The sequence below is a fragment of the Oncorhynchus gorbuscha genome, linkage group LG11 (assembly GCF_021184085.1).
Source record: "Oncorhynchus gorbuscha isolate QuinsamMale2020 ecotype Even-year linkage group LG11, OgorEven_v1.0, whole genome shotgun sequence".
Taxonomy (NCBI): domain Eukaryota; kingdom Metazoa; phylum Chordata; class Actinopteri; order Salmoniformes; family Salmonidae; genus Oncorhynchus; species Oncorhynchus gorbuscha.
In genome coordinates, this window is record NC_060183.1 from 16180632 (window position 1) to 16468989 (window position 288358).

The window sequence follows — 288358 nt, forward strand, 5'->3', positions numbered from 1 at the left end:
CATTGATGTCAATGTGACCTGAGGAGGATGGAAACTAGCTGTCCTCCAGCTACATCATGGTGTCTCCCCAGAGAGTGCAGTTAAGTCTACTGTAGTCCTTCATTGCAAAACAGTGTGTTTTAGTATATTGTTTGGTGACATATGCACATATTTAGTATATTTTTATCTAAAAAGGAAATATTTCTCTAGTTTAATTAGCATGAAATTCACTGAGTGGGATGGTCCTCCTCTGGGGAGCCTTCACTGGTGTTGATGTTGTCACGCCCTGACCATAGAGCCCTTAGTTCACTATGGTGTAGTAGGTCAGGACGTGTCTAGGGGGTGTTCTAGCATGTCTATTTCTATGTTGGTGCTAATATGGTTCCCAATTAGAGGCAGCTGTTTATCGGTGCCTCTGATTGGGGATAATATTTAGGTAGCCATTTCCCCACCTGTGTTTTGTGGGATATTGTTTGTGTTTAGTTGCCCGTGTGCACGTCATGACGTCATGTTTCGTTGTTTCTTTATTGTTTTGTTTGTTTCACGGAGATTAAAAATATGTGTAACTATACTCATGATGCGCCTTGGTCCACTCATTACAACGATCGTGACAGATATATTTAAAGTTATTATGTATTGAACTGGGAATCATTTCAAGGGAATTGGTTCTGTTTTCTCCAGGTGTAACAATATTCAGTAAGACCTCTTCAGTCAACATTTAAACTTTAGAATAATTTTATTTGCTTGTTCCTATAGAGCTATTATTTGAATTTAATACAGCCACCGCTCACATTTTGTAAGGCCTGCGAGTTAACATTATGTACAAGCAACCGGTATGGTTATATCCTCCTAATATGTCTTTTAGACCATTAATGGTTCGATTTATTTCCAAATCATGTGAATACAGTACGCCATTTTTTATACATAATTTTGTGGAACAGAATAATCTCCTTAAATGAAAACAAACAATAAGGGCTCATATTGATTTACATTTTGCATAATTCAAACACTTTTACCAGATGTTTTGTTTAATCAACAGAGCCACAATACGTATGTAACGTGAAAACACAGGAGGAGTGTCTTTACCAATGTAAGCTATCTGCATGGTATGTCAAGATGGATTGCAAAAGATACATTCTCAGATCCATTCTCTAAATTCTCATAGCTGAAGCAGAGTTAACCCGTTCAAATTTCCATTCCCAAACAACCCCACATACTGTATAACACCTTAATTCATCTTAGTACTTGTTACAAACAATAAGATAGCACATTACTTAGCCCCCAAATTCCTGTGGGAGGGGGCTGTAATAGTCATGTTTTGACATACAGGGAAAAACAAAAGGAAACGTTATTCTTTTAGTAAATACTTTATTACACAATGGGTGTGCAAACGCTCAACAAAAAAAGGTTTCAAGAGGCTCTCAGGCACACGCAGACCTCTCCAACACAAAAACACACCTGCACACACGTGCGCACACACAGGCTTGGGAAGGTTACTTTCTAAATGTAGTCCGTTACAGTTACTAGTTACCCAAACTCAGTAACGGAATCTGATTACTTTCAGTTACTTTTGGATAACTTTCCCCTTAAGAGGCATTAGAAGAAGACAAAAAGGATCCATCAAAAGCATTTGGTGTGTTATCATAGTGGTCTCTGACTTGTGGTCAGACTCGCTCAGGTGGAACAAACTTAAACTTGCACCCTTTTTCATTGCTCATTTGAATGTCATTGAGAAAACAGAAAGCTATCATTTTTTTTTGCAAAACTCCTTTCTGAATTTAAAAGTAATCCAATAAGTAATCATCCAGTTTCTCAAAAGTATCTGTAATCTGATTACAATAGTTTTTGCTGGTAACGTAACTGATTACAGTTACAGATTTGTTTGTAATCAGATTACATGTAACTGATTGCATGTAATCAGTTACTCCCCAACCCCACGGGTGCACACACACATCATAAAACACTGTTGACATAACGTGCCACACCCAAAAGGATCACTCACTCCATAACATAACAAAGTGAAGTCAGAACAAAATGGAGGCTGGACAAACGGAGGTTTCAGTGGTCAATCAGAGGTTATGCCTAGTCTCTATAATCAAAGGCATCCCATGACATTTGGAAGTTAGTGGTCGCTCAGGGTCGTACAAAGTCCATGTGCAAGTCTCTGATATACAGTTCAGTGAGTACGCTATACGTAGCAATATACAGAGCCTAGTGAAAGTCTACACACCCCTTGCACAGTTTTTACATTTTGCTGCCTTCAGTGTTTATGTAAAAAATGATTAATTTTGATTTTTCTCCTACTGATCTACACAACCTACTCCAGTTTTACACAACCTACTCCACAAAAAATATATACATTTTCTAAATTAATACTAAATAAGAAAACAAAGGTCTTTTGACTGCGTAGGTCTTCACACTCCAGATTTCATAATTGGTGGAAGCACTTTTAGCAGCAATTACAGTGAATCAGTTTGAATTAGATTCCACCAACTTTGCACAACTTTTAGGGCAACATAGGTGTATTTTCATTGTTTTTGTCAATATTGCTCAAGCTCAGTCAGTTTTGTTGGGAGTCATTGATGGACAGCGATATTTAAGAAGATTTAAGTCAGCACTGAGACTAGACCACTAAGGAACACCCAGCACCTCTTGGAAAGCCATTCTGGTGTGTCTTTTGCATACAAATTTGTACAACTGTCCCAAAAAATAAAACTCTATCCCAGGGTTAGGTTTTCAAAAGACTGAGGTAGGTTTTGCTCTAACTTTTTACCTGGGCTTTGCTCCTTTCATATTTCTTTTGATCCTGACATACTCTGATTTTATAATATATTTAAGGCAGCATTGAGACTGAACCACTCAGAAACACTCAACTCTTGGAAAGCCATTCTAGTGTTTCAAGTTTCTTTGATCCTGACAAACTCCCCCGTCACTGTCAGTGATATTCCCATAATATGATGCTGCCACTATAAAGACCATATTCAATATAGTGTTCTAACTACCATACTTGACCATTCCCTATACCCATAATGAGGTTGGTACAACCTAGCCTACGAATGAACATTTATAATGTAGGTGTGCATGTCAAGAAACAAATTGGAGTAGTCAAAGTGAAACCAGTGACACATTCAATACTGCCTTGCTCACTCTTGCCTGCATCTAGCTGATCTGGGGTGTAATCATAAGGTGGCTTGGAGTTATTTCTTAACCTCCCCCGACAGGTAGCCTAGTGATTACAGCGTTGGGCCAGTAACCTAGCAAGGTTGCTAGATCAAATCCACATGCTGACAAGGTAAAAATCTGTCATTCTGCCTCTGAACAAGGCAGCTAACCCACTGTTCCTAGGCCGTCATTGTAAATAAGAATTTGTTCTTAACTGACTTGCCTAGTTAAATAAAGGTTACATTATGCTTGTATAAAAACGTATCCCAGACATGCTCATAAATCTCATCGGTAGCTCTGAGGTTCAATCATTGTTTGACATTCAATATCCAACTGAGGGACCTTAGACAGGGGGAGTTGTTATTCAATCTCGAGAACCACTACTTTTGCAAACGGATGGATCTCATTCAACAAATTGTCATTTTTTCATTCAAGTATTTGCTCGTCAAAGTATTTTAGATGTGTGAAGATCTTTGCAATCAAGACTTCTTTGTTTAAAAAAAAAATAATTTCAGAAAATGTCAAATGTTTCTTTCTCTTTGAAAATGTGAAGTAGCTAAAAAATACAAATCCAAATCAAATGTATTGGTCACCTACACATATTTACCAGATACTACTGCGGGTGAAACTAAATGCTTGCGTAGATCCGTGGGAGAACGTCTCAACGTAATCTCTTTATAGTTTGAAGTTTAAGGAGGCAAAGTGTGAAAGCAGTGCAAGAGTCTGTAGACTTTGACTAGGCACTGTACGCGTCACGAAATACTGTACCTCCTTCACTAAACAAGTGTTATAGGCACAACGGGAAAAGGCGGTACATCAGGATGTGAATGCAACAAACTCAACATCTCATCAGGTTAGACAAAACAGTTTAGAGAACAGTTTTAATGACGACAATGAAGCACGGCTGAATATATAGCAAGGCCCAGGTCAGTAATCCAGTTCAATCAGGTTCTGAGTTACATATATTATTATTCGCCATGTTCTATACAGTAATAAAGCATAAAGCACATTTGACCATCTGTCCTAATTTACAGCTGAAAACTCCCCACAGGTTGCATTGGGATTAAAAATAAAAATGTATGATGTTAGCTAAGTCAGTCTGGGTATGAGTCCAAGCTTGCAACATATTCCCTATATAGTGCAATACTTTTGACCAAAATCATGGGCCCTGGTCAAAAGTAGTGCACTACATGGGGAATAGGGTGCCATTTTAGACGCAGCCTGGGTGTATCGTTTGGATGAGGAGGATGGTCACGGGACCCTCTGAAGAGGGCAGGAAGGCAGAAGGGTATGCAGCACACGGCGGTTCACAGGCCAGCTATGCAGTTTCACTTGAAACCAAAACGCCATCATGAAATGTCATGAAATTTAACCAAGAGATACCGTAGGAGAATCAAATCTCCTTTCGACTAGAGTACTCAATACAGTACATCAAAAACATATTCAATTACAATCATAAAACACATACTGATTACTACAGGTAGGAAGTCAGGCATAAATGGACACCCACTTTGATGAGAATGAAAACATAACTGTAGAATTAACTCGTTTTTAGAACTCTTAAAAAGTTCCTTCGTGTAAAGGTTTGGAATCTCATGACTCACAAAGGACACTTTGTATCGCACCTGCTATGCTAGTCCATGTCAGTGAGTAGGCTTTTTTGAGGAACATCTACTTTGTGAAGTTTCTAAGGATCATTTAGTTCTGAATGCTTGGTCCCAAAGTTATCAGTTTCCTTAAAACAGTGACAGAATTATAAGGCATGGAACAGGGAAGGAGAGACAGAAGTGAATGCAGAGGAAGGATTTGGGGAACTGGTCATTCCACTGCTACTGATAAAAAAATATCCATTATGTAAAATGTTCTTTGAGGTATTGCAGCGTATTATTTCACAAAATCAACCCGCAACATTTGATGTCCAATTTAGCTACTGCTTAATGGTCAAAATTTCACGAATTGGCCAAACCACAGATGATGGGTTGACAGAAGCAGTTGATATAGTAACTGCTTACTATTCCCATGTACAGTAGGATAATACATTTGATTGTATCTCAAATCATATCACAGAACAATGGGTTAGGATGATTGATTAGGAAAAAAAGTGTGAAGGCTAGTTGAAAGCTAATGCTCCTAATTTAAAGATCAATTTAGCTACTTACATCTTGTAAAAATAAAATAACAAATATGGTCCCAAAACACACATACTATCAGGGACCAGTAGCGTTTGGCTTAAGCACACAATATACAGTTAGGGCTTTTATAAACAGGAAGTACCACACATGTTTACTTTAAAGTGGCAAACAAAATGCCAACCTCATCTCCTCCAGCCTGTATTCATAATATTAAAAATCTGTTTTCTAAAACATCAGCAGACGAGGAGGAGGATAATTAGCAGAACCTCTTAAAACAGTTATACTATTCAAATGGCTTTTCCCCATTTTGGCCAGTCAGTGGCTTTTCCACCATTTTGGCCAGTCAGTGGCTTTTCCACCATTTTGGCCAGTCAGTGGCTTTTCCGGAACTGTAGAGCAGCAGCATCTTGTGGTGAGAGTTAGGGTTTCGTCTGCATCCGTCTGTCCGTCTTAAAGGTCGTCCGTCATTTTCAGTAGCTCCAGGAAGGCACCGACGGCCCCGAAATAACCCTGAAAAACACAGAGGGCTCAGGTCAGTTCATTATCTGATCAGGTATTTGACCAGGATATTATCATCAGAAACCTTGAGATTCCTGCTCAGCACCCAATTGTAACCTATCCAAACATACGCAGATGATCTGTTTTTTAACCTTTTCATGGTACAATTAGGAGACTAAAACAACAAGTTTGATGCTTGCATAAATTAAACGTAATTATTTTGACACATACTATCCTCTCTGCACGCATTCTGACCTTTGAACTGAAGCATGGGGAAACATGCGCCAGCCAGGTATTCGTTTGGGGTGGATAGCAGAAAAGGAGGTGTCTACAGATACGCCATATTATAACCTTGACTTAATTCCCTCATAATTCCATCTCCTTTAAGCGCAAAGAAAGCATGAAAAAGGTTTCAAGTGGGAAAACATAAACCCCCCTGATATAAGTAACAGCATTCTCCATGTACTGTAATTTACAAATTGATAAGAACTATTGATAGGAATGTAATCCGTTCAGATAAGCGGATTGTAAATATAAATGATAATTGTTTCAGATCAACATTTTCTTATGGTCGCTGGAGACAAATGTGAAGCCAGTCAGCAAACTGAAAAGCACAGTCAACATAAGATGCTGTGATGTTATGCAGAATTTTTACTGTACGGCCTATTAGCTTGCAGGGACAAAACTTGGGAGACGCACCCCAAATGGGTAGCCTACTGCAGCCTAGTTCACGTGATCACAGGGCATCGACATGAGCAATGTTGCGCCAAATTGAACCTTTGTACACTCTCAAATGTTTAATTATATTCTCTGTTTTCCATTTGTAGCCTATCACGTTAAATATTAGCCACTATCGGTAGCCACCGTCAGTAATACCCACATACCACATGAGGTTGGTTGTTCCTTAATTGGGGAAGACGAGCTCATAGTAATGGCTGGAATGGAATGGTAATCGATCTAATCAAACAAATGATTTCCATGTGTTTGATACCATTCCATTCACTCCATTCTAGCCGTCCTCCCCTCAGCAGCCTCCTGTGCCACATGCATTTATAACTGTCACTTAATGTTAGTTTCAATTTGTAGCCTACATTTTTGCATCCTTCCATTCCATCATTAGTTGACCTTTCTTTCCTCTGTCGGGTCTGTGTGGTTGTTCATGAGAGTCACTAGCAATAGTGCACCATATTAGGCTAACGTATTACAAGTTGTGCAATCATTTGGGACATGTAGCCTATTGGAATCATTATGGAACACATACCACAAGGTTCACGACGACTGGACCTTTGTCATCACAGTTCCATGATTAGTGAGGATTAGAGTAGATTTATAGAACTATTCTTCAACCCCTATTCTACACTTTTTTCACCATCCAATATTTAATGGATTAAACAATTGAATATGGAAAGTTTTAGGAAGAATCAAACTGTATTTTTGATTCACCAATATATTTTGTGCATACAGTTTTTTTTTATTACTCATAAATACTTTACGAACCCTAAATATTCTACAAGATCAGAGTATTTTTGCATCTACAAATTGGTGCGGAAACAGAGACGAATATACATATATTTAGATGGCTTTCTTTCATTGATCTCTAATATTCTGAACCATTCTTTCAATTTATTCTTCTGAGTCTTGAGAAAAATCGAATGAAAGATAATCCATATTTAAAGGGACGGCTTTAGGCAGATGGACTGAAAACCCTATGGAATGAAAACTCCAAAATAAAATCTATTGGCCAGCAAGTTGAGGGGTTTTTAGCGGGCATGAGGGAGCCACACCCGCAAAGCGTGTTAGACACCTGCACAATGTCAGTCTTAATACTACTGAGCCAAGCCATAAGACTGCTGAACAATTAATCAAATGGCCATCCATACCAACACATTGTCACTTTACCCCGACCTACATGTACAAATTACCTCGACTAACCTGTACCCCCGCACATTGACTCGGTACCGGTACACCTGCATATAGCCTCGTTATTTTATTGTGTTACTTTTGTATTTGGTTTATTTAGTAAATATTTTCTTAACTCTATTTCTTGAACTGCCTGGGTGGTTAAGGGCTTGTAAGTAATCATTTCACGTTAAGGTGAACACCTGTTGTATTCGGTGCATTTGAAGTGCTTAAATAAACACGTGTAAAAAAGCATAGATTTCCTCAGTCTGAATCGGCCCCTTCGAGCATAGAAACATCCCTCACACTACACATACGTTATAATAGCATTGTAAAGTGACTCAGTGACACTGCCCTTAGATCAACGCATTCCAATGAGCATATGACCATATCGCAAACTACTTACCTCATGCTCTAAGAAGAGAGCTTTTAATTGTCCTTTGGACCAAAAATCCATGGCATAAGCAAGCAGCTTCGTTGACACAGTATTGATTCTCAGGAAATTCCCAACAAACACCACTCTTTCAATTTTCTGAAAGACAACATTGAACCATTTGTAAACCAGACTTTTTTAGAATGACTGTTTCACAAAGCAAGATGGAATGAGATATTTTCAAAGTAAGATATGCCCACAGAAATATTTGTTTGAAGACCTTGTGCTTGCTCTCAGATTAATAGCATAGATGGGTGTCTGACTGCCATCTAGGGCTCCCAAGTGGCACAGCGGTCTAAGGCCCTGCATCTCAGTGCTAGAGGTATCCCTACAAACCCTGGTTCGATCCTGGGCTGTTTCACAACCGGCCATGATTGGGATCCCAAAGGGCAGCGCACTATTGGCCCAGCGTCGTCCGGGTTAGGGTTTGGCCCGGGTAGGCCATCGTAAAATAATAATTTGTCCTTAACTGACTTGCCTAGTTAAATAAAATGATTAAGATGAAATAGGGGAGAAAACCTGAAGTAGCAGCAGCAGCAGCAGTAGTAGAATCAATCTTAAGCTTCAGTGACTCAGCAGCAGGGGAGAGAAAGGTTGAGCAGTAGCCAATAACGAACGGCTCAACTTCTGTTAATTACATAGTTACGGGGCTGCCAGAATGACAAGACTACTCATTCTAAATAACAATCCACCAAAGCAAAAAGGTGGTGCACTGTGCAGGGAAGTCGTAAGACTTCCTCCAATTCATACACTGTTCTCTACATGCATAAGTAGCTAGAAAGCTGAATCAAATGTACACTTGTGTACATTGCACTCAAAACATTACAATGGGGTTGCTCAAAGGGGAAGATAATCTTGCAGTGAACTGCACCACAGTACGAATTGAATCGGACTGAGACCACCCTTTTTGAGCGAACCACGGTGCGTTGTTTAGTGTGCTTGCGAGTGTGGATGGTGTTCACACCAGTCCAAACACACCGATCTAATGGGTTAAATCCACCAGAGCTCAGAAAAAGCCCCCCCCCTAAGGTTCTATCTGCAAAAAGATGATTCTGAGATAATTGGCTTTAATGTTGCGAAACCTCATTGGTTTGAATGGTGTCGGCAATTTTATCTTGTATCCTTTTGAACTTAACAACGTGAAATGAGCTATTTAGAGCACCATATACTGTAGGTAGAGAACATCATAAAGAACAAGGCTATGTCAAAAAGTACATTTTGACAAAAATGTAGATAAGAACGTATAGTCCCAAGCTCTTGATTTGTGTCAGAAAGCTTACTGTTGTTGTTCTGTGTGCTTTGATAGCCCTGTACAATGCTGCTTGATCTCCATGCCACAAGGCAACACTGTAAAGAAGCTGAAAGCACACAGAGTCCATTCCCATCATCCATCACACTGGCTGTCCACTTCACTCCTTTGTTTTATGATGAAAGAAAATAACTTTGTGAGAACTTGAACCCTTCTGTCACACCCCAGTGTGCTACAGGTAACTAACAAAATAAAAGAAACACCAACATTTACATTTACATTTAAGTCATTTAGCAGACGCTCTTATCCAGAGCGACTTACAACAAAGTGTTTCCATTATTCTTTTCAGTTACGTGTATCGTCACACTATTAGAATGACTCAACGAAGTCAAACGGAATTTGATTGCTGATGTGACAACAACCTTTGCCTTTGTACCTCATTAACCGCACACATACGAGCAATAGAGCCAATGTTGTTGGTGATGGTGACGAGAGTGGCTCGGGCTAGGTCCTCCTTACTGATGCTGTCACGCTTCTCCTTGCTCATCATATGACCAAAACTGCAATACATTAACGAATTGGGTTAGTTTCCATAATACTCTGTTTTCAAAGCATACGTTTACTTGAGGTATTAGTTAACTTAAACTTCACCTAGATGCAACAGTAGACCCCTGGAGACCGAAGCGTTCATAGTCTCCTCCGTAGATGTCCTTCACCAGTTTGTCCACGTTGCTGCTGTCCCCCTTCGCCGCCATTTCCAGGGCCTCCTCAAATGTCTCGCAGCCAGTCAGCAAGCAGCATAGGCCTAGGAACGTCCCACCTCCCAAACTGTGAGGGACAGGCAATTATGTGAGCTTCTACTCTATGGGTTGTGCACATCTGTTTAGCTTGCAGGAAACAACCCACTGGGCACAGACATAATTTCTACATCTAGTTTTGGTTTACATTTGGTTGAGTTGTCAACTAATGTGAATTCAACGTGAAAACAAAACAAAAAAATGGCACTGTGTCATTGGATTTAGGTAGAAGTTTGGTGAAAAAACAAAATTCTAACTTTGATGACTTTTTTCAAATCCATGCATTTTTCCACTTTGATTCAACGTTAAATAAGATTATATAAAAAGATTGAATTTTTTGTTGAAATTACATGGAAACAACATTGATTCAACCAGTTTTTTCACAGTTGTTTTGTTATATTTGTCTATGTTAGGAACCATGGTAACTTATCTACACTCAAAACATGAATACATCGAATACAGAAGGATGCGAGCAGAGGTATTGTGACAGAACTGTGTTATCAGATCAAATACATACAGCTATCATGACATTGAATGACACGATTACCTTGGTTTACTTAGAAGCAACAGATTACATATGTTTACCTGGTGCCTGTGACCCGTTTGTAGTTGTCCTTCGAATAGACTGCCAGCATGCTGACGCCTGAGCCAATGTTTACCAACAACATGGGGAAGGGGTTGTCAAGGCAACACGTTTTCTTGACACAGTTCTCACTCTCGGGGTCGGAGGGGTTCTCGAAAAAGTAGCACTCTGGATGGCCATTGAACCCTACTGAGTCCACATAGAGAAGACCCTGGATGAGACAGTCCAGTTCATCCAGCTTCTGGAGCTTTAGGTTGGCGATCTGGGAGATGGAAAGCAGAAGATGTATAAGACTATCGGGCAGGAGTAGAAACTGGAGTGGTTTTGACATGCAATGGTAACTGCTCCAACTTTGAGCATGAGCTGTCTGTAACTAGACCAGGCGAGTCTGAACCAACCACATACATCAACTCTCATCTAAATCACATGAGAAACCATGTTGCCTTCAATGATCATGCCACGCAATCTTTAACTGACTAATGACACATGTAATAACATGCAATAAACAAATACACATCGTCTGTCACTATCAGTCAGCCTCCCTGTCTGACAATACCCAAAAGTTCTTCCAACCATCACACACCGTCCTAAAGTCATCCTCAAACTTGTAGGCTCCTCCGCCGGTGGCACAGAGTGTGGTGTGCAGGCTGGAGAAGTTCTTATCTCGGCCCATCTGGATGAAGCCCAGCATGTCCTGGGTGGGGAAGCGGATGAAGTGCAGGTTGCCCTTCCGGCCGCACATGGTTAGGTTCTTGAGCTCCAGGTGGACGTCGCGGATGCCCGTGTTGCCGTAGGCCACGTTGGAGGTCAGGAAGTGGCGGATGCTCTTCAGGCTCTCCACCTCCTCCTCCTCCGCCGTGAAGTCCTTGGGCTCGAAGTAGACCAGCTTCACCAGAGTGCCGCCGATGTCCATCCCAAACCAGGGGAAGGCTGGAATAGAAAACAAAAGAGATGAATTGGAGCTTAGTCACCTTTGTCTGTAGAAAAGTACTGTTTAGCTCTTTAGAAGTTATGCTAAATTATCTTTCAACAAATGGATACACAAGCTCTCAAAACAGAGGGGTGTTCTGTCTATGTCACAACTAAGCCATTGCTCCATATAGGTCAGGCCTACCAATCAACCGTGCAGACCTATGTTGCATTTTCTAACTTGATTTCATTGAAGACGAAACCATCATGTCATACTATGCACACATCATGTCTTCTTATAAGCGATCACTGACATGTTCCTCTCTTTTTTGGAGAGAGGGAGGAAGGGAGGGAGAGGGGAGGAAGGGAGAGGAGAGGAAGGGGGTCCTCAAATTCACAGCAGTGTGTTCATTCTGCAACAAAAGCTGAGGGCTTTGTTGCCATGGAAACACCAGCATGGAGAGAAGATTGCCTGGAGAGTCTGCCCAACCCTCAATTTACTACTGATTGTACAGTACAATGAATACTGTATGTAGTCAATACACAGGCAGGCAAACTGGTTCCTTCCCCCTGGCTTTTCAATCAATAGCACTTCATTTGACAGAGTGGTGTAATATGGCTCATTCCACAAACCAGACTGGTTACATTCAACTCTGTGCAAAGCTACAGAAAAACTGTAACCAAAAGACATTCTTGGGTGCTTAAAATAGTCCAATTTGAGATGTAATTGTTGATATCAGAGGTGTAATGGTGGTGGGTTCGACAATCAATTTCTAGTATATACTCTGGAATCTTTACTGACTTAATCACCCGATTTCAATACATCAGTCAGTGGTGCTACAGACAGATCTTGCTTTGCAATGATTTCACAGTAATTTTACAGAGGAGGTATTTGACTGAATGTTTCCATTTATGCCACTCCTCAGTTAATGTCTGAGCCCAGTCTCAATTGCTTTCATGAGCTTTTTCTCTCACTGCCCTGAGTTTAAGACGAGGGTTTAGCTATCTTGGAATTAACAACATTTCCAATAACTTTATTTTCTGATTTCTTCTTAACTTTTTGAAACATAAGAAATAGCGCAATGACATTTCCAATAACCTTTTTGAGGAATAGCAACTTGCTTAACTTTCTTCTTAAGTCTATAGTTAAAGAAAAAAATGACAGTTAATTAAGACATTTATTCTTAACAAGGTTTTGTGAATCGGGGGGCCCAGGGCTGTAACCAGGGCCCAGATTCACAAAACACTTCTTACGTAAAAACATTCCTAAGAAACAAAACAAAGTTGATTAGATAGTTTGTGAGTTCAATTCCTCAACAATATCTTAAGATTTTATGATTTTCTTACAACCTCAAATATCTCTTACAAATCTTCTTAAGATGTGTGTTGCTAGGCAACCATTTTAGCTAGCTATCTAGCTAGCAATGGCAATCATACTAGCATATGTCTTACTGAGATTACTGTTCTAAAACATGTTCTTGCGTTTAAAATAATCCATGCTGAAATTTACAGAGGAAGTATGTGAGTGAATTAAACATGTTCAATTGCTTTTATTAGCTTTTCTCTCACTGCCCTGAGTTTAAGACAAGGGTTTAGCTATCTTGGAATTAACATTTCCAATAACTTATTTTTTAACTTTTTGCTTAAGGAGAAACATAAAAAATAGTGCAAGTACATTTCCTAGAACCTTTTTGAGGAATAGCAACTTTGCTTATCTTTCTTCATAAGTCTAAAGTTAAGGAAAAAAATAACAGTTAAGAATAAATGTTTTCCTCAGAAGGATTTGTGAATCTGGGCCCTGGAGGCCAGGGCACCGTGACTGGCAGCACTTATAGGTGAAAGGTGTGTTTATTCCCCCACCCAGAGAGCAAAGTTCTCAGCAGCTAGTCAGAGTAGAGCCTAACAGTAGCCTAACATTAATGTGCAACAAAAGTCAAGGATTTAACCCCATATATTTTCATAGTTGAGTGACTGGCACAGCATAACTCCATTTGCTATTCAGCTTGTTGCATATAAGGGGAACTACCAATAAGCCGACATCAGGAAAGCATATTATGCTTATTCGATTGATCATACTGGAGGGCGGAGGAGGCTGGCCGGAGGAGCTATAGGAGTACAGGCTCATTGAAATGGCTGTAATGGAATAATTGGAACGATATCAAACGGATCAAACGGATCAAACATATGGAAACCACGATCGACTGTTCCATTGATTCCATTCCAGCCATTACAATGAGCCCGTCCTCCTATAGCTCCTCCCACCAGCCTCCTCTGCTGGAGGGAAAACACGTGTATTTGTCTTCATGCCAAGTGCATTTTATCAACTTGCAGCTCTTGTTCACAATCACTACTATTCAATGATATAATAGAAGCTGTCTGTTTGGATTCTAGACATATTTGAACAGTGCCCAGAGGAACACAGACAAGCCAGCATAGTGTAGCAACTTCTTGGACTAATGGTTGAGCTGCATGCATTCACCACACAGATAATAAACCAGCCAAATCGTTCCTAAAGCACGCCCAAAGTGTATAGCATTGCAGTATGTATTCAAGAAATTAGGAAAATTGCTGTTTGTCCGCTGAGATTTGATTCATCCAAGGTAGCAAGAGATGTTAATATGCAAATAAAAGTAAGTAAATAAGTACATTTCAGCCCTTTAAAATACAATACAGTAGAAACTCTTACCTGGTTTTTTAACAATAAGCTTCATTGTGATCCTCGGGTCAAAAGTGCTTATGGTCAAAGAAACTTCAATCAAAGACTTGGGCTATAAGTAGTAGTATCACTCAATCAGCCCTATTGCATTGTGGCATAATGTCGTCGCAGCAATAAAGCAGGCTACACTTAACTGACATGGTGAGTGACAAACTTGTTTTACAGTGTTATAATGGAAACAGAGAAACATACTGTGCTGTTAATAAAGCTGGCTGCTCTGTTAGTTTCTTCAGCCAACCCCCCTTATTAAGCAAGTACTGTCGGCTGATTGGTCAAAGGGAGTTGGCTCTCATATCAGCAGCGATTTCAACACACCTCCTGACTTTGAAACGACCAATGAAACGGTTCAACGGATAACATCAAAGATCTCACAATAGCAAGGGGGGAGGGAGGATACACCTCATGTTCTATTACCGGGAGTGTTACATTGTGTCAAACAATATGATCATCGCATTAGTATATGATAAACATGTTTATAAACAATACAGAATTACTTATTTATGGTTCTTAATTCTTATTATTTGTGCATTTCTTAGAAATAGCTAGAATGTAGTTTGAGGATACAGGAATAGGCCTTCAAATGATTTCTCCACAGACATAGGCCGACATGCCGATTATTCGTTACAGAAGCAGTATACATTGGGGAATTGGGCGGTTAGGCTTGCTTGTTGACATTCTTGGCAAATCTTTAACACAAAGCGATATTCTATCATGCAGCAGCAAGTCTGACTGGTTCATTGTTTCATGAAAAGAGACATGCCCCCATAGAAAATCTAGGCGATCTTCACTTTCGATGTGTAATATCGAAAACACCGAATTATGTGCAATCAATGCATTGACAGAAAACCCTGCTATGCTTGACATTTATGAGAGGATGCTTAGAAAATGTAGGCAGACTTGACAGAATGTGTACAGCCGACATGACAGTTAGCATTGAGGCTGAAACATTGTATTCAAATTGTATTCTACTTACGCGGTCTACTCTTTTTGCCAGAATCCATTCTTCTTCTGAGTCTACAGCGCTTTGGAGGCGAACCATTATTATGGACGCCTTCCTGGAACTGAAGATCGTGGAAATGTTCAATTCCATTATGTCCACTACCACCAGCAGCACTACTACTACTACTACTACTACTACAACACCCGCCACTGGTACTGGTTCCATTTGAACATAAGGCACTGCAGCTCCCGTTGCCAGTTTGTGTAGGATGGAATCCATTTGTCAAACCATTATCTTGGCAAACGCCTGTTCTTTTCTGATTCGATGCTTTGCCATTAGCGTTATCCATTTTTTGGGGCGCAGGGAAAGCACTAGCGGGCAGTTTCAGACAATTGATCCGCTTTCCTCCGCGATGTTTCTTCAAAAGGACCGATGTCAGGCTATTTGGTAAATATCTATTGCGACAGAAAATAATGATGGCCCTTGGGTCGAAGTGGATAGTGGAACAATGCAACAACTGCTAGGACGTTCGGCTGAGGTCACTGTCGTTCATTTTGCTTCTTCATGCTCTTCTCCTGCAGCAGCTTCGGAGTTAAACAGCCGGCGACCTACGTCATTGTACAGTCTGTTTCGTAGATCCTCCAAATAATTACATTTTTAAACTTCTCTTATTGCCATCTCCCATGGTCCAAATCAGTTGAAGTTACACATGAACTGTTACACATGAACTGACTGGGCAAAATGGACAGTTTATTAGCCTACTGCGTAATTATCTTGTAGTGTAGTTTATCAACAACTGGGCAAATTAATTACATTGTTACACTGTAGGCCTAATAGGAACAATGTAACACGTACCATTACAATAGGCAACATTGTAGTCTACCTACAAGTAGGCTTAATAATTATATCGGTTACCCAGAAGCAAAACTCTCGCGAAAATATAATCTGTCCATGCGAGATTAGCCTAATAAGGACACAGGGGTTTTCCAATTAAAAAAAAATCTAAAACATAAATACACAAAATAGCTAGCCCACATTTCTGAAGTCTTTAAATTGGCAATCCGCAGACAATAACAATTAACAAAGCCTGTTTCGGTAAAAATCTGAGGGAAGACCATCCGTTATATCAAAATTATAGTTTTAACCATGGTATGAGGCTATACAGTGTTTGTTTAGATTTACTTTGTTTACAAACATTGGAGTATAACCATTTTATATTTTGGGTTCTGATGGAGTATGACAGTTGAACTAAATTAATTAGGCATTTCTAAATTCTATTCTCCAAGAATTAATGGGTAGGCCTATATCATTAATTTATAAGTCCCCCAAAAATGTATGCCGCAACTACAGATTGCCACTTTAAGATTACATCCATTGTCAAGTAAATATATCAATCCTAAATATAATAAAATCACTATTTGACAGTGTGAAAAATGTGGATATTGTAAAAACATTTTGACCTATAATAAAGCCTCAGGATGGCGCCAAAGTGCATAAATCTGATACTCTCGCGATCTCTCTCAATTAAATTAAATTCAAGGGGCTTTGTTGGCATGGGAAACATATGTTTACATTGCCAAAGGAAGTGAAATGGATAAAGAAAGGTGAAATAAACAATAAAAAGTCAACAGTTAACAGTAAATAATCTCTCTCTCCCCCTCTCTCACACACATGCATGCACACAGAAACACTAGTTACAATTGGTAAAATAATGGCAACAAGGTGTTGCTCCGTTCTAAAAACCCGAATAAAATATAAACTTCTGTGATATGCATATGCTTTATATTTATAGAATAATTTCCAACTAGACTGTTTGTCACTAGTTAGCACAGCCACAAAGTCAAAATTGTCTATATCCCAAAAATGCATGGTCTTAATTTAAGGTTTGTGTTAGGCATAAGGTTAGCTGTGTGGATAAGGTTGGGGTTAAGGTTAGGTTAAACATTTGATTATAACAAGAGAAATTGTAGATATAGACGGGGTTTAGCCATAATTATGACTTTGTGGCGACGATTAACTAGGCTAGCCTACCCCTCTGCGGGTTCTTCTGACGTCATCCCGGTATATTTCCCTCCAGTCTAGCCGATACAACATTTCCAGAGTTCTTTGCTGCGCTAGCCACTCGTGCGATGGTCACCATTGAACCGCCTTACATTTTACAATGTATCACAAAACAAGCTTGTTAACCGGAGTCTGTTTATCCTATTAATTTACTCTATCCCATTAACCTGCTGCCTTGGCGCCGCTGCATGGATAAGGGTACTACAGGGACTGGTAATTTGGAGAAATTATGGAAAAGACTAATGAATCAATGAAGTTGGGGGGAATAATCATTGTGCATTGATGGATTCCCAATGCATTATTAATAACGGATTAATATATAAGAATGGAACCAATTAAATCTTATTAATCTCATTAGATCATCTTTGACCAAAGACCTGATGAAGGAACTTGCCAGGACCAGTATGACTACAGCGGAGATGGATCTGCGTCTGCTGAGGGCGCACCAAACAACCACTGCAACTTTGCCAATTCTGAGCCCCACGGAAAATGACACGACATGCGGGATGCAGATTCTCAGCCACGGGAATGTGGAGAAGGTTCTTATCGGAGGAGTTCTCACTGTGCTCACTTTGCTCACCATTTGCGGTAACTTACTTGTGGTGATATCCGTGTGCTTTGTGAAGAAGCTGAAGCAGCCCTCCAATTATCTCATCGTCTCCCTGGCGGTCGCGGACCTGTCTATAGCCGTGGCGGTGATGCCTTTTGTCAGCATCACGGACCTCATCGGGGGACAGTGGATCTTCGGACAGGTGTTCTGCAACGTTTTTATTGCCATGGACGTGATGTGTTGCACTGCATCAATCATGACCCTGTGTGTAATAAGCATAGACAGGTGAGTCAAATGTTATTTTTTTTTGTCTTCCCCCAAACCATTATTTATCCAGGTTAGTCTCATAAGAAAAGTCAACAGCAATTAGCACCAATGAACAGACTTATGTCTTTTTTATTCAACCATTCAGGAAACACTGAGAATGGATTATTGTATCTATACCAACCCTTTCAACCCTATACCAGGGGTGGTCAACCCTATACCAGGGGTGGCCAACCCTCCTCCTCTTGAGTTTCTGGGCTGGGGGAAGGTGCAGGTTTTTACTGTAGCCCTGCTCTAACACACCTGCTTCTAATCAGCTGCTCATCAGGTCCTTGATTAGCATAATCAGGTGTGCTAGAGAAAGGCTGGAGCAAAAGCCTGCACTGCAGCAGGAAGATGGTTGGCCACCCTTTTATCTACAGTATACCAGGGGTATTCAACTCTTGCCCTACGAGGTCCAAAGCCTGCTGGTATTCTGGTCTACCTGATAAATAATTGCACCCACCTGGTGTCCCAGGTAAGTCCGTCCCTGATTAGAGGGAACTGGCTTCACTGTGTTCTTTCATTGTTTCCCTCTAATCAGCTTCGAGGTCCATAGTTGAGTTTGAGGAATCTATACTATCCTGTGATTATTTTGTCAATCATATTACTGCCATCGGAGACTTCTCAATATTTAAAACAAATCTCTTTGCCGTTACAGGTACCTAGGCATAACTAAACCCTTGACCTACCCTGTGCGACAGAGTGGGAGATGCATGGCCAAAATAGTTCTGTCTGTGTGGCTGCTGTCGGCCTCCATCACCCTTCCCCCGTTGTTCGGCTGGGCCCAGAACGTCAACGACGACAAGGTGTGTCTAATCAGCCAGGACGTGGGCTACACTATCTATTCCACCGCCGTCGCGTTCTACATCCCCATGTCGGTGATGTTGATGATGTACTACAACATCTACCGAGCGGCCAAGGTGAGTGCCGCCAAGCACACCATCCTAGGCTTCCCCAAGGTGGAGGATGAATGCAATAGTGTTGACTGCGTGGCCGCGGCCTTTAAGCTCCAGAAGGAGTTGGAGGAGTGCGCCAGTTTCTCTCGTCTGCTGAAGAACGACAGGAAGAACATCTCCATCTTCAAACGGGAACAGAAGGCGGCCGCCACCCTGGGCATCGTGGTGGGGGCCTTCTCCGTCTGTTGGCTGCCCTTCTTCCTTCTGTCCACGGCCAGGCCCTTCATCTGCGGGCCAGAGTGTAGCTGCGTTCCCCTCTGGGTGGAGAGGTTCCTGCTCTGGCTGGGCTACGCCAACTCCCTCATCAACCCCTTCATCTACGCCTTCTTCAACAGGGACCTGAGGACCACCTACCGTAACATCCTTCTCTGCAGGTACAGGAACATCAACCGCAAACTCTCCGCCGCCAGCATGCACGAGGCCCTCAAACTGGCTGAAAGACCAGATCTGGTGATCTAGCTAGAACAGTGTTTCTTAAACTCGTTTCACTCACAGAGACCGGCAAGCTATGGTTTGGATGAACAATTGTATTTGACATTTGACTAAATTGAGGCAGATAACCCTCTGGACCAGTCAGCAAACATTGCTCTAGACTGAGGAATCCTATTCAGTTCACGAGTAGAGGAAGGCTATATAAATGTATAGAAAATAACTGTTATTATTGTTCACACCTGGCACACACAAGAACATTAGCTCCACATTTTGTCAGGTTATTGGGACAGACCCAAACCAAGCGTCAGATTACAATCTTCCCTCAATCAATTCTTTTCAATCGAGTGTTCTGATAGGCATTCTGAATGGCTGTTCTTCTGCATTTTAGAGCACACTGTCAGAAATTAAATGTTAGATGACGGTGAAATGCAGAGAACATTTTTGGGGCACACTCTGATGTATTGGATGAGAGGACAAATAATAGGCTAATGGCTGTGGTAGGACGAATGACGCCGTCGTGTTATTTTGTTAGATATATCACTGTGCATTTGGTACTTGAAATTGAAAATCACACTCGATGCATAAAGTTTTTGTGAGAAATGTATTTTTAAAAAAAATAAGAAGAAGAAACATTTTAAAGTTCAACAATATGCACCACAGATGGTGAGCCATGGTTCCAGTTATGTATATTGAGTAACAGGAAAATTAAATGTTTTATGGTGTGTTCAATGAACCACCTTCGAAACCATTTGTGAAATTGTAATTATTATGTGTAGAATTTTGACCAAACTCAGTCATGCAACACAATTATGTTAGTAACATATGTATATGCTTGACAGTTGGTCACATGGACATATTTCGTCAAATGTACCATGCACTTTAGAGCGTAACTAGTTTTGAGCCTTCAGCAGGGCACTTAACTCTAATTGCTCCTGTAAGTCGCTCTGGAGCATCTGCTAAATGACTCAAATGTACATGTTGATATGTTAAGGACTGGGATTAACCCTTCATTGTACAGCACATACTGTGAATATATTTGATCAATGTATTACTATTTGATCAGTCATTAAGCTAGGTCTTTTTCAAGTATACTGAAATATTCAATGTTCAATGTATATTCAAGTATATTGTAGAGAAAAACCTTATGTTGATAGGGATGACATTGGCCAAGGTTGACTAGGGTGAATAGTGGTACATACCTGTTTGATTGTAATTGTTTTGATTTGTTCATTTATTCCAGATGTTTTTATTGTTTAAATTTAAATAGCATATCTGAGAACGAGAAGGAACAAGTTGTACAGTATGTTGGAACATTATATATTTTTAGTAGTAGTTCTTGTTCTACCTTAAAGTTTTACGTTACATTATTGATAAAATCGAACTATTAGAAATGTTTATATTTTATGTCAAAATACACTAGGTCAACACATCATGCTACAACTCTAAATTGTGTTAATTTGACAGTGACGTGCTAGACTCTGTGCGTGTTTCATGCCAAAGCTCGGTCAAACACCGTAGTAAATGTTGAAGCACCAAAAGGAACACAATGTACTAGAAGAGACCAGAGGATCATAGATGATCACATGCTTTCATTTGGAAACATGCTGGGCTGGCCTCAACAGGGGGGGATCAGTATTATTATTATAACCAAGGCATTAATTGTCTTGCTAGGGGGGAGGCACTTGACATCAGGGACCCACAGCTTCCACGTGAGTCATTGCATCTGAAGCAATTGGCCTGGCTATTTCTTTGAAGTGGTATTTGTTTTGAGGTGTGAATCATAGACCAGCGAGGTATAGTATTTGTATTATCTTGTGGTTAAATCTAAAACGTTCCTCTTGTGCACCCTGTGGATCAGCAACACAAAAAAAGCAATTAGGATTTAGACAAATCTGCTGTAAGGGAGGATTTTGGATCGCTCCATTCTCCCGTGCTAAGATGTGAACAGAGCTACCATTGAAACACATAGAACCTTACAACAACTATGGCGTCATGATGAGGCCGTGGAACTGAAAGATATTACCACAACTCGAAAAACCACATGAGAGAACTATTAAAGCCATTTACATAGTTTTCCAAAGGAAAGACTCAAGGAAAAAGTAATGGGATTGCATGAGGACTGACAAAAATACAGCAATAGAAGTTGAAGCCCCTACAATGAATCTGCCTCTGATAATAAGCAGGCTTTGCACACTCTCCGGCCTTTTATTGCCAAAGCAGACATCAGGGAGTGTCCTCTCTGAGTAAATTAAATGTATATCCGGCTACAGTGACGGTCGCATCACTGAGTCAGTCAGGATAATGGAACCAGGGCGTACAAACGATGACCTTGAGGTTTCTCGTCCTTCGGTTTCCTAGATGCACTCTAACCATAAATCAGAGATTCTGACACCTCTGAATTACCCTTTCAAATGGATCGTCCTCTTACATTACTCAACGATATGTCCTTTTCAATGACCCAACGCTAACCTGACCAGTTCTGAAAAGAGAAGGAAAGCCACAGAATTGAGCTGAGGATACAGGTTGTTTCCATTTGTGCCTCTTTTAAGGGGTAATTCTCAGTGATAATGAGTGAGTGGGAGTACTGGATGGACATTGCATTCCTGAGAAATTGCTCTACCTGGTGGGTCCTTGTTTAAATAAAACTTTTGCTAATAATTACCCCAATGATGAACACTTTTAAAGACCCCTAAATGTTGAATTAGGGTGGTCCACAGTCCACACTCTGAATCAGTTTATCTATAAATTCCCATAATTTTATAGACTGGTTTATTTAAAACTGGTTTATTTATGTATTATTCCCCTGGGTACAATTTGAAATAATTCCTTTGTCTTGTCAGAGTAAATCAGGAGTTCTCATTGCAATATACGTAATAGATTGTCCATGAAATACTTTTAATAATTGTATCTGTGCTTATAATCCCTCAAATGGCATGGTCACGTTCCCTGAAATGTACCTCATCTCTCTTTCACTAAAATGAATGTAACACTTTTGGTGTATGGACAGACATCCAAAGAATGAAAGTGGCTTTTAAACCTCCTAGTCAGTAGCAAATTCAAGGTATTGTAACTTCTCTTGCTATTAAATATCCACTGAAATGAATGGACACTGTGACCGGAGAGCGTACAACCCCGAACCTTGTGTCTTACATATGAAACCCACACGAAAACGAAGTTCACTGAAGACCTTGAGAAGATTTGAAAGGACAGATTCAACTCTGAGGCTGTGGGTTTTTTAGGCACCCCAATTCTGATGAGAATTGGCCTGCTTTTGGAAACGTGGCCTGGGTGTTTACGTCCAGATAGGGCTCCGGCACACTGAATAATCCACCGCAGATAAATTACATCTGTATATTCATAAGCAAGCAGTTTAAACTCCAATGTTTATAATACACTGTAAATTGGCTGATTTTCTTGTCACATTTCATTGAAAACTTCACCTACAGCATATGTCTCCACCTTTTGAATCTCTGCACATGCAGATTTTCAGCACAGATATGCACATTCAAGGTATAATTGCAGTATGACAAATGGCATACCATGAAACAGCACGTCAAATGAAATCCTCTCTGTGGGGAAAAATAACATGATATTGCTCATTACTGTCTCCACGCTGGAATTTTCTGCCATCTTTCTAATTTACCTTTCCACAGGCAGCGTCACAAAATCCTGTTCCAGTGTAGACTATTTATTGCTCTAACTTCTCACTCTAATAGGCATCCTAATGAATCAATATTCTAATTAGAATTAAGAATTGGATTTAAAGCTAACAATTAATACAGGGGAAGTTGGGGTTTAACTTGAATAAAAAGCCATTGGAAGCCTGGTGCATGGACTTCCTGAAGCAGCGTCTGCTTTAATGATTTATAAACAGTATACATTAGAGTGACACACAGGGAGCGCTGTTTTGAAGTCACCACGCCTCTTTTTACGACTCCTCCACCATTGTAAAAAAAATAATCAATATTAATGTATACATTCGTTTTTTCTACTTGTATTATATTAAAGACACCTTAATGCATACGTTTAAATTATATTATGTGAGCTTTACATACAAATAAATAAAAAATATAGAAAGATTTTCCTAAAAGTAGAATTTCTGGAGCGTGTTAATATTAATGTCCCCACTACAACAACACAAATACTTAAATACATTTAATTTTGTCTTGAAAACATTTAATTGAAATACTGTAGATTTCCATTCATTCCAATGGAGGACTGCTCCAACTGGGGAGTGCCAAATTATGGCAGATAGGTAGTTTCAAAGTCTCTCATTGGCCAATACATAGCATAAGCAATCTAGTGTTTATATACTGTACATCATTGGTCTACTCCCCTCCACCCCTGGTGGGTGAGCTAAACATGGGCAGACCCTGGTTCTCAGAGACGAAGCAATTTCAGGTCCAGCAAATCATAGTCCTGTGGAATATTCCCCCCATGCATTTAAACAAGCAGGTGTCTGTATTAACAGACCACCACTATCAGAGTTCTGACACACGAATTGGACATGTGAGCTCACCAAAGACTCTTTTAGCTCAAGAAAGAGGATGGTGACACTGTTTGTGGGGATCGGCAGATAGAGGGTGTAGGCTACATGCTACCAGTCATCATCATCATTAACATTGGATCAGTGTGGGAGGGGGACACACTGGTAGCAACACCTTCTGTGAACCGTGAGCAACATGCACTGGGGGGAGAAACATTGAGATACATTGCATTCTGAAAGTATTCAGACCCCTTTCTTTTTCCACATTTTGGTACGTTACAGCTTTATTATAAAATGGCTTAAATGGTTTTTCTCCTCTTCAATCTACACACAATACCCCATAATGACAAAGCGAAAACAGGTTTTTATCAATTTTAGCAAATATATAAAATAAAAAAAACAGAAATATCTTATTGACATAAGTATTCAGACCCTTTGCTATGAGACTCTAAATAGAGCATCCTGTTTCCATTCATCATCCTTGAGATGTTTCTACGACTTGATTGGAGTCCACCAGTGGTAAATTCAATTGATTGGACATGATTTGGAAAGGCACACACCTGTCTATATAGTGTCCCACAGTTGACAGTGAATGTCTGAGCAAAAACAAAGACATGAGGTCAAAGGAATTGTCCGTAGAGCTCAGAGACAAGATTGTGTCGAGGCAAAGATCCGGGGAAGGGTACCAAAACATTTCTGCGGCATTGATGGTCCCCGAGAACACAGTGGCCTCCATTACTCTTAATTGGACTCTTCCTAAAGCTTGCCGCCCGGCCAAACTGAGTAATCGGGAGAGAAGGGCCTTGGTCAGGGAGGTGAAGGACTCCCAGACCATGAGAAGTGACTCTCAGACAATGAGAAATAATATTATCTAGTCTGATGACACCAAGAAAAAAAGTGAAATATCACATTTACATAAGTAGTCATGCCCTTTATTCAGTACTTTGTTGAAGCACCTTTGGCAGCATTTACAGCCTCGAAGTCTTCTTGGGTATGAGGCTACAAGTGTAACGGATGTGAAACGGCTAGCTTAGTTAGCGGTGTGCGCTAAATAGCGTTTCAATCGGTTACGTCACTTGCTCTGAGACCTTGAAGTAGTAGTTCCCCTTGCTCTGCAAGGGCCGTGGCTTTTGTGGAGCGATGGGTAACGACGCTTCGTGGGTGACTGTTGTTGATGTGTGCAGAAGGTCCCTGGTTCGCGCCCGGGTATGGGCGAGGGGACGGTTTAAAATTATACTGTTACACAAGCATGGCACACCTGTATTTGGGGAGTTTCTCCTGTTCTTCTCTGCAGATCCTCTCAAGCTCTGTCAGGTTGGTTGGGGAGCGATGCTGCACATCTATTTTCAGGTCTCTCCAGAGATGTTCATTCGGGTTCAAGTCCAGGCTCTGGCTGGGCCACTCAAGGGCTTTCAGAGGCTTGTCCCGAAGCCACTCCTTTGTTGTCTTGGCTGTGTGCTATGGGTTGTTGTCCTGTTGGAAGGTGAACCTTCACCCCAGTCTGAGGTCCTGAGCGCTCTGGAGCGGGCTTTCATCAAGGATCTCTCTGTACTTTGCTCCGTTCATCTTCGCCTCGATCCCGACTAGTCTCCCAGTCCCTGCAGCTGAAAAACATCCACACAGCATGTTGCTTCCACCACCATGCATCACCATAGGGATAGTGCCAGGTTTCCTCCAGACGTGATGCTTGGCATTCAGGCCAAAGAGTTATGCATAGTTATGCACGTTCAAGTTTTTCACAAGAAAAAATATTTTGCATCTTCAAAGTGGTAGGCATGTTGTGTATATCAAATGATACAAACCCCTCCAAAAACGATTTTAATTCCAGGTTGTAAGACAACAAAATAGGAAAAATGCCAAGGGGGTGAATACTTTCGCAAGCCACTGTATATCACAGGCCTTAATTTGGGAGAACGGGTTCATAGTAATAGCTGGTATGGAATTAATGGAATGGTATCAAACATATGATTTCCATGTGTTTGATACCATTTCATTCACTCCATTCCAGACATTATCATGAGCAGTCCTCCTCTCAGCAGCCTCCTGTGATTAATACAACTCAAATGGAGGGAAATCATCCAAGTGTCTCTAGACCTTAATATGTCCTTAAATGACACAACATGTCTGAAACCTCCCAGGCCTCTTTGTGACTGTCCATCTGTCCAGTGCCTTACTGCCACCCTCTGTCCTCTGCCCTGAGGGGTCATGTCATTAGTGTCAGACTGGGAGGGATATCTGAGAGAAACTTTGACAGTGGGCAGGTTTCTATTGACCCAGGTTTATGTGAAGAAAGCAATGTTGCAAAAAATATAATTGTGTAATGGAACCAGCAGATATGAGACATTTTCTAAAGATCAACAACATTTTTGTCCTGTTTGACAGGGTTGGATGATTGTTATTTTGTCGAGCTTTTCTTGATTTCTTTCTTCATCTTTATTCAGGGATCCCGAGAAGCGCAGCGGTCTAAGGCACTGCATCTCAGTGATTGGGAGTCCCATAGTGCGGCGCACAATTGGCCTGCGTTGTCCGGGTTTGGCCGGTGTAGGCCGTCAATGTAAATATGAATTTGTTCTCAACTGACTTGCCTAGTTAAATTAAGGTTAAATAAATAAACAATTGCGACAAATGATGATGGAAACTGTGTTTTTCGAATAAATGATGATTGCCGAATCATTTGAGGGGCACGTAATGTCATGCATAACTATGAAACTCCACTCCTCATTTCATTTGAAACGCCTACTTCGTACAAAATAAAAAATGCAAACTATAAAAATAATGTTTCTTTGCAGGACAAGGATTGTCTTGACTTTCAATAATGCCCTGCTTTTCTGGTTGGATGGATACAAGCTTCACCATCCACTTATTTCCGATCTACAGGAGTGCAAGTTTCACCATGGCGATACATTCAGGTACATAGGAAGTATTAGAATATGGCAAATATTAGTCAGTTATTGGATTCTATCCATTCTGGCTTTCTCGGGCTTCCTGAGACATAAAACAGATAGGTGGGAGGGGATACAGGCCGTAGCCAATTTATTTACGCGCAATTTGCCTAAATGGGTAACGGAAATGCTTCAACCACTACATTTTTATTCGACACTAGTTTTTTTCTCTCTCGGTGAGATGCCATTACGTACAGCTGTTTTTAAATGCGCCCTAGCATGCCATTGTCGCATCTATTTTCTATGCGATCCTTCTAAATGTCTACAAAAAAAACGAGTGCACAAGTTAATGGAAACCTAGCTGTGATTAATTCCATAGGACAAAAGTTAGAGATAAACGGCTGACAGCAATTTAAAAAGAAAAGATCCTTGCTGGTTTATGCTACTCTCGTCTGCTGAAGGTAATGCACTCAGCACATCTGTAATTCATCCGCATTGAATTCATCACACTTGGAACCATCGCTTAAAAAAAAAGTGGGCGTGAACAGGATTCATTTGATGATTTATTGAAATGCACAAGGGACTGCTAGCCTAGTTGAAAAAGCCATATTTGTGATGAGTCCAATAGGACAACTAATTTAACCCTATTCAGAGACAGAGAGAGCATAACTACATGCACTCTTCCAAGATGATAATTTCCTCCAGGCAATAGCATGCCATTTCAACGTCAAAAATGCTCAGCAGTGGTAGGTATTCAGGCATTAATTCATGTCAGATGGCATGATCATATCAGCCTATTTAAATTATAGGTCCTTCAACTTCTTCAAGGTGTTTGTTGGACAGCAGAGATCACAGTTCTAATTATCCCATCTTGTCACTCTGGTTTCTGGACAGCCCCATCAACTGAGACACTGCAGGCTACCGAGACCAAATATATATATTAAATTACGAGCTCTACTATTCTATATTTCATAACCAATACAATTTTTTTTACCACATTGAAATTGCTGGTAAAATGTACATATCAAATCTAGACAGTAAATGCATAAAATGTAATAGAAAGTAGCACTTCCTTATCACTTGTGTATCATTTTAATGAGGAAACTTGGTGAACCAGAGTTCCTCCACACAGCATACAGCAAGCAGCCTGTTCTCACACATCCCTGTGGAATCCTAATCAGACTGCGGACAACAGCATGGCAAGGTTGTTACAGACCCCTCCCCCCAGTGTCCAATTCCACCTTAACAAATTCCGATCGTGACCGCATAACCGCTGACCCACTAGCAGAGATGCAACAAATGCCTCAACAAAAACATTAATCAGTGTGGTGGGGCACCTGTGCTTTGCCGTACTCCGTCTGACTGTGAGCCTTGTTTGAATATCAGGCGACCTAATTTGGACTCAACATGCATCCTCAGGGAGACGTTTACAGGGCTAGTGTATGAGCAATTAACATGGCCTGCATTTCTATAGACTTTTAAAAAGGCTCTCCCGCTTTGCTGCTTGGTAGAATTCAGTGTTAATTGGGCTATTTCTGTATCTACAAAAACTAATTTAGTTTGTAGAACGCAATTAAACACTACATAAGCAAATAAATACAAACAGGTCTTGAATAATACTGTAGCTAGTTTCATGCAACTGTGCCCGATTGCATAAAACACCTGACCCCTGGGTGCTGTTGGGCGGTGGTTTAAAATAGTATTCAAAGCGAAAGGCTCTACGTTGCCCTACTTTGTGGACCTGTAACTAACTCTAATTGGAGCGCAGCTCTTGTTTACCTTCTCTCTCTGAGCTCAAGGACTTTGCTCAGATTGACAAGGTGACAGGGTTAATGTCCAGGATTACAGCTGGCAGATTTATAGTTTAAATTATGAACTGGATGGTTCGAGCCCTGACTGTTGATTGGCTGACAGCTGTGGTATATCAGACCGTATAACACGGGTATGACAAAGCATGTATTTTTACTGCTCTAAATACGTTGGTAACCAGTTTATAATAGCAGTAAGGCACCTCGGGATTTGTGGTATATGGCCAATATATCACGGCTAAGGGCTGTATTCAGGCACTCAGCGGTGCACATAAGAGCAGCCCTTAGCGGTGGTATATTGGCCATATACCACAAACACCCGAGGTGCCTTATTGCTAAATCAGACACCTCTATAAAACATCCTCTCTGTGCATGTTTTTCAATGAGACAGCAAGAGGTCTGATTATTCAACACACATCCGGAGCCAACGGAAAGCTTAAAGTGGCAATATGTCACTTTTTGGGCGACCTGACAAAATTCACATAGAAATGTGAGTTATAGATATATCATTCTACTTGAAAGCAAGTCTAAGAAGCAGTAGATCTGTTCTATGTGTGCTATTTCTATGCTTCCTGTTTTGTTTTTACCTTTTTTACTTTTGGTTTTGTGCGCCAGCTTCAAACAGCTGAAACAACAATATCTGTGGGAATGGAAAATATATTTCACAGCAGTTTAAATGGTACAATGACTCTATACACTATATTAACTTATTTTGTCACATAAACTGAAATTAGGTAAACTATTACAGTTTTAGCAACAAGGAAATGGCGGAGCGATTTCTGAATAGTGAAACTCTAATATCCGCTCAAAAAGACAAGTTCCAAACATCAAATGTGTCATCTGTGACAACAGTTTACAGCAGAGGAAGTGTCAGTGTTAGAGATGTGTGCAGAATCAGAGTGCGAGGAGGAATCAAGGAATCTTAATTGACATGGCACTTGCATGACTGAGGATGGATATCAGCAGTACCTGATTGCTCAGGGGCCCATAAATCATCATAGCTGTTATGCTCTCTGGGAACTCTTGTCCTAGGGATTATTGCAGTGAGTGAAAGATTCTAACAACTGATACTGGTGGGCTAGTGGCTGTAGCCAAACTCTGCTGCCATAAGTATGAATGAGGAGGCCTGCAATGTCGCTCTGAGGACAGACTTGATTTGGCAGATTGATTCATGATGAACAAATCAAAGTTTATTTGTCACGTGCGCCAAATACAACAGTTGTAGTAGACCTTCCAGTGAAATGCTTACTTACAGGCCCTAACCAACAGTGCAATTTTTAAGTAAAAAAGAGGTATTAGGTGAACAATAGATAAGAAATAAAAACAGTAAAAAGGCAGTGAAAAATAACAGTATAGAGGCTATATACAGTAGTGAGGCTATAACAGTAGAGAGGCTGTATACAGTAGAGAGGCTGTATACAGTAAAGAGGCTATATACTGTAGAGAGGCTATAACAGTAGTGAGGCTATAACAGTAGAGAGGCTATATACAGTAGAGAGGCTGTATACAGTAGAGAGGCTATATACAGTAGAGAGGCTATATACAGTAGAGAGGCTATATACAGTAGAGAGGTTATATACAGTAGAGAGGCCGTATACAGTAGAGAGGCTATATACAGTAGAGAGGCTGTATACAGTAGAGAGGCTGTATACAGTAGAGAGGCTATAACAGTAGAGAGGCTGTATACAGTAGTGAGGCTATAACAGTAGAGAGGCTGTATACAGTAGAGAGGCTATAACAGTAGAGTGGCTGTATACAGTAGTGAGGCTATAACAGTAGAGAGGCTATAACAGTAGAGAGGCTGTATAGAGTAGTGAGGCTATAACAGTAGTGAGGCTGTATACAGTAGAGAGGCTATAACAGTAGAGAGGCTGTATACAGTAGTGAGACTATAACAGTAGAGAGGCTGTATACAGTAGAGAGGCTGTATACAGTAGAGGCTATAACAGTAGAGAGGCTGTATACAGTAGTGAGGCTATAACAGTAGAGAGGCTATAACAGTAGAGAGGTTGTATACAGTAGTGAGGCTATAACAGTAGAGAGGCTGTATACAGTAGAGAGGCTATAACAGTAGAGAGGCTGTATACAGTAGTGAGGCTATAACAGTAGTGAGGCTATAACAGTAGAGAGGCTGTATACAGTAGTGAGGCTATAACAGTAGAGAGGCTGTATACAGTAGAGAGGCTATAACAGTAGAGAGGCTGTATACAGTAGTGAGGCTATAACAGTAGTGAGGCTATAACAGTAGAGAGGCTGTATACAGTAGTGAGGCTATAACAGTAGTGAGGCTATATACAGGCACCAGTTAGTCAGGCTAATTGAGGTAGTATGTACATGTAGGTACGGTTAAAGTGACTATGCATATATAAAAACATTGCCCAGTTCCATAGATGAAACATCAATTTCAATAAAAATAGCCTTGTACTTTAGCTATAAAGTCCTCCAAGTGACTTCAAATCAAGTAGACTACTACTGAGGCATATTGGGAAATTACATTAAGGTAAGGTAATCCCGACTCTTCTTAAATGACCATCATGTAAATGACAAGGTCAGCACATCCCATTTTTATTGCCATAAGCAATCTTGACGTTTCAACCCATTAAAAAAAAGTGTCTTCAAAGCTTTCTCAACTCACTTTCAAATGCATCAGCAAACATTTCCTCTGCATTTTTAGCCAAAAAAATAATAAACTGTCAGGGAGTTATTACTTGGTAATAGAATTGAGACATTTTCAATCTTGAAATGGAATGACTGGGCAAATTAGATGAGGGGCTCCTATAGAATCAAACTCAATCCCAGAACTCAGGACATGGACATGACTCCTCAACTCCAAATGCCTGTTCACCGGTCTAACGTGAAAAGCCAATATAATTCCCAATTTATTTGTTGGATGACAGACAGGTTATATTGTATGCAGCTATTGCAGTCCAATATTCAGAGTAAACCAGAACTACTGTATATTTACCCTGATATGTTCATCGAGGGTCTGAAATTTCTCCCCTGAGAAAATGTATGATACAATTCATTTCTATCGCTACTCTTTTTACTGGTTTCCTTTTTCCTAAAATGTCGTATTTCCAGGAGGGTGGGGCTGGGGATAAAAAAAATACATATCTATTTGCACTTTAGGAAATATCAATAAAACCAATGGGGGGAAGGGGTTAACAAAACCTCTCAACATTGAAACTCCTACAGCAATTATTCTAACCCTGAAAAGCATTCCAACTAACATAGCTCATGCATTTGTAATAGGTTTTCACCCCGACCCCGCCATTCTGGAAACATCTTTACCAAAGCTATGGATCATGTTCTGAGTGCCTGTTATTTTACGCACATATTTTTCTAAGTAGCTACTGTGCACACTCACCCCCTCTTCACCCACCCAATTGGCCCAGCGTCATCCAGGTTAGGGGAGGGTTTGGCCGGCCAGAATGTCCTTGTCCCATCGCGCTCTAGCGACTCCTTGTGGTGGGCCGGACGCATGCACTCTGAAATCGGGCTCCAGCTGTATGGTGTTTCCTCCGACAAATTGGTGCAGCTGGTTTCCGGGTTAAGCAAGCAGTGTGTCAAGAAGCAGTGCGGTTTGTGTTTCAGAGGACGCATTGGCTCTCGACCTTTGCCTCTCCCGAGTCCATAAGCGAATTGCTGCGATGGGACAAGATTGTAACTACCAATTGGGGAGAAAAAGGGGTAAAAAGTACAAATAAAAATGTTGACTATATGAACTTATGTGAAAGTACATGAAGTTTTGACTGTAATTGACTACAAGTTTCTGCAGATGATCTTCACCAACTTCATCCTGCAGCCATCGCCTGCATTGTGGGATGCTCTCTTGTCAACTAATCATGAGAGTGTTTTTGTTTAATCCCTACGAATGTGACATGACTAAAACAGGAACCAACTTTTCAGTGATTCAATGTATACAGTAGATATATAAACTCAGCAAAAAAAATAAATGTCCTCTCACTGTCAACTGCGTTTATTTAAAGCAAACTTAACATGTTTAAATATTTGAGTGAACATAACAAGATTCAACAACTGAGACATAAACTGAACAAATTCCACAGACATGTGACTAACAGAAATTGAATAATGTGTCCCTGAACAAAGGTTCAAAATCAAAATTAACAGTCAGTATCTGGTGTGGCCACCAGCTGCATTAAGTACTGCAGTGCATCTCCTCCTCATGGACTGCATCAGATTTGCCTGTTCTTACTGTGAGATGTTATCCCACTCTTCCACCAAGGCACCAGCAAGTTCCCGGACATTTCTGGGGGGAATGGCCCTAGCCCTAGTCCTCACCCTCCGATCCAACAGGTCCCAGACATGCTCAATGGGATTGAGATCCGGGCTCTTCGCTGGCCATGGCGGAACACTGACATTCCTGTCTTGCAGGAAATCACGAAAATAATGAGCAGTGTGGCTGGTGGCATTGTCATGCTGGAGGTTCATGTCAGGATGAGCCTGCAGGAAGGGTACCACATGAGGGAGGAGGATGTCTTCCCTGTAACGCACAGCATTGCGATTGCCTGCAATGACAACAAGCTCAGTCCAATGATGACCAGACCATGACAGACCCTCCACCTCCAAATCGATCCTGCTCCACTCCCGCTCCGTGGAACGCTCATTCCTCTGACGATAAATGCGAATCCGACCATCACCCCTGGTGAAACAAAACCACAATTTGTCACGGAAGAGCACTTTTTGCCAGTCCTGTCTGGTTCAGCAATGGTGGGTTTGTGCCCAGAGGTGATGTCTGCTGAGGACCTGCCTTACAACAGGCCTACCAGCCCTCAGTCCAGCCTCTCTCAGCCTATTGCGGACAGTCTGAGCACTGATGGAGGGATTGTGCGTTCCTGGTGTAACTCAGGCAGTTGTTGTTGTCATCCTGTATCTGTCCCACAGGTGTGATGCTCGGATGTACCGATCCTGTGCAGGTGTTGTTACACGTGGTCTGCCACGGCGAGGTTGATCAGCTGTCCATCCTGTCTCCCTGTAGTGCTGTCTTAGACGACTCACAGTCTGGACATTGCAATGTATTGATTGCCCTGGCCACATTTGCAGTTCTCATGCCTCCTTGCAGCACGCCTAAGGCAAATTCACGCAGATGAGCAGGGACACTGGGCATCTTTCTTTTGGTATTTTTCAGAGTCAGTAGAAAGGTCCCTTTAGTGTCCTAAGGTTTCAAAACTGTGACCTTAATTGCCTACCGTCTGTAAGCGTATAGTGTCTAAACGACCGTTCCACAGGTGCATGTTAATTAATTGTTTATGGTTCATTGAACAAGCATGACATGAGAAACAGTGTTTAAACCCTTTACAATGAAGATCTGTGAAGCTATTTGGATTTTTACGAATTAAAGACAGGTTCCAGAAAAAGGGACGTTTCTTTTTTTGCTGAGTTTACAAATGAATGTGATATTTGAGGCTCTCCCACCAATTGATTGTACAATGAACACACATATGATTTCAGTTTGTAAGTGTGTGATATGAGGGTTGGAGACAAAGAAACACTTTTATAAACAATGGCAAACCTGCCATGTTGCAGTGAGCCTTGCTGTTGGAAAACCACATCAGTGTCTGACTTTCGCCTGTTGCAGATGCACCTCTCCCGACTGCAGACTTCGACTTTCATCTGCAGTCGGTTTGCTTCAGCCTTAACACTCAAATTAGCATTACAGCCTCATATTTCTGAACAGCTGAAATAAAAAAACTGCAGCGATCTGAACGAACATTCAAGGCCATTATGAAGGCTTCAGCGTTCTTTGTCTTTTGTAAGAGATACTGCAGTTGCACAAGCAGGGCGCAGTCCTACACATTGCATAGGAGTTTAAAAAGAATCTGCGTTTTGTGTGATGATGTAGGTAGGATAATCTGTGTAGTTGCTGCCATATCGTAGCCATTAGCCAGAGTTGCTGAAAAATAACTACTACTTACAGTGCCTTCAGAAAGTATTCATACCCCGTGACCTTTTCCACATTTTGTTGTGTTACAACCTGAATTTAAAATGGATAAAATTATTCAAAAAATATTCCCAAAAATGCATCCTGCTTGCAAAAAAGGCATTAAAGTAAAACTGCAGAAAATGTGGCAAAGAAATAAACTTTATGACCGGAATACAAAGCGTTATTTTTTGGGGCAAATCCATCATAACAACTCACTAAGTACCACCACATATTTTCAAGCATGGTGGTGGCTGCATCATGTTATGTGTATGCTTTACATCGACAAGGGACTAAGGAGTGTTTTAGGATTAAAATAAACGGAATAGAGCTAAGCACAGGCAAAAAAAAAGCTGGTACAGTCTGCTTTCCAACAGACACTGGGAGACATTCAACTTTCAGCAGGGCAATAATATAAAACACAAAGCCAAATATAAACAGGAGCTGCTTACTAGGACAACATTGAATGTTCCTGAGTGGCCTAGTTCCAGTTATGACTTAAATCGGCTTGAAAATATATGGCAAGACTTGAAAATGGCTGTCTAGAAGAGATCAACAACAAACTAGGCAGAGCTTGAAGATTATTAGTTAAAAACAATGTGCGAATATTGTGCAATCCAGGTATGTAAAGCTCTTAGAGACCTACCCAGAAAGACTCACAACTGTAATAGCTGCCAAATGTGGTTCTGTTGACTCAGGGCTGTGAATACTTATGTAAATGAGATATTTATAGTTGAAGCTGGAAGTTTACATACACCTTAGCCAAATACATTTAAACTCAGTTTTTCACAATTCCTGACATTTAATCCTAGTCAAAATTCCCTGTTTTAGGTAGGTTAGGATCACCACTTTATTTTAAGAATGTGAAATATCAGAATAATAGTAGAGAGAAGTATTTATTTCAGCTTTTATTTCATTCATCACATTTCCAGTGGGTCAGAAGTTTACATACACTCAATTAGTACTTGGTAGCATTTGCCTTTTAATTGTATAACTTGGGTCAAACGTTTTAGGTATCCTTCCACAAGCTTCCCACAATAAGTTGGATGAATTTTGGCCTGTTCCTCCTGACAGAGCTGGTGTAACTGAGTCAGGTTTGTAGGCCTCCTTGCTCGCGCACACTTTTTCAGTTCTGCCCACAAATTATCTATGGGATTGAGGTCAGGGCGTTGTGATGGCCACTCCAATACCTTGACTTTGTTGCCCTTAAGCCATTTTACCACAACTTTGGAAGTATGCTTGGGGTCATTGTCCATTTGGAAGACCCATTTGCGACCAAGCTTTAACTTCCTGACTGATGTCTTGAGATGTTGCTTCAATATATCCACATCATTTTCCTGCCTCATGACGCCACCTATTTTGTGAAGTGCACCAGTCCCTCCTGCAGCAAAGCAGCCCCACAACATGATGCTGCCACCCCTGTGTTTGACGGTTGGGATGGTGTTCTTCGGCTTGCAAGCCTCCCCCTTTTTCCTCCAAACATAACGATGGTCATTATGGCCAAAGAGTTCTATTTTTGTTTCATCAGACCAGACGACATTTCTCCAAATAGTACAATCTTTGTCCTCATGTGCAGTTGCAAATCGTAGTCTGGCTTTTTATGGCAGTATTGGAGCAGTGGCTTCTTTCTTGCTGAGCAGCCTTTCAGGTTATGTTGATATAGGACTCGTTTTACTGTGGATATAGATACTTTTGTACCTGTTTCCTCCAACATCTTCACAAGGTCCTTTACTGTTGTTCTGGGTTTGATTTGCACTTTTTGCACCAAAGTACGTTCATCTCTAGGAGACAGAACGCATCTTCTTCCTGAGCGGTATGACAGCTGCGTGGTCCCTTGGTGTTTATACTTGCATACTATTGTTTGTAAAGATGAACGTGGTACCTTCAGGCGTTTGGAAATTGCTCCCAAGGATGAACCAGACTTGTGGTCTACAATTTTTCTGTGATGTCTTAGCTGATTTCTTTTGATTTTCCCACGATGTCAAGCGAAGAGGCACTACGTTTGAAGGTAGGCCTTGAAAAACATCCACACGTAAACCTCCAATTGACTCAAATTATGTCAATTAGCCTATCAGAAGCTTCTAAAGCCATGTCGTCATTTTCTGGAATTTTCCAAGCTGTTTAAAGGCACAGCCAACTTCGTGTATGTAAACTTCTGACCCACTGGAATTGTGATCCAGGCTGTAACGTGGAATAAATCAAGGGGTTTGAACACTTTCTGAAGGCACTGTTTGCAATGATAAATAAAACAGAATATTAATCTTGCTTGGTTTTGATATGCTACCGAGATAAATGCATGTAACTCTTGCATTGGGGCAACAAACAATCTACGAGTTTGCATGAACATGTTGATGATGTTTTCAGACATGTAGCCAAACTCCCTTCCGAACAAAGAACATGAAATCACGCTTTGGCTTAATATCCTACCGAGGCATAGAACGCAGTAGTTAGAACATGGATGTCATAAGGTGAATGCACCAATTTGTAAGTCGCTCTGGATAAGAGCGTCTGCTAAATGACTTAAATGTAAATGTAAATGTAAACATGCCCTTTGTGTACAACATGAAGTTCGTATGCTACACCAGACAAAGGCGTTCACCAGAGGAGTGGCTGCTACATAGGCAACGGAGTGTATCTTTAGCCACGGCAAATTGGGTTTCCAGAAACTCCAGAACAGCAGCCATTTTGTTTTTAATAAGGGACAGGAGAATCAAATACAAAACATCAATATTGCCTTTGATAATGTCTTTAAACTGGAAATACAAGAAATCCAATCACAAGGTTCCATATCAATGATACCTCCATATCAATGATACCTCTCTGTGCCATTTCTAAATAATTGGCCAGAGTTGAAAGACAAGCCAAATGCTGCATGTTGAGATAGATTGGGGAGGAAGAGCACTCAATAGAGAAACTGGTTCTTAGAATCCACATACAGTATCAACACTTATCACCTCGGTGAACTGAGATTTTCCCATTATCCACCCTTGTCCTCAAAACCGACCACAGATTGACCACAATCACTAGCGTATCTATATATTTCTATGAGCATAGATAGTGTTTTCAACAGCTAAAAGGTTGACTTTCTTGTGGGTGACTGGCTGCTTAGCTAGCCTACATGCATGAGAAAGGGGTGGGCAGTTATTCTCAACACTGTACTGATGTGCTGTGCTGTGACCCCTTCAATCTCCCCAGGAAGTTCAGGATAGGAAGTTCAGCCCGAGACTAACGGAGGAGAAAATCCAAACTGACTTGGAAACGACAATTTCAATATTTCATGTCTCCATAAGTCAATGTCAGTCTGCCCACAAGGTACGATGAAAACTATTACAGACAGGTTTTAGTCCTGTCCACCCATGCATGTTAAAAAGCATGTAGTGGTAGGATTGTTTTTGATTGATTGTCATATTCAGAAGTATAAACGTCATTGTTTCCCCTTATAAAAGAGATGCTGAATTAAACTTACACTAGTGAAACAGTAAATCACATTTGATTCAATGCAATTCAATCTTTGAGGACAGCAACCATATAAATACAATTTATGTATGCTTATTATTCCATTGTCAACTCCCAGTCTATGGTTATTTTGCTGACTGTCGATTGCACTGTTACCCTGTTTACATAGGCATATTATTGATATTTGTTTGCAAATCCAACTGGGGCCATGTAAATAACTGACCATAAATTGACCATAAATGTCGGTGTGCAACCGGGCACAGTAAAATCATTCGGTTGCTTAAAGTTTCTGGCTTGCCACAGAAGGCCCCTCACCATAGAAAGTCATTTCTATTGTGATACATAGTTGCCAAGGTATTTCGGAATTTCCAGTCAATTATCATTATGGTTAATGTAGTTATTCTACAGATTCAAAATTGGCCTACAAACACTTATATCTGTCACGTCTACTCCCGCTCCCACGCTCTTGCACTCAACGTCACTGGTCTACTAACCACCGGTCCTGGCAATCATCATTATTCCAATACTCCCGCTCCCCATCGTTAAGCACACCTGGCCCTCATCATCACCTTGATTACTCTCCCTTTATTTAGCCCTTAGTAGCCTCAGTCATGATGCAGTACCGGTTTTGGTCACATTCAGTATGTTTCTCCTGTTTTAGTTTATCTGCCTTTCTTATTATTAAACTCACCTTCTTCACCTGCTTCCTGACTCCAAGGGTATATGTTACAATATAATTTTCATTATGACAGCTAAATCTCTCATAGCAACAGTCATTCCAAATGGGAAAATATATATTTAAAAAAAGAAAAGAAATGCATGTCCTTCTTTTGGCTTTTAAGAAAGAAAATTTAAGAGCACTTAAAGTAATCAGGGAGCAAACACACTACAGATGACACTTCCTTGAGATGCTTATCCTCACTGGAAAAAGACAGGCTCTCAGGCTACCACCTATAATTCACGGTGATGTTTCTGTGTGGACACCCCTTCAAATTAATGGATGTGGCTATTTCAGCCACACCCGTTGGTGATAGGTGATAAAGTTGAGCACACAGCCATGCAATCTCCATAGAGAAACATTGACTGTAGAATGGCCTTACTGAAGAGCTTTGGATTTTCGACGTGGCACCGTCATAGGATGACACCTTTCCAACAAGTCAGTTCATCAAATTTCTACCCTGCTAGTGCTTCCCAGGTCAACTGTAAGTGCTGTTATTGTGAAGTGGAAAAATATAGGAGCAACAACAGCTCAGCCGCGAAGTGGTAGGCAACACAAGCTCAACAGAACGGGACCACCGAGTGCTGAAGTGCGTAGCACGTACAGTATGTCCTTGGTTGCAACACTACCTACCGACTTCCAAACTGCCTCTGGAAGCAACATCGAGACTGTTCATCTGGAACTTAATCTTACAAGGCTAAGATCACCAAGCGCAATGCCAAGTGTTGGCTGGAGTGGTGTAAAGCACGCAGCCATTGGACTCTGGAGCAGTGGAAGCGTTCTCTGGCGTGATGAATCACACTTCACCATCTGGCAGTTTGACGAACGAATCTGAGTTTGGAGGACGTCAGGAGAACGCTACCTGTCCCAATGCATAATGCCAACTGTAAAGTTTGGTGTAAGAGGAATAATGGTCTGGGGCAGTTTTCATGATTCGGGTTAGGCCCCTTAGTTCCAGTGAAAGGAAATCTTAACGCTACAGCATATAATGATAATCTAGACAATTCTGTGCTTTTGTGGCAACAGTTTGGGGAAGGCCCTTTCCTGTTTCAGAATGCCAATGCCCCGGTACACAAAGTGAGGTCCATACAGAAATGGTTTGTCGAGATCTGTGTGGAAGAACTAGAGCCCTGACTAAACCCCATTGAATACCTTTGGGATGAATTGGAACGCTGACTGCAAGCCAGGCCTAATGAATGGAAGCAAGCACCGGCAGCAATGTTCCAACGTCTAGTGGAAAGCCTTCCCAGAAGAGTTATAGCAGCAAAGGGGGGACCATCTCCATATTAATGCCCATGATATTGGAATGAGATGTTTGAACAGCAGGTGTTCACATACTTTTGGTCATGTAGTGTAGTGTAGAGAATCCATTGGGTGATTCATTTGTACGCGGAACGAGGAAGAGCTCGGTTTTGTTTGTTTGGAAAGTTAGTTGTTTAAAAGTATATTGGAAGTTCTTGGTAGCTACCTAGCTTCTTATGTTGGATCCCGCGACACAGTTGGCATCTGTTTCTGGGACTGCTTGTATCTTTCCAGTGATCCTGCCAACCAAGGATGGGTCTGAGGAGCTATTTGGCATCACAGCTAGCCTAGCTGCTAGCTAGCTAGACATCAAGCTAGCGAGGTGTTCTTGAACGCAGCCTGCGACGCGGTTAGCCATTGTGGTTGTGACCACGGATTGTCCAGGGTTTGTGGCTGTCTAGATCCCTGCTGTTTGTTGTTTTAAATTTTTCCCGTGACCTGCCCTGTCTGGAACTGAGAGGAGTAACAGCCTAACATACATTGCTAGCTACCATGACAAAGACCAAAGCCGGCGGGAGTACCGTTGAGGACAGTGCCAGTGGAGTCTCTCTATAACACATGAAGGATCTTTTAAACATACAAAAAGAGACCTATAAGCAGTTGCTACAACAACAAGAAAATAGTTTCAAGTGTTTTGTCCAAATACTCGTGGATTCTACTAATAAAAGAATGGATGACCTGACCAGAGAGTTCCAGGACCTGAAGAACAGTTTGCAGTTGAAACAAGAAAACGGCAAGATGACAGCAATCTGTAAGTCATTGAGAGAGGACACCAGTTATGTGTGTGAATCCATGATAGCAATGACAGATAAATTAGATTATCTCGAGGGACAATCAAGGTGAAACAACATGGTTGTGGACGGAATTGCAGAATCTCCACATGAGACCTGAATGGAGTCTGATGAAAAAGTGAGTGAAATGACCTCTGAGAAATTGAAGATAGACCACAGGAAGATTGAGGTGGATTGGAAAACCCACCACCAGCCCAGGTAATAGGCCCAGGCTGATAGTGTTCAAGTCCATGAGGTTCAAAGACAAGGTAGCTGTGCTGGGAAGAGCCAAGAACTTGAGAGAAACGTGAATCTTCCTCAACAAGGAATATCCCGAAGCTGTGCGCCAGAAGAGGAAAGAACTGATCCCAGCCATGAAAGCTGCCAGAGCGCGTGGGGACGTTGCAAACACCCACTATGACAGACTCATTGTCCACCCTCCCTCCCAGAAGCCTGGAAGGAATGAGATAGCCAAGCCTATGGGTTCGTAGCCTTAACCCTGCTGCACACACACACACCAATTGATTAATCGTCTGCTGAATGTATATATTTTGTTCTTGCTTTGTCTGCTCTTTTCAATATTATGTCTATGTCTTTTAAGCTACCCAGGAAAGGGCTGAAAATAGCCCAGGTTAATATATGCAGCCTTAGAAATAGATAATATTCATATATTAGCCATTTCTGAGACTCACTTAGATAATTCATAAGATGATACATCAGTAGCAATACAAGGATATAACATTTATAGAAGAGACAGAAATGCTTATGGGGAGGTGTTGCTGTATATTCAGAGCCATATCCCTGTAATGCTTAGAGAAGATCTTATGTCAAGTGTTATTGAAGTGTTGTGGTTGAAGGTTCACTCGGCACATCTAAAGCATTTTCTTTTGGGGTGTTGCTATAGGCCACCAAGTGCTAACAGTCAGTATCTAAGTAGTATGTGTGAAATGCTTGAAAGTGTATGTGATGTAAACAGAGAGGTCTACTTTCTTAGTGACCTGAATATTGACTGGTTTTCATCAAGCTGTCCGCTCAAGAGAAAGCTTCTTACTGTAACCAGTGCCTGTAATCTGGTTCAGGTTATTAATCAACCTACCAGGGAGTTTACAAACACTACAGGAACAAAATCATCCACATGTATCGATCACATTTTTACTAATACTGTAGAACTTTGTTCTAAAGCTGTATATGTACCCATTGGATGCAGTGATCACAATATAGTGGCTATATCCAGGAAAGCCAAAGTTCCAACATCTGGGCCTAAAATAGAGTATAAGAGATCATACAAAAGATTTCGCTGTGACTCTTATGTGGATGATGTTAGAAATATTAATTGGTCTGATGTGATTAATGAGGAGTATCTAGACGCTGCACTTGATGAATTTATGAAATTGGTTCTTACAATTATTGATAAACACGCACCTGTTAAGAAACTGACTGTTAGAACTGTTAAGGCTCCATGGATTGATGAGGAATTGAAAAACTGTATGGTTGAAAGAGATGGGCCAAAAGGAGTGACTAATAAGTCTGGCTATACATCTGACTGGCTTACTTACAGCAAATTTAGAAATGATGTGACTAAACTCAACAAAAAGAAGAATACACTTTGTTATGAAGCCAAGATCAATGATATACAGAATGTTGGAAAAAAACTTTGGAACACTTTAAATGAAATTATGTGCAAAAAGACAAATTCAACTCCATCTTTCATCGAAACAGATGGCTTATTCATCACAAAACCATTCGACGTTGCCAATTATTTTTATAATTATTTCATTGGCAAAGTGGGCAAACTTATGCAGGAAATGCCCACGACAAACAGTGAGCAATTATATTAATGCATAAAAAAACAAAGAATGAAAGAAAAGCAGTGCAAGTTTGGAAAGATTATTGTTAACGATCAATAATGACAAACCTCCTGGCATTGACAACTTAGACGGAAAGCTACTGAGGATGGTGGCTGACTCTATAGGCACTCCTATCTGTCATATTTGTAATCTGAGCCTAGAGGAAATTCTTTGTCCTCAGACCTGGAGGGAAGCCAAAGTAATTCTGCTACCCAAGAGTGGTAAAGTGGCTTTTACTGGTTCTAACAGCAGACCTATAAGCTTGCTGCCAGCTCTTAGCAAACTGTTGGAAAATATGGTGTTTTACCAAATACAATGCTATTTCTCTGTAAACAAATTAACAACAGACTTTCGACAGCCCTTAGAGAAGGGCACTCAACACCTACTGCACTGACACAAATGACTGATGATTGGTTGAAATAAATTGCTAATAAGAAGATTGTGGGAGCTGTACTGTTAGATTTCAGTGCAGCCTTTGATATTATTGACCATAACCTGTTGTTGAAAAAACTTAAGTGCTATGGCTTTTCAACCTCAGCTCTGAATCCACGATATGGCAATCTATCTCATAGAACTCAAAGGGTTTTCTTTAATGGAAGTGTCTCTAATGTCAAACATGTAAAGTGTGGTGTACCGCAGGGCAGCTCTCTATGCCCTCTACTCTTTTCTATTTTTACCAATGACGTGCCACTGGCATTAAACAAAGCATGTGTGTCCGTGTATGCTGATGATTCAACCATATACGCATCAGCATCCACAGCTAATGAAGTCACTGAAACCCTTAACAAATAGTTGCAGTCTGTTTTGGAATGGGTAGCTAATAATAAACTGGTCCAGAACATCTCTAAAACTAAGAGCATTGTATTTGGTACAAATCATTCCTTAAATGCTAGACCTCAGCTGAACCTGGTAATGAATGGTGTGGCTGTTGAACAAGTTGAGGACGCTAAATTACTAGGCGTTACCTTAGATTGTAAACTGTCATGGTCAAACAATATAGATTCAATGGTTGTAAAGATGGGGAGAGGTCTAGCCGTAATAAAGAGATGCTGTGCTTTTTTGACACCACACTCCAAAAAGCAAGTTCTGCGGGCTCTAGTTTTGTCTAATCTTGATTATTGCCCAGTCATGTGGTCCAGTACAGCAAGTAAAGACCTAGTTAAGCTGCAGCTGGCCCAGAACAGAGCAGCATGTTTTGCTCTTAATTGTAATCAGATGGCTGATATAAATACTATACATGCCAGTCTCTCTTGGCTAAGAGTTGAGGAGAGACTGACTGCATCACTTCTTCTTTTTATAAGAAACATTAATGTGTTGAAAATCACAAATTGTTTGCATAGTCAACTTACACACAGCTCTGACACACACTTATCCCACCAGACATGCCACCTGGGGTCTTTTCATTGTCCACAAATCCAGAAAAAAATCAAGAAAGTGTACAGTATTATTCAGGGACCTTATTGCATGGAACTTCCTTCCATCTCATATTGCTCAAATAAACAGCAAACCTGGTTTCAAAAAGCAGATAGAGCAACACCTCACGGCACAACGCCTCTCCCCAATTGACCTAGATAGTTTGTGGGTATGCATTGATATCTAGGCTACATGTGCCTTTTTTTAAATGCATGTAGTTCTGTCCTTGAGCTGTTCTTGTCTAACGATGTTCTGTATTATATCATTCTGTATTGTGTTTCATGTTTTGTGTGGACCACAGGAAGAGTAGCTGCTGCTTTTGAAACAGCTAATGGGGACCCTAATAAAATACCAAATACCAAATATATTTATACCCACATAGCAGTCAACACAAACTGATATCCATAGACATGACAAATTGAATAGGCATATCAACTGCATTTATAATGTATTAGCCATCGGGGGCCCAGGTTTCTCACATTCTGTTGTAAGGATGGCCCCGCTAGACTAATAATGCACAGACCAGCAATGTACACAGACAACAACGTGCAGTGTGCTAATAATGCAACTTTTCCTGCTTTGGCCTTGTTCCACCACAATTTCATGCAGCAAAATTGTCATGAAAAACAACCACCCTCGAATTATGTAAGAATAATATGCTTCACCCCCCCCCCCCCAAAGTGCTTACCATGTGGCTCACCTCAGTCGTGTTGTTTCTGTACTGTGTTGCTGAGGTGGTCACTCTTCTCTGCTTCTTTCCGTTAGCTGCCCAGAGAGGAGCAAGATGAACGGCCATGTCCGAGCTAAGCTGTCAGTCAATCAATCACTCAGAGTCTGGGACAAACAGAAAGGCCAACTAATCCCTGTATTAATCATTGCCTCAGAGTTTAGGGAAGGCAATGCCAATTCAATAGAGTAGCTCTAATATACTTAATGCATCATTTGGGGAGTGTTGTTGCTATCTAACGGTTATTAAAGTGCTGATGGTAGTGAACTAGCTACATAAATCAATGGCCTTGCTAACCTTTAATCCTGAGCAGATGGGGAACTCTGAATGAAGTCTCAGATCTTCTAAGGGTTCCATCTTTTTGCTTCTTCTGCTCTGCTTTTACACTGTCAACTGTAGGGGTCTGTTGACATGGGACAAGATATTGTGTAAGGCCAACAAGTGCAGTTCAACAGAGATTAGGTATCAATTTGTAACATATTGAAATATTTGAGCGTGGATCCCATATTATTTTCATCTAACCTCCACATTAACTCTGTTGTTGCCCCTCAACCGGATGTTGTTCTTGAGCTCACTGTCCACGGGGTCCTGAGACGCAGATTGCTATCTAACCCTGTTTAAAAAGTGCTGATGGTAGTAAACAAGATAGATCAATGCTCTTGTCACCCTTCTAAACAGATTGTGATTCTCTTTTAATGTGGCCTCTTTAACTCCTACGTCAAATAAAAGGTGACCATTTTCCTTCCACAGCATACACAAGAAGCATAAAATGGAGGTGCACCAGAGGTAATGCATTAACTCTGAACAACCTAATGCCATTAATAGTCAGTTTTGCAACGCCAAGGTTTTCTTGAGGACATCACATCTAGCTAGATGTATACTGTAGGCCTATTATGGATTCTCTTAGTTTATACCACGAGTACCGTAGGCTGCCCCCCACAAAAAAACAGGGAGAAATGATCATATTAATCACACAGGCTTTTGTAATAATAAAATGTAAAGGAAAAGAAAGAGGTGGGCCAACATCCATAGCATATATAGACCACCTCCCATATCTATATATTTTGTATTATTTTATTTCACCTTTATTTAACCAGGTAGGCTAGCTGAGAACAAGTTCTCATTTACAACTGTGACCTGGCCAAGATAAAAACCAAAGCAGTTCGACACATACAACAACACAGAGTTACACATGGAATAAACAAACATACAATCAATAATACAGTATACAGCATGTGCAAATGAGGTAGGATAAGGGAGGTAAGGCAATAAATAGGCCATGGTGGCGAAGTAATTACAACATATCAATTAAACACTGGAATGGTAGAATGTGCAAGTAGAGATACTGGGGTGCAAAGGAGCAAAATAATTAAATACAGTATGGGGATGAGATAGATTGGATGGGCCATTTACAGATGAACTATGTACAGGTGCAGTTATCTGTGAGCTGCTCTGACAGCTGGTGCTTAAAGCTAGTGAGGGAGGTAAGAGTCTCCAGCTTCAGTGATTTTTGCAGTTCGTTCCAGTCATTGGCAGCAGAGAACTGGAAGGAGAGGCGGCCAAAGGAAGAATTGGCTTTGGGGGTGACCAATGAGATATAGTTGCTGGAGCGCATGCTACGGATGGGTGCGATAAGACGGGGCTTTACCTAGCAGAGACTTGTAGATGACCTGGAGCAGTGGGTTTGGCAATGAGTATGAAGCGAGGGCCAGCCAACGAGAGCGTACAGGTCGCAGTGGGGGGTAGTATATGGGGCTTTGGTGACAAAATGGATGGCACTGTGATAGACTGCATCCAATTTGTTGATTAGAGTGTCGGAGGCTATTTTGTAAATTATATCGCCGAAGTCGAGGATCGGTAGGATGGTCAGTTTTACGAGGGTATGTTTGGCAGCATGAGTGAAGGATGCTTTGTTGCAAAATTGGAAGCCGATTCTAAATTTAATTTTGGATTGAGATGTTTAATGTGAGTCTGGAAGGAGAGTTTACCGTCTAACCAGACACCTAGGTATTTGTAGGTGTCCACAGAACCGTCCAGAGTAGTGATGCTGGATGGGCGGGCAGGTGCGGGCAACGATCGGTTGAAGAGCATGCATTTACTTTTACTTGTATTTAAGAGCAGTTGGAGACCACGGAAGGAGAGTTGTATGGCATTGAAGCTCGTCTGGAAGTTAGTTAACACAGTTTCGAAAGAAGGGCCAGAGGTATACAGAATGGTGTCGTCTGCGTAGAGGTGGATCAGAGAATCACCAGCAGCAAGAGTGACATCATTAATGTATACAGAGAAGAGAGTCGGACCGAGAATTGAACCCTATGGCACCCCCATAGAAACTGCCAGAGGTCCGGACAACAGGCCCTTCGATTTGACACAATGAACTCTATCAGAGAAGTAGTTGGTGAACCAGGCGAGGCAATCATTTGAGAAACCAAGGCTGTTGAGTCTGCCAATAAGAATGTTGTAATTGACAGAGTCGAAAGACTTAGCCAGGTCGATGAATACGTCTGCACTGTAACGTCTTTTATTGATGGCGGTTATGATATTATTTAGGACCTTGAGCGTGGCTGAGGTGCACCCATGATCAGCTCTGAAACGAGATTGCATAGCGGAGAAGGTACGGTGGGATTCGAAATGGTCGGTAATCTGTTTGTTAACTTGGCTTTCGAAGACCTTAGAAAGGCAGGGTAGAATAGATATAGGTCTGTAGCAGTTTGGGTCTAGAGTGTCTCCCACTTTGAAGAGGGGGATGACCGCGGCAACTTTCCAATCTATGGGAATCTCAGACGATATGAAAGAGGTTGAACAGGCTAGTAATAGGGGTTGCAACAATTTCTGCAGCAGATCATTTTAGAAAGAGAGTGTCCAGATTGTCTAGCCCGGCTGATTTGTAGGGGTCCAGATTTTGCAGCTCTTTCAGAACATCAGCTATCTGGATTTGGGTGAAGGAGAAGTGGGGGAAGCTTGTGCGAGTTGCTGTGGGGGGTGGAGGGCTGTTGATCGGGGTAGGGCTAGCCATGTGGAAAGCATGGCCAGCCGTAGAAAAATGTTTATTGAAATTCTCAATTATAGTGGATTTATCGGTGGTGACAGTGTTTCCTAGCCTCAGTGCAGTGGGCAGCTGGGAGGAGGTGCTGTTATTCTCCATGGACTTTACAGTGTCCCATAACTTTTTTGAGTTTGTGCTACAGGATGCAAATGTCTGCTTGAAAAAGCTAGCATTAGCATTCCAAACTGCCATTCCAAACTTCCCTGAAAAGTTGCATATCACGGGGGCTGTTCGATGCTAATGCAGAACGCCACAGGATGTTTTTTGTGCTGGTCAAGGGCAGTCAGGTCTGGAGAGAACCAAGGGCTATATCTGTTCCTGGTTCTACATTTTTTTTAATGGGGCTTGCTTATTTAAGATGGTGAGGAAGGCACTTTTGACGAATAACCAGGCATCCACTACTGACAGAATGAGGTCATTATCATTCAAGGATACCAGGGCCAGGTCGATTAGAAAGGCCTGCTTGCTGAAGTGTTTTAAGGAGCGTTTGACAGTGATGAGGGGTGGTCGTTTGCCCGCAGACGCATTACGGATGCAAGCAATGAGGCAGTTATCGCTGAGATCTTGGTTGAAAACAGCAGAGGTGTATTTGGAGGGCAAGTTGGTTAGGAGGATATCTATGAGGGTACCAGCGTTTACGGATTTGGGGTTGTACCTGGTGGGTTCATTGATAATTTGTGTGAGATTAAGGGCATCAAGCTTAGATTGTAGGATAGCCGGGGTGTTAAGTATCTACTTCCCCCCCCACCCCACATCCAAAGTTGCTTTTACATCCATCCTTCTGCTCCGGTGACCATAGAAAACCCTCCCCATATCACCCCTTCCTTGTGGGTCCATTTTATATATATATATATACAGTATACAGATTAGATATATATATCATATATATATATACACAGTGTATATATATACCAATCAAAAGTTGTTCTTTATTTTGACTATTTTCTACATTGTAGAATAATAGTGAAGATATCAAAACTATAAAATAACACACATGGAATCACATAGTAACCAAAAAACTGCTAAACAAATCTACGTAGCCACCCATCGCCTTGATGACAGCTTTGCACACTCTTTGCATTCTCTCAACCAGCTTCATGAGGTAGTCCCCTGGAATGCATTTCAATTAACAGGTGTGCCTTGTTAAAAGTTCATTTGTGGATTTTTTCCCCCGCATTTGAGCCATCAGTTGTGACAAGATAGGGGTGGTATACAGAAGATAGCCCTATTTGGTAGTTCCTATTATGGCAAGAACAGCTCAAATAAGCAAAGAGAAACAACAGTCCATTACTTTAAGACACTAGGAAGGTGTCAATGCGTAAAATGAAGAACTTTGAAAGTTTCTTCAAGTGCAGTGGCAAAAACCATCAATCGCTATGATGAAACTGGCTCTCACGAGGAACGTCACAGGAAAGGAGTTACCTCTGCTGCAAACAAAAAGTTAATTAGAGTTACCAGCCTCAGAAATCGGCATTTACCTGCACCTCAGATTGCAGCTCAAATAAATGCTTCATAGAGATCAAGTAACAGACACATCTCAACATCAACCGTTCAGAGGAGACTGTGTAAATTGTTATTTTTTCACCTTTATTTTACCAGATAGGCCAGTTGAGAACAAGTTGTCATTTACAATTGCGATCGGGCCAAGATAAAGCAAAGCAGTGCAACAAAAACACATGGCCTTTATGGTTGAATTGCTGCAAAGAAACCACTACTAAAGGACACCAATAAGAAGAAGAGACTTGCTTGGGCCAAGAAACACGAGCAATGGACATTAGACCAGTAGAAATATGTCCTTTGAGATTTTTGGTTCCAACTGCCGTGTCTTTGTGAGATGCAGAGTAGGCGAACCGATGATCTCCGAATGTGTGGTTCCCACCGTGAAGCATGGAGGGGGTAGTGTGTTGGTGCTTTGCTGGTGACTGTAATATATTTAGAATTCAAGGCACACTTAACCAGCATTGTTACCAGAGCATTCTGCAGAAATATGCCATCCCATCTGGTTTGCACTTAGTGAGACTATTATTTGTTTTTCAACAGGACAATGACCCAAAACACACCACATGGCTGTGTAAGGGCTATTTGACAAAGGATAGTGATGGAGTGCTGCATCAGATGACCTGGCCTCCACAATCACCCGACCTCAACCCAATTGAGATGTTTTGGGATGAGTTGGACCGCAGAGTGAAGGAAAAGAAGCCAACAAGCGCTCAACTATTGTAAAAGAGACTGTGTTTGTAAAATGTGTATAATATATATAAACTGAAGGTAGAATCCTAAGTGTTATTGTTTAGTAGTTTACTCCAATTGGGGTAGGGGTGGTAGGGTTTGCGGGGAATAATAAAGGTATATTCAAAAAAATAAATGTATATGTACAGTTGAAGTCAGATGTTAACATACACCTCAGTTTTCACAATTCCCTGTCCTAGGTCAGGTAGGATCACCACTTTATTTTAAGAATGTGAAATGTCAGAATAATAGTAGAGAGAATGATTTATTTCAGCTTTTATTTCTTTCATTACATTCCCAGTGGATCAGAAGTTTACATACACTCAATTAGTATTTGGTAGCATTGCCTTTAAATTGTTTAACTTGGGTCAAACGTTTCAGGTAACCTTCAACAAGCTTCCCACAATAAGTTGGGTGAATTTTGGCCCATTCCTCCTGACAGAGATGGTATAACTGAGTCAGGTTTGTAGGCCTCCTTGCTCACACACACTTTTTCAGTTCTGCTCACAAATTTAAGATGGCTGTGTGGCATGTCCATGTTCAGGACCTCCCATGGATGGAGTTGAAGGCCTGGGATGCATCATGCTCAGTTCCCTATCTATAAGAGCACTTCCTGCCCCCCGTGCTTGACGGTTGGGATGGTGTTCTTCGGCCTGCTCCCCCTTTTCCCTCCAAACATAATGATGGTCATTATGGCCCAAAAGTTATATTTTTGTTTCATCGGACCAGAGGACATTTCTCCAAAAAGTACGATCTTTGTCCCCATGTGCAGTTGCAAACCGTGGTTGGCTTTTTTATGGAGGTTTTGGAGCAGTGGCTTCTTCCTTGCTGAGCGGCCTTTCAGGTTATGTCGATATAGGACTCATTTTACTGTGGATATCGATACTTTTGTACCTGTTTCCTCCAGCATCTTCACAAGGTCCTTTGTTGTTGTTCTGGGATTGCACTTTTCACACCAAAATATGTTCATCTCTAGGAGACAGAACGTGTCTCCATCCTGAGCGGTATGACAGCTGCGTGGTCCCTTGGTGTTTATACTTGCGTACTATTGTTTGTACAGATGAACGTGGTACCTTCAGGGATTTGGAAATTGCTCCCAAGGATGAAGCAGACTTGTGGAGGTCTACAATTGTTTTTCTGAGGTCTTGGCTGATTTCTTTTGATTTTCCCATGATGTCAAGTAAGAGGCACTGAGTTTGAAGGTAGGCCTTGAAATACATCCACAGGTACACCTCCAATTGACTCAAATTATGTCAAATAGCCTTTCAGAAGCTTCTTAAGCCATGACATTTTCTGGAATTGGAATTTTCCAAGCTCTTTAATGACACAGTCAACTTAGTGTATGTAAACGTCTGACCCACTGGAATTGTGATACAGTGAATTATAAGTGAAATCTATATATAAACAATTGTTGGAAACATTACTTGTGTCATGCACAAAGTAGATGTCCGAACTAACTTGCCAAAACTATAGTTTAACAAGAAAGTTGCGGAGTGGTTGAAAAACTACTTTTAATGACACCAACATAAGTGTAGGTAAACTTTGATTTCAACTGTATATATGGGTATGTTTGGGGTCTCTTAGAAATGTCCTTGTTTTTGAAAGAAAAGCACCTTTTTTGTCCATTTAAATAACATGAAATTGATCGGATACACAGTGGATACATTGTTAATGTTGTAAATGACTATTGTAGCTGGAAACTGCAGATTTTTAAATGGAATATCTACGTAGGCGCACAGAGGCCCATTATCAGCAACCATCACTCCTGTGTTCCAATGGCAGGTTTGTTTGCTAATCCAAGTTTATAATTTTAAAAGGCTAATTGATCATTAGAAAACCCTTTTGCAATTATGTTAGCACAGCTGAAAACTGTTGTTCTGGTTAAAAAGCAATAACACTGACCTTTAGACAAGTTGAGTTTTAGGAGAATCAGCATTTGTGGGTTCGATTACAGGCTCAAAATGGCCAGAAACAAAGATATTTCTTCTGAAACTCGTCAGTCTATGCTTGTTCTGAGAGATATAGGCTATTCAATGCGAGAAATTACCATGAAACTTTAGATTTCATACAACGCTGTGTATTACTCCCTTCACAGAACAGCGCAAACTGACTCTAACCAGAATAGAAAGACGAGTGGGAGGCCCCGGTGCACAACTGAGCAAGAGGACAAGTACATTAGTGTCTTGTTTGAGAAACGGGCACCTCACAAGTCCTCAACTGGCAGCTTTATTAAATAGTACCCGCAAAACACCAGTCTCAACATCAACAGTGAAGAGGTGACTCTGGGATGCTGGCCTTGAAGGAGTTTCCACATGTAGAAAATGGTAAAAATAGAGAAAAACCCTAGAATAAGTAGGTGTTCTAATACTTTTGATTGGTAGTGTATACTGAACAAAAATATAAACGCAACAGGTAAAGTGTTGGTCCCATGTAAAAAAAAAAGAGATCCCAGAAAGGTTCCAAAAAGCTGATTTCGCTCAAAATTTGTGCACAAATTTGTTTACATCCCTGTTAATGGGTATTCCATCCTCCTGACAGGTGTGGCATATCAAGAAGCTGATTCAACAGGAAGAATTTAATGTTCACGTCCGGCTTCACTTGCAGGATCATCCGAGACCAGCCACCAGGACAGCTGATGAAACTGGAGTATTTCTGTCTGTAATAAAGCCCCTTTGTGGGGAACAAAACCAATTCTGTAATATTTTAATCATATTAATGAAATTGGAGTCAAGTCCCATATGTTCCAAAACCGACCAAAGATATTACCACTCTAGTCTATCAAAAGCTTTTTATGCGACGAGAGATTGGAGTTTTGGCTTCTGATGAAGCATATAACATATGTAATAGATGAAGGTTATCTGAGGATAATAGCTTAACAAACCTGCTTTGGTACAAATGTACCAATTTGGGTAAGTTTCAAGGTGGGATGGCAGAATTTTGGAAAATGGTTTAATATCTGTGTATACCAAAGATAGAGAACGATAGTAAGAGCACCGGGTGGCATCCTTATGTTTAGTTAATAAAAGCTGAATTAGTGCTTCATTTACATCCAGTCCAAATGAACGGCTGTGTTCATCATTTCAGTGGACCCAATTGGTTCCAAAATGTTTAAAATATACCTCAGGAGCCATTTGCCTTTATTCATGTTATACAATACCCTTTTGAGTTCATGGAGAGAGATTTGGGTACGCTGGCTTCCTCAGTTGAGAGAAGAGGAGTTCTTATATATTTTCAAAAGGACTCAATCTGGCTTGGTGAGGATTTACAATCAGAGCTGTACAATTCATTTCTGGTTCCGGTGGCATGTATTGAAACGGGTGGCCTATTCGTGTCTTTTCTTTTGGAACTTACTATGAATTAAATGACTTATTTCCTAAAACTTGTCATCATATTAAGGTGTAGGACATTCATTTCGTGACAAGCAATAACTAGCAGGTCTATTTAGGCTCCAGCAGGTAGAATTTGTCTGTCCACAATTCAACTGTGGGAACTTGGCGACTCTCAATAGTTGATAAGGAGATTGATTATCTCTGCCCTCAATTTACAATTAAAACCGGTAAATTAATTATTGGTTGATCCCTATTCAACCAAAGTGGAAAGTCTAGAGGAGAGAGCCAATCCAACAGAGGTGCGACTCCATGACCTGGAAACAGCACAAGCTAAGTTGGAAAGGATAATCAAACTCCTAAAAAACAGAATCGCTCTAAAATAATTCCTGTAAATTCAATGTGCGGGTCACAGAACTTGAAATTGGTGTGGAAGCAGGCAACTCAACTTCCTTCATGAGCAATCTTTTCTATAAACTGTTCGGCTGGAGTAGCTGGTTCCCATGCCGCTGATTAACATTGCGCACCACACCGGTCAAATCTGCAATGGCTCTGGCAGTATGATTGTATGGATCCAGAGCTTTGAAGTCAAGAGACGAATTGTTTGCCTTGCAGCAGAATCTGGAGTTCTGACTTACAAAACATGCAGGGAAGAGGAGCCGCATATACCCAGACCTGAGTGCCAAAACAGAAGGTGACCTACAACATGGTGAGATCCCAACTATGCAAGCTAAACCTGAGCTGTGGCTTCATCCACCCATCAAAGCTCACCTTAACCTTCCAGAACACAACAAACGTTTTCCACTGCTAAGGAGGCTTAAGACTTCGAGAAGCACATCAAACCCAACATGCAAGGGGACAAGCCGACAAAAAACAACAGCCGAGCATTGCAGAGAACAAAAAGCATGTAATCATTGGAAACATGTTTTCAATGACAACAGCAATGACAGACACAAACACTGGCCAATGTCCCATTAATTGCCCACCGGAGGCTGAACCTGACTGGCTGTGAGTGGGACCTGTCAGGGGCCCACCATAGAGAGGGGGCGAGGGGTGAGAGTTGAAATGTATCACTCTCCTTAGATGACAGCCACACCTGGGTGCCACTGAGAATAAATGACCGTGACATACACTTGGCCCCAGTCGAGCAGGATTAAACCACACCTACTCTATCCCCCAATGTGTCCCATGTGTACTGCTCTCTGATCACGGGCTGCATCGCCAATGTACATTGACAAAAACGTATGGCATTTGCCATGTTCCCTGTAGTGTGTACACTTTTTTGTCAATATAAAAATAATTTCTTCTAAAAAGCACAATTCAGTTTTTTTCTCTCAAACATAATGGAAAATGAGAAACAAAATGACGTTATTCACATACGTACATAGGTTGTTAGAAAACCAAAACACTGATTTCCAAAAGAGGGTCATTTTTTAAAATTATATATGTCTATACAGTGGGGCAAAAAAGCATTTAGTCAGCCACCAATTGTGCAAGTTCTCCCACTTAAAAAGATGAGAGGCCTGTAATTTTCATCATAGGTACACTTCAAATATGACAGACAAAATGAGAAAAAAAAATCCAGAAGATCACATTGGAGGATTTTTTAAATGAATTTATTTGCAAATTATGGTGGAAAATAAGTATTTGGTCACCTACAAACAAGCACGATTTCTGGCTCTCACAGACCTGTAACTTCTTCTTTAAGAGGTCCCTCTGTCCTCCACTCGTTACCTGTATTAATGGCACCTGTTTGAACTTGTTATCAGTATAAAAGACACCTGTCCACAACCTCAAACAGTCACACTCCAAACTCCACTATGGCCAAGACTAAAGAGCTGTCAAAGGACACCAGAAACAAAATTGTAGACCTGCACCAGGCTGGGAAGACTGAATCTGCAATATGTAAGCAGCTTGGTTTGAAGAAATCAACTGTGCGAGCAATTATTAGGAAATGGATGACATACAAGACCAGTGATAATCTCCCTCGATCTTGGGTTCCACGCAAGATCTCACCCCGTGGGGTCAAAATGATCACGGTGAGCAAAAAAAACGGTGAGCAAAAATCCCAGAACCATACAGGGGGACCTTGTGAATGACCTGCAGAGAGCTGGGACCAAAGTAACAAAGCCTACCATCAGTAACACACTACGCCGCCAGGGACTCAAATCCTGCAGTGCCAGACGAGTCACCCTGCTTAAGCCAGTACATGTCCAGGCCCGTCTGAAGTTTGCTAGAGAGCATTTGGATGATCCAGAAGAAGATTGGGAGAATGTCATACGGTCAGATGAAACCAAAATATAACTTTTTGGTAAAAACTCAACTCGTCATGTTTGGAGGACAAAGAATACTGAGTTGCACCCAAAGAACACCATACCTACTGTGAAGCATGGGGGTGGAAACATCATGCTTTGGGGCTGTTTTTCTACAAAAGGACCAGGACGACTGATCTGTGTAAAGGAAAGAATGAATGGGGCCATGTATTGTGAGATTTTGAGTGAAAACCTCCTTCCATCAGCCAGGGCATTGAAGATGAAACGTGGCTGGGTCTTTCATCATGACAATGATACCAAACATACCGCCCGGGCAACGAAGGCGTAGCTTCGCAAGAAGCATTTCAAGGTCCTGGAGTGGCCTAGCCAGTCTCCAGATCTCAACCCCATAGAAAATCTTTGGAGGGAGTTGAAAGTCTGTGTTGCCCAGCAACAGCCCCAAAACATCACTGCTCTAGAGGAGATCTGTATGAAGGAATGGGCCAAAATACCAGCAAGTGTGTGAAAACCTTGTGAAGACTTACAGAAAACGTTTGACCTCTCTCATTGCCAACAAAGGGTATATAACAAAGTATTGAGATAAACTTTTGTTATTGACCAAATGCTTATTTTCCACCATAATTTGCAAATAAATTCATAAAAAAATCCTACAATGTGATTTACTGGATTTTTTATTTGTTTTTGTCTGTCATAGTTGAAGTGTACCTATGATGAAAATTACAGGCCTCTCATCTTTTTAAGTGGGAGAACTTGCAATTGGTGGCTGACTAAATACTTTTTTGCCCCACTGTATGTATGTATGTATGTATATATATAGAGAGAGAGTAAGAAATAAACTCTCAGACACTTTGGACCAAGTTTGTAATAATTTCCTTGCTGTTCTCGACCGTAGCTGCCTCTTGATAATGAGACGGTTGCTTTCTCTCATCTTGATCAAGACCAAGGATCTGCAACATAAGAACAAGACAACCCAATGTTAGCTCACACCAGTGGTTTGTTAATACCACCTAAATAGATAAAGATTTGACACAATCCATGTCCAATTCATCTTTTTAATATTTTCACATTAAAAGAGCAAACTGTCCAAATCCTACCTAGTCTCGCGGAGGCCATCCTTCCAAATCTTGTCTTGTTGACACGAATATTAGAAGTATGGAAAACATGTATTTTGCATTTGAATGGAAACCCTGGCTGTTAATGCTCGCATTTGATTCGCTATTACATTTCCCCTCGGGAGTGGCATTTCCTTGTTTTTCCTACCATGTCAGGCAGAGTTTTAGAAGCCGATGCAGTGTTACTTATTTGTATCTTATGCTAGCTAGCTGTTTGCAAGTGGGGAATATTTTTTTAAGCACAACCTCCGTTTGGTGCTCTACCCACATGAAATATTTATTAAGCGGCTACATGTCACTAGTTCCCATCTACACTCCACCATATTCTAGTCCCTTTTATCGTCGTCTGAGGAGAACATTCCCAGGCTTTCAAACAGAACGTGAAAAGCCTGGGCTTCGGAGGCCAAGTCCCACTCAGTTGTCACTCACCAGATGAGACGGGATGTCCAAAGGGAAGGAGATGTCGGTCTTGTACAGTTTCCTCTTGGTCCTCTTCGGTTTCACTGCTGTGTCTTTCTCTCGCTCTGTAGGTCTTCCACTTACAATCCCCAGAATTGTCTTCGCTATGGAGAGATAGACCGTTATAAAATAGATTAACATTTTGGCAGAATGTCTGATGTGTGTGCAGTACAACAGTGAAGGAGAACAGCCAAGTCTTGCTAACCTTTGCTTCCGAGCAGACTTGGGGAACTCTGGATGAAGTCTCCAATCTTCTGGAGGGTTCCATCCTTTTTGCATTTCAGACTTGCTGGGGTCTGTTGCTTCTTCTGGTCTGCTTTTACACAGAGCACGGGCGACTGTTGACATGACGTACACACAGGTTAACCTTTACTAGTGGCTTTCAAATGAGTTATGACAAAGATCAAAGTTGTAACATATTTAAATGTTTGGCTAGATTCTCTTCTTACCTGCATGTTCACTCTGTTGTCCCTCCTCAACTTTATATTCTTTTTGTTTTCACTTTCCACAGGGTCCTGAGGCACAGAGAGACCATTTTAGAATTTGTGAGAGGACACACACACACACACACACACACACACACACACACACACACACACACACACACACACACACACACACATTGTTGTATTACAATGAAGGGCTCAATTCGTCAGGCAATCAAGTCAGAATGATGCAGTCCTTTGATGAATGTATAGCATAATTGAGATCTTAATTTCAAAGGGATCTGGTTAAATCTGTGTTATGGACAATTCCATTGTTTGACATGCTTTTGACCCACACTTGGGCTCCCAAGTGGCGCAGTGATCTAAGACACTGCATCTCAGTGCTAGAGGCCTCACTGCAGACAACCTGGTTTGAATCCAGGCTGTATCACAACTGGCCGTGATTGGGAGTCCCATAGGGCGGCGCACAATTGGCCCAGGGTCGTTCGAGTTTGGCCGGTGTAGGCCGTCATTGTAAATAAGAATTTGTTCTTAACTGACTTGCCTCGTTAAAGAAAGGTAAAACATTATTTTATTTTTTTTCATTTTAAAGTGAAAAGTCTCAGCATCATTCAGTTACCGTGGAATTGCGCTTATACTTCTTTCCAAAATAACTTAAAAAGGAGGAATTGCAACCAGGACCTTGAAATACTATCAAATCTGTCACGAGACTGGAATGTGAAGGGATTGCGCCTGTAGTTTTCCAGGTTCTCACAACTGTTTATAAACCCATTATCTGTTGGCATTACTCTTGCTTCTTTGGCACAACTCAACCCTGCTGAACAGAGAAGGGTGCTTTTAGGTAGTTTCTCAGTTTAGCGAGAGAGGAGAGACATTGACCAGGTTTACATGCACACCAATATCCCATTATTATTCAGGATACGCAAGTATTCCGTTTGAGTCAACGCATATAAACATCATATCCTGTTTAAAATAAGCCAAATAAGCTTGTATCCTGGTTTTGAGAAACACGAATAAGATGCTTGGGAAATGCTGATCTTCGACGGGATACTGTGGCATGTGAACATCTTATCCAGTTTGCTTTTTTTCCAGCAGTCTAAGTATCACATAGTACCACCTTTTGAAGTTCAGATAGAAAGAGTAATAGTTGGAATAGTAACTTATGTGGAACGGACTGTATGCCTCTGATAATATTAACTCCTGCAGAATGAAGTGCTTCTTGCAGTAAAATTGGAGACCAAATGTTAATTTGAAAAATACCTAATTTGAGAAATACCGTGAGAAAATGCTAATGCACGCTTAGAGACTGTATTGTATAGGCAAAAAAAATGTTACCGTCATAAAAAGCTGACTTAAAAAATAAAATAAAAAAACTTTCAACCACAGAGTCGAAGACGAACTGAAATACTACCAGAAACATCCCAAATAGTTCACAGCTTTTCATTTTCTTAAAACAAACTGATGTCATTTCAAAATTTTTGCACGGAAACATCTCCCCGGTACCTAAACGTTTTCGCTCTGCGAGAGAAACAGAAATGAAAGACAACTTTACCGATGTCAACTAGATTGCTGATGCATTCATTCTATTGATTTATGACATCATTCTGGTGAGCAAGGCTTTATTTTGTATTCTAGATCATCAAGTAATGACAAGGGAAACTGCAGGTTTCTAACTATAGACTACATGGAACTCTTCCACATCAAGTAACTCAAGCTAGCAGTAAAATTAGATTTATAAACACTGATAAAACACCTCATGGCACAACGCGGACTGTAAAACAACAAACACATTGTCATACTGTACATTTTATATTGTACATTTGTAGTGACAGCGTAGTGATGTAATAACTTCTTGTATGATGCATCGTTTTGTTTATGATGTAGGCCAGGGGTGTCAAACTAATTTTGCCGATGGAGGCCCGCATCCGTTCTTCAACAAGGTCCGGAGGGCCGCACGGAAAATTGGTTATATTTCCTATACATCAAAACGTTTGTTTCTGTTGTTGTAGCTTTCGTTTCAGTGATTATTAGAATGCAGGTCCATTATCATTCCTACACAGTTTCAGTTTGGTTCTTGTCATTTGTTTCTCAAACCACCCACGGGCCAGATTGGACCCCCGCACGGGCCAGATCTTGCCATACCATCAACACCCCTGATGTAGGTGGTTAAGTTGTTGTTGTTAAAAACCTGTTTGGACACCAGGAAGAGTATATGCTGTAAGAGTAGGTGCACGTTAACACCTTATCCTGAATAAGACCTTAACCGGGAAATGAGCAACTATCTGGAATACTGTGTGCATGTAAACGTGGTCACTGTCGTGTTTGTTGTGCATCTGCTGCTTGCTCTCTGGAAGGGCTGGGTACTGGGTAATACCCAGCAGTCTGTTGAGATGTTCTCATCCTCTCACATGCTTGCACAAGCACAAACAAAATAAAACATGCAGGTCAACCCCAGGCTTTCCATGTCTAACGTTTTGAGGTAGTGTAATGAGATTCAAGAGATATGCAATGTTATGGTTTTCAGTAAAATTAACTTGAGATCTACCGGACCTTATTTTCAGATATTTTATCTGTTATCAAACACACACTTCGATCTGATCTGTACCTTCTCCATCTCGTTGCTTTTTCTCTTCCTGGCTAAGCGGGTGATTTTGTCCTCTCCCTGCCTCCGGATGTTCAGCTTGTTGGGTTGCAGAGTGGTGAATTGGATCTCCAGCTCTGGTTTGGGGAAGCGATGCTCTCGGCTGCCGTCTGTGGACACCTCCGAGAAGTCCAGTTCCTGCCCAGACAGACAGGCCAACATTATACACACAGACCACAAAATATAAAATAGGAATGTTCTTTTTACACCCATATTGGGATGAGTCCAGGGGCTAAAATGAACACCTGCCAAATGCTGGGAGATTTTTGAATTATCAGGTAAGATGTCTACATCACCAGCCATGTTGGTGGGTGGTCAGGGCTACACATTGTGAGCATTTCACTCGCATATGTGAATAAAAAGTCTAGTATGATCACATTTATAGCAAAATAAATGCTGCAGTAGCTGTTTTCAAAGTCTTTCTGCGCTGCAACACTGCCTGGCTGGGGGCTGTGCTTACGCACGTGAAGCGCTGAGACTAGGACTAAAGGAACAATTCATCAAAAGGCCACCTGGACTATTTACATTGACATCCCCCCGCCAGTGTTTTTACACTGCTGCTACTCGTCGTTTATTAACTATTCATAGTCACTTTATAAATTACCTCGACTAACCTCTACCCACGCACATTGACTCGGTACCCCCTGTATATTGCCTCGTTATTGTTATGTAAATATCGTGTTACTTTCAGATTACATTTTTTTTTCAGTCGGCATTTCACAGTAAGGTAAAAAAAGAAGAAGAAGAAAATCTACCTGCCAAAGTGGCGGGTGGACCAAAAAGTTAAATTTAGGCCCTGGATGAGTCTATCCCTGATGTTGTGGCTGAAAAATGACAAGGAAACAGTCAACCACTCAGAATGGGAAGCAAGCCCAATGATTCTCTGATCTATACTGACCTCCTGTGTTTGGAAGTTGGCGTGCTTGTTGAGCTCCCTTAGTTCTCTCTCTTTGTCTGCTTTCCTCTCCTGGAGTTTCTGCATCTCTAATTTGAGGGCCTCGACTAGAGAGCCACTCTCCTCCCTGCTCTCTTCTTTCTCAGAGGGCTGCTTTGGCAAGGTCTCCTGAAAACAGAACTATTAGCATTAGAGGCCGACAGTCCTTATGGTGAGACATACTGTCAATTGCGCCTGTCTGAACTTGCACCAACTTTCCCTGCAACTACATATAATTTCATTGGAAGAATGTGATAAGACATAGGCTGGTAATATTCTGCTGAAGAGGTCTCTACACTACATCAGATGTATTGAAAATCATGCGACTAGGGCCTCCCGAGTGGTGCAGCGGTCTAAGGCATCGCAGTGCTAGCTGTGTCACTACAGATCCTGGCTCGATACCAGGCTGTGTTGCAGCCGGCCGCCACCAGGAGACCCATGAGGCGACGCACAATTGGCCCAGAGTCGCCCGGGTTAGGGGAGGGTTTGGCCGGCAAGCATGTCCTTGCCCCATCGCACTCTAGCGAACTCCGTGGCAGACCGGGCGAATGCACGCTGACACGGTCGCCAAATGTACAGTGTTTCCTCCGACACATTGGTGCGGCTGGCCACCGGGCTAAACGTGCGTTGTGTCAAGAAGCAGTGCGGCTTGGTTGGGTTGTGTTTCGGAGGACGCACGGCTCTCGACCTTCGCCTCTCCTGAGTCCGTACTGTACACGAGTTGCAGCGACGGGACAAGACTAACCACCAATTGGATAACACCAAATTGAGGATTAAAAAAACTACAAAAAAGCGACTTGAATATAAGTGATGAGGTAAAAGGTTTCCAATAAAAACTAGACTGTCACAGAAACTCCAAAATGCTATTTCTGTGACATTCTGTACTCATTTCATCAAAGGAAGTTCCCGCTGCACATTCACTGCCTACGCACTCAAACTGTTAAGTACTGCATTTGACCCAGAGACGCCATTACAAGCCCAGCAGTTCGAATGCGTTCATTATTCAGAGTCAAAATGATCCCATTTACCTCTTCAGTCTGCAGCTGACTACAGCGGAGCTCTTCTGAACACCCTCTCAAGAACTCCAGGGCCAGGCACGGACTCTTCTCCTCCTCTGGCCCATTGGCTACCTTCATCAGAATGGCCTTCTCTTCAAGCCACCTCTCCGACTCATACTGTTCATTAGACAGCTAGGAGGATATCAAAAGGAATGGTTACTTTCCTCACCACGTGTGCGTACACCTCAGACAGAAACGTAAATGGCTGGAGTTTCAGGAGGGACGTCGAGTAGTGATCTTACCCTCAAGCTCTCTTCGGTCCGTTGACATTCCCACTTCACGTTCTCGCACTGGCCGGGACAGTCGTTGAGGACATGGGAGGACTTGGCACCGTTTGTGTTTTTCTGTAGGCAGCCACCCTTCAAACTTGTCAGCTCTTAAATCCAAAATTGAGACATTCCAGACAAATCCACTTAATGTTTTTGAATGAAGACACACGTTGAAATCAATGGGGGAGGGGGTGGGGGGGAATTCTACAAAAGTGTATGACCACTCACCTTCACTTAAAGCCTCAATCTCTTTCATCTTGGCTTCCAGAATCTGCTCTTGTTCGGTCTGTGTCCTCTCCTGCTCTGTCAGTGCAAGACGCATGTCTTCAATCACCTTTTCCTTGGACTTTCCATGACTCTCCACCTCCTCCAGTTTCCGTTGAGCCTCTTCTAGTCTCTCTTGCAGAGCTCTGCACTGGGCCTTCATCTCAGCCAGCTGCTTCTCCAACTCTACAACCCTCTCAGAGCTGCCTCCAGAGGCCTGCACCTGCACCTCCAGGTCCACGATCTGCTCCTTCTGGTGGCCTGACACCTTTTTGAGGTCGGCGTAACTCTTCATAATTTCGTTTGAAGCCCCGTTCTCTAATTCGTAGCCCTGTAGGTTGAATTGGGCCTCCGACCACTGTGTCTCCAGCTGGTTGCAGAGTTCCTCCTGTCCAGAGAGCTGCTCTCTGACCTGGTTGAGCTCCTGCTCCAGGTCAGCTATCCGCTGGCTCTTCTGAACCGACTTCTCCACCAAGATCTCACACTGCCTCTTCATGGCATCTATGGTGTCATGGAACTTGGAGTTGTTCCTCTGTGCAGAAGAGACCTTCAGTTCCTCCGTATCCTTCCAGAGTCGTTCTGTTTCCAAAGTCAAGGACTCAATGGTTTGGTATTTTTGGTTGGATTTGTCTTTAAGACCCTTCGAGAGTGCTCTGGCTGCTTCTAGCTCCTCTGGAAGCTTGGCGGACCTCTCAGTCTGTTCGGTAAGTTCTGTTTGGAGAGTTTTCACCGAAGACTCCACTTTCAATGATGTCTGCTGGAGCTGGAAAATGCCGTTGACCAGAGCTTTGTTGTCTTTGGAGAGCCTGGCTGTCTCTTTTCTCTCTTTCTCCAGCGAGGCCATAACAGCTTCACAACAATCAGTCTGCTCCTCCAGATCATCGCTGAGCTTCTGGACAGTATGTTGAATGAAACCCTCTCACGTTTGAGCTCTTCAGCGACTTCGTTCTTTATCTCTCCTTTGACCGTCTCCAACTTCTGAACCTTCGCCTCGTTTTCTTCTGTTAACTGTGAAATGTTCATGTCTTTTTGGCGACATACCACCTGGAGTTTCTCCAACTCGTCTGCCAGAATGAGACGCTCGACCTCAAGACTCCCTGGAGAGAGTAAAGGAGAAGGTCAGACAGATACTGAACTCTATAAGTAAATGGAAACATAAGGACTATTAGCCTGATACAAGATTAAACCCTTTTCATTTGTTTAGGGGGGGGCGACGACGACGACTACCTTTCTTCAGGGCAGGCTGATCATCAAGGTCTTCCAGGACTGCATGGCGTTTTCTGCCCTCCTCAGAACTGGGACTGTCCCGGCTCTTACATTTACAATTCTGTTTCAAGCTCAGGATCTCCTCCTTGATGGAGTCAACCAAGGCCCTCTGTTGACAAAAACATATACAGAGGTTCTGTGATGGATCATACTACATACACTTCAACTGATAACAAAGCAACCCCACATATGCCATTAATACAGGTGCAAGTATGAAATAATTTACTTACATCCCTAGTTGAAGCCTCACTATTCTGGTCCATTGCTTCCTGCAGCTTGGTTATCACATTGTCTTTCTCATGGCAGGTTTCCATTAAGGCCTCAAAATTCTGCATCTGAGATTCCAAATTCCGCATGCAATCAAAATATGGAAAACCATGAAGTCTAACCCAACCTTTCATTCAGTGCTCATATGCAACAAAAGACATCAGGCATCAATATCAAGCCAGGCTTACCTCCTTCGCTTCCTCTAGCTGTCCGCACAATGTTTTCATTTCAATGCTCATTTCGGCCATTTCTGTAAACAGAAGGAAAACACACTTGAGCTAAATACAGAATATTTATCATGATCAAATCCCAGTAAGTGAGACACATTATACATACCATTGGTTTTGAGTTTGAGTTGCTGTTGGGTCTTGAGGAGCTCCTCTGATAAGTCATCCACTTGCTTCATCAGGCTGGCCACAGTGCCAGGTGACTCAGGAAGGTCCACCAGGCAGGTCTGTGCAGCCTCCCCATCCCTCCTGATTCTAGCCAGGTCGTCTCTCATAGTGTCAACGATCCCCTCCAAGAGCCCTACCTTATCCTCCTGTGATGGAAAACAAAGATATCAGAACTAAATTAATCATGCTATTCAAACAAGAACAGGTAAGGATGTTAGTGGTGAAGTTGTATTTTCTGCCAGATCTGATATTATGACCTGTGATCTGAATGAGACTTACCCTTGTTGTTTCCTTGTCACAAGAGACACTTGCACACTCGCTGACACTCTTGCCGACTAAATTTTTCAGGATTTCCAACCTCTTGTCCACTCGGTCCTCTGTGATCTCCCTCTCTTTCGCAAGACGCTCGCTGCAAGACAAAAACATTGTTCAGTCAATGCATCTACAGACAACAGCTAAGATTGACAGCTCTTTTAAAGAGAGGGAAATGCATTGCCTACTTACTTGTAATCACTTTCCATTTTGGAGAATAGCTCCATGAACTCGATGGTGACCTCTTCACGGATGTGAGACTCCAAAGCCAATTTCTCAGCTTCCTCCTTCAGAAGCTTCTGCTTTAGTTCCTCCACCAGAGCAATTAAAATACACAACAAAATCAATATTTAACAGTCAGTGAATATTAATTAGTATCACAACATATTGAATATGGACAAAACATTGCTGAAGTCCTCAAGTGCCATCTTGTCCTCTTCTCTCACCTCAAGAATGGTTTCCTCTGCCATTCCCTCATCACAACTTTCCTCTTCATCGTCCTCATCTTCCTGCAAATCCTCCAGAGTGGTTTCCCAAGCCACCATGGAGCTCTTCCTCCTACTCCATAGGTCTTTGCAGTCAGCATTGTTGATGATGAGGGACACCTCTCTGGCAGATATCTTTGGGGCAATGGCAAGGACTGGTTTGATATTGAGGACCACCACCTGAGAGACCATAAAGAAATAAGATAAATGAGCATTTTCCCCCACCTATATTACCAACCACAAGCTTACGCTTCCTTATAAAGCTCCACCGACTGACCTTTTGGGCGACAGCGGAGAACTTGAGGACGTTGAGCGTCTCGTCGTACATGGAGGCGCATTGGTTGATGTTGATGATCATGCAGGCTTTCCCTCTACCAGAGAAAAAGCCCTGGAGGTAGTGTGTGAGCTTGCTCTCTCTGAAGGGCACATGTTGTCGGAACCTGGAAGATATGTACATAAAATGAGCATTATATTGGTTTATTAGAAACAAACACGCAGTCAGTGTGTGTAAAAGCATTCATCTCTATACAGGTCAAATACTCACTTGGCTTGCTGGTTGAGCCTCAGAGTGTTGATGCATTTGCCCAGAATCAGCAATGAGGTGTTGATGTTGCCAGCCTCTTTTAGCTGCACTCCTTTATTCTGAGTCCTTCCACATCTCTCCGATCCAGCCAGATCACACAACGACAACCTTAGACATAAGACACAACCATGAATAAAAACAGGACAAACTGGAGAAGAGCAAGGGGGAAAAAACACTGAATAACTTGGTCACGTACTCGCTAATTGTGTGGACTCTGGGTACACCAACATCTTCAATACGCAAGATCCGAATGGAGAATATGCTATGGCTTCTGCTGGAGACGTTGTTGAGCTTTGTGCAGGAGAAACTCTGGTTCTTCTTTCCGATCTTCATGATTTTGTACGCCTCCTCGAAATTGTTTACTTGAACCCACTTTAGAGCTACAAGAGAAACCATGTGTATGTTCTGTATGAACTGAAATCCCACAGTATCTAGACTAATAACTCACATATTCAATCAAAGGGATATTACCTTTCACAAAGGTGTTGCCATTGATGTCCTGGGACAGCCGATGGACGGTTCTCCTATGTGAGCCATTAGGAATGGGCTCCAGTAGGTCGTGGATATTCTCATTGTAGATTTCACAGAAGGACACCCACACAGAGTATTTAGTGTGAGAGTCCACATCCAGGCAGAACCTGTCTCCTTCCCCCTGATCACTGACATCGCTTAAGGAAGAACCTGTAAATCAGACAACAAATCTTACATTGATATAACAACAGTGTCAATTAAAGTGTTTATTTGGTGTCAAATTGAGTATCAAGAAATTCTCAAAATACATAGCTGCTGTACTTAAAATATTCAAAGCCTGAAAATTTTTTTCTTACCCTCCAGTATTGTTGACCTGCAAGTGGAGCTCATCGTACTTTTCAGAAAACCACACTGAAGAAAAGAAAGATGTAAAGAAAGTAGTCAGACTCATGTACATTTCAGAGAGAAAGCAAAGTGGGCATTGTGCATGAGGTTTTACTGGTAAACCTCACCTCCTTTGACAGTCTCAAGAGGTTTAGCTTATTTGTAGTCTCTTCATCTTGCTGGAACTTTGTGAGCCTGGTGAAGTCTCTGCATCGATGTGGTTTGACATCGCTCCGCGTGTAGACTCTGCCCTCAATGCTGTTGAAGATCACGTTCAACGACCTTGGCAAAATTCCACCATCACTCTCAGGGCCTGGATGTAAAAACAGATTAAGGGTTAAAAAGGCACAATGCCAAAAGTGTTTAACATGAAGCTGTATCTGTCACACAATTGTTTTATTGTGGTGAGCGGCATGTATAAAACAGAGGTCAAAGTGCACATTGGAAACATGCAAAAAAAAAAATGTTTTTTATAATAATAATGATTCAATAGATTCTGACCGAGTAATGTGAATGTCTTCCCAGCGTTGGTGACTCCATATGTGAAGACAACAGAATTCCCTCCTTCTAGAACATCCCTTACCAGACGTTTCACTGTGCCATCAAACATCTGCCTCTGTGTAGTGTCAGGGCCATACACCTGGCACGGATGGGGGGGGGGGTAAAGAAAAATGTCCACACTAATTTCTTAGAAAAAGTAAATCTTTACAAATAGCTACTAATCAAACAGCCAGCGAAGGCCTTACCTGGGTGAACTGAAATCGTTGGGCTGTCTGAGAGACTGATTTGTCACCGTCTGAGTGACTGGTTTGTCGTCTGGTTGATAAAGAGGTCCTAGGTGCCCTGAGTAAAACGGTGTCTGGTGGCTCCACGGAGACACATTCCTAGATTCAAACGGAGGAAAAGGAGTATGTACCACACCATTCGGATCAATCATAATGCTCCTTAGTATACTGAATGTGTGTCATGTGAAAATACCTGAGATTCACCACTTTCATTCTCTTCTGCGGTAAAGGGACGTATCCTGAGGTAGGCCCGCAGATGCTCTTTCTCAAATAATACAGAATCCTGTAGGCAGATAAGTAGACAGCATTTTATTGGGATTTAGTTAAAGGATGAAGCTATGAAACAAATTCCTACATCTATCTATATAGCATAACAAGTTAACTCGTCACATCAATAAACAAACCTGTGGCATTGCAGATGGATTTGCACAACAATCAGCAAACAATTTCTCTCTCAAATCCTCAACCACAATCGGTCCCACTTTCTCTGGTTTCTTGTCCAAACACGTATCCATCACTCTAAAAGACAGACATTTCACATTGTTTATGATGTCCTTTACTCTTTTGATACAAGCATTTCGCTACACCCGCAATAACATCTGCTAAACGTGTATGTGACAAATAAAAATGGAATAAGCTAGCTAAAGGCTAGCCGTTAGCTAAACTAGCTAACTAACGTTGCGTCACTGGAAAGACGACATAACGCGTTGGCTTAGAGAGTGCAAATGTTATGCACCTATCTTTTGTAGCTATACTTATAAAAACGTTGAAATACTATAATAACTGACATACTGTGTATGTTTGTATTCACACAAACATTGATCTGCAGTCCTCTCGATCTGGTTCCAAACAACCTGGCCGGTATAATTTTCAAACTGGACCAATCAGACAGCATGCTGCAAGCAACAACCGGATGCGGAAATATAAAAAACGACATATCCCATAAGGCATTTCAATTAACTCACTGTCGACATGCAAGATAAAAAACGAATTCCAGAATGTTATTGCGACAGCAGCGCACCGTAAATATGTTTGATCCTTTTCACAACTGTTTAACTAGCACAAACCTTTATGTATAAAGAAGACCATGGCTGCCTGGATAACGTTATGTTAGCTAGCAGCTCACCGTAACTAGCTATGTTTTTATCTTCTCATTTGCAAAACTGTTAAGATAACACTAACTTCAGATTCGTCTTTGCTAACGTCTACGCGCTAGTTCATCGCTTGAGGCAACCCTCAATATGTCGCCGTACGATGGACCAGAACTAGCTGAAAGATGTCTTGATTGATTTGCTAATCAAGTACTGTAACGTTTTCATGTTTCAGTTGGATACTCCACAGTTTCCATCAATTATGTGGTTAATTTGCAACAAAAGAAACAGGTAGGCTCGGTGTTCCCTGTTTTTATAACTCGCCAAGTCAAGAGAGCTGTCCTCCCGTTTGTTAATAACATTTGTTTGCTTGTGTTTACAGGGAATTGGCCAACCAAAATTTGTCTCAGAGCTGTATGATACATTTCCCGTAGTGCAGGTAATGTTGATGTATAAAGTAATACTTTTTCATTATGATAAATATCACATTTCTCCATGTAGTGGGATAATAACTAAATATATATTTTTTTTGCACAGGATAAATCCAGAACAATCGAAGGTTTTATACCGAATGACAGTTGTGGCCTCAGACCCATCACACTTTGAGTCCAATATACACTGTATAAAACATTTGGAACACCTTTGTAATATTGAGTTGACCTCTTTTGCCCATAGAACAGCCTCAATTAGTCAAGAGCATGGACTCTACACAAGGTGTCAAGCGTTTCCACAGGAATGATGGCCAATGTTGACTCCAATTCTTCCCACAGTTGTCAAATTGGCTGGATTTAGGTGGTGAACCATTTTTGATACACACGGGAAACTGTTGTGTGAAACCCAGAATCATTTCAATTCTTGACACTCAAACCGGTGTGTCTGACACCTAATGTAAACTCACCCCATTCCGTATAAATGTGTGCAACCACGACATTCAAAAGAGGCTGCAAAGAAAAGTAATGGGACTGTAGCGACTGTGTTGACTTCAACATCTGGGGTGTGAACTACGTTTCTATTCAAGCGTTGATCGACATGGTAATGGCTCTATAGTATTGGAGAAAAGTTGAGAGAACCGACCCTCTGTTACATCGTGACGTGTCATGCCGTAACGTACAGCAGGCATAAAGCTACTATTTCTGTCTTACAATCTCTCCACCAGATGTAGCACCTCTTTCATCGTTTAAAAACCAGAAATGGACAGTGACTGGGTAAGGGGGATACCTAGTCATTTTTTGCGTCGTCACCGTAAGCGATCATTACTCTCAAAAGACAATATTTACTTCTGAAGATCACTATAGCACCGCCCTAAAAACCTGACTCAAATTCGACACAGACCTTCAAATAGGTATGTAATGACCCATTATATTAACTCTTTATAGTGTTTTATTTACATTTTAGAGGCGATAAGGTGATAAATTGGACAGATCAAGTGAAAAAAGGCAGTTTTTCCACAGGTGATCTCTCCTTCTCACTATCACGCATTGGTTTCGATTCCCCACCTGTCTTTTTTTTAAAGACCCGATGGAGCTCATTGCCTTGAATTATGCAGAAACGGGCAGCGTGAAGGTCATGTAATTTATTTTGTTGGAAGGGGGAGAAATTGTGCTTTACTATGGTATTAACATTACAATTGATCTTGAAGTATTATGTTTTTGGGGCGCTAAAATAAGGTCAATTGTACGGACCAAGGCGATGTACAAAAGTGAGTGAGTTTACGTTACTACTATACCCCATTCAAAGGCACTTAAATCTTTTCTTGCCCATACACCCTCTGAATGGCGCACATACAATCCATGTCTCAAGGCTTAAAAATCCCTTTTTGACCTGTTTCCTTCCATCTACACCAATTTTAAGTGGATTTAACAGGTGACCTCAATAAGGGATCATGTCTTTCAGCTGGTCAGTCTGTCATGGAATGAGCAAGTGTTCCTAAGGTTTTGTATACTCTGTGTGCAGTAGAAGTTTAAACATTTGCTGTATTCATATTGCATGATTCTTCAAATAACATCTGTCCCTTGCCAGAGACTAACTGCAGAGTACAAAGCCTATGACTTAGTGGCTGTCTATCCTAAAACTGAGAAGTTGTTTCATGTAAGTACATTTTTCAGCATCATTATCCACTACTGACAATGTATGTTAGGATAACCTTCTGTTCATTTTGGTGTTCTACTTGTTTCAATAGGCAGCTTGCATGACATTCGATGTTGACATCATCTGTGTAGCAGTGACAGAAAAACAACCCTTCTCCAGTAAATGGGGTAAGTATGTATACAGTGCCTTGCAAAAGTATTCACGCCCCTTGGTTTTCTTCACATTTTATTTTTACAGCGGGATTAAAATTGATGTTTTTTTTAATCAGCAATCTACACACACAGTACTGTCAGTGGAAGTATTTTTTTTTTTAGATACAAATTCATAACTACAATATAGTCATTGCATCAGTATTCATCACCTTTATTTTGGCTAGGCTAAATTAGTTCAGGAATAAAAATTTGTCTTAAAAAAAATCACATTAAGTTACATGGACTATGTCAAATAATAGGGGTTGACATGATTTTTGAATGACTAACCCTTCCTCTGTCCCCCATAAATACATCTGTAATATCCCTCAGTCAAGTATTGCATTTCAAGCACAGATTCAACTACAAAGACCAGGAAGCTTTTCAAAAGCCTCATGAAGAAGGGCACTAAGGTTATATTGCAAAGGAATACACTTTTTGGCCTGAATGCAAGGCCTTACGTTTGGGGAAAATCCAATACATCACTGAGTAACTGCCTTATTTTCAAGCATGGTGGTGGCTGCATCGTGGTATGGGTATGCATGACATTGGCAACTATTGGAGAGTTTTTCTAGGATAAAAAGAAACTGGGTGGTGTTAAGGACATGGAAAACCTGGTTCAGTCTACTTTACACCAGAGACTGGGAGTTGAATTCACCTTTCAGCAGAACTATAACCTACAACACAAGGCCAAATAATGTTCCTGACTGGCCAAGTTACACTTTTGACTTATCTGCTTGAAAATCTATGGCGAGACATTTAAAATGGCTGTGTAGCCATGATCCCTAACATCTTGACAGAGCTTGAAGAATTATGAAAAGAATAATGGACAAATATTGCACAGTCCAGGTGTGAGAAGTTCTTAGACTTACCCAAGAATCGATGCCAAAAGTGTTTCTAACATGTATGGACTCAGAGGAGCTGAATACTTATGCAACAACTATATTTTAGTTATATCATATACTAAATATAATTTATTCCACTTTGACAGAGTATTTTGTGTATCCAAGGGGTCTGAATAGTTTTGCAAGGCACTTGTCAGTATTTGAATTAACAACTTATTTCACTTGTGTCTTATTTCTTTTGGTTGGAGTGGATACCTTTTTTTATATACAGTAAAAGTGATGTAACTTATTCTTGTTGAAAGAGGTGTGTTCATTGAAATAAGTTACGCACCTGCAATCCGAGACTCCACCTTGAGAAGATACACCATCGCAAATTCCATCAGTCTTGTGGAGATGTGCAAAGGAAAGGTAAACAAATACACCCATCGCGGTTCATTATCCACCTGCCATTTTCAAACGGCGTATGTAACCACAATCTTTCAATTAGAATGTAACTGACGAGCGGGGCAGAAAAGGTACGATAGAGATGAGATGTTGTCTTACCAACCTAGATGACAATCACATGAACCTTGAGCACGTTAACATCATCCTGAAATGAATTTTACTAACGTAAATGTGTTTTGTGTCCCTCCTCCTCGTTCAGTCCCTTGAGTTGAGGGGACCCTACAACATTGGCAACTGGTATCCTTACATTACCTTCTACAGTACTTGATGTAGGCTACTAGAATAGAGTGCAGACTTATGCAGGTGTGATGAGGCCAACCTGTCTGTGCGGTTGTCCTGAATGAGGTCTAGAGGCCTACTTTTTGGCAAATCTGCAATCTCCACCAACTGTTGTGTTGTCCACTTACATGGAGGTGAATAGGATGCTGTTTATTGATCGATCAATTCAATACGTTGGGTCAAATTACAAATGTTATCTTCACTTGGGCTACTCACTGTCCCGTTTAACCATCTATGGAATGTTATTTTTTGTCATTGATCAAATAACAGTCGTTAAACTATTTACTACATAATGATCAGTCTCAAAGCAGAATTTGTGGCACAAGGGAACCAATTAATGTACTGTTGTCATTCCAGAAACAAGAGACTGCCTTTGGTATTGTACACAATATGAAGAAAGATCAGCCATTGAGAGACAGCCTCAGAGGGCTAAGATTGAGACTGCATAGTAGAAAGTAAAATACTTTCGGATGAATAGAGAATGTGTTTATGTAAATGCCCTTTTATGAATATCTTTGTGTTAATGTGACTGTTTTCTAATGGTCAGTGGTTATATAGTTTGTCATGGATTAGCAACTATGATGATGCTTGTTCCTTTTAGACAAAGGAATCAAATTCAGATAGCATTGCCTTTGCTGTCTATTTAATACATTTACAGGTAAACATGTAGTGGAAACATTGCAGTTACTTCAGGAAGTGTATTAATACTACACAAGCATTTTCAAATCCTGTATTCTCACTGACTACCACACAACCAGGTTGAAGCCACAGGCTTGCTTTCTGCGGAACAGTATTGTTTTGTGACTATCTTTTTATATTAAAGAGAATTTAAGAATGTATAATTTCAGTCATTTCTTTCTAAAAATGTGACTGTATACTATAGTCATGCTGATGTCACATTTTCCAAACGTTGAACTTTCTCTTTCCCCCCTCATAGTTCATTTGTCAACCAACCTTTAGCATTTCAGACTTCCAATAAGCTGCCTATAAAGAAACAAACATCCCTGGGAGCAAATGCAGTTAGCTCAAAGTTCCAGACCAAACCTCTGCTAGTTCACAAAAATTGACTGCGGTCCTTGAAGTCAGCCTAGTGTAAATGAAACCAAAGTTGATCTATTGACAAGACAGTCGCGTGATGGGCTTATCTCGCGTGGACAGATCTTGGGCTGAGTAAATCCTCTCCCTTCGCCTCTGCATCTATGATGAAACCTTGGAGGTTGTATGTCTTTAATCAACAGATAAATAATCACTTTGACAACTACTCTGCACAAAGGAACTGGGCTATTGTTTGCTGTTATCTACGCATTCTGAGTGAGTTCCGACCTGTATAAAATGCAATTTAATTGAACAGGACTTTACTTGACTTGACAGGAGTTTTTGCATCATCCTTGAAGTTGCTGAGAATGGATTTAGCCCCACTCTGCCACTCCAGAGTGCTATCCAATGCTGACTTTCCCACCTGTGTTGGAGAAAAACAAAGATGTATTTTTATCTCAATAGTAGTTAGTGGTATGTTACAGCAATAACATTTGACTAATGTTTTCTTGTGATTTGATATTGGTGTATTTCTTCTGATCTCAGATGAAATTTTACTCATCACCACAAGATGGCACAGTGTTCATGGATAAATCCTGTCACCTTTTATCACTAGTATGATTCTCTGACTACATGATGCATGTAAGTTAGTAAAATACTTACACAATTCTTGAGTTTTGGATTGGCTCCGTGAAGCAGGAGTAGTTGGATGATTTTGAATCTGTTCAGTCTCACTGCATCGTGCATGGGAGTGTCTCCTTCCTGTGTAAAATAAATAAATAAACAAAACCGTAGTTAAAGACCCAATACATTGGTGTTTCATACTTAGTTAAGCAATAAGGCCCGGGGAGGTGTGGTATATTACCGATATACCACAGCTAAGGGATGTTCTTATGTACAACACAGAGTGCCTGGATACAGCCCTTACCCATTGGTATATTGGCAATATACCACGAACCCCCAAGGTGCCTTATTGCTATTATAAACTTGTTACCAATGTAATTAGAACAGTACACATTTTTGTGTCATACCCATGGTATACGGTCAGCTATACCATGGCTGTCAGCCAATCAGCATTCACGGCTTGAACCACCCAGTTTAAAATTCTGATTAGATTCTAAGGTGTATATATATCGGAGCAAATGGATTCCCACACTGAATGAGAATAACTCACCCTGTCTTTGGCATTGACGTCAGCTCCACAGTGGACTAGTTGTTCAGCACATTCATAGTGACCGGTTCTCACTGCAACATGAAGGGGAGTGCTGCGGAGCTAATGAATGAACGAAGAAACATTTACAGGTGTAAGGTCTTCATTTGATCACCCTGTTGCAGGATAACTTTCCTGCAATCTTGCAAATGTCAAACTTGTAGTGTGTTTAAGGTTTAGAGGCTTCTGAAGTTTCTATTTTCCACTTTGACATTTCAGACTTCATTTTCTCTTCTGGAAAATGTATCAACCCCTACAAAAAAATGTAAATGAGTATAATCCACATTATTTCCCAGCTGTAACAAACTGGCTCAAATTAAGATCTGTAAGGATAAATCACATTGAACCTAATCTCAGGTCCAGGTTTGTCATGAGAGATTACATTGGCCCTGATGCATTTAGTCATATTTGTGCATGTTCTGACCCACAGTGGCATGTTAGCTTTGTGTTCTGTAGTCTTACCTTATCCCTGGCAGAGAAGCTGCCGTCTTTGTTGAGCAGCAGTTCTAACACAGACGTGCTTCCTCCTCGGCAGGCAGAGTGGACAGCAGTAGCATCCAGCTAAATGAAGGCAACCAATGAGATTATACATTATACAAAAATCCACCTTGTTTTTCTCTGTTCCTTTCTCTCATCAACACCAACTGATTTTACAGTAAAGGATCAAAGACTGTGCAATATATTGCCAAGAGCTTGCCTCCCGTGGACCTGCAGTTATTTTTGAGCTTTTCCATTAAAGTACCTTGTCTTTGTACTCAATTGAAGCTCCAGCCTCCAGTAGCCTCTTCACAACATCCACGTGTCCCTGTGTGCAAGCTCTGTGCAGGCCTGTGCGTCTGAACTGTAAAGGCATAGGAAGGAGGACATTGCATTACAACACACATTACACGCGACACAGCTGAGCTGACGTGCATTGGCAAACTTCAGCTTGGTCGGTGTTGTCTAAACACTCACATTGTCACAAGCGTTGATATCTCCCGATTTTTCCAGATACCTTTCGATCAATGGCAGTTTGTTCTCCTCGCAGGCCTTGAAGAAATCTTCCTCATTCACATAATAAGGCTGCAAGGAGAGATGGTGATTCAGCTGAATGTAGCCAGGGGCGGACTATCAGAAATGCCAGATGGGCTAGTCCATTTTTAGCCCAGTGGGCCTGTCTGACTTGGTGGCGGGGGGTCGGGGGGGGTTGCACAAAATAATAATAATTTCACTAATAATGGGTGCCTCAAGGAAAAAATTGTCCAGTGTGTTATAAATGCCAGGGCCAATTTCTGGTCCCTGTCCACCCCTGAACGTAGCAGTTACTTAGTAGTTGTCAGTCTTCTTATGCTGGGTCAAATCTTATTAATTGCCTCTATTCTTAAATCTCAAATTCGATTATTTATCAATTCAATTCAAGGGGCTTTATTGGCGTGAAGTAGATAATATATAAAAGTGAAATAAACAAAAATGAAGAGCAAACATTACACTGACAGAAGTTCAGAAAGAATAAAGCCATTACAAATGTAATATTATGTATATATACAATGTTGTAACAATGTGCAAATGGTTAAAGTCATCCTACTCAACTACTAGGCCTGTCTTACCACAGTCTCTGGTGGGGGTGGTGGCTTGCGAACTTGTACTCTTCTCGCTCTCTTTCTTGACTTCCTCAGTTGCAGAATATTCTGGAGGTCATCAATTGTCTCTAACCTCAGATGTCCAGATTTGTCTACCTGCAGAATCAAACATTTCAAGTAGAGAGATGCTATACATCTTGCCCTCCTATAAAGTTGCTTCGCAACTGGGGATTTAATACTTGGTACCATGATCTTTATGATTACTCTTTTTGTGCCAAAACTACTGCAGCAAATTCACAGGGTTTCCCAACCAAGATTCAAACCGCAACCTTATGTCTGTCTATTCAACACATAAACATACCTCATTGGGGCTGAACCTCTTAACAAGATTGCTGGCATGGCCCTAAGGATGCTACGATAGTATTCGACTTACATTTAAATTCAAGGGGACATCCGTGTTAGCCAAGCTGTCCTTGTGAGATCGCAGGTCATCTTGTTTCTCCTGGTTAACTGATGTCTCGTATTCTCCCTCTGAATACTCCGCTTCTCCAGGCTCGCATTTATTGGCGGTAACCTTGAATACAAAACACTGTATTAGGAATATGTGAGCAACTGAGACAATCCTGTGTCCTGTGACCCCATGCCCATTGGCATCTGTGATAGAGGGAGTGAGTAGAATACACCCAACAGCAGGTGTAAGAAGGCTTTTCACAGAGAATTTCGGTCTTCATGTGATTATCGTTCTCAAACTGTTACTGTAGAAGTTAATATTAATCTCAGAGTTGTTGAGGTTGCAGCTCAGCGTCATGAACACAGTCCAACATCCGAAATCCTAATTGCAGACTCTAACCCTAAATTCTTTGCTACTGTGGTCATTCTGTGGATCACAATAAAAATCTAGTGGAACGAAAGCAGATAGCTTTCGAAAAAATTGCCAGAGGAATTGTTACATACCACTCCACTGTCGGAGCTAGGAACACAAGCATTTCGCTACACCCGCCCGCAATAACATCTGCTAAATATGTGTATGTGACGAATAAAATTGGATTTGATTTGAAAAAGACATAAAATACCCACTCTTTGAATACCCATCAGCTCAAATCTCCAGTCAATGGTCAGTGTGAACTGTCTGTGTTCTACGGTTGCAGGCCTCAGTTCAACGTCTTATATGTATTTGAAGCTGGCGAGCAATGAGATCATGTTCTAATCCGGGTGTCTCGCCTGGCTCCGCCACAGGGCAAGGTTTCCTGTCACGGCCCGGCTGGCACGTTTGGGAGAAGGAAGGGGTGAGCTGAGAAAGCCATGGGACTGAGTCGGATGCCTTTGGCTGCCATCGCCTCTATCAGTCAGTACCAGGAATGGAAGTGAAACCTGAATTGCGGAACCAACTCTATGACTACATGCCGCCATGCACGGTGACCAAAGGCTCCAGTCATGTAATGGCCTTCCACTCCCCCCTCAAACAGTAGTTCCCACCAACAGCTGGCCCCGTGCCCAGTAGCCTCTGCCATATAGAACATACTGTAACTACAGGCCTCAGCTACGACACAGACAGGACAGGAAGGGATGACTTAGTAGGCTTTACAGCATCCAAACATCTATTTATACAACTCAATGACTTGTGTTCTGTGTTCTACTACCCCGTGACATATCATGTACAGACTGATATGAGTAGCTGTTTGTTTCTCAGTGGGTCTACTGACTGACGGACGGATGGACTGCATTTTCTGTGTCGTTTTTATCGTATTGGACTTCTGTACCATTGCATTACTTACACTGGTCAATACAATTATTACTACCTGAAACTCACAGGAGGTTGGTGGCACCTTAATTTGGGACATTTACATTACATTTACATTTAAGTCATTTAGCAGACGCTCTTATCCAGAGCGACTTACAAATTGCAAATTGGGCTTGTGGTAATGACTGGAGTGGAATTGATGGAATGGTATCAAATAGATGATTTCCATGTGGTTGATACCATTCCATTTGCTCAGTTCCGGCCATTATTATGAGTCGTTCTGCCCTCAGCAGCCTCCTGCCCTTAAACTATTTTTATTGGAGCCGGTGATAAATCAAATCGTATTTGTCACTTGCTCCGAATACATCCTTACCGTGAAATGCTTACTTACAAGCCCTGAAACCAACATCGCAGATTTAAGAAAATAGAGTTAAGAAAATACTTACTAAATAAACTAAAGTAATAAAAATATATAAGTAACACAATAAAATAACAATAACGAAGATATATACAGGGGGTACCGATACCGAGTCAATGTGAAGGGGGTACAGGTTAGTTGAGGTCATTTGTGCATCTTTCTACTGAGTCACATGGATGGGCTACGTGTTTAACAGCTGTCGTATTTTTACAAGCACACACTAATCTGTAGAGCTCAAAATGAACAAGTGAAACATAGCTCATTTTTAATGGTTACACTGGACTAATCCAGCCTGTCACAATTACCTTATTCCCATGTCCAATTGACAAATAGCACCATAAATGTTATCTTTAGCAAAGTGGGTGGCGCAGTATTCAGGCATGTCTTAATTATACTAAGAATATGTCTCAGTGACACAGAACATTAAGATATAACCATTACATCTACATTTAAAATTTGTCTCTTGCCCTGACATAGAAGAGACTACTTTATTAGGACTTTGACGATGTCTGGAAAGACCATACCAGGGGCTAGCATGCCTCTTAAAGATCATATTCATTCTAACGGACAAACAGCACTTCATCCTCTTTTAAAAAAAATAGTTGCGATACCTGCTCCCAAAGATACTCTCAGTTCTCTTTCTTAAAACGTTGTGCAGTAGGCCTAAAAGTTATTTCACTTTTCACTGAAGTGAGATTCCATGATTGGGAACATTTTAGAATCTCCACCTGTTCTTGTTTTGTATCTAAGTGCCTGTTTGATTCACATCGATTGGAACTTGAATAGTCTATCCTGTTGATGTAATACCATGAACTGCACATGTGTTTCCAGCGCAGTGGGTGGACATGGTTGCACCTCAATTGCTCTCTGATCAAGTGATTATTAATCCTACCTATTAATCCCATCACAATGAAAACTTTAAATATGTAACACAAACCAATGGGATTACTATTATAATAATAACTTCACAAATATTTGCGCAGTATTTGTAGTATAATTAAACAAGTGCGGATGAAAATAAAACTAGCCTGGTGAAACCAGCCTGATCTCGGAGTTCACTATTCAATTTGACCAGGCTAGAAGGAAAAACACAAGACCCACAAACACTGAAAGGCAAATATAAAAACATCCAAAAGCTTAAAGATCAACATTCAAGTAGTGCCATGGATATGATCAGTATACATATTTGATTACAGTAGATATTATAATCCATGTTTGTACCAAACCCCTCACAGCTACTGTTGAGAACCTTTACAGCAATGCTGGTTGATTTGACAGGCTGTAAAGCAACATTTTGTCATTGTATCATCAACCAACATTGCACATCATTATTGTCAAAGTTGAAGTTGTTTGATTAAGTTGTTTAAGTTGTTTGATTATATGAATACCGTATATTTACATTTTCTGCAGTGGCAGGATCCATGGCCTCAAGTTGTCCCTGCAAGGGTCTCCCTCTACCTGCAAGTATAGTTTCTCAGTTCAGCCCTGTATTGACAGGTGAGGGGATATGATCTCTTGTGCTTTCAGATCAAAATCTTACTCCTGTGGGGAGGTTGGCCCTCTTGAAAACATTGCTTTACAGCCTGTCTGCTACATCCAGCCAATCACATCCCACCCTCATCACTTACCCCTAACGCTGGAACGACCGGGAGATACGTCACTCCTGCTTACCTCCATCCTCATTTGGCAAGTTATGTTTTTTTTGCATTTCTCATCTTTAATCTCCACTCAGTGTTTTTGTTTATTTTCTTTAATAAAAAAAACAGTGTAATACTTTATTTTGTTACAGGAAAAAGTCACTTGAAAATGTTTATCTGATGGTAGTTGAAGATGTAAACCGGGCAGGAGTGAGCTATCAACATAAATGGGTGACAGGACATCGACGTACATAAGGACTGAGATACAGTTTCAGAACAACATACAAGTGAACAAGATATGTTCATGTTGTCAAGTTGTAAAAGTGTTGTAAGTCATGAGCCACAGCATGAGTGGAATAACAAGCAAGCAGAACAGAAACAAAACCCTTGACCCGAAAGCTAAAAAAAAAAAATAATATTAAACCTATTTATGCAGGATAGGATAGTTTGTTAGGTCTCTTGCTCAGAGACTGCAGCAAACAGAGTAAAGTAGTAAAAAAGTTTTTTTAAAGTTAGCAATTTTATGAATTATTTAATGAATTATTTTAAAGGTTTGGTTGTTTTTAAATCAACAAAGACTGAGCTGTGTTTTCCAGTTTAAACACGTACAGCATAGTGGTAATGGGATTTAGAATGACAAGGCTGGTTCCCCAGACTCAGATGAAGTCTACTCGACATGGACTAAAAAGCACTTTAAATATAAAATCTCGATTGAAAAAGGTTTTAGTCCAGAAGTAGGTTTTCAGACATGAAAAGTCTGACATTGTCCAATAAATATTACTTTATCATGAGGTAATGTTCTTTAAACTCTAGCTGAAGTGGCAATCCTATCTCTGGCATGGTTGGCATACTTTTTGGATAGGGAATGTTGAATAGGACAATAAAACTATAAATAATATGGCAGACATAAAAAGACCACCAGCACAGGGATCAGGGGTGAAGTTCTGCCTCCTTGACCACCTTTCCTCCCCTCAGAGTGTCACGTGGATTCTTGTAAAACTCAATCTGTAATGCAACACAGCTGAAGGGCCAGTCTCTTTGCATATCAATACCTCTCATTCCTTGACCCTTTAACTGGTTATACCATCTGCTCTGTGCCTTTAGAGAGGGCCAGGTATGTCAGATCACCCACCACCCACCTTGAGATAAAACAGAGTTTGTTCCGTGCTATCTTCATCAGATTTCAGGGACGGTTGAATAAGTAGGATTGATTGCATATCTTAGAATTCAAACAATGCTTGAGGAAAGCACTGAGATTCAGTTTTGTTTGATCTGAGGCACAGCACATATTTTAAATTACTCTGGAGTCTGGACATGTGAATGTGGTTTGATGATGCCATGGAGTTGTGTTGTATGTTGTGTGTAACTTAAGAAATGCATGTTGTTCTAATGGCGCCGGAGAGGATGGCTGCCATTTTATTGGCTCTTAACCAACCATGCTATTTTGTTTTTGTTTTTTCGAATTGTTTGTAATTTGCTTTGTACATAATGTTGCTGCTACGTTCTCGTGTGACCGAAAAGAGCTTTTGGACATCAGAACAGCGATTACTCACCTTAAATTGGACAAATAATTTAATGAGAGGGATGTACTCCAGATACCCAAACAGGCCCTCATCCTGGTCATTTGCAGGAAAAAGAGACGGAAGAGGTATCGCGGAAGGAGATTGGGGTGCCTTGCTGAGGATCCACCGACAAGTGGCTAATCTGCCTTTGCCATCGGTCCTATTGGCCAACGTACAATCGCTGAATAATAAATTGGACAAACTAAAAGCATGTATATCCCACCAATGGGACATTAAAAACTATAATATCTTATGTTTCACCAAGTCGTGGCTGAACGACGACATGAATAACATTCAGCTGATACAGTTACACTGTATCTGCAGGATAGAACAGCAGCCTTTGGTACGACAATGGGTGACGGTCTATGTATATTTGTAAACAACAGCTGGTGCACGATATCTAAGGAAGTCTCAAGGTTTTGCTCGCCTGAGGTAGAGTATCTCATTATAAACTGTAGACCACACTATCTACCTAGAGAGTTTTCATCTGTATTTTTTGTAGCTGTCTACATACCACCACAGACCGATGCTGGCACTAAGACCGCACTCAATGAGCTGTATACCAACATAAGCAAACAGGAAAACGCTCATTCAGAGGCGGTGCTCCTAGTGGCCGGGGACTTTAATGCAGGGAAACTTAAATCAATTTGACCTCATTTCTACCAGCATGTTAAATGTGCAACCAGAAGGAAAAAAACGGTAGACCACCTTTACTCCATACACAGTGACACAAGCCTACTAGACGAGCTAAATAACTTCTATGCTTGCTTCGAGGCAAGTAACACTGAAACATGCATGAGAGCATCAGCTGTTCTGGACAACTGTGTGATCAAGCTCTCCACAGCAGGACCAGACGGTTTACCAGAATGTACTGACCCAGAAGCGGTGCTCTTAGTGGTTGGGGACATGAATGCAGGCAAACTTAAATCACTTTTACCACATTTTTACCAGGATGTCACATGTGCAACCAGAGGGGAAAAAAACTCTAGACCACCTTTACTTAACACAGAGATGCATAAAGCTCTCCCCCGCCCTCCATTTAGCAAATCTGACCATAATTATATCCTCCTGATTCCTTACAAGCAAAAACTAAAGCAGGAAGTACCAGTGACTCGCTCAATACGGAAGTGGTCAGATGACACAGATGCTACGCTAAAGGACTGTTTGCCAGCACAGACTGGAATATGTGTCATGTTTGTCATTTATTGTCTTGTCTTGTCCCTGTGCTCCCCATGCTATTCGTTTCCCTCTGCTGGTCTTGTTTGGTTCTATCCCTCTCTCTCCCCCTCCCTCTCTCACTCTCTCGCTCTCTCTTCTCTCTGTCGTTCCGTTCCTGCTCCCAGCTGTTCCTATTCCCCTAATCATCATTTAGTCTTCCCACACCTGTTCCCGATCCTTTTCCCTGATTAGATTCCCTATTTATTCCTTTGTAATCCGTTCCTGTTCCGTCGGTTCCTTATATTGTATTCACCATGCTGTGATTGCGTTTCGCCCTGTCCTGTCGTGTTTTTTGCCGTGATTGTGTATCACCCTGTTCTGTCGTGTTTTGTGCCTTCATCAGACGCTGCGTGTGAGCAGGTGTCTCAGTCGACTACGGCCTGCGCCTACCCGAAGCGACCTGCAGTCTGTGGCCGCTTCTCCAGTTGTTTTCCCCTCTACAATTCTAGAGGATGTCAGTTATTCCGTTTTGAACATTATTAAACTCTGCTTCTGTTAAGTCGCTTTTGGGTCCTCTTTTACCAGCATGACAGAAGGAACCGACCTAAGAATGGACCCAGCGACTTCAGACGCTCGTTACACTGCCGTCGAGTTCCAAGGAGCCATGCTCGGCAGACACGAGCAGGAATTGTCCGCTGCTCGCCAGGCCGTGGAGAACCTGGCCGCTCAGGTTTCCGACCTCTCTGGACAGTTCCAGAGTCTACGTCTCGTGCCACCTGTTACTCCCTGGCCTGCCGAGCCTCCAGAACCCAGGGTTAATAACCCACCTTGCTACTCCGGGCAGCCCACTGAGTGCCGCTCCTTTCTCACGCAGTGTGAGATTGTGTTCTCTCTCCAACCCCACACATACTCTAGAGAGAGAGCTCGGGTTGCTTACGTCATTTCACTCCTTACTGGCCGGGCTCGAGAATGGGGCACAGCTATCTGGGAGGCAAGGGCTGATTGCTCTAACAGATTCCAGAACTTTAAAGAGGAGATGATTCGGGTTTTTGACCGTTCAGTTTTTGGTGAGGAGGCTTCTAGGGCCCTGGCTTCCTTATGCCAAGGTGAACGGTCCATAACGGATTATTCCATTGAGTTTCGCACTCTTGCTGCCTCTAGTGAGTGGAACGAGCCGGCGCTGCTCGCTCGTTTTCTGGAGGGACTCCACGCAGCGGTTAAGGATGAGATTCTTTCCCGGGAGGTTCCTTCAGATGTGGACTCTTTGATTGCTCTCGCCATCCGCATAGAACGACGGGTAGATCTTCGTCACCGGGCTCGTGGAAGAGAGCTCGCATCAACGGTGTTTCCCTGCTCCGCATCGCAACCATCTCCCTCCTCTGGCTTTGAGACTGAGCCCATGCAGCTGGGAGGATTCGCATCTCGAATAAGGAGAGGGAACAGAGGATCACCAACCGCCTGTGCCTCTATTGCGGAGTTGCTGGACATTTTGTTATTTCATGTCCAGTAAGAGGCCAGAGCCCATCAGTAAGCGGAGGGCTACTGGTGAGCGCTACTACTCAGGTCCCTTCATCTAGATCTTGTACTACTATGTCGGTCCATCTACGCTGGACCGGTTCGGGTGCTACATGCAGTGCTTTGATTGACTCTGGGGCTGAGGGTTGTTTCATGGACGAAGCATGGGCTCGGAAACATAACATTCCTTTCAGACCGTTAGACAGGCCTACGCCCATGTTTGCCTTAGATGGTAGTCATCTTCCCAGTATCAAATTTGAGACACTACCTTTAACTCTCACAGTATCTGGTAACCACAGTGAGACTATGTCTTTTTGATTTTCCGTTCACCGTTTACACCTGTTGTTTTGGGTCACCCCTGGCTTGTATGTCATAATCCTTCTATTAATTGGTCTAGTAATTCTATCCTATCCTGGAACGTTTCTTGTCATGTGAAGTGTTTAATGTCTGCCATCCCTCCCATTTCTTCTGTCCCTACTTCTCAGGAGGAACCTGGCGATTTGACAGGAGTGCCGGAGGAATATCATGATCTGCGCACGGTCTTCAGTCGGTCCCGAGCCAACTCCCTTCCTCCTCACCGGTCGTATGATTGTAGTATTGATCTCTTTCCGGGGACCACTCCTCCTCGAGGTAGACTATACTCTCTGTCGGCTCCCGAACGTAAGGCTCTCGAGGATTATTTGTCTGTGTCTCTTGACGCCGGTACCATAGTGCCTTCTTCCTCTCCGGCCGGGCGGGGTTCTTTTTGTTAAGAAGAAGGACGGTACTCTGCGCCCCTGCGTGGATTATCGAGGGCTGAATGACATAACGGTTAAGAATCGTTATCCGCTTCCCCTTATGTCATCAGCCTTCGAGATTCTGCAGGGAGCCAGGTGCTTTACTAAGTTGGACCTTCGTAACGCTTACCATCTCGTGCGCATCAGAGAGGGGGACGAGTGGAAAACGGCGTTTAATACTCCGTTAGGGCATTTTGAGTACCGGGTTCTGCCGTTCGGTCTCGCCAATGCGCCAGCTGTTTTTCAGGCATTAGTTAATGATGTTCTGAGAGACATGCTGAACATTTTTGTTTTTGTCTATCTTGACGATATCCTGATTTTTTCTCCGTCACTCGAGATTCATGTTCAGCACGTTCGACGTGTTCTACAGCGCCTTTTAGAGAATTGTCTCTACGTAAAGGCTGAGAAGTGCTCTTTTCATGTCTCCTCCGTTACTTTTCTCGGTTCTGTTATTTCCGCTGAAGGCATTCAGATGGATTCCGCTAAGGTCCAAGCTGTCAGTGATTGGCCCGTTCCAAGGTCACGTGTCGAGTTGCAGCGCTTTTAGGTTTCGCTAATTTCTATCGGCGTTTCATTCGTATTTCGGTCAAGTTGCTGCCCCTCTCACAGCTCTTACTTCTGTCAAGACGTGTTTTAAGTGGTCCGGTTCCGCCCAGGGAGCTTTTGATCTTCTAAAAGAACGTTTTACGTCCGCTCCTATCCTCGTTACTCCTGACGTCACTAGACAATTCATTGTCGAGGTTGACGCTTCAGAGGTAGGCGTGGGAGCCATTCTATCCCAGCGCTTCCAGTCTGACGATAAGGTTCATCCTTGCGCTTATTTTTCTCATCGCCTGTCGCCATCTGAGCGCAACTATGATGTGGGTAACCGTGAACTGCTCGCCATCCGCTTAGCCCTAGGCGAATGGCGACAGTGGTTGGAGGGGGCGACCGTTCCTTTTGTCGTTTGGACAGACCATAAGAACCTTGAGTACATCCGTTCTGCCAAACGACTTAATGCCCGTCAAGCTCGTTGGGCGTTGTTTTTCGCTCGTTTCGAGTTTGTGATTTCTTACCGTCCGGGTAGCAAGAACACCAAGCCTGATGCCTTATCCCGTCTGTTTAGTTCTTCTGTGGCTTCTACTGATCCCGAGGGGATTCTTCCTTATGGGCGTGTTGTCGGGTTAACAGTCTGGGGAATTGAAAGACAGGTTAAGCAAGCACTCACGCACACTGCGTCGCCGCGCGCTTGTCCTAGTAACCTCCTTTTCGTTCCTGTTTCCACTCGTCTGGCTGTTCTTCAGTGGGCTCACTCTGCCAAGTTAGCGGGTCATCCCGGTGTTCGAGGCACTCTTGCGTCTATTCGCCAGCGCTTTTGGTGGCCGACTCAGGAGCGTGACACGCGCCGTTTCGTGGCTGCCTGTTCGGACTGCGCGCAGACTAAGTCGGGTAACTCTCCTCCTGCCGGTCGTCTCAGACCGCTCCCCATTCCTTCTCGACCATGGTCTCACATTGCCTTAGACTTCATTACCGGTCTGCCTTTGTCTGCGGGGAAGACTGTGATTCTGACGGTTGTCGATAGGTTCTCTAAGGCGGCACATTTCATTCCCCTCGCTAAACTTCCTTCCGCTAAGGAGACGGCACAAATCATTATTGAGAATGTATTCAGAATTCATGGCCTCCCGTTAGACGCCGTTTCAGACAGAGGTCCGCAATTCACGTCACAGTTTTGGAGGGAGTTCTGTCGTTTGATTGGTGCGTCCGTCAGTCTCTCTTCCGGGTTTCATCCCCAGTCTAACGGTCAAGCAGAGAGGGCCAATCAGACGATTGGTCGCATACTACGCAGCCTTTCTTTCAGAAACCCTGCGTCTTGGGCAGAACAGCTCCCCTGGGCAGAATACGCTCACAATTCGCTTCCTTCGTCTGCTACCGGGTTATCTCCGTTTCAGAGTAGTCTGGGTTACCAGCCTCCTCTGTTCTCATCCCAGCTTGCCGAGTCCAGCGTTCCCTCCGAGCGTTTGTCCAACGTTGTGAGCGCACCTGGAGGAGGGTGAGGTCTGCACTTTGCCGTTACAGGGCACAGACGGTGAGAGCCGCCAATAAACGCAGGATTAAGAGTCCAAGGTATTGTTGCGGCCAGAGAGTGTGGCTTTCCACTCGCAACCTTCCTCTTACGACAGCTTCTCGTAAGTTGACTCCGCGGTTCATTGGTCCGTTCCGTGTCTCCCAGGTCGTCAATCCTGTCGCTGTGCGACTGCTTCTTCCGCGACATCTTCGTCGCGTCCATCCTGTCTTCCATGTCTCCTGTGTTAAGCCCTTTCTTCGCACCCCGTTCGTCTTCCCTCCCCCTCCCGTCCTTGTCGAGAGCGCACCTATTTACAAGGTACATAAAATTATGGACATGCGTTCTCGGGGACGGGGTCACCAATACCTAGTGGATTGGGAGGGTTACGGTCCTGAGGAGAGGAGTTGGGTTCCGTCTCGGGACGTGCTGGACCGTTCGCTCATCGATGATTTCCTCCGTTGCCGCCAGGATTCCTCTCGAGTGCGCCAGGAGGCGCTCGGTGAGTGGGGGGTACTGTCATGTTTGTCATTTATTGTCTTGTCTTGTCCCTGTGCTCCCCATGCTATTCGTTTCCCTCTGCTGGTCTTGTTTGGTTCTATCCTCTCTCTCCCCCTCCCTCTCTCACTCTCTCGCTCTCTCTTCTCTCTGTCGTTCCGTTCCTGCTCCCAGCTGTTCCTATTCCCCTAATCATCATTTAGTCTTCCCACACCTGTTCCCGATCCTTTTCCCTGATTAGATTCCCTATTTATTCCTTTGTAATCCGTTCCTGTTCCGTCGGTTCCTTATATTGTATTCACCATGCTGTGATTGCGTTTCGCCCTGTCCTGTCGTGTTTTTTTGCCGTGATTGTGTATCACCCTGTTCTGTCGTGTTTTGTGCCTTCATCAGACGCTGCGTGTGAGCAGGTGTCTCAGTCGACTACGGCCTGCGCCTACCCGAAGCGACCTGCAGTCTGTGGCCGCTTCTCCAGTTGTTTTCCCCCTCTACAATTCTAGAGGATGTCAGTTATTCCGTTTTGAACATTATTAAACTCTGCTTCTGTTAAGTCGCTTTTGGGTCCTCTTTTACCAGCATGACAATATGTTCCGGGATTCATCCAATGGCATTGAGGAGTATACCACCTCAGTCATCGGCTTCATCAATAAGTGCATTGACGACGTCGTGCCCACAGTGAGCTTACGTACATAACCCAACCAGAAGCCATGGATTACAGGCAACATCCGCATTGAGATAAAGGCTAGAGCTGCTGCTTTCAAGGAGCGGGACACTAATCAGGCCTATAAGAAATACCACTGTGCCCTCGGACGAACCATCAAACAAGCAAAGCATCAATATAAGATTTAGATTGAATACTACTACACCAGCTCTGAAGCTCGTCAGATGTGGCAGGGCTTGATAACTATTACAGACTACAAACGGATACCCAGACGTGAGCTATCCAGTGACGCGAGCCTACCAGATGAGCTAAATGCATTTTATACTCGCTTCGAGTCAAGCAACACTGAAGCATGCACGAGAACACCAGCTGTTCTGAATGACTGTGTGATAACGCTCTCAGTAGCCGATGTGAGCAAGACCTTTAAACAGGTCAACATTCACAAAGCCGCAGGGATTTGAGTACACATGGATTGCCAGGATGTGTACTCAAAGCATGTGCAGACCAACTGGCATGTGTCTTCACTGACATTTTCAATTTCTCCCTGACTGAGTCTGTAATACCTACATGTTTCAATCAGACCACCATAGTCCCTCTGCCCAAGGAAGCGAAGGTAACCTGCCTAAATGATTACAGACCCGTAGCACTCATGGCGGTAGCCATGAAGTGCTTTGAAAGGCTGGTCATGGCTCTCATCAACAGCATCCTCCTGGATACCCTAGACCCACTCCAATTTGCATACTGCCCCAACAGATCAACAGCTGATGCAATCTCAATCACACTCCACACTGCCCTTTCCCACCTGGACAAAAGAAACACCTATATGAGAATGCTGTTCATTGACTACAGCTCAGCGTCCAACACCATAGTGCCCACGAAGCTCATCACTAAGCTAAGGACCCTGGGACAAAACACCTCCCTCTGCAAACTGGATCCCGGACTTCCTGACGGGCTGCCACCAGGTGGTGAGGGTAGGTAGCAACACGTCTGCCACGCTGATCCTCAACACTGGGGCCCCTCAGGGGTGTGTACTTAGTCCCCTTCTGTACTCCCTGTTCACCCACGACTGCGAGGCCAAGCACGACTTCAACACCATCATTAAGTTTGCTGACAACACAACCGTGGTAGACCTGATCACCGACAAAGATGAGACAGCCTATAGGGAGGAGGTCAGATAACTGGCAGTGTGGTGCCAGGACAACAACCTCTCCCTCAATGTGAGCAAGACAAAGGAGATGATCATGGACTACAGGAAAAGGTGGGCCGAACAGACCCCCATTAACATCAGCGGGGCTGTAGTGGAACGGGTCGAGAATTTCAAGTTCCTTGGTGTCCATATCACCAACGAACTATCATGGTCTAAACACACCAAGATAGTCGTGAAGATGGTACGACAAAACCTATTCCCCCTCAGGAAACTGAAAAGATTTGTCATGGGTCCTCAGATCCTCAAAAGCTGCACCATCGAGAGCATCCGGACGGGTTGCATCACTGCCTTGTATGGCAACTGCTCGGCCTCCGACCGCAAGGCACTACAGAAAGTAGTGGGTATTGCCCAGTACATCACTTGGGGCCAAGCTTCCTGCCATCCAGGACCTCTATACCAGGCGATGTCAGAGGAAGGCCCAAAAAAATAGTCAACGACTCCAGCCACCCTAGTCATAGTGTTCTCTCTGCTATCGCACGGCAAGCGGTACCCGGTGCACCAAGTCTAGGTCCAAGAGGCATCTAAACAGCTTCTACCTCCAAGCCATAAGGCTCCTGAACATCTAATCAAATGGCTACCCAGACTATTTGCACTGCCCCCCCCCAACCTCCTTTAAGTTGATGCTACTCTCTGTTATCTATGCATAGTCACTTTAATAACTCAACCATATTACCTCAATTACCTCGACTAACCGGTGCCCCCACACATTGACTCTGTACCGGTACCCCCTGTATATAGCCTCGTTATTGTTATTTTATTGCTGCTGTTTAATTATTTCTTACTTTTTGAAAAAAAAGTGTGGGGTATTTTTCTTAACTGCATTGTTGGTTAAGGGCTAAGGGCTTGTAAGTAAGCATTTCACTGTAAGGTCTACACCTGTTGTATTTGCTGCATGTGACAAATTTGATTTGATTTGTGTGTAACTTAAGGCATGCATTGTGTCAAAGAGAGTGGGTGAGAATCATGTGACCCTAGACTGCAGCTGCGCTGTGTAAAGACAGCAACACACAGAGGAAATATGCAGAACACCTGTGTGTGTGTGTGTGTGTGTGTGTGTGTGTGTGTGTGTGTGTGTGTGTGTGTGTGTGTGTGTGTGTGTGTGTGTGTGTGTGTGTGTGTGTGTGTGTGTGTGTGTGTGTGTGTGTGTGTGTGTGTGTGTGTGTGTGTGTGTGTGAGTGTATGAGTGTGTGAAATAGAGGGTTATGCATGCAATACTGTAGAAGCAGCAGGTGATGCCTGTCAAATGTGATGGAAAGACTCACACTCATGTCAAATATTGATACATCACATGGGGATGGGGTTAGAGGGTAAGTGTGGACAGTTATAGATGTGTCAAAAACAGAGGTGTAGTCACATGAGATAGAAAATCGTTTTGGTGATATAAGGTAATACAGGACCAGCCACAACTAATTGTCACTCAGTAATTTAAAGAAAATAACAAATGTGCATATTATGTAATTTACTGTTTGACATGTTCTTACCATAAAAGCACCATTCGCCTCCTCAAACTCTTCCTCCTCATGATCAAACAGGGACAGGGTGTCCCAGAGGGCAGGCAGCTTAATCACAGAAATGTCGGATCCTAGATAAAAAGGACACATAACTCGTTAAAATGAAGATTATTGTTAGGAATCCTGGGAGGGAGACATTTTCCAGGTGGCCTTTTGGTATTTGGTTGTTGGGAAAAAAAATTGTCAATGCAGCCAGCCAATTACCTTGCAAAAATACAAAGCCTCACAAGTGTGGTTGATCTCTCTTTGGTCAACGTGGTGGTGCATACTATCTAATGATCATGGACTATCTTCCTACGTGAAGCTTTCATAATATACCCTCACAGAATGGAGATGCTTATGTGTGTCCTCTTACATGACATGGTGGCTAAACAAGCAGGCCAGACGTGCAGAATGTGCAATGGACAGGAATGTGAGGCAATCTACTGGGCAGACCACATCACTGCAACGTGGAAAAGTGGGTCGTATTTGGTTGAGACGTTGATCAATGAGTTTTCAACTTTTATTCGCCCACTCAAAAAGACAGGCAGAAGTTTGTTGAATTCCCATTGTGTTTTCACGTCACTGTCATCCATTTAAAAGCACAACAAAGTTCAAATGGGAATACCATGTCAGATATTTTGTATGTATACGACAATATAGCATGTTATCACTGTGCGTCATCTAATAGCACAACCAAATGACCTGGATTATAGCTGAGATTACATTAAAAGTACATTGCGCAAATGACTAATTCTGTACGAGATTCTGCACAGATTATTATACTGTGGCAATGTTATATCTCCACAGACCTGCGACCTTTGCATGATGTCTTGAATATGCACGTTTTTTATGATTACATAAGAAGACATTTATAGTTAGTTACCTCAGAATGTCTACATATTGTCTACATATTAATAATAATTGATATGTTGGGTTCACGTCTCCATCTCAACCAAAAATCTAAGTTAAAGAATAGGACTAAATTGGGGGGGGGGGGGGGGCAGTGCCCCTGTAACAACAATTTTGGACCCCCTTGTGGCCCCCCTAAATGTGGAGTATGATATCATTTTTACATAACACATTTTTGCTATCGTTCTTTTTTTACATCGGTTATTAGACAGTGGCAACGATGATGATTATGAACATGGGCTTTTGCCTGCTAATGCCTGCAATTCAGTGAAGAAAACGATGACAACAATGACATCTAATGTAACTGGCCCCTCTAACAGTACAACTGGCCCCAGCTTGGCCCCCCCCCCCCAATTGAAATGGTCTAGAACCACCACTGGAAGTCGGAAGTTTACATACACCTTGGCCAAATACATGTAAACTCAGTTTTCACAATTCCTGACATTTAATCCTAGTAAAAATTACCTGTCTTAGGTCAGTCAGAATCAGCACTTTATTTTAAGAAAGTGAAATGTCAGAAAAATAGTAGAGAGAATGATTTATTTCAGCTTGTATTTCTTTCATCACATTCCCAGTGGGTCAGAAGTTTACATACACTCAATTAGTATTTGGTAGCATTGCCTTTAAATTGTTTAACTTGGGTCAAACGTTTCGGGTAGCCTTCAACAAGCTTCCCACAATAAGTCGGGTGAATTTTGGCCCATTCCTCCTGACAGAGCTGGTGTAACTGAGTCAGGTTTGTAGGCCTCCTTGCTCGCACATGCTTTTTCAGTTCTGTCCACACATTTTCTATAGGATTGAGGTCAGGGCTTTGTGATGGCCACTCCAATACCTTGACTTTGTTGTCCTTAAGCTATTTTGCCACAACTTTGGAAGTATGCTTGGGGTCATTGTCCATTTGGAAGACCCATTTGTGACCAAGCTTTAACTTCCTGACTGATGTCTTGAGATGTTGCTTCAATATATCCATATAATTTTCTTTCCTTGTGATGCCATCTATTTTGTGAAGTGCACCAGTCCCTCATGCAGCAAATCACCCCCACAACATGATGCTGCCACCCCCACAACATGATGCTGCCACCCCCACAACATGATGCTGCCACCCCCGTGCTTCGCGGTTCATCGGCTTGCATGCCTCCCCCTTTTTCCTCCAAACATAACGATGGTCATTATGGCCAAACAGTTCTATTTTTGTTTCATCAGACCAGAGGACATTTCTCCAAAAAGTACGATCTTTGTCACCATGTGCAGTTGCAAACCGTAGTCTGGCTTTTTTATGGCGGTTTTGGAGCAGTGGCTTCTTCCTTGCTGAGCGGACTTTTAGGTTATGTCGATATAGGACTTGTTTTATTGTGGATATAGATACTTTTGTATCTGTTTCCTCCAGCATCTTCACAAGGTTTTTTGTTGTTGTTCTGGATTGATGTGCACTTTTCGCACCAAACTACGTTCATCTGTAGGAGACAGAACACGTCTCCTTCCTGAGCGGTATGACAGCTGCGTGGTCCCATGGTGTTTATACTTGTGTACTGAGATATCAGCTAATGTATAAAGGGCTATATAAATACATTTGATTTGATAAATTTGATTTTGATGATTTGATGATACTATTGTTTGTACAGATGAACGTGGTACCTTCAGGCGTTTGGAAATTGGTCCCAAGGATGAACCAGACTTGTGGAGGTCTACAATTTATTTTCTGAGGTCTTGGCTGATTTATTTTGATTTTCCCATGATGTCAAGTAAAGAGGCACTGAGTTTGAAGGTAGGCTTTGAAATACATCCACAGGTACACCTCCAATTGACTCAAATTATGTCAATTAGCCTATCAGAAGCTTCTAAAGTCATGACATAATTTTCTGGAATTTTCCAAGCTGTTTAAAGGCAGTCAACTTAGTGTATGTAAACTTCTGACCCACTGGAATTGTGATACAGTGAATTATAAGTGAAATACTCTGTTTGTAAACAATTGTTGGAAAAATGACTTGTGTCATGCACAAGTAGATGTCCTAACTGACTTGCCAAAACTATAGTTTGTTCACAAGAAATTTGTGGAGTGGTTGAAAAACAAGTTTTAATGACTCCAACCTAAGTGTATGTAAACTTCTGACTTCAACTGTATTTACATTCTCAATTTATTTTCCTTTTTGCACCTATCAGAAACAACTTCGCTTCATCTCCTTGGACAATGACAGTTGAAGGTTCCTCTGAGTATAATGCACCTCCGTTAGCGGTCGTTACCCACAGAGGACAGCACTAGACATCTTCAGGGACCAGGCGAATTTATAAGGAATATATTTGTGTCAGATTCACTCCCACCCATTGATTGTAAGGCTCTGGCCTTTTTCTCTCCTTCAAATGAGCTACAGCAGTGACTTGAACATGCTGCAGCCCTAATCAGTCTTGGGACCTGTCAATACCAAGTGGCTCAGAGTCCAAGTGAAGTCACCGGTCCATCTGTATGATCAATACAGGATCAAGTACACTGAATAGTGTTGTGTAATGTATTTAAATCCATTTTTGAATTCCTAAGTACATATGTATCATTGTTGTTTTAATCATGGACCAGCCCATCTGGCATTTATCCAAAATTCCAGATATCCAGTCCACCCCTGGTAGACTACCATGTCAATAAAGTTTGCAGATGACACAACAGTGGCAGGCCTGATCACCGACGACGATGAGACAGCCTATAGGGGGGTCAGAGACCTGGCAGTGTGGTGCCAGGACAACAACCTCTCTCTCAACATCAGTGAGACAAAATAGCTGATTGTGGACTACAGGAAACGGAGAGCCCCTATTTACATTGACGGGGCTGTAGTGGAGTGGGTCGAAAGCTTCAAGTTCCTCAGTGTTCACATCTCTAAGGAATTACATGGTTCACACACATGAACACACACAGTCGTGAAGGCTGAAGAGATTTGGCATGGACCCTCAGATCCTACAAAAAATTATATAGCTGCACCATTGAGAGCATCTTGATGTGCTGCATCTCCGCTTAGTATGGCAAAGGTTTGGCATCCGGCCTCACTACCCACTTTAGAGGGTAGTACGTACAGCCCAGTAGATCAGTGTGGCCGAGCACCTTGCCATCCAGGACCTCTAGAGGAAGGCTCTAAACATTGTCAAAGACTCCATCCACCCAAGTCATAGACTGTTGTCTCTGCTACTGCACGGCAAGCGGTACCGATGCTCCAAGTCTGGAACCAACAGGACCCTGAACAGGTTCTACCCCCAAGCCATAAGACTGCCCAATAGTTAGTTAAATAGTTAACCAAATAGCTACCTGCATTGACCTTTTTGCACACACTTTTTTTGACGCATCACATACGCTGCTGCTACTGTTTACTATATGTCACTTCACACTTAGTTATACTGTATGTACATATCTACCTCAATAACCTCGCACCTCTGCACATCGACTCGGTACTGGTACCCCCGCGTACATAGCCAAGTTGTTGTTACTCATGTGTATTTATAATTACTTTTATTATAAAAGGTGTTTTACTTTTCTATTATTTCACTATTGTATTTCTCTCTGCATTGTTGGGAAGGGCCTATAAGTAAGCATTTCACTGTTAGTCTACACCTGTTGTGTACATAGCATGTGACAAATAACATTTGATTTGATTTAACACAGCTCTGGACAGAATTGAGGGCATGTCCTGTCTAAGACTGACGTAAACGACTGAAAGGTGGCTGACACAAAGTTATTGATTGATACATACAATAATAAATTCCATAGGAATAAAGTTACTCCTGAAATATAGCAAAATGTATGTTCATTGAGTTTCTATTTACATATGTGTTGAATAGCTGGATACTGGCCGGTCTTACTTCATAGCGGACTAAAGCTATGTAATAACATGCTAATAACAGGCTACTTATCACACCAACACTGTTTGAAGATATGAAGACAACTGGTTATGTAGGCTAAATTTGTTTTGATGTGTTAGTGAATAAGCTATTTGTTGTATTTTTATAGGCTAGGTAGCTGAGGGCATAGGCTTTTATTTGAATATATATATATATATTTTTACCTTTATTTAACTAGGCAAGTCAGTTAAGGACAAATTCTTATTTGCAATGACGGCCTACACCGGCCAAAACCGGACGATGCTGGGCCAATTGTGCGCCGCTCTATGGGACTCCCAATCGCAGCCGGATGTATTACAGCCTGGATTTGAACCAGTGACGCCTCTTGCACTGAGATGCAGTGCCTTAGACCGCTGCACCACTCTGAAGTAGCCACTCTAGGCTACATCAGATCCATAGCTCCACAGGTCCCTCAACCAATACCATACCAAATCAAATCAGAATCAAATCTAATTGTGTTTGTCACATACACATGGTTAGCAGATGTTAATGCGAGTGTAGCGAAATGCTTGTGCTTCTAGATCCGACAACACAGTAATAACCAACAAGTAATCTAACCTAAAAATTCCACAACTACTACCTTATACACACAAGTGTAAAGGGATAAAGAATATGTACATCAAGATATATGAATGAGTGATGGTACAGAACGGCATAGTCAAGATGCAGAGGATGGTATTGAGTACAGTATATACATATGAAATTAGTAATGTAGGGTATGTAAAGATAAAAGTGGCATAGTTTAAGTGGCTAGTGATACATGTATTACATAAAGATGGCAAGATTCAGTAGATAATATAGAGTACAATATATACATATACATATGAGATGAGTAATGTAGGGTAAACATTACATTAAGTGGCATTGTTTAAAGTGGCTTGTGATACATTTTTCCCATCAATTTCCATCTATTTCCATTATTAGAGTGAGCTGGAGTTGAGTCAGTATGTTGGCAGCAGCCACTCAATGTTAGTGGTGGCTGTTTAACAGTCTGCTGGCCTTGAGATAGAAGCTGTTTTACAGTCTCTCGGTCCCTGCTTTGATGCACCTGTACTGACCTCGCCTTCTGGATGATAGCGGGGTGAACAGGCAGTGGCTCGGGTGGTTGTTGTCGTTGATGATCTTTATGGCCTTCCTGTGACATCGGGTGGTGTATGTGTCCTGGAGGGAAGGTAGCTTATCCCCGGTGATGCGTTGTGCATACCTCACTACCCTCTGGAGAGCCTTACGGTTGTGGGCGGAGCAGTTGCCGTACCAGGTGATGATACAGCCCGACAAGATGCTCTTGATTGTGCATCTGTAGAAATTTGTGAGTGCTTTTGGTGACAAGCCAAATTTCTTCAGCCTCCTGAGGTTGAAGAGGCGCTGCTGCGCCTTCTTCACCACGCTGTCTGTGTGGATGGACCAATTCAGTTTGTCCGTGATGTGTACACCGAGGAACTTAAAACATATTACCCTCTCCACTACTGTCCAGTCGATGTGGATAGGGGGGTGCTCCCTCTGCTGTTTCCTGAAGTCCACGATCATCTCCTTTGTTTTGTTAATGTTGAGTGTGTGGTTATTTTGCTGACACCACACTCCGAGGGCCCTCACCTCCTCCCTGTAGGCTGTCTCATCGTTGTTGGTAATCAAGCCTACCACTGTAGTGTCGTCCGCAAACTTGATGATTGAGTTGGAGGCGTGCATGGACAAGCAGTCGTGGGTGAACAGGGAGTACAGGAGAGGGCTCAGAACGCACCCTTGTGGGGCCCCAGTGTTGAGGATCAGCGAGGTGGAGATGTTGTTACCTACCCTCACCACCTGGGGGCGGCCCGTCAGGAAGTCCAGTACCCAGTTGCACAGGGCAGCTTGATGACGAGTTTGGAGGGTAATATGGTGTTAAATGCTGAGCTGTAGTCGGTGAACAGCATTCTCACATAGGTAATCCTCTTGTCCAGATGGGTTAGGGCAGTGTGCAGTGTGGTTGCGATTGCGTCATCTGTGGACCTATTGGGGCGGTAAGAAAATTGGAGTGGGTCTAGGGTGTCAGGTAGGGTGGAGGTGATATGGTCCTTGACTAGTCTCTCAAAGCACTTCATGATGACAGAAGTGAGTGCTATGGGGCGGTAGTCGTTTAGCTCAGTTACCTTAGCTTTCTTGGGAACAGGAACAATGGTGACCCTCTTGAAGCATGTGGGAACAGCTGGTCTGCGCATGCTCTGAGGATGCGGCTGGGGATGCCGTCTGGGCCTGCAGCCTTGCGAAGGTTAACACGTTTAAATGTTTTACTCACGTCGGCTGCAGTGAAGGAGAGTCCGCAGGTTTTGGTAGCGGGCCGTATCAGTGGCACTGTATTGACCTCAAAGTGAGCAAAGAAGTTATTTAGTCTGTCTGGGAGCAAGACATCCTAGTCCACGATGGGGCTGGTTTTCTTTTTGTAATACGTGATTGACTGTAGACCCTGCTACATACCTCTTGTGTCTGAGCGGTTGAATTGCAACTCTACTTTGTCTCTATACTGACGCTTAGCTCGTTTGATTGCCTTGCGGAGGGAATAGCTACACTGTTGAATTCGATCATGTTTCCGGTCACCTTGCCCAGGTTAAAAGCAGTGGTTCGCTCTTTCAGTTTTGCGCGAATGCTGCCATCAATCTATGGTTTCTGGTTTGGGAATGTTTTAATAGTTGCTGTGGGTACGACATCGCTGATGCACTTTCTAATGAACTCGCTCACCGAATCAGCGTATTTGTCAATGTTGTTGTTGGATGCAATGCGGGACATATCCCAATCCACGTGATCGAAGCAGTCTTGAAGCGTGGAATCAGATTGGTCGGACCAGCGTTGAACAGACCTGAGCGGGGGAGCTTCTTGTTTTAGTTTCTGTCTGTAGTTTGGAAGCAACAAAATGGAGTCGTGGTCAGCTTTTCCGAAAGGAGGGAGGGGGAGGGCCTTATATGCGTTGTGGAAGTTAGAATAACAATGATCTAGGGTTTTACCAGCCCTGGTTGCAAAATCAATATGCTGATAGAATTTAGGGGGCCTTGTTTTCAGATTAGCCTTGTTAAAATCCCCAGCGACAATGAATGCAGCCTCAGGATATGTGGTTTTCAGTTTACATAGAGTCAAATAAAGTTCGTTCAGGGCCATCGATGTGTCTGCTTGGGGGAAAATATATACGGCTGTGATTATAATCGAAGATAATTCCCTTGGTAGATAATGCGGTCGCCATTTGATTGTGATGAATTCTAAGTCAGGTGAACAGAAGAACTTGAGTTCCTGTATGTTGTTGTGATCACACCACATCTCGTTAATCATAAGGCATACCCCCCCGCCCCTCTTCTTACCAGAAAGATGCTTGTTTCTGTCGGCGCGATGCGTGAAGAAACCAGCTGGCTGCACTGACTCCGATAGCGTCTCTCGAGTGAGACATGTTTCCGTGAAGCAAAGGACGTTACAGTCTCTGATGTCTCTCTGGAATGCTACCCTTGCTCGGATTTCATCAACCTTGTTGTCAAGAGACTGGACATTGGCAAGTAGTATCCTAGGGAGTGGTGCGCGATGTGCCCGTCTCCAGAGCCTGACCAGAAGTACACTTCGTTTGCCCCTTTTACGGCGACGTTGTTTAGGTTCGCCGGCTGGGATCCGATCCATTGTCCTGGGTGGAAGGCAAAACACAGGATCCGCTTCGGGAGAGTCATATTCCTGGTCGTAATGATGGTGAGTTGACGTTGCTCTTAAATTCAGTAGTTCCTCCCGACTGTATGTAATTAAACCTAAGATTACCTGGGGTACCAATGTAAGAAATAACACCTAAAAAAAAAAAAATACTGCATAGTTTCCTAGGAACGTGAAGCGAGACGGCCATCTCTGTCGGCGCCAGAAGTATCTCTCGGTTGATACTCGGTTGATGAACCCAAGGCTGAAACTGGTTGAATTAACGTTGTTTAAACATAATTTGTCACCATACTGTGAAAAACACATTGGATTTGCAAAAAGTAACCAACAAAACTGTTGTTTTGAGGGTGAAATGTATTATGTCATCATGGTAACCAATTTTCAACATAGGCAAACCTTGTATAAAATATGTGGAATTTGTACCTTTGAAACAACTTAAGATCTTCAACGTTATATCCACTATCAGAACCAAATACAACAGGCTGGACAGCACCTCTTACTGGAGAGTTGATGTATCTATAGCTATCCCTTTGGTCTCCCATCCAGGGTTTTAACCAAGCACTGCTTTGATATTAGTCATTGACTACTTCCATTTTGCTATTGTGAGAATGATTATTGAGGCATCTCTTAATAACTAAATAGACTCACTGTTGCTATCGAAGTCACCAAAGGGTAGGTTAAACAGAGCAAATGAAATGGGACCATACTTATAATATATCATCAATGAGACTATTTAGGCCTATATACTGTAGCATCATTTTGTGAAGTCATTAACATCTATTGTTTCTATTCAACCCAGGGTTCAACAAAAAATATACAAAACATATAGGCCTATGGTTTCAAGGTTTGGTTGATTTCAAATGTAATCATCAAGTTAATAATTCATATGTTGAATTCACGTCTCCATCTCAACCAAAAACCTAAGTTGATTTGATTTAGTCCTATTAAAGCCACAATACTGTATGTAACTTTTTGGGCAACCTGGCCAAATTCCCATAGAGATGTGTGTTATATATCTGTCATTCTAATTGAAAGCAAGTCTAAGAAGCGGTACATCTGTTCTATGTGCACTATTTCTATGCTCCCCGTTCTTAAGTTTCGTTCTTGCATCTTTTACTTTTGTACACCAGCTTCAAACAGCTGAAATTACAATATTGTTGGTTATTGAAAATATATTCCACAGTGGTTAAATGGTACAATGATTCTCTACACTGTACTTGCTTGTTGTCACAAAACCTGAAATTAGGCAAACTATCAGAATTTATGCAAACAGGAAATGGCGGAGTGATTTATGGTTGAGATGGATACGTGAATCCAACATCAATTGTTAATTTGTAGACAAAATGGATATCAACATTTGAAGGAGATGTATATTTTGTGCCACTGACTTAAGTCTGGCTTTAATTCCAATTTGTCTACAAATTCTCTATGTTGGATTCACATTCTCCTTCTCAACCAAAAATCTAAATGAAAGAATATGACTAAATCAAACAAAACTTTAAATTACTTAGATTTTTTTGTTGCAATGGAGACATGAATCCAACATATCAATTACTAATTTCTAGATGGAATTAAAGCCAGACTTTGTCAGTGGCACAAAAGATACATGTCCTTCAAATATTGATATCTGGTTGCGTTGACAACCAAACACAATTCAATATCACTTTTTCAATACAGTAAAATACAGCCTATTAACTTTACGAAAAGTTAACAAATGATATGTTGGATTCACATGTCAAACTTAACCAAAAATAAAAGTTAAAGAAACGTCTCAGATGAAACTATCCAAGCATTAGATCTACATGTCCTCTAAATGTTGATATTTGGTTGCATTGACAACCAAACACAATTCAATAATACTTTTGTAATACAATAAGTAGCCTACAGTTAAGGCTATTTTACAAACTAACGTAACAGTATTTATTCAACCTTTAAATGAGTAACGTATCCATGGCCACATTTTGAGGTTACCTTAACTATAAATGTCTTCTTATGTCATCATAGAACGCTTGCATATTCCAGATGACATGCAAAGGTCGCACACTTGCACTGTGTACTTTTAATGTAATCTCAACTGCAATCCAGGCCATTTGGTTGGTTGTTCTAGTATATGAAACACTGTAACAACTCATTGAGTTTTAGCATAAATACAAAATATCTGACATTTAATTCCGATTAGGACATTCTTGTTCGTTTAAAAAGTTGAAAGCGCAGTGCTAACACATTTATATGACAACTAAACCAAAAAATCAGACATTGTTTGGAATTTGGTTGTGCTTTTAGATTCTTGAAAGCATAGTGATAACACATTAGGAATACAACAAACTCCTGGCTGTTGTTGAGTCGTGAATAAAGGCGGAAATCTCATTGATTAACTTCTCAACCTAATATTACCAACATTTTCCGCGTTGAATTAAAGTTGTGTGCCCAGTGGTTTGTGTTAATCATATTATAGACAACATTTTACTGGACTACAGAAGTTGTTAATTGAAGGCTGCGTCCTAGTTTGTGTCCAATCAGAATGTATCTGTGGTGGAATGAAAATAAAGCAGCAATGCGTAAACAAGCGCTGGATCCTCCTCCGCCGCTCTCTCCTATCATCTAGCCTATATTCTGAAACCAGTTCCGTATTCAGCGCTACTTTAATGTAACGTCGGTGCGCACACCATACGGCGTGTAGGTTGTATAATTATCGGATAAGATCACACCATCTCGACCATGGAGCCTTGAACTGGAAGGTAAGCAATGCGTTTACTACTCGATACTCAGAAGCCGAGCAAGCGATGCTTGTTCGTATCCTTTTCCGGTAGGTGCTGTGATAGTAAAGTTTGGGTGGGTTGGGAATGCGATCATGTGTCATATGGGCTATCAAGTTATGGACATGTGCTTTTTGATCTTAGTCAAGTGTGTGCCGTGGCGTTAGTTTATTTTATATCTTAGTGATCGACGTAACGGTGTACGGTCCCAACAATTTGCCTACACGACTTAAATGGCAGCAACTTAAATCTTAAGTCAGTTTTTCAGGGTATGTAGCCTACTATGTCAAACTCACCATCCATAGTGTTGTTCGCGCAATATCGTGGGTGACGCAAAGAATGACGCGTATGATTTCCTGGTGATGATGATGAGAGGGACATAAGACACAATTGTGTCACTGTAAAGGGGACCATCCTCGATGTATTTCTTTGCTGCGTGTTGACGATTTTTTTTTGCTATCAAATCTGTGACAATTCTATCATATGACATTTCCTCTCAGAATATTCTAGTCATAGCCTACCCAAGCTAGTCAATGCCTGAACTCTGAACTGTTATTATAAACAACGTTGGGATCATGCAACTAAACATAATGATCCTGCAGCGAAAATATCTTGCAAGTCCGTCCAATGGGTACATATTGTTCTCGATACATTGTGTCATTCCGCTTGAAAAGGCTAATCAAAGTAGTCTCCAAACATTGGATTCCAAAATACTATTTCCATTATATTACTGTTACTATTAAGGGATTAAACACTTAAATCATAACAATCTTTGGAAGGAACTGAAGTTGCTTTCGATGCTAAGAAAACATCGAGGGGGCGGGGCATAAAGGTGAAACGCACGTATTCACCTGTATCCATTTGTTTTTGTCCAATATGTAGAAGATGAAGTGATGCCTTGGTACATGTTTATTCAATTTCATTAAACTAATGCAACTTTGCAATGAAGTTGATATATTTCTGACATAACCATGTCATACGTGTAGCATGGGATATACCCAAATAACACTGATTTCTACTTTAATTGACAGACACCCACAGCACCACAGAGATGAAAACGCAGCACACTTGATATCTCCCTGGAGGGGAAACCTGAATTAAGATGAAGCGACTGAAGGGGAAAACCCAACAGTGTGGATCATTGCAGAAAGTCCTGTGAACACTGACCTCCAGCCCCCATCCTCTCATCATTCCTTTCCCCCAAATACACAACACTCCCATTCATCACCACTCCTGCTCTGGTCCAAGATGACCTCACCGAGAAAGCACCTGGTCAAGGATTTCAACCACTTTATCACATGCTACGTGTGCAAAGGATACCTGATCAAGCCCACCACGGTGACAGAGTGCCTGCACACCTGTAAGACCACCCCCCTTCTCTCTCTCTCTCTCTCTCTCTCTCTCTCTCTCTCTCTCTCTCTCTCTCTCTCAGGTGCCACAATCATCATGGCATCATGTAATGTAGGCTATACCAGAAAAACACAATTTCACTATTGCATAGGTTACAGTATATCCAGGCATATTTGTGTATTCTATTAGATATACATTACATCGAACAGCCCCTACTAGAAATGATTGTTTATTTTGGTGTAGTATGGACATTTAATAAAATGTCAGATGGCATCTATGGCACCACTAAAAGGTGCCTGGGATTTTAGAGCTCGCAGAATCAGTTGGCTGTTTTATTTGTTGTTTTATACAATGGCCTTGCACAGTCACAGTGCTATGAATGTCAAGAGCGCGCTCTGTCCATCTCCTCTGTGTCATCCTACATGATTTACATATCATATTACATGGTCTCCTTCTCCATTTCTGCCCTCTCCATCTGAACTGAATGTTTTATTGGAAGAGAACGGCAGATGCAAAAGCTCACTTCCAGGAATGACACATCTCAAGTGATCAGTGGGTTCAGTCACCATGACAACAAATATCCTCCACACAGGATGAGCAGTTTGGGTCCAGTTTGTTTGAAGCCAAAGTCACTTCTTTACTGTCATAGAAGTCAGATTGAACCCTAGCCCTAATGAAAAATATCAGCAGCTGCTTAGTACAGCATGGTTTGGCTGTTTTATGATTGCTTTCCCTGTGTATGTCAGTATATTTTGGAGATCCCCAGCAAATCAAAGACATGTTATTAGTCTACGCTATTTCATTGTAACCTCCAGAGTGACGCAGCGGTCTAAGGCACTGTACCTCAGTGCTAGAGGCGTCACTACATAGCCAGAATCGATTCCAGGCTGTATCACAACCGGACGTGATTGGGAGTCCCATAGGGCGGCACACAATTGGCCCAGTGTCATCCGGGTTAGGGTTTGGTCGGTGCAGGCTGTCATTGTAAATAAGAATTTGTTCTTAACTGACTTGCCTAGTTACATTTTAAAATAAAAAATACAGTAGTCAGAATGCAATTAAACAGCTATACTTTAGTTTATATGGGACAATTATAACCACTTTGACACATTTAACAAACAATCGTCCAATGCATTCCACTATAGTGTTTCTAGCTCACATACATTTTCAACACTCAACACTCGAACTTTAATGGAAACAAGTGTGTGCCGTGGTGTGCTGGCTATTGAAAGAACATGTGACATGTTGTTCTGACATAGTATTGGTTGATTAAGACAGCAGATGGATGTATGTGAGGATTGTTTATTTGTTGTTGTTGACTTTATTAGGATGCCCATTAGCTGACGCCAATGGCGACAGTTTTTCCCCATTAATCTCTGCAGATCCTCTCAAGCTCTGTCAGGTTGGATGGGGAGCATCGCTGCACAGCTATTTTCTGTTCTCTCCAGAGATGTTCGATCGGGTTCAAGTCCAGGCTCTGGCTGGGCCACTCAAGGACATTCAGAGACTTGTCCTGAAGCCACTTCTGCGTTGTCTTTGCTGTGTGCTTAGGGTTGTTGTCCTGTTGGAAGGTGAACCTTCGCCCCAGTCTGAGGTCCTGAGCACTCTGGAGCAGATTTTCATCAAGGATCTTTCGGTACTTTTCTCCATTCATCGATACTTCGCTGCTGACTGGTCTCCCAGTCCCTGCCGCTGAAAAACATCCCCACAGCATGATGCTACTACCACCACCACCGTACACCTGGCAACCGTGCACGCTGACACGGTTGCCAGGTGTACGGCGTTTCCTCCGACACAGACTGGCTTCTGGGTTAAGCTCTCGACAAGACTGTAACTACCAATTGGATATCATGAAATTTGAAAGAATAAGAAAGAATAAGACTAATGTAACTAAATGTGGAAAAAGTCAATGGCTCTAAATACTTTACCGAAGTCACTGTACGTACGTTTAAAAACATTAACATGTAACGTGTGTGTGTGCGCATCTATCAGTTACACATACATGTCAGTATACAGTGCCTTGCGAAAGTATTCGGCCCCCTTGAACTTTGCGACCTTTTGCCACATTTCAGGCTTCAAACATAAAGATATAAAACTGTATTTTTTTTTGTGAAGAATCAACAACAAGTGGGACACAATCATGAAGTGGAACGACATTTATTGGATATTACTAACTTTTTTAACAAATCAAAAACTGAAAAATTAGGCGTGCAAAATTATTCAGCCCCCTTAAGTTAATACTTTGTAGCGCCACCTTTTGCTGCGATTACAGCTGTAAGTCGCTTGGGGTATGTCTATCAGTTTTGCACATCGAGAGACTGACATTTTTTCCCATTCCTCCTTGCAAAACAGCTCGAGCTCAGTGAGGTTGGAAGGAGAGCATTTGTGAACAGCAGTTTTTAGTTCTTTCCACAGATTCTCAATTGGATTCAGGTCTGGACTTTGACTTGGCTATTCTAACACCTGGATATGTTTATTTTTGAACCATTCCATTGTAGATTTTGCTTTATGTTTTGGATCATTGTCTTGTTGGAAGACAAATCTCCGTCCCAGTCTCAGGTCTTTTGCAGACTCCATCAGGTTTTCTACCAGAATGGTCCTGTATTTGGCTCCATCCATCTTCCCATCAATTTTAACCATCTTCCCTGTCCCTGCTGAAGAAAAGCAGGCCCAAACCATGATGATGCTGCCACCACCATGTTTGACAGTGGGGATCGTGTGTTCAGGGTGATGAGCTGTGTTGCTTTTACGCCAAACATAACGTTTTGCATTGTTGCCAAAAAGATCAATTTTGGTTTCATCTGACCAGAGCACCTTCTTCCACATGTTTGGTGTGGCTTGTGGCAAACTTTAAATGACACTTTTTATGGATATCTTTAAGAAATGGCTTTCTTCTTGCCACTCTTCCATAAAGGCCAGATTTGTGCAATATACGACTGATTGTTGTCCTATGGACAGAGTCTCCCACCTCAGCTGTAGATCTCTGCAGTTCATCCAGAGTGATCATGGGCCTCTTGGCTGCATCTCTGATCAGTCTTCTCCTTGTATGAGCTGAAAGTTTAGAGGGACAGCCAGGTTTGCAGTGGTCTGATACTCCTTCCATTTCAATATTATCACTTGCACAGTGCTCCTTGATGTTTAAAGCTTGGGAAATCTTTTTGTATCCAAATCCGGCTTTAAACTTCTTCACAACAATATCTCGGACCTGCCTGGTATGTTCCTTGTTCTTCATGATGCTCTCTGCGCTTTTAACAGACCTCTGAGACTATCACAGTGCAGGTGCATTTATACGGAGACTTGATTACCCACAGGTGGATTGTATTTATCATCATTAGTCATTTAGGTCAACATTGGATCATTCAGAGATCCTCACTGAACTTCTGGAGAGAGTTTGCTGCACTGAAAGTAAAGAGGCTGAATAATTTTGCACACCCAATTTTTCAGTTTTTGATTTGTTAAAAAAGTTTGAAATATCCATAAGTGTCGTTCCACTTCATGATTGTGTCCCACTTGTTGTTGATTCTTCACAAAAAAATACAGTTTTATATCTTTATGTTTGAAGCCTGCGATGTGGCAAAAGGTCGCAAAGTTCAAGGGGGCCGAATATTTTTGCAAGGCACTGTATACACACAACAAGTAGGTCACATGGGGGAGTGTCGCCGTAACGTGTTGCTTTATCTGTTTTTTGAGATGGAACGTAATCATGGCTCCCTATAATACTATACGTTGATCTAGGCTATAGGCCAGTGCATAGTGAATAAGCATATACTGTTTACATGGAAATTGCTAGAGTGCAGACTGCCCTATATTTCTGCTCTTGTGCCAGATATTGCTGATCTAATTTTTTATTTTTGTATTTTTTTTCTGATGTTTGGTGACGTCACATCCTAGGATATAGGCCTAATCCTCCGCTCAGTATTGCATGGAATCGGATTAGGTGTTCTTCAAAGAAAGATAAAGCTATACATTATTGTGTGTGTGTGTTGTGGTATTGACGCTGTTTCTGTGTGTCTGTGTGTTCTGTCGTATTGGCTACAGTGTGATGGATGCATCTAGAACCGGCCAGGCTATACCCACTACTTCCTTATCTCCCTGCTTGTCAACAGTTTCAATTTCAACTGCAGGACTGAGTTTTTAGTCATGCTTCGAGGCTCAACAGATACTCTGACGGGGTATCAAGTTCAGACTTTAGAAATTAGAATGCTATTCCTTCTGGTTTTCAACACATAATCCTTTTATTGTGAAGGTTATTGGAGAGAAATGGATGTGAAAAGAGAAACTGCAGTCATCTTGGCATTTCTTTGCCACCTGAATGGTGTGATAAAAATCCATATTTCCTTTAGGTCTGTATTTGGAGAAAATCAACCATTCTTTGTCTCTCTCTCCTTTCATCTGTCAACAGTTTGTAAAAGTTGCATCGTCCAACACTTTGAAGACAGCAACGACTGCCCCAAATGTGGCATCCAAGTCCATGAAACCAACCCTCGAGAGATGTTAAGGTAATACACCTAATTTTACATCTAACAGAATCCCATCTGCATTTATATTTTCCCTATTAAGAATCACAGGATGATAATGAATGAATGCTACTGAATAGATTACCATCAGTAAAGTAAAAACATGCTGGCCTTTGCACTACTGAACTGGCCCTAGCCGGAATTTGGCAGATCTGAGTTTACACCCTTTAGTTGTCCACCCGACTAGTGTGATGGTAAGACTGGTGTGGGCTGGGGGAGGATGGAGTGAGATGGTAAGACTGGTGTGGGCTGGGCTGTGGGAGGATGGAGTGAGATGGTAAGACTGGTGTGGGCTGGGCTGGGGGAGGATGGAGTGAGATGGTAAGACTGGTGTGGGCTGGGCTGGGGGAGGATGGAGTGAGATGGTAAGACTGGTGTGGGCTGGGCTGGGGAGGATGGAGTGAGATGGTAAGACTGGTGTGGGCTGGGCTGGGGGAGGATGGAGTGAGATGGTAAGACTGGTGTGGGCTGGGCTGGGGGAGGATGGAGTGTGATGGTAAGACTGGTGTGGGCTGGGCTGGGGGAGGATGGAGTGAGATGGTAAGACTGGTGTGGGCTGGGCTGGGGGAGGATGGAGTGAGATGGTAAGACTGGTGTGGGCTGGGCTGGGGGAGGATGGAGTGAGATGGTAAGACTGGTGTGGGCTGGGCTGGGCTGGGGGAGGATGGAGTGAGATGGTAAGACTGGTGTGGGCTGGGCTGGGGGAGGATGGAGTGAGATGGTAAGACTGGTGTGGGCTGGGCTGGGGGAGGATGGAGTGAGATGGTAAGACTGGTGTGGGCTGGGCTGGGGGAGGATGGAGTGAGATCCAGGCAACAGCTGGACACCATTCTGGAGCCAAGGTTACAGCTGAAGACCTCACCCAGTGCCCAGCCCACAGATGCAATGTCTGGGAATAAGTGTGTGTACTTTTATTCTTCCTTTACGTCTCATTCTATCACCAGGTTGGACAACACTTTAGAGGAAATCATTTTCAAACTCGTTCCTGGGCTAAGAGAAAGTGAGTGATGTCATTTTAGTATCCACCAACATCAGATATAAATCTTGCATTTGATCGTAGGCCAAGCTGTTTTCTACTTGACCTGAATGATATAACTCCTACCCTGTGTATTCATATGTCCTCCTTTTTGTTTATTGACTAGAAGAACAACAGCAGGAGATCGAGTTCTGGAGGAGTCGAAAGTGGAAGGAGAATGGAGAAGGTAAATGATCTGCGTTAGTGTATCCATGAAGACCAAGACCCTCCTCAGGAGGGACCAGAATGAACCCACTCGGGTGGGCAGAGGTGGGCTGTGATTGGTTATTGAGGCGATGGGTAAGGAGACTCTATGTGGGGAGAGATCAGTGAGCAGACAAAGACCGAGAGGAGTTGTGACTCAGGTTGCATTGTTGCAGTGACTGTAGGTGGCTGAGAGAAGGGGAGGAGGAAGGGGGACGTTTTAACAGCACTCTCTACAAGGCATTGATAAGATCCCCCTGTTTATGATGTCCAAATCACATGGAAACCACAGAATTACTAAAAATATGGATGGATTCGGTCCACCAGACGCAAATGCCATCCCCATGGCAATATGACGATCGACAGTTTGTCCCAAAGGCCTTTTATGATCTTGCATTTCTAGGTGAAAAGCGAAAGACATCGGTATCAATCAAAACCGCCCTATTGTGAATGTTCTTTTCACAGTTTTCTATGAATTCAAGGAAAACAAGCTTGTATACTCTCTTGCTCACACGTAACATACTTATCCATTTATTGTGTCATAGAAGACGGCCCCCGATCGAAGAGATCCAGGCTGGATGACGACGATGATGGTGGTGGTGGTGGGGATGGAGACTACCACAGGAGTGACCCGCAGATAGCCATCTGTCTTGGCTGCTGTTGCGTAGACAGTCTGGTGGGAGAGAGCGTTGTTAAGGTAAGTCATGGTGGAGAGGTATCTCTTCCCTGCTGCTCTGTTCTTTTCTCTTCTGTTCCCTCTTCCCTGTCTCCCTAACATTATTCCTCCCACTTTTTTAGGTTGATGTCCTTTCAACTATGTCCTTCTAACTGTCCTTTATGTCCTTCTAACTGTCTAACCTCTCAGAATGTGAGTTGAATAGATTATAGATAGACAATGATGCTGTGCCCTTATAACAACAAAGAAAGCACGTGTTAAATTAGCAGTTTCACGTGTGAAATGACTGTTTTTCACGTTGAGCTTAAATTTCTCACGTGAAACCGTATTTACTGTTTTCAATTTAGATTTCACATGGTAACGCCACCTTTTTCACGTGTGAGGAGAATAACATGTTTTCACCTCATAAGAAAATTGGATATGCAGTTTTACATGTGAAAAACATTCACATGAAAATCACATTTGCAGTTTCACATGTAAAATGCTGGTGAAAAACTCACTTTCACATGTGGGGTTGAAATAATGTTATTCTCCTTACAAACTCAAAATATCGCTCACAACAAAGGGAATTAACAAAGCAAATCACTGACAACAAAACCAAAAAACGGATACAGTTGGGTTTTAGTAGGGGTTCTCAAAGAATCTCACGGGGGTTGTCCACTTAACGTTGGCCATACTCACTAAATTTGTCCAAGAAAAGGCTAACCAAAATAAAAACCCACACCAAGTTATAATATGGAGCTAAAGACAAGTTGAGCAAACCAAAGGGGAGAATGCATGATAAAAGGCTTTTGTTTTTATCACACTCAAAGAGGAAGTGCTATTCCGTGTTCAAGCACTTCCAACATCTCTCATTCCCACTCTCTCAAGAACCACCGGAGCACTGGCCCAGCCACTCTTAAATACCACCTGGGCTAGCACCTTCTGACTAACGAGATGGGCAAGCCAGCACTGTTGTAACGCGTACTTACTAATGAGGTGATACCGATCGGTGCACCCCACCTACTAACGTGCTACCTTGACATATGAAAGGAAAACCCTGAATCTGGAACAGGTGACCACATCTTAACAGCCCAAATGCGGGACAAGGGAACGATTTTGCAAGACATTCGCAGAACAGTGGACAGAATAAATGTGTTGTAGGCAGGTTAATTGATCCGGTTGAAACGGAGACATAGTTCTGTTGTATGAAGGTCACTGCTTGCTAAAGGGGCAATCCTTAGTTGCCACATACATTTTTGGACTTCTAAGTAAATCATCTGAACCCATTGATTCTTAAATATAAAACGGATAAATGAGCTTAGTTCAACTGTCGTACCCACCAGAACCCAAAATTATACACTTGTTTTACTCCATTGTTTGTAAACAAAAGTAAATGTAAACAACCGCTGTATAAGCTAAAAACCTGGTTAAAGCTATAATGTTGATATCATGGATGGTCAGTCCTTGCATCCATAGCGTAGTCAATGGATTTGAGTGGTCGCATTTCTCCAGCCCCATCCCTCAGGTTTTTACTGAAACTGTGGCAGGGAGTAATAGTGTTTATTACATGGTGCAATTCTCTAGTCAGCGAGTTACTTTTGTGCCAATAAGATCAAGGAAAACTACTGAAGTCCAGAACAAAAATTCTTAGGATTTCAAACAAAATATAATGACATCTAACGAAAAACAGGAACCCAAAGTTTTTAAAATGTTTTTATTGCAAGGAAATAATTTTGAAATGCAAGAACAAAATTAATTGTAAATGGATGCAAAAAAATGTTTTTCAGTGATAAAAAAATAAAATAACTGACAATGTGATTAAATAAAATGTCTCCCTTTTCCCAGAAGTGTTCCCTATCTTTGGTTATGTTACCCTGGCCTTTGCTTTCGCTGTCTTTTTTTTTCCCAGTTGCAAGTTTTGGCACATTCATTCCAGCAACATAGCACCCTGCATCCCACTGCTGGGTCGGTCTCTGGATGGGAGACCAGATGTAGCTGGAAGTGGTGAAAATGAAACATGTGAAAAATAAATGTGCGGAAAACAAATGTCACGTGGGGATTTTTTTTCTTCACATGAGGGTAAAACAATGTACCTGTGAAACTTCACACTTGTCTGAAAACCACGTGTCTGACTTGTGAAAAATATAAATAATAATTCTGATTTGTTCACGTGTCTGAAAAACACGTTTCTTTCACGTGATCTTTTGTTGTTGTGTGGTTATCCTTTATTTCCTGGGCTGTCATTGAAAGCTGGTCAGCAAATATGTGGTTTGGGGTGGGGGAGGGGGTGGGAGAGGGAGAGGAGAGCAGAGCAGGAGGGAGAGCAGGAGGGAGGGAGAGAGGATCATAATGGTTTCATATTGAGGTATAATATAGAATGATTCTCTGTGCCAAGGGGATGCTATTAGTATTAAATACACTAACTGAACTTAATTATGCTTTCATAAAAATAAAAAAATTAATTAACCAGAAAATGGCTCTTTGAAACGTATGGATTTGCATGCTCTTCACATAATTCTGAATAAATGTGCCTGAATCGTTGAATTCATCTTCTGAACCTCCACTCTAGGGTTTAATGAAGAAATTTATACGCTGCTCGACTCGAGTGACAGTCGGAACAATCAAGAAGTTTCTCAGCTTGAAGTTAAAGCTTCCAAGTTCTTATGAGGTAACAAACTAAGCTTTTGTACGTGCTCTATACCCTTTTGTATTTATCTACTGTATGACCGATATTAAGCCCATGCTATTGAATATTAGTTTTGTGTGGGCCTCATATAAAGCAGTCTCCAGCAGCCTCTCCTGTGTCTTCAGTGTTGAGGGGGAAAGGGCTGGCCTTGTTCGCAGGCAAGCTGTACTTACTCTCGCTACACTCTTAGAAATAGACCTGCGCTCTTTGGGAAAGACCTGCGCTCTTTGGGAAAGACCTGCGCTCTAAAACCTAAAAGGCTTCTTCGGCTGTCCCATAGGATAACCCTTTTTGGATCCAGGTAGAACATGTTTGGATCCAGGTAGAACTCTTGGGGTCTACATGGAACTTTTTCCAAAAAGGTTTCTACATGGAATCCAAAAAGGGTTCTCCTATGGGGAAAACCCCTTTTGGAACCCTTTTGTTTTCTAAGAGTGTGGGTTCCAGAGCACTAAGATTGCATAGATGCTATACACACAGTAACACTTTCACTAACTATTTAGAAGTAGTGACTGTACCATTGCTACCTTTGCCTTCTAGCATTTATAAACATTTGTAGGCATTTAAAAACATTCATACACATTTCTAATGGATAAATAATGAAAGTTATTATAACATGTTACCCAGCTTTCTCTATGTACAATGTTTGTCACATTCTCCCCATTGTGATATTTGAGTCCTTGTTCTTTTGTTTGAACAGTATGAGAAAGGGAGATATGTATAACTCTAGTCCTCTTCTCTAGCCACCTGTGCTCTGACTGTCATCCCATAGTAGTCTAATTCTTAGTCACCAGCCTCTGTCCCCTTGCAGCTAGACGTCCTATGCAACGGGGAGATCATGGGAAAAGACCACACCATGGAGTTCATCTACATGACGCGGTGGAGACTTCGCGGTGAAACCGTAAGTAAACCCCCAATGATATAAATGCCCCCGCCCCCATTTCCTTCATTTATAAAGATGCTAAACCCCGTACCGTTCTCTCTAGGGGATAAGCTGTGGCCGCTGAATGACGGTGCTGTAGTCATACTAGTCTCCATAAGAGTCAGTGCTTGGCTTTAAGCCGATTAGCTGGTTAGCCGTCTAAAATGCCACCATCACTCTACTGTGTGAACTGATGCAGGAAGTAGTAGTGACATGGTTAGCAGAGCTTATTACAGGCCAGCAGTAAGATGTGTCTGGTACTATAGGTTCGCATCAAAGCATGTTTGGATGCCTCTTCCGTGAAAGAAAGAAAGCTGCAAAGTGGAATGGTGAATTTAAGTTGTTGTCGTAATGGTACTAAACACTATTGGAGACATTTGCAAGGCTTGTAAGGTATTGCTAGGTCATGGTAAAATGCTGTTGAAATATGGCTGCTTCTCTTCCTCAATTAATCCACTTTCCTCTTGTTCACCTCACAAAAGATAGCCCTATGTTGTGGTCACTATATCTTCACTTGAACTTCAGTCAACCATGCTTAAACTAAGTGCCCCCAAGTCTTCTGCAATGTGTGCTAGGCTAACTAACTAACACACTTCAGCTTGACCTCATAACACTTTTGCTAGCCGGGCGCCTTGGCTGCTCATTCCATTGCTCATGATTGTCACTTTTAGATAGGCAGGTCTGGGATCCGGCAGCACAGGGTTAGGTCATAAATTGCTCTATTCGTCCAAGAAGACAGGTGAGGAAAGCAGTGAAGGCCCCTGACAGCTGCCCCAGCAGGGTGCCTGTTCCTGGGCTCATCGCCTGACACTCTACCCTTCCACAGCCAGCTTATCACCACTGGCTCAATAGAGAGGTCTTTTAATAGTGCTGAGCGATTAGTGCTTTTTGAGGTCTGTTCGGTTTCAGTTCAATTCTAAAATTATAGAATCCGAAATCGGTGAATATCATTTTAAACAAGAAATGCATTATGTGGATTGAATGCTCCAACTACACAAAATAAAACAATTAATAAAAGTTCCATGATGGTAGTAATTATTAGCCACAATTTATTCACATTACTTCAATTAAATATTTTAGTTGTGTATTTTACATTGGTTTTATTTGATGACATTATGTCATTCCAATTGATCATCTCTATAGAGCTGCTGCCTATGCTGTCTGACAAAATCAATATTTTGAGTAGTAAATAAGTAGCAGTAAATAAGGCATACTATTATGACTGCTGAATACCTATTATCAATCACCAAGATCATGTATTTTCAGGTAGAGATACTTCCCGAAACAACTGCTCTCTATCCTCTCCATCGCATGTTCTTCATCCGCCTCTTCTCTCTCCCGCTCTGTCTGCCATACACAGACCGGACAAGTAGGCACGCAATGGATTATGGTCATTGTAGTTAATTACCATGTTTTCTGTCCAAACCTATGTAGAATATTGGCCTGTTGGAATCTACAACTCCATACTACATCGCACAGTTTGGGCTTGATCTGATTTCTCTCTAGAGGAACTGTGCATTGAGCTCACATGAAAAAGTAGAACAAAATTAAATTAAAATAAATGAACCGTCAATCTGTTTTTTAAAAATTACCAACATTTTGGTTAATCATTCAGCACTAAGCCCTGGTTTAGTTACAACATACAACACCCCTAAGGCCAAATAAACTGTACAGTTTTAATCATTCAATTGATTTCCCTGTTTTGAATGATACACTGCTAATTTAGTGTTAAAGACAGGTTCTGGCAAGCTTAAAATACCCTCGTCTTCACTCCTCAGTCCTTACGCAGAATGTTCTGATTCCAAGAACAGAATCCAAGGAAGGCAGCAGTAAAGTCCTCTAGCTTATAAGAACAATATTTAATGTAGTATAATCAACGTTGAACCCCCCCCCACCCAAAATAAAATCAGATGACAGTATTACTGACCTCACATGACCAAATTTGGCATCTGGGGCAGATTGTCCCACTGTGCAGAATAGGTGATAGTTCTGTGCCTAGAATGAATCCCTGTCCTCCCCTGGACCAAATGACCAGAAAGTGGGTCAGTGTGGGCTGACTAATTCCCCTTCTCTTAGTGATTGTACGTAGGTGTCTCCTGCCTACCGCTGCTGCATGTCTACCGGCCTGTCTAAAAATAGACCGGCTTGATATGATGTGTCTTTCTCTTTCACCTGCTTTGGCATCAGACTTTTGTCTCCTTATCGCGCTCCCTCTGCCCTGCTCTCATACCTTTCCTTCCACTGCAGCATATCCTGGCTACGAAGCTACAATCCATATAGATGAAGCAGCACGTCAGATTGTGTTGTTTTTGTGTTCTAGGTAGAAAGGCCCCCTGCAAGCCTACTGTTCATATGCTATTCTTACAATGCAGTGGTGTAAAGTACTTAAGTAGTACTTTAAAGTATTTTTACTTAAGTCGTTTTTGGGGGTATCTGTACTTTACTATTTATATTTGAGAACTTTTACTTCACTACATTCCTAAAGACATTAATGTACTTTACTCCATACATTTTCCCTGATACCCAGAAGTACTTGTTACATTTTGAATGCCTGGTTGGACAAGAAAATTGTCCAATTCCTGCTCTTAAAGAGAAAATCCCTGGTCATCCCTACTGCATCATATCTGGCGGACTCACTAAACACAATGCTTCATTTGTCAAAAATAAATAATAATAATAATATTTTTTTTTACTCAAGTATGACAATTGGGTACTATTCCCACTGCTGTTACAATGTTAGAACGTCTACGTTACTTACTCTCTGATTGTCTCCATTGTAGTGGATTCTGTCCCAGGGTGACCAATGTCATCTCTCTCTTTCAGGCCTACCCAATGGTACTAGAATATCGGCCACGGATAGACTTTGGTTGACGGAGAGAGACGTGGGACTACTCCTGCACTAACAGCCCATTGACAGACTACACAATGAATGGATGTGCCTGGCACAAGAGACAAGGACCACGTCTTCCTATCATCTGCATGCAGTAGTTCGTTATTGCCTCTAATCTCATTCTGTTCTTGTATGATATCTTCCAGTTTCACAGATATCTTCCAGTTTCACAGATATCTTCCAGTTTCACAGATATCTTCCGGTTTCACAGATATCTTCCAGTTTCACAGATATCTTCCAGTTTCACAGATATCTTCCGGTTTCACAGATATCTTCCAGTTTCACAGATATCTTTCAGTTTCACAGATATCTTTCAGTTTCACAGATATCTTTCAGTTTCACAGATATCTTTCAGTTTCACAGATATCTTTCAGTTTCACAGATATCTTTCAGTTTCACAGATATCTTCCAGTTTCACAGATATCTTCCAGTTTCACAGATATCTTCCGGTTTCACAGATATCTTCCAGTTTCACAGATATCTTCCGGTTTCACAGATATCTTCCGGTTTCACAGATATCTTTCTAAAGCGCAACAAGGGTTTAAGAACATGCCTGCATATCATGGTGTATTAATGCTTGGAAACGTACCAAAATGTAATTGACTGAAGTGTGAAGACCTGCCACATCACTCGAAAGTGTTCAGAATAATACAAAGTGAAATGACTAGTAATCCACTGTTACGCAACACAAGAAAGATATTCCAAGACAAAGTTGTACACTGGCAAACGGCCCATAATATTTTCCCCTATCTCCTATCTATGCTGGATTTAGTGTCTTACATGACCTCTCCCCTTCTGTTTTTAATCATTAAAGGGGCAACCAGCAGTTGCCACATCCATTTTTGGCCATATACATGAACCATATATACCCATTGATTCTTGAAGAATTGAACTTATAAATGCCTCGCGAGCTTAGTTCAACTGTCGTGCCCAATCTGAACCCAAAATATAAGCTTGTTTTACTCCAATGTAAATGTAAACAAACTGTATATATCCTCAAAACATGGTTAAAACTATAATTGTAATATCATGGAAGGTCAGTTCTTGCATCCATAGCTCTGTCTATAAATTTGAGTGGTTGCATTTCTCCAGCCCCATCCTTAGCCTTGACTGAAATGGGGACGGGGGAATAGGCTTTGTTATTGTTTCTACTAATGAGTGCCGCTTTAACTATGGTAGTGCCTTTCCCCACGTGTCTCTCTTTCAGTGGAGTGCGAAATCCAAACCGCTCTTCATATCAAATTCCTTGTTTTTTTAACCTTTTATTTAACTAGGCAAGTCAGTTATGAACAAATTCTTATTTTCAATGACTGCCTAGGAACAGTGGGTTAACTGCCTGTTCAGGGGCAGAACGACAGATTTGTACCTTGTCAGCTCGGGGGTTTGAACTTGCAACCTGAATGGGGCTACCCTGCCGCCCCATTCAGCCTAGCGGAGTCAAAAAGCCCCATGTTATAGCTTATGGGTCATTCTACAGAAAATGTGCAAATCGGGGGCTGAATTTTTGTAAGAATTTGTATCCTATTTTTTTTTTTCTCCCCAAACTTGTCTTCCAACATATGTCAGGTAGACATGCTGTATAAGCTACTTGTACACTTTGTATTGCATATTTGACCTGTATTCCTTACCACCCTACTAAATATGTAACTATGGAAACATAGTGAACAAGTTGCGGTAAAGGGAGAACCGTGCACAGTAGTGATCATTTTGATTTACAGATTTAATTTGCATAACAAAATAGTAAAAACATAAATATAATCTTGTTTGTTCTCTGTGAAATGTTGATTGATTGAATTACTTCTGCATCTAATTTAATTGTGTTTTTAGTTGTTTAAATGATCACTTTACCTAGCTTTATTTTGGCAAAATACCAGGCGTTTCTGTGTCAAGTGTCAATCATAGAGATCCATGGAGCAAACACACTAGGTGGCTATAACCCTGAATTTGTGTGGTTTTGAGTTCATGAGCCCTTTTAATAAATTGTAAGAAACTCAAGTAGGATGAATTTGAGTATAGTAGAGCACAGTACATTATAGTATAACACAGTATAGTAGGGTACAGTATAGCACATTAAAGGTGTCTACGTTTTGGCCAAATGTCAGTGTTTTGGCTCTTGGAGGGTTGGAGCCCTCCTCCTGGCCATGCATCTTAATACTTGACACTTTTTCCTGAAGTGTGCACTTGTCCACTACCCACATGGTGGACCTCTCTTTCTCAGTTGGTAGAACATGATGCATAAAACCTTCACTTGGAGATAGCACCAGTGAGGCTGTCACAGATACCATAATGGCACAGATACAAAGATGAGAACTCTATATATCTGTATGGTGTCAATTATTTCGGTCGTAACCGTTTTGGTTTGGACAATTTTGACACATTTTGGACTTTAAAGAATCGCCATAGCTAACATATAGCTGGCTATCTTTCATTTGGGCAGATGTACATCGCAAAACCGTGCTTTACATAGTAATTGATTATACTAGATGTTCGGCAGTGACACTGCTTAAAAATACACGCAGACTTGCTCACCATGTGGTCATGCTGGAGAGGGGTGGGCTAAGACACTGCATTTCAATACAAGAGGCGTCACTGCAGTAACTGGTTCGAATCCAGGCTGCATCACATCCGGCCGTAATTGGGAATCCCGTAGGGCGGTGCACAATTGGCCCAGCGTCGTTAGGGTTTGGCCGTCATTGTAAACAATAATTTGTTCTTAACTGACTTGCCTAGTTAAATAAAGGTTCATGTAAAAATAATCCCATCACCTGGTGATATTTGTAAGGGTATGGTTTAAGGCACATTCATTCTACAGTCTTTAAATGTGTGTGTTTCAGTAGTGCCATCAACAGGAGGGACAGCATTTATTTGAAAAAGAAATGTTAAATTAAACAAAACTACTAATTAGATCAGTATCTTTCAATGTAATAATATAACTCAAGATGTTCTATTCAAATTGTAGCATAAAAAAATGTGCTTTATTTTCAAACATGGAGTTTAGGAGTCAGGGTTTGGGACAACACATCTTAATAGAAATAGCTGTATAAACAATGACTGTACTAAATTGTTTAGCCTTCGATTGAATTAGAAAATATCATGATGTAAATAAATGTCCTAGGTTTGGAGACTTAACTGTTTAAAAAATATATTTTGAGGGATGGGACTTCAATTTGCACCACTTCTGTAGAATCGCCCATATACAAGTACAAGGAAGCTATGGCTGCCTACCATATCCCTATCTAAAAATGAGTTATATTCTTCCTTTCAATGCCATTTTGATGTTATTACCACATATAATGCAATATGAGTACTGTAAGACTAGATTTTCTGGAAGAAGGTTAGAAAAAGCGGAGTATCGCCAACACTGTCTGAAATGTGTAGCTGTCTGTTTGTGCACTATGTAAAACATATTGGGCATTATGGTTCACTTGTACATAGTGGAGATTTGTTTAGACTGTTTACTACTATACTGGAAGTCCTACTGGATGGCTTAACATTAATGTATTATCACTGCCCTATAAAAACTGTCCAGGCTGGCGTGATAGGGTCCCGCCATAACCCTCACCATTTGTTTCTGATGATGGATCATTAGACAAATGTTTTAAAGGCTTTTTCCCCTTCACATACCATTTATCTTTTTCTCACTCTCCTCGAAACACCAAAGAAGAAAAGCAGACATAGCAGTGGTTGTATTTTATCTGTTCAAGTTTGACAGAGATATTATAATCCTAACGTAGACAAATGTTTGGGGGGACAACTGAATGCATTAAACCGAGATGTACATAGACAAATGTTGAGGGTACTGAAGTCATCTTGGTAGGAAACTAAATGTGGAGTGCAATTTGCCAATGTATTGGGTCTTTGCATACAGTAGATCTCTGTTTGTATTGGGTCTTTGCACACAGTAGATCTCTGTATTGGGTCTTTGCACACAGTAGATCTCTTTGTATTGGGTCTTTGCATACAGTAGATCTCTGTTTGTATTGGGTCTTTGCATACAGTAGATCTCTGTTTGTATTGGGTCTTTGCATACAGTAGAGCTCTGTTTGTATTGGGTCTTTGCACACAGTAGATCTCTGTTTGTATTGGGTCTTTGCATACAGTAGATCTCTGTTTGTATTGGGTCTTTGCACACAGTAGATCTCTGTTTGTATTGGGTCTTTGCACACAGTAGATAGATCTCTGTTTGTATTGGGTCTTTGCACACAGTAGATCTCTGTTTGTATTGGGTCTTTGCACACAGTAGATCTCTGTTTGTATTGGGTCTTTGCATACAGTAGATCTCTGACAATAATATGTTTATGTTCATTTGCAGTTATGTGAGAGAACCACTCAATGGACAGATTGGACACATTTCTGGCAGCCCCTAAAAGTACAAGTCTTTACAAATTTCCACAAGTAAAAGTTGTAGTTGAAGCCTACACTCTTAGAAAATAGGGCTCCAAAAGGGTTCTTCAGCTGTTGCCATAGGAGAACCCTTTTTTGGTTCCAGGTAGAACCCTCTGTGGAATGAGTTCATCATGGAACCCAAAAGAGTTCTACCTGGAATCAAAAAGGGTTCTTCAAAGGGTTCTCTTATGTGGACAGCCGAAAAACCCTTTTAGGTTCTCGATAGCACCTTTTTTTTCTAAGAGTGTGCCGAGCATTCTTGTGTACTTTCCTGTTTCACACATGCTTTTTCCTGTTTGAAATGGCATCTCTTATTTTCCCTAAAAACCCACATGTAGTGGTTTTAAAAGTCAGCAAAGTAAATGTTTAGACTGAATCATTCTTGAAATGTCCCTGTGCTGCAATGAACAATATGTATTTTTGTAACAAGAACTTGTAGATATTTTCTTTAAAAATGAAATTGTATGTTGTATATTTAACAAACTTAAAATGCTGCTTAGAATAATCTATTCTATTTTTCAATGTCAATGTGCCTGATAAGCATTCCTAGAGAGATTAGAACTGTACATATGCAAGAGCTGCTCTATATGTGACATGACAAAAATACCAAAATACAGAACTCATTGAATTAACTTTGTGTCATTTCATAATTTTATTTGTATTTATTTTTTATTTAACATTTATTTAAGTAGGCAAGTCAATTAAGAACAAATTCTTATTGACAATAGTGGCCTACCCCGGCCAAACCTGAATGATGCTGGGCCAATTGTGCGCTGCCCTATGGGACCCCCAATCACAGCCGGTTGTGAAACAGCCTGGAATCAAACCATGGTCTGTAATGACACCTCTAATACTGAGATGCAGTGCCTTAGACCGCTGCATCACTCATCATTGACAAGTTACTTATTGTTATCTGTCCAAAAAAAATAATGTTTTGGAGTTTCAAAGATTCAAGACTTCTGTTCTTAAGAATAGGAATGGTCTGCATTTTGTGATTGTCATTGACTCCCTCTAAATCTCTTTCTTTCGTATAGACGTATAGTTGATCTTTCTGATTCACTCCAGAATACAAGGACCCCAAACGGTGTCCCATTTCCTTTCAGTGCTATCTTTAAACCTGACAAAGTGTGACCTAAACCCTCTGCCTCTCATGGACAAGCATGGCCTCCTCGGTGCTCTACCCTGTATGAGGAAGCGTTCAGACAGGCTCTCATACTTTCAACATGATTTCATCAGTGCTTTATCTGCCAAGGATAAGGTTTCTCCTATATTAAAACCAATCAACATCTTGAATACTTCTGCCTTGGCTTTTGGCAGGAGAAAACCCATTAAGAATGTGCTGAAGAAGTGCCAATGCTGTTTTGGAGTGGGGCGAGGAGTGGGGTGTTTACTGTCCACAACCACAGCTGTCCAGGCCAGCTTTTGTATTTGCTTGAAGAACCCTGAACTTAAGCTTTAACCCCCAAACCGAACCCAAATTTTAACCCTGACACTAATTTGAACCTTATCCCTAAATCCCCTCCTTGCATGGACTGACAAAATGTCCCTAGTTTGTGCATTGTTTTGTTAGTTTACTATTCTTGGCGGGACTTCTGGTCCATACAAGTATAGTTAAATATGTCCACACACACACATTTGAATGATCCCCTGAGAGTGGTCAACACTGTCTGAATCCTGATCCGGTTGCTTTCCTTGGATTGACCCAAAATATTGCCTCTGGATTTCCATTCAGTCCCTCAGCCAAACGGTCACATTTTCCACAGGCCCCCATTCTTTCTTCTCTGTCAGAAGACTTCCATAACTAAATGGCCATGATTGTGGGGCCTGGAAAACAAAACATGGCTGACCTGAGTTAAGTGTATTCTCCTTGGAGACAATAGAGAACTGCTGTAAGCCAGTTTAGGTTCTGCTAGCTGCAGCATTCTTATCTGTGCTGAGAGTAGCATCAAAGCACCAGCTGGGTTTAAATTAAGATCATTTCTTTCCCACTTTTTTTCCTCCCTCTGCAAGTAACTGGCTCCTCTGCTGATTGGCTATAATTGGAAACATTTACATGACAATGCCAAGTCCCCCTATGTTTTCACATTAAACAGGTCACATTTACTGCTGGCGTTGGGCTTGCATACAGACACAAACTACGGACAATGTAAAAAAAAATGGAGCTAATAGTTTAATCAGCATTATTCTGTAAATTGAATGGACTTCAAAATAGCATTATAGTCGATTCATCTTATAATATCAAGGCAACCATCTGCAATACAATTTCTAGTTTGCTCAACACTATATTTTAATTTGCTCAAGATTGTTCTGTGTGTGAGGTGCACTTTTGAAAAAGTTTGTTGAGTAAAATGACAAATTCATGTTTGCTCAAAACCACCCAAAACCACTCTCATCATTATCATTTCCCAGCATGCTCTATTGCAGGTTGATTGCTTGGAATTCCTCATCATCAATATGTGACCTGCAGGCTCGATATGGCCTGTAAACCAGGAATTTCAGATTACTGTGTTAGGGTGTAACAAGGTCCTCAAAGAAAGGTCTTATGATACACAGTTGAAGTCGGAAGTTTACATACACTTAGGTTGGAGTCATTAAAACTCGTATTTCAAACACTCCACACATTTCTTGTTAACAAACTATAGTTTTGGCAAGTCTGTTTGGACATCCACTTTGTGCATGACACAAGTAATTTTTCAACAATTGTTTACAGACAATTGTTATAATTCACTGAATCACAATTTTAGCGGGTCGAAACTTTACTTACACTAAGTTCACTGTGCCTTTAAACAGCTTGGAAAATTCCAGAAAATTATGTCATGGCTTTCGGAGCTTCTGATAGGCTAATTGACATAATTTGAGTCAATTGGAGGTGTGCTTGTGGATGTATTTCAAGGCCTACCTTCAAACTCAGTGCCTCTTTGCTTGACATAATGGGAAAATCAAAAGAAATCAGCCAAGACCTCAGAAAAAACATTGTTAGACCACAAGTCTGGTTCATCCTTGGGAGCAATTTCCAAAAGCCCGAAGGTACCACGTTCATCTGTACAAACAATAGTATGCAAGTATAAACACCATGGGACAACGCAGCCATCATACCGTTCAGGAAGGAGACGCGTTCTGTCTCCTAGAGATGAATGGACTTTGGTGCGAAAAGTGCAAATTAATCCCAGAACAACAGCAATGGACCTTGTGAAGATGCTGGAGGAAACAGGTACAAAAGTATCTATATCCACAGTAAAACAAGTCCTATATCGACATTACCTGAAAGGCCGTTCAGCAAGGAAGAAGACACTGCTCCAAAACCACCATAAAAAAGCCAGACTACGGTTTGGAACTGCACATGGGGACAAAGATCATCATCGTTATGTTTGGAGGAAAAAGGGGCAGGCTTGCAAGCCGAAGAACACCATCCCAATCGTGAAGCACGGGGGTGGCAGCATCATGTTGTGGAGGTGCTTTGCTGCAAGAGGGACTAGTGTACGTCACAAAATAGAAGGCATCATGAGGTAGGAAAATTATCGGGATATATTGAAGCAACTCAAGACATCAGTCAGGAAGTTAAAGCTTGGTCCCAAATGGGTCTTCCAAATGAACAATGACCTCAAGCATACTTCCAAAGTTGTGGCAAAATGGCTTAAGGACAACAAAGTCCTAATCTCAATCCTATAGATAAGTTGTGGGCAGAACTGAAAAAGTGTGTGTGAGCAAAGAGGCCAACAAACCTGACTCAGTTACACCAGCTCTGTCAGGATGAATGGGCCAAAATGTACCCAACTTATTGTGGGAAGCTTGTGGAAGGCTACCCAAATTGTTTGACCCAAGTTAAACAATTTAAAGGCAATGCTACCAAATACTAATTGAGTGTATGTAAACTTCTGACCCACTGGGAATGTGATGAAAGAAATAAAGCTGAAATAAATAATTCTCTCTACTATTATTCTGACATTTCACTTTCTTAAAATAAAGTGGTGATCCTAACTCATTTTTTATAGGATTAAATGTCAGGAATTGTGCAAAATTGAGTTTAAACGTATTTTGCTAGGGTGTATGTACATGTCCGACTTCAGCTGTACATTCTGATCCGACTTGGCGCATCCAGCGCCATCAATAAACGTGGGATATTGGCCAAAGGAGTCACATTTACATGTCCTTAAAAACAGCCTTTAATCAATTACAGAAACACTGTTCCTTGTGATTTGATGTCTAACATATGTATAACTTTATAGCCTATTTTGTTATTGGTTTTTACTTTCCTTAAACAATAGCTGTCCATCTCACGGTTCAGCTGTAATAGATTTCAGCACTAAATGCATCAGGGCATTACATGCATAGGCCTATAGGCTTAGGCGTCCACTGTATGATATTTATATATATATATATATATATTACATATAAATGAAGAGAAGCTTAGGCCTAGAGTGTTACACCTTGATCTGTTTCACCTGTCTTTGTGATTGTCTCCACCCCTTACAGGTGTCGCCCATCTTCGCCATTATCCCCTGTATATTTATACATGTGTTCTCTGTTTGTCTGTTGCGAGTTTGTTTTGTTTCATGAAACCTACCAGCATTTTTCCCTCTGCTCCTGTCTCTCGATTGTTCCTGTTTCCTAGTTTTCCCGGTGTTGACCACTCTGCCTGCCCTGACCTGCCTTCCTGTACATTTGCCCCATCTTTCTGGATGACTGACCTTTGCCTGCCCTGACTCTGAGCCTGCCTGCCATCCTGTACCTTTGCCCTAACCTATCTGGATTACCGACCACTGCCTGCCCTTGACCTGTTATTTTTCCTGCCCCTGTTCGATTAATAAACTGTTGTTACTTCGACAATGTCTGCATCTGTGTCTTACCTGAAATGTGATAGTCCAAACTTGCCCTGACTGACCCAGCAGACACAGACCAGCTGCGCAACGCCATCTCCTCCTAAGGAGCCACCATTGGTAGGCACAAGGAATTGCTGCATGGCTTTATGGAGGGGTCCACACCTTGGCCGAACGCAATGGCCGGGCATTGGACATCTTGCTGGAGCAATTCCGCAGGTTTGCTGGGGGGCAGCCTACTACGACGGTAACCTCACAGCTCCTCAGTAACTCGGCTGTTGGCAGCGCCGCCTCACCGGTCACTCTGCCTTCCCGGGAGCCACGCTTACCTCCCCCAGAATGCTTCAATGGAGAGCCGGGCACCTGTCGGGCATTTCTAGCTCAGTGTGCCCTCATCTTCAAGCTTCAGCCCTCCGCCTTCCCCTCAGACCACTCTAAGATAGCGTACTTTATCACGCTGATGTCCGGGATGGCGCTCGCCTGGGCTACAGCTGTATGGGAGCAACAGCCGGCCATATGCGTCAGTCTGAAGGAGTTCATGGGAGAGGTCAAGACTGTGTTTGATGCCCTATTCTCCAGAAGAGAGGCTGCCCGGAAGCTACTCGGAAGCTTCGGCAGGACTCCCACAGTGTGGCAGTCCGCACGTTGGCAGCTGAGAATGCCTGGAACCAGGAAGAGATGTTCAACATGTTCCTACACGGAGTCTCAGATGAGGTCAAGGACGAGCTTGCAGCCCGGGAATTACTGATGGATCTCGATTCCTTCATCACCTTGAGCATCAGGATTGATGGGCCACTACGGGAGCGACGGAGGGAGAAGAGATTAGTTTTCGCTCGCTCGTCCAAGGATTTCACCTTGCCTCCGAGGCGTCTCGGAAGTCCCCGACGTCTCCATTGCAGAGAGAACCCAAGGTTCCCCGAGAGTCGCCGAAGACGGCAGAGTCACCGTTTCCCAAGCCTATGCAACTAGGCATAGCTGGGTTGTCTCCACTGGAACGGCTACACAGAGTTGCCTGTATATTGCAGGACTTGTGGTCATTTTGTGTCCTCTTGTCCGTTAAAAGACCCGGCTCACCGATAGGAGCGAGTACTCTGGTGGGCCATATGGAGAACTTTTCTGCTTTCCTTACTCGCACTCCGTTTCATGCCATTGTGCTGTGGGGAAAACAGTCAATCTCTCCTGGTCCTCATTAACTCTGGGGCCGATGAGAGCTTTTTGGACTCTACCTTGGCTTCCGAGCTGGATATCCCCACTCAGCCCCTCTCCATTCCCATGGACGTTAGAGCGCTGGATGGGCACTCTAAAGGCCGGGTCACCCACAACACCACTCCTCTCATCCTAAGTGTGTCAGGGAACCACAGCGAGGCTATCCAGTTGCTGCACACAATTAAGAAGACAGATCCAACTTAATTTAGCCAATGAAAATGTCTCAACAGAATTCAACAAAACAGGTTTTGCATATTTAACTGGCTTTGATTAGTAAATTGGCTAACAATAATAACAATGATATACCATTAATGATAAAACATATTATTATAAATATGAAATACATACATTTAAAATATACACTATGCACAAATCGCTCCACCATTTCCTGGTTGCTAAAATTCTAATAGTTCGCCTAATTTCAGTTTATGTGAAACAAGAAAGTATAGTGTAGAGAATTAATGTACCATCTAAACAGCTGGGAAATATATTTTCCACAACAAAAAACATAGTATTTTCAGCTGATTAAAGCTGGTGTACAAAACCAAAAGTAAAATCAAAATCAAAATCAATCAACAGTAGCCTAGGCCTCTCTCTCTCCTCAGAAGCAGGTGCAGGTGGGCAGGTGCATGCAAGGAGTGAGAGCTCCATTAACATTGACAAGGCTGAAGTGGTGCAGGTCGAGAGTTTCAAGTTCCTTGGTGTCTACATCACCAATGAACTGGCATGTTGTGAAGTTGTGAAGAGTACCCCTGCACATTGACTCGGTACCGGTACCCCCTGTATATAGCCTCATTATTGTTATGTAATTTTTTTGTGTTACTTTTAGATTATATACATTTTTTTAAACTTTTTTTTTTTACTTTCTTTTTCAAAACTTTTTTCTTGAACTGCATATTTGGCATTGTTGGGAGTGGCAGGTAGCCTGCCACTCCCAACAGTTGTTAGAGCGTTGGCCAGTCACCGAATGGTTGCTAGATCAAATCCCCGAGCTGACAAGGTCAAATTCTGTTGTTTTGCCACTGAACAAGGCAGTTAACCCACTGTTCCTAGGCCGTCAATGTAAATAAGAATTTGTTCTTAACTGACTTGCCTAGTTAAATAAAATAAAAATGTTAAGGGATTGTAAGTAAGCATTTCACGGTAAGGTCTACTGTTGTATTCGGCGCATGTCAAATTTGATTTGGTGCTGAAGCACAAATTCGGGGTGTAGGCTATGATAGACAGCCTCTCCTAGACAGTTTTGCCCTCTACCATTTTATTCATACTTTTTTTTGCAGCCAAAAGCCTGCAATTAACAGCTAACAGAAACCCTGGTGTATTTTCCCAACAGAGTTGTCTTTCCATCATATTGATTGTTGCAGATAAAATACATGGTGCTCAGTGGCGACCAGTCATTCTATTTTGAGATGCACATTTTTGGGGTCTTGCCTGTTTTGCATGTTATTTTGGCATCAACACATTTCTCATATCAGTCTGCAAACAATGTCAAAAATATATGTATATCTGTAACGGCTTTCGTCGTCGGATGAGGAAGAGTAGTTGGACCAAAGCACAGCGTGGTAAGTGTTCATGTTTGTTTATCGAACTAAACACTAATACAAAATAACCAGAGAATAAATTAAACCGAAACAGTCTCGTAAGGTGCAAACACTAAACAGAAAATAACTACCCACAAAACCCATGTGGGAAAAAGCTACCTAAGTATGGTTCCCAATCAGAGACAATGATAGACAGCTGTCCCTGATTGAGAACCATACCCGGCCAAAACAAAGTAATACAAAACATAGAAAAAGGACATAGAATGCCCACCCAAATCACACCCTGACCAAACCAAAATAGAGACATAAAAAGCTCTCTACGGTCAGGGCGGGACAATATCATTGAGTTAATAAAGCCGCATACAAACATGATCTCTTTTTTGTTTTCTTGAGTAAGGCACCTCCAAAATGCAGGTGTTTAAGTCTAGCTCAGTACTTTCTGTGGTGGTGGGGCAAGCCAGCAGAAAATATGGAGCGTTGCGCATGATTGTCTCAGTGTTCTGTCACCCATAGGGACACTACGTCACCACCAAGTCTAAGGGTAGAGCTCGAAAATTCAAGCCCCTTGGGTGCTGCCATAGAGTTACATTAGAAGTGCCCATCCAAGAAGGCTCAAGGTCATTGGCCACAGATAAAATGACATCAAATCACGTTATATCTACAGTAGCTTTGATTGGACTTTCAAAATCTTAGCTAGTCATCATCATCATGAATCAAGTCGACAATAAACTGGCATATCCTTTTTAATCCTTGTTATATGAAGATAAATAATGAAGATAAATTATAGATAAAACGTATCGGTGCTCATCGGCCATTGGACATAAACATTACACAACAAGTTGGAAATCGCAAATTCAACAATGAGTGGTTTGGATGGAATCAGTGGCTAACTGCAAGCATTGCAAAGCAATCATTAGCCTGCTATTCAGTGGAGTGGCTGTGTGGGCCCAAGTCTAAGATTAAGGGTCTCTTTCCCTAGCTTAAAATGATCAACATTCAATATTGGCCATGCTGTAAATGAAGCATGATTTGTGCCGGGCTCAAATCAACTGCTAACTCGGAACTGCAAAATCTGACATTAGTGAGTTCAAGACAACTGGGGATTTTGGAAAAATTAGCTACGACTAGGGAAATACTTTTTAAGCTTTCTTCCCACTCAGAATTGTAAATTGTAAACTTGGGCCTCTTTATAAAGCTACAACCTGAATATCACTTACGTCATCATGATTCAAATGTTTTTTTTGTTCCCAGTTGTCTTGAAAGCACCATAAGTCCAGAGAATGCCAGACTTTGCCCACAAAGGACCGCTGCGCCACCTTCCTGTTTAAGTGAGCACAGGACAACAAGGTGAGTCCAAAAATGTATTGTATGCTGCTGCATAAATGATGTACTATGCCAGGGAGTATGCATACTGTAGCTAAGAAAGTAATACTAAGTGTATGTTGTGTAGTAAGCTGTTAGTAGCCCATGTGCCTCACCGTAATCATTTGGTCTATTTTCACCTCTTAATTTCGCCTACTGTTCTGACTTGGTGGTGCACATGTAGCCTATAACCTGTTTTTGAGAAATGTAATCATCGAATATTGTAAGAGCTTTCATTGTCTGCTCATATGCCCCCTTTATTTATCCTACGGTTCTGACTTGTTGTACAAGGAGAGCACTGTAAGAACGGCCCATGTTCTGAATTCTGTCGCTATACATTTCAAAAGTATTGAAATAATAGTTATATTGACTACGTCCGTCCTAACTCACTCATTAATGTCTTAATTGAAATTACGGATTGCCTCTTATCCACTTGTCGCCTCCTTATGCCATAGTTTGTATATCTCAATTGTCAGTAGAAACCACATTTTTTTAGGCAAGTTAGTCAAATCAGCTATGTTTTTTTTAAAGGCAATAAATGAGGCTGAATGAACTGTTTTGCTGCCAGACAAGGCTCTGCTGATATTCAGGTGTAGAAGTGGTAAGGTGCAATGAATGCATTGTTTAGTGTTGTGTTGTGTAGTGGCTTTGCTGGCATGCATCCCACATTCTTTTTTTTTTGCCCCACCAATATTTACATGCTAAAATACATCAAAATTACTTTTGCGTTTAAATTGCCATGTACCCAATAACAAAATACAATGGGTTTCCATTGTATTTCAACTCCTACTGATGGTTTTGTCCCAAAAAAATGTTGTGTACTGTAGGTATTGCGAATGTGCCAACTCTGATCTCAGGACATGCACTCCAGCATACAGCTCACAGATACAGTGCGGATATAGCCTACTACATGATAAGATTATTATGGACAAAAGTGTGAGATTATTTTACTTGTCAAATGGCAGCCAAGCATCAATCATCATGTCACTGTGCACTTTCACCACCCTGTGAAATTCATCTTAACTTTTTTCATCTGTAGCCTAATAAACTGCATGCTTTTCCATTTATGTCCTGAAGTGTTTTATTTGACATGTAGGCTACTTTACTCACATAAAAAGGTTGGATAGAAACCTGGTTAATGTCAAGCCATTTTGAGGATGCTGAAATTATATTTTGGATGAACGTGTGCATGCCTACAGGTGACTTTTAAAGTAGCCTAATCAGATTAAAACATTGTGACTGGTTGTGTTTATGCCACATTTAAAATTTAATACATTTTAAAAGTTAAATTATTAATATTTCGGCTATATTGAAGCGTTAGGTTTCTAGGTGCACGAGGACCAGTCGCCCGGATTGGAGAGGAGGCAGAGCACATGTTAAGCTTTCCTGAATAAGTGGGCCTGCTGGAGGATATTTGGCTACGTTATTATTGGAGGACTTGGGAAAAAGATGATCTGCCACAGACAGCGCATTCAGTATCAGAAGTAAATATCCAGCCAGACTAGCCTGCTACTGTGCCTTTCTAGACCTTATAAACTGCCGAGTGTAGACCCATAACTGATCCAAACGGAATGAAAAATTCAAATCACAGGACTTTTGTGCCATTATTCAAATTATTCATTGCATTGTGGTGTTGTAGCCGAGTCTAGGTAGGATAAGGGGAGCTTTTTAAGCGGTGTCTCATGTCTTCACTGTTCTTAAATGCGCAATGATGCACCTGGCCTCTGCGCTGCATATCAGCTATTCCTATTTGTTTTTGTGGATTCATATTGAAAATTGTTACTATTTTGAAGGCTTTTATGTATGATTGCAGATCTGGACAAATATTCCACGTACCACTATTGTTGCTATGAAGGGTGGATAGAGGGCAGGATAGACAGTTATACTTAGACTATTTTGACCTGGGGTATAGTAAAAATCTGTACACAGAAAAGCATAGTGCACAAGGGAAGTACTAAAACACTGCATGCAAGCAGATAAGGAAAATTGGCTAGGATGGAAGAAATGATATAGTAAAACCTGCAAAAGAGTGAATGTAAACGAGGGAGGAAACACACTACATTTCCCTGTACCCAATAAAAAAACACACAACCTGGGGCGGCAGGTAACCTAGTGGTTAGACCGTTGGGCCAGTAACCGAAAGGTTGCTGGATCAAATCATCAATCAATCAATCAATCAACTGACTGGCTTTCTTGTTGTCTATAGTATTCTCTAGGGTATGCATTCTGATTTCTGCTTCGGTTATGGATGTGTCACTGAAACCTTAAAGGCCCTCAATGATGTCCCCATTACCCTTTATTCTAAGTAATATTGTACTGATATTTTTTGTTGACCAGGCCAAAGCTTTTGATACAGTAGACCATTCCATTATTTTGGGCCGGCTAAGGAGTATTGGTGTCTCTGAGGGGTCTTTGGCCTGGTTTGCTAACTACCTCTCTCAAAGAGTGCAGTGTATAAAGTCAGACAATCTGCTGTTTCAGCCACTGCCTATCACCAAGGGAGTACTCCAAGGCTCGATCCTAGGCCCCGTGTTCTTCTCAATTTACATAAACAACATAGTTCAGGCAGTAGGAAGCTCTCTCATCAACTTATATGCAGGTGATAAAGTCTTATACTCAGCTGGCCCCTCAGATTTTGGGTTAAATGCTCTACAGCAAAGCTGTCTTAACGTCCAACAAGCTTTCTCTACCCTTAACCTTGTTCTGAACACCTCCAAAACAAAGGTCATGTGGTTTGGTAAGAAGAATGCCCCTCTCCCCACAGGTGTGATTACTACCTCTGAGGGTTTAGAGCTTGCGGTAGTCACATCATACAAGTATTTGGGAGTATGGCTAGACGGTGCACTGTCCTTCTCTCAGCACATATCAAAGCTGCAGGCTAAAGTTAAATCTAGACTTGGTTTCTTCTATCGCAATCGCTCCTCTTTCACCCCAGCTGCCAAACTATCCCTGATTCAGATGACCATCCTACTCATGCTAGATTACGGAGACATAATTTATAGATCAGCAGGTAAGGGTGCTCTCGAGTGGCTAGATGTTCTTTACCATTCAGCCATCAGATTTTCCACCAATGCTCCTTAGAGGATGCATCACTGCACTCTATACTCCTGTGTAAACGGGTCATCTCTGTATACCCGTCGCAAGACCCACTGGTTGATGCTTATTTATAAAATCCTCTTAGGCCTCACTCCCCCCTATCTGAGATATCTACTGGAGCCCTCATCCTCCACATAAAACACCCATTCTCCCAGTCACATTCTGTTAAAGGTCCCCAAAGCACACACATCCCTGGGTCGCTCCTCTTTTCAGTTCGCTGCAGCTAGCGACTGGAACGAGCTGCAACAAACACTCAAACTGGACAGTTTTATCTCAATCTCTTCATTCAAAGACTCAATCATGGACACTCTTACTGACAGTTGTGGCTGCTTTGGGTGATGTATTGTTGTCTCTGCCTTCTTGCCCTTTCTGCTGTTGTCTGGCCCAATAATGTTTGTACCATGTTTTGTGCTGCTACCTTGTTGTGCTGTTACCATGTTGTGTTGCTACCATGCTGTGTTGCTGCCTTGCTAAGATGTTGTCTTAGGTTTCCCTATATGTAGTGTTGTGTTGTCTCTCTTGTTGTGATGAGTGTTCTCTTCCTATATTTATATTGTATTTATTATTCCTTTTTATTCCCAGGCCCCCGTCCCCGCAGGAGGCCTTTTGCGTTTTGGTTGACTGTCATTGAAAATAAGAATTTGTTCTTCACTGACTTGCATTGTTTAAAAATAATAAAAAAATCCTCCCTAAAGCAAAAAAAAAGTATGACAATCCTCCACTATTTTGGACCACTCTTCCCACCCAGTAAAGTTCGATCTGTTACCTTTCCTGTGACCAATAAAAAAAACACACAACCCTCCCCAAAGCAAAAATAAAAGTTTGACAACAGAATCAAATCAAATCAAATTTCAAATCAAATTTCAAACCCTCCACTATTTTGGACCACCCCTCCCAGTAACTTTCGATCTGCCCCTAATGCTCTAACTTCTAATAGTAACTGTATCCACTGGTTAAATGGGAGAGGGTGAGGTGGTTGCCAACTTAGAGCAATTTTTTTTGCCTGCCAGCAAAAATCTTCTCTGATTGAGAGATTCTAGGTGTTATCATCGTTAAGTAACATAATAGATACAAAGTATTGAATATTTAAATTCATGCACTTTGAAAATGATTTTGAAACGTTGCCCCAGAAGCATTTAACTGCAGGACCCTCCCACATTGTATGAAGGAATGTGCCTACCTGATTTAGGGGACACAGTAAATAGTTGGGGACAATTTCATCATAAAACATTTCCTCTTTGTTAAATAGAGTCTATGAACAAACTTAAAATGTATAAATTGATGGTTCGGATTATGGGATGCCAAGGTCAACATTTTCAAGATTCTTTTCCGCTTAAAGGGTTGTTCAGATTCAATTAGATCTGTGTGGACTATACTTTTTTTAATGGCAAACTCAGAATATCAGCTTTCTAAAAGTTGTTTCTATATTATAGAGATCAGTCCTTTTGGGGGCCCAGATAATTTCTGTATAAATCCATTGGGTGGTTCGGCCATTTTGATTCCCATTTACATTGTTTTTCAATTTTGTCCCAAATATAAATTGTGTCAGCAATAATAGTTTACATTGTTTAAGTGAAGATCACCTCTTCCAGAGAATAGGAGACACCATATTTCTCTTTACACTCGGCCAGGGGGCAAAATAATAATGTCTAAACAAATTTAGGATGTGGCGAAATGCTAGTGCCTGGAAATACAATTTAAAGTTTGGTACGGAGAGTCCTCCTACGTTTTTCCCTCTTTGTAAATTTTATCTGGGATAGTTTAAATTTTTACATTTAACAGACGCTCTTATCCAGAGTGACTTACAGTAGTGAGTGCATACATTTTACCTTACCATATACTTTTTGAAACCATATTATGATTCCCCCATAGCCAGAAGGGGGAGCCATGGGAAGCATTGAACTACAGAAATTCAGCTGTGGCACTATACAGTATTTATTTTGACAGTAGATATTCTGCCAGTTAAAGCAACAGGGATATTATTCCATCTACTGAGGTTGGATTGAATTGATTTGAGCGTTCCATAAATGTTTCTAGAAATGGTTTTATCTAAGGAAGGAAATATATCTACTCCTAAATATTTAATGTGGGGAATGATTAGGATTCCATAAGTAGTGGGGTCCTCTACCGGGGTCTTGAACGAGAATAGGGCTGATTTGGATAGATACATTTTATAACTTGAGATGAAGCTGATTTTATCTATGATGTTCAATGCGTTTGTCAGCGATTGAGATACATTGTCTGGACGTAGTAAAATATAACCTGCATATAATGAGATTAAGTGATCTGCATATTTGAGGGAATTGGGTGTTACTTCCTTTGATTGACAAATTGCCTGGTCCAGGGATTCAATGGATAATAAGTATAGCATTGGTGATTTGCCTTCATTCATGTTGAGAGAGGAGAGTTGAGAGTTCTTTATTATTTTAGAAAGGACTTAGTCTGGCTTGGTGTGGATTTACAATCAGAGGTTTCAGATTCAATAGTTGCTATATCAGCTAATTGATCATTAATGCGTAGTTTACTGTCCAGTAAACGACTGAGACGATTACCATAGAAGTAGTGGTTGAGTTTAACTAGATGGATGGCAAATTCTGCTCTCTGTCTTATCAATAAATGAAGTGCTGACTTGATATTGGAAATAGAAATAGCTACCTGGTCTGAAAATAGTGTTTGTTGAGAATGCTTAACACAGCTAAGAACATTTCCAAATCTGATAGCTTCTTTAATGGTGACTTATTCAACCCAGATGCAAATGCAGTTGCATTGTTTTTAATAAAACCTTTGGTTGCATGCCATAGGATCCGGGGGTGATCGACTGAACTGTTATCGATCATTATGAATTTAGCTAAGATTCAAATTGATCACAGAATGTAGAATGAAATGCCATATTGTGGCCCTTTTGGGAAATTCAGAAATGTTATGTTGGCAGTAGAAAGCATGGTGGTCAGACAGGCTCATATGTCGAATTTATATTTTCTTGATTTAAGAAAATAGAGGTGTAGATAACAGTATGAAATCGATCTGTGAGAATAATTTACAGAGCATTCAGAAAGTATGCAGACCCCTTGACATTTTCCACATTTTGTTACATTACAGCCTTATTCTAAAACTGATTAAATATTTTTTTCCCCTCATCAATCTACACACAATACCCGTTAATGGCAAAGCAAAAACAGGTTTTGAGAAATATCACATTAACATAAGTATTCAGACCCTTTACTCATTACTATGTTGAAGCACCTTTGGCAGTGATTACAGTCTTGAGTCTTCTTGGATATGACGCTACAAGCTTGGCACACTTGTATTTTGGTAGTTTTTACCATTCTTCTCTGTAGATCCTCTCAAGCTCTGTCAGGTTGGATGGGGAGCGTCGCTGCACAGCTATTTTCATGTCTCTCCAGAGATGTTCGAGTTCAAGTCCGGGCTCTGGCTGGGCCACTCACTGAGATCCAGAGACTTATCCTGAAGCCACTCCTGCACTGTCTTGGCTGTGTGTTTTGCCCCAATCTGAGGTGCTGAGCGCTCTGGAGCAGGTTTTCATCAAGGATCTCTGTACTTTGCTTCGTTCATCCTTCCCTCAATCCTGACTAGTCTCCCAGTTCCTGCTGCTGAAAAAAATCTCCACAGCATGATGCTGCCACCGCCATGCTTCACCTTAGGGATGGTGCCAGGTTTCCTCCAGACATGATGCTTGTCATTCAGGCCAAAGAGTTCAATCTTGGTTTCATCAGATCATCTTGTTTCTCATGGTCTGAGATTGCTTTAGGTCCCTTTTGGCAAACTCCAAGCGGGCTGTCATGTGCCTTTACTGAGGAATGGCATCAGTCTGGCCACACTACCATAAAGTCCTGATTGGTAGAGTGCTGCAGAGATGGCTGTCCTTCTGGAAGGTTCTTCCATCCCCATAGAGGAACTCTGCAGCTCTGTCAGAGTGACCATTGGGTTCTTGGTTACCTCCTTGACCAAGGCCCTTCTCCCACGATTGCTCAGTTTGGCCAGTCGGCCAGCTCTAGGAAGAGTCTTGGTGGTTCCAAACTTGGGACCTTCAATCCTGCATACCTTTTTTGGTACCCTTCCCCAGATCTGTGCCTTGACACAATCCTGTTTCTGAGGTTTAGGGACAATTTCTTCGACTTCATGGCTTGGTTTTTGCTCTGACATGCACTGTCAATTGTGGGACCTTATACAGACAGGTGTGTGCCTTTCTAGATCATGTCCAATCCATTGAATTGACCAATTCAAGTTGTAGAAATATCTCAAGGATGATCAATGGAAACAGGATGCACCTGAGCTAAATTTCAAGTCTCATAGCAAAGGGTCTGATTACTTATGTAAATAGTCTATTTCTGAAAGTGTTCTCTTTTGCTTTAGGATTATGTGCTTGCAAGGATGAGGTTGTAATCAGAGAGTATATTATGCTGGAGAGCCTTGGTTGGATTGTTGTTGGTCTTATTAGATTTCTCCCCCATGTCCAAAATGGCATTCATGTCTGTCCCAATAACCAGATGGAATTCAGGTCATTCTAACAAGGGACATTAATAAAGGCAATTTTCTTTCCTTTAAGGATACAATTAATTAAATTGCCTTCTTGGTCTTTGCCTTTATTCATGATGGTAATATTGAGTTTATTATATATCATTATAATTACATTTACATTACATTTACACCTTTAGTTTTGTTTGGGGCTGATTAAAAAGCAGTTCAGTTCTTACAATTGTTCTCTATTCTATGTGAGTCCTTTTGGAGTAGTTGTGTTTCTTGAAGCATCGCTATATCAACATGGTTTCTTGTTGGAACATTTAATAGGATGAGAGAGAATAGCTAGCGTTGCCATTGTTAATAAAGACAAAGACACCTATTGGTCGTTCCCCACACAGAACCCGTGTTCCCCACACAGAACCAGGGTTCCATAGCCACAGGCAGAACAATTGAAACTGGAGCAGCAGCATGACCAGGTAGGCTGGGGACAGCAAGGAGTCATCACGCCAGGTAGTCCTGAGGCATGGCCCTAGGGCTCAGGTCCTTTATTTTTTTGTTAAACCTTTATTTAACCAGGCAAGTCAGTTAAGAACAAATTCTTATTTTCAATGATGGCCTAGGAACAGTGGGTTAACTGCCTGTTTAGGGGCAGAACGGCAGATTTGCTCTGAGAGAAAGAAAAAAAGAAAGAGACAAAAAGAGAGAGAATTAGAGGGAGCATACTTAAATTCACACATCCTTCTCAAATCCCATTGGAGGAGGTCTAAGGAACCTTGGGTCGTCTCCTCCAATGGGGGGGGTTTAAGGAGGGGCGATGGTCAGTCCTTGCATCCATATACCACGTTTCAGGTATGACCCAGATGCAAACAGTGTCAAAGAAACAAACGTTTATTTCTAATACAGGAGCACTTTGCACCCACATCCAGAGAGGGTGCAAAGTGTCCAGAACGGCAGGCAGCCTCAAGTTCAGGGCAGGCAGGTGTCAAGAATCCAGTGAGGTGTGGCATGGTATAGAACAGCAGGCAGGCTCAAGGCAGGCAGATTGGTCAAAACCGGGAAGGACTAGAAAACAGGAGCAAGAAACAGACATGAGCAGGGGAACGTACGCTGGTAGGTTTCACAAACAAAACGAACTGGCAACAGACAAACAGAGAACACAGGTATAAATACCAAGGGGATAATAAGTAAGATGGACGACACCTGGAGAGGGGTGAAGACAAGCACAAAGACAGGTGACAGATCAGGGTGTGACACCATAGCTCGGTCTATGATTTTGTGAGTGATTACATTTCTCCAGACACATCCCTCAGCTTTTTACCAAAACAGGCAGAGTACGCTTTGTTATTGTTTCAACTGTGCATTGCCACTTTAGAAAATACATAAATGAGCATACAAGTATGTTTAAGGATACTGTTGGGAGTGTGGTGCCATACCTTTAGCTCCCAGGCGCAACAGAGCTGACACACTAAAGATGAAGTTGCAGCAGATGTCTTGACCACCCTCTGGCTGTTCTCTAGACCAGTGGTTCCCAAACAATTTTGTTTTTTTAGCCCATAGATATCATTGTAATATCATACTCATTCAAATATCACATAAATACACATTAGACATGGCAAAATGTATAGAATTGCAAGAAAATAACGCATGAAACCAGCTAAATTATCTCCAACAACAAGAAGGGTGTGAACAGTTTGTGTCATGAACAGTGCTTGTGACGATGGAAATAGACGTGGCATGTGCGCGCACCACGGGATTTTCCCCAATGCTGGAAGGGGGCCCCAAGTGACAAAGTTTGGGAACCCCTGGCTCTAGTCAACAGTAGCACTGGAAGGTGTCCCAGTTGCTGGATGTTGTCCTGGGCCCGGAAGGTGACCCGGGCGCCGGAAGGTGACCCGGGCGCCGGAAGGTGACCCGGGCGCCGGAAGGTGTCCTGGGTGACGGTAGGTGTCCTGGGTGACGGTAGGTGACCCGGGCGCCAGGAGGTGTCTTAGGCACGTTTTGTGGCCACGTCACCTCCCTCAGAACCAGTAAAGATCTCCAGGTTCTTACAGTGGGGCATCAGCATAATCTATAGAGGGGGCAGAACAATACAGAAGATGGAATTAGATTTAGTATGGAGTCAAAGTCCCAACTTAAAATGCTTGTACAATAAAAAGGAAAAAAGGTCAACAAATGTATGACGCTGGAGTTTGAGGAAGGTGGAGCGATACATATGCGCTGAGTTGTGTAAGGCATAAGATGAGTTGGTGACTCACTGGTCCAAACTTGGCGTTCTCTGCCTCTTTGGTGTACTGGTCCAGGTCGATGAAGTAGAAGCGTGACTACCTGGTCAAACGTGTTCTCTCTACACACACTGACCTGTCTTCTGAGAACAACTGGAGTGAGAGAGAGAGGGAAATAAGATAGTCAGTTAATGTCACAGACAGAGTTCAATTGTTTTAATATCTTCATGTTGCAGTCCATTTTATGACTGCTGTGGCTGTATCAAGAGAGGCAACTATGGATAATCATTTAGCCAAATAAGTTAACACACGCAATATGAGACTGAGTCGAGTTGGGGAGAGTTGTAGGGCAATTCCACGGTCACAGAGTGATGCTGAGAAAGTGATACTTTAAAATGTATGTCAAACAAAAACCAATGACTTTAAAGTGAAACAAACCATACAACTATATGCACAAGGACTACTTTTAACAATTTTTAATCATTGGTTTGTTTGACATACATTTTAAAGTAAAAAATCTGAGCATCAGCATCATTTTGTCACCGTGTAATTGTCCTGTACCAATCCACGCCACTTGTCAATCAGCATGGCTCAGTATTGAACAGGCTTCTGTCATCTAATGTCCAACCCATCTTACCTACTGTCACGTCTACTCCCTCTCCCCCCTCCGGCATTCAACGTCGCCGATTTACTAACCACAGGTCCTGGGAACCACAGGCACCTGGCTTTCATCATTACGCGCACCTGGCTTTCATCATTACGCGGACCTGCGCTTCATCATTACACACACCTGGACTCCATTACCTCACTCATTACCTCCCCTTTATCTGGCACTCACTTAGGTTCCTTCCCCAGGCAGTATTGTTTCTGTTGTTTATGTCTATACTCTACCACCAGTCGAGCCAGCACAACAGCCCATTCAGCAACCTGCTCAGGTCAGCGATGCCCGTTTGTTACTCCCGGATAAATATGACGGCACCCTATTTAAATGCCGTGGCTTCCTACTACAGTGTTCCCTCTACTTTGTGCACCAGATGGGAGCTCTTACCACCGAGAGCTCCAAGGTTGCAACGGTTATTTCTTTGCTGACTGGACGGGCGTTGGAATGGGCCACAGCCGCCTGGGAGAGAGGAGGAGCTGGATTCGTATGAAAGGTTCATGGCTCGGTTCAGAGGTATCTTCGATCACCCACTGGAGAGCAGAGAGGGGGGTGAATGCCTACTCTAACTATGGCAGGAGGACCAGACGGCTGCCGAGTATGCGCTCACCTTCCGGACAGTTACAGCATCGGATGGAATGATTTGGCGCTTAGTACACTATTTGGAAGAGGGCTGCGCAAGGAGGTTCAGACAGAACTGGCCTGTCGAGACGACAACCTCTCCTTGGACGCACTCCATCTGGATAACCTTCTTCGTGAGCGTCGGCACTCTCATCGCTTCTCTCCCTCCCTCAGTGAACACTTTGGATCAGAGCCTGAACCCATGGAGGTAGGGGTCACATGCCTGCCCGCAGCAGAGCGATGCATATGGAGACAGCTAGGGCTCTGTCTCTATAGCGGTCAAGGGGGGCACCAGCTCAAGCGGTGGCCGGTACTTCCCAACTCAGGATCCACTGCTTTTGGAGCAGTGGCTTCTTCACTGCTGAGCGGCCTTTCAGGTTATGTTGATATAAGGCTTGTTTTACTGTGGATATATACTTTTGTACCTGTTTCCTCCAGCATCTTCACAAGGTCCTTTGCTGTTGTTCTGGGATTGATTTGCACTTTTCGCACAAAAGTACTTTCATCTCTAGGAGACAGAATGTGTCTTCTTCTTGAGCGGTATGACGGCTGTGTGGTCCCATGGTGTTTATACTTGCTTACTATTGTTTGTACAGATGAACGTGGTACCTTCAGGCATTTGTAAATTGCATCCACAGGTACACCTCCAATTGACTCAAATGATGTCAATTAGCCTACGAATGCCATGACATAATTTTCTGGAATTTTCCAAGCTGTTTAAAGGCACAGTCAACTTAGTGTATGTGAACTTCTGACTCACTGGAATTGTGATACAGTGAATTACAAGTTAAATAATCTGTCTGTCAACAATTTGGGGACAAATTACTTCTGTCATGCACAAAGTAGATGTCCTAACCGACTTGTCAAAACTATAGTTTGTTAACAAAAAATGTGTGGAGTGGTTGAAAAACAAGTTTTAATGACTCCAACCTAAGTGTATGTAAACTTCCGACTTCAACTGTATAAACAAAACAAACACCAAACACAAACAACGCACTGGCATGAAGCAGAGTCAACAACACCCGAGGAAAGAACCAAGGAGAGTGACAGATATAGGGAAGATAATCAAGGAGGTGATGGAGTCCAGGTGAGTGTCATGAGGCGCTTGACGATGGTGACAGGTGTGCGGGATAATTAACAGCCTGATGACCTAGAGGCCGGAGAGGAAGTATACGTGACAGTACCCCCTCCCCGACGCAGGGGAGCCTGGCAATCCGGCAGAGGCATGAAAGCCCGATAAGCCGGCTGAGGCAGGGGAGCCTGGCGATCCGGCTGAGGCATGAGAGCCTGTAGTGGCTCCCGGACCCGACGTCATTTACAGTGACACAAAAAACACTCCCTGATGCTTTCCTTAGGTGAGGCGTTACTGTAATGATGTATGCTGAGAGTCAGGAAGCAAGTACAGGGAGTGAGTGTTTTAATAAATAAACACGAAACACAAACAACGCACCGACATGAAACATTTTCACGTGTGTTGATGTTGGGGTGGTGCTAGAGATTTTGAGATTTCCCTTTAACAGATTTGTATACAGTATTCAGCTGAAACACAAACTGTGTTGACTACTGCCAGATCAATCACACATTCATAGCCTACAGACAGATTTAAGTCTCGCTGAAAGAATAACACACTTATAAAGAAGAGAACCTGATTAGCTTTGAAAAGCTCCTCTCTGCTTCAGCTACAGTCACTGGAAGAGTAAGACACATTTCTGAGAGCAGTCCACAAATTTGGGATACATTTCTGGGAGCTCCCTTTTGTGTATAAATATCAGCAGCTCAAGCAGGATCATGGTCTTCGACAACAAGTCAGGCAAGTTCTTCTGTTCCTGTGCAAGCTCTCTGCCATCCAGATCTGAGTGTTCTTTATAGTGCAATGTCATGGAAGGATGACAGAACTCCAAACTTCTCTCCCACATTTTCCAAAGTGGAAAATCTTTCCTGAAGGGCTCAACAACATTGAAAAATGTCACCTCCAGCTTCTTCAGGGCATCACTCAAAGGCTCATCAAATGATCTGTATGAAAGTGCCTCTTTGTAGACCTCAGACCTTTTTGTTGTAGAACGGCCTCTACATTCATACCCTCGCAAATATCCTTGGCTGACGTTTGTGCCCTGTTGCCCTGTAGTTGCTGAGACCTCTCTCTGTCTTTCTGAGAAGACTGACTGCAACCTCCACATGCATACTGGGAGACTGCATCAGCTTGCTCAAGATGTCATACTACACCACTGTACAGATGCTGAAGCGGTATGATCCCACCTCCTCTGACAAGGACTGGGCCTCAATCTTTATCACAGGGTCTTTTGGTTGGATCCCTCACCTCAGTCAGTTCCTCTCTCACCGCTGCTGCCTGATACCTCAGTGGCTCGACACTCTTAACTTTACTCTCCCACCTTGTCTCAGTCCACATCTTCAAAGTGATGTCCACATATTTTTTTCAGGTTGGCCTATTGCTGTGTGGAGGCTGAGAACAAGGTGTACAGTTTGTATAAGATGCCAAAGTAACCTTTGGAATCGACAGAATGTTTAGGAGCATCAGCCACAACCAGGTTCAATGTGTGAGCCCCACATCGCACAAATATAACTCTTGGAATAATTTCCAGGAGTCTGGCTTGGACACCTTTGTTATTGCCTCTCATGTTGGCCCTATTATCATAAGACTGTCCTCTGCAGTCCTCAAAATAATTTTTGAGAATCAGTGATGCCAAATGTTGGCCCGTAGACTCTTCTGCCTCAAATAACCCCATAAAATCTAGAATGATAGAGAAGAATTTTGCCAGCTTGATGTCACTCACCATTATTAAAATGACCTTGCTGCTCAACAAATCAATGAGTTCATTCTGTATTTGGTGGCCAAGGTAGCTGGTGATGTGATGTCAGTCCTGAGTTTGCAAAATACATTTTCGTCTTAGAAAAGAGTTTGCAGCAGATGCAGAAGAGGCTGTTGTTTCTTTCATAATACACCAAATCAAATCAAATCAAAGTTTATTTGTCACATGCACCGAATACAACAGGTGTAGACCTTACAGTGAAATGCTAACTTACAGGGTCGAACCAATTGTGCAAAAAAGGTATTAGGTGAACAATCGGTAAGTAAAGAAATAAAACAACAGCAAAAAGAAAAGACAGGCCTATATACAGTAGTGAGGCTATAAAAGTAGCGAGGCTACATACAGACACCGGTTATTCAGGCTGATTGAGGTAATATGTACATGTAGATATGGTTAAAGTGACTATGCAGATATGATGAACAGAGAGTAGCAGTAGAGTAAAAGAGGGGTTGGCGGGTGGTGGATGGGACACAATGCATATAGCCCGGTTAGCCAGGGTGCGGGAACACTGGTTGGTTGGCCCAATTGAGGTAGTATGTACATGAATGCCATGCATATATGATAAACAGAAAGCAGCAGCAGCGTAAATAGATGGGTTGGGGGGAGGCACACAATGCAAATAGTCTGGGTAGCCATTTGATCACCTGTTCAGGAGTCTTATGGCTTGGGGGTAAAAACTGTTGAGAAGCCTTTTTGTCCTAGACTTGGCACTCCGGTACCCCTTGCCATGCGGTAATAGAGAGAACAGTCTATGACTGGGGTGGCTGGGGTCTTTGACAATTTGTAGGGCCTTCCTCTGACACCGCCTAGTGTAGATGTCCTGGATGGCAGGCAGCTTAGCCCAATGATGTACTGGGCCGTACGAACTACCCTCTGTAGTGCCTTGCGGTCAGAGACCGGGAAGTTGCTGTACCAGGCAGTGATGCAACCAGTCAGGATGCTCTTGATGTTGCAGCTGTAGAACTATTTGAGGATCTCACGACACATGCCTAATCTTTTTAGTTTCCTGAGGGGGAATAGGCTTTGTCGTGCCCTCTTCACGACTGTCTTGGTGTGTTTGGACCATTCTAGTTTGTTGTTGATGTGGACACCAAGGAACTTGAAGCTCTCAACCTGCTCCACTACAGCCCCGTCGATGAGAATGGGGGCGTGCTCGGTCCTCCTTTTCCTGTAGTCCACAATAATCTCCTTAGATTTACGTTGAGGGATAGGTTGTTATTCTGGCACCACCCGGCCAGGTTTCTGACTTCCTCCCTATAGGCTGTCTCGTCATTGTCGTGTCGTCTGCAAACTTAATGATGGTGTTGGAGTTGTGCCTGGCCATGCAGTCGTGGGTGAACAGAGAGTACAGGAGGGGACTGAGCACGCACCCCTGGGGAGCTCCAGTGTTGAGGATCAGCGTGGCAGATGGGTTGCTAACTATCCAGTTGCAGAGGGAGGTGTTTAGTCCCAGGATCCTTAGCTTAGTGATGAGCTTTGAGGGTACTATGGTGTTGAACACTGAGCTGTAGTCAATGAATAACCTTCTCACGTAGGTGTTCCTTTTGTCCAGGTGGGAAAGGGCAGTGTGGCGCGCAATAGAGATTCCATCATCTGTGGACCTGTTTGGGCGGTATGCAAATTGGAGTGGGTCTAGGGTTTCTGGGATAATGGTGTTGATGTGAGCCATTGCCAACCTTTCAAAGCACGTCATAGCTACAGACGTGATTGCTACGGGTCTGTAGTCATTTACGCAGGTTGCCTTTGTGTTCTTCGGCACAGGGACTATGGTGGTCTGCTTGAAACATGTTGGTATTACAGACTTAATCAGGGACATGTTGAAAATGTCAGTGAAGACACCTGCCAGTTGGTGCGCACATGCCCGGAGCACACGTCCTGGTAATCCGTCTGTCCCCACAGCCTTGTGTACGTTGACCTGTTTAAAGGTCTTACTCACATCGGCTACGGAGAACATGATCCCACACTCGCCTGGAACAGCTGATGGTCTCATGCATGCCTCAGTGTTGCTTGCCTCGAAGCGAGCATAGAAGTGATTTAGCTCATCTGGTAGGCTCGTGTCACTGGGCAGCTCGCGGCTGTGCTTCCCTTTGTAGTCTGTAATAGTTTGCAAGCCCTGCCACATAAGACGAGCGTCAGAGCCGGTGTAGTATGATTTAATCTTAGCCCTGTATTTACGCTTTGCCTGTTTGATGGTTCGTCGCAGGCCATAGCAGGATTTCTTGTAAGCGTCCGGGTTAGAGTCCGTCACCTTGAAAGCAGAAGCTCTAGCCTTTAGCTCAGTGCGAATGTTGCCTGTAATCCATGGCTTCTGGTTGGGGTATGTACGTACAGTCACTGTGGGGACAACGTCCTCGATGCACTTATTGATAAAGCCAGTGACTGATGTGGTGTATTCCTCAATGCCATCGGAAGAATCCCGGAACATGTTCCAGTCTGTGATAGCAAAACAGTTCTGTAGTTTAGCATCTGTTTCATCTTACCACTTGGTTATAGACCGAGTCACTGGTGCTTCCTGCTTTAATTTTAGCTTGTAAGCAGGAATCAGGAGGATAGAGATGTGGTCGGATTTACCAAGTGGAGGGCGAGGGAAATCTTTGTACGCGTCTCTGTGTGTGGAGTACTGGTGACTTGGAATTGTTTTCCCTCTGGTTGCACAGTTAACATGTTGATGGAAATTTGGTAGAACTGATTTAAGTTTCCTGCATTAAAGTCTCCAGCCACTAGGAGCGCCGCCTCTGAGTGAGTGGTTTCCTGTTTGCTTATTTCCTTATACAGCTGACTGAGTGTGGGTTTAGTGCCAGCATCTGTCTGTGGTGGTAAATAAACATCCACGAAAAGTATTGCTGAAAACGCTCTAGGCAAGTGGCGTGGCCTGCAATTTATCACAATACACTCTACTTCAGGCGAGCAAAATCTAGAGACTTCCTTAGATTTCGTGCACCAGCTGTTGTCTACAAATATGCACAGACCCCCCCCCCCCTATCGTGCCGGTGCAGCGTGTATCCCGCTAGCTGAATATCCATGTCATCATTTAGCCACGATTTTGTGAAACATAGGATATTACAGTTTTTGATGTCCCGTTGATAGGATATTCATGATCGTACCTCGTCTAGTTTATTGACTAATGGTTGCACGTTGGCGAGTAGTATTGACGGTAACGGCAGCTTTCCCACTCGCCTTTTTCAGGTCCTGACCAGGCATCCGGCTCTTTGTCCTCTGTACCTGCATCACTTCCTCTTACAAATAACGTGGATGTCGGCCCTGCCGGGTGTTTGGAGAATGTCTTGTACGCACAAGTTTGTTGAAGAAAAAATCTTTGTCTAATCCGAGGTGAGTGATCGCTGTCCTGATATCCAGCTCTTTTTTGCCATAAGAATCGGTTGCAGAAACATTTTGTACAAAATAAGTTACAAATAACGCGAAACAAAACACAACTTCAAGGGATTGTTTCACCACTCACCAAGGTCATCCTGAAATACTGGTGGTGGCAACTGCTTCCATCACTCTCATTCCTTGGGAAAACAAAGTTAGATGGTACCTCACTAGGTCCTCTGCAAACTATTTGTCTCCGAATTCTGTCAGTCAGAACTAAAAGCCAGTCAGCAGGGTCTGTAGACAGTGGTTCATCCTCAGCAGCAGGATTTGGTGGGGATGCTGCTACAGGAATTTCTAATGGAGAGCATTCGTTTGCATACGTTATTCATAGCATTTATAGTGGTGGAACCTCCCACATACATACCCAGTAATACTAAAATCATCATTGTTATCTACAATATAGAAACTTAAAACTTTGCAAAAAGGGAAATTATTTATTTTGTTTATGTTATGCAGGGATGCACACATAAACACATGTGCGTGTACCCACACAAATGTGCACATGTACACAAACACACCTGAAGAATCCTGCTGGTGAGAAGTGGAAGCAAATGGGTCTTCATCCTCATCCTCAGACAACATTTCTGAAGAGGCCTGTGTGGCTGAGGAGGTGGTGGCTCATCATCCTGAGGCTCCAAGATCATTTCTGAATAGGCCTGTGTGGCTGAGGAGGTGGTGGCTCATCATCCTGAGGCTCCAAGATCATTTCTGAAGAGGCCTGTGTGGCTGAGGAGGTAGATGGCTCCTCATCCTGGCCAGTGCCAGAGGGTGCTCCAAAATATTTCAGAAGTGCCCCTGAATTTGCATTGAAATACAGAAATATATGAGTCTGCCACCCTAAATACATTTGTTGCACAATTAAATATACATGTCATTATGCACAATTTATCAAACTTTCAGAATAGGAACCAAATTAACCCCACAACCTCCTTGGTTAATTCTAGGCATAAGACACCCCAAAAGACTCAATATATCACAAAATATACAACATAACAGCATAATATAGACGTCTTTTAAGTTAGCCTACAGCATTGGAAATTCCCCTTACTGAGCTCAGGACCTAGACAATACAATCACAGAAAATATTTATGTCACCTCAATGAAAGTTAACCAAATCAATAATGTGCTAGTTAGGTTGTAATCGTTTTGCTGCAGGCTACACACATTATCATGATGAAACTATGTGAAATTATATTCAATGGTATGTAAGCTAGTTGGACAGAAAACGGAATATTGTCGCCCTATGTGTAATAGCATAGCAAGCAACATAGGCTAACAAACATAAGTCTTGTACTAGCCTACATCATTACATGCAGAAAAATGATACTCATAAAGAGATGACATAGCTGCATTCCTTTATCTTTGCCCATTTCTCCTCTTCTTCTTTCCTTCTTTCACTAAATTTGACATCTGATGGCTTAGACCTAATCTTATCCATTTGTGTTGATTTGGCACTGGAGCATCAGTACATTACCCATCCCCCAACACTGTCAACCAAGAGTCAAGACTAAACCAATTCACCTTGGTGGTGTGCAGACTGGTTTTAAACTCAGCAAAACAAGAAACGTCCTCTCACTGTCGACTGAGTTTATTTAAAGCAAACTTAACATGTGTAAATATTTGTATGAACACAACAAGATTCAACAACTGAGACATAAACGGACATGTTCCACAGACACGTGACAAACAGAAATGGAATAATGTGTCCCTGGACAAAGGGAGGGTCCAAATAAAAAGTAACAGTCAGTATCTGGTGTGGCCACCAGCTGCATTAATACTGCAGTGCATCTCCTCCTCATGGACTGCACCAGGTTTGCCAGTTCTTGCTGTGAGATGTTACTCGTCCACCAATGCACCTGCAAGTTCCCAGACATTTCTGGGGGGAATGGCCCTGGCCCTAGCACTCACCCTCTGGTCCAACAGGTCCCAGACGTGCTCAATGGGATTGAGATAAGGTCTCTTTGCTAGGCATGGCAGAACACTGACATTCCTGCCTTGCAGGATATCATGCACAGAATGAGCAGTATGGAAGGTGGCATTGTCATGCTGGAGGGTCATGTCAAGATGAGCCTGCAGGAAGGGTACCACATGAGGGAGGAGGATGTCTTCCCTGTAACGCACAGCATTGAGATTGCCAACAATGACAACAAGCTCAGTCCGATGATGCTGTGACACACCACCCCAAACCATGACGGACCCTCCACCTCCAAATCGATCCCGCTCCAGAGTACAAGCATCAGTGTAACGCTCATTCCTTCGACGATAAACGGCAATCCAACCATCACCCCTGGTGAGACAAAACCGTGACTTGTCTGTGAAGAGCACTTTTTGCCAGTCCTGTCTGGTCCAGCGACGGTGGGGTTGTTCCCATTTGTGCATTGTTTCCTGGTGATGTCTGGTGAGGACCTGCCTACAAGCTCTCAGTCCAGCCTCTCTCAGCCTATTGCGGACAGTCTGAGCACTGATGGATGGATTGTGCGTTCCTTGTGTAACTCGGGCAGTTGTTGTTGCCATCCTGTACCTATCCTGCAGGTGTGATGTTTCGGATCCTGTACAGGTGTTGCTACATGTGGTCTGCCACTGCGAGGATGATCAGCTGTCCACCCTGTCTCCCTGTAGCGCTGTCTTAGGCATCGCACAGTATGGACATTGCAATTTATTCCCCAGGCCACATCTGCAGTCCTCATGCCTACTTGCAGCATGTCTAAGGCACGTTCACGCAGATGAGCAGGGACCCTGGGCATCTTTCTTTTGGTGTTTTTCAGTCAGTAGAAAGGCCTCTTTAGTGTCCTGAGTTTTCATAACTGTGACCTTAATTGCCTATTGTCTGTAAGCTGTTAGTGTCTTAACGACCATTCCACAAGTGCATGTTCATTAATTGTTTATGGTTCATTGAACAAGCATGGAAAACAGTGCTTAAACCCTTTACAATGAAGATCTGTGGATTTTTACAAATGATCTTTGAAGGACATTTCTTTTTTTGCTGAGTTTATTTATTCACAGTATTATGAATGAATTGTGGTTTATTTGGTAGCATTTCATAGCGTGACTGATTTTACTAATTGCTAATTGTACTGTACAAAGTTAGAGGTGCGCTATTTGATAGATTCCCCCTCTCCCCTTCCAGTGGTGAGACCTGAGGTCAACCTACCCCCGCCCCTCTCCCCATCTCGTACTTCTGAGTGGGAGACTTTCCCAGGCAGTAGCCTGCTTAGCTCACAAACTGGAATCAGGGCGCCCACTCCGACAAGGTTAATTTACCCATATTCCCACACGGTGACATGATATCATTGACGTGACGTGCAAATGAGCGTTAGAAAACCGACCGCGCAAATATTACCATTCCAAAATTTTTGGTGTGGGCGCGCCGTGCCGACCCCAGCAAGATGCCGCCCTGGGAGGCTGCCCATGTCACCCATACCTAAATCCGCCACTGCTTCCAGAGTATGAGAGGTGATAAATCTTCACAACTGTTGTAGATCATGATGTAGCTTATGATACCTAGCACTGATTGATTGACGTCGGGGAAATGCAATGTAGTCCCCATCTATCCCCACACAGTACTGACTTTTTCAAACATAATGCAGGGGTCATCATTTGTCCTTCACTTTGATGCGCTGGGCTGTAATATTGGTTGGAAGTCATAGTAAAAATCCATTATAGGATTAAAAAAAGGTGCTTATGACTTTTTCAGTCTTCATACTAGTGTCACTAACAGGATTGAGGCCAGTCACAATCAGCCTTTGTTCAAGAACAAGGTAGAAAAACGGAAAGGGCATAAATGAAGGCATTGGGTCCGGGCCATACCACTGGTCAAAGACTTCTGTTCTGCCTCCCTTTCAGCTGCTCTCAGCAGTGTGAGAGCCAGCCAAGTAAAATAAAAGCTTTGTGCCTGGGCTCTCTCTCTCTCTCTCTCTCTCTCTCTCTCTCTCTCTCTCTCTCTCTCTCTCTCTCTCACTCACACACACGCACGCACACACACACACACACACACACACACACACACACACACACACACACACACACACACACACACACACACACACACACACACACACACACACACACACACACACACACACACACACACACACACACACACACACACACACACACACACACACACACACACACACACGACCAGTCATTAGGTGCCTGGGAAGGTCTCCCATGCACACACTCACACACTCTCTTTCTCTCTTCCTATGATAATTCAAACACACACGCACGCACACAAACACGCCCGCACAGACACACACACACGCATACATGCATGCACGCAAGCACACACACACAGTACCAGTCATTAGGTGCCTGGGAAGGTCTCCCACGCACATACACACATTCACACACTCTCTTCCTATGATAATTCAAACACAAACACAAACACATACACACACACACACACACACAAGTCTCGCAATAACTGGGCTGACTGGGGAAGTCCTTCAAAGGGCTCTTTATGCTGCAACAAAGATAAACAAACTTTCTGTCAAAAATGCAGTGCTGAGGGATGTTGTGTGTGTCTGTACTCAACATTAAATAGGGATTTAAGAACATTATACTAAAATGAGGCTATATTTGTTCTCCATAAGAGTATACATGTATGTGAGATTTTCCCATCCTAAGTCAGGCATAGTAAAAGGCTTTGAAAGCAAGCCATCCACATGTTAGGGAGTGTGTCAAAATCAACAAGTCATTGATTACGTAAAATAACTGATAATCGGATAGCCTTGTAGTTAAGGCTGTAGGGCATCACTCCTCCCAAATGTTAGCATTAGTCTAAGAATCAGGTGTTAATGCACGTACATGCAGTCTCACCGTACTATTGCAATGATAAATCAGCAAAGCCTTAAGAGCAAATTCTGATGAATAGATCTCATTACGAAACCATGACGGCATCGCAGTCGGGAGGTATAAAATTAGCGTTCAGTCAGCACCGCTCGGTCACAGAATGTCATTTCTTTGAAAGCCGTACACGTTCAGCCACGACAAATGCTCACTGTTTGGGAATAGCTCCCAAAATGAAGCTCTCAAAATGTAGCCTAACATAGATGGGTTGGACCAACTACACTGCAGCCTATGTCTGGCAGACCTGGTAAAACACGCCAAAGGCATGACCGCCACCAGACGGGATGCTAGCCTGTGAGGCTAACAAAGTCCTTAACACTGATGGCGCATGAGTGACACTGTAACTATTGTGTCATGTTAACGGTATGTGACACTAGATTTGGCAAAACAGGTGCACCGCTGGACAAGGTGATTTGGGTCAGTTGTGAGCCATGCACAGGTTCAGTAGTTCCCAGATATGACCGCCACCAGAGAGGATGCTAGCCTATGAAGCTAACAAGGTCCTTCCCATTATTAACACGGATGGCGCGTGAGTGACACTGTGACTCGATGTCCAAAATTCCCAGGTTTTCTAGCTTTAAGTAATGGATACAGTAGTGCAGGCTGGCTGGCTAAAGCTAGAACATATTGATCAAATGTAACAGAAGTCCAATAGTTAGAGTGGTAGCTCTGTTAGGGAAACTACAGAGAGTACGGCACTGAGTAAAAAACAAACAAACAGACATACGAATATGTGGAAGCACAGTGCTGTCAGGTACAGGGTGAGATATTACCACACACCTCTTGGAGATGATGACAATGATTCATACATCATGTGGTGTTCCACGGCCGTTGCTAAGCATCAAGGATGTGAGTGTGGACAGGAGGCAGAACAGAAAGGTAATCAAACCAAGCTGAAGATGTTATCCCTTTCAATGACTTTCTGGTATCCCTATAATAACTAATCATAGACAGCTAACCTATCAGAGTGGAACTTGATATGTCACCATGTCCAGTTAATGTACTGTTTTATAGTATCTAAAGTGCCTTCAGAAAGTAGTCACACCCCTTGATTTAATCCACATTTAGTTGTGTTACAGCCTGAATTCAAAATGAATTAAATATATGTATTTGTCATCTACACATAATACCCTAAAATGACAAAGTGAAAAAATGTTTTTAGAAAGGTGTGCACATTTATTGAAATACAGAAATATCGAATTTGCATAAGTATTCACACCCCTAAGTCAATACTTTGTAGAAGCACCTTTGGAATTAATTAATGCTGTGAGTCTTTCTGGGTAAGTCTCTAAGAGCTTTCCACACCTGGATTGTGCAACATTTGCCCATTATTCTTTAAAAAAAATTCAAACTCTGTCAAATTGGATGTTAGACAACCATTTTCAGGTCTTGACATAGATTTCCAAGTAGATTTAAGTCAAAACTGTAACTCAGCCACTCAGGAACATTCACTGTCTTCTTGGTAAGCAAGTTCTGTGTCGATTTGGCGTTGTGTTTTAGGTTATTGTCCTACTGAAAGGAGAATTAATCTCCCAGTGTCTGTTGGAAAGCAGACTGAACCAGGTTTTCCTCTAGGGTTTTGCCCGTGCTTAGCTTATCGATTACAAGCACACCCATAACATGATGCAACCACCACTATGCTTGAAAATATGGAGAGTGGTACTCAGTAATGTGTTCTATTGGATTTGCCCCAAACATAACACGTTGTATTTGGGACAAAAAGCTAATTGCTTTGCCACATTTTTTGCTGTATTGGAATATTTTTTGGTTTCAAGCTTTCTTCTTTTCACTCTGTCAATTAGGTTAGTATTGTGGAGTAACGACAATGTTGTTGCTCCATCTTCAGTTTTCTCCTATCACAGCGATTAAACAGCAACTGTTTTAAAGTCACCATTGGCCTCATGGTGAAATGCCTGAGCGGTTTCCTTCCTCTCCAGCAACTGAGTTAGGAAGACGCTTGTATCTTTGTAGTGACTGGGTGTATTGATATACTATCTAAAGTGTAATTAATAACCTCACCATGCTCAAAGGGATATTCAATGTCTGCTTTTTTAAAATACATTTTACACATCTATAGGTGCCCTTCTTTGTGAGGCATTGGAAAACCTCTTTGGTCTTTGTGGTTGAATATTTGTTTAAAATGCACTGCTCAACTGAAGGACCTTACAAATAATTGTATTTGTGCGGTACAGAGATTCGGTATTCATTAACAAATATATTCATTATTACTGCACACATAGTGAGTCCATTCTTGCCATAACAAAGGGGTTGAATACTTATTGACTCTAGACATTTCAACTTTTCATTTTTTATTAATTTGTACAACTTTAGAAAAACATAATTCCACTTTGACATTTTGGGGTATTGTGTGTAGGCCAGTGACACACAATCTCTATTGAATCAATGTTAAACTCAGGCTGTAACACAACAAAATGTGTTAAGGGGTGTGAATACTTTCCGAAGGCACTGTAAAGTAATATGAAACATCAGGTCAGGTCCTAACCCTATAGGAAACCCCCTGGGTCTAAAACTATGACCCAGAGTTTTTCCTGCTCTGATCACACTTTTGTAAAACTCCTTACCCTAGTTACAGTAAACACTATTCAATTAGGCCTTCAAGACTTCCATAAACACTATTCAAACCACAGATTTATAAAACTAGAAATTATAATATGCAATAACCAGACTTCCTGTTGCTGTTATGCAGGTGAGTGAGGACCCAAAAGCGACTTAACAGAAACTGAGTTTATTAAAGTCCAAACAGGGAAAACATAATCCTCAATCCTTTACAGGAGATGTCCAAACAGGGAAAACATAAATCCTCTAGTTGTTGAGGAGAATAGCAGGACAAGCGGCAACAGACTGCATGTCCCTTCGGGTAGGCGCGGGCCGTAGCGGACTGAGACACCTGCTCACACGCAGCATCTGATGAAAAGGCAAAACACGACAGGACGGAACAAGGACACAGCAAACAAGAATCCGACAAGGACAGAGGCAGAAACCGAGAGAGAAATAGAGACCTAATCAGAGGGCAAAATAGGGGACAGGTGTGAGAGAGTAAACAAGGTCGTTAGGAGAATGAGGAACAGCTGGGAGCAGGAACAGAACGATAGAGAGAGAGAGGGATAGAGAGAGAGAAAGAAACCTAATACGACCAGCAGGGGGAAACGAAGAGAAGAGAAAGCACAGGGACAAGATATGATAATACATGACAATACATGACAGTTGCTATGAGACTACAGCTTCAGCTTTCAGTTCCCCATTTTGGGACTGGTTAAGGTATTTATAAGCTTTAGAGGGGCTTGGTGGGAGTGAGAGAGAAGGCTTGAAAATGCTTATTTGGAACTTGAAGAACAAAAGCTATGTTGAAATTTGAACATGCCTCAGTGGGGACAACTCTATTTTCTTTGTCCTGGAAATTGTTTAAACTTTTGTGCGGTGATGGCACATTCCTCATCCGATGTGGATTTCAGTCCAGTCTCAGGCCAACTCAACGACTCACGAAAGAGGTCATGTAAAACCATTCAACCACACTGATGTTGTCATTAATTTGAGTTGTCATATTTTTTGTACACCTCGTAAGGTTTAGGCAACACATATTGAAAAGGCTTTAGATGATCAGCCTCAGAATGGCTTGAGGTGAGTCGCAAGCCTCTTTCCCACATTGACTGAATAGTCAGTCTCTCACAAAGGCCAACCTCGTCAACGCTGCTGCTAGGACTCCATTAGAATTCCAGCTCTGCCAAGAACATTGAGGCCTCGCTCTGCCTTGTAAAAAAGCAGGACATGTTGACTGAGTCAAATCAATGGTGGCAAGTGTATTTAGCCCCATTAAAACAGGCTCTAAACAAAAGTATGTTACCTAACATGGCCCTCCAGTCCCCGCCTCTCAGATGTCTTTGTGGAAAGCACCAATAAAGCCTGTCTTGTTCATTAAAATGGAATGATCCAGTTTTAGGGTCTCACTGACGAGAAGAGCCAAGGTTTTAAAACGTAGTAATCTGAAGCCATAAACATATCAAACCGTGAAGTAGCCCACCGTGTTAGGACCTTACAGATAGGTTTAAGTCATGGCGACACACTGAGAATCATTCCAAAGGGATTTGTATCCCACTGCGAAAAGGTGACAGTGTCATCCGAGCCATGTTCCCCTGGAGCCAGAGCTGCAGCATCAGAGAGCACCCAGGGTCTTGGCCGTGTAGACACACGGTCATGTTACGGTTGGAAATGTCTCTCTGACAGGTGGGCCGTAATGTGTATCGGGGAGGGTGCACACATGGAGCACTCTGTACAGTTTAAACTTTACAGTAGCTGCCTGAACCTAATTTAGGTATCAGTCGAGGCATGCGGGAACATCTCGTGTGATTCAAGTCTTTACGGGGAACATGCAGTGATATGACATCATCTCTTCATTACGGATGTGAGTCATTCTGCAAAGCCTTGGTGTACACTGTAAACTCCCAACTCCTTTTTAACTCAAATAATTTAGTAAATTGTACTTAAAGTCAATGAAAAGTAATTAATACTTCAAATCTTTATGTAATACTGACTCCAAACTAAATGAGAAGTCATACCAACACATTTTTTTAAAAAGATACAGTATGGTAACAAATTAACTTTTTCCTCAGAATGCTCTATCTACTGCAGGTAGATTATTTGGGAAGTCATTTTACATATCTATGTTTTTGCATGCACATTGAGTGATTGATTGATCAAATGTTATGCTACACAAAGATACATATTTTATTATAACCAATCATTGAATTTTTGCATTTTTGTTAATGAAATGGTTGTTCCATTTTAGTTTCCTTGCACTGTTCTTAACCCTGTTCATGAATGCAGGTTGCGGGTGAATACAAATTTCAATGGGTGGTTAGCCTAACGCTGTCACTCACGTTCGTCATAACGAGGAGACCAAGGTGCAGCGTGATAAGAATACATTCTTCTTTATTTACCTGAAGAACACTAAACAAATTAACGTGACGCTATACACACGGGTGCTGAATATGCAACTACACATAGACAATAACCCACAAAATACCCAAGGAATATGGCTACTACTAAATATGGTCCCCAATCAGAGACAACGATAAACAGCTGCCTCTGATTGGAAACCAATCTAGGCAACCATAGACATATAAACACCTAGATATAGAAAAAACCTAGATATAGAAAAAAAACTAGACATACAAAGCCTCCAGGAACAACTACACAAACCACCCTCGTCACACCCTGACCTAACCAAAATAATAAAGAAAACAAAGATAACTAAGGTCAGGGCGTGGCTCACGCTGGCTATATTCCAATAGAAATTGCAACTTTGCAAGCCAGCATAATGTGATTTACAGCTGAAGTTGAAAAATCATGTTTGCTTTTTTTTTTACAATTACTGGTAAAAAATTGAGAAAGTTTGTGGAATTTGCAATCTTACCCACAGGCCTGATGTTAACTATGAGTTTCAGGCCATTGTATAAGGCCTTATGATACATGTAATGGTTATTTCTATATGAATAATAATAATATTTGCCTAGGAACTCACTTGGTGAAAACCACATCAGTGCTAATGTGGCCAATTCATCAACCATCAAATCAAATCAAATCAAATGTATTTATATAGCCCTTCGTACATCAGCTGATATCTCAAAGTGCTGTACAGAAACCCAGCCTAAAACCCCAAACAGCAAGCAATGCAGGTGTAGAAGCACGGTGGCTAGGAAAAACTCCCTAGAAAGGCCAAAACCTAGGAAGAAACCTAGAGACGAACCAGGCTATGTGGGGTGGCCAGTCCTCTTCTGGCTGTGCCGGGTGGAGATTATAACAGAACATGGCCAAGATGTTCAAATGTTCATAAATGACCAGCATGGTCGAATAATAATAAGGCAGAACAGTTGAATAAATAATAAATAATATATGCCATTTAGCAGACGCTTTTATCCAAAGCGACTTACAGTCATGTGTGCATACATTCTACGTATGGGTGGTCCCGGGAATCGAACCCACTACCCTGGCGTTACAAGCGCCATGCTCTACCAACTGAGCTACAGAAGGACCACCAAACTGGAGCAGCAGCACAGTCAGGTGGACTGGTGGACTGGGGACAGCAAGGAGTCATCATGTCAGGTAGTCCTGGGGCACGGTCCTAGGGCTCAGGTCCTCCGAGAGAGAGAAAGAAAGAGAGAATTAGAGAATTAGAGAGAGCATATGTGGGGTGGCCAGTCCTCTTCTGGCTGTGCCGGGTGGAGATTATAACAGAACATGGCCAAGATGTTCAAATGTTCATAAATGACCAGCATGGTCGAATAATAGTAAGGCGATACAGTTGAAACTGGAGCAGCAGCATGGCCAGGTGGACTGGGGACAGCAAGGAGTCATCATGTCAGGTAGTCCTGGGGCATGGTCCTAGGGCTCAGGTCAGTTGAAACTGGAGCAGCAGCATGGCCAGGTGGACTGGGGACAGCAAGGAGTCATCATGTCAGGTAGTCCTGGGGCATGGTCCTAGGGCTCAGGTCCTCCGAGAGAGAAAGAAAGAAGGAGAGAATTAGAGAACGCACACTTAGATTCACACAGGACACCGAATAGGACAGGGGAAGTACTCCAGATATAACAAACTGACCCTAGCCCCCCGACACAAACTACTGCAGCATAAATACTGGAGGCTGAGACATGTCTCTGTCACTAACCATGTCACTAACCATGTCTCTGTCACTAACATGTACAGTCATGGGTGCTAACAATTTGATCAAAAAGGAAAGGTACACTGGGAAATTATAGGAGGCGTGGCTTAGTGGTCGTGTTAAATATATGTATACCTTACTAAAAAAAATTGCATTTGTATTACCAACGCATTTTTTTTTAGTAAGGTATACTTATATTTAACACGACCACTAAGCCACACCTCCTATAATTTCCCAGTGTACCTTGCCTTTTTGATTGAAATTTTACCACCCATTACTGTACTTGTTCGTGACAGAGAAATGGTTGTCGAATTACCATTTAAATACTTACTTACAAGTCCTTAACCAAAAATATATTTCAAGATATAGAGTTTTTATAAAATAAGTAAGTAATAAGTAAAAAATGTAATAAACAGTAACATAAGAAAATAACAAGACTATATACAGGAGGTACTGGTACTGATTCAATATGTGGAGGCATAGGTTAGATGAGGCCATTTGTACATGTAGGTAGGGGTAGTACTGCTCACTTTAGTACATATGACGGTAGTACTGCTCACTTTAGCTAGTTAAGTTACTTAACTTTTTATTTTATTTTTAGGTTTCCTCAAAATGTTTGAGTAGCCAGAACTTTTCCAGTTTTACAGCATAGGTTTGTTTGAAAAATAGGAGAAACCATTATATGCTTAAAATATTAGATATAATATATATAACAGTTATTGTAAACTGAAGTTTGTGTGTTATTCAAAACAAATTATTTGACAACAATTAGGAGATGTATAATGTGAGGTTATGTATTTTACCCAGTAAACAAACATTGACTACTTTGTTTGTAATGACTGAGTGACATCATAGATTTCCTAGATTATTCTAATAGATTTCACAGATGGAAACCTGGTCTTGCACTTTAATGTGTAATATTACGGAAGAACAGCCAGGTTTTCCATGCTGTATTTTAGTAGGGGGGTCAACTGAGAGTGATTAATCTCTTGGCTGGACAACGGTTGCATTTCGCTGCCTTTGGCACTCTTTGAATGAGAAGGCACATCTGGAGGAGTCGGGTCTACATGCAAAGCCATCCATTAAACCAAATACAGTAAAAGGAGAAACTACACTGAACAAAAATATAACGCAACATGCTCATGTAAGGAAATCATTCAATGGAAATAAATTAATTAGGCCCTAATCTATGGATTTCACATGACTGGGCAGGGACGCAGCCATGGCTGGGCCTGGGAGGGCATAGGCCCATCCACTTGGGGAGTCAGGCCCAGCTAATCAGAATGAGTTTTTCCCCACAAAATATCTTTATTACCGACAGGAGTACTCCTCAGTTTCATCAGCTGTCCGAAAGAAACCAGATGTGGAGGTCCTGGGCTGGCGTGGTTACATGTGGTCTGCGGTTGTAAGGCCGGTTGGACGTACTGCCCGAATTCTCGCAAACAATGTTGGCGGCGGCTTATGGTAGAGAAATTAACATTAAATTATCTTGCAACAGCTCTGGTGGACATTCCTGCAGTCAGAATGCCGATTGCATGCTCCCTCAAAACTTTAGACATCTGTGGCATTGGGTTGTGTGACAGAACTGCACATTTTATTGTCCCCATCACAAGGCGGACCTGTGTAACGATCATGCCATTTAATCAGCTTCTTGATATGCCACACCTGTCAGGTGGATGCATTATCTTGGGAAATGAGAAATGCTCACTAACAGAGATGTAAACAAATGTGTGCACAAAATTTGAGAGAAATAAGCTTTTTGTGCTTATGGAAAACTTCTGTGATCTTTTATTTCAGCTCATGAAACATGGGACCAACACTTTACATGTTGCGTTTGTATTTTTGTTCAACATAGATGTGAAGGTTTTGCTGATCTTGTCTTCATTATGGAACAGGTTCAATGGATTTGAAGGAAAACACCACAAAAAATATATATATTTTGGTATTTGTTTCATTAGTCCATTGTTGATATAGTCCCAAAATGTTTTGCATGTCAACAATCAAGTTTTCAAGATAAGTCACTTTCAAAATGCATCATATGGTGAAAAACGCAGCATCATACAGTATGGTGCAAAATGCATCATACGGGGGTACTCTGTATTTAGCCTGGTAACTGTTATGTATTTTCTTGTTACTTTTTCATTAGATTTTTAACTTGAGTTTATTTAGTAAATATTGTATTAACTCAATTTCTTGAACTGCATTGTTGGTAAAGGGGTTGTAAGTAAGCATTTCACAGTAAGGTCTACCTATACCTGTTGTATGTGGCACGTGATGATTACAATTTTATTTTATTTTATTTGAGTAGGGCGTGAAACCGTTTTAAATAGCTCGCTTCCACCACCTACTGGTTGAGTCAGACACTCACACCATCACATGCGTGGCATGTGGCCCTACAGTGCAATTGTATTCTGTACATTTGTGTAATATGTTATTTGACTGATCAACTATCTTAATTAGAAATTATAAAACAAATTGCTGTGTCTTCAACTATTTTGTCATTCAGCATCCTGAAGAGAAAACAGAATAATAACCCATAATACTCATATAGTAAATCAAATTGGCCTGTGGAGAATCTAGTACAATTATGCATCAGTAATGTAATCTTGCTTTGTCCAGCGTCCATGCTCTTCACCACAGTGTGGTGCTAATCAGTAGTCTAGTCTAGTGGCTATGCTCGCGCTCTGCCCCACTCTGGCTGTGTAGGAAAACGCAGGTTGACGTTTATTGTCATGAATCTTGCCCTGGAGGCAGAGTTGAGCGGTTTCTGCGGAGATGGACCAGCTGCAAAGTCAAAATTGTCTATATTGTAAAAAAATCATAAAAACTAAAATGTGATTTTTGGTATTACCTTAAGGTTAGGTATTAAATTTAGCAGTGTGGTTAAGTTTAGGGTTAAGGTTAGGTTTAAAACTGTTTTTTCTTCACTTTGTGGCTGTGCCGGCTAGTGACCTCTACATAGTTTTCTCCATCCAGTTCATGAGTCATCTCAATAAAACTGCTAAAAAAACAAACACTCAATCATCTCTAACATGTGGGCTTGAACATGTGGATGGGGGAATGGCTATAGCATATACTGTACGACTCTGACTCGGTGCCAAGTGATGAAGTTGTGAGGATCCCTCTCTGTCAGCGAGAAGTTCCATAACATAACAGCAATTTGCTTGCATCACAGCAGCAATAATCCCACGCTACAGTGATGAAGAGGCTGTCATTATCCTCCTCACTACTCATCTGCCAGATTATTTAAGGCTTGGTACATGTTCATGATGTGACTGGCGCTCATCTGAATTTGTGATGGCCTTAATGATAAGGTTGTGGTAAAAGGGTGGAGAAGGCTCCTCTGATCTCACCAGTGGAACTTACCAGTAGCCTACTGCTGCTGAAAGTGTCTCTATCTTCACAATCAACTTTGCAGTACTGTATTTATTAGAAAAGGCAAAAGCAAGGTGATGCAAGGTGATGCAAGGTCAAGTCATCGTGTGTAATAACACAGTTATAAAATCGTGTTGTCTATAAGTAGGGCAGGGTAGTAGGATACCTTATCACTTGGATTCATTGAATAGGCCTATAGAAAAATATCTCAAATGAAGTCTAGCAGTACCTGGTGATAAATTAATTTCTCGAGCCGTTTCCTCGAAGTCTAAACAGACCCTGCCTGGGCGAAGTAAATCAGTCACAGCAACACCGCACACTTACGTAAGGACATCCATGGTATCCAAGCTCGTAACTATGAACCTCCTCTTAGACAACATGGCGCATGTGTACAGCTGCACTGCAAATATAGACGACACATCCAGTTAGGTGGAAAATAATTAACTTATGCTTACCTAAGTGTAGCACCTAAACTAGACTTCGGCGACAATACCTATCGAATGCGGACGCTCGTGCCTGTTCACTTTGACCACAGCATCAGACTCGGGTCTCTGCGCGCGAGCTCACCTGCTTACAATGAAGACGAGAGAGCGTTTCAGGTCCTGAATGTTCTTTTTGAGTTAGTTTAAAATTATTTGATGTTTTGTTACTGCGGGTACCGCGGATACCGCGTATGAGGGTCTTTTGAGTTCTTTTAACTTGTTTTAGTTAAGAAAAGAGCAATGTGACTGCGACCTAAACGATACTTTTCAACTGATGAAGAAATGCTACTCAACATTACGAGAGAAAACCACACACCACTGCATCAGGCGGAAAGGGAGAGAGATAGACTCCCTCCAATTTCCAGTCATTCCAGCTCTGTTAGTATGAAATGTTTTTAAATAGTTTTCATATTCTTTAAATGTGTTTTCATGTCCAATTAAGAAATAAAGTAACCGTTTTCATGTGGGATCAATGTAACAATGAAGACATAAAATGTCAATTTATTTCATTGCATAATGATGACTTAACCATTTCAATGACCTCGGGGTTTATCCTTTTGGAAATGTGTTGATGTTAAAACTAAGGGTGGGACCTTTTGGCCAGCTCTTCCTAACCCATTTATGTTATAAAACAGCATAGCAGCTTTGTGAGTAATATACCACATTATCACTGTAACAAAGCCCAAACATTATACTGTACATTTTGTTTATGTATCAAACTTTTATTTTGGTGGCCAATGTGCTACAGTACTTGCTGTGAATGAGTAGTATTATATACTGTTATAGTTCTAATCGATACTGTTATGAAAATTTCAGGACCTGATATCAATTTCACTCATGGCAGTGTTTAGACAGGCAGCCTATTCTGTTATTTTATTAACTGATTGGTCCTTTGACCATTCAGATCAGCTGTGAAAAAGATGTTATGTGATTTGTCAAAAGACTAATTTGTGGAAAAAAGATCTGATTTGGGCCGCCTGTCTAAACGCAGACATCGATGTCTGTCAAATGAATTGTGATTTTTATCACAGGGACTTGATCGTGGACCAAAGCTGCCATATCCGTCTCTCAACTTCATCTCAAACCACAGAAAGGAGGATGGTAGCCACAGCATCTCCTCCCAGTTTATCCTTCCTGGCATACGGCATGGTACGGTCCGTCATGGTAACCCTAATGTTCACATTACCTCATTCAAGAGTCAACTTGAATAGTAAGCAACAGTCTTTTGTGAACTGAGATTTCTGAAGCTCACAGGCAGCTCAATTACACAGGCAACACAATTGTTTTTTTCATTAATTGCTCTGAAAAATATCTGCTGTGAAAAGATCTGAGCCGATTGGGCAAAACATAAAATAGTGGAAAAAAGATCAGAATTGGGCTGCTTGTGTAAACGCAGCCATAGTGAACCAATATCAACGTGCCGGCAAGAAGCATTTACTCAAGTATTATCTATCATGTGCTATCAATATGGCTACCTAACACACTTTCGATATTGTTACCTTCAGGTACAGGGTACACTTTGAGACTTAATAATAACACTCTAAGAGGCTTAAAAGGAAATCATTTTCACACAGCGCTCCAAAAGAAAGGCTAGTTTCAATTTCAAAGTGACCCATACAGGCTGTTTTGAATTAATGAGCGATGCTCCAGGCAGATGTGTTGTCGTGGCTTCCTATTCTTGAGATCAAAGATGTTAGAGGAGACTTGAGCATCAATACTTGATGCAGATGAGATAGACAAAGGCCCATTCAGAACTGCTGTTCCTTTATAGGGTGAACTTGTTCTGGGTGTAATGAACACGACCGTTGTGTGGGCTGGCGACGGAAGTTTTCAAAATATGTAAATATATTGCTGTCACTTAAACTTGAAAATATGGAGAGTTCATTGCCCTACGCTGCTCATTGTTGTGATATGAGAAGAAAAAAACATTTATGCAGATTTCATCTTGTTATATACGGTTCATTGAGATTGTTCAACTATAATTTGCAACAAAACAAGCAAGTATACAGTAGAGAATCATAGAGGCAAAGGTTGAGAGCCACAATGCATCTTGACACACTGCTCGCTTAATCTGGAAGCCAGCTGTACCAATGTGTCAGAGGAAACGCCGTACAACTGGAGACCGTGTCAGGGTGAATGCGCCCGGCCCGTCACAGGAGTCGCTAGAGCGCGATGGGACAAGGACATGCCAGCCAAACCCTCCCCTAACCCGGACGACGCTGGGCCAATTGTGCGTTGTCTCATGGGTCTCCTGGTCTGCGACACAGCCCGGGATCGAACCTGGATCTGTAGTGATGCCTCAAGCGCTGCAGTGCCTTAGACCGCTGCGGCACTCGGGAGTCTATAACTCACATTTCTATGTGAATTCGGTCGGGTCACCCACAAAGTTTCATATTGCATCTTTAAAATATAATAGTATGTTCAGGGATGATACATTTGGGTGATAGTGTTTGTGTGTTTTATTTTAAATATATATGTGTGTTGTTACTCCGCCTGCAGGTAGAGAGCTTCCCCCCATCTGTCCTAATGTCAGACTGAAGCATCAACATCAACATCGCATCACTGTTGACAATCTGCCTCCTGAGGTTAGGGCTCGCTTTGCCACTGACCCAGTCATGCCCCTCCGCACCAAGACTGTCAAAGAGTTTCAGTAAGTACACACAGTAAGTACACACACACACATTATTATCATTCAGAAATTACTTTTAATATTTGTCTAATGTTTACTAGGGAGGACATTGAGAGGGCAACAGTCTCAGGCGATTGGAAACACATCCACGATTTCTACTTGACCACATTCGGCTCCTTTTTAGAACTGAATGCTGCCTTTAAGGTGGGTAATCCCCATGTCTGTGCCATGTTCAATTCTGAGGTTTCGTATTTGTATTGTCAGTCAAGCCAGTGCTATTTATACAGCATGATTTATAAGGACTTATTGCACTACTATGTCAATTAATTTGTATAGATAAGTGTAATGGTAAAATTGCTAATGCAAATGTGCTAAATTATGCCTGGTATCTGTGCCTGGTATCCATAGAGAGGGTTTTTCATAAGAGCAGGACCTATAAGAGAATGTATGATCATATACACAACAGTTGAGTAAATGTTTAGCATGTGTCATGGTCGGTTTGCATTGCTTCCTAGAAGTTCTAGGGTAATTATGTCATAACAAAGTATAATTAAGCAATAAGGCCCAAGGGGTGTTGTATATGGCCAATATACCATGACTAAGGTCTTATTTACAACGTAAAACAGAGTGCCTGGATACAGCCCGTGGTATATTGGCCTTATATCACAAACCCCAGAGGTGCCTTATTGCTATTATAAACTGGTTACCAACATAATTAGAGCAGTAAAAATAAATGTTTTGTCATACGGTTTGATATACCACGGCTGTTAGCCAATCAGCATTCTGGGTTTGAACCACCCAGTTTATAATTAAGCAATAAGGCCAGAGGGGGTGTGGTATATGGCCAATATACCACGGCTAAGAACTGTTCTTAGGTATGACGCAACATGTACCTGGATACAGCCTTTAGCTGTGGTATATTGGCAATGTACCACGAACCCCCGAGGTGTCTTATTGCTTAAACTGGTTACCAACGTAATTAGAACAGTAAAAATAAATATTTTGTCATACCCGTGGTATACGGTCTGATATACCACAGCTGACAGCCAATCAGCATTCATGGCTCAAACCACCCAGTGTATAATATAGAATATTAGCCTTCCCCCAAAGGGATCCAGGCTTGAACTGAGCGAGTCACTAATAAGTGTACAATCGTGGCCAAAAGTTTTGAGAATGACACAAATATTAATTTTCACAGTCTGCTGCCTCAGTTTGTATGATGGCAATTAAAATATACTCCAGAATGTTATGAAGAGTGATCAGATGAATTGCAATTAATTGCAAAGTTCCTCTTTGCCATGAAATGAACTGAATCCCCCCAAAATATTTCCACTGTATTTCAGCCCTGCCACAAAAGGACCAGCTGACATCATGTCAGTGATTATCTCGTTAACACAGATGTAAGTGTTGACGGGGATAAGGCTGGAGATCACTCTGTCAAGCTGATTGAGTTCGAATAACAGACTGGAAGCTTCAAAAGGAGGGTGGTGCTTGGAATCATTGTTCTTCCTCTGTCAACCATGGTTACCTGCAAGGAAACACGTGTCGTCATCATTGCTTTGCACAAAAAGGGCTTCATAGGCAAGGATATTGCTGCCAGTAAGATTGCACCTAAATCAACCATTTATCAGATCATCAAGAACTTCAAGGAGAGCGGTTCAATTGTTGTGAAGAAGGCTTCAGGGCACCCAAGAAAGTCCAGCAAGCGGCAGAACCGTCTCCTAAAGTTGATTCAGCTGCGGGATTGGGGCACCACCAGTACAGAGCTTGCTCAGGAATGGCAGCAGGCAGGTGTGAGTGCATCTGCACGTATAGTGAGGCGAAGACTTTTGAAGGATGGCCTGCTGTCAAGAAGGGCAGCAAAGAAGCCACTTCTCTCCAGGAAAAACAACAGGGACAGACTGATATTCTGCAAAAGGTACAGGGATTGGACTGCTGAGGACTGGGGTAAAGTCATTTCCCCTGATGAATCCCCTTTCCGATTGTTTGGGGCATCCTTGAAAAAAGCTTGTCCGGAGAAGACAAGGTAAGCGCTACCATCAGTCCTGTGTCATGCCAACAATAAAGCATCCTGAGACCATTCATGTGTGGGGTTGCTTCTCAGCCAAGCGAGTGGGCTCACTCACATTTTTGCCTAAGAACATAGCCATGAATAAAGAATGGTACCAACACATCCTCTGAGAGCAACTTCTTCCAGCCATCCAGGAACAGTTTGGTGACGAACAATTCCTTTTCCAGCATGACAGAGCACCTTACCATAAGGCAAAATGATAACTAAGTGGCTCGGGAACAGAACATCGATATTTTGGATCCATGGCTAGGAAATTCTCCAGATCTTAATCCAATTGAGAACTTGTGGTCAATCCTCAAGAGGCAGGTAGACAAACAAAACCCCACAAATTCTGACAAACTCCAAGCATTGATTATGCAAGAATGGGCTGCCATTAGTCAGGATGTGGCCCAGAAGTTAATTGACAGCATGCCAGGGCAGATTGCAGAGGTCTTGAAAAAGAAGGGTCAACACTGCAAATATTTACTCTTTGCATCAACTTCATGTAATTGTCAATAAAAGCCTTTGACACATATGAAATGCTTGTAATTATACTTCAGTATGCCATAGTAACATCTGACAAAAATATCTAAAGACACTGGGGCAGCAGACTTTGTGAAATTAATATTTGTGTCATTCCCAAAGCTTTTGGCCACGAATGTAGACTAAACTAACCTATGTGTTAGTCCTAATCTAAATGTGCTCTTAATTTCTCTTTCCAGAAAGATGCAAGCCCTCCGTTCAACACGATTGAAGACTCAGGAATCAATACAAAATTCATCAATGCTGTCTATGACGCATTATCGCTCACGGTATGTAGAATGATTGAGCAACGAGTAGCCATGTTTATATTAGGTTGTTGAAATGAAAACCTCTCACCAACTCTGATCTAACATTGATCCAACAGCCTCCTGATGCCCAGAGAGCAGTGCTGAAGGGGATCATTAACAGCTTGTTGAGAGAATGGAAGGGGTGTGTGGCATTCTTATAGTGTAGTGCTCTTTTATTTACCACTCAAACCGAAGGATTCCTCTCTACATAGTAAAGCTCTATACTTTGTGACTTGAATATTGATGCAAATGTTACATACTGGATGAGAAATTAAATGAACTTCATATTGTCTGCTTTGTTTAGCAGTCGACGGACGAAGGATGACCTGAGAGCGTATTTCATTCTAGTTCAGGTAACATCATGCATCACGTGCTGTATATGTACACACTACTGGTACAAATGACACACATATTTGACTGATGTGCTCTTTTGACCGCTAATACTTAATTCCACGCTATAAATAACAAACTCCTTTCATTATGTAACAGTAATAACAGCAATTTCCTCATTAGAAGTGAGGCCGTTTCTGCATTCAAATATACGCATTACCCCCCCAGCCCCCAGTCTAAAGGCAAACACAGGAAACTCTTGATGCGCTCCCTCACCACATGCCCCCCTCAGCCCCCAGTCTAAAGGCAAACACAGGAAACTCTTGATGCGCTCCCTCACCACATGCCCCCTCAGCCCCCAGTCTAAAGGCAAACACAGGAAACTCTTGATGCGCTGATGCGCTCCCTCACCACATGCCCCCCACAGCCCCTCACCACATGCCCCCTCAGCCCTCAGTCTAAAGGCAAACACAGGAAACTCTTGATGCGCTCCCTCACCACATGCCCCCACAGCCCCCAGTCTAAAGGCAAACACAGGAAACTCTTGTTGCGCTCCCTCACCACATGCCCCCCTCAGCCCTCAGTCTAAAGGCAAACACAGGAAACTCTTGATGCGCTCCCTCACCACATGCCCCCCCCAGCCCCCAGTCTAAAGGCAAACACAGGAAACTCTTGATGCGCTCCCTCACCACATGCCCCCCTCAGCCCTCAGTCTAAAGGCAAACACAGGAAACTCTTGATGCGCTTCCTCACCACATGGCCCATTGACTCCAGTCATAGCCTAAGCAGTCAGTCTCAGTCAGGCTCTGGATATGAGGAGAGCAGAGTGTTTACTTTACACATGACCAACAGACTAGAGGTAGGCTTGGCACCGGCCAAATATGGACACAAACAGCCTGGGAGAGACTCGGTAGGCAGACTGGGAAATGGCTGAGTTGAACTGGGATGATTTCTGTCTGCTAAAAATTGAGACTTTGGTTGGAGACTCTTGTCTCTATCCCATTCATGGTTTAATGATTGTTTCAGACATTTTATGGGGTTTATAGGATCGTAAATTAAAAAGTAAGTCTTCCATCCCTTTCTTGCCAGCAACTTTTTGTGGTCATTGAGTCTCTCCAGTTCTCTCATCTACATTTAGTGTGATTTGTCTTTGGGCTGTTGATAGGCTCTCTGACAGATCCTGTGAAATTGAAAGGGACAAGACAAGTATTAATGAATTCATTAATTGTAGGGTTTGTATCACAATTAACACCCTATTTCCTAAATGGTGCACTACATTTGACCAGGGCCCATAGAGTAGTGTACTACATTTGACCAGGGCCCATACAGTAGTGTACTACATTTGACCAGGGCCCATAGAAGAGTGCAATACTTATGACCAAGGCCCATAGAGTAGTGCAATACTTTTGACCAAGGCCCATAGAGTAGTGCAATACTTTTGACCAGGGCCCATAGCACCTCTGATCAAGTTATGCACTATATAAGCAGTATGGTGCCATGTGGGAAGCAGCCTTGGTAAATGTGTCTGATTCGCTTGGTTGATGTCAGTCAGACCCTTATAATACCAGTGGTATTATTCTCCTCTCTCTTTCTTCTTTCTCGCTCTCTCTCTTCCCGCTCTCTCGCTCTCTCTCTCTGCCGGGGGAACGGATGAGGTCATGTTTGAAGTAAAATAGTCTGGTTTCCTCTGTAATGCCAGTCTTTATTAGAAGCCAGACTTCTTCTGTTGTAAAGCTTTATTTCCTTTTTGAAGTGCAGTGCCACTGCTGAAAAAGCTTCTCTTTGTTGCAGAACCCTCAGTGCACCAGCCCAGCCACATATGTCATCTATGCACACTTACTGAGGCAAATAGCCGCGCTGGCGGAAGCAGACCACTATTTCCTGATGCACTGGTTTAAGAAGTAAGAGTTGGAATTGTTCCTCCGTCTTATGCAGTCCCATGCTTTTCCAGGCTGTAGTTGTTATCCACAAAGTAAACACAGTCCTCAGAAAGAAACCATGTTGTTATTCTTTATGCAGGAAAGTTAAATAAATGACGTTTTCCAAATTGTTTTAGTAGGAGTTGGTAGGAATTGAGCAGTCATAGCTTTCAAGCAAAGACAATCTGTTTTGAAAGTTGAAATGTATTCCTTGCCATGGTGAGAATGCCTTGATGATGATTATCTAACCCAGGTTGTCCCAGAAGCGGTTCAAACAGCTGGTGGAGCGGCTGCACCTCTTCATCTCCACCCGTCTATTCCCAGTCAAGCCTGAGGAGCTGCCCCCCATGGCCAAGTGCTCCTGGTGGATCCCCTCCGCCACCAAGGTCCTCTCCCTCCTCAGTGAGTAGGACGTCTTCTATCTCCACCCCCACAGAGATGGGGCAATGGTCAGGGCAGGGGGATGTTAGTGAAGTGGTGTGGAGATTTAGGGAAAAGGGGGGTCGGTCTATCCCTTGCAATGGATTAAACTTCACTTTCTACAGAGATTGACATCTCTTGTACATATTTGTTTGGTTCTCCTGCCCATATTTGTCTGGTTATCTCCCCATATTTGTCTGGTTATCTACCCATATTTGTCTGGTTTTCCTACCCATATTTGTCTGGTTATCTACCCATATTTGTCTGGTTTTCCTAACCATATTTGTCTGGTTATCTACCCATATTTGTCTGGTTATCTACCCATATTTGTCTGGTTATCTACCCATATTTGTCTGGTTCTCTACCCATATTTGTCTGGTTATCTACCCATATTTGTCTGGTTATCTCCCCATATTTGTCTGGGTATCTACCCATATTTGTCTGGTTATCTACCCATATTTGTCTGGTTTTCCTAACCATATTTGTCTGGTTATCTCCCCATATTTGTCTGGTTATCTACCCATATTTGTCTGGTTATCTCCCCATATTTGTCTGGGTATCTACCCATATTTGTCTGGTTATCTCCCCATATTTGTCTGGTTATCTACCCATATTTGTCTGGTTTTCCTAACCATATTTGTCTGGTTATCTACCCATATTTGTCTGGTTATCTACCCATATTTGTCTGGTTATCTACCCATATTTGTCTGGTTATCTACCCATATTTGTCTGGTTATCTACCCATATTTGTCTGGTTATCTACCCATATTTGTCTGGTTTTCCTAACCATATTTGTCTGGGGTAGACGTTGTTTGAGGGTCAGAAGAGGTGTCAAAGTTCATGAGAATATATCAGTCTCCAAGAGAACTCGATACTGTTTCTCTTTTTTCTCCATTGTAGATGCAGCCAATATCATTTCTAGCACGCCTATCCTGCCCTTTGTTGACTTCTACAACCCCACACTGGACCACACTGACTTCATGGAAGACTATCGAATATGGCAGACTCAGGGAAACTCTACCAGGTGTGACAGGACAATATTGTCAGATTAAAGCTTATGTTGACCAGTGCTCTTCAATTCTCCTCACAGCCCTTGCTGTTTTGGTTCCTGTATTTCCCTGTAAATAAATGGAGCTCCCTCTTGTGTCAGCTTTCAGCATTAGCACAACAGATGATTTGTTTATGATATCAGATTGCAACATCAAATATATCCAGCAGCTATCTTCAATGAGTATCATACACCAAAATCACACCATCCCTGATGAAACCAAAACATTATTTCCGTATGATAACCAAATACTCCTCCCTGTTCCTCCCCGTCCCCAGGTTTACATTCTGCCAGTTCGCCTTCATTCTGTCCACGGTGGTGAAGAAGGCCGTTATCCAGAAGGACTCTGAACAGCAGATGATCAGCATGGCCAGGGTGAGACAGAGGTCACTGCCCACATGGGTCCTTGTCATCCATCTATGACAGTGTCATTGTATTGCACTTGTATTGTATTGTCAAAGCACAGACAATGCATCACATTCTCAGACTAACTATTACCATTCTTCATATTGGCATATTGACTTTCTAGTGTTAATGTACAGAGAATGTATATATATTATTTTGTATATATTATTTTGTATATATATATATGTTTAATCTTTAGAAAAAAATAATTTATGTATGTTGGAGTGTGTACAGTATAGGTCCTCAAGTTTTTCCCGGTCCATCTTGTAGTTTAAAAAGTTTACAATATTTACAGTGTATATCTCACTGAATCAGACTGAAAACATATGCTCTCCCTCTCAGACAGCAGAGGTCCAATTTAAACATCATGTACTGTGGTAACAACATAAGGAGTGGCTCTTGTTATTTATTTCAGCAAAGCCTGGTGGACAAAGTGTCTCGCAGACAGCGAGTGGACATGAGCTTGCTCTTTCTCAACATCAAAGTCCGACGGCTGCAGCTGGTCAGTGACTCAATGGATGAGGTAATACCATTTCCCATCTAACAGACATACATAAACAATTTTTAAGAAGACAGCCCTGGAAGAGAGGCTTGATTACTATTTCTGTTATGCAATAATGTATTAGCCAATTCATTTAATGTAAATTCAAATATTTCACTGCTTTCCATTCAGTGCATTTCAAAACTGAAACATCCAAGGTATGTACAGTTGAAGTCGGAAATTTACAAATACCTTAGCCAAATACATTTAAACTCAGTTTTTCACAATTCCTGACATTTAATCCTAGTAAAAATTCCCTGTCTTAGGTCAGTTAGATCACAACTTATTTTTAAGAATGTGAAATGTCAGAATAATAGGAGAAATAATTATTTATTTCAGTTTTATTTCTTTAATCACATTCCCAGTGGGTCAGAAGTTTACATACACTCAATTAGTATTTGGTAGCATTGCCTTTAATTTTTTTAACTTGGGTCAAATGTTTCGGGTAGCCTTCAACAAGCTTCCCACAATAAGTTGGGTGAATTTTGGCCAATTCCTCCTGACAGAGCTGGTGTAACTGAGTCAGGTTTGTAGGCCTCCTTGCTCACACACACTTTTTCAGTTCTGCCCACAAATTTTCTATAGGGTTAAGGTCAGGGCTTTGTGATGGCCACTCCAATACCTTGACATGGTTGTCCTTAAGCAATTTCGCCACAACTTTGGAAGTATGCTTGGAGTCACTGTCCATTTGGAAGACCCATTTGCGACCAAGCTTTAACTTCCTGACTGATGTCTTGAGATGTTGCTTCAATATATCCACATAATTTTCCTTCCTCACGATGCCATCTATTTTGTAAAGTGCATCAGTCCCTCCTGCAGCAAATCACCCCCACAACATGGCGCTTCCACCCCCATGCTTCACGGTTGGGTTGGTGTTCTTCGGCTTGCAAGCCTCCCCCTTTTTTTATCCAAACATAACGATGCCCATTATGGCCAAACAGTTCTATTTTTGTTTCATCAGATCAGAGGACATTTCTCCAAAAAGTATGATCTTTGTCACAATATGCAGTTGCAAACCGTAGTCTGACTTTTTTATGACTTTTTTTATGGCGGTTTTGGAGCAGTGGCTTCTTCCATGCTGTGCAGCCTTTCAGGTTATGGCGATATATGACTTGTTTTACTGTGGATATAGATACTTTTGTACCTGTTTCCTCCAGCATCTTCACAAGGTCCTTTTCTGTTGTTCTGGGATTGATGTGCACTTTTTGCACCAAAGTACGTTCATCTCCAGGAGACAGAACGCCTCTCCTTCTTGAGCAGTATGACGGCTGCGTGGTCCCATGGTGTTTATACAGTGGGGCAAAAAAGTATTTAGTCATTCACCAATTGTGCAAGTTCTCCCACTTAAAAAACCGCCATGGTGTCTGGTGTCCTTTGACAGCTCTTTGGTCTCTGAGAGACCGAAATCTTGCTTGTTTGTAGGTGACCAAATACTTATTTTCCACCATAATTTGCAAATAAATTCATAAAAAATCCTACAATGTGATTTTCTGGATATTTTTTTCTCATTTTGTCTGTCATAGTTGAAGTGTACCTATGATGAAAATTACAGGCCTCTCTCATCTTTTTAAGTGGGAGAACTTGCACAATTGGTGCCTGACTAAATACTTTTTTGCCCCACTGTACTTGCGTACTATTGTTTGTACAGATTAACGTGGTACCTTCAGGCGTTTGGAAATTGCTCCCAAGGATGAACCAGACTTGTGGTCTACAATTTTTGTCTGATGTATAAGCTGATTTCTTTTGATTTTCCCATGATGTCAAGCAAAGAGGCACTGAGTTTGAAGGTAGGCCTTGAAATACATCCACATGTACACCTCCAATTGACTCAAATGATGTCAATTAGCCTATCAGAAGCTTCTAAAGCCATAACGTAATTTTCTGCAATTTACCAAGCTGTTTAAAGGCACAGTCAACTTAGTGTATGTAAACTTCTGACCCACTGGAATTGTGATATAGTGAATTATAGGTGATATAATCTGTCTGTAAACAATTGTTGGAAAATGTACTTGTGTCATGCACAAAGTAGATGTCCTAACTGACTTGCCAAAACTATAGTTTGTTAACAAGACATTTGTGGAGTGGTTGAAAAACAAGTTTAAACTTCAACTGTATAAGTTCAGACATGCGGCATTCCTTGTTCTGATAAGTTCAAGAAAAAATTAAGCCACAGCCTAACTTGCTCTCCTGCATTTAGCTGACTAGAAATCGAGCAGACTTGAAGAAGAAGCTGAAAGTGTCGTTTGTGGGGGAGGCTGGTTTAGACATGGGTGGTCTGACCAAGGAGTGGTTTCTCCTTCTCATCCGACAGATCTTTCACACAGACTACGGTGAGACATATGGGACAAACAGATCAGGTGTATGTGTTGCCATATAGATTTGTTTGCAAATATGCTATTTTCTCTATAGATAACAGTATACGTTCAGGAGATGTATTTCTCCTTTAGCCCTGCTTTTTATTCTTCATCCTTTAGTCTCAACCAGTGCCCAGACTAAGAATGCTGACCTGTTAATTAAGAAAACATCTCAAATGTATGATCTTCATGTTCTGGGACAGATATGTAGCACTGCAATAGATGACCATTCTATTTACAGTATCTCCCATTTGGTCTGGGACCTAGCAGTCCAAAAAACGAAATTCCCACGCACTCTATTCAGAACATTTGTTATCTCTCTTTGACCGGAGGCCTGTGTTCTATGTCTATGTCATGTCTAGGTGGAGTTGTGTTTAAGCAGAGTGTATTTGTGTCTCCTCTCTGCAGGCATGTTTATGTTCTTCAATGATTCCCACTGTCACTGGTTCAGCAGCTGGAAGTGTGACAACTTCTCCGAGTTCCGATTGGTCGGAGTCGTATCCTTTTGTACCATACCGTGATTTACGGTACCGTGTGGCCCTTCGCGAACTGTAAACAGATTCTCAACGTACAGCTGGAGTCCTCATGTTGTACTCTTAACTGGCGCCTGGAGTTTTAGTCAGGTCACGTAGTGAGGAGAACTCATGGGAATCTTTGCACATTTACCATAGATACTCAGAGGTTCTCCACTCTCCCTATGCCAGGTTAATTGCTGCTTTGCAGATGATAGCTTTAGTTTTAGAACTATAATTTTGTGGTAATTCTTCAGTTTGTCATCTTCTAAACTGAGGAGACTCTGCAGGGCTTTTCTATTTGGAACATTGCCATCTGATGTAATCTAATAGAGTAACTAAATCATGCAGAATATGAATGTGTTAAGTTACCGGGTCGTTCCATGAATTGAGTGTGTGTCTTTTATATCCTTGTGACATAGTGTTTATTTAGATCAAAAACGAAATGTAACAGCTAGATCATATACACCTACACTCTAACTAAACTAAATCATGTTAACATTTCAATAGTAGTTTGTTTTCATTCAAATCAGTTAGTTGTTTTCTCATAAAATCTCCATGTTTGTCAGATTTCTTTGAAGATTAGAGCCCACTTAAGACCCACATTTTCCCAGGTTTTCACCATAATTGTAAAGCCCTTGTTGTGAAATGAACTCTTTTCAGTATGGGACAACTATTTGTTTTGAAATTATTTTTTCAAAAGAAACATTGAACATCTAATAGTTAAATCATAGTTTAATAGCAGGTGAGCTGTTTACTCTTTTTGGCCAATTTCTGGTGTTTTGTGGTGGAAAACCCTGTTACCCATAGATGTTTTAACAAGTACACTGGGGGGGTTTGCATTCAATTGCCCCTCGCTGTTGTACACAACAAGCTTCCATTCCCCCTGGTTGATTTAAGATGACCTTGTCAACCCTGTTACTTTAATTGTCACTTTTTATAGTCATTTTTATTAGTTGAAACTATGTAGATGGGAAAATACGTTTGTTGTGACGTTGACCATGTTCTCTTTATGACAGAATGCTAAAGGTGCCATGGGAACCACAGCAAATATTGAGATGAGTGAGATGCATGACTTCGCTCTCACACACAGTATCTGTTCACTTCATGCTGTTCACAGTGTGGTAGCCACGTTTCCACACTCTTAGTTGTTGCGGAAATTGACCAACTATGCTGTTTACTTTCTGCATCTACGTTATATCGCTGAGTCTACTTTTAAAATTAGATGAAATACAGTACCAGTCAAAAGTTTGGACACACCTATTCATTCAAGGGTTTTTCTTTATTTAGACTATTTTCTAATATTGTAGAAAAAAAACTTTGAAATAACACATGGAATCATGTAGTTAACAAAAAAGTGTTAAACAAATTCTTCAAAGTAGCCACCTTTTGCCTTGATGACAGCTTTGCACACTCTTGGCATTCTCTCAACCAGCTTCATGAGGAATGCTTTTTCAACAGTCTTGAAGGAGTTCCCACTATGCTGAGCACTTGTTAGCTGCTTTTTTTTCACTCTGCGGTCCAACTCATCCCAAACCATCTCAATTGGGGCAGTAGGTAGCCTAGTGGTTAGAGTGTTAGACTAGTAACCAGAAGGTTGCTAGATTGAATCCCCGAGCTGACAAGGTAAAAATCTGTTGTTCTGCCTCTGAACAAGGCAGTTAATCCACTGTTCCTAGGCTGTCATTGTAAATAAGAATTTGTTCTTAATTGACTTGCCTAGTTAAATAAAGGTTAAAAAAAATAATTAGGTTGTGGATGGGTAATTGTGGAGGGCAAGGTCATCTGATGCAGCACTCCATCACTCTCCTTCTTGGTCAAAAATCCCTTACACAGCCTGGAGATGTGTTGGGTCATTGTCCTGTTGAAAAACAAATTATAGTCCCACCAAGCGCAAACTAGATGGGATGGCATATCGCTGCAGAGTGCTGTGGTAGCCATGCTGGTTAAGTGTGCCTTGAATTCTAAATAAATCATAGACAGTGTCACCAGCAAAGGACCCCCACACCATCACACCTCCTCCATGCTTCACGGTGGGAACCACACATGCGGAGATCATCCGTTCACCCAATCCGTTCACCTACCGACACAGCAGTTAGAACCAAAAATGGCAAATTTAGACTCATTAGACCAAAGGACGGATTTCCACCAGTCTAATGTCCATTGGTCATGTTTCTTAGACCAAGAAAGTCTCTTCTTCTTATTGGTGTTCTTTAGTAGTGGTTTCTTTGCAGCAATTTGACCATGAAGACCTGATTCATGCGGTCTCCTCTGAACAGTTGATATTGAGATGTGTCTGTTACTTGAACTCTGTGAAACATTGATTTGGGCTGCAATTTCTGAGGCTAACTCTAATGAACTTATCCTCTGCAGCAGAGGTAACTCTGGGTCTTCCTTTCCTGTGGTGTTCCTTGTGAGAACCAGTTTCATCATAGCACTTGATGGTTTTCGCGACTGCACTTGAAGAAACTTTCAAAGTTCTTAACATTTTCCGTATTGACTGACGTTCATGTCTTAAAGTAATGATGGACTCTTGTTTCTCTTTGCTTATTTGAGCTGTTATCGCCATAATATGGACCTGGTCTTTTACCAAATAGGGCTATCTTCTGTATACCACACATACATTGTCACAAAACAACTGATTGGATCAAACTCATTAAGAAGGAAAGACATTCCACAAATTAACTTTTAAGAAGGCACACCTGTTAATTGAAATGCATTCCAGGTGACTACCTCATGAAGCTGGTTGAGAGAATGCCAAGAGTGTGCAAAGCTGTCATCAAGGCAGAGAGTGGCTACTTTGAATATATTTGGATTTGTTTAACACTTTTTTTATTACTACATGATTCCCTATGTATTATTTCATAGTTTTGATGTCTTCGCTAATATTATACAATGTAGAAAATAGTTTAAAACAAAAAAAAAACTGTGAATAGGTGTGTCCAAACATTGACTGCTACTGTATATATTTAAAAAGGTTTACAGAATAACACTACCCAAAGGGCCCTCTATTGGTAGAATGACACTACCATGTACTCAGCACTTTCTGGGTGTTCTACAGAGACGACAGTCAGTGTGCGTTGGGAGTCGCAGCTTGTGCGCACGTGGCTTTCCCCTTGGGTACGGCTGACTCGAATCTCGCCAAGTTGCACAATCACAAGTGATGAGGCAGACACAGAGGCAGCCAGTAGCCAAGAGCCAGGGCCGTGTCCTGGCCTTACCTCTCTCCATTGTCTGCTGTCCCCTCCTTGCCTGAGGCATGTTCAGCCAGCCTGAGCTAGTCCACCCACATACCCCTACACCCCTTCCACCTCACCAGTCTGTCTGCCACTCGGGTTGGAATTACTGCACACTGACCGACACTAAAGTGGCTATGTGTCTCTGTCTGAAACTGTGCAACCAACACCACAGGGAGGGCGGAGTGATGAAAAATGCCGTGTCACAACAGAGAATAAAGTGAGAGAGAGAGAGAGAGAGATAGTGATAAAAACGGAAAGGTTCTGTTTTGTCTTATTTTGTGGGCTGCAAGTCTGGCTGGAGCGGTCTGATTTTCATTCTCCGCCTCTCAGTTCCCATGGAATTTTCCCCAAGTCTGCGCCAATATAAGTTGAAGCATTTCCCCAAACTCTATTCATCTATTTAGCAAGCTAGGGAGCTCTGCAGCTTAGCCTCTCCCACAGAAGTTCCATATGGGCGACACATGAAGTGAGATCTGCCAGAAGCAGCAGGAACCACTTTAGGAGTTCAGGCTCTGTCCAATTTCATTGTAAATGCATAATACACCTGCTGTTTAAATTCGCTCTTCAGATCTGCTACTAGCCAATATACATGGCAAAATAATGTGTTAATCGAGTGATAATTGTGATCATTACCACACACTGCAGGGTCTGTGAAGCTAGTATAAAATGCTGTCATTGTTACGAAGTATGAAGAACTCAGGAGCACAATACTGCTATGCTACATTCAAGGAATATAACTAACCACATTTGAATCTGTTCTTCTAGTGGTGTATATGAGTTCTCTTAATGATAACCCTGAGTCATTTGGTGTTGGAAGGTAATTGCTTTCTTTTGCAAAGGATCTGTGATTACCGCCTTACCATAGACTTTGATACACCCTCAACTTGATATGTGTCAGCTCATGGGACTGGCCGTCTACAACAGCATCACTCTGGACATCAGCTTCCCACCCTGTGTCTACAAGAAGCTGCTGACCCCGCCCGTGGTGCCGTGTGACCTCGATCTCCCCGTTGGCATGGCGACCCTCACCCTGGACGACCTGCAGCAGGTCATGCCTGTATGTACACAACACAAGCTGTGACTCTCACTAGCATTCTTTCCCATTACACTGCACTCTCCTCCTAACGATCACAGGTACAAGAATATTGATTGCAGTGGTCAAAGAAACATTTCTATACTTGCAAAGTACTCCTCTGTTTAAGGATAATTATTTCTACAATCAAATGAATGTACGTGATGCTTATGAGAGGACATTTTAGAATGATTAAGATTTTCTCTGATGGGTAAAGTGTTGATTTGTACAGTATATGAATATGGATGTACAGTTGAAGTCTACATACACAAATTTCTTCTAAACTAACTATAGTTTTGGCAAGTCGGTTAGAACATCTACTTCATGCATGACACAAGTATTTTTTCCAACAATTGTTTATAGACATATTATTTCACTAATAATTCACAGTATCACAATTCCAGTGGTTCAGAAGTTTACATAAACTAAGTTGAATTTCGCTCAGGAAGAAGATGCGTTCCGTCTCCTAGAGATGAAGGTACTTTGGTGCGAAGAGTGCAAATCAATCCCAGAACAACAGAAAATGACATTGTGAAGATGCTGGAGGAAACAGGTACAAAAGTATCTATATCCACAGTAAAACGTGTCCTATGTCGACAAAACCTGAAAGGCCGCTCAGCAAGGAAGAAGCCACTGCTCCAAAACCGTTTGCAACTGCACATGGGGAAAAGATCGTACTTTTTGGAGAAATGTCCTCTGATCTGATGAATGAAAAATAGAACTGTTTGGCCATAATGACCATCGTTATGTTTGGAGGAAAAAGGGGGAGGCTTGCAAGCCGAAGAACACCATCCCAACCGTGAAATACGGGGGTGGCAGTGCCATGTTGTGGGAGTGATTTGCTGCAGGAGGGACTGATGTACTTCACAAAATAGTTGGCATTGTGAGGAAGGAAAATTATGTGGATATATTGAAGCAACATCTCAAGACATCAGTCAGGAAGTTAAAGCTTGGTCGCAAATGGGTCTTCCAAATGGACAATGACCCCAAGCATACTTCCAAAGTTGTGGTAGAATGGCTTAAGGACAACAAAGTCAAGGTCTTTTTATTTGTTTTGCTGGTAAATCTTTTAAATTAATTTTTTATCTTATTAACACTTTGTTTTAGCTAGCTATTTGTGTAGGTAAGTAAACACAATGAGAGTGGCCATCACAAAGCCCTGACCTCAATCCTATAGATAATTTGTGGGCAGAACTGAAAAAGCGTGTGTGAGCAAGGAGGCCTACAAACCTGACTCAGTTACACCAGCTCAGTCAGGAGGAATGGACCAAAATTCACCCAACTTATTGTGGGAAGCTTGTTGAAGGCTACCTGAAATATTTGACCCAAGTTAAACAATTTAAAGGCAATGCTACCAAGTACTAATTGAGTGTATGTAAACTTCTGACCCACTGGGAATGTGATGAAAGAAATACAATTCTTAATAATAATAATTCTTAATAATTCTCTCTACTATTATTCTGACATTTCACATTCTTATAATAAATTAGTGATCTTAACTGACCTAAGATAGGGAATTCTTACTAGGATTAAATGTCAGGAATTGTGAAAAGCTGAGTTTAAATGTATTTTGGTGTATGTAAACTTCCGACTTCAACTGTATGTACGGTTGCTAGACTAAGAAGTTATATAGAGTGTGCTAAAATTAACTCCAATTTGCCCCTGTTCCTACTTATAGCTGAACAATATGTGAAGGAATAAAGGCATCATAATGACAGTAATGTGCTTGTAGTTTCGGGAGTCATATATTGTGCTATTTGTTGACGCATGGTGTCAAAGTGTTTGTGCCGTGCGCCACAGGAGTGTGAGATAGTCGACCATGTTCACACTCAATACGTTCCCAGTCTCACCCTGCCACCAGTCTCATAACAGTGTGGCTGCTGCCAAAGTGAGATGAGAGTGATTTGGCTAGGTCTCAGAGATGCCAGGCTGGACTCCCACCATCACCTCAGACGCACCAGTGATAGATTCCTACCCACAGATGTCACACCTAGCAGTCTAACACTGCTAATGAAGCTCTCCTGGTGATGGCAGCGTTTTTTATTGATCAGGGGGTTGAATGATGCCAGCTGTAGTTAGGGAGGTGAGATACACTTCATGTGGCATGTTCTGCAATTTCCATCAATGTTATGCTTTGTTGACATAATATTTCCTTATATAATCATGTAGTTTCACATAATATGTAGATTTTTGAGTTGCTATTGAAAGTGATTGAAGTACTGACATTTTCCAATATTCACCAGCAGAGGGCGATCAAACCTAACATATGCACATCGCCACTTGCAATCTCTACAAACTCAAAACAAACTAAATCTTTGTTAATCATATACTGTTTACTTGTATGCACACAATACATTACTGTCACTAAGACTGGTATTAAACTTCTTTAGGTGTCATTGTGTAGCTTTCTATTCAGTATGCATCGTATCTCATTGGGCTCCCGAGTGAAGCAGCGGTCTAAATGACTGCATCTCAGTTTTAGCAGTGTCACTATAGACCCTGGTTCGATTCCAGGCTGTATCACAACCAGCTGAGATTGGGCGGCGCACAACTGGCCCAGCGTCGTAAGGGCTTGGCCGGGGTAGGCCGTCATTAGAAATAAGAATTTGTTCTTAACTGACTTGCCTAGTTAAATTAATAAACATTGCGCTGCACAGCCTTGCCAGATGTTTGTTTTTACTGGGCAGTTGGCCTTGTCTTAGCTTACATAACGGCCTCTGTTGAATACTTTTTCCTAAATTGGAGGACAGTGAAAAAGCTGCCGCAAAGTTCTTTAAAAAGACTGACCAGCACTGACGTCAAACACATGTCATTGTTCTTCGAATGATTGCGTTTGAATTGTAAAATGTATTTTGTGTGACTATGTTCTAAGGTATGGATCGGAATCACAGTGATGTCGTTGTATTTGGTACAAATCATTCCTTAAGTTCTAAACCTCAGCTGAATCTGGTAATGAGTGGTGTGGCTGTTGACCACGTTGAGGAGACTAAATTACTTGGTGTTACCTTAGATTGTAAACTGTCATGGTCAAAATATATCGATCAATGGTTGTGTAAAGATGGGGAGAGGTCGGTCCGTGATAAAGAGACACCACACACCACAAAGCAAGTCCTGCAGGCTCTAGTTTTATCTTATCTTGATATTGTCCAGTCATATGGGGTGGTTAGAGCATTGGGCCAGTAACCAAAAGTGTTGCTGGATTGAATCCCTGAGCCCACAACGTAAAAATATGTTGTTCTGCCGCTGAACAAGGCAGTTTACCCACTGTTCCTAGACCAGTTTAGCCACTGTTCCTAGACCAGTTTACCCACTGTTCCTAGACCAGTTTACCCACTGTTCCTAGACCAGTTTACCCACTGTTCCTAGGCTGTCATTGTAAATAAGAATTTGTTCTTATCTGACTTGCCTAGTTAAAAAAATATATATATAATCAAGTGCTGCAAAGAAGGAGCTACAGTAGTTAAGCTGCAGCTTGCTCTTCACTGTAATCAGGGGGCTAATATTAATACTATGCATGCCAGTCTCTCTTGGCTAAGAGTTGAGGAAAGACTGACTGCATCAGCCTTTTTTTATAAGACACATTCATGTTCCAAATTGTTTGCATAATCAACTTAAACACAGCACTGACACACACACTTACCCCACCAGACATACCACCAGGGGTCTTTTCACAGTCCCCAGGTCCAGAACAAATTCAAGGAAATGTACAGTATTATACAGAGCCATGGAACACAAGTGAACAGCAAACTTGGTTTAAAAAAAACAAATAAAGTAACACCTCATGCATGGCACAACGCCTACTTTTTGTGTGCATGTACTGACATGTAAACTACATGACCAAAAGTATGTGGACACGTGCTCGTCGAACATCTCATTCCAAAATCGTGGGTATTAATATGGAGTTGGTCTCCCTTTTTCTGCTATAACAGCAAACACTCTACTGGGAAGGCTTTCCAATAGATGTTGGAACATTGCTACAGGGACCTGCTTCCATATAGCGACAAGATCATTAGTGAGGTCGGGCACTGATGTTGGGCAATTAGGCCTGGCTTGCAGTCTGCGTTCCAATTCATCCCAAAGGTGTTGGATGGAGTTGAGGTCAGGATGCTGTGCAGGCCAGTCCAGTTCTTCCACACCGATCTCGACAAACCATTTCTATATTGACCTCACTTTGTGCATCGGGCATTGTCATGCTAAAACAGGAAAGGGCCTTCCCCAAACTGTTGCCACAAAGTTGGAAGCACAGAATCGTCTATAATGTCATTGTATGCTGTAGTGTTAAGATTTCCCTTCACTGGAACTAAAGGGCCTAGCCCGAACCATGAAAACCCGCCTCAGTCCATTATTCCTCCTCCACCAAACTTTATAGTTGGCACTATGCATTCGGACAGGTATCGTTCTCTTGGCTATCGCCAAACCCAGATTCATCAGTCGAACTGCTAGATGGTGATGCGTGATTCATCACTCCAGAGAACTTGTTTTCGCTGCTCCAGAGTCCAATGGTTGCGAGCTTTACACCGACGCTTGGCATTACGCATGGCCATTGAAAACCATTTCATGAAGCTTCAGACGAACAGTTATTGTGCTGAGGATGCTTCCAGAGGCGAACCCATTCTGTTAGCTTGTGTGGCCTAACACTTCGTGGCTGAGCCTTTGTTGCTCCTAGATGTTTCCACTTCACAGTAACAGCGCTTACAGTTGACCAGGGCAGCTCTAGCAGGGTAGAAATTTGACGAACTGACTTGTTGGAAAGGTGGTATCCTATGACGGTGCCACGTTGAAAGTCACTGAGCTCTTCAGTCAGGCCATTCTACTGACAATGTTTGTCTATGGAGATTGCATGACTGTGTGCAAAGATTTTATAAACCTGTCAGCAACTGGTGTGGCTGAAATAGCCAAATCCACTAATGTATGTGTAATTGCTAGATGTATTGTCGTTAAGTGTCAGACCCCAGTAAGACTACCTGTCGCCATTGGCGTTGGCTAATTTGGATTTGGATTTGTGTTTTTTATGGATCCCCATTAGCTGTACTCTCATGTACTCCTCCTGGGGTCCAGCAAAATTAAGGTAGTTATACAATTTTAAAAACATTACAATACATTCACAACAGATTTCACAACACATTAAGTGTGTGCCCTCGGCCACTACTCTACTACCACATATCTACAATACAAAATCCATCTGTTATCGTGTGTTTGTGTCTCTTCACTGTCCCCGCTGTTCCATAACGTATATTTTTATCTGTTTTTCAAATCTGTTTCTACTGCTACTGTATGTTACTTGATGTGGAATATAGTTCCATGTAGTCATGCTTTATATAGTACTGTGCGGCTCACATAGTCTGTTCTGGACTTGTGAAGAGACCTCTGGTGGCATGTCTTGTGGGGTATGCATGGGTGTCTAAGCTGTGTGCTAGTAGTTTAAACAGACAGCTCAGTGCATTCAACATGGCAATACTTCTTACAAAAACAAGTAGTGATGAAGTCGATCACTCCTCTACTTTGAGCCATGAGAGATTGACATGCAAATGATTAATATTAGCTCTACGTGTACATTTAAGAGCCAACTGTGCTGCCTTGGTCTGGACCAGTTGTCATTTGCCCAAGTTCCTCTTTGTGGCACTAATGTGGATCCTAATCAAATCAACAACAACAGATCATGTACCATGCATACACCTTATAATGGTTATTTTGTTTCCTCAATATGTGTTCTGGATTGTGTAGTTGTAAAGGCTTTACATGGTGCTCTTTACATGGTGCTCAGTCATTAAAAGTATCAATGATGAAATGAAGTCAGATTTTCCTCCATTAAACATTCTATGAACATAGTGTTCTGTGCTGTATTGCACTTTCAAATGGAAAGATGTTTTGTTTTTCCTCTTCACAGATTTATAAGAAGAAGAAGTCATATATGCTTCATAAAGAGTGGTTGCAATCTATATAAAAAGCCATGCTTATAGATTTGATCTTGTGTTTCAGGATCTTTCTCATGGGCTGGCAGAACTTCTCAGCTATGAAGGCAACGTGGAGGAGGACTTCAGTACTACTTTTCAGGTGGGGAAAACACAAATTCTTACACACAATAACACTTATGAAACATAATATATTTGACATCACCATAATACATACTGTTACAGCACACGGGAAGCGCTCCACTAATGTGATGAATGTCATTTTAGGTGTCGCAGGAAGAACTAGGTGTGATCAAGTCCTACAATCTGAAACCGGGAGGAGATAAGATTCCTGTCACCAACCAGAACAGGAAGGGTAAGTGAGCAGTAGACAGATGCCAGAGAAAAGATCACTGTCCTGCAGTAGCTTGGGATATCTAACAGTACACTGCTTTTCAGACTATGTGGCGATTGTTTGTTCTCTCATAGTTGATTGTTTGATTATTCTTGTCTTTGCAGAGTATGTCCAGCTGTACGTAGATTTCCTGCTGAATAAGTCCATTTACAGGCAGTTTACTACCTTCTACTATGGCTTCCACAGTGTGTGCACCTCCGACGCTTTGATGGTAAGAATGTCAATACTTTTGGGCTTCCCGAGTGGCACAGTGGTCTAAGGCACTGCATCCCAGTGCTAAAGGTGTAACTACAGATTCGGGTTTGAACCCAGGCTGTGTTGCAGCCGGCCGCGACCGAGAGACCAATGAGGCGGCGCACAATTGGCCCAGCGTCGTCCGGGTTTCGGGGAGGGTTTAGCCGGCCAGGATGTCCTTGTCCCATTGTGCTATAGCAAGTCCTGTGGCGGGCCGGGTGCATGCACGCTGACACGGTTTCCAGTTGTACAGTGTTTCCTCCGACACATTGGTGCTGCTGGCGTCCGAGTTTAGTGAGCAGTGTGTCAAGAAGCAGTGTGGCTTGGCAGGGTCATGTTTCAGAGGATGCATGGCTGTCACGGATGTGTGGAGAGACGCACCAAGGCGCAGCGTGATTAAAGTTCCATATTTATTTAAGCGAAACTTCCAAACAAAAAGAAACAAACAACGAACCGTGACATCAGAGGTGCAACATGCACTAACTCAAAACAATATCCCACAAAGCAGGTGGAAACAGGGAACCCTTCAGTATGATCCCCAATTAGAGACAACGAACCTCAGCGGCCTCTAATTGGGAACCATACCAAGAGCATCAACATAGAAATAATACACCTAGAACAGCCCCTAGTCACACCCTGACCTACTATACCATAGAGAACCAAGGGCTCTCCATGGTCAGGACGTGACAATGGTTCTCGACCTTCTCCTCTCCCGAGTCCTGGATATCACAAAAAAGGGGTAGAAATGTTTTTACAAAAAGAAAATGTCAAGACTTTTAATGTCAAAATGAATTAATAAATTAATCCTAATTGGCGTGACAAACTGTAGAACCATTTTCCATAATGGTTCTTTAAAGAACCATAAAAAAGGGTTCTATATATCCCCCAAAATATCCCATTTGAGGTAAGACCCAGATGCATACAACGTCGAATTAACAACAGTTTATTAATCCAATAGGTGCATGCAAAAGACAGGTCAAGGGCAGGCAAGGGTCAGTAATCCAGATAGGTGGGGCAAAGGTACAGGACGGCGGTCAGGGTAGGCAGGAGTCAGTAATCCAGATAGGTGGGGCAAAGGTACAGGACGGCGGTCAGGGTAGGCAGGAGTCAGTAATCCAGATAGGTGGGGCAAAGGTACAGGACGGCGGTCAGGGTAGGCAGAGGTCAGTAATCCAGATAGGTGGGGCAAAGGTACAGGACGGCAGTCAGGGTAGGCAGAGGTCAGTAATCCAGATAGGTGGGGCAAAGGTACAGGACGGCAGTCAGGGTAGGCAGAGGTCAGTAATACAGATAGGTGGGGCAAAGGTACAGGACGGCGGTCAGGGTAGGCAGAGGTCAGTAATCCAGACAGGTGGGGCAAAGGTACAGGATGGCAGTCAGGGTAGGCAGAGGTCAGTAATCCAGATAGGTGGGGCAAAGGTACAGGGCGGCGGTCAGGGTAGGCAGAGGTCAGTAATCCAGATAAGTGGGGCAAAGGTACAGGGCGGCAAGCAGGGTAGGCAGAGGTCAGTAATACAGATAGGTGGGGCAAAGGTACAGGGCGGCAAGCAGGGTCAGGGCAGGCAGAAAAGGTCAAAACCGGAAAAACTAGAAAACAGGAACAATCGAGAGAGACCAAGGGAAAACCGCTGGTAGACTTAACGAAACAAAATGAACTAGCAACAGACAACCAGAGAACACAGGTATAAATATACAGGGGATAATGGGGAAGATGGGTGACACCTGGAGGGGGGTGGAGACAATCACAAAGACAGGTGAAACAGATCAGGGTGTGACATAAAAGGGTTATAACCATGTTTTGGTGCTATATATAACTTTTTTAATGGTTCTTTATAGAACCTTAGGAAATAGTTATTTATAACAGCTTACAGGTTCCATTTAGAACCTTCAAAAAAGGGTTCTGCTAGGGTTAAAAGCCAAATAACCCCTATCTGGTATTATTTAGAACCATTCTTTTTTAGTGTGTATCACTGAAAGTGAAAGGACATAATTTGTTGTGCTGCATTCCAGTGCCAGCTGGTCCTGCTTGAAGTGTCAATAGTGTTCAACTCATGTAGAAAGTTCCTGATTAGGCAGCGTAGGGAGAAACGTGAGGTCCATTTTGTGCATTTGCATTTTACAGAGAGGCAATGAGGAGTTGGGACTTGGCTGTGTGTGCATGAGGGTGTGTGAGTGAGTGTACTGTTCCTCGCTGCCTGCTAAAGGTGTTCACAGAGCTCCCCTCCCCCGCTCTTGACATAGGCCTCCTAACAGGGATGTTTGTGTACTCTGTCTCCACCCTGTAACCAGGGCTCTTTGGGCCATAAGGGGGAGGCTCGTAAGAGTGGCCTATAGAAAGTGTACGTGGGAACCACAATAAATGACGAGAGTGACGTCCTTCCACGAATATAAATCAGACAGACCACAAAGCTTCTGTATTCATGCAGAACCAGGCCAGCTTTATGGTTAGATTTGCATGGTTTGACATGGGAGGATCTGGCTCTCTCGGGCCGTTATCAATTGCTTTCCCATTAGTTAATTAACTGTTTCCTTGCTGACCTGATGACAGAAACCGAACGGCATATTGTGGAACTAACAATGAGTGAAAGATGGACCACACCAACCGTCTTTGATAGGCAGGCCACGGTCTGTATCCAGGTCCCCATCAAAAAATACAATTTTGTTGTAATGTTTGAGTCACTCAGATAACATACGAACACATTAAGACATGGCAAAATGTGTAGAATTGCAGGAAATAAGCTTCAGAACGACAACATTTTCTCTCCAACAACAAGAGCAATGTAATCAGTGTGTGTCGTGGACAGTGCTTGTGTTGGGGTTGGAGTTTGTTACTACACTGATAAATGACAATATCAATCCGGACCTTTTCCACCTAGGACATTTCTGTGACTGGACCTTTTCAAATTGTGTTTGAGTAACCCTGGACTACATCAAGTAATCAATCAATTAGAATCAATTCAAATTGACATGATTAAAACACACTGGGGTACTGCAATTAACTGTAGTGTAGTGAACTTTCAGACGAGCTGACAGCGATGGAAATTTCCCTCATTGTTGTATTGCGGTCATTGGTATCTGTCTGGGCAAGGACTCTGCTGCACTTGCAAAAACAAATATTTGACTTCAATTATCTGTTTGCTGTACGTGTCACTGAATGCCAGAGTTGGTATTTATGCCACAGCTGAACCGACCACAAACCACAGTTAAACATTCATTCAATTATTTTCCTGGTGCAGCAATTTTAGCATGCATGCTGAGTCTATCCATTTTGGATAATGGAGATTGAAAAGAAACACAAAAATAGGAATCTAATATGCATTGTTTGGTTCTAAATAAACCGAATAAAAAAACCTGGACGCTTAGTAAAGCTCAAACCAAGTTTATTCACCCGCTGTGTCCTACAGCTGCATAAGACCAAAAACATATTCACACAAGTACTGGTATTTAACCCTTTCTCCTATGCTGAGTCTCCTACACATCTGAACAGCCAATACATCTCTATTGCTAATAGAACCTTAGTGGTATCTGTTCTTCCTTACTTCATCTGACCTGACCTCGGCCCCAAATTCCTCACTCCTCCCCATAGGATCCCTGATGTCCAAAGATAACATATTCTGACAGAATGTAAACGGTCTAAATTCCCCTCTTTCCCTCAGTGACATGAATAAGGAAACTTCATATTTTCAATTTAGAACTCAGAACCCATCAGAATTTAACAGGAATATAATTTTCAACAGAATGCAATGCAGTGCAATATCAGAATCAGTAATACTATGTCATTTGTCGCAATGACTAAACTTGACGGGGTCTCAAATGACCCTGTGCTTTTTGTTTTTGCACCGAGACTAAAACAAAAATCCCTGTTTCAATCTTGGTAGGACTTGCTACTTAATATGGTCTTGTTGAACCAGCACCAACATAGAACTTGCCAGTAGTTAGATATATTCAGTACTGCTTCTATTTTTAGTTCTGTTAGTACAATCTATTCGATTTTTCCTCTTAGCTTTCAAAGGCAGTGCATGCTCATATGAACAGGCTCATAATGTACATGTATTTTCATGCTGGTCAGTGAAAGTGGGACAGAAACATGTACTGTACATGTAGGAAAAGTCAGCTTTAGCCCCCACATGGCCCCACGCCAGTGAATGCAATCGGCTTTCAAACCAGCTCCTTGATACAGTTACGCAATGGTTGTCTACGCTTGCATTAATTATGCAACACTGCTGTGACAGCAATAACTCACTGGCTGTCTAATGGGGTGAGGGGAGAGAGGGAAAATGGGGGAGAGAGGGGAAAGAAGGTGTAGCAGACCACAGTTTGGTCTGTCCCAGATTCTTCAGTAACTCTATACCTCAGCTGGATCTTGCCATTGGCTTGGCTTGTTCTAGCTAGTCATCGGGTTGCATTTCTGTTTGCACTTCATGAACAAGGTGAAACTGTGCTGCTGTGAGGCACTCCTGCAGAGTGTGCACTGCCTGACACTGCTGTCTGGGTGTGTTTGGATAAAGTGGAGTCATGATGTGATAACCCAGCTCGCACACAACTTTTGGAGAACCATATGTTTCTTTGCGCTTGGTGAGAGCGTGGTTGTCCTATAGTTATTTGGCATATAACCTTGCCACAATGTTCTGGGAATGGTGCAGGATACCCAGCTAGCACATAACGTTCTGAGAACCATATGTTTCTTCAGTGGGAATTTTAGTACTATGTTTTCTGCAGGTTTCCTCGTGGTTCTATTTAAAGTCATGTTCTCAGAACGTTCAGAGAACATTAAGAAACAATATTTTTCTGTCGGAATTTCAGTACTTCAGCATAACGTTTTCTGCAGGTTCTATTTTAATTCATGTTCTCTGAACATTAAGAAAACTTTCCATAAAAAACACAAGAAAACATTAGTAACATTCAAAGAAAGTTTTAAGAATATTATTTTAAAACATACACATTCCATTCTCAGCGTCAACAAAACTCTCGCTATCCTCTATCTTTTAGTATTTATTCGGATTCGAGGCAGCGGCCACTGTTCCTGGGATTGAAACAGGAAACAACACAACAAATAAAGTACATAATATACATAAATATACATAGCACTACATTTACATTACAATTTAGCCATTCAGCAGAATTTCCCATCCAGCGACCCTCAGCTAATGCATTCATCTTAAGATAGACAGGCGAGACAACCACATATCACAGTCGTATCCCAACCACGTATCACATGCATAAAACAATACATAATACAATACAAAATGCATAAAAATAGTCTGTGTCTCATCACAGTCCCTGTCGTGTTGTAAGGTGTTCTTTTATCTGTTTTCTTTTATCTGATTTTATTTCTAGTTTGAGTTACCTGGGGTGGCAGAGAGTTTCATTTAGCCATGGCTCTATTTAATACTGTGTGTTTCCCAGCCTCTGTTCTGGACCTGGGGACCGTGAAGAAACCTCTGGTTGCATTTCTTGTGTGGTACTGATGAGTGTCAAAACTGTGTGCCAACTGCTTGAACAGACAGTTCGGTACCTTCTACACATCAACACCTCACACAAAGACCAATAGTGATACAGTCAATCTCTCCTCAACTTTTAGCCAGGAGAGATTTACGTGCATGTCATTGATATTTGCCCTCTGTGTACATCTAAGTGAAATACGTGCTGCTCTGTTTTGGACCAACTGCAATTTGCCTATGTGCTTCTTTGCCGCACCTGACCACACAACTGGACAGTATTCCAGGTGCCACAAAACTAGGACCTGTCTGGTTGACTGAGATATCAAGAAATCAGAGCAATGCCTCTTCCCATGTTAAGTGTGTTCAGGTGTGTTGGCCACGCCCACTAATTGGCCACACCTGATCTTAATAAGTGATTGTTTCCTTTAAAATGGGGTCTGTTTGAATAGACTAACATAAATAGCTTTGTATGAGTAAAAAAAACATGGCATTCTAGCAACATCCTGGTGGTGCAGTGGACTATTCCATGATTAGTGAACAGAAGGTTCAAATCCCACAGATACCATGCTACAATTGTTTTTTAAATGTATGTGTTTGCATGATTAATGCTAATTAATTTCCACGTGACCTATCTGTGCTTAGAGTTCAAAACAGTTCATGCTAGCTACCAGTGTTATTAAAACAGTTCATGCTAGCTAGCAGTGTTATTAAAACAGTTCATGCTAGCTAGCAGTGTTATTAAAAGTCTTATTGACACGTTCTCAGAATGTTATTTCTTTACTTGAATAAAACCTCCCAGGAAAACATCCAGGGAACCATAGTAAAAGTTCTCAGAACCTCAGCTTTACCGGTCAGGACACTTATGGCTTCGTTCCCAGAACCAATGGAAAACCAAAAACGTACATTCCGACAACATCCAAGGAACCAAAGTGCTAGCTGGGAAGAGTGTATGGGACTTAAAGGTGGTCAAGGACAGAGTAATATAGAGAAAATATGCAACTATGTCTATTTAGTTTGCAAAATGAGGCCAAATGTATCAAGTTTGCAACTTGATAATGCTTGTATAATTTGTCTGATTAATACTTTAGACAGTGTGTGACACAACAATCCATGCATGACACTACCATAGTCATGCACTGCTCTGTTTAAGTGCACATTTTAGTGCAATATTGGGTCAATGAACAGGGATTCATGATTCAGACCAACATAGTTACTCCTTGTCTTGTGTCATGCAGTAGGCAGGTTTTAACTCCCATGGTACTAGCACTGGTTGTCTTGTGAAGTCCTGCAGTTTCACTGGAATCCCATTGTGTCCTGTAGTTTCATATCCTGCAGTTTTACAGTTTTTCAGATTATTGCGATAGTGACTCTGTGTCATGTCCCTCTCGTTGTAGTTACTGAGGCCAGAGGAGGTGGAGATCCTGGTGTGTGGCAGTCCCAACCTGGACATGGGCTCTCTGCAGAAGGCAGCCCAGTACGAGGGCTACAGCAAGACTGACCCCACCATCAGGTACTGTAAACCCATCATTATATCATTCAATGTGTAAAAGGCCTGATGTCTTATAGATATTAAAGCCAAAATCCTGAGTTTCTAAATGACCATTGAACAGCAGGGAATATCCCAGATGGTGCATTTAATTAAAGTAGGTCCTAATGATTGTGCCTAACCCTAACCTTAAAGTAAATAATCTAATGTGTTGCTCCGTCTACATGGTCAGGGCGTTCTGGGACGTGGTGCTGGGCTTCCCTCTGAAGTTCCAGAAAAGGCTGCTCCACTTCTCAACAGGAAGTGACCGCGTCCCCGTGGGAGGAATGGCCGACCTCAACTTCAAGATCTCCAAGATTGATGCCTCCACCGAATGGTGAGATACTGCAGATATCCTCACTGTGTTCTTTCTTATTCATTGTAAACATGTTGAAATGTACTAAAAGCAGACCTCCTTTATTCAGTTGCTATTGTCGCATTTGATTTATACAGAACAGCAACTGTGAACAAACGTGAATTTATCGTTGACCTTTTCTTCCTTCCAGGTTACCTATATCTCACACATGTTTCAACCAGATCTGCCTGCCACCATACAAAAACAAAAAAGAACTGAAGCAGAAGTTAACTATTGCCATTTCAAATGCGGAGGGATTTGGACTGGAGTGAACTCAGATAACGACAATGGTTAAACTGCCATTTATCTTTGGTTCGTGGTCAGTAGGTTGTGTATATTTGAACATGTTCAGATATGCTACCAGTAATCTCTCAGCTTCAGTATTTCTTAACAATATACTTAATTAACCAATCTGTTTCTGTAGAATATTGAGTGAAAAGTTTAATTACACGTATAGCCTTCAAAGCTCCCCCGTTTGTGCTATAAATAACTTGCATTTTGGATATCAACATGGACATGGAAAATGTTCTGCCCTGTCCATTAAGTAATGGAGTTGTTTATTAAAGTAAGAGGTTGAATGTAGGTCAGAACAGGGCTGGGTTGGTCTGTGATAAAATAGTTAGACAAACAGTCTGCCAGTACTGTGGTGTCAGCTCTTAAAGTGACAGAGCCCATCTCTCCTCCTGAACAGAGTTCCTGTACCGCCTCTCTTTGACAAAGGCCTTTTCAGGCCTAAGATTTCAATCATTCCGAGTCTGATGGTAAATTATGAACACAGATATTATCTTGTTGGTATTTATACTAATATATTTTGTTTTCAGAGGTCTCAGGAGTTTTGAAACATTTGGAAGATGTTTCCGTTATGTTGTTCGGGAGCAGAGTTTTTAGACGAACCTTTCTGGATGTTTTCATGTAGAGCATGAAAGGGAATCAAGCTTCGGTAAGGTTTATCATGTTGGGGCGGCAGGTAGCCTAGGGGTTAGTGTTGGTCCAGTAACCGAAAGGTTGCTAGATTGAATCCCCGAGCTGACAAGGTAACAATCTGTCGTTCTGCCCCTGAACAAGGCAGTTAACCCACTGTTCCTAGGCCGTCATTGTAAATAAGAATTGGTTCTTAACTGACTTGTCTAGTTAAATAAAGGATAAATAAATACAGTAGTGTGCTGGTATATGGCTATTATTGATGTGGGAACTTACTGTGTACCTTGTTTGCTTACTCCCACATTGTCTGTGATGCCTTTCGGTACAGATTACTTCTCTTGGTACAGTTGGCATATTGTATGGAGAGGTATGAAATAGTTACAAAACACCAATGAGATCACGATTGATATCAAGGCAAGTATGAGTTCGGTGGACCTCGCACACCTGCAGGTTAGAACGATGAGATGGACTCATGAAATGTACAGTATCGGGAACTATGTCATGTGATTTAATGCTGTTGTAAAGGGATCTCTTTCGTAAAGTGGTGACACTTGTGTGGTAGTTAGCTCGCTCAGGATGTCCACATTTCATGGACTGTATGATTCTTATAAAATCTTGAAAATAAAAATAAGGTCTTTGTTGAAACAGATCCGTTGCATGTGTCGCTCCTGTTGCATGTGGTGTCCAATTAACCAAAGGTTACCAGGCTTAGACGATCTAGCCTTACATTGAGTCCTCCCTCATCACTCTTTCTCCTCAGGTAATGGACACTTACACTAAAGAAAGTCTGCCTGTGCTTCTCTAACAGGAGCAATCGGTTGTTTGGATTTATGAGCCCAGGTCAACCGTTTATAGTTCTCCCCAACAGTGAGGAAGTGAAGTTGCAATGCATACCATCAACTGTGATGTAATGGAAGTTAGTTAAAGTATACTGCATAGATAACTATTTACATCTCATCATTGAATGTATATTTTGGACATGGGGATTTAGTCACAGTTAAGTTCAGTGGAGGGGAGGACGGCTGAGGGGAGGACGGCTCACAATAATGGCTGGAATGGAGTGCATGGAATGGATGGTATTTGATACCATTCCACTGATTCCTCTCCAGCCATTACCACGAGCCCATCCTCCCCAATTAAGGTGCCACCAACCTCCTGTGGTTAAGTTATCCTGCACTCTAGAAAACATACGAAAGTGTCTGAATACTTATGTAAATGTGATATTTTATTTTGTTATTTGAAATACATTTGCAAAAATGTACAAAAAACTGTTTTTGCTTTGTCAATATAGGGTATTGAGTGTAGATTTAATTATTTTATCCATTTCAGAATAAGGCTGTAACATAACAAAATGTGGGAAAAGTCAAGGGGTCTGAATACTTTCTGAATGCACTGTAAGTTATCCTGCATTCTAGAAAACCTACTAATCATGTGGCCTGTTGCTGATTTTAAACATGTGCACTATGTTCTTCCGGAGAAGCCTTTTAGCATTGTTGACATGATGCGCCAATGTTTTAAATTGGGAAAGTGTTAAGCAGTAGCCAAGCTTGTGAAAATATAGACCAGTCCCCCAATCACAGGAGGGGTCCCCCAGCAAAAATAAAATGACTACTAGCCTTCCATTTAAATCTGGACCCAGCTGCTGCTAGGAACCTCTAAAAGCATCTATGTATAGACAGTCTCTGTAGACTTTCTCTAGTCTATGTACAACTTTGTACTGTAGCCAGCTGAGAATGGACTCCTATCATAAAGGTTATCAGATAGCCAGTCAGTCAGCAACCATACTCACATGATAAACCATAGAGACTGTTGTAGATGACGCAATCACATCACATGGCTGATCAGAAGGTTGAGTCTCTCAGTAATCTATTTGACCTTCCTACAATCAGACAGCTATGTGTGTCCAGTTTGGCCCCGAGTGACTGACAGCCCTCCTCTGTCTCACACCTCAAGGTTGGTCCAGATCAAGAATCAGGCCAAAGGTAGACCAGAGAACTCAATAGCCAGGGGCCACCTTCATATTTGTCTGATCAAGGCCATATAACACGTCACCACATGCCATCGGAGGCGTGTTAAAAACACTTTATAAAGGTTACCGCCATTCATCAGATCAACCGCCCGGTTTCTGAAGTGACAATGTGTACATTCATAGTTTGGATTGCAACTGGAAAAAAGACAGTTATCGCATTCAGAATGCCTTCGAGGCATGCCAGGCCACTGCTGATTGACGAACAGGGTTGGACAGGTTGGGTTGCTACAGCAGAGGGCTCGACTTAGAACGGTGTGTGTCGACAAGCAGAGTAAAAAGGTGCTCCCATTTTTGTGTGCCTTTGCTGTACTTTGAGAACTGAACGTAATATTGATATAAACCCAATGTACCTGAGCGTGGACTGGTTGAAAACACGTACAGGCATAGGATTTTAATTTTACCTGCAGTGTCGCAGCAAAATTATTCCAAACTTTTTGTCCATAATGTTGCTTGAGCTGTGGTTAGGTTATTATCTGGTCAAAACGAGGCTACATGAAAAGCGGAATACTGTTAATATAACTGTGTGCTAGTGCGTGTTTTCGGTGAATTTATGTAACTGATGAAGCTCATCTGCATTTCCTGCAGTGCAGGAAAATTCTCAGCAACAAAAGAGTGATCTAATTAAGATCCTACATCTGAGTACCAGTACTTGCAAGCGAGGTCACAACAGGGCCTAGGTATGTCCACTCATGACAGCTGCCCTAATACCTCAGCTGTGACTCCTTGGCTCACATTACCCAGTGGTTCTCAACCAGGGTTATTAGGACCCCTGGAGGTATTTGGCCTATCCACTTGAGAAGACTCATGAGATCATAGGCTTACTGGTAAAATACACATGAGGGGGTACTTCAGGGGTACTCCGGGCAGAGCAACATTCATTTGGTGGTACAGTAGCCGAAAACGGTTGGGAAACACTGTCATAACCCATTTTCTACTGGCACAGGTTTAGTCTCTCTAGACAGACGGATTACCTCCCACAATGTACCAATGTTCCAGGGCTGGGACTTCCCGAGACTAGCACAGGTTGGCAAACTCACAGCACCACACCGTTGCTAAATGCAACGAATTGTAGATTAACTGATTGCTCTCAGGTAGAGAAGAGTATAAGAACCTTATGTCCGAAGTTCACTGAAACCACTCCACATCATGCAAAACATGTACTTATCATGTACTTATCATGAAACCAAATTCATAACTCTTAAGTCATATCTTCAAGTATCCGTTTTCATTCCGTATTGTCTGCTACTGTAGTTCTACTGTATAGCCTGCTATGTCCCAGTTCTTCACAATAACAACTTCTTCCCTTTTACATTTTATTGACTTAACTACATGGCTGTGAACGTGTTGTCACACTCCCCCATCCTATGACCAGCATAATAGGAGGGAAATTATGAATGTTTTCACTTTTCATTCATAGGTTATTGCCTCCCGAGTGGCGCAGGGGACTAAGGCAGTGCAAGAGGTGTCACTACAGCCCCTGGTTTGATCCCGGGCTGTATCACAACCGGCCGTGATTGGGAGTCCCATATGGCGGTGCAAAATTGGCCCCGCGTCGACCGCGTTAGGGGAGGGCGTCATTGGAAAATAAGACTTTGTCCTTAACTGACTTGCCTTGATACATAAAGGTTAAATAAAATACATTTAAAAAAATGTAGTGCAAGGTAAACATTTCAGGGTCAATGTCAAGGTTGTACAGAGTATTGGTGACATATGGTTATTTTGCTTAATCTAATGCTCTAGTACTGCACACGCATTCATGTGTCAATTAACCATCTAAATAAAAAAGGTTCTGAATGTTGTTTTGCCGTGTACATGGCGTTCACAGATTCCATTGTAGTGAAGTGACATTTATCATACAGGCTATATTATATACAGTACCTCACACCCAAACCCGTAATAAGACTATGCAATGAATATTAAACTAAATATCGGACTCCATTATCATGTGAATGCTATAGGCCCATAAGCGAATCCGATGGTTCTAGTCAAAGTAGCGAGCCTTGCGTCACCACTAGGAAGACTATAAGTTACATGTGTCCAACATAACACTAATATTAACAGGCTGAGAGACAAAGAGCTAATATCTTGCGATCAATGTCCCAGCATTAAATTATTGAGTTAACCTCAACTCAGAGCTGCACAGTTAGAGGCCAAGCATATACAGTGAGGGAGAAAAAGTATTTGATCCCCTGCTGATTTTGTATGTGTGCCACCTGACAAAGAAATGATCAGTCTATCATTTTAATGGTAGGTTTATTTGAACAGTGAGACACAGAATAACAACAACAAAAAATCCAGAAAAACTAATGTAAAAAATGTTATAAATTGATTTGCATTTTAATGAGGGAAATAAGTATTTGACCCCCTCTCAATCAGAAAGATTTCTGGCTCCCAGGTGTCTTTTATACAGGTAACGAGCTGAGATTAGGAGCACACTCTTAAAGGGAGTATAAACTCTTAAAGGGAGTATAAACTCTTAAAGGGAGTGCTCCTAATCTCAGGTTGTTACCTGTATAAAAGACACCTCTCCACAGAAGCAATCAATCAATCAGATTCCAAACTCTCCAAGGATGTCAGGGACAAGATTGTAGACCTACACAAGGCCGGAATGGGCTACAAGACCATCACCAAGCAGCTTGGTGAGAAGGTGACAACAGTTGGTGCGATTATTCTCAAATGGAAGAAACACAAAATAACTGTCAATCACCCTCGGCCTGGGGCTCCAGGACCAGTGTGGTTGTTACTGACAAGAAGCAAATGGCTGAGCTCTTTAATTAATCGCCACTTCATTAAGTCAGGATTCTTATTTGACTCAGCCATGCCTCCTTGCCTGTCCAAAATTTCCTCATCTTCCACCCCTTCTACTGCAAGTATCCCTGATGCTCCTCCCTCTTTTCCCTGTGTCACTACAAAGTTTCTCCCTGCAGGCGGTCACTGAGTACGAGGTACCTAAAGGAGCTCCTTAAAAACTTCTTAATAAGGATCGGTGTCCCAACTTCAGGTGAAACTGGAGGGCGCGCAATTCAAATAAATGATCATAAATATTATGGATTTTAAACATTTAGGTACATAGAAGTGTCTGATATTGTCTGAAAGCTTAAATTATTGTTAGTCTAACTGCACTGTCCGATTTACAGTAGCTATTACAGCGAAAACATGCCACGCAATTTTTTGAGGACGGTGCCCCACATCAAAATATTTTTTCACCGGCACAGTTTCACACATTCAAATATAACGATTAAATAGTCACTTACTTTTTGAAAATCTTCCTCTGATTTGTCATCCAAAGGGTCCCAGCTTTAACATGTAGTGTCGTTTTGTTAGATAAAATCGTTCTTTATATCGCAAAAATTCAGTTTAGTTGGCGCCATCGATTTGAGTGATCCACTCGTTCAACTTGCAGAGAAAGAAATCTGAAAATCTACCCCTAAACTTTGGTTCAACAAGTCAAAATAAATTTCTATTTACTCCTCAGATACACTAAATTGTAATCAAACTATAATATTCAGTAAGTATGTTCAATATGAAACCGATTTTAGCAGGTGGATAATGACATCATGGCTCGCGCAAACACAAATTTCCAAAACTGTGTCCTTCTACTAAAACTGATATTTCTTATTTGTTTTTGAAGTTACAAGTCTGAAACCTTGAACATAGACTGCTGACACCCTGTGGAAGCCATAATAATTGCATCCAGGGAGCTAATTGTCAATATGAACTTTCTCTTGTATTTCTAAGAGGATGGTTGGTTTTTTCTTAAATAAAATAATAAACAATATCCAACACCTGCACAAAGCCTTTTAGATGTAAATACACTACAATATACTGGGCTGTTTGGTTGCAGGTGTTGGGTAACTTTAAAAAGAGCAAGGTTGGGTTGTTGATGCTGGGTTATTGGTGCCAGGTTATTGAGATATGACCCAGCGGGTCAGATCAGAAGACTGGAGGCATATCTTATTAGGCACGTGGCTTTTAGATATTTATTTTTTGTCCACCTGTGAGAGTAAATGTTATTCCTGTTCATCAGTTCTGTTTTATAGTTATGACATGTTAAGGTTGACCATTGACATTTTTGTAACTTCAATACGCCTTATGTAACACCTGGTACAGTGGCTGTCGGGGCCGTTTAAGACGAGAGAGGACGGTAGTTTTGGATAACTGTCATTCATATTCCAATCACACAGCTCAATGTAACATCGATAGGTTTAGACTACTGCATGATACTCACATTTTCCCTGTACCAATCATGAGGTTGCTACAACCTAGCATATGAATGAAAGTTTACAATGTACGCAAGATGCACAGGTCGAGAGAAATTTGAGTAATCAAGGTGATAGGCATTGACAAATTCAATACCGACTTGCACACTCTTGCCTGCATCTATCTGATTTAAGGTGTAATCATTAGACCAGCAGTTGCAAACAAGCAAATTCAGGTATGTTTATCATTGTTTCGTTCCATTTGCTTCCATTTAAGAAACGTTGAATGAATACACCCTGATTACACACAAACACAGTTCACTTTCATAGCAGTGAACAGCATGATCCCTTTGATCATTGTATAATTTCTTCTTTCATCTATGCTCTTTCCTCTCACATTTTCCCTTCGCTTGTGGACTTCAGTGCACAACACATCAGCTGTCTGTGACTAGGCAAAAAAACAACATTCCAAGTCAAACCTTCATATCCAACCCGCTAACCGCTACACACAGCCGACATCATTGTCACCCTATTATGATGTCAGTCAACATAGCTACTAGAACTAATGCGCTAGTAAAGACTCCAAGATGGCGTCGCTGTGAGAGGGAGTGTTTTCCACTCTTCAAAGCAATATTGAGGGTTAGGTGGTTAACAGTCAAATATTGGCTATTAATATTTAAAGAAACTAACTATAACTTTTTTATGGACATGGGATAAGTTTAGAGTTCGTTTTTGTCAAGTTGAATGGGAAGAACACGACAGAAAGACAAAAGTAGACGAAATATCCAAGTCTCACAGAAGACGGCTGACATGCTAGCTAGCCACAACGAGGACCAGAGCAGCATGGATACACAAGAAGCCGCGATCTCAAGCAAGAGAAAGAACAAAACTGACCAGGATGAAATCCTTGCAACCTCTTTGCCTCAGACCCCAAGTAAAACGCCACGCTCTCCAAAGTGTCCATCATAGAGCGGGCTACAGAAGTAACATCAAAGAAGATCGATAATCTGTCAGAAACTGTCAATCAACTACGCAAAATTGTGAGCGAGAACAAGGGAAAGATAACGTTCCTAGAGAATGAGCTGAAGAAAAGGCAATCCAAAAATAATGAGCTGTGTGAGAATGTAGCTGAACTTCAAAGGAACTCTCGCAGGTGGAATCTGAAAATCCAAGGATATTAGAGAAGTAGTCATTAATATCCTGGGAAAAGTGGCACCATGCATCAAAGACAGGCTAAGAGACGTGATTGATGTGGTACATCGACTTGGGAAACGAAGATCTGATGGACCTCCTCGCAATATCATCTTGCGCTTAACTATGCGCCATTACATGGACATCATATGGAAAATGGCCAAGGGGAACAAGTTTCTGGACGAGAAGAAACTCCGCATCAAAGAAGTTCTGATACCGCAGGATCAGGCTGCCAGAGAGAAACTGTGGCCGCTTATACAGAAGGCGAGAGAAGCTGTGGCCGCTTATACAGAAGGCGAGAGAAGCTGTGGCCGCTTATACAGAAGGCGAGAGAAACTGTGGCCGCTTATACAGAAGGCGAGAGAAGTTGTGGCCGCTTATACAGAAGGCGAGAGAAGCTGTGGCCGCTTATACAGAATGCGAGAGAAGCTGTGGCCGCTTATACAGAAGGCGAGAGAAACTGTGGCCGCTTATACAGAAGGCGAGAGAAACTGTGGCCGCTTATACAGAAGGCGAGAGAAGTTGTGGCCGCTTATACAGAAGGCGAGAGAAGCTGTGGCCGCTTATACAGAATGCGAGAGAAGCTGTGGCCGCTTATACAGAAGGCGAGAGAAACTGTGGCCGCTTATACAGAAGGCGTGACAAGAAGGAAAGAAGGCGGGGTTCAAGGGCCCACACGCGTTTATCGAAGGAAGAATGATTACTGGGTAAGTCTGTTGACATTAAGCAAATTGGAACTGTGAGTACTACCATAAGTACAGTTAATGTACTGCCAATTATACATGTACCGTTCGAACTACAACTGATGAACACTTGCCAAAGAAAAGGAAGTAAATATATTTGTTATTCTGATAACCACCGCTACCTCATCTGAGCGTAGTTTTCCGTTGAGTCATCCTCTCAAGGTTCACTGTTTGTTTTATTGTTCACATTAATACTTGTTATCTCATTTGTGTTCTTTATTTTTTAATGCAGGAGTTCGTTTTCAATTCACTCAATATCGTTAGTCTGAATGCTAGGGGTTTGAGAAATCCTACAAAAAGGAAAGCTTTATTTTTATACTGTAAACGCAGTAATGCAGATTTTGTCCTTCTTCAGGAAACTCATTCGGGTGAAAGTGATTTGAAATTTTGGAAAGCACAATGGGGAGATATGGCCTATTTCAGTCATGGATCAAATCATTCTGCTGGTGTTTTGACACTTATTCACAAGTTTAAAGGTGACATTCTAGAATCCACATCTTCACAAGACGGCAGATGGGTCATAGTAACTGTTAAACTTGACAATGCTATTTTCATCATCTGTAATGTATACGGACATAACTCACATGGTCCTAATAAGACCCTTTTTACCCAATTTACCAGGAAAGTACAGGATTTTAAAAAACAAATACTCTGAGGCTTTTCTAATTATTTCAGGGGATTTTAATGAAACACCTGATGCATCTGCTGATCGTTTTCCTCCTAGAACGAGTCAAAACCTTCAAAATAGTAACATTATCATTACATTATGCAAGAATCTCTGTGTTGAGGATGCCTGGCGTTATATTTCATTCCGGATGCTAAGGGTTATATCTGGACCAACAAAACTATGTCACGTAAATCTAGAATAGATTTATTCCTAATTTCCCCTTTTTTGTTACAATTTGTTATAGATGTAGATCATCAGTTGGCTCCCTTTTCTGATCATCACTTGATTTTCCCTGAATTTACAAGCTACTAAAAAATCTAAATATACTCGAGGATATTGGAAAGTAAACAATACACTTCTTAAAGATACTGATCTCATTGAAAACATCAAATCATTAGCTAAAGATATTTTTGCTAGGAAAGACTTGGGTCATGGAAGTCGATGGGAATTTTTCAAACATAAAGTCAGAGTTGTAGCCATTAAACGTGCCAAAGAGCTGATGCAATTAAAGAACAATAGAGAAAAGGAGATGATGAGCAAGCTTGACAGTTTTCTAAAGAAAGATAATCTATCTGAAGAAGAGGAGTCTGTGTTCAGGTCTATACAACTCTAATTAGAACAGATTTACACGGATCTGGCAAAGGGCGCCTTTGTAAGGTCAAGAGCCAAATGGATTGAAGAGGGGGGAAAAAACACTAGTCACTTTTTTGCACATGAAAAGAGAAACTACAAAAGAAAATCTATAACTGCACTCAAAATTAACAATGTTTTATGCAACGATCCCATTACAATATCAGCATTTGTCAATTCCTTTTATGAAAACCTTTACAACTCTCAATTTCAGGAAGACGGTCGTGAAAGTTACATTTGCCACATTCAGAATTGTGTCCCTGTAATTGAGGATGATTTCCACTCAAATTTGCGATTCACCTCTGTGTCAATTGGAGAAATTAGAGCGGCTCTGAATTCAATGAAAAAAGGGAAACCACCTGGCCCTGATGGCCTGTCAGTTGAAACACCTGGCCCTGATGGCCTGTCAGTTGAAATCACCTGGCCCTGATGGCCTGTCAGTTGAAATCACCTGGCCCTGATGGCCTGTCAGTTGAATTCTATAGACAGTTTTGGGAGTTACTAGAAGACCCGATTTTCAATATGTTTCAAGATTGCATTAAAAAAGGGGAAATTGTCTCCACTGTGAAACAGGGCCTTATTTCACTGATTCCGAAGCCTGATAAAGACCCTTCTCTCATTGACAATTGGAGACCAATTACTTTATTTAATACTGATTACAAATTGATTGCTCTGCTTTATGCCAAAAGATTAAAGAAAGGAATATATACCATTATAAATGAGACTCAAACAGGATTTATGAAGGGCCGTCACATAAGCTCTAACATTTGTTTAGTCTTGGACCTTATAGATCATTCAGATGCAATTGACTCAGATGCGGTTGTCCTATTTCTGGACTTCTGTAAAGCCTTTGACACAATTTAACATGAATTTCTCTTTAGGTCTCTTAAACATTTTGGATTTGGTGAACATTTTATTAAAGTAATTTGCATGTTTTACAAAGATATAAATAGTTCTGTGCTACTAAACCTTAATACTTCCAAAAGATTTAGTATCAACAGAAGTGTACGACAGGGATGCCCAATTTCGCCATTTTTATTCATTTTGGTTGTGGAACTTCTATCTCTAGATATTCTGAATGATGCATATTTATATGGCTTAACCATTTTTAACAAAGAAATCAACATTTCCCAACTGGCTGATGGTACTACTCTTTTCTTAAGAGACAAAGACCAGGTCTCCCATGTCCTTAATGCTATAACTGCATTTTCTATTGCATCAGGATTAAAACTGAATGTTTCTAAATGTGAAATTTTACATTTATTTGACTCTGATGATAAATTGAAATTGAAAATATTCCTGTAAAGGACTGTGTTAAATATTTAGGAATACATCTGTCAAAAAAACCACTTAGTCAGACAACATTTGAATTTCTCTCCTAAAGTTAAGAGAACTAAAAATATATTTAAATCAAATCAAATCAAAATCAAATCAAATCAAATTTTCTTTGTCACATACACATGGTTAGCAGATGTTAATGTGAGTGTAGCGAAATGCTTGTGCTTCTAGTTCCGACAATGCAGTGATAACCAACAAGTAATCTAACTAACAATTCCAAAACTACTGTCTTATACACAGTGTAAGGGGATAAAGAATATGTACATAAGGATATATGAATGAGTGATGGTACAGAGCAGCATACAGTAGATGGTATCGAGTACAGTATATACATATGAGATGAGTATGTAGACAAAGTAAACAAAGTGGCATAGTTAAAGTGGCTAGTGATACATGTATTACATAAGGATGCAGTCGGTGATGTAGAGTACAGTATATACGTATGCATATGAGATTAATATTGTAGGGTAAGTAACATTATATAAGGTAGCATTGTTTAAAGTGGCTAGTGATATATTTACATCATTTCCCATCAATTCCCATTATTAAAGTGGCTGGAGTTGGGTCAGTGTCAATGACAGTGTGTTGGCAGCAGCCACTCAATGTTAGTGGTGGCTGTTTAACAGTCTGATGGCCTTGAGATAGAAGCTGTTTTTCAGTCTCTCGGTCCCAGCTTTGATGCACCTGTACTGACCTCGCCTTCTGGATGATAGCGGGGTGAACAGGCAGTGGTTCGGGTGGTTGATGTCCTTGATGATCTTTATGGCCTTCCTGTAACATCGGGTGGTGTAGGTGTCCTGGAGGGCAGGTAGTTTGCCCCCGGTGATGCGTTGTGCAGACCTCACTACCCTCTGGAGAGCCTTACGGTTGAGGGCGGAGCAGTTGCCGTACCAGGTGGTGATACAGCCCGCCAGGATGCTCTTGATTGTGCATCTGTAGAAGTTTGTGAGTGCTTTTGGTGACAAGCCAAATTTCTTCAGCCTCCTGAGGTTGAAAAGGCGCTGCTGCGCCTTCTTCACGACGCTGTCAGTGTGAGTAGACCAATTCAGTTTGTCTGTGATGTGCATGCCGAGGAACTTAAAGCTTGCTACCCTCTCCACTACTGTTCCATCGATGTGGATAAGGGGGTGTTCCCTCTGCTGTTTCCTGAAGTCCACAATCATCTCCTTAGTTTTGTTGACGTTGAGTGTGAGGTTATTTCCTGACACCACACTCCGAGGGCCCTCACCTCCTCCCTGTAGGCCGTCTCGTCGTTGTTGGTAATCAAGCCGACCACTGTTGTGTCGTCCGCAAACTTGATGATTGAGTTGGAGGCGTGCGTGGCCACGCAGTCGTGGGTGAACAGGGAGTACAGGAGAGGGCTCAGAACGCACCCTTGTGGGGCCCCCGTGTTGAGGATCAGCGGGGAGGAGATGTTGTTGCCTACCCTCACCACCTTGGGGCGGCCCGTCAGGAAGTCCAGTACCCAGTTGCACAGGGCGGGGTCGAGACCCAGGGTCTTGAGCTTGATGACGAGCTTGGAGGGTACTATGGTGTTGAATGCCGAGCTGTAGTCGATGAACAGCATTCTCACATAGGTATTCCTCTTGTCCAGGTGGGTTAGGGCAGTGTGCAGTGTGGTTGAGATTGCATCGTCTGTGGACCTATTTGGGCGGTAAGCAAATTGGAGTGGGTCTAGGGTGTCAGGTAGGGTGGAGGTGATATGGTCCTTGACTAGTCTCTCAAAGCACTTCATGATGACGGAAGTGAGTGCTACGGGGCGGTAGTCGTTTAGCTCAGTTACCTTAGCTTTCTTGGGAACAGGAACAATGGTGGCCCTCTTGAAGCATGTGGGAACAGCAGACTGGTATAGGGATTGGTTGAATATGTCCGTAAACACACCGGCCAGCTGGTCTGCGCATGCTCTGAGGGCGCGGCTGGGGATGCCGTCTGGACCTGCAGCCTTGCGAGGGTTAACACATTTAAATGTCTTACTCACCTCGGCTGCAGTGAAGGAGAGACCACATGTTTTCGTTGCAGGCCGTGTCAGTGGCACTGTATTGTCCTCAAAGCGGGCAAAAAAGTTATTTAGTCTGCCTGGGAGCAAGACATCCTGGTCCGTGACTGGGCTGGGTTTCTTCTTGTAGTCCGTGATTGACTGTAGACCCTGCCACATGCCTCTTGTGTCTGAGCCATTGCCTACAAAGAGATCTTTCTATACTTGGGAGAGTACTTCTGTCCAAGGCAGAGGGACTGTCTCGTTTTGTGTACCCCTCATTATCGTTATGTGTAAATCCAGCTACTTGTAAAGAGATCAATAAGACCTTTCTTGACTTCATCTGGAAAAATAAGCCTCACAAACTAAAACAATATGTCCTTTCTAACCAAAGAGCTGAAGGCGGTCTAGAAGTGTTGGACTTTGTTGACATAAATAACACTTTCAAGATAAACTGGTTGAAAAAAAGTTTGCTCGATACTGATTCAATATGTTATTTCATTCCAAATAATGTGTTTAATAAATTGGGAGGTCTTCAATTTTTACTGAAATGTAATTATATTCCTGAAAGATTACCTGCTAAATTGGCTAGGTTTCACCAACAAGCTTTACTGGCCTGGAAACTATGTTTCCGGCACAATTTTTCCCCTCATAAAGCTCTTTTGTGGAATAATTCAGACATAACTGTAAGGAATAAGTCATTGTTCTACCCCAGCTGGCATGAGAGGAATGTTGACTTTGTTCTTGATATTTTCGACAACAAGGGTGATATTCTCACATATGAACAATTTATAACATTGAAAGAGTTTCCAATACCTTTCAGAGAGTTTATTTCTGTGATCAAAGCCGTTCCCAGTGGTCTAACTACACTTATGAAAAGTCATCTTAATTTGGGGAATGATCACTAAGTTTATCCAGAACTCAGATTGGAAGGCGTGGGCTTACTTGAGAAATCTTGTTGTAATAAATATATAAGACAAATTCTTCATTCACAAAACCAATTTACACTGAGAGGAAAGATTTTCTGGTAACATGCTTATTCCTGACATTATCTGGAAAAATGCATGGTTAAGACCTTACAAATACTGTATACCAAACGAAGTTAAGGAAGTGCACTTCAACATTTTGCATAAGATATATCCATGTAATTCTATGATGTCCAAATTTGTGGCTATTGATGATATCTGCTTTTTCTGTGAAAAAGGTGAGAATCTGTCTCACTTGTTCTTTGAATGTAAATTTGTGTCCAAATTTTAGGAAAACCTTGCAAAGTACTTATTTACCATTATGAACACTGCCTATAATTTTAACATAAAATATATAATATGTTACTATTGCAATGATAACAAAACCACTGAAATGATTGTTAATTTGTTTTATTCTTGTTGTCAAATACTCACAAACAAAAATTCCAAAATTCTATACCAAAATTACAATTTTTTCTGATTGAATTTAATTATCTTATTAAAACACTAACCCCAGTGAATAACAAAAATAATAACATCTTCATGAATCATTATAATAAGATATTTTCAGAGTGAATATAATTGCACTTAAATTGTTTCTTTTTTGTATTTGATTTATATTTTTTGTATGTTTGAGCATTGTTAATATCTGTGTTTGGTTTGTTAGACATGTTTGATGTAGTAATGAATAATAAAAAATAATAATATAATATATATATATATTATTTATTTTATTTTATATATATAAAATATAAAAAATAATGCGCTAGTAAATCTGCTACAGTCAGCAAAGAGTTTAGCAGTTACACTGGCCAGCTCCGGTGGCAATATATTAATAAAACCAAAAACTTACCTTGACTTGGAAGAGTACCCGTGTTTGATAGCCATAACCAGCTAGCTAACATAGCATCCCACTCTGTTTGAGCAGGGTGTTTGAGTAGGCTAAATTAGCCAACTTCGCTAGCTAAGAAAGTGAAAGTGAAAAAAATACAAAATGCAGCTCTCTCTCTCACCACATTTTATGCACTGCAGTGCTAGCTAGCTGTATCTTATGATTTCAGTACTAGAGTCATTCTCTGATTCTTTGATTGGGTGGACTACATGTCAGTTCATGCTGCAAGAACTCTGATAGGTTGGGGGATGTCACCTGGAAGTTGTCATAATTACTGTGTAAATCTATGGAAGGGGGTGAGAATCACTAGTCTCCTCACTTTTACATTGAAGTTACTGTACCCAGCGGTCGGGAAACTAGCTTTCCTCCGGCTACACCATGGTGCTACCCTACAGAGTGTTGTTGAGGCTACTGTAGACCTTCATTGCAAAACAGTGACGTGAATATATTTACTATAGCTTTATCTATTCACTGAGGAGGATGGTCCTCCCCTGAGGAGCCTCCACTGACATGGGATATGACCCAATCTCCCACAGGAGCAACCAACGTCTTGGTCCGATGGCAGACACCGGTTTTGAAGTTTGCAGGCGGGGCTAACTCATCACATTACCATGACAACCGTGCCCGACTCATGTCCTCTACACTTACAGAAGTGTTTGAGTTCCCTAAAAGTCTATGCAAATCCCATTGTTGGGATAGACAGTGAGTGTACAAAACATTAGCAACACCTGCTCTTTCCATGACATAGACTAACCAGGTGAATCCAGGTAAAAGCTAAGAGCCCTTATTGATGTAACTTGTTAAATCCACTTCAATTAGTGTAGATGAAGAGGAGGAGACAGGTTAAAGAAGGATTTTTAAGCCTTAAGACAATTTAGACATGGAATAGGTAAGTGTGCCATTCAGATAGTGAATGTGCAAGACAAAATATTTACCTTACATTCAGAAAGTATTCAGACCCCTTCACTTTTTCCAAAGAATACAAAAATAAGAAATACCTTATTTACTATGAGACTGGAAATTGAGTGCAGGTGCATCCTATTTCCATTGATCATCCTTGATTGGAGTCCACCTGTGGTAAATTCAATTGATTAGACATGATTTGGAAAGGCACACACCTGTTATAAGCTCCCACAGTTGACAGTACAAGTCAGAGCATAAACAAAGCCATCAGGTTGAAGGAATTGTCCGTATCGCTCTGAGACAGGATTGTGTCAAGGCACAGATATGAAGAAGGGTACCAAAAAATGTCTGCAGTATTTAAGGTCCCCAAGAACACAGTGACCTCCATCATTCTTAAATGGAAGATGTTTGGAACCACCAAGACTCTTCCGAGAGCTGGCGCCCAGCCAAACTGAGCAATCGGGGGAGAAGGGAATTGGTCAGGGAGGTGACCAAGAACCCGATGGTCTCTGACAGAGTTCCATAGATCCTCTGCGGAGATAGAAAATGATTAAATAATTCGACCCTGAAACATAACCATTAGGGATTATAGTTGTGTAGCATGCATAATAAATAATTAAAGTATTAAACATAAGTCCAACTAGGTTTGACTGGGAGGGAGATAAATGTGTGTGTATGTGTGTGCCTAGGAAAATACAAAGAACAATTAAACTGTGTTTGAACAGACCTGGCTAGAACTCTGAGAAACTTATGACAGGACAGGGAGCACTTCTCAAGGTTTCCCTAATCTCAGGGGAATTGAACTGTCGGCTGGGTAGTGATACACAGTGGTGAGAACTCTGGAGAAGGATACAACTCACCTACTGTTCGTGTGTATGTATGTGTGTAGGATATCTGCTGTTTGTGTGAAAGTATTTGTGTAAGTAAGGAGCAAGTATAAAATAGATATCTTTTTATAATGGACTTCGGAGTACTCTCGTGAATAAACATTTTGACTATTGTAAGCTGAGACTCTAGTCTGTTTCATTCAACCAGAATCTTACAAACTCTGGGTTGCAGACTGAGTAGATTGATTGACGTTTATGAACATTGACAACGAAATCCTCATAACACTTCCAGAAGGACAACCATCTCTGCAGCACTCCACCAATCAGGCCTTTATTGTAGAGTGGTCAGACGGAGGACACTCCTGGGGAAAAGGCACATGACAGACCGCTTGAAGTTTTCCAAAAGACACCTAAAGTACTCTCAGACCATGAGAACAAGATTCTTTGGTCTGATGAAGCCAATATTGAACTCTTTGGACTGAATGCCAAGCATCACGTTTGGATGAAACCAGGCACCATTCATCACCTGACCAGTACCATCCCTATGGTGGGCTCCTGAGTGGCGCAGCAGTATAAGTCCCTGCATCTCAGTGTAAAAAGTGTCACTACAGTCCCTGGTTTGAATCCAGGCTGAATCACATCCGGACTTGATTGGGAGTCCCATAAGGCGGTGCCCACCATCATCTGGGTTTGGCTGAGGTAGGCTGTCATTGTAAATAATCATTTGTTCTTAAATGACTTGCCTAGTTAAATAAAGGTTTAAAAAAAAGTTAAATACTGTGAAGCATGGATGTTTTTCAGGGGCAGGGACGGGTAGACTAGTCAGGATCAAGGGAACGATGAACAGAGCAAAGTACAGAGAGATCCTTAATTGAGACCTGCTCCAGAGCGCTCAGGTGAGAAACATCTCGGTACCCAAGGCAAAAACCCTGTGTTTACCCAGGAGCACGAGTACAGGACATAACAAGGCTGCTTCCGACTGTTCTACCACAGATGCCGGGAGCTGACACAGTCATAGTCCATGTGGGATCAAACGACATCAGGAGGGCTATCTCGGAACATTGAAAATTGAATTTAAAGAACTAATTTTAACATTAAAAGACTCCAAAAACGTCCAATAATTTCAGGTCCAATACCGTCGTTAGGCCGCGGGTGTGAAGGTTCAGCAGACTGCTGGCATTACACATCTGGCTAAAAGACTAAGACTACACTTTTATTAATAACTTTGAAACCTTCTGGAAACAGAAGACACTCTACAGAGTCCATCTAAGTCATCCTGGTTCCTGGACTCTGTCCTCGCGTTTCAAGGCTGCGTTGAAACAATGACTGGTAAATGATCCAAGACCAGCTCAGTTAATCCCTAACACCGTGACAACGCGTCATCATAATACTGCACCAAATGTACTGTGGGGCAAAAAAGTATTTAGTCAGCCACCAATTGTGCAAGTTCTCCCACTTAAAAAGATGAGAGAGGCCTATTATTTGCATCATAGATACACTTCAACTATGACAGACAAAATGAAAAGAAAAAAATATTTGGTCACCTACAAACATGCAAGATTTCTGGGTCTCAGACTTGTAACTTCTTCTTTAAGAGGCTCCTCTGTCCTCCACTCGTTACCTGTATTAATGGCACCTGTTTGAACTTGTTATCAGTACAAAAGACACCTGTCCACAACCTCAAACAGTCACACTCCAAACTCCACTATGGCCAAGACCAGTCAGTATCTGGATAATATGTGTGAAATGCTTGATAATGTATGTGATATCAATAGAGAAGTATATTTTCTGGGTGATTTAAATATTGACCGGCTATCATCAAGCTGCCCACTCAGAAAAAACTTCAAACTGTAACCAGTGCCTGGAACCTGGATCAGGTAAAGAATACCAGAAAAGTTACAAACAGCACAGGAATGAAATCATCAACATGTATTGATCACATCTTTGATCAGATATTTGCTTTAAAGCAGTATCCAAATTCATAGGATGTAATGATCACAATATAATAGCCATATCTAGGAAAACCAAAGTTCCAAAGGCTGGGCCTAATATAGTGTATAAGAGGTCATACAATAAGTTTTGCAGTGATTCATATCTTGATGATGTAAATAATATTTGCTGGTTTGTGGTATGTAATGAGCTGCACTTGACGCATTTATGAAACTACTTATTCCAGTTACTAATAAGCACGCACCCATTTAGAAAATTACTGTAAAAACTGTTAAATCCCCTTGGATTGATGAGGAATTGAAAAATTGTATGGTTGAGAGGGATGAGGCAAAAGGTATGGCAATTAAGTCTGGCACGCCAACTGATTGGCAAAAGTACTGCAAATTAAGAAATCATGTGACTAAACTAAATAAAAATAAACTACACTATGAAACAAAAATAAATTATATAAAAATGATAGTAAAAAGCTTTGGGGCACCTTAAATGACATTTTGGGAGGAAAAAGCTTTCATTCATTGAATCAGATGGCTCATTCATCACAAAGCCCACTGATATTGCAAACTACTTTGATTAATTTTTCATTGGCAAGATAAGCAAACTTAGGAAATGACATGCCAGCAACACATGCTGACATAACACATCCAAGTATATGAAATTATGAAAGACAAGAATTGTACTTTTGAATTCCGTAAAGTCAGTGTGGAAGAGGTGACATTTTTTGTTGTTGTCTGTCAACAATGATAAGCCACCGGGGTCTGACAATCTGGATGGAAAATTACTGAGGATTATAGCAGACGATATTGCCTGATCTTCAATTTAAGCCTACTAGAGAGCGTGTGCCCTCAGGCCTGCCCTCAGGCCTGGAGGGAAGCTAAAGTCATTCCGCTACCCAAGAATAGTAAAGCCCCCTTTACTGGCTCAAATAGCCGACCAATCAGCCTGTTACCAACCCTTAGTTAACTTCTGGGGGAAAATGGTGTTTGACCAAATACAATGCTATTTCACAGTAAACAAATTGACAACAGAATTTCAGCATGCTTATAGGGAAGGACACGCAACAAGTACAGCACAAATGACTGATGATTGGCTGAGAGAAATGTATAAGAAAAAATGATTGTGTGGACTGTCTCGTTAGACTTAAGTGCAGCTTTTGACATTATCGATCATAGTCTGCTGCTGGAAGAATGTATGTGTTATGGCTTTACACCCCCTGCTATAATGTAGATAAAGAGTTACTTGTCTAACAGAACACTGAGGGTGTTCTTTAAAGGAAGCCTCTCAAATAGAATCCAGTTAGAATCAGGAATTCCCCAGGGTAGCTGTTTAGGCCCCTAGCTTTTTTCTATTTTTACTAACGACATGCCACTGACTTTGAGTAAAGCCAGAGTGTCTATGTATGCTGATGACTCAACACTAGACACGTCAGCTACTAGAGCGACTGAAATGACTGCAACACTCAACAAAGAGTTGCAGTTAGTTTCAGAGTGGGTGGCAAGGAATAAGTTGGCCCTCAATATTTCTCAAACTTAAAGCATTGTATTTGGAACAAAACACTCACTAAACCTTAATCCTCAACTAAAACTTATAAAAAATAATGTGGAAATTGAGATGACTAAACTGCTTGGAGTAACTCTGGACTGTAAACTGTCATGGTAAAAACATATTGATGCAGTAGTAGCTAAGATGGGGAGAAATCTGTCTGTAATAAAGTGATGCTCTGCCTTCTTAACAACACTATCAACAAGGCAGATTCTCTAGGCCCTAGTTTTGTCGCACCTTGACTACTGTTCAGTTGTGTGATCAGGTGCCACAAAAAAAGGACGTAGGAAAATTGCAATTGGCTCAGAACAAAACAGCACGGCTGGCCCTTGGATGTACACAGAGAACTAATATTAATAATATGCATGTCAATCTCTCCTGGCTGAAAGTGGTGGAGATTGAGATTGAGTGGAGATTGACTTCATTACTACTGTTATTTATGAGAGGTACAAAAAACAACAACGTGTTTCTTTCCAAATGCACTGTAACTGCCTTTGAATGGGGTATGGTAGTAGGTACCTGTCATGTTTTGTCATATATTGTCTTGTCATTATGCTTTCCCTTCTGTTCGTTTCCCCCTGCTGGTCTTATTAGGTTCGTTCCCTTTTTCTATCCCTCTCTCTCCCCCTCCCTCTCTCTCCTCTCTCTATCGTTCCGTTCCTGCTCCCAGCTGTTCCTCATTCTCCTAACTCACTCATTTAGTCTTTTTACACCTGTTCCCTATTTTGTCTTCTGATTAGAGTCCCTATTTCTTCCCTTGTTTTCCGTTCCTGTCCTGTCGGATCCTTGTCTATTGTTCACCGTGCTGTGTTTGTGTATCGCCCTGTCGTGTCGTGTTTCCCTCAGATGCTGCGTGGTGAGCAGGTGTCTGAGTCTGCTAAGTTCAAGTGCCTTCCCGAGGCAACCTGCAGTTCAAGATCGAGTCTCCAGTCTGTTCTCGTCATTACGAGTGGAAATTGTGTTTTTTGATTGTATTTTTACTTTACTGGATTAAAGACTCTGTTTTCGCCAAGTCGCTTTTGGGTCCTCATTCACCTGCATAACAGAAGGATCCGACCAAGTATGGACCCAGCGACTATGGATTCTCTCTACTCTACTCTCGAGTTCCAGGGAGCGATGCTCGGCAGACACGAGCAGGAATTGTCTGCTGCTCGGCATGCCATTGAGACCCTGGCCGCTCAGGTCTCCGACCTCTCAGGACAGTATCAGAGTCTTCGTCTCGTGCCACCAGCTACTTCCGGGTCTTCCGAGCCTCCGGAACCTAGGGTTAATAACCCACCATGTTATTCTGGGCAGCCCACTGAGTGCCGCTCCTTTCTCACCCAGTGTGATATAGTGTTCTCTCTCCAACCCAACACATACTCAAGAGAGAGAGCTCGGATTGCCTACGTCATATCACTCCTTACTGGTCGGGCTCGGCAGTGGGGCACAGCTATCTGGGAGGCAAGCGCTGAGTGTACTAACAATTATCTGAACTTTAAAGAGGAGATGATAAGAGTTTTTGATCGTTCAGTTTTTGGGAAAGAAGCTTCTTGGTCCCTGTCTTCCCTATGTCAAGGTAATCGATCCATAACGGATTACTCTATAGAGTTTCGCACTCTTGCTGCCTCCAGTAACTGGAACGAGCAGGCGTTGCTCGCTCGTTTTCTGGAGGGACTCCACGCTAAGGTTAAGGATGAGATTCTCTCGAGAGAGGTTCCATCCAGCGTGGATTCTTTGATTGAACTCGCTATTCGCATTGAACGACGGGTAGATCTTCGTCACCGAGCTCATAGAAGAGAGCTCGCGTTAACTGTGTCTCCCCTCTCTCGGACACTACCATCTTTCCCCACTGACTCAGGTGTTGAGCCCATGCAGCTGGGGGGTATTCGCATCTCGACTAAGGAGAGGGAACGGAGAATCACCAACCGCCTCTGTCTCTATTGCGGTTCCGCTGGTCATTTTGTCATTTCATGTCCAGTTAAAGGCCAGAGCTCATCAGTAAGCGGAGGGCGACTGATAAGCGCTACTAGACGGTCCTCTCCGTCAAGTACCTGTACTACTTTACCGGTCCATCTACGCTGGACCGGATCGGCAGCTTCCTGCAGTGCATTAATAGACTCTGGGGCGGAGGGCTGTTTTATGGACGAAGCCTGGGCTCGGGAACATGACATTCCTCTCAGACAGTTAGGGAGCCCACGGTCATGTTCGCCTTGGATGGTAGTCCTCTCCCCAGTATATTATGTGAAACACTACCTTTAACCCTCACTGTATCTGGTAACCATAGTGAGACCATTTCTTTTTTGATTTTTTGTTCACCTTTTACACCTGTTGTTTTGGGTCATCCCTGGCTAGTGTGTCATAATCCTTCTTTTGATTGGTCTAGTAATTCTATCCTTTCCTGGAACGTTTCTTGTCATGTGAAGTGTTTAATGTCTGCTATTTCTCCTGTTTGTTCTGTCCCCTCTTCTCAGGAGGAACCTGGTGATTTGACAGGAGTGCCGGAGGAATATCATGGTCTGCGCACGGTCTTCAGTCGGTCCAGAACCAACTCCTCTCCTCCTCACCGGTCGTATGATTGTTGTTCTGATCTCTTTAAGAAGCGTTTTGCATCCGCTCCTATCCTTGTTGCACCTGACGTCACTAAACAGTTTATTGTTGAGGTTGACGCGTCGGGGTGGGCGTGGGAGCCATTCTGTCCCAGCGCTCTGATACTGACGATGGGGTCCACCCTTGTGCGTATTTTTCTCATCGCCTGTCACCGTCGGAACGTAACTATGCTGTGGCTTCTACCGATCCCGAGGGATCCTTCCTGTTGGGCGTGTTGTCGGGTTGACTGTCTGGGGAATTGAGAGACAGGTTAAGCAAGCACTCACGCACACTGCGTCGCCGCGCGCTTGTCCTAGTAACCTTCTTTTCGTTCCTGTTTCTACTCGTCTGGCTGTTCTTCAGTGGGCTCACTCTGCCAAGTTAGCTGGCCATCCCGGCGTTCGGGGTACGCTTGCTTCTATTCGCCAGCGGTTTTGGTGGCCTACTCAGGAGCGTGACACGCGCCGTTTCGTGGCTGCGTGTTCAGACTGCGCGCAGAAGAAGTCTGGTAATTTTTTTTCTGCTTCTGCTCCTGGTCTTGCTGGGTCTCAGTCTGTTCCCTGCCATCGCATCTCTCCTGTTCTTGTTCCTGCCCTTGCTGTGTCTCAGTCTGTCCCTAGTTGTTACTCTCCTGGCCTGTTTGGTTCTGTTTGCTCTTAAGCTTTCAGTTCTCTACCCGTGTCTCATTTTTTTTTAGAGTAGTACCCTAGTTTCCCTTTTTATCGTTTTCCGTTACGGTCCTGAGGAGAGGAGTTGGGTTCTTTCTCGGGACGTGCTGGACCGTTTGTGATCTATGATTTCCTCCGTTACCGCCAGTGTTCCTCCTTGAGAGCGCCAGGAGGCGCTCGGTGAGTGGGGGGGGTACTGTCATGTTTTGTCATATATTGTCTTGTCATTATGCTTTCCCTTCTGTTCGTTTCCCCCTGCTGGTCTTATTAGGTTCGTTCCCTTTTTCTATCCCTCTCTCTCCCCCTCCCTCTCTCTCCTCTCTCTATCGTTCCGTTCCTGCTCCCAGCTGTTCCTCATTCTCCTAACTCACTCATTTAGTCTTTTTACACCTGTTCCCTATTTTGTCTTCTGATTAGAGTCCCTATTTCTTCCCTTGTTTTCCGTTCCTGTCCTGTCGGATCCTTGTCTATTGTTCACCGTGCTGTGTTTGTGTATCGCCCTGTCGTGTCGTGTTTCCCTCAGATGCTGCGTGGTGAGCAGGTGTCTGAGTCTGCTAAGTTCAAGTGCCTTCCCGAGGCAACCTGCAGTTCAAGATCGAGTCTCCAGTCTGTTCTCGTCATTACGAGTGGAAATTGTGTTTTTTGATTGTATTTTTACTTTACTGGATTAAAGACTCTGTTTTCGCCAAGTCGCTTTTGGGTCCTCATTCACCTGCATAACAGGTACCAGTCACACCGGTTTGAGTGTGTCAAGAACTGTAATGCTGATGGGTTTTTCAAACTCAGTTTCTATGTGTGTCAAGAATGTGTAACCACCCAAAGGGCATTCAGGCAAATTGACACAACTGTAGGAAGCATTGGAGTCAACATGAGCCAACATCCCTTTGGAACGCTTTCAACACCATGTCAAATCAAATCAAATCAAATCAAATTGTATTTGTCACATACAAATGGTTAGCAGATGTTAGTGCGAGTGTAGCGAAATGCTTGTGCTTCTAGTTCCGACAATGCAGTAATAACCAACAAGTAATCTAGCTAACAATTCCAAAACTACTACCTTATAGACACAAGTGTAAGGGGATAAAGAATATGTACATAAGATATATGAATGAGTGATGGTACAGAGCGGCATAGGCAAGATACAGTAGATGGTATTGAGTGCAGTATATACATATGAGATGAGTATGTAAACAAAGTGGCATAGTTAAAGTGGCTAGTGATACATGTATTACATAAGGATGCAGTAGATGATATAGAGTACAGTATATACGTATACATATGAGATGAATAATGTAGGGTATGTAAACATTATATTAGGTAGCATTGTTTAAAGTGGCTAGTGATATATTTTACATAATTTCCCATGTAGAGTCCATGCCCCGACAAATTGAGGGTGCAACTCAATATTAGGAAGGTGTTCCTAAAGTTTTTTTACACTCTTTGTATACCACCATATTATAATTTGTAATAAATACTCTTAATATTCTAGAATGTGTCAAATGCAAAACTTTGTAAGGAACATTTAAATGTGCTGTATGTAAACATGATGAAAAGACATTTACTTTCACAGGTGGTTAATTAAATCTATCTGTAATCCACGATGCTAATAACCTAAGGATTACGTAAAATAATACCCAGTTGCTCGGTCAATTTAGCATGAAAGCAAAAAATACCCGACCTATGGATTAAATTAACCCACGTTCGGGTAACTCCAACAATACAACATATTGGGTTTTTCAAGCAATCCAATTGGCTGGGTCAAAATAACCCAGCATGTGTTCTGTCCAATATTTAATCAACGCTGGGTTACCAAAGAACCCAAACTGGGGTGTTTTTAACCCTCTCTACTCTTTCTTTCCTTCTCCACCATTTTGCCACACATTGATTGTGAGATCTGGCTGCAGGCTGTTGCTCCTAACAGAGACTGACTGTGTCTGAAAACCAGTGTTGGGGAAGCTACTCTGAAAATATAGTTTACCGAGATACCAATTACTGTAAGAAGTTAGGCGACACTAAAGCTTCCCTTAAGAAAAATGTAGTTTGCTTAACTAAAGCTACTTTGAAAAAGTTGTTCACTACATCCAAATTACTTTGTGAAAAATGATCATATTTAAATCTGAAATGTCATTACAATACAAATTGCAAGAACAGATCACTCTGTAGTCAGATAACACTAATGTGTAATGTATCATGTTAAACACAAAAACCATGTTTCAAGTGTCATCTGAAGACGAAAAAGAAAGTAAATTCTTGCCTACTTCACCCATATTTTTTGTTGTGCACAAGACGTAGTGTGTAGTTCCAGTAGTTAGCTACACTGCTACATGGCAAAAAAGTAATGAACTTCTGAAAACACTACGAATATTTTATTTTAGTTCAACTACCACTAGGCTACTGTAATTTAATGACTAATTGATCTACATGTAGTTCACTACTCCAACACTGCTAAAATCATTACTAGCCATCAACACCTTGCTTCCTGGATTTGACAACAAGGGCGGAGGAAGCAAGAATTTGACAGCGAGTGACATTTTCAGACACAGCCTTTGTCTGCAAACTGAACTGCAGTGGCTTGCCCTGGTTCTGTCTGCCTCATCCATCCAGCCAGTTGGTGCGTGAGGGAATGCACTCACCCTGCCTAGTCCTATTCAGATCTCAGACCACAACAGAGCACTGGAGGGGGTGTGTGTGTGAGAGAGAGAGAGAGAGAGAGAGAGAGAGAGAGAGAGAGAGAGAGAGAGAGAGAGAGAGAGAGAGAGAGAGAGAGAGAGGGGGGTGGCCTCTTCTGAAAGGGAAGTTAAGCAGAGCTGCACGTAGCTCATGGCTGCATCTATTCGTCTCTTTTGCTAAAAGTGGCCGTTGAGAGAAAAGGTCAGGCTTTTGTCCTAATGACATTGTCCTGATTTTTATTTTACCTTTATTTATGCAGGTTTTTCTCATTGAAATAGCATCTCTTTTCCAAGAGAGACCTGGTCCTCATCAAAACAAATCACTTGGAATCATACATCAGTGTTCAGTTTTATTTAGTTTACTTTGAACTGTTCTCTTCACCTGGCATCTGACAAGTGGGTGTGAGCGCATGCCGCTTAAAGAACATACAGTGCCTTTGGAATGTGTTCAGACCCCTTGAATTTTTCCACATTTTGTTAGGTTAAAGCCATATTCTAAAATGTATTAAATTGTTATTTTTCCTCATCAATCTACATTTAATACCACATAATGACAAAGCAACAACAAAAAACATGACATTTACATAAGTATTCAGACACTTTACTCAGTACTATGTTGAAGCACCTTTGGCAGTGATTACAGCCTCAAGTCTTCTTGGGTGTGATGCTACAAGCTTGGCACACCTGCAGATCCTCTCAAGCTCTGTCAGGTTGGATGGGGAGCGTTGCTCCACAGCTATTTTCAGATCTCTCCAGAGATGTTCGATCGGGTTCAAGTCTGGGCTCTGGCTGAGCCACTCAAGGATATTCAGAGACTTGTCCCGAAGCCACTCCTGCGTTGTCTTGGCTGTGTGCTTAGGGTTGTTGTCCTGTTGGAAGGTGAACCTTTGCCCCAGTCTACGGTCCTGAGGGCTCTGGAGCAGGTTTTCATCAAGGATCTCTCTGTACTTTGCTCCGTTCATCTTTGCCTCAATCCTGACTAGCCTCCAAGTCCCTGCCGCTGAAAAACACCCCCACATCATGATGCTGCCACCCTCATGCTTCACCGTAGGGATGGTGCCAGGTTTCCTCCAGACGTGACGCTTGGCATTCAGGCCAAAGAGTTTAATCTTGGTTTCATCAGACCAGAGAATCTTGGAAAACTCCAAGCGGGCCTTCATGTGCCTTTTACTGAGGAGTGGCTTCCGTCTGGTCACTCTACCGTAAAGGCCTGATTGGCGGAGTGTTGCAGAGATGGTTGTCATTCTGGAAGGTTCTTCTATCTTCACAGAGGAACTCTAGAGCACTGTCAGAGAGACTATTGGGTTCTTGGTCACCTCTCTGACCAAGACCCTTCTCCCCCGATTGCTCAGTTTGGCCGGGCGTCGAGGTCTAGGAAGAGTCTTGGTGGTTCCAAACTTCATCCGTTTAAGAATGATGGAGGCCACTGGGTTCTTGGGGACCTTCAATGCTGCAGACATTATTTGGTACCCTTCCTCAGATCTGTGCCTCGACACAATCCTTTCTCGGAGCACTACGGACAATTCCTTCGACCTCATGGCTTTGTTTTTGCTCTGACATGCGCTGTCAACTGTGAGACCTTATATAGACAGGTGTGTGCCTTTCCAAATCATGTCCAATCAATTGAATTTACCACAGGTGGACTTCAATCAAGTTGTAGAAACATCTCAAGGATGATCAATGGAAACAGGATGCACCTGAGCTCTATTTCCAGTCTCATAGCAAAGGGTCTGAATATTTATGTAAATAAGCAATTGGTGTTTTTTAATCTAAATAAAAAAATTGCTTTGTCATTATTGGGCATTGTGTGTAGATTGGTGAGGATATGTATTTGTTTAATCCATTTTAGAATAAGGCTGTAACCAAACAACATGTGGAAACATCAAGGGGTCTGAACACATTCCAAAGGCGCTGTACATTTACATGTCAGTCAATTAGCAGACGCTCTTATCCAGAGCAACTTAAAGGAGTAATTAGGGTTAAGTGCCTTGATCAAGGGCACATTGACAAAGCCTTGTCGGCTCAGGAATCGGAACCAGCAACCTGTCAATTACAGACTCAACACTCAAACCACTAGGTTACCTGCCACATATAATTGTTCTGTGCTCTTTTGGTTGACTGTTGTTTATAACAGTATTATCTAGTGTGATGATGGTACAGTGCATGCTGCTTAGTATGAGCACTGGTGACTAAAGTGTCTTCAGTTAGATGGAGATCTATTCAAAGAAAAGAAGCTTCTGCACACTGCCGACTTGTTGCTCCAGCACACTGTGCACTTGTTAATTTAGTGAAATCTACAGGTAAACGCCAAAATAAACATCTAAATAAAGTTTCTTAGTAGGGTGTTGGGTGCCACCATGAGCCACCAGAAATGATTCAATGCACCTTGGCATAGACGCTAAAAGTGTCTAGAACTCTATTGGAGGGATGCGACACCAGTCTTCCACAAGAAATTATATAATTTGGTGTTTTGTTTATTTTGAAAACGCACCGCCTCAGAATCTCCCATATTTTGTCAATTACCTTAAGATGCCATTCTGAAAAATGAAACTAAAGTAAAACCCCCAATATGCCTAGAGGCACCAGAAATATCATTGAGCAAATTGTTTACGTGCGAGACAAGCAAATATGTGATGAAGACTGGAAATACCTTGAGGCCTTGAAAGGGGAGTACTGTACTTGACTCTTGAAGGTCAGCCACTTGTCACAGACCAATGGGGAAAGTTATGATATCAAAGTGGTGCGATAAGTTCTCTCTCCGATGACGTTGACACTCGCAACATCAACAGGGTGGGAATGAAGTGTTCTTCTACAGCTTTTGGGAGTGCTGGGCAGCTATTACTTATTATTGCAATGTGATTTACTTAGTAACTTACTTTTACTTACTATTGCAATATGGTTTACTTAGTAACTCACTATTACATTCTATTGCAATATGGTTTATTTAGTAATTTACTATTACTTATTATTGCAATGTGATTTACTTAGTAACTTACTTTTACTTATTATTGCAATATGGTTTACTTAGTAACTCACTATTACATTCTATTGCAATATGGTTTATTTATTACTTTCTATTGCAATGGTTTACTATTACTTATTATTGCAAATGGTTTATAGTAACTTAATTTACTTAGTATGTGATTTACTAGTAACTTACTATTACTTACTATTGCAATATGGTTTCCTCAGTAACTTAATATTGCAATATGGTTTACTTAGTAACTCACTATTACTTTCTATTGCAATATGGTTTACTTAGTAACTCACTATTACTTACTATTGCAATATGGTTTACTCAGTAACTTAATATTACTTACTATTGCAATATGGTTTACTCAGTAACTTAATATTGCAATATGGTTTACTCAGTAACTTAATATTGCAATATGGTTTACTTAGTAACTTACTATTACTTACTATTGCAATAGAGCATGGTGCTTTTACGATCCCGGGACCACCCAGTAACTTAATAGTTGCAATGCTAAATGGCATATATTTTAATTAGTTTACTCAGTACTATTGCAATGTTACTTACTATTGCAATGTACAGCTCGTCCTGGGGAGATATGTGCCTTGATATGAGACACTTCATAAATAGGATGTGACTTTTTAATGATGAAAATATATTTATTTATTTTATTTTACCTTTATTTTACTAGGCAAGTCAGTTAAGAACAAATTCTTATTTTCAATGACGGCCTGGGAACAGTGGGTTAACTGCCTATAACATAACCCATAACATACTCTTCCATACCAGATTACATTTGAGGTGCTTGTTGTACTCTTGAAAAAGTTGTGCTCCAGCACCAAAACACTACCAGAAATGATAACGAAGGCGTACTGTAGGATACCTGTAGGTTTGTCCTACATGTAGGGTTAGAGGTTTTTAACTGATCACATGATTTAACCAGGACAGACTCTGGGCCCTGGCTATAGCCCATAAATAGGACCGAAGTAGGACCGAATTAGGACCAAGTTTTTTTTCTGGGCAGGTCATGGGGTCAGGGAAAACTCACGGACTTTCCTGTCTGGCTCTATCTTTAGAGTGGACAGTGAGCAGACCTGAACAGCAACAGGGGCACTAGAACAAAATCCAAATGGTTGACTATACCAAGGGCAGGTTTTACTTGAAGTCACAGCTCAAAGGTGTGTATGAATCTGTTCTTGGGTTGGCAGTTCAATTAGAGCTGGGTTTCAATAAACAGAAAATGATCGACACCGACCATACCGATCACTTATCACAGGCCTTTTGCTGATATCATTCATTATGATAAGTAGCCTATACTATGGGTGGCAGGTAGCCTAGTGGTTAGAGTGTTGATCCAGTAACCATGAGGTTGCTTGATCGAATCCCTGAGCTGAGAAGGTAAACATATGTCATTCTGCCCCTGAACAACGCAGTTAACCCACTGTTTGTAGGCCGTCATTGTAAATAAGAATTTGTTCTTTACTGACTTGCCTAGTTAAATTAAAAAATACTAGAGAAATATGAAATAATTTTGCTAATATGAGACAATTGATGGCTACAACTATCAAACTAGTAGTAGTAGTTTAAAGAATCATAAAAATTATATTTATCGTTATCGCGCCATTTCAGGCAATTTATTGCGATATGGATTTTTGCCCAGTTCTACATTGAACACATTTACCCTCCTTTCTGGCACATGGAAGCCCTCACAAAGATCACCCTGATTTGAGGCCTGACAGCATGTGCCTGGCCATTACTCTACACACCCGACGCCCTGGAGTCAAATATACTGTAGTTTGTGCACGGTCTCAACTCCACTTTCAATCCTCACAAGACTCCCGTCTGCCTCAGTCAGTTAGTATGAATTCATTTCAGAACATGATTGTGTCTTTCCCATGTATTGCTTGTGGGGGAAGGTGTTATTGAGCTATGGCTCGGATTAATTTCCTTGGTATGAGCTTTGACTGTATGTGAAAGGAAGTTATGGCTTGTGGCACTAAATGTGTGTCTATGCTGGCATGCATGTTTTCTCGGTGCATACTGTACATTCAAGCTAATGCCTTATACCAATTAAAGAGGGAAAGCTCTGAGTAATTTCATCCCACATCTGGTTGGTTGGTGAAAATCGTAATCAGATAAACAACAGTTTAATATTCCACCCAGGGGTGGACTGGCCATCTGGCATTTCAGGAAAATATCAGATGGGCAGGTACATTGTTTTGCCTCGTGGGCCTGTTTAATTTGGGGGTTTTGAGCAAAATGATCATTATTTGGCTAATAATGGGGAGCTCGAGGAATAAAATGGCCTGGTGTGTTAAAAATGCCAGAGCCGATTTCTGGTCCTAGTCCGCCCCTGCTTCCACCCCAATGCCCAGAGAGAGGCTGCAAGCTTGAGACTTATTTATAGCAAGTTGTTATGGAAACTGTATTTTGGAAACAGTCCCAGCCTACCGCTGATTCATGCACAGAGTGGAAATATACAATAAAGGTCAAAGTTTGGACACACCTACTCATTCAAGGATTTTTCTTTATTTTTACTATTTCTACATTGTAGAATAATAGTGAAGACACCAAAACCATGAAATAACATATATGGAATCATGTAGTAACCAAAAAGTGTTAAACAAATCAAAATATATTTCAGATTTTAGATTCTTCAAAGTAGCCACCCTTTGTCGTGATGACAGCTTTGACTCTTGGCATTCTCTCAACCAGCTTCATGAGGTAGTCACCTGGAATGATTTTCGAACAGTCTTGAAGGAGTTCCCACGTATGCTGCTTTTCCTTTACTCTGCGGTCCAACTCATCCCAAACCATCTCAATTGGGTTGAGGTCGGGTGATTGTGGAGGCCAGGTCATCTGATGCAGCACTCCATCACTCTCCTTATTGGTCAAATAGCCCTTAGACAGCCTGGAGGTGTGTTTTGGGTTATTGTCCTGTTGAAAAACAAATGATAGTCCCACTAAGCGCAAACCAGATGGAATGGCATATCGCTGCAGAATGCTGTGGTAGCCATGCTGGTAAGTGTGCCTTGAATTCTAAATAAATCACTGACAGTGTCACCAGCAAAGCTCCCACACACCATCACACCTCCTCATCCTTGCTTCATGGTGGGAACCACATGTGGAGATCATCCGTTCACCTACTCTGCATCTCACAAAGGCACGGCCGTTGGAACCAAAAATCTCAAATTTGGACTCATCAGACCAAAGAACAGATTTCCACCAATCTAATGTCCATTGTTCGTGTTTGTTGGCCTAAGCAAGTCTCTTCTTATTTTGTGTCCTTCAGTAGTGGTTTCTTTGCAGCAATTCGACCATGTAGGCCTGATTCACGCATTTATTTTGGCCGCAATCTGAGGTGCAGTTAATTACCGATTTCTGTGGCTGGTACCTCTAATGAATGTATAACCTCTGCAGCAGAGGTAACTCTGGGTCTTCCTTTCCTGTGGCAGTCCTCATAACAGCCAGTTTTCCCATAGCAATCAATTTTTTTTTGTGAATGCCCTTGAAAAAAACATTCAAAGTTCTTGAAATTGTCCGTATTGACTGAACTTCATTTCTTAAAGTAATGATGGACTGTTGAATAGCTAGGTGTGTCCAAACTTTTGACTGGTACTGTACATCAACACAAATGATCCTGAATGGCTATTTCTGAGTCTGTCATGTGTAAGGGTTACACAAGGCACCTATGTGTTGCAAGCCATTTCTCATTGGCACCTACAGTGCCTTGTGAAAGTATTCACCCCCTTGGCATTTTTCTTATTTTGTTGCCTTACAACCTGGAATTAAAATGTATTTTCTGGGGCGTTTGTATCATTTGATTTACACAACATTGTCTGATTGAGAACCATACCAGGCCAGACGCAAACACAACATAGAAAACGGAACATAGACTACCCACCCAACTCACACCCTGACCATACTAAAACAAAGACAAATCAAAGGAACTAAGGTCAGAATGTGACAGCTTGCTTGGTGGTGCCGCTTGCTTAGAGGTGTTGCAGACTCTGGGGCCTTTCAGAACAAGTGTATATATATATATACTGAGATCATATGACAGATCATGTGACACTTAGATTGCACACAGGTGGACTTTATTAACTAATTATGTGACTTCTGAAGGTAATTGGTTGCACCAGATCTTATTTAGGGGCTTCATAGCAAAGGGGGTGAATACATATGTATTCCGTTTGTATTTTTGGGGAATTTTTTTGAAACATGTTATTTGTTTTTATTTCAGTTCAACAATTTTGACGATTTTGTGTATGTCCATTACATGACATCCAAATAAAAATGCATTTAAATTACAGGTTGTATTGCAACAAAATAGAAAAAACACCAAAGGGGATGAATACAGGCACTGTATGTAAGTAACCCATGTGTTGCAAGCCATTACCCAAATGATGTTCTAGATAAATGATACGTATTTAACAACTCACATGGATAGAGTAAATTATTTCGTACTGGTGTATGAGTGAACAATTTATAAAATGGATACCCCACCCCACTGCCCTTGACAATGGTCAAAGGGTACTGTAGAATGAACAAATTGTTCCGGAGCTTCCAAGGATTTTCCAAAAGAAAAGGCAGGCAGAAAAGTCAAGACGACGACATTCCAACGAAGCACCACTCCCGACCAACATTTTTTGTTATCTGCCTGTAGCGAGATAGAGTTTTGAAGCCCATTTCCTGCTTGGACTTAGGTTAAAAAAAAGGGGGAAAAAAGCTATCTCTCAGGACAGGTAAAGTTGGAAAAAACAAAAAACCTATCCACACAGTCTGAGCTAGATCGAACCACGTAAATTAAACCAACCTCATGTAGTTTTGTAGCGGACATAATTGTTTTTCTTTCTTCATTTTAGTCATACAGGTACATTTGGTATAAATACTGTACTCATACATTGGTATAAATACTGTACTTGCTAAACAGTTGTTACACAAGTTGCTACAAAATATACTCTTGGGTCTTCTGAGCTCAAACCCAGTGATCACACACTTTTGGTAATTGCTCTGTCACTGTAGACCCAGGCTTTTTGACTTGTGTTTACTTTGACTGAACAGCATAGTGTTAAGAAGAGAAGGCTATGCTCTGGCATGAGGAGCCTATGGAGGCAGTCTGCCAACCTATCACCTGATGTTATGCAAAGCTATACTTCATTACTAGCACACTGCATGACCTCAAAGAAACGTGGCTGACTCCAATAACGTTAGGACAAATCGAGATGGTTGGGTGAGATGACATTAATTTAACAGTTTTATAGTGAGAGGATGATCTAGGCATGATCAATACTCATTCAGTTTGAGGCACTTGACTGAATGAGGTAGGAAATAGATCATCGAATGCATCTTTTTAGAAATGGGAGTTTCCAAGCCATATCTGCCATCCCACATTCATCAGTGTCTCTGTGTGGCACAGTCACATTGAATAGAGCCACAGTACTCAGTGAAGCGCACACACTGGGCACTCAGTCACCCATTCACACCCATCCCTTTAGTGCTGTGCAGGCCTGAGGGCTAGAGCAGGGAGTGCTTTTAGGTTCAGGCTGGTCTACTCTCTCTCTCTCTCTCTCTCTCTCTCTCTCTCTCTCTCTCTCTCTCTCTCTCTCTCTCTCTCTCTCTCTCTCTCTCTCTGTTTCTGTCTCTCTCTCTCTCTCTCTCTCTCTGTCTGTCTGTCTTCTCTCTCTCTCTCTCTCTCTCTCTCTCTGTCTGTCTGTCTTCTCTCTCTCTCTGTTTCTGTCTCTCTCTCTCTCTCTCTCTCTCTGTCTGTCTGTCTTCTCTCTCTCTCTGTTTCTGTCTCTCTCTATTTCTCTCTGTCTCTCTCTCTCTCTCTCTCTCTCTCTCTCTCTCTCTCTCTCTCTCTCTCTCTCTCTCTCTCTCTCTCTCTCTCTCTCTCTCTCTCTCTCTCTCTCTCTCTCTCTCTCTCTCTGTCTGTCTGTCTTCTCTCTCTCTCTGTTTCTGTCTCTCTCTCCCTCTCTCTCTCTCTGTCTGTCTGTCTTCTCTCTCTCTCTGTTTCTGTCTCTCTCTATTTCTCTCTGTCTCTCTCTCATTCAATTCAATCAAAGGGGCTTTATTGGCATGGGAAAGATATATTTACATTGCCAAAACAAGTGAAATGGACAAACAAAAGTGAAATAAACAATAAAAAGTGAACTGTAAATATTACACTCACAGAAGTTCCAAAAGAATAAATACATTTCAAATGTCATATTATGTCTATATACAGTGTTGTAGCGATGTGCAAATAGTTCAAGTACAAAAGGGGAAATACATAAATATAGGTTGTATTTACAATGGTGTTTGTTCTTCACTGGTTGCACTTTTCTTATGGCAACAGTTCACAAATCTTGCTGCTGTGATTGCACACTGTAGTATTTAACCCAATAGACATGGAGGTTTATTAGAATGTGATTTTTTTCAAATTATTTGTGGGTCTGTGTAGTCTAAGGGAAATATGTGTCTCTAATATGGTCATACATTTATTTTATTTTATTTTATTTCACCTTTATTTAACCAGGTAGGTTAGTTGAGAACAAGTTCTCATTTGCAACTGCGACCTGGCCAAGATAAAGCATAGCAGTGTGAACAGACAACACAGAGTTACACATGGAGTAAACAATTAACAAGTCAATAACACAGTAGAAAAAAAGGGGAGTCTATATATAATGTGTGCAAAAGGCATGAGGAGGTAGGGAATAATTACAATATTGCAGACATTTGGCAGGAGGTTAGGACATGTGGCTCGGTTTCCACCTCATTTTGTGGGCAATGTGCACATATCCTGTCTTCTCTTGAGAGCCAGGTTTGCCTATGAATTTGATGTTCCTTTTGATGGCATAGAAGCCCCTCCTTGCCTTGTCTCCCAGATCATTCACAGCTTTGTGGAAGTTAACTGTGGCGCTTATGTTTAGGCCGAGGTATGTATAGTTTTTTATGTGCTCTGGGGAAACGTTGTCTAGATGGAATTTGTATTTGTGGTCCTAGTAACTGGAAGTTTTTTGGAACACCATTATTTTGGTCTTACTGAGATTTACTGTCAGGACCCAGGCCAGACAGTATCTGTGCAAAAGATCTAGATGCTGCTGTAGGCCCTCCTTGGTTGGGGACAGAAGCACCAGATCATCAGCAAACAGTAGACATTTGACTTCAGATTCTAGTAGGGTGAGGCCGGGTGCTGCAGACTGTTCTAGTTCCCTCGCCAAGTTGTTGATATATATGTGGAAGAGGGTGGGGCTTAAGCTGCATCCCTGTCTCACCCCACAGCCTTGTGGAAATAATTGTTCATGTTTTTTTTGCCAATTTTAACCGCACACTTGCTGTTTGTTTACATGGATTTCATAATGTTGTATGTTTTTCCCCCAACTCCACTTTCCATCATTTTGTATAGCAGACCCTCATGCCATTTGGAGTCAAAAGCTTTTTTTAAGCCTACAAAGCATGAGAAGACTTTGCCTTTGTTTTGTTTTTTTCAATTGGGGTGTGCAGGGTGAATACGTGGTCTGTTGTACGGTAATTTGGTAAAAAGCCAATTTTACATTTGCTCAGTACATTGTTTTCAATGAGGAAAATGTACGAGTCTGCTGTTAATTATCATGCAGAGGATTTTTCCAAGGTTGCTGTTGACGCATATCCCACGGTAGTTATTGGAGTCAAATTTGTCTTCACTTTTGTGGATTGGGGTGATCAGTCCTTGGTTCCAAATATTGGGGAAGATGCCAGGATGATGTTAAAGAGTTTAAGTATAGCCAATTGCAATGTGTGGTCTGTATAACTGATCATTTCATGTAGGATACCGTCAACACCACAGGCCTTTTTGGGTTGAAGGGTTTGTATTTTGTCTCGTAGTTCATTCAATGTATTGGAGAATCCATTTGGTTCTGGTAGTCTTTTATAGCTGATTCTAAGATTTGTAATTGATCATGTATATATTTTTGCTGTTTGATATTTGTTAGAGAGCCAAAAAGATTGGGGAAGTGGTTTATCCATACATCTCCGTTTTGGATAGATAACTCTTCGTATTGTTGTTTTTTTAGTGTTCCAATATTCCTAGAAGTGATTAGATTCTATGGATTCTTCAATTACATTGAGCTGATTTCTGACATGCTGTTCCTTCTTTTTCCGTAGTGTATTTCTGTATTGTTTTAGTGATTCACCATAGTGAAGGCGTAGACAGTGCCTGTATTCATCCCCTGTCACGTTCTGACCTTAGTTCCTTTGTTTTGTCATTTGTTTTAGAATGGTCAGGGCGTGAGTTGGGTGGGTTGTCTATGTCAGTTTGTCTATGATTTTCTATTTCTGTGTTTGGCCTGGTATGGTTCTCAATCAGAGGCAGCTGTCAATCGTTGTCCCTGATTGAGAACCATATTTTGGTTATTATATTTTGTGTTTTGTGGGTGGTTGTTTCCTGTTCAGTGTTTTTGTTTCACATTTCAGGACTGTTTGTTTGTCGTTTTGTTTAGTGTTACATATTTCATTAAATAATATGAACACTTACCACGCTGCACCTTGGTCCTCCTCTCCTTCCCCAGACGACAAGCGTCACATTCTCCTGCCAAGTTAACACCTTCACAGTGAAATGTTTTGTCTAGGAAGTTGTCTAAAAGGGATTGAAATTGTTGTTGCCTCATTGTTTTTGGTAGATTTCTACACTACTTTCCTTCCATCTATAGCGTTTCTTAATATTGTGCAGTTCCTTTGGCTTTGATGCCTCATGATTGAGTATTGCTCTGTTCAGGTAGACTGTGATTTTGCTGTGATATGATAGGGGTGTCAGTGGGCTGACTGTGAACACTGAGAGACTCTGGGTTGAGGTCAGTGATAGCGTAATCTACAGTACTACTGCCAAGGGATGAGCTGTAGGTGCACCTACCATAGGAGTCCCCTCGAAGCCTACCATTGACTATGTACAGACCAAGTGTGCAACAGAGCTGCAGCAGTTGTGACCCTTTTTTGTTAGTTGTTTTGTCATAGTTGTGCCTAGGGGGGCATATTTGGGAGGGAATGCTGTCACCTCCAGGTAGGTGTTTGTCTCCCTGTGTGCTGGGGGTGTCAGGTCCTTGTCCAGTTCTGGGATTTAGGTCGCCACAGACTAGTACATGTCCCGTGGCCTGGAAATGGTTGATCTCCCCCTCTAGGATGGAGAATCTGTCATCATTAAAGTATGGGGATTCTATTGGGGGCTATAGGTAGCACACATGAGGACATGTTTCTCTGTTGAGATCATTTATTTATTAATTTCTAGCCAGATGTAAAATGTTCCTTTTTTGACCAATTGAATAGAGTGGGTTAGGTCTGCTCTATACCAAATTAGCATACCCCCTGAGTCCCTTCCCTGTTTCACACCTGGTAGTTTGGTGGATGGGACCTCCAGCTCTCTGTAACCTAGAGGGCAACCAGTGGGTCTGTCTCAAAGGGGCATAGGTCTGATCTGGAAGGGCCTATATAGGGTGAGGCCAGGGTTTGTTTAGGTTGGTCTCAACTGGTGAAGCTGTGGTCTGGGTGTAGGTCCTCTTGGCGTGGGTTCTCTCAGTGCAGGTCCTTTAGAAGTGGGTCTTGCAGGTCTGGGAGGGTGTCTCGCTGGTCTGGGCATGTTGTCCATTGCTCTGTTGCTCCTATGGGAGGTGCTGGGGCTGCGGTTATGGGTGACTTCCTTCAGGGTCATGGCAATAGTTGGGATTGCTGCTTTGTAGAGGTGGACCTGGTCGTAAAGGCTGTTCAAGTCCAGGGTGGAGTGGTGGGCCAGGTAAACATTAGGTTTTGAGGCACAGTTTCGGGAAATGCTTGCGTTCACCCGCTGTATGGTGGTAAGGTGAATGTATTTTCATGGTAGCAAGGTGGAGATAATCACTTGTGCGTTGGGGAAAGTGGAAGAAGCTTTTTCAATCACTCCCTTGAGTGCTGTGTCCACCCTTTCCTGCTGGGCCCTCAGGTCATGAATTATAATGTGGGTGGGGGAACCTAATCTGTCCCCTGACAACAGCTCCAGGGCATGCCTAGTGTTTGGGCTCCAGAGTTTAGTCCCTTTGTGTTTGGGAAAAAGTTTATTCTCTTTAATATATTTGCTATTTGAGTCAATGAAGAGCACATTTTCTGGTTTTGGGTGTCCTCGGTGGATGGGTGGGGATCGTCAGGAGAGCTATCGGGGTAGCTGACAGGGAGGCTGTAAGGAAGGGGTGGGGTCCTGTGTTGTCTGTCCCATTGTGGTGCCGAGGTTGTGGTCTGGCTCTGAGGTGTTCTGTTCTGCTGGCTTCTCTAAGGGAGTGTCCTGCTCTCTGTCACACCTCAACTTCCTCACCTCCTCCTTCAGTCCTGTTATCTGTGAAATGTGTTTCTCTCCCTCCTCCTTCACTGCATTTAGCTGTGCCATGTGTTCTGACTGCAGACGACTATCCTCGTCTGCAGGACAGTTTGTAGAGGTGTGATCAGACTCAGTCAGGACAGAGGAGTCATCACCGAGAGAGAGCTTTTTCTGCTGTGCTCTCTCTTTGATCCCGTAAATGTCCTGCTGGAAGTTTCATGAGGATGCCCTGCACCATTACTGTCCCAGACTTGTACACGTTGACAGAGGTTGTTTCAATTTCCTCAATGTCTAGTATTCTGAGTTTCCACCCTGGAGCAATACTCTCTCTCTCGACATAGGGGTAGTGTGCTCTTATAGCACTGTGCCATGCCAGGGGATGGTCTGTGTGGAAAATTAAGTTGCTTATGTGCCCTCTTTGTAGCAGTCAGCAAATAGTGTCTCTGGATTGACCATGAATAGCTTATTTTTGTACTTATTTTGTGTAGTGTTATTTTTAATGTCCAAGTAGTACTGTACTGTGATGACATCTCTACAGGGATAATGCATGGCACAGGAGGCTTCAAAGGCCTCTGCATTTGGATGGGGGAGACTTTGAAACTGCTGCCATTGTTAGGCTCATGAGTTTTCACACATCTCACTTTTCAGTGCTAATTGAAGTTGCAGCCAAGGTCTGTTCTGTCCTAGCAGCTTGGTAGATTAGTAGACTTATTTTTAAATGTAACCTTTATTTAACTAGGAAAGTCAGTTAAGAACAAATTCTTATTTACAATGACGGCCTACACCGGACGGTGCTGGGCCTATTGTGCGCCGCCCTATGGGACTCGGAAGCCGAGTATTTATTAAGCTCTATAATAAAAATTACCTAGAGATTATTGTATTTTACTTTTTGGCTTCAGAAGTATGTTCAGACTGAACATTACTCACTCAGTTTTGTGTTGGATGGTATTTCCAGGTTTACGCTGTGTTTCTTCTGCAGGTTCTGGTTTGTTAGAAGTTTTTTCTTGATAGTCATTGATAGTAAGGATCCTTTCAGGTAATTTTGTCTAAAATCAAGGTATTAGGTATGGAATTTTGATTTGGTTTGAAGATTTTAATATAGAGGGTAGTATCTTGTATAAGTCCTTGTGAAAAAAATCAATGTTTATCTACATTCATCCAACTATAATTCCATTTTTTTCAGCCCCCGCCCCCTCTCTCTCTCTCTCTGTCTCTCTCTCTGTCTCTGTCTCTCTCTGTCTCCCTCTCTCTCGCTCTCTCTCTCTGTCTCCCTCTCTCTCGCTCTCTCTCTCTCTCTCCAACTCTCTGTCTCTCTCTCTCTCCCTCTCTCTCTATCTATCTCTCTCTCTCTGTTTCTCTCTCTCTCTCTATCACTCTCTCTGTTTCTCTCTCTCTCTCTCTCTCTCTCTCTCTGTGTGTATTTCTCTTTCTTCGTCTCTCTCAGATTCTGTCTCACCAAATGATTCTGCTGTTATGGGTTTAAGAGTGTAGAGAGTTGGGTTATGGCAAAACAACAAAGGAGGCTTGCTTTTCACCTCAGCCTTTATGCCCACAAGCTACAAAACATCTGCAGAAAAGAGGGAATGAAAAATAGACATATTCACACCCTTAACACCCTTAATGATGCACTCCAACGTTTGTGTAGTTTCAGTCAGTCGTTCTGAAAGTGTTGCTCACGAGCCAAAACGGGTCCAGTTGTTGGTATATTACGTCATCCAGTTGTGTACTATGTTATCACTTCCTGTGATATTCATAACAGAATTGTTCAGTTCCTGTGATATGTTACGAATCCAATTCATGCAATATGTTACACATTTCTTGTGCTTAATATCCCGGAAAGTACCTTTAACTCAGTTAAAAAAGAAGGTGAATACTATACTGGGCTGTCACCTCCATGCAGACAATCTCCACTGAGTCACAAATTGGTGACATATCCTGTTTATCCCACATCCAGTGCTCTCCTGCCCTCCCTCATCCCCCTGATTCTCGACCTGGCCCAGTTTTAGAAGCTGTTATCCTGCCTGACCTTGCCATCTACTCAGTCGCTGTGTGTTTGCTTAAACAGGAAGCTCCTGTTCTGCACGCCACTGGTAGACATATGAACAACACTGTGGTGCCGTGGAAACAATCTTGGTGGACCCAGTTATTGCCCAGTTGCACCTTTTCATTTGATAGCTCTTATGGTATGCAATGTATATCGGTTATAGGTTAGCTAAGGGTTAGCTTGTGATATGACCAAAATATAGGTCTACATGTCATAGTCTCTGTGGGCTACTATTACTACCCAGGACACATGTTACATTAAACTGTTTATCATTAAAGGTCATGTCAGAATAGAGCTGACGTATGATATGTCCTGCAACAGGCAGCTACATTAGGGAATTTAGCACTCAGTGTATGTGCACCGTTTGTGGAATATAAAATGATGTCAAAACAGATAGACCTTTCTAGGCACAGGGATAAAACCCTATTTCCTTACATAGCCGTGTCTTCATTCTTGACCTAATTGGAAGTGCTCTGATAAAACCTTGGTGGAATGCAGAAGAACTCCCTCTGGATGCAAATGAGAGCTCATTGAATTAAACAGGCTGTGTCTTTGGCTTCTGGTGTCAAAGCAATTTAGTGCTTCTATGGGCTTGATAAGCTAACAAAACTTCCCCTTTGGAAAGACGGGTTGTCTGGCAACGACACACATGGGCTTCCCATTATAAACCATTCTCCATTGTGTTTTGATTTCCTCCCATTGCGTCCAATTTGGTGGTTTAAAAATGACTGGTTCAACATTCTACTTTGGCTTTGTGTTGAAGGTCTGTGTTTCTGACTGCTCCACAGACAGGAGTTGGAACACAACCTATCGTAATGTAGGTGTGATTAGTAAAGTATGATTCACAAACATGTTTACAGCTGGTAGGTGTGACACTGTTTGGTTTGCTTTCTATTCAACAAATGGGGACTATTTCAAACAAACAATATCTTTTATCTTTTTTTACATTTGAATAATTTTAATAATAATGCTCTTACATCAACTGATTTTTCAGCTAGTCGGCTCAGGGATTCAAACCAGCAACCTTTCGGTTACTGGCCCAATGTTCTAACCGCTATGCTACCTTTTGTTATCTGTGTAATAAAAAGGACATCATTCCTGGTTGCTAAAATTAAAATAGTTTGCCTAATTTCAGTTTATGTGACAAAAAAAGAAAGAATAGTTTACAGTATCATTGTACCATTTAAACCGACATGAAATATATTTTCCATAACCAGAAATATTGTATTTTCAGCTGTTTGAAGATGGTAGTAAAAGACACAAAAACTAAACTTAAGAGTGGAAAGCATAGAAATAGTGCACATAGATCCACCTCTTCTAACATGTTCGTTCAATGAGAATGACAGATCCATAACTCACATTTCTATGTGGATTTGGCCGGGTCGCCCAAAAGGTGACATATTACGGGCTTTAAAACAAGGGTGGCGTTTGTGATCCACCCTCTCCCTTTGTCTTCACGTTTATTGTCATACACACCTCTGTTGACCTTTAAGCTATGCCAGAACCATCCACGCCTGGGTAAACTCAGTCAACAGTTCAGGATGACTTGATACATTCCATTCTCTGGTCTATAAGCAGACTTCAGATCAGGTGCACAGCTGCATGGTTGGAATTATTCCCAAATCAAAGATCAACAGCCTAGCAACGTGTAAAGTGTGAATTACGTCCCTTCTGAGAGGGATTTTACACCCACAGTTCAATCCTCTTCAGGTCATGCAGCTTTCTCCTCTCCCCCACTACCTTCAGGCAAGGACAGCAGAGTAGCTTACTGCCCTTCAGGAAGACCCTAAGGCCAGTTTTCCTCATTGCACAAGGGCTCAAGATAGGGAAAGACATCAAAGAATATGACAGGGTTGGATGATCAGTTCTACTGCATATTCATCTTTTAGAATAGCTTTTTAACCATCCCTCCATCCATCCATCCATCCATCCATTATGGTAAATGTAAAGTTATAAAGTAAAGAATATGAGAGAATGAAGAGTGGTGTTCTTTGATGAAATAGGTTTGCAGATGGAAGTATGCAGGGGAGGAAGGGATGGAGGGATATAGGGAAGGAGTGATGGGGGTATGGGGTAGAATAGTTATGCCCCAATGTTTTCATTACCGGAAACTCCTGGGAGGATTTGGTTAGACTTGAGTGGAGCGTGCCGTTATGCTGTGGCGAAATAAGTGAAGTCTTTGAAAATATGTTTTCAATTTCCCCCCATTTTAAAGGAATCCCTGTTATCTCTGTGCCAAAGCTCAAGGCTCTGTCCAGAGAATATTCAGACACACCTTGCTATCGATATGAAATTACTGTAGCTACCTTATGATAATTCCTCAATTAAAGTTTGACCACTTGAACTGGGTCAAGATTAGCGTGTATATCAAACTCCGATTTGAAAGTCCAGAAGACAAATCCACTATACGGGGTTGAGGGGTCTTAAGGGTTCGTATAATAGTCATTCGGAATGGGTATAAGAGGCATTTTCATTGAAACAGGCTTGCGTGTGTTAGCTTAGATACATTTTGAGTTGAAGATTGTAATCTTTTCTTGAACAGGCTATATGTTGATAGTAGTATTCGGAGCAAATATGGTAGGCCTATGCAGTTACAGTGCCTTTGGAAAGTATTCAGACCCCTTCCCTTTTTCCACATTTTGTTACAGCCTTACTCTACAATATATGAACTAAAAAATGTTCCTCATCAATCTACACACAATACCCCATAATGACAGGTTTAAAAAAATGTTTGCTAATTTATTAAAAATAAAAACAGAAATACCTTCACATAAGTATTTAGACCCTTTGCTGTGAGACTCGAAATTGAGCTCAGATTCCTCCCGTTTCCATTCTACAACTTGATTGGAGTCCACCTGTGGTAAATTCATTTGATTGGACATGATTCGGAAAGGCACACACCTGTCTATATAAGGTCCTACAGTTGACAGTGCATGTCAGAGCAAAAACCAAGCCATGAGGTCGAAGGAATTGTCTGTCAAAAATCTGCAATACTCAAGGTCTCCAAGAACACAGTGGCCTCCACATTCTTAAATAGAAGAAGTTTGGAACCAGGCTGTAATCACTGCCAAAGGTACTTCAACAAAGTACTGAGTAAAAGGTCTGAATACTTATGTAAATGTGATATTTCAGTTTGTTGCTTTGTCATTATGGGGTATTGTGTGTAGATTGAGGGGGGGAAACGATTTAATCCATTTTAGAATAAGGCTGTAATGTAACAAAATGTAGAAAGTCAAGGGGTCTGAATACTTTCAGAATACACTGTATATCACAGGGGGAAAATAAATGTATAAGGCTTTCGTCTAGGGTAACATATCCCTATATACAGTACATATGAAGACCGATGGCTTATTTTAAGCCGGGCTTATGCTAGATGGGGCCTTGTGATTTACAATGTAATGACATGGCTGTGAATCTGGAAAGAGAGGGTGAAATGTCAGTTGAATACAATCCAGTCAAATGTTTATAATTCAGAAGACTGGGTCCTAGTTACAGTACGTTACTTAACTTTCCATAACTTAACCGAGTTGTAGAAAGTACTAAGTATGCCTCAGTTTTTTTTCTGGCCATTTTACTTCAGACATGAGAAATCCCAGCTATGAGGATAAACCTCTGCCTGTGGCCCTTCAGTCTCCATGTTTGAGCCTGGGACATCATTACGGTCAGTGAGATCAGCACGCTATAAATAGAGGGAAGAACAGTGTCCCTGTGGAATGATATAATCCCCATGTTTGCTCTACTCCGGTCCTCACCGGCCACTTTGATGTGAATTTGCGACACATGCTCTGAAGCATATCCACCACAATCCCTGTCCATCGGTTTCAAAACACAAGCAAAAAATGGCCAATGTGGAAGGAAGGATATGAGGCGATGCCATTGCCTTACAACAGTGTTTGAGAAAATGATCATTTTTCTCCAACTGTGAAGAACTCAACATGTTACTTAATAATGCTCTTTTGGGACGGCAGGTAGCTTAGCAATTTAAGAGCATTGGGCCAGTAACCGAGCCGACTAGGTGAAAAATCTGTCAATGTGCCCTTGAGCGAGGCACTTAGCCATAACTGTTCCTGTATGTCGCTCTGGATAAGAGCGTCTGCTAAATGACTCAAATGTAAATAGAAAATGAGAACTCATATGACTGCCTTGCTCAGGGAAATACATTTTCTCAGTACTTCCATGTTCATTGAACATGTGCCTTGCCAATTAGAAAGTGCAGTCATGCCACTCTGAAAGCAACAGGTATGTGCAGTACAGTAGACATTTCTGACTCATTGTGAGAACTCATTCTAGCCGAAGTCAACGTTGACTAAGCCATTTGTCACTCGCTCCTTTTCATGTTTCTCACCTGTATATTCGTAGGGCGTGTTGACATTAATGCTCGTGGCACGTCGATGTGAAATCAAACCTCACTCTCATTGTTGATATGACAGGCAGGCCTTAGATGACTGTCTCAAGCACTCCTGTCTCCTTTGCCCCTTTTTAAGCAATAAAACGGCATTCTTTCTCAAGAGCTCTGTGACTCTTTCTGCTTGGTTTACATCATACGGTTTGTTTACTTTCTATTTCCTCGTGCCATTTCGACATTCCAGGGTCCCAGTGGAGTAGACAGATGTCACGTAGCCCTGTGAGGGTCCAAGTGGTTGGATTTGTTCTGATAGAGTGGGGGAGGGGGGTGTCAATATTAGGACGGTGTTCCTAATGTTTGGTATACTCAGAGGATATATTTATATTCAAGACTGATATTGTTCATTCTGATATTTCTTACTTTCTTGTTTTTTTTTTGTTGACTTTTTGTATTATGTGTGTATTGTTATTGTATTACTAGATATTACTGCACTGCTGGAGTTAGGAACATAAGAATTTCGCTGCACCTGCAATAACATCTGCAAATCTGTTGACCCAACCAATAAACTTGTATTTGATTTATCATAGGAAACTGCATAAAACAATATCAAACACTCATACAATAACTTCATGTACAGTGTATCTTCTTCACCCTTTCTCTTCGTATAACAATGGCTCTCTGTACAATTACGAGCAGCCTCCAGAAAGAATTCACAGCCCTTGAATATTTCCACATTTTGTTGTGTTACAGCCTGAATACAAAAATATGAAATTGAGATTGTGTCACTGGCCTAAACACAATACCCCATAATGTGAAAATATAATTATTTTTTTATACATTTGTACAAATTCATAAAAAATGGAATAGCTGAAATGTCTTCAGTCAATATGTATTCAGCCAATTTGTTATGGCAAGCCTAAATAAATTCAGGAGTAGAAATGTGCTTAACAAGTCCCATAATAAGTTGCATGGACACCTCATGACTACCTCATCTCTGCACACCTAAGGTCCCAGAGACTTTCAAACACAGATTCAACCACAAAGACCAAGGAGGTTTCCCAATGCCCCGCAAAGAAGGGCACCAATTGGTAGATGGGTAAAAAAAAAATACATTCAATATCCCTTTGAGCCTGGTGAAGTTATTCATTTATACTTTGGATGGTGTCTCAATTACACCCAGTCACTACAAAGACACAGTTACTGGAGAGGAAGGAAACAAATCAGGTATTTCACCATGAGGCCAATGGTGATTTTAAAACAGTTACAGAGTTGAATATCTGTGATAGGAGAAAACTGAGGATGGATCAACAATATTGTAGTTATTCCACAATACGAACCTAAATGACAGAGTGAAAAGAAGGAAGCCTGTATAGAATTAAAAAATATGTTTGCAATAAGGCCCTAAAGTAAAACTATATAAATAATGTGGCAAAGAAAATTATTTTATTTCCTGAATACAAAGCATTATGTTTGGGGGCAAATCCAACACATCACTGAGTACCACTCTTCATTATTTTCAAGCATTGTGGTGACTGCATCATGTTATGGGTATTGAAAAAGAGAGCCACCAACTGGTGATTGTCTCCAATAGAGGTGCCGGTTTAGATTGTAAGTGCAACTGACCTAGCGTCCCGGTAAGAGGACTGAAATGACCAGTAGGAGAACACACATTTATTGCCACACAAGACGGGCACACACACATAGCAAACAGGAAGAAGAATGGACTACTGGAATAGTTGTAATAATAGTGGCTCCAAACCTGGGCTCCAAAATGCAACTGAAGAGTTCAAAGATTATGTTGGGGGTTCTCCTGCCCCTGGCTAGGCCACTGATTGGCTAGCAAGGTATGTGTCTGACACAGGTCAGGAGAGAGTTGCCCCTAGCAACAGAGTTTCCAAGGGCCAGAGGTGTGAAACCGGAGGATGGTAGCCTCTGCTGGGCTGGAGAGTTTCTCTCTAAAGTTTGTGCCTCTATGTCCCAGGGCCAGAGAGAGGGTTTGAAAGAGGTTTAACCGGTATGCTTGTCATCAGCAAGGACTATGGAGTAATAGAGCTAAGCACAGGCAGAATCCTAGAGGAAACCATGGTTCAGTCTGCTTTCCAACACACTCTGGGATACAAATTCACCTTTCAGCAGGACAATAACTTTAAACACAAAGCAAAAACTGGGGTTGCTTACCAAGACAACATTGAATGTTCCTGAGTGGCCTAGTTACAGTTTTGACTTAAATCAACTTGAAAATCTATGGAAAAACTTTAAAATGGCTCTCTAGCAATGATCAAAAACTTGACAGAGATTGAAGAATTTAAAAAATAATAATGTTCAAATGTTGCACAATCCAGGTGTGCAAAGCTCTTATAGAACTACCCAGAAAGACTCACAGCTGTAATCGCTGCCAAAGGTGATTCTAACATGTATTGACTCAGGAGTGTGAATACTTACGTATGTAAATTTGGTATTTCTGAACTTAATTTTCAATAAATTTGCAAAAAATAGGTTTTTGGGTGATAAAAATAAATCAATGTAGGCTGTAACACAACAAAATGTGGAATAATTCAAGGGGTGTGAATACTTTCTCTAGACGCTGTAGCCCAAGACTCTGACTAATGAGTGAGTGACAGTTGACATTTAGATTATTCTTCCACCATGCCAGGCAGCTGAGGCATGCGCCAAGAATAATATGCAAGTAAGTAACAAAGAAACCGCTGGGAAAAGCTCCAATTTAAAATGTTACAGAGCTTAGAACATTGAAAATGATTTTTATAAGTGGAGAACATTCGTTATTGTGTGCTGTGCTCTATGACTCTCTAGTGATATCAACCAAACTTGATTATCATCTTTATAACCCTTAAATATGTCGTTACATTCTACATGAGGGCTTGACAGGACGAAATAGGAGACGAGGTCGTAAACATTATCTGGTCACAGCGTGTGACACTAAGACAAAGTATGTGTTACACAATGAGTTTCCACCTCTACCGATGTACAGTAAAGGAGTATCTTGGAGATGTGGCCCATTCACCAGTCCATGTCACCAATATCAACGAGTGACAGAGTTGGCCCATTAAGTAATGGACATTACAACAGTCACTCAGATGCATTTGACTATTGATCAGGAGCTACTATGCAATGTTTCACCTATGGGGTAGTGTCTGGTATTTTGGGGTAGTGTCTGGTATTTTGGGGTTGCCTGACGTTATTCGTAGGACTTATTAGTAGGACACATTCTCAGCCGTTGTTTTGTAAATCAGAACTCTGTCTCAAATGAACGTTCTGCTGTGGACAACATGATAATGAAGAGATAATGAAATGGAATTTTAATCATGCGTTTGTCTGCCAATATGCCATGTCTCGTTAGACACGGCTACAATGCTTTCACATCAGAGTGGAGTGTATCAAAACCACATGAAGTAAACCCTAATACTAAGAAGGAAGAGTGTGGGAGAGGGCAAGTGTTTCTTTCCAAGGTGATGAAATGGCTGACACATTTCACTGTGACGTGAACTAATGAAATGACCTAGTGAAATAACAGAAAATCCTACCTTTGTAAGGAAAGGCTATGTCTACACAAGACTGACATTTGACTGATCAGCATAGTTCCATAGACTTGAGAGGAATTATTTCATTTGACCTCTACCAGAAATTATATGCAATCATTTCAGTTGACAAAGACTCCAGTAAGAATTAATTAAGACAGCCCATTAGATTGAAATAGTCCCTGACAAATTAACCATTTTCACTGCAATGAGCAAAAGGGAAATGACTCAAATATGTCAGTAAACAATGATGAAACATCCTGTTTCTCAAGAACCCGGTTACAAACACAGATCTTACTTCGGCTTCAATGTTCAAGCTGATAGTATCAATACTGAGTGGGGTATTTTCTAAAAATAGAGAACCACTGACAACTCCAAATACTATGTCCAGCTGAAAGGCACCTGTTACCGTGTCTGGAAATATTTTGAATTGTAATGGGATTCAAATTGATGTGTCATTATAACACCATAAAGTCTGGAAACATTACTCTCCATAACTCATTCAACTCATCTGATGAGCAACCAAAGTTAACACACATCTGTCAGACTATTGGGCTCATTCACATGGAGCGAATAGCAGAGGAGCCATTCTGGGATGCTGGCTAAGGTGAGGCGTTGGCAGTGTAAAGGGGTCTATTGGTATGAATGAGTGGGAGTAATATAACGTGTCTAAAAGTAGTGACTGGACAGGGCTTATCGCCCACAGCTGCTGTCTGACATACCTGACCTTTTGACCTGCAGAAAGGTGAAACGATCCATGGACTCTTGGCTTGGTTGCTGCAAATCTTGCATTTCTACTTATAGTAGATTATTATGAGCAAGTTATGAGAAAGTTGGACTACCTAAGAAAATGCAGTATTATCGTAATTTATCTATTTACTATAATATATGAAATGTAGCATTAACATAAACATCACAGCAGTAGGATAGTGGTACTCATGTTTGGGCTACTCTGATAAGAAAAAGTGTTTAATGCCGTTTTTAAAACTGCTTTTGGGATACCCAGGAAACCCAGTAGTTGTTTTTCTGTGTTCAGTGGCCTATGGGGATGATTGCTCTAGAACAGAGGAGGTATTTTTAGTTAGTCAGTCAGTCTGTTTTATCCAGCCATCCTTAGGACTGTAAGGCATCATGGGAATCAGACTCAGACAGTAATGCACAGCAGTGGGTCTCTGTTCTTTACCCAAGACCCCTAAATAAAATAACAGAGCTCATTGGACCAGGCTGTTTATGTCCAGCAGTAATTCATTTCAGGATCCCATTATTTGCAGGGTAGGCTTTGCCAAATCCAACAATGTTTTCGTACTCTATTGATCTGAACTGAAATAGTCATATTTGGTGTGTGATATTTGTACATCTGTTCACGTGCTGATCGATGCATGAATGTGTTGGGTGTATTGACCATAGAGCTCTGACCATCAGAACAAGACCACACCAAAAATAAATGATAAGCCTCAGCCAGGGGACAGACTATCAAGAAAATGCTTCTTAGTTACTTTAATCAGGAGATCTACAGTTGCTCCTTGCTTTAATCAATCTAAACCTGAGCCACTGACTCGCTCAATTCCCCTCTGACCTTCAAACACAGAAGCCTCCTCACCCTACCTATCCGGGAGAGTTATTTCCCTTCATCTCTGTGACTCAACAGAATGCTCACTTTTCTACACTTTGATTAATGCCAAGTCAAACATGCCAAGTTACTCCAGGTCAGTGCATCCTGAAGAAAACAGAATACCTCAACAACTTTTTGGGCAAACGACTAGCAGGCAGTCCTAAATGTTTGCACACACAGTCAATGATGTTCTGAGCTTCTCTCTGTCTCTAATAATATCACCGACCTGTCTGGTCCAGTCTGGACCCGTCTAGTATATGCTCAAACATCTGGCAGCTCATCACATCTTGGTTAATGAGGCATCTGTCTGTCCAGTGCTGTCCATGAACCTACCCTGCATAGCTATTAGTCTCTTCAGGATTCTTCAAATCACGTGAGGCTCTCTGCGCGCCGTGCGTCACGTGACACTGGAAACATAAGTCTACCATCAAGGCATGGACCAGACCCTGACCTACTGCTCTCAGCTATGGTGACCACATTTATGATGCATCCATTTAGAGACAGTCCCGAGGTTTCGGGATGTTTGTGTTCGTTCTAAATTCTCTTAACTCCTCTACCACTGGAATGGTAGATGTCGTCTTGACCTCAATTAAGCTGATAGAAATCCTATTTTATTTAATGATTTTACATTTGAGCATCATTATTTCTATATAGCCTACACTTCCTCGTTCTAAACTTCTAACGAGAGTGGGACAAGTGTGGCTTCGTGACAATGATCAAGAGCAGCTACTCACCAATTTGAAAGCTCCAATGCAGTTCCACCTCCGACATCGCCGAAACATCAGGCATGCCGGTTTTGGCTATCGCCGGTTAATGCTTGATCTGATTGAATCGAGGTCTAAGGAGGGTCTACTTGGGCTTAGACAATGGTATTGCATGAGAAGGTGATGCCAGCCGGATAATTCCTCTTAGAAAATATATTTGTGAACCTAAAATCCAGATTGAAAAGTCAAGAGTCTGTCACACTATAAACATTAGATTTTATTTCTGAAAGGAACAGAGAAAACAGTAAACCATTTCACACACAGAGACCCTTCCTTGCAGTAGAAAAAGATGCTGGCGGTTAGACACCATGGCTCGTGTCATAGCCCTTTGCATTCTGCCTCATGCTTATTTACACTTGAACAAACAAAGCAGCTGACAATGTTCACCACTTCCTGGTAAACTCTGAAGCCTCAGTCCCAAGGCATAGCCCTCTAACACTGACCTCTTTTCCATTCATTTCCCTTTTAAACACTTCCCTTACTTAGTCGTACATTCCTTAAATAACATCCCCACTCTCCTCAATCTCTTTCCCCTATTTCCCATAGGGGCATTCACATACCACGGGTTTATGAAACACATTGAAGATAGAAAAGCACTTACATACAGTAGCAGCAAACATTAAGAGGTTAGGAAGAGCATATAAAATGTGTTTGCATGTAAAGGCTTTTCAAAAATACAATGGACGTATGTATGAAATGCTTTGTGCAAAACAAAGGTAGGTGCTCCATTTAGGCCTACACCTAATTGATAATATGCTGGGGTATAGTCATGCATATTTACCTGTATTGCTTTTCTTTTTTGTTTACCTGAAAGTCTTCACTCAAACGGTGCCATGAAACACTGAAGCAACTTCAATATGAAGTTCGTCATGCTGTACCAAATTATTCCACTTTCAACGTCTCATTCTTTCACATTCTCACATTTAAAAGGCATACTGCATTTCGGTCAGTGCAAAGACTGCCCTGGAACTGTCAACCATGTCCGTCAACATTCGGGCGACTTACGTTATACTGACATTTTGATGGCTTACCTTTATGTCTAACAGCAAGGAATAGTTCCATCTCTTACAGGGCAAGTAAAGCTAATTCTGTTGATATAAAACTCACCAAAACAGATCTCCATGTACAAAATGCTAAGTGCAGGCTCCCAAATCTGGAGTTATCTTTCTCTTTTTGAAAAAGCCTTAGAGCTGGATTAAATCCGTAGAGCTGGAGTATTGCGACAGATCCGAGTTATAGAGCAAATTAAATTTAAAGGTAATGTTCCTATGTTCGTGGAGACTGCATTTACGGTAAACGCTGCATATGTCAGCTCAATTGGAAATTACCTTGAAATTTTAACAGATCTTTCGCGATACAGATTGAATCCAGTCCCTACTCGCTGTGTATACAGGTGGTGAAGTAATGCCATTGTATTACCAACAGCTTAACCTCATCCCCAGGCTCGGATTGCTGGCGCATAGAGTAGTCTCGACAGAGTGAGCGGGCTGGTGGCCGAGATTACAAACAGCTTAATGGACAATCAAATTAACATTATAAAGGAAGGCATCTATGTTACAACAACTCATGATTTACCACATTTTTTAAATTCACTACAAAAATTGTGTACACTTTTAAAGTCTAAACCAATTTCTAGATATTTCAACCTTAAAATGCACTTTGCTATTTGTCGTTAATTCTAGCTATATTTTTGTGGCTATGGCGGCATTTTACCACAACGCTTTATGTTGAGTACTGGTCACAGTGATTAGGGGGTTAACTGGATGATAAGATGCTTACAGGCTCAAACTGTTGTTTGTAGATTTCTATACCTTCACATATACCCCCAAACATGAAGAGAAAGAAACCCATTCTGAACCTTTCCATTGTGACAAAACAAACATGCCCACTCTAAAGCCCCACAATGACCTCAACTGTTGACTTGAACATCTTAACTGTTCAGATTGTGGTTATATCTTCACTGTTGAGGGGGGGGGTGTCAGCCAGCACTCATGTGTACATACTATTACATTTTCTGTTGTCACTCCTCTTAGATCAAGCAATTAGGAGTTGATACTGTTGGAGAAGCTTGTGGATTTCTCATAAAAGCCTCGTTGTTGCTTCACCAGTATGGGGTTGTATTCTCTATGTGTCCCCAGCTCTGCCATTCAGGGAAGAATCCACTGGATGTTCTCGGGCTCCCAAACTGGTCAAACTCCATCTCCGGCCTCTTGCCGTCGCTCTTGAACTCCACTGGTGCGGTGGTCTGGATGATGGGGTTGCTGGTCTGGTTTGCATCCGTGTCGTTGTGGAGCAACTTGTAGTTCTTCTCATCGTTGTTGTCCCAGTATGTCTGATCCTGGGTGGTGAAGCATATGCAAAACTCCACACGCTCCTGTGAGGGCACAGAACTTGGCAGATCGACAGTGAACGCGAAGGTGTCAGTGTCCAAACAACCGTACACATTGTTTAGGTACGTACTAGCAATGTCCGTGTGGGTTTTCCACGAGTCAAACGTTAGCCGGATGGAGACCGATTTCTCAAAGCTTACGTTCCTGACTTTCACAGTGCCGGTGAGCGACCGTTCCTGGAGTATGCAGTTTTCCAGACATACTTGGTTCTTCTTGAGCCGGTTCCTAAAGTCCAGATAATCTGCAGCGGGCTGTGGGAAATCCAGAGTAAAACTTTTCTCCACGGAGACCTTGAGGCCAGCGGTGGCATTGGCCAGGTCAGACAGGTCAAATTGCAGGTCAGACAGTGGGTCCTCCTCAAACTCCTTGAACACGTGGATGGCCGTTAGGGACATGCCTTTTGAGTCGGCAAAGACCACCTGCTTCTTCCCCTTGGCCCTGGCGCTCTTCCATCCCAGGCTGGAGTCCTCTAGCTGCTGCTTGGAGCTGATGCATGGCCTCAGTGGTTTGTAACGGTTGACCAGGTTTCGCGATCGGCAGTCCTCGTACGTGCTGAGGAAGCTGCGGAGGGGTGGAGAGCTTGCCAGGCAGATCCTCATGGCTACATCTACTGGCATTATGGGACCTGGCATTGGCCTGGGGTTCAACATGTGGAGGACCCTGTTGAAAAACAAGCAAGCACCAGACAAGGTTAAAGGCTAAATAGTTATCCGTTTAGGTGAGACTGAAAGTAGTCAAATGTAGTCTAACTAAGTCATGGAACGTTCCGAATGCAGCTGCGAAACCCTGACCTGATTTCACTGGACGTGCTACCTTCTCCCAGACCCCTGCTGACGTAGGTCATTAATTTTAAGAGACCTGTCCTCCAAATTAATCTGGCACAGATTTGTATATATATATATAATACATTTGTTCCTGGAACAGTTTGAAAATCGACTGACAATAATGCTCAAAATAGTTTACAGCAGGCTATAATAATTAGTTGTAGGGAGCTATTTTGCATAATTTAAAGAATTATAACAGGCCTCATTCCCAAGAAAAATAATTAAGCAATAAGGCAGGAGGAGGTGTGGTATATGGCCAATATTTTTTTATTTTATTTAACTAGTCAGTTAAGAACAAATTGTCAATATACAATGGATAAGGACTGTCCTTATGCACTATGCAACGCAGTCACAAACCCCTGAGGTGCCTTATTGCTATTATTATTGCTATTATAAACTGGTTACCAACGTTATTAGAGCAGTGAAAATACAGTAAAAATACTTGTCATATCCGTGGTACACGGTTTGATATACCACAGCTGTCAGCCCATCAACATTCAAGGTTCGAACCACCATGTTTATAATAAGCAATGGCCTACAAAAATCTAGAAAATAAATAGCTATCAACCTTTAAAACGTTATTACTTACACTAGAATGGCACATACAGGTTTAAGTTCGTAGCAATGGTTTTGGGCAGTAGCCTAGGGCAGGGTTTCACAAACTTGGTCCTGGGTGAACACATTTTGGTTTTTGCCCTAGCACTACACAGCTGATTCAAATAACCAAAACATCATCAATAATTGATTATTTGAATCAGCTGTGTAGCGCTAGGGCAGAAGCCAATACGTGCACCCAGGGAAGGTGGGAGGACAGAGTTGGGGAAACCCTGCACTATAGAATGGCCAGTCAATAAAACAATTAAGAAACAGTCTCCAAGGTCAAATAAAATTGGTCAGTGAGTTAATCATATTTCAGCCAGAGGTAATATCACCTGGCATTCAAAAACGTTTATATTTAAGTAACGTTTCATGTTCTTTCATTGCGCAGTTCAAAATAATTGTCCCATCTATTTACTGTGCATCGAAGCGCTTCATCTTTGACGCACTGTGAGCTTACCTTGTGCAATTCATTGGAAAGACAAACACTTTAAATGTTGCTGGTGAATAAACGGACTAACTTTTTAAAAACTAAATCGAAAAAAATGTTATTTAGCCATTCCGATGAAATATGGTTGAGGTTCCTGAACGCTGCGTGGCACGCCCCCTTCCCCTCTGCAGTCCAGCTGTACTGTTAATGGCCTCCGCGTTTTCAATCGGTAGGCTATCGGACGATTTGCATACTGCTTCACGTGAATACAGGATGATAGCCAATGGAGAAGCCAAACGAGGATGGCTCGAGCAATCAGCGAGCAGCTTTGCCTGTCTACAGTCCGCCCCAGGTGCTGAAACGTCTAGTCGGCTCAGCCTACGTTGAAGGATGGGGAGTGGAGGCGGAGATGGCTTGACAGAGTCATGATAGACCTCTACTGGTTGTTTTTCTGTTTAGAAACAACTAGCATGTAAATAACAGTTATAATATTGTGTTGCACCCCCCCTCCCCTCCCCTCCCCAGTGCTTCCCACCGTCGTCGTGTCAAGTTTCCTGGATATCCTTTGGTTGGTGGACCATTCTTGTTAAACACAGGAAACTGTTAAGTGTGATAAGCCCAGCAGTGCTGCAGTTCTTGACACAAACCAGTGTGCCTGCCAGCTACTACCATACCCTGTTCAAAGGTACCATAGTATTTTGTCTTGCCCATTCAACCTCTGAATGGCACACATACACAATACATGTCTCAAGGTTTAAAAATCCACCTTTAAACTGTCTCCTCCAATTCATCTACACTGATTGAAGTGGATTTAACAAGTTACATCAATAAGGTATCTTAGCTTTCACATGGATTCACCTGGTCAGTATATGCCATGGAAAGAGCTGGTGTTCTGAGTGTTTTTTACACTCAGTGTGTATACATTATAGACTTTGTAGACATTATATACATTATTCCTTAGAGTAAGCTTATCATATCTCATAATATTTGGAAGATAGGCCTGAGACATTTCATTACATTGCATTAGCCCATTGGTGAAATTCCAGGTCTAGTTGTCTCATTTTGTATGAAAAAGTATGGGACCACAATCAAAATATAAGCCTGGGTTGGGAGACATTTCTATTGAGACCTTAGGCAACTTCAGGCTCTGAAATACCTCCACCCTGACACAGCAAATCTATTTGAACTTGTCTGAGCAGTGTATAAATTCATCATAGGGATTGTATGATCATCTGCAAGATGCCATTTAAAGCTAGTAAGGAGGACTCTACACAGAAGCGTCCCGGGGAAACATTGTTCAATTCTGTCTCTGTAGGTCATGCTGGCCTTAGAGCGGTGCAGATTACTGTAGCTCTTTCTAGCTTGTGATGGGCTGGAGGAGTGTTCTCACCACAACCATGAATGTGGTAGGCACTGAAGAGGAGAGGCCTTGGAGAGGACAGTGCGAGAGAGGGTGTGAAGTGAAATGTCTGGCATTAGAAGCCTTACAACTCAGATATGTCTCTGTGAATCAGCTCTTGTCTCTGTGGGGAGATAAGGTGCTGTGAGTGACTCTTACGTAATCGCAGTGCGAAAATGGAAACCATTTCACCACACAGTTCATTGGTACTGACTTCAGTTATAACTGTATTGGATTATCTATTTTCACAAAGGCCAACACAAGGTTTTTCACACAGACAATATTCTCTCCAGTGGTGTAAAGTACTTAAGTAAAAACACTTTCAAGTACTACTTAAGTAGTTTTTTTTGTATCTGTGCTTTACTATTTTTATTTTTGACAACTTTTACTTAACTTACATTCCTAAATAAAATAAAAGCAAAAAATAAAATAAAAGTATTCGTTACATTTTGAATGCTTAGCAGGACAGGAAAATGGTCCAAATCACGCACTTGTAAAAAGAACATCCCTGGTCATCTCTACTGCATCTGTTCTGGCGGACTCACTAAACACAAATGCTTTGTTTTAAAATTATGTCTGAGTGTTGGAGTGTGCCCATGGCTATCCATAAATTAAAAAAATAAGAAAATGGTGCCGTCTGGTTTGCTTAATATAAGGAATTTGAAATGATTTATACTTTTACTTTGTTGGTACTAGGGGGCAGTATTTTCATTTTTGGAAAAATAACATTCCCAAATTAAACAGGATATTTTGTCAGGACAAGATGCTAGAATATGCATATAATTGACAGTTTAGGATAGAAAACACTCTAAAATTTCAAAAACTGTAAAAATATTGTCTGTGAGTATAACAGAACTGATGTTACAGGCGAAAGCCTGAGAAAAATCCAATCCAGAAGTGACTCATCTTTTGAAAGCCCTGCGTTCCGATGCGTCCCTATTGAGCTGTGAATGCCCTATCAACCAGATTACGCTTTCTACGTATTCCCCAAGGTGTCTACAGCATTGTGACATAGTTTTACTCATTTATGTTGAAGAATACCCGTAGGCGGCTTTATTGCGCAAGTGGTCACCTGATGCTCCCAGAGAAAGGAGTTCCCATTATTCCAATCGCTTCTACTGAGAAACTAATTGTCCCGGTTGATATATTATCGAATAGATATTTGAAAAACACCTTGAGGATTGATTATAAACAACGTTTGCCATGTTTCTGTCGATATTATGGAGCTAATTTTGAATATTTTTCGGTGAATAACAAACGGAGCTATTTCGCCTACAAAAATAATATTTTGGGAAAAAATGAACTTTGGCTATCTACCTGGGAGTCTCGTGAGTGAAAACATCCGAAGTTCATCAAAGGTAAACGATTTAATTTGATTGCTTTTCTGATTTTCGTGACAAGGTTGCCTGCTGCTAGCAAAGCATAATGCTATGCTAGGCTATCTATAAACTTACACAAATGCTTGTCAAGCTTTGGCTGTAAAGCATATTTTGAAAATCTGAGATGACAGGGTGATTAACAAAAGGCTAAGCTGTGTTCCAATATATTTCACTTGTGATTTTCATGAATAAGAATATTTTCTAGGAAGATTTATGTCCGTTGCGTTATGCTAATTAGTGTCAGATGATGACAACGGTCCCGTTCACGGGATGGGGTGTCACTAGAGGTTAAGTACATTTGATCAATTACATTTACTTTTTATATTTACGTTTATTTAAAACCAAATACTTTTTGACTTTTACTCAAGTAGTATTTTACTGGGTGATTTTCATTTTCTTTTACAGTATCTTCAGTATCTTTTAAAATATATCTCAACTTTTACTCAGGTATGACAATTGGGTACTTTTTTCACCACTGATTCTCTCTAAAAACATTTTTCTTATTGCAACATATTTCCATATAGCAACCATTTGGCATAAAGTATGTGCTTCCCTGGTTCGGTAAAGTAATATGTCTAGCCGTCACGGTCAGGAGTTCCTGCATATTCATTGGTTCATGCATAACAGGAAGTTAACTTTAATGCCAGTCTGCACGTCCACAGATTGCATGTTCACTGCTTTACAGTAGCAACACACAGTGCCTTCAGAAAGTATTCACACCCCTTCACTTTTTACACATTTTGTTGTGTTACAAAGTGTGATTAAAATTGAATTAATTTTCATTTTTGGTCAACGATCTAATACTTAATTTCCACCATAATTTGCAAATAAATTCATTAAAAATCCTACAATGTGATTTTCTGGATTTTTTTTCTCATTTTGTCCGTCATAGTTGAAGTGTACCTATTATGAAAATTACAGGCCTCTCTCATCTTTTTAAGTGGGAGAACTTGCACAATTGGTGGCTGACTAAATACTTTTTTGCCCCACTGTATATATTGTGTTCTAGTGAAGGCACATTTACTGCTGTACACACCTTTCCTATTAATATACTGTCTATACTGTCTATAGACCGTACACACAATCATATACATACAGTAAACTCCAAAAATATTGGGACAATGACACATTTTATTGTTGTTTTGGCTCTGTACTCCACTACTTTGAATTTGAAATGATACAATGACTATGAGGTTACAGTGCAGACTGGCAGCTTTAATTTGAGGGTGTTTTCATCCACATGGGGTGAACTGTTTAGAAATTACAACACTTTTTGGACATTGTCCCACCATTTTACGGGACCAAAAGTATTGGGACAAATTCACTTATATGTGTATTAAAGAAGCAAAAGTTAAGTATTTGCTCTCATATTCATAGCACACAATGACTACATCAAGCTTGTGACTAAAAATTTGTTGGATGCATTTGCTGTTTATTTCGGTTTTGTTTCAGATTATTTTGTGTCCAATAGAAATTAACTGTAAATAATGTCTTGTCATTTTGGAGTCACTTTTATTGTAAATAAGAATAGAATGTTTCTAAACACTTATATATTAATGTGGATGCTGCCATGATTATGAATAATATAGAAATTACTCACAAATATCGTACCCCCCCCCAAAAATACTAACCTTCCCTGTTATTATAAAGGTGAGAGGTTAGCATGTCTTAGGGGCATGATATCTGTGCATCTGTAACTTTCTCACTCATCAATATTCACAACTAATTCAGGATGATCCATAATCATGGTAGCATCCACAGAAGTGTTTAGAAACATTAAATTCTTATTTACAATAAAAGTGACTCTGAAGTGATGCCAAAAACCCTGTCCCATATTACCTGTAAACTGTTAGGAGAGTACTTTGATGTGGGAATATATGAACATGGGAAGGACTCCATGATCAGATGTCATTTCAGACAGTAGTGTGAAGCAGCAGCTTATTTATTTACTGTATATCAACCAACCAGGCCACATACCAACATATAGCTCAGTATACTATACTTTTCAAAAACTTGATGATTCATTGGTTATTTGAATCAGCTGTGTAGTGCTGCGGTAAAAAACTAAACGTGAACCTAGGGTGGGGCCCCAGGACCAAGTTTGGGAAACCCTGCTATAGGAGGTGCTGAAAAATGATCCTCCTCAGTCAGGGATATGAATGGAGGGCAAAGACAGGGGCCTGGCAGCTACTGAGAGAAGTTGTTTTAGCACATCAAGTTCAGATGCCTTTGCCATGTCCTGACCACATAGGTAATTGGAAATAGAAGTTACTTCATATCATCAATTTCTTTAGATTTTTTTTTGTGTGTGTAACCCTTCAACCGAAGGTTTATTTCTAGTTGGTATATTTCAGTTTTGGGAAATGTTGGTGGTATGGTATATTTTTAGTAGTATAGTCAATATGAATAATTCAGAGTCTTGATATTGCATACATACTATAAATATACAACATGTATAATACATTTCCATGTCGGTGAATTTGTAACAAGATACAACATCTGTAAAACCTGCATATCTATGTGGTTATTTGAATGAAGGGTTCAGTTATCCTCCTTAAATATTTATCAAAGAGAACACTACGGATGAGACATTGAATAGCCATTCATGGCTCATTTAATGTGCAGGTTTTGGGAAGGCACAACTGGCTACCAGTGACCTATGATAGACCTGACGCCGCTCAGTTGTCCAAACCATTTCAAATAGAGCCAATGTCAATGATACACCGGCATTTACACAGCAAATTCAAGGTCAAGTTCCCTTTTTTTTTAAGACTTGGGAAAACTGGTGCTAAATTATCTTAGATGAATCAGAGAGGATGTGTTAATAACTTGATAATATTGTGTTAATAACTTGATAATATTGTGTTAATAACTTGATAATATTGTGTTAATAACTTGATAATATTGTGTTAATAACTTGATAATATTTTTTCCACCTGAAATATAAACAATTTGTTACTATTTTCTGAAGTGTTGAATAGGTGGTATCAATGTCGTCGGCATGGATGGGTCTGCTGCTGCTAAAATGTGACTAATAGCACCATCTAGTGATAAATGAGGAAGAAGACCGCAGTGAACAACACCCACAATACATTGCCTGAAAATATCAAGTTAGCTCTGAATAAATTGATCCTCTTGATTAATAAAATATGTATTGTTATTATTTTAATATCTTATATTACAACTGATATTTTATTTATCAATGTATTTATTTATAAACAGCAACAGTCCTTTTCTAATTTCGAATATGAATCCAGGCATAATCCTTGAATGGATCTACTTAAGCCTCAATGTGGACCAAGTGCACCTATAAATAAATACCATCTTTCATCCTCAGGATTTGGCGTCAGGAAATTGCACGCATTGTACACATTGGCTCCATTCTGTATTAGGTAGTCCACCACATCCCTATGTGGTGGACTACCTAATACAGAATGGAGCCAATGTGCACTCCCAGGATGGCGGAGGCCTCGTATCCCTACACAACGCCCGCTCCTCCGGATATGCTGAGGTGATCAACCTGTGCAAGACTGATGCCAAACCCAGGGACAACTAGAACTACACGATCGATGTCTACATAGGTACTGTTGGAGGCTGTCCCCTTGGAAAATGTGCATTGTTTAAGCAGTGACTGTCCTCTTGTGGCTTCAAGTAAAGTGGTCACATCTCCAGACTCAGACTGATACACCAATCTGTAATATGCTTTAAGGCCCACTTTTTTAAGAGCCAAGTGTGGCAACGGGTGTGTCCACTCTATATTGTTTCTGTATTACATAGGCTATTTCTTGATATCTTGTAAATGGTGATATGGGTGATTTGGTGTTGTATTTCTGCTGCAACATGGAGCAGAGACAACGATTCGTAACACAGATGGGAGGACAGCGCTGGACCAGGCTGAAGCATCCACTAAAGCAGTGCTGAACGGTGAGTGGGAGGACCATGTTCCTCACATGCATTTTATACTCACTAATAGCATGATTGAGTTAGTTTACACTCATTGCATCTATTTTGGGCATGGGAACAGAATAGAACATGTTTCTTTGTGATACAAGAATTGCAGAACATGCAGTTGAATGAATCAAAACAATGAAACACAAAAGTTATTTTGGAATATGCTTTCACACTTTCTTCAACACAGGTGAATATATTAAAGATGACTTGCTTGAAAGTGCAAGGTGGAGGATATCTCAGATGCTTTAATGACCTCCATGATGATTTTAGATGCCTTGTTATCAACTGTGACCATTCTTGTGCTCTTCATTCTAATAGACGTGGTGCTTTCATAGGAGTGGGAATGAAGACAAGCTGATGGCCCTGCTAACACCATGTAATTAATGTGAACTGTCATGCCAGTGACGGTCAGAAGGTAAGTCACATGCTCTTCTAAACTGTTCATGAACAGACTATACATTTTTCATCACATTTTGAAAATTCCAAATGCACAAAAATGAGGTACAAAAATATTCCGGCCGACTGTATGTTAAAATATATTTTTGCCCAAAACATTTGACTTAAAAAGAGTGTGTCAGTCAGGACAAACGAATAACTCCATGTTAAATGGTTATTTGTGGTGTTTCTTTCAGTCCTTCAGCATCTGGCTTTTGGCGACGACCGCATGACGACAGCGTAGCTGCTGGTACATCATTGGGCGGACTAGCTTGCGACTCAGAACTAAACTATTCCTCTGCTCTGTCGTTCCCTACATACTTTAGTCTGAGACTGACATTACTTAAGTTGTTTATGGTGACGAGGGGCGTTGTACAAAAAGTAATCAGCGATTGGATTGTCTCTAACCAATTAGAGTATCAAATCCAAAGACACATTTTCAAAACGACTGCTTTACCCACATGTGTTCTGGCTCTGGCCCAACCCATTGGTTTCTGGACCAATCCCCACTAGCAGCTCAAAGAACACCTGACCCATAAGCCATGTTTATTTTTTATTTATTGATCCTATTCTTTTTTAACCGTATTTTTCTTGCTTGGAGGTCACCTACAATACTTGAAACTAATTGAGTACAAATGATTTTAGGCAGCGGATAACTGTCAGATGAGCAGCTCTGTTCTCCCTATGTAATTGTTGAAACGCTCTCTTATCTGACCTCTTGTGTCTGTTACAAGATTAGTTCAGACATCGTGCTTTGCTCCAGGCAGTACGTGAAGCTGACCTGGCCCACCTAAAGAAGCACCTGTCACTGGAGACCATCACCTTCAATAATCCCCTTAACCATGAAATCGCTCTGGTAAGAAACCTCACCACTGAGTTACCAACATACTAAAGATACTGTTTCTGCTGATTATGGGGTGGCAAGTAGCCTAGTGGTTAGAGCGTTGGACTAGTAACCAACCGAAAGGTTGCTGGATTGATTCCCTGAGCTGACAAGGTAAAAATCTATCGTTCTGCCCCTGAACAAGGCAGTTAACCCACTGTTCTTAGGCCTGTCATTGTAAGTACAAATTTGTTCTTAACTGACTTGCCTGGTTAAATAAATTAAACATAAAAATGATATAGTCAATGTAATGAAGCACTTGTATTATATAGATTTCTCTGGGTTACTCTGTACTTTCAACTAAGCAGAGTTTTAAGATCTAAAATGTGCTTTTAACAGCACTGCCAAGTGTGTGACTAACTGCTGAGACAAGGGGCTGATTGGAATGAGAAGACTAAAGAGTCGTGAATACTGCAAAGTGTGTCAGTCAGTGACCCTTATCCCACAAGCAATTATCAGTCACTTTACACTTACCATTGTTGATATGACAGATAAAACTGAGTCCGAATGCACCGATAAGACTCTGAACTGAAGGTTCCTTTTGGTTCCATTGTGAAACCCATAGAAGTAGTATCACAACAACTTAAACTCGTTCGTGATGTGTTTTGTCAAAGCTTCCTTGCACCTGGCTTCTGAAAAATCCCACGACGACATAATGGAGGTGCTGGTGAAACACGAGGCAAGGGTAAGTTCAGGTGTTATCATGTTATCAATAGCATAAAGATCAAGCCAACTTGTGTGTTTGCTCTAGGATTCAAATCAAATAAAACAAAATGTTATGTTATTATGACACACAATGAGTAACGATAACTTGGCCATATACCAGGGGTACCAGTACCGAGTCGATGTGCAAGGGTAAGAGGTAGATATGTACTTATACAAAGGAGGCTGGTGAGGGGAGGACGGCTCATAATAATGTCTGGAAAGGCGCAAATGGCATGGCATCAAACACATGGACACCATGTGTTTGGTGTGTTTGATACCATTCCACTTGATCCACTCCAGCCATTACCACAGGCCCGACCTCCCCAAATAAGATGCCACCAACCTCCTGTGACCTATACCTACACTGCTACCGCCTGGTATAGAGGTCCTGGATGGCAGGGAGCTCCGTGATGCACTGCGCCGTCCCTACTACCCTCTGTAGCGCCTTGCGGGTCGGATGCCAAGCAGTTGTCATACCAAGCGGTGATGCAGCCAGTCAAGATGTTCTCAAAAGTGCAGCTGTAGAACTTTTTGAGGTTCTGAGGTTCCGTGCCAAATCTTTACAGCCTCCTGAGGGGATGAGGTGTTGTGGTGCCCTCTTCACGACTGTGTTGGTGTGTTTGGACCATGATAGATTGGACATGAAGCTCTCGACCCGCTCCACTACAGTCCCGTGGATGTGAATGGGGGTGTTCTTGGCCCTCCATTTTCTGTCCACAATCAGCTCCTTTGTCTTGCTGATTTTGAGGGAAAGGTTGTTGTCCTGGCATCACACAGCTAGGTCCCTGACCTAGGCTGTGTCATCATTGTCGATGAGCAGGCCTACCACCATTGTGTCGTCTGCAAACTTAATGATGGTGTCAGAGTCGTGCGCGGCCACGCAGTCGTGGGTGAACAGCGAGTACAGGAGAAGACTAAGCATGCACCCCTGAGGGCCCCCATGTTGAGGGTCAGCATGGTGGATGTGTTGTTGCCTACACTCCCCACCTGAGGGCATCCCGTCAGGAAGTCCAGGTTGCAGTTGCAGAGGAAGGTGTTCAGTCCCAGAGTCCTTAGTTAAGTGATGAGCTTGGAAGGCACCATAGTGTGCTGAGCTGTAGTCAATGAACAGCATTCTCACGTAGGTGTTCCTTTTGTCCAAGTGGGAAAGGGCAGTGTGTAGTGCAAACGGAGGTTTCTATATCGAACTGAAAAGGGGTTCTTCAAAGGGTTCTCCTGAGGTGACAGACAAAAAGTATTTTTTGGTTCTAGATGGCCACTTTTTTTCCTAAGAGTGTAGTTACTACAGACTGGGTCAGGAGAGTTTGAAAATGTCAGTGTAGACGCTTGCCAGCTGGCAAGTGCACATGCTCTGAGTCCTGGTAATCCATCTGACCCCGCGGCCTTGTGAATGTTAACCTGTTTAAAGTTCTTATGTTAACCTGTTTAAAGAGCGTGATCATACAGTCATCCGGAACAGCTGGTGGTCTCACACATGGTTCAGTGTTACTTGCCTCGAAGCAAGTGTAACAGTACTCTTCTTGCACTGTGTTTTGAACAATCATAGATTTAAGTTTTTTACCTTTATTTAACTTGACAAGTCAGTTAAGAACAAATTCTTATTTTTAATGACGGCCTAGGAACAGTGGGTTAACTGCCTGTTCAGGGGCAGAACGACATATTTGTACCTTGTCAGCTCAGGGATTTGAACTTGAAACCTTTCGGTTACTAGTCCAACACTCTAACCACTCTGTGTGTATTGTGTCAGCTGGTTACAACAAATTGGAGATAGTACCTGTTTCAGCATGGAGCTGAGGTCAACTCCCAGGACAAAGACAAGGGAGGGCTCGTCCCTCTGCACAATGCTGCCCCAGACGGGGTAAATCCCAGTTACCCTCACCTACTGTACACTCACAGTACAATCACACTCTACAGTTGTCCGTTGAGTCTTCCTACTGACTGTACAGTATGATCTCTCGGAGACACAACAGGTAGATGCATAGAGACCTGATTGACTTGCCATGTTGTTTTCTGAAAGAATCGGTGCCTCATGCTTGGCATACCAAACACTTACTAAGGTTCTTGTAAAGATACTTCTTTAAAAATGTACCCATGAATAGGTTTCAGAGATAGCGCATCCCTCTGTGCTTTGTTGGAAAAAGGCGTCTTCTGCGGCCTCTAAAACATAAGGGCTTAGATGGTGGGCATGGCAGGGGACATGGTAATGGGCAGTTTTAAAGCAAATGTTTTAAAGCAAATTTCTTGCAATTCTATGCATTTTGCCATGGCTAGTGTGTTCCTTTGCTCAAACATAACAAAATCAATAGTGGTAAATTCACTACTTTTCTATTCTCCCTGATCGTCTAGCTTTTATTTTGGTTATTGTTAGTTATCAAAGATTTTATTACTTTAAAAGTTCAAGGTCCAAAAAAGTTATAGGTCCATTATCTTTTCTACATACTTTATATCTGATTTTAATCGTTTAAGTTTACACTGAAATGCCCCCCCCCCCCATAAAACATTATTTCATTACTGTTTGGACTAGGTGACCCAAGAAACACAGATGGATCTGGTGTTCAGTAATAAACCAGAGAGAACCACTAAATCTTTCATTATGGTTATTGGGCTGTCTGATCATAATCTGACACTTATAGCCAGAAAGCTTTCCATGAACAGGTTTATCCTCTCCACTGTTAGAAAGCTTGATCAGCTTAGAATACCGAAGAGTGAATTCAATTATTTTGAAAACGCAATTAAGGAAATTAACTGGAATGATCTCTTGTCCTATACAGATGTGGAAGCTGATCATCTGGATTGTAGATAGAAAATCCTGACTACACTAAATGGCGTCCTAAAGAAAATCAAATCCAAACCTGGCCAAAAGAATAATCTTCCTTGACTAAATGGAGCAATCTGGAAACTGATGAAATAATGGGATCATGCTCTAAAAACAACCCTGAAGTTGAAATTAGAGCATGACAGACGCAGGTTTACCACGTTGAGAAATAAATCAGACAGGCCAAGGCAAACTTTATCAACATAATTGGTGAAGCAAAGGAAGAATTGTAATTGATCTGGGAAAATCTAAAAGAAGTTGACAGGGAAAGACCATATTAGCACAGCAAAAAGACTAGAAATCAATGTGAATGACAGTCTAACACAGGATGCAGTCGAAATAGCAAATGTCTTCAATTCCTACTTTGTTGACTCTGTCAAGGTACTGACACAGAACCCCTCCACTGGTGTCTTGGGCTCAGTGCTAGTGCATGACACTCAACCCAAGGGAGTGTCGTGTCTTTACTATCACTAAATGAAGACTTTTAGTTTTATTCAAAGATTCTTTGTAATTAGCATTTCGTGATTAACTAATCAGGGAAATGTAATTAACTAGGAAGTCAGGGCACCAAGGAAAATATTCAGATGACAAATGTATAATTTTCCTTATACAACTTTTCAGATTTAATATCTAATCAATTAGTCTTCTTAATTAATTAATTATTTATTTTACCTCACGTTGGTCTCATTCCAAACGTCGTAAATTTACATTTACATTACATTTAAGTCATTTAGCAGACGCTCTTATCCAGAGCGAATTGTTGGTTATCTGCACGAACCCAGTCTTCACAATGAGTCATCCTGTAATGGCACTCCACCGCATAACACGGTGCCTGCCCTGTCCCTCTCACTCTCCGATAAGCACGGGAAGTTGGTGCAGGTTGCCTACCTGGCTTCACCACACTCTCCGTGTGCCACCCCCCCCAAGACATTTTTGGGGCTGCCTCTCGGGCTTGCAGCCGCCGTGCTGCCTCCTCATACCAGCGCCTCTCTGCTTTCGCTGCCTCCAGCTCTGCTTTGGGATGGCGATATTCCCCTGGCTGAGTCCAGGGTCCTTTGCCGTCCAGAATCTCCTCCCATGTCCAGGAGTCCTGTGTTCTTTGCCACTGCTGCTGCTGTCCTTTACCACACTAATTGGTCCTTGGTTGGTGGGTGTTTCTGTGACGGCAGATCTCCTCCTCTTCATCTGAAGAGGAGTAAGGATCAGACCAAGATGCAGCGTGGTAAGTGTCTAACGTTGTCCGGGTTAGGGAGGGCTTGGCCGGTAGGGATATCCTTGACTCATCGCGCACCAGCAACTCCTGTGGCGGGCCGGGCACAGTGCGCGCTAACCAAGGTTGCCAGGTGCACAGTGTTTCCTCCGACACACTGGTGTGGCTGGCTTCCAGGTTGGATGCGCGCTGTGTTAAGAAGCAGTGCGGCTTGGTTGGGTTGTGTATCGGAGGACGCATGACTTTCAACCTTTGTCTCTCCCGAGCCCGTATGTGAGTTGTAGCGATGAGACAAGATAGTAGCTACTAAAAACAATTGGATACCACAAAACCCACCCCAACTCACGCCCTGACCATACTAAATAAAGACAAAACAAAGGAAATAAAGGTCAGAACGTGACACATCCATACATCAATTGTCTTAAATAATTTATTTACTAACTAAGTCATTCACAGAAATGCATAAACAAACAGTAGATAGTTACAAGAAAATGATAATGGAGTTTCCCTAGTGGGATAAACCGGCATCGCGTCTCAACTGAGATAAGACAACACACAGTTGATAATTATAACAATTGAAATGCTAATCCTTTGCACATGAACACTCACTCATTCGGGAACAATTGCAATCAATATATATATTTACGTTCAGTGTGTCGTCGGGGTCTCTGTTGAAAAGTTTGTTTCTGTTGGAGAGTCTGTCCGTCCTCTCTCTCTCTCTCTTAGAATGGATAGTTCAGAGTGACATTCATTCATGTCGTTATAGAATAGATGTTTCGGCGGGTGTCGGTCTTCGCTTCCTAGCTGCAGACTAGTAATTAATATCAAAGACTTGTTCTTATTCTGTCGGTATCGATAGTCTAAGAGTTTAACCATGTGGTATGGTTAAAAGATTCAGCCATCTACTTAAACCTTGGCCCTCTCGTTATCGAGGTAAGCTGGTCTGCAACCTTTGTCCTCTCGTAATTGAGGGAAACATGGTCTGTTGAGAGATTCTCAAGGTGGGGGTTTTATTCGGGAGAGCAGAAAAATGGCTGTCTCATGACGCCAGGTCCTAACTGTGCTCCTGGGCGGTCCTCTGATTTAGTTAAACTCAAAAGGGAATTGGAGTTTCCTTCATTAAACAGTCCAAAATCACATTACACAATTTTACAAACAGTATCATCCTCACTCATTCATCTTATACAACAATTAGATGTAAACCTCATATCTGAGGCTATTATATAAACAGCGTTATGGTAATGTGGCCGTATTGTCTCCCCTGAGTTTCCCAAAATTGTACCAAATGGACCAGTTCGTAGCTGGATTCTTCAACGATCTTTTATACCTTCTCCGGAACATAAATGTTGTTCGGACCTCAAGTTCTGTGAGGTGGAAGAAATTCCTTGGTTCTCTTCTATGAAAACTCTACTCTCTCTATATACTGTGGCCATATACTCTGACCACAGAAGCCTAAGTGTAGGAGACAGGGAGAGGGGGATGGGGCTTGCTGTACCCAAAAAGGGCAACGTCATGACAGGAGGTTTCTGAGTCAGAGGTGAACAAAGTGATTTTCTCACTACAGAACTCGGGCTGTGTTTGGGCTGGACTTTGCCTTTCTTAAAACTACAACGAGTCACTCATTAGCCCCATTACTAAGGTCACCAACACATCTATTGGTCAGGGGGTGCTTCCAAGAGTCTGGAAGTCGGCCATAATAACGGCCATCTTTAAATCAGGTGACTCTGCTGACGTGAGTAACTACAGGCCCATTAGTATACTACATGTGGTGTCGAAGGTTGCTGAAAAGTGTATAGCAGAGCAACTGATTGCCCACCTCAACAACAGCCACTTCACATTACACTCCATGCAGTTTGGTTTCAGAGCAAAACACTCCACAGAAACAGCCAACTGCTTTCTTCTGGAAAATGTGCAGTCCAAGATGGACAAATGGGGCGTGGTTAGGGCTATATTTCTAGACCTAAGGAAAGCTTTTGATACTGTTAACCATAAGGTTCTCATCACAAAAGTTCAACTCTTCCCCAGGGTGCCTTGAGATTATTGAAATCATACCTTGAAGGCAGAACCCAGTGTGTCAGAGTGAGCAACGAGCTCTCGCCCACTCTCAGCTATGATGTGGGCGTGTCCCAAGAGTCAATACTGGGGTCCCTCCTGTTCAGCCTGTACATTAATGATCTGCCTTCTGTCTCTACTGGGTCTGAAGTTCAAATGTATGCAGAGGATACAGTGATATATGGGCCTGAAAAGAGCAAACAACATGCTGCACAATAGCTCACTACTGTAATGGTCCAGGTTGCAAAGTGTCTCAGTGACTCATGTTTGCATCTCAATGTGAAAAAAAAGTCTGCATGTTCTTCACAAGAGGGCAACTGATGCTACTGAGCCAGATGTCTTTGTGTCAGGGGAGAAGAACAGTCTGCATGTTGTTCACAAAGAGGACAACTGATGCTGTTGAGCCAGATGTCTGTGTTAGGGGAGAAGCTCCAGGTGATAAGTACCATGGCATCAAACTTGATTCCAATCTTTCTTTTAAAAAGCAGGTGAAAAAGGTAACTAAAATCACCAAGTTCAATCTAGCTAATTTCCGATTCACACCGAAATTGTTTGACTACAGAGGTAGAAAAACTGTAATTAAATTCTATGATACTCCCCCATTTAACATACTGCTTGACTAGTTGGGCCCAAGCTTGCTGTACAGTATTAAAACCTATTCAGTCTGTCTACCAATAGGCACTCAAAGTGCTTGATAGAAAGCCCAATAGCCATCATCACTGTTACATCCTCCGAAAGCATGAGCTTCTGAGTTGGGAAAATCTTGTGAAATACAATGTCTTGTATTCAAGATCCTAAATGGCCTGACTCCCCCTCCACTTAGTACTTGTGTTAAACAGAAAATCCAAACCGTTGGTATCAGATCCACAAAGTCTGCCATGAGAGGTGACCGTATAGTTCCCTTAAGGAAAAGCATCTTTAGTCCATCTGCTTTCTCTGTGAGAGCTTCCCATGTCTGGAACACACTGCCATCAGACACACAACTTCACCACCTATCACACCTTCACAAAAAGACATGGGCTTGTGAACATAATAACAAGCTGTGTATTGCCACTTTCCATGTTGTCTGTAGCTTGTGAGGTGTTGAAGCAATGTTGCTTCTATGAATTTTGTTTTGTTGCTTTTGCTCTGTCTGCATGCTACATGTTTTATTTTTCCTTTATTTAACTAGGCAAGTCAGTTAAGAACAAATTCTTATTTTCAATGACAGCCTAGGAACAGGGGCAGAATGACAGATTTATACCTTGTCAGCTCGAAGGTTTGAACTTGCAACCTTCCGGTTACTAGTCCAACGCTCTAACCACTATGCTACCCTGGCGCCCCTATGTTGTTCTGTTCTTTTCTGTTTTTTTTTTACAAGCAAAAATTAAAGCAGGAAGCACCAGTGACTCGGTCTATAAAAAATGGTCAGATGAAGCAGATACTAAACTACAGGACTGTTTTGCTATCACAAACTGGAACATGTTCCAGGATTCTTCCGATGACATTGAGAAATACACCACATCAGTCACTGGCTTTATCAATAAGTGCATTGAGGACGTCGTCCCCTCAGTGACTGTACGTACATACCCCAACCAGAAGCCATGGATTACAGGCAACATTCGCACTGAGCTAAAGGGTAGAGCTGAAGCTTTCAAGGTGCGGGACTCTAACCCAGAAGCTTACAAGAAATATCTCTATGCCCTGCGACAAACCATCAAACAGGCAAAGCGTCAATACAGGGCTAAGATTGAATCACACTACACCGGCTCCGACGCTCGTAGGATGTGGCAGGGCTTGCAAACTATTATAGACTACAAAGGGAAGCACAGCCGCGAGCTGCCCAGTGACACGAGCATACCAGACGAGCTAAATCACTTCTATGCTCGCTTCGAGGCAAGCAACACTGAGGCATGCATGAGAGCATCAGCTGTTCCAGACGACTGTGTGATCACTCTCTCCGTAGCCGACGATAGTAAGACCTTTAAACAGGTCAACATACACAAGGTTGCGGACCAGACAGATTACCAGGATGTGTGCTCTGGGCATGTGCTGACCAACTGGCAGGTGTCTTCACTGACATTTTCAACATGTCCCTGATTGAGTCTGTAATACCAACATGCATCAAGCAGACCACCATAGTAGCTGTGCCCAAGAACACAAAGGCAACCTGCCTAAATTACTACAGACCCGTAGCACTCACGTCCATAGCCATGAAGTGCTTTGAAAGGCTGGTAATGGCTCACATCAACACTATTACCCCAGAAACCCTAGACCCACTCCAATTTGCAAACCGCCCAAACAGATCCACAGATGATGGATGTTCACCCACGACTGCTTGGCCAGACACGACTCCAACACCATCATTAAGTTTGCTGACGACACAACAGTGGTAGGCCTGATCACCGACAACGATGAGACAGCCTATAGGGAGGAAGTCAGAGACCTGGCGTTGTGGTGCCAGAATAACAACCTATCCCTCAACGTAACCAAGACTAAGGAGATGATTGTGGACTACAGGAAAAGGAGCAACAAGCACTTCCCCATTCTCATCGACGGGGCTGTAGTGAAGCAGGTTGAGAGCTTCAAATTCCTTGGTGTCCACATCAACAACAAACTAGAATGGTCCTAACACACCAAGACAGTCGTGAAGAGGGCACGACAAAGCCTATTTCCCCTCTGGAAACTAAAAAGAATTGGCATGGGTCCTGAAATCCTCAAAAGGTTCTACAGCTGCAACATCGAGAGCATCCTGACCGGTTCCATCACTGCCTGGCACGGCAATTGTTTGGCCTCCGGCTGCAAGGCACTACAGAGGGTATTGCGTACAGCACAGTACATCACTGGGGCAAAGCTGCCTGCCATCCAGGACCTCTACACCAGGCGGTGTCAGAGGAAGGCCCAAAAAATTGTCAAAGACCCCAGCCACCCCAGTCATAGACTGTTTTTTCTACTATCGCATGGCAAGCGGTACCGGAGTGCCAAGTCTAGGACAAAAAGGCTTCTTAACAGTTTTTACCCCCAAGCCATAAGACTCCTGAACAGGTAACCAACAGGTAACCAAATTCCCCGTACTATTTGCATTGTGTGCCCCCCTCCCCCCAACCCCTCTTTTACGCCGTTCCTACTCTCTATTTATCTTATATGCACGGTCACTTTAAGTATACATTCATGTACATACTACCTCAATTGGCCCGACCAACCAGTGCTCCCGCACATTGGCTAACCGGGCTATCTGCATTGTGTCCCACCACCCGCCAAACCTCTCTTTTTACACTAGCGCTACTCTCTGTTCATCATATATGCATAGTCACTTTAACCATACCCACATGAACATACTACCTCAATAACCAGTGTCTGTATATAGCCTTGCTACTCTTTTTTCAAATGTCTTTTTACTGTTGCTTTATTTATTTACACACACACACACACACACACACACACACACACACACACACACACACACACACACACACACACACACACACACACACACACACACACACACACACACACACACACACACACACACACACACACACACACACACACACACACACACCTTTTTTCACACTATTGGTTAGAGCCTGTAAGTAAGAATTTCACTGTAAGGTCTACACCTGTCGTATTCGGCGCACATGACACACTTTGATTTGACTTGATGTGCTCACTGCTCATTGTTTGCCTGTATTGTTATTGTAATCGTCTTTAATTACCTGCCCAGGGACTGCGGCTGAAGATTAGTCGATTCATGTGCACTGTCCGTGTAAAAATCAACTCAAAACCCTCATTTCAATGGCAGAAAAATCCCTGTCTCATTTTAAAAAGACTGTAATAGTGAATTGGTTTCAGTGATGAGGCGAGGGGTGAAGTATGTGTATTGGCCAAATGATTAGCACTCATGTCTCTCTCAAACACAAAAGACTGTCGGACACAAACGGTTACTAGATTGCTTTGATCAGTGCGGGTCCTCTCCAAAGACCCTTGAGAAATGAGCTCATCACACCGCTGTCCTCCCCCGCTGCCTGCTGCCCGCTCTAACTATGTCAAATAAAGGGGTTTCGTCTGGACAATGTCATGCATTACATTCAGTTCACTGTGGTAGAAAGTGCAAAGTAGGATTGCAATACAGATAAGTGCTGCACTCGGAGAAAGCAAGGCAGTTGAGAGAGGTCTATGAACGAATGTTACAGTTACCCTTTCTGTCCCAAGAGATGTTTTCCCTCTTTTTCTTTGCTTTGTTTCCTCAGCCTGTTGGTTGGGTTTCGATCTCAAACCAGAGAGAAAAACAGAAAGAGTGAATTGACTTGTAGAGGCCCAGTACAAGACCAATTGTATATCCCAGTCCGAGATACAAGTTGACATAAAGAACAAGACGAAGAAAGAGTCCAATGTCCAATGTGTTCACATTTGTAGCACATAGATGTGTCTGCTTTGCTTATCAAGTACGACGTATGCGTGAACGCCACAGATAAGTAGGCGTTCACCCCACTGCACGAGGTGGCACAGAAAGGGACAAACCCAGCCTATGTGCCCTGCTATTGGCTCATGGGGCCGACCCCGTCCTCGACAACCAGGAAGGCTAGTCACTACTGGACCTCGTCAAGGTAACCATCCTCACACGCTTGCTATTCTGAACTCGCACTGACTTTAAAAAATATATTATTTGCCGTTGAAATTTACAAAGAATAGTCCTATATCCATAGTTTGGGGAATTTTCTATGCTCCCTAATGGTCTAGCTTTCATTTTGGTGATTATTAGCGAGCTGGAAACAGTGAAGAAACTATATGTATGTAGATCTATTATAATTTCTACCGTTTCAATTTGGTTGTAGTCATTTTCAAGGTTATTGGGTTTGTTTCTTCCCCCGCTTCGCGGACCAGATCAGTCCTGCTGGCTGTTTGACACTCCTGGGTTACGTTGTCTGTCACCCTCACAGATAGCCACCACACTCACCTGCAATATGGATGCAGATATACAAAAATTAATTCTATATGCTATATGAATTAAACAAAATTATTCAAAGTATACATTTCTAAAGTTACAATAGATTGCCATAGATGTTCTGTTAATTACCAAAATTACTAAAGAATCCGGTAACTTTGTTAAATTAAAGGTAGCTTTGCAACCCTAATCATGCCCTCTTTCTGAAAAGACGAGAGGACCTGTCTCTGTGCCTGGCAAATAAATTCCTAGAATGTGCTCTCAATTTCATCACACATTGATAAATGACTTGAATGGACTGTATGCATGTCATGGGTGAGCTCATATAGAGGCATGTAGCCTTATTCATACTCATGGGTCGTTGAGGCGTTGGCATCAACCGCTAATGAAGTCTATTCGTGTTCCTCTGTACAGTTGTACTGTGATTGTCTTCATTATTTTGTGTCATTCTTAATTTCGCCTCTTGATCGATAAGTGACAAATACACAATTTTTTGCTTAATTTCTCTTTTCTTTTTTTCAACTTTCGTCTTTGCTATTTTATTACGATCCCCATTAACTGTTGTGAAAGCAGCAGCTACTCTTCCTGGAGTCAACTTTCTCCGGGCAAACAATGTTAGTGCCTTGTTGACATCGGCTAGGCCACATTCAGCCCTGCCCGGTTGCTATAAACCCAACGTCATCATTATGACGGCCCCTGTTGGTCCCCCACAGCCTCTCAACCAGCTCGACGCCCCTGTCCAGCAGCAGTCTGGACAACCAGGCCAACAACATGCACTGCCTTCCCTGAGATATCTGCTCTCCTAGGACCATCTGTTTAGTAGTGAATGTAACCCTCAAGGTTTTTGATTTTTACTTGATCTTCGTGTATGAAAAGACAACGTGTTTCGTTGAGTGGATTGAAGTTCACATCATGAATGAAATTCTGTTCTACTCAATATATATGTATATAAGTTCACATTCATGTAATGCAGGTTTGAACCTGTACCTCATGTTGAAAACGGCGAACATTTGAATCTTACTGAAAGATCTGACATCGGACGACAAGGTGTTTCGGTGGAGGAGGAGGTAAGACCAACAAGATGAATCACTACCAAAACCTTGTATCTTATTGATCATATCTTGTTGTAAATTAGTCAAAGTTGACACAACGTTGAGTCCTGTTCTGTTTTTGTGAACCGTTGTGTGATCAGAGAACACAGAGATGGAGGACATGCCGGAGGGGTTTTCACCTTATACAACATTCTTACGGTACAGTTGGCTGGTTTCATCCACATTAGGAAGGCCAGCTCTGCCTTTATCCTGTCAGCTTTAAACCAATTCCGACCAGTGAATGGAAGTCCATTCTCAACCGTACTTTCAATTCGATTCAAGTTATTACAACATTATTGACCACCATTGGAATGCATTCTCTTTTAGAGAGTAGATTCTTGTTCATTCACCATTTCCCCCTCTTGAACTGCAGATCCAGAAAGGTCAACCATCGAAGGAGAATCCCGTTCATTCCAATGAACGGATGGTGTTCCACGGTGAAAGAATAACACAGCCAATAGCACAGCCCACATTCCACTGAGTCCCATCAACCCATGACACTTCAAAAGCCCCCTGTTCTTGTGTTCAAGGTTGATCTTTTCTCTTGTGCATCCCCTTTTATTTTGTGTTTTGAACACTCAGAAATCCAATTTACAGTAGTGGTCATTCCAGCATTCATTGGATGGCTCATCCACTCTTGGCCAAACAGGTTTACCGTTTGTAAAAGCCATCATCCACAAGGGTTTCGATGAGAGGCACACTTACATAGGAGGGCATGTTTGGAGCAGGCAATCTACCTTACGGAGAACTCTTCGAAGAGTGAACCAGTACGTCTACGGAATAGGAGAAGGCACAGGCTGCCCTCTGCACAAAGACGAGTCCTGCTACGTGTGCCGAAGGTAAACCAGCCGTCCAGTCCTTTTGATATTTCTCTACTACAGTGAACAATATCACAGCTTAGGTCGTAGTCACCACAGTTCAACTAAATCAAGCCGTGGCTTGTCAACATAATAAACCAATGAGACTTTCATTAAAGAAAGAATTTCTCAAATGTATCAAGTGGATAGGATGGCGGTTCATTCCTGGTGTCACAGGATGTCCGATTGTCTGTGATGGGTTCTATGGCTTCTATATGTCTCAAGGCATAAAGTTGGCCCACTCCCCTCCAGGACACCAATCTGTCACGGGGAGGCCCAGTGTCAACGGACTGGCACTGTCAGAGTATGTCATCTACAGAGGAGAGCAGGTACAGTAACTAGTGGCTTTGGCAACTGATTTAGTGTGCTACCTTCATTTTGACACTTTGAGTCAACTACTGAAGTTGCAAGTGTCACTGGATTATCATTTTTTGTCATCAGACTTACATTAGAGTTGTAATACTTCTCCTCTTAGACCTAATGTGTTAGTTGGATGGAAGAACCTGACACCCTCAGCACACAGGGGGACAAACACATGCCTGGAGGTGACAGCATTCCCTCCCCCATATGCCCCCCAAAGCACAACTATGACAACATAACAACATAACCAACAAAAACAGGTCACAACTCCTGCAGCTCTGTCGCACGCTGGGTAAGTATCTAATCAATGGTAGGCTTCAAGGGAACACCTATGGTAGGTACACCTATAGTTCATCTCTTGGCAGTAGTACTGTAGACTACTTTATCACTGACCTCAACCCAGTGTCTCTCAGAGCGTTCACAGTCAGCCCACTGACACCCCTATCAGATTGTAGCAAAATCACAGTCTACTTGAACAGAGCAATACTCAGGCATGAGGCATCACAGCCAAAGGAACTGAGTAACATTACGAAATGCTATAGATAGAAGGACTGTAGTGTGGAAACCTACCAAAAAACAATTAGGCAACAACAAATTCAATCCCTTTTAGACAATTTCCTGGACAAAACGTTTCACTGTAACAGTGAAGGTGTTAACTTGGCAGCAGAAAAACTAAACTGTATTTCCCTCTCAGCTTCGCTATCAAATCAAAAAAGTTCAAACAGAAAACTGACGAAAATGAACAACAATGACAAATGGTTTGATGAAGAATGCAAAAACCTAAGAAAGAAATTGAGAAACCTGTCCAAACAAAAACATAGAGACCCAGAAAACCTGAGTCCACGCCTTCACTATGGTGAATCACTAAAACAATACGGAAATACACTACGGAAAAAGAAGGAACAGCACGTCAGAAATCAGCTCAATGTAATTGAAGAATCCACAGACTCTAACCACTTCTGGGGAAATGGCAAAACACTAAACAAACAACAACACAAATAATTATCTATCCAAAATGGAGATGTATGGGTAAACCACTTCTCCAATCTTTTTGGTTCTATATCAAAGAACAAACATCAAAAACATATACAGTTGAAGTCAGAAGTTTAAATACACTTAGGTTGGAGTTATTAGAACTAGTTTTTCAACCACTCCACAAATTTCTTGTTAACAAACTATAGTCGGTTAGGACATCTACATTGTGCATGACACAAGTCATTTTTCCAACAATTGTTTACAGACAGATTATTTCAATTATAATTCACTGTATCACAATTCCAGTGGGTCATATGTTTGCATACACTAAGGTGACTGTTACCTTAAACAGCTTGGAAAATTCCAGGAAATAATGTCATGGCTTTAGAAGCTTCTGATAGGCTAATTGACATCATTTGAGTCAATTGGAGGTGTACCTGTGGATGTATTTCAAAGTCTACCTTCACACTCAGTGCCTCTTTGCTTGGCATCATGGGAAAAAAATGTAAAATCAGCTAAGACCTCAGAAAGAAATTGTAGACCTACACAAGTCTGGTTCATCCTTTGGAGCAATTTCCACGCGCTTGAAGGTACCACGTTCATCTGTACAAACAATAGTACGCAAGTATAAACCCCATGGGCCCACCCAGTCCTCAGCTCAGGCCCTGAAGCAAGGATATGCATATTTTGGTACCATTTGAAAGGAAACACTTTGCAGTTTGTGGAAATGTGAAAGGAATGTAGGAGAATATAACACCTTAGATCTGGTAAAAGATAATACAAAGAAACGCAAGAGAAAGGCCATAATGTATTATTCCAGTCCAGGTGCAATTTAGATTTTGGTCACTAGATGGCAGCAGTGTATGTGCAAGTTTTTAGACAGATCCAATAAACCATTGTATTTCTGTTCAAAATGTTGTATCATGACTGCCGAAATGTGCACTCTCCTCAAACAATAGCATGGTATTATTTCACTGTAATAGCTACTGTAAGTTAGACAGTGCTGTTAGAATAACAAGAATTTTAGCTTTCTGACAATATCAGATATGTCTATATCCTGGGAAATGTTCTTGTTATTTACAACCTCATGCTAATCGCATTATCCTACGTTAGCTCAACCATCCAGCAAGGGACCCCAATCCTAAAAAAAGTTTAAACATAAATCTTAGCTCTTCCCCAGTATTTGGAACCAAGGACTGATCACCCCAATCCACAAAAGTGGAGACAAATTTGACCCCAATAACTACTGTGGGATATGTGTCAACAGCAACCTTGGGAAAAATCCTCTGCATTATCATTAACAGCAGACTTGTATATTTACACAGTGAAAACAATGTTCTGAGCAAATGTCAACTTGGCTTTTTACCAAATTATCGTACGACAGACCACATATTCACCGTGCACACCCCAATTGACAAACAATCCAAAACAAAGGCTTAAACCCCACTCTCTTCAACATATATCAAATCAAAGTGTATTTGTCACGTGCGCCAAATACAACAGGTGTAGAGTAGACCTTACAGTGAAATGCTTACTTACAGGCTCTAGCCAATATTGCAAGAAAGGTGTTTGGTGAACAATAGGTAAGCAAAGAAATAAAACAACAGTAAAAAGACAGTGAAAAATAACAGTAGTGTGGCTATATGCGAGGCTATAAACAGTAGCAAGGCTATAAAAGTAGCAAGGCTACATACAGACACCGGTTAGTCAGGCTGATTGAGGTAGTATGTTCATGTAGATATGGTTAAAGTGACTATGCTATATAATGAACAGAGAGTAGCAGTAGCGTAAAAGAGGGATTGGCGGGTGGTGGATGGGACACAATGCAGATAGCCCGGTTAGCCAAAGTGCGGGAGCACTGGTTGGTCGGCCCAATTGAGGTAGTATGTACATGAATGTATAGTTAAAGTGACCGTGCATATATGATAAACAGAGAGTAGCAGCAGCGTAAAAAGAGGGGTTGGGGGGCACACAATGCAAATAGTCCGGGTAGGCCTGGGCCCTGGCAGTAAATCTCAGTAAGACCAAAATAATGTATTTGTGGTCCAGTCGCCAGGACCACAAATACAAATTCCATCTAGACACTGTTGCCCAAGAGCACACAAACTATACATACCTTGGCCTAAACATCAGCTCCACAGGTAACTTCCACAAAGCTGTGAACAATAATATAATAATAATAATATATGCCATTTAGCAGACGCTTTTATCCAAAGCGACTTACAGTCATGTGTGCATACATTCTACGTATGGGTGGTCCCGGGGATCGAACCTACTACCCTGGCGTTACAAGCGCCATGCTCTACCAACTGAGCTACAGAAGGACCGAGAGATGAGGCAAGAAGGGCCTTCTATGCCATCAAAAGGAACATCAAATTTGACATACCAATTAGGATCTGGCTAAAAGTACTTGAATCAATTACAGATCCCATTGCCCTATATGATTGTGAGGTCTGGGGTCTGCTCACTAATCAATAATTCACAAAATGGGACAAACACCAAATGAGACTGCATGCAGAATTCTGCAAAAAAATCTCCTCCGTGTACAACGTAAAACACCAAATAATGCAGAGCAGAATTGGGCCGATACCCGCTAATGATCAAAATCCAGAAAAGAGACGTTAAATTCGACAACCACCTAAAAGAAAACAATTCCCAAACCTTCCCTAACAAAGCCATCACCTACAGAGAGATGAACAGACCCCACAGAGCCCAGGACAGCAACACAATTAGACCCAACAAAATCATGAGAAAACAAAAAGGCAATTACTTGACACATTGTAAAGAAAAACAGAGCATACTGGAATACTATTTGACCCTAAACAGAGAGTACACAGTGGCAGAATACCTGACCACGGTGACTGACCTAAACTTCAGGAAAGCTTTGACTATGTACAGACTCAGTGAGCATAGCCTTGCTATTGAGAAAGGCTGCTGTAGAGAAGACAGGCTATGTGCACACTGCCCACAAAATGAGGTGGAAACTGAGCTGCGCTTCCTAACCTCCTGCCAAAGGTATGACCATATTAGAGACACATATTTCCCTCAGATTACACAGATTCACAAAGAATTAGAAAACAAACTCGATTTTGATAAACACCCATATCTATTGGGTGAAATACCACAGTGTGCCATCACAGCAGCAAGATTTGTGACCTGTTTCCACAAGAAAAGGTCAAACAGTAAAGAACAAACACCATTGTAAATACAACCCATATTTACTGTATGTTTATGTATTTTCCCTTTTGTACTTTAACCATTTGCACATCCTAACAACACTGTATATAGACATAATATGACATTTGAAATGTATTTATTCTTTTGGAACTTCTGTAAGTGTAATGTTTACTGTCCATTTTTTTATTGTTTATTTTTCTTTTGTTTATTATCTACTTCACTTGCTTTGGCAATGTTAACATATGTTCCCCATGCCAATAAAGCCCCTTGAATTGAATTGGTAGCATGCCCTTTGGATTACCAAGCAGTTTAAATTGGGTTAATCTGACACCTCTGTCAATGATCCTCTCTAAGCCTGTCAAGAGTTTTTGATCACCTATCAGATGCCTCTGCGGCTGGATAACAGTGGTACCGAGGAGGGAAGCACAGCGGTTGAATTGTAAAGTAGAACCTCTTAGCCTGTTTCTGTTATGTTCGGTGCAGCAACAGCTTTACTAAATGCATGTACAAACAATGGTACCCTATCCATTCTTACTAAGACTGTATCCATGCAAAGACTATGTAGGTCAACTACAACTAGTTCAAGTCTATCACTGTAATTAAAGAAAAGTATTTGTTACATTAGAGCACATTGCAAAAAGTTTAAGTATTTCTTTTTATTGTACTAGCTTGTTCATTTATTGACATGTCTATGCCAAAGTGTCCTAGGTCTGAATTATTATAAATGAATGACCTATAGGATATGTATTCCTGTCAAAATCCGTGATCTCAAGGTCTGCCTTGTGGGAATGTCTGGGTCGTATTCATTAGGGCACATCGTAAAGTTGTGCAATTGATAATTAATGTTTCTTAGTGGACAAGCCTAGGTGGTTTCAGTCAGTTTTTCTTCCTTTTGGTGACTATTCCTAATGAACACAACCCTGGCTTATTTATCCAGTATTGTAATCAGCAGCTGGACACAGTTTAGATTATTATCCAGTTAGAGGTTGAATTGTTTGGTCTCCATAGTGACAGTTAAAACATTAGGATCAGTGTCCTTTCATTCAGTAATGGTGGCCACAGCGATTCTCAATTTCTCTTTGTCACTGCCTACAAAGAGCTGCATTCAAATTGTCATCATCTCAAGCCTCTCTACAGTGAAGGATAATCAAAGTCTTTGTTGCTTTGAATGCTGTTTGTTTTATACAACACACGGGTGACACGAGACTGTGCAGCGAAAGACAACACATGTAGTTCATGTAACTGTTTCCCTGTCCTTAGATTGTTTGTATGAGCTCTGTCAGTCATTTGAAATAATGTGAAGTGAATTGACACTTATATGCTGTGGTTGTTTCAATGTTCTGGCCGCACGTTGTTCATTCTGCATTGTATTCCTGTCTGGTTAATGTTCATTACAGAGATCTCCGCTTTGAACAGTTGGCTTAGTGCCTCTTGGATATTGGTGGGGAATCATTTCAACTCAAACTGCCTCATCAAAAATAAACGAGCTATTTGTGAATCCTTGGATCCTTGTTTGATGTACTGTAAATCATTTGTTGTTAAGTTACATGTCATAAATTCTGCACCAAACTATGCTCTGTCTGATATCCCAAGGTTTTTATGGGCGGTGGAATAACTGTCCTTGTTGACTAATAACTTTTCCCTGTTTCCAAAGGGCATCACTTCCGTCATACCTACTGCTTACCTTCCAGTGTTTTCTTTTGAAGTTGTTGAGTATCCAATAGATGGCACTGTATCACTCCTCAGTTCAAGACGTTTTGACGTGCAAGAGAAGACATTTGGGGCATAGGAGTGGGCTTGTTGAAGTTTTGTGTAGTGGAACCTATTGTCCTATTGGAATTGATTGTATGTCAGCTTTGGTTATCTGGGCCCTGATTCTGGTGTAAACCCTGCATTCATTATATGATGGATACTTTACAGAGTATTCATCACTGTCTGGACCCTGGAGATAGATGTATTGTCCAATGATAAAGAATGTATGTTGTGTGTTGGAGAAAGATGTTGCATTGGTGACATGTGTGATACAGGTATATGATAAAATGCCAACAGCCCCCTTTAACTATTCAACCTTGTTTACAACGAACAATTACACCTCCTGCACAAAGAGGACATCTTAAGTTATACTTAAATCCAAAAATGGTTCTCTAGTAAATTAGTAAGAATATCTCACCTCATGTTCAAGAATGGGCTTTTTCTCTTTAGTCAGATAACCACTGCTCACTTTCGGTTATTTAAAAATGAAATAATCTCCAAAATATCGTTATTTTTTAAACAAGCCTTAGAAAGTTAGTTGCAATTTCAATTTAATCCACCTGAAAAGACAGAACAAATGATACAACAAATATCGTGGTTAAACTCAAATATACTAATTGATAAAAAAACATTTTTCAATATAAAAAAAGGCATATTTTTTTGTAAATGATATCATAAATAGGACTGGTGGAGTTATGTCACACATGCAGCTAACACAGACATATGGAAATGTCTGCTCTACCCAAAATTACAACCAACTAATTGCAACATTACCACAAAAATGGAAGAAGCAAGTAGAAGGGGGAAAAAGTAAGGAACTTGTCTGTCGGCCTGGCATTAAAGACCGTGAATGGTTAAAGAAAATTGTGTTAAATAAAAACATATACCAATTTTATTTAAGGACCAAAAAATGGACAGCTGTGAAATATAAATTGCAAAATGGTTGAGAAGAGATTTTCAATGTACCGATTCCATGGCACATGGTTTATGAATTGACACGCAAAACAACACCGGATTCAAAACTTGGAATTTTTCAATTTAAATTATTATACAAAATTCCTGCAACCAATAGAATGTTATATAAATGGGGGATACAATCTTCCCAGCTCTGCAGATTTTGCTGCGAGGAGGCAGAGTCATTCAATCATTTATTTTGGTACTGTCCATATGTAGCCCGATTTGGGTCACAGGTCCAGGAGTGGCTTAAGAATTGCAACATTTGTCTAGAATTAAAGCTGCATTTGCGGGAAATAACAAAGGTATATTCTAAAAAAGGTGTGCATATGGTATGTATGTATATATGTACGTATGTATGTGTATGTATATATATATATATATATATATATATGTATGTATGTATGTATGTATGTATGTATGTATGTATGTATGTATGTATGTATGTATGTATGTATGTATGTGTGTGTGTGTGTGTGTGTGTGTGTGTGTGTGTGTGTGTGTGTGTGTGTGTGTGTGTGTGTGTGTGTGTGTGTGTGTGTGTGTGTGTGTGTGTGTGTGTGTGTGTGTGTGTATATATATTGTCACGCCCTGACCTTAGTTATCTATGTTTGCTGTATTATTTTGGTCAGGTCAGGTTGTGACAAGGGTGGGTATATGTGTTTTTGTCCTGTCTAAGGTTTTTGTATGTTTATGTTTTTTTTTATATAGTCTAGGGGTTTATATGTCTATGGTTGCCTAGATTGGTTCTCAATCAGAGGCAGCTGTTTATCGTTGTCTCTGATTGGAGACCATATTTCGGTAGCCATATTCATTGGGTATTTATTTTGTGGGTTATTGTCTATGGGTAGCTGCATGTCAGCACTCATTATATATAGCTTCACGTTCGTTTTGTTGTTTTGTAGAATTTGTTCAGTGTTCTCTTTCATTAAAGAGGAATGTATTCATATCACGCTGAGCCTTGGTCTCCTCGTTATGACGAACGTGACAGAATAACCTACCAAAAAAGGACCAAGCAGCGTGCCAAAGAGGAGTGGACATCTTGGACCTGAGAGAAAGAGGAGTGGAGGACATCCTGGACCTGGGAGGAGGTATTAGATGGAGCAGGACCCTGGACACAGCCGGGAGAGTATCGCCGTCCTAAGGAGGAGTTAGAGGCAGCGAAAGCGGAATGGTGATACTATGAGGAGAAATACAGGAGGCTATTCCAGCTCCTCACATTTGCCGGGCTAGAATGGGCATCCAGCCAGGACATATTGAGCCAGCTCTATGTTCTGGATCTCCAATGCGTCTCCACGGTCCAGTGTATCCTGTGCCTCTTCCCCGCACTCACCCTGAGGTGCGTGTCACCAGCCCAGTACCACCAGTGCCAACACTAAGCACCAGGCTTCCTGTACGCTTTCAAAGCCCAGTACTCCCTATTCCTCCTACCCGCACTCACCCTGAGGTGCGTGTCCCCAGCCCGGTACCACCAGTGCCGGCACCACGCACCAGGCCTACAGTGCGCCTCGGCAGTCCAGTACGCCTTGTTCCTGCTCCTTGCACTCACCCTGAGGTGGGTGTCCCCAGCCCAGTACCATCAGTGCCGGCACCACGCACCAGGCCTACAGTGCGCCTCAGCAGTCCAGTACGCCCTGTTCCTGCTCCTTGCACTCACCCTGAGGTGGGTGTCCCCAGCCCAGTACCATCAGTGCCGGCACCACGCACCAGGCTTACAGTGGGCCTCGGCAGTCCAGAGCGTACGGCGACAGTACCCAGTCCAGAGCGTCCAGCGACAGTACCCAGTTCAGAGCGTCAGGAGACAGTACCCAGTCCAGAGCATCCGGAGACAGTACCCAGTCCAGAGCGTCCAGCGACAGTACCCAGTTCAGAGCGTCCGGAGACAGTACCCAGTCCAGAGCATCCGGAGACAGTACCCAGTCCAGAGCGTTCGGCGACAGTACCCAGTCCAGAGCGTCCAGCGACAGTACCCAGTTCAGAGCGTCCGGAGACAGTACCCAGTCCAGAGCATCCGGAGACAGTACCCAGTCCAGAGCGTTCGGCGACAGTACCCAGTCCAGAGCATCCGGAGACAGTACCCAGTCCAGAGCATCCGGAGACAGTACCCAGTCCAGAGCGTTCGGCGACAGTACCCAGTCCAGAGCGTCCAGCGACAGTACCCAGTTCAGAGCGTACGGAGACAGTACCCAGTCCAGAGCATCCGGAGACAGTACCCAGTCCAGAGCGTTCGGCGACAGTACCCAGTCCAGAGCGTCCAGCGACAGTACCCAGTTCAGAGCGTCCGGAGACAGTACCCAGTCCAGAGCATCCGGAGACAGTACCCAGTCCAGAGCATTCGGCGACAGTACCCAGTCCAGAGCATCCGGAGACAGTACCCAGTCCAGAGCATCCGGAGACAGTACCCAGTTCAGAGCGTCCGGAGACAGTACCCAGTCCAGAGCATCCGGAGACAGTACCCAGTCCAGAGCGTTCGGCGACAGTACCCAGTTCAGAGCGTCCGGAGACAGTACCCAGTCCAGAGCATCCGGAGACAGTACCCAGTCCAGAGCGTTCGGCGACAGTACCCAGTTCAGAGCATCCGACGACAGTACCCAGTCCAGAGCATCCGGAGACAGTACCCAGTCCAGAGCATCCGACGACAGTACCCAGTCCAGAGCGTCCGGCAACAGTACCCAGTCCTGAGCCTCCAACGACGGGCCACAGTCCAGAACCTCCAACGACGGGCCACAGTCCGGAACCTCCAACGACGGGCCACAGTCCGGAACCTCTAACGACGGGCCACAGTCCGGAACCTCCAACGACGGGCCACAGTCCGGAACCTCCAACGACGGGCCACAGTCCGTAACCTCCCACGACAGGCCACCGCCCGGAGCCTCCGGGCGACGGTCCCCAGTCCGGGGTCTCCAGTGAAGATCCCCAGCCCGGGGTCTCCGGTGATGATCCATGCAGTGATGGTCCCCAGCCCGGGGTTTCCAGCGACGGTCCCCAGTCCGGGGTCTCCAGCGAAGGTCCCCAGTTCGGGGGATTGGAAATTATTGGAAATGATGCAGACAATTACATTGATGGAAGCAACAATCTATTCACAATATTAAAGCTGATCCACCTAAAAAAAAAAAAAAAAGATGATAAAAAAGAGGACATAAGAATAAAACAACCCACACAACACAGAGGTGTGCTGCAGCTAATCACACACAGTTTGCTCCATAAAGTGGTTGTGCGATTGTCTGCCATCCAAATGTTGCTTTCCAGTGGAAGAGGAGGTGAAGTCAGACGGTGTATTGTAGCATTTCTCTTAGTCACGGTGTTGGGGTATTCACCTACTCCTCACGTCTCTTCAGTGTGACTGTGCTTCGGGGTTGGCAGTCTAGTAGATTAAGAAACCTTTTTCAATCAATAGAATGTATAAATGTATACATGTAAAAGTATAAAGCTTTTTTACATTGGCAGCTACCACAAAGTGATTTTACAGTAACCTGGCCTAGACCCCGAAGAGGAAAAATAAATAAATGCCCAACAAAAGGCTGAAACCATGTTTGTTGTGCAAACACTTTGAAGAGCTTCAAATGTAAATAAAAAAAATACAAAAATACAAATAATACAACATTAAATCGAATAAATCTACTAAATCTATTTTGGGGGATATGCTCATCGTTATTAATGATTTATTCATAATCATCCATAGTCATGGTAGCATGCGCAATAATGTAGAAGTGTTCCGAAACATCGTATATTCTTATTTATAATAAAAGTTACTCCAAAATGACACAATACATTCATTATTCACCGTTATTCACCATTCATTTCTATACCCTCAAATAAAAGGTGACATTCCGTACTGTCGCCCCATATGAAACATTTGACCTCAAATCCAAAATGCTGGAGTATAAAGCCAAATAAAAACAACAAAAATAGCTTGACCGTCTAAAAACAACGGGAGGGGAGTGTATATGCAGGCAGCAGGGTGCTGATATGAATGAGCGTGACTGTTGGAGTCTTTCTGAAACATCAAACCTTTAAGAGTAATAACCACAGAGCGCTTGGTGCTTCTGCAATCAAGGAGCTCCATCAGGCCCCATTCACCATGATTAGACAGAGATGGAGCACTGGATACTTTTCCCAGAAAGGACCCCTGCCCTTTTCAGTTCTGACCTTAAAGAAGCGTGTGCGTGCGTGTGCGTGCGCGTGCGTGTGTGTGTGTGTGTGTGTGTGTGTGTGTGTGTGTGTGTGTGTGTGTGTGTGTGTGTGTGTGTGTGTGTGTGTGTGTGTGTGTGTGTGTGTGTGTGTGTGTGTGTGTGTGTGTGTGTGTGTGTGTGTGTGTGTGTGTGTGTGTGTGTGTGTGTGTGTGAAGATAAGATTTGGATAATTTTTTTGGGCACTCATCCAATGCAGGTGTTACTTTAGCTGGTCTAGTTTCACAGCAACAATCTCTCGTCTAATCAGCGTCTCTCGTCCCATTCATCTGACAGAAACACAGATGTCTCCTCTCACACCCCGTTCTCCGCTACTTTCAACTCCCAGATTCATCGCTCTCGTCATAAGTCTTGTCGGAGACTGGCAATGGCGCAGCTTTGAACAAAAACTTAGCTGAGCTTTTTCTCTTGATGCCTTTCGAGAAACTTCTCATGGTCTTTTGTATACCCAAATGTGATATTTGTTCAAACTCCGGTTGTTTTTGTGGTTTCTTTTGCTGTTGCTTTGTTACTGAGTGACCTTGTTTAGACGCTGGATTAAAAAGAGGTGTTTGTTTCATACCTCTCTTAAATTCCTCCTCAGACCTCCACAACTGTCTGTGTCTGTCTCTCTCCTCGCTCTCTCTCTCTCAGTTAAATGTTTTGAGCATCTTATTATCTTCCCTCTCTCGTATTTCATCTTTAGTTTTGAATCGTCTCGCATCTCTCTCTGTCTCTCTCCTCGCTCGCTCTCTCTCTGTCTCTCTCTGTCTCTCTCTGTCTCTCTCGCTCTCTCTCTGTCTCTCTCTGTCTCTCTCTGTCTTTCTCCTCGCTCTCTCTCTGTCTCTCTCCTCGCTCGCTCTCTCTCTCTCTCTGTCTCTCTGTCTCTCTCTGTCTCGCTATGTCTCTCTCCTCGCTCTCTCTCTGTCTCTCTCCTCGCTCGCTCGCTCTCTCTCTCTCTCTCTCGCTCTCGGTTAAATGTTTTGAGCAGCTTATTGTTTTAGCCCTGTGTAATTGCTGTAAATCAAAATATCTCTAGTCTCTAGTCGAAGTCCTCTACTCTGTTACCATTTATTAATCAGAGAGATTTCAAAGTTAGCTATTCTGATCTCACAGATAGATCCCCCTCCAAATGTGAAATATTACAGGTAGAGTCTCCAACAACTAAATTACATTTTCAACCCATTTACAGTGCTTTGCAAAAGTATTCGGCCCCCTTGAACTTTGCGACCTTTTGCCACATTTCAGGCTTCAAACATAAAGGTATAAAACTGTATTTTTTTTGAAGAATCAACAACAAGTGGGACACAATCATGAAGTGGAACGACATTTATTGGATATTACATTTACATTACATTTAAGTCATTTAGCAGACGCTCTTATCCAGAGCGACTTACAAATTGGTGCATTCACCTTATGACATCCAGTGGGACAGTCACTTAACAATAGTGCATCTAAAACTTAGGGGGGGGGTGGGGTGAGAGGGATTACTTAACCTATCCTAGGTATTCCTTAAAGAGGTGGGGTTTCAGGTGTCTCCGGAAGGTGGTGATTGACTCCGCTGTCCTGGCGTCGTGAGGGAGTTTGTTCCACCATTGGGGGGGCCAGGGCAGCGAACAGTTTTGACTGGGCTGAGCGGGAGCTGTACTTCCTCAGTGGTAGGGAGGCGAGCAGGCCAGAGGTGGATGAACGCAGTGCCCTTGTTTGGGTGTAGGGCCTGATCAGAGCCTGGAGGTACTGAGGTGCCGTTCCCCTCACAGCTCCGTAGGCAAGCACCATGGTCTTGTAGCGGATGCGAGCTTCAACTGGAAGCCAGTGGAGAGAACGGAGGAGCGGGGTGACGTGAGAGAACTTGGGAAGGTTGAACACCAGACGGGCTGCGGCGTTCTGGATGAGTTGAAGGGGTTTAATGGCACAGGCAGGGAGCCCAGCCAACAGCGAGTTGCAGTAATCCAGACGGGAGATGACAAGTGCCTGGATTAGGACCTGCGCCGCTTCCTGTGTGAGGCAGGGTCGTACTCTGCGGATGTTGTAGAGCATGAACCTACAGGAACGGGCCACCGCCTTGATGTTAGTTGAGAACGACAGGGTGTTGTCCAGGATCACACCAAGGTTCTTGGCGCTCTGGGAGGAGGACACAGTGGAGTTGTCAACCGTGATGGCGAGATCATGGAACGGGCAGTCCTTCCCGGGAGGAAGAGCAGCTCCGTCTTGCCGAGGTTCAGCTTGAGGTGGTGATCCGTCATCCACACTGATATGTCTGCCAGACATGCAGAGATGCGATTCGCCACCTGGTCATCAGAAGGGGGAAAGGAGAAGATTAATTGTGTGTCGTCTGCATAGCAATGATAAGAGAGACCATGTGAGGTTATGACAGAGCCAAGTGACTTGGTGTATAGCGAGAATAGGAGAGGGCCAAGAACAGAGCCCTGGGGGACACCAGTGGTGAGAGCGCGTGGTGAGGAGACAGATTCTCGCCACGCCACCTGGTAGGAGCGACCTGTCAGGTAGGACGCAATCCAAGCGTGGGCCGCGCCGGAGATGCCCAACTCGGAGAGGGTGGAGAGGAGGATCTGATGGTTCACAGTATCGAAGGCAGCCGATAGATCTAGAAGGATGAGAGCAGAGGAGAGAGAGTTAGCTTTAGCAGTGCGGAGCGCCTCCGTGATACAGAGGAGAGCAGTCTCAGTTGAATGACTAGTCTTGAAACCTGACTGATTTGGATCAAGAAGGTCATTCAGAGAGAGATAGCGGGAGAGCTGGCCAAGGACGGCACGTTCAAGAGTTTTGGAGAGAAAAGAAAGAAGGGATACTGGTCTGTAATTGTTGACATCGGAGGGATCGAGTGTAGGTTTTTTCAGAAGGGGTGCAACTCTCGCTCTCTTGAAGACGGAAGGGACGTAGCCAACGGTCAGGGATGAGTTGATGAGCGAGGTGAGGTAAGGGAGAAGGTCTCCGGAAATGGTCTGGAGAAGAGAGGAGGGGATAGGGTCAAGCGGGCAGGTTGTTGGGCGGCCGGCCGTCACAAGACGCGAGATTTCATCTGGAGAGAGAGGGGAGAAAGAGGTCAGAGCATAGGGTAGGGCAGTGTGAGCAGAACCAGCGGTGTCGTTTGACTTAGCAAACGAGGATCGGATGTCGTCGACCTTCTTTTCAAAATGGTTGACGAAGTCATCTGCAGAGAGGGAGGAGGGGGGAGGGGGCGGAGGATTCAGGAGGGAGGAGAAGGTGGCAAAGAGCTTCCTAGGGTTAGAGGCAGAAGCTTGGAATTTAGCGTGGTAGAAAGTGGCTTTAGCAGCAGAGACAGAGGAGGAAAATGTAGAGAGGAGGGAGTGAAAGGATGCCAGGTCCGCAGGGAGGCGAGTTTTCCTCCATTTCCGCTCGGCTGCCCGGAGCCCTGTTCTGTGAGCTCGCAATGAGTCATCGAGCCACGGAGCGGGAGGGGAGGACCGAGCCGGCCTGGAGGATAGGGGACATAGAGAGTCAAGGGATGCAGAGAGGGAGGAGAGGAGGGTTGAGGAGGCAGAATCAGGAGATAGGTGGGAGAAGGTTTGAGCGGAGGGAAGAGATGATAGGATGGAAGAGGAGAGAGTAGCGGGGGAGAGAGAGCGAAGGTTGGGACGGCGCGATACCATCCGAGTAGGGGCAGTGTGGGAGGTGTTGGATGAGAGCGAGAGGGAAAAGGATACAAGGCAGTGGTCGGAGACTTGGAGGGGAGTTGCAATGAGGTTAGTGGAAGAACAGCATCTAGTAAAGATGAGGTCGAGCGTATTGCCTGCCTTGTGAGTAGGGGGAAGGTGAGAGGGTGAGGTCAAAAGAGGAGAGGAGTGGAAAGAAGGAGGCAGAGAGGAAAGAGTCAAAGGTAGACGTGGGGAGGTTAAAGTCGCCCAGAACTGTGAGAGGTGAGCCGTCCTCAGGAAAGGAGCTTATCAAGGCATCAAGCTCATTGATGAACTCTCCGAGGGAACCTGGAGGGCGATAAATGATAAGGATGTTAAGCTTGAAAGGGCTAGTGACTGTGACAGCATGGAATTCAAAGGAGGCGATAGACAGATGGGTAAGGGGAGAAAGAGAGAATGACCACTTGGGAGAGATGAGGATCCCGGTGCCACCACCCCGCTGACCAGACGCTCTCGGGGTGTGCGAGAACACGTGGGCGGACGAAGAGAGAGCAGTAGGAGTAGCAGTGTTGTCTGTGGTGATCCATGTTTCCGTCAGGGCCAAGAAGTCGAGGGACTGGAGGGAGGCATGGGCTGAGATGAACTCTGCCTTGTTGACCGCAGATTGGCAGTTCCAGAGGCTACCGGAGACCTGGAACTCCACGTGGGTCGTGCGCGCTGGGACCACCAGAGTAGGGTGGCGCGGCCACGCGGTGAGGAGCGTTTGTATGGTCTGTGCAGAGAGGAGAGAACAGGGATAAACCGACACATAGTTGACAGGCTACAGAAGAGGCTACGCTAATGCAAAGGAGATTGGAATGACAAGTGGACTACACGTCTCGAATGTTCAGAAAGTTAAGCTACGTAGCAAGAATCTTATTGACTAAAATGATTAAAATGATACAGTACTGCTGAAGTAGGCCAGCTGGCAGTGGGTGCGTTGTTGACACTACACTAATCAAGTCGTTCCGTTGAGTGTAATAGTTTCTGCAGTGTTGCTATTCGGGGGCTAGCAGGCTAGCTAGCAGTGTTGTTTACGTTACGTTGCGTTAAAAGAACGACAATAGATGGCTAGCGAACCTAGAAAATCGCTCTAGACTACAC

General features: G+C 42.1%; 6 protein-coding genes, 1 long non-coding RNA gene and 1 pseudogene across 18 annotated transcripts; 4 read left to right on the top strand and 4 right to left on the bottom strand.

The window, feature by feature from the left end:
- Window positions 1–3578: 3578 nt before the first annotated feature.
- pank1b (pantothenate kinase 1b) lies at window positions 3579–15907 on the bottom strand. 2 transcript variants are annotated; one of them, XM_046368678.1, is made up of 7 exons: window positions 15331–15907; window positions 11316–11662; window positions 10735–10994; window positions 10004–10180; window positions 9789–9912; window positions 8077–8202; window positions 3579–5783 (listed from the first exon to the last, which is right to left on the bottom strand). In XM_046368678.1, exons 1-7 carry the CDS (start codon window positions 15644–15646, stop codon window positions 5724–5726), a joined length of 1410 nt encoding a protein of 469 aa, XP_046224634.1. In that variant the 5' UTR covers window positions 15647–15907; the 3' UTR covers window positions 3579–5723. The 2 variants fall into 2 exon arrangements, with proteins under 2 accessions (XP_046224634.1, XP_046224635.1); XM_046368679.1 differs by lacking the exon at window positions 15331–15907 and adding an exon at window positions 14328–14582.
- Window positions 15908–16955: 1048 nt separating this feature from the next.
- On the top strand, window positions 16956–21028 carry LOC124047564 (5-hydroxytryptamine receptor 7-like). Its single transcript, XM_046367876.1, has 2 exons — window positions 16956–18193; window positions 18873–21028. Exons 1-2 carry the CDS (start codon window positions 17739–17741, stop codon window positions 19627–19629), a joined length of 1212 nt encoding a protein of 403 aa, XP_046223832.1. The 5' UTR covers window positions 16956–17738; the 3' UTR covers window positions 19630–21028.
- A 35525-nt stretch (window positions 21029–56553) lies between these two features.
- LOC124047566 lies at window positions 56554–68829 on the bottom strand (annotated as a pseudogene).
- A 98-nt stretch (window positions 68830–68927) lies between these two features.
- Window positions 68928–73721, top strand: LOC124048175. Of its 3 annotated transcripts, none has more exons than XR_006841188.1 (3): window positions 68928–68976; window positions 69281–69336; window positions 69428–73721. It is a non-coding gene; the product is annotated as an uncharacterized LOC124048175 (long non-coding RNA). The 3 variants fall into 3 exon arrangements; XR_006841187.1 differs by having other exon boundaries at window positions 68935–69336; window positions 69428–69484; window positions 69583–73721; XR_006841186.1 differs by having other exon boundaries at window positions 68935–69336.
- A 378-nt stretch (window positions 73722–74099) lies between these two features.
- LOC124048173 (ankyrin repeat domain-containing protein 1-like) lies at window positions 74100–116014 on the bottom strand. Of its 3 annotated transcripts, XM_046368682.1 has the most exons (11): window positions 115875–116014; window positions 110205–110354; window positions 91389–91489; window positions 77127–77267; window positions 76721–76849; window positions 76089–76196; window positions 75877–75975; window positions 75597–75695; window positions 75099–75197; window positions 74588–74686; window positions 74100–74348 (listed from the first exon to the last, which is right to left on the bottom strand). In XM_046368682.1, the coding sequence occupies exons 3-11, from the start codon at window positions 91389–91391 to the stop codon at window positions 74229–74231; spliced, it is 897 nt and encodes a 298-aa protein (XP_046224638.1). In that variant the 5' UTR covers window positions 91392–91489; window positions 110205–110354; window positions 115875–116014; the 3' UTR covers window positions 74100–74228. The 3 variants fall into 3 exon arrangements, with proteins under 3 accessions (XP_046224638.1, XP_046224636.1, XP_046224637.1); XM_046368680.1 differs by lacking the exons at window positions 110205–110354; window positions 115875–116014 and adding an exon at window positions 102892–102939; XM_046368681.1 differs by lacking the exons at window positions 91389–91489; window positions 110205–110354; window positions 115875–116014 and adding an exon at window positions 77771–78064.
- LOC124048174 (polycomb group RING finger protein 5-B-like) lies at window positions 102425–121849 on the top strand. Of its 3 annotated transcripts, none has more exons than XM_046368684.1 (9): window positions 102425–102577; window positions 103627–103955; window positions 108348–108444; window positions 109407–109462; window positions 109605–109664; window positions 110227–110378; window positions 112909–113007; window positions 113837–113926; window positions 116771–121849. In XM_046368684.1, the coding sequence occupies exons 2-9, from the start codon at window positions 103844–103846 to the stop codon at window positions 116816–116818; spliced, it is 714 nt and encodes a 237-aa protein (XP_046224640.1). In that variant the 5' UTR covers window positions 102425–102577; window positions 103627–103843; the 3' UTR covers window positions 116819–121849. The 3 variants fall into 3 exon arrangements, with proteins under 3 accessions (XP_046224640.1, XP_046224641.1, XP_046224642.1); XM_046368685.1 differs by having other exon boundaries at window positions 110230–110378; XM_046368686.1 differs by having other exon boundaries at window positions 109608–109664.
- Window positions 121850–162532: 40683 nt separating this feature from the next.
- On the top strand, window positions 162533–195593 carry LOC124048177 (probable E3 ubiquitin-protein ligase HECTD2). 4 transcript variants are annotated; one of them, XM_046368688.1, is made up of 21 exons: window positions 162533–163191; window positions 163845–163977; window positions 165313–165463; window positions 165544–165646; window positions 168215–168304; window positions 168400–168464; window positions 168630–168675; window positions 170444–170553; window positions 170825–170973; window positions 171892–172015; window positions 172318–172414; window positions 172860–172967; window positions 175183–175315; window positions 175748–175836; window positions 179989–180147; window positions 186142–186216; window positions 186342–186429; window positions 186573–186679; window positions 193538–193653; window positions 193862–194005; window positions 194175–195593. In XM_046368688.1, the coding sequence occupies exons 1-21, from the start codon at window positions 163096–163098 to the stop codon at window positions 194293–194295; spliced, it is 2304 nt and encodes a 767-aa protein (XP_046224644.1). In that variant the 5' UTR covers window positions 162533–163095; the 3' UTR covers window positions 194296–195593. The 4 variants fall into 4 exon arrangements, with proteins under 4 accessions (XP_046224644.1, XP_046224643.1, XP_046224645.1 ...); XM_046368687.1 differs by having other exon boundaries at window positions 162534–163191; window positions 168627–168675; XM_046368689.1 differs by having other exon boundaries at window positions 162535–163191; window positions 163845–163962; window positions 168627–168675.
- A 50872-nt stretch (window positions 195594–246465) lies between these two features.
- On the bottom strand, window positions 246466–250734 carry LOC124048178 (protein phosphatase 1 regulatory subunit 3C-B-like). 2 transcript variants are annotated; one of them, XM_046368691.1, is made up of 2 exons: window positions 250538–250734; window positions 246466–249316 (listed from the first exon to the last, which is right to left on the bottom strand). In XM_046368691.1, the coding sequence occupies exons 1-2, from the start codon at window positions 250549–250551 to the stop codon at window positions 248368–248370; spliced, it is 963 nt and encodes a 320-aa protein (XP_046224647.1). In that variant the 5' UTR covers window positions 250552–250734; the 3' UTR covers window positions 246466–248367. The 2 variants fall into 2 exon arrangements, with proteins under 2 accessions (XP_046224647.1, XP_046224648.1); XM_046368692.1 differs by lacking the exon at window positions 250538–250734 and adding an exon at window positions 250070–250206.
- Window positions 250735–288358: the final 37624 nt, after the last annotated feature.

Excerpts from the sequence above, each read along its gene's own strand:
- pank1b (XM_046368678.1), bottom strand. The coding sequence starts at position 15,646 with ATGGATAACGCTAATGGCAAAGCATCGAATCAGAAAAGAACAGGCGTT. Across the intron at positions 11,663-15,330 it reads TGGCAAAAAGAGTAGACCGC|CCTTCCCCTGGTTTGGGATG; the intron begins GTAAGTAGAATA and ends TTTCTATTCCAG. Across the intron at positions 10,995-11,315 it reads TTGAGGATGACTTTAGGACG|ATCGCCAACCTAAAGCTCCA; the intron begins GTGTGTGATGGT and ends TCCATCTCCCAG.
- LOC124047564 (XM_046367876.1), top strand. The coding sequence starts at position 17,739 with ATGAAGGAACTTGCCAGGACCAGTATGACTACAGCGGAGATGGATCTG. Across the intron at positions 18,194-18,872 it reads TGTGTAATAAGCATAGACAG|GTACCTAGGCATAACTAAAC; the intron begins GTGAGTCAAATG and ends TTGCCGTTACAG.
- LOC124048173 (XM_046368680.1), bottom strand. Across the intron at positions 76,850-77,126 it reads ATGTCCCCTTGAATTTAAAT|GTAGACAAATCTGGACATCT; the intron begins GTAAGTCGAATA and ends TTGATTCTGCAG. Across the intron at positions 76,197-76,720 it reads CACCCCCACCAGAGACTGTG|CCTTATTATGTGAATGAGGA; the intron begins GTAAGACAGGCC and ends CTCTCCTTGCAG.
- LOC124048174 (XM_046368684.1), top strand. The coding sequence starts at position 103,844 with ATGACCTCACCGAGAAAGCACCTGGTCAAGGATTTCAACCACTTTATC. Across the intron at positions 109,665-110,226 it reads GTGGAAGGAGAATGGAGAAG|AAGACGGCCCCCGATCGAAG; the intron begins GTAAATGATCTG and ends ATTGTGTCATAG. Across the intron at positions 113,927-116,770 it reads GGAGACTTCGCGGTGAAACC|GCCTACCCAATGGTACTAGA; the intron begins GTAAGTAAACCC and ends TCTCTCTTTCAG.
- LOC124048177 (XM_046368687.1), top strand. The coding sequence starts at position 163,096 with ATGCTACTCAACATTACGAGAGAAAACCACACACCACTGCATCAGGCG. Across the intron at positions 168,465-168,626 it reads TTGTTGAGAGAATGGAAGGG|CAGTCGACGGACGAAGGATG; the intron begins GTGTGTGGCATT and ends TGCTTTGTTTAG. Across the intron at positions 186,430-186,572 it reads CACCAACCAGAACAGGAAGG|AGTATGTCCAGCTGTACGTA; the intron begins GTAAGTGAGCAG and ends TTGTCTTTGCAG.